This window comes from Moschus berezovskii, chromosome 11 (assembly GCF_049115385.1).
Source record: "Moschus berezovskii isolate FMDL1 chromosome 11, NW_MosBer_1.0, whole genome shotgun sequence".
Lineage (NCBI taxonomy): Eukaryota > Metazoa > Chordata > Mammalia > Artiodactyla > Moschidae > Moschus > Moschus berezovskii.
This window is the reverse complement of record NC_142470.1, coordinates 95339503-95627860: the sequence shown is the minus strand read 5'-3', so window position 1 is coordinate 95627860 and position 288358 is coordinate 95339503. Positions and strand designations below refer to the sequence as shown.

The 288358-nt window shown below is 50.4% G+C and overlaps 1 protein-coding gene and 1 pseudogene across 17 annotated transcripts; both read right to left on the bottom strand.

The window, feature by feature from the left end:
* Positions 1-46733: 46733 nt before the first annotated feature.
* On the bottom strand, positions 46734-276399 carry DYSF (dysferlin). 17 transcript variants are annotated; one of them, XM_055400236.2, is made up of 57 exons: positions 275845-276399; positions 248882-248937; positions 247621-247712; positions 222766-222871; positions 214337-214451; positions 213031-213123; positions 212482-212693; positions 210326-210454; positions 209878-209940; positions 209166-209216; positions 207355-207385; positions 206640-206755; positions 200110-200236; positions 197092-197195; positions 188660-188728; positions 188473-188516; positions 185012-185094; positions 177330-177371; positions 175666-175781; positions 175040-175153; positions 173225-173402; positions 172571-172695; positions 170590-170696; positions 165362-165554; positions 162851-163006; positions 159488-159619; positions 159237-159403; positions 158376-158490; positions 157994-158099; positions 157602-157744; positions 155719-155892; positions 140807-140900; positions 140310-140387; positions 131810-131991; positions 128990-129130; positions 128197-128226; positions 126539-126568; positions 117472-117573; positions 117199-117360; positions 115993-116158; positions 115467-115543; positions 109235-109297; positions 83044-83142; positions 75726-75854; positions 75257-75412; positions 71730-71821; positions 68414-68584; positions 67684-67826; positions 65509-65648; positions 64198-64286; positions 63863-63958; positions 63311-63452; positions 58795-58894; positions 53168-53346; positions 51455-51564; positions 49902-50049; positions 46734-46997 (listed from the first exon to the last, which is right to left on the bottom strand). In XM_055400236.2, the coding sequence occupies exons 1-57, from the start codon at positions 275930-275932 to the stop codon at positions 46959-46961; spliced, it is 6405 nt and encodes a 2134-aa protein (XP_055256211.2). In that variant the 5' UTR covers positions 275933-276399; the 3' UTR covers positions 46734-46958. The 17 variants fall into 17 exon arrangements, with proteins under 17 accessions (XP_055256211.2, XP_055256213.2, XP_055256210.2 ...); XM_055400238.2 differs by lacking the exon at positions 275845-276399 and adding an exon at positions 262808-263042 and having other exon boundaries at positions 175046-175153; XM_055400235.2 differs by lacking the exon at positions 275845-276399 and adding an exon at positions 262808-263041.
* On the bottom strand, positions 266522-267063 carry LOC148776238 (ATP synthase F(0) complex subunit C1, mitochondrial pseudogene; annotated as a pseudogene).
* Positions 276400-288358: the final 11959 nt, after the last annotated feature.

The window sequence follows — 288358 nt, the reverse complement described above, 5'->3', positions numbered from 1 at the left end:
CTCTCCTTTTCGCCTTGAACCTTTTCTCCCCACTCCTCTCTTTCTCTCCCATATGGCAGCCACATGGTCCTGGAAGGGCCTAAGCAATGGAGCAAATGCAAGATATTTCCGTGTCTCTTGAGCTCCCTTTTGCGGCTTTCTGGTGAGTGTGGACATGTCCAAGACTTGGGTTTGGACCTAGAGGTGATAGATGGAGCAGGTATTTCAGCTGATTTTGGTTTCAAGCCATTTGGATTGACTTATTTGGTCAAGAAGTTCTCTGTATAATCTAGCACAGCTCACTCGAGTTTTCATTTTTATATTCTATTTAAATCTTTATTTTTTTTATCAAAGTCATACATGTACATATTTTTGAAAGTAAAATGTTCTACAAGGTTTGTAATGAAAACCATAAGGCTTCTGCTCCAATCCTGCTTACTTCTGAGTCCCCCTTTCCTGAGGCAAGTACTTTGAATTGCTTTAACTCCTTCTTCTAGTGTTTATTTCCATGCCTATAAATGATACAGTAATACTGATATATCTTGCATTTTTCAATTTTCAGTTTTATTTACTGCCATTCTACTATAGAAGATGAGGAATCAGCTCTCTTACAACACCACCACCCACAGCACACACACATTTGCACAGCAATATTGATTTTGATCACAACCACATCCAGGCTTTGCATTACTATTACTAAATTACTATCACTCACAGCTGCACCAATTTTCCTTTCTTGTAGAACTTTTTGGTTCTCTTGGTATTAATAATTACCTTGTTTTGCTTAATTTTCTATGTGTCATTTACTAATTCATCCCTGAATTTTCCAATGGAACTGAAATTTTCCTTTGAATGTACATAACTTTATTTTCTTCTTGGAGAACTCTCACCTGGAGTCCTTCATCCTCATGGTCAATATGGACTGAGTGTCCTCTGCATATTTTGTGCAACTGCCATCCTGACTCTCTGCTTCACCATCATTCGCAGACTTCCCTTTGTCTCTGTCTTGATTGCTAGATCCTTTGTCTCCTTCCCTTTCCTTGGTTTACTTCTTAATTAAGGTGGACAACATTCAATATCTTCCTGGAAATAGTACTTGGGAGCTAGTTTTTAAACACCATTCATGCCCCAAAAATATCTTTATTTTTCATCATACTCAGTTGCTAGGTTAACTGGGTATAGAACTCTAGTGTGGAAATTATTTCCCTCAGAATTTAGAAGCATTGTTCATTTCCTTCTACTTTGTATGGTAGTTGTTGAGATCTTTGATACAATACTGATTCCCAGCAATTTGTAAGTACTCTTTTTTCCCTGGAAACTTGTACATTTTTATTTCCAGTGTTTGTGCCTTGAGGGAAATTGTTTTTATTTTTAAATTCAGTTTGCCATGTACTCATAGAAAATTTTCAGTCTATAAATCCATGTTCTGCAGTTTTGGGAAGTTTTCTTATATTGCTTCTTTGGTGATTTTTACCTCCTTCCTTTATTTTTTATTCTCTAGAACTTATTTTTTAGGGGATGCTCCTAGACTGATCACCATTTCTGTCAATTTTCATCTCTTTGGTATTTTGTTCTTTTTTGGGAATTTGCCCTTAGTTTATCTTCCAGCCCTTATTTTTACTTTTAATAAAATAAAAATATTATATTTGTATTCCCAAGAGCTTTGTTTTCTCTGACACGTTTAAAAAATCACCTCCAGTTCTCCTTTAAAGGAAACATCACCTTTTTAATATAATTCTTAAAATGTCAATCATAATTTCTGTGCTTTCTTCCTCTTTGTTTCCTCCATGTTCCTTTCTCCTCTTAGTTTGTCTTGATATCTACCTTTCATGTTGAAGAGTTTCCTGAAATATCAAGTAGTTCTTAGCTGTCCATTCATACTGAAGTGTGAGGCACTAAAATTCTGATAAAAATTTGGAAGAAAAGATAAAGTTGTTGACATGTGGGCTTTGCCTAAGGGTAAAGACCAAATACCAAAAGCTATAGACCTTTTCCTGCAGAAAACCAGTTTCCCCTGGAAAGTCTCTTCAAATAGCTTTCCTGTGTGATATTTACCTTACTTCCAGGGTCCTGGGGATTGATGATGAAGAGAGCAGAAATCCTCACCTTTCAGGAAACAGATACATCCTCTTTTCAGACTGGCTCCTCACCTCTCCGCCTGCTCTGCCTGCTGCCTCAGTGTCCAGAACCTTTCAGGTTCAACATCTCAGAACATAAACCTTCTGTCTTCTGCCAGCATGGCGGGGGATGATTACCTGGTTGCATGGGGTAGGGAATAAGTCTGAGATGGGGAGGTTCTTACAGGTCATTTTTTAAAAAGACTTGTAACCAATCCTCCCAATTTTTCACCCTCATTCTGAATCCCTGCCTTCAGAAGTAACTGGTACTTCCAATTCCCAAGCTTTTCTTGGATTCTGTGACTAGAAATGTTTTGCTACCTAGCTGCTCCTGCCACCTACCCCCACAACATTGCAGGCTGGGTTTCAGTTTTCTGCGGTCTGCTTGGGTTTCAGTTTTCCGCGGTCTGCTATGTCAGGCACCACTCATCCATCCACTTTCTGATTTCCACATTCTTGACTTCTCTTGCCTACTCCCATTTCCTCTCCCATTCTCCTTTTCCTCGTGGGTTTATTAATCTTTTTTTTAATTCCATTAATAGCACTTTAGTGAGGCTTCTGGAAGTGGCCAAGATAAACATAAGTGCTTAATCAGCAGTGATTAAGAAGTCTAACGTTCTCCATTGGAGTTTAGGGTGAAAGTAACAGTTAATCATACAGCATTCTTCCACCTTGCTGTGCCTGCTTCCTCTGTGCTTTCATCTCCTGGAATGAATAACTGGTTGGAGGTAATCCTGGTCACTGATCACCATAACTCATCACGACTCCAAGTCAAGTGTAACACAATTACCCCCACAACACAGCCATCTTCCCCTCTATCATAGCCTTTCTTACCACAGTAATCATCACTTATTCTTTCCTTGGTTTCATCATAACCTCCATTACCATCTCTACCACTGCCCCTATATTCACCATAACCACTGTCTCCATCTATACTCCTTGGTGTCCATGTCCACCATTACTCCTGAAAATACCACCACACCCTCCACCATCATTTCATCGCCATGAGCACCATCAACTCCACTGTTACCAATCCGTGATTTTCACCAAAAGTTTCATTATCTCCTCAGGTATTGTATTATCACCTCCAGAAATTTCATTTAAATTATACATTGACTATATTCTTCCTTTTGGCTTGCAATAGTGATTTTTTAGTACACAGAAAAGGAGTAATATCTACATTTTAGCACACAGAATTCTGTGTGGGTTCAGTTCAGTTCAATCGTTCAATCGTGTCCGACTCTTTGCGACCCCATGAATCACAGCCTGCCAGGCCTCCCAGTCCATCACTAACTCCCGGGGTTCACTCAAACTCACCTCCAGTGGAGGGTTAGAAAAGAACCTACTGGTTTCTCCAGATCAAGCTACATACATAGGAAGGGGTGGGGTGGAAAGGTAACATTCATTGAGCCCTTTCTAGGTAATAGACATCATAGTAGGCACATGAGTTAGAGGATTTTCTCTGGTAAGAATCTGCCCTAGTTTTACAAGGAGGAAACTGAGATTCCCAGCTGCTAAATAACATACTCAAGGCCACACAATTAATAAGTGTTGGAGCCAAGATTCCAACCCTGTGTGACTTCAAAGTCCATATTCTTTCCATTACACTATGCTGGCAAGAAATCTCAAGAGCTTGGTTTAAGCACAATGGGTTATGACTCTGAGTAAAGAAAGCCATTGTCATGGTCCCTGATCTCAGGGAGATCTGATCTGATGAGGCAGAAAGACGCCCCTCTCAAAAAGACTGTTATTAATGAACAAGATTAAACCCCAGATTCACAGAGCCTATGCTTTGCCTAGGCTCACTCAAACAATTCTCCATAATGCCCAAATCCTGCCACCTCTCCCTGACCTTGGGTTCCCAGAGGGAAAAGGGAGGGAGTGTGGACATCCAGTCCTGGGAATGCCTGGGGTTGGGAGAGCTGAGCTATTTTGGGATTGTTTACATTTGGAATCTTCCTGATTTTTGGTCCCAGAAAAACACCCACATGTTGGAAACTCTTCCTAGTTATTCACTGTTGGGGTTTTTCTTCATCTCCTTCAGCTTTTTCTTCTTCTTGGATGGAAAAAAAATCTGCTAGTGATTAGTCACAACCTGTGAGGCTCAGCTTTTGACAGCCCCACTGAGAAGAAAGAGACAAAGAGGCTCAGAGAGGGGCCCATGGGCAGATGCTGCTGGGAAGGAAATGTGGTTCACAGCATTGACCTCCTGGGGTGAGGGATGGTCCGTTCACCTCTGTCTGCCAAGGGACAATTGCTCCCTGGACTGTGGCTATTTTATTCCAACCTTTCATCCCAACTTAACTGGAGAGAACAGGCCAGAGCATGCATTAGAAGGAAACCCAGGGGGTCAGGACCTGGGCAAGCAGACTAAAAAGAGAGGAAAGGGAGCAGGTGCCAAGCACAAAGGATGTCTGCCCAATGCAGCCCTTTAGGCCACAGTCTCCACTGACAACCCAGAAGGCCCATTTCAGGATGAAAGCATAAGCTGAGACAATTCCATACCCCTTTGGATAGCCCTGTGATCCTTAGCAGGTTTTATCACATGCTTGGGCTCCTGGAAATCCCAGGGTGTGAGTGGGCCTCCTGCTTTTTTTGTGAGAAGGCTAAGGGTCGGGTGGGGCTGAGCACTGTCCACAGAGACCAGGACAAAGGGAGATTGTTTGAGCTGAAGAACTGGGGCCTGGAAGTCATATCTGGATCCAATTTTAAAATCTAAGGATTGTGAAACATGGTGAGGAGGGGGTAATAAAGGGAATTTGGGAAATATCCCTTGGTGTAGGTCTTTTAAAAGAGGTTTCAAAGCAACAAAGGGAAAATCAATTAATACAATAAGCAACAATAGAGCAGGAAGGCTTAATGTCAGGGGAATACAGAGCTGTCCCTAGGTTGTGTGGGACCTCTGGAAAATATATTTTTGTCAGGCTCCTATCTATGTAAACAATTTGAATCATTCAAAATCAGCATGTCAGCAGCATTCTGAAAGCCCAGTCTCATGTGATCCCACATAAAAAATACTTCACCAGCCAGGGGAGCAATCCACTAACCAGACTGCCTGCTTTGAAGCCCTGGGATGACTGCACAGGCAGAAGTTGCATTGCTTATTGGAGCATCTGGTCAACCCCACACATAGGGTAGAGGGTTGGAGGGTAGTTGAGGGAGGAGAAAGGTCTGGGGCCCACACGGGTCCAGGTTAAAGCTCAGGGCACCCCACTCAGATGGCAGTGCCAGACCTTGTCTGTCCTAACCACAGAAGAGGATCTAAAATGTTTAAGGAATGTACTTCAAGAATAGGGTCTTTCTCTCCCAGGTCTAAGGATGGTACTGGGGCTAGAGAAGGTGACATCTCAGCAGGACACCTTGTACTTCTGGCAGGGTTGGGAGTGGTTCTGGAGGGGCAAACTCTGTTTCTTACTAGCTATGTGACCTCAGTCCACCTCTGCTTCCTCTCTGACCTCGAGTTCCTTATTCATGAACCAGTAATGGCAATGCTTACCCTATAGGGCTGTTATAAGTATAATGGCCAGCATCCTGGCCCTGCCTCTGCCTGCAAAGTGTGGAGTTGCCCACGGGCAGTGTGGTTCAGGTCTAGAATCTTGGCCCTGACTTCCAGCATCTCCAAGGTGGGCTATGCTGGCCAACATCATTTCTATTTGTCTCAGTCACTAGCCCTGGGGAGGAGCTCATCTTCTCTTAAGAAGAGGGGTCTCTAGGCCAGGCTCCTGGAGAGGGCAGAAGGCTGAGGTAAAGGTCTATTATCCAAAACAGGCAGTCAAGGTCAGCAGGGTTCAAGCTGCAGGCCTGACAGTAGGAGAGGAAAGCCTAGGCTGGATCACCCAAGAGAGGGTCTTGAGAATGTTATGCCAGCAGAGACACTACCAGCTTGGACTGAAAGGCACAGATGAAATAAAAGAAGGCAGAACGACAATGAAAATAAAGATTGGAATGTCACAGCCATGAGCCAAAGAATGTGGACAGCATCCATCCTGGGAAAGGTGAGGAGATGGACTCTCCCAATTGGAGGCTACACAGTGATGATCTCAGGAAGTCTTTGGGCTGAGAGTCATTCTGGTCTTGTCATAAGGAAAGAAGGTGGCAGCTGAGCCCTCAGAGAAACATATTCAAGCCTCCCTTTTGATTCAGTCTAGGTGTGATGGAATCCTGGTGGCTGCCCAGTACACGTCCACATTCCCACCCCCAAAGCACCCCCTGAGCCAGCTGAGGAACAGCCATGGTCTGGAGATAAGTGAGAGGTGAGTATCAGGGCTTGACTAGACGAAGTTTGCCCCCTCTCTCTGATTCCCTGTGCCTCTCCTGCCTGCCCTCCCTCCTCAGAATACTGCACTAAGTGGCCTCCTGGAAAATCCCCTTTGGTGTCACGTGTTGCTAGCTATGGAGCCAGACTGAGGTCCCCTGGGACACTCAGCACAACCCAAGCTAGAACAGTCCCCAAAGGTAAAGGCAAGGGAACACTTGGCAATGACCCAGCAAGGGCTCCACAAGAGCCTGTCCTGAAGATGCCCCATGAGTTTGCCATACCCAGAACTCTATCCTGCCAGGTCGCTAGCCTGGCCATCTGCCACTCCACTCACTGCAGAGCCCTGTGAATCCTGGGAGGCAGCCCCCTGCCCAACCCCCACCCCCCTCTGGGAGTGCCTCCCTCCTCCCATCTACAGCTACATTTTTAGAAGCCAGCTGCAGTCTAGCAAAAGATTTTGTTTTCTTATATGCAAATTTAAACAAAAAGTCATACAAAGATACAGAAATCAATTACATTTAATTACAAAGCACATGTAATGAGCCAACATAAAAAAGAAGCGACTGTCATGTTCTTTGATGGATCGACAAGGAAAGCTGAAGCCATGGGTGCAATGCCATGCCTGGCAATACAGTCCCACCCTCATGACAGAATGTAGGACAGGTTCTGCCCCTGCCCCCCGAACGAGAGGAGCTCAGTGCCTGCCGGGGCCAGAGATCTGGAGGAAGGCAGGAAGGGACCTCCATAATTGCGCTCCAGATGTCATTTAGGCCCGAGATTTATCGAAGTGGGGCAAGTGTGGGAAAAGACCACTAAGAAACCAGGGTAGATGGAAGGACGACATGTGAAGGAAAGACTGAGGCCCAAGTCTAAGCACCAGCGGGCCGTGGCCTGTTCGGTGACATCATGAGGCGACACCACTCAGGTCCAGCAATGCCCTTCTGCTCAGAATATCACTGTCTTTATTCCCAATCTCCTTTCAGTCACTCTCACGACTACCAGCTCCAGGGAGGGCAGCTGCACATTATTTCTGCCATTTTACAGATAGAGTAGCTAAGGTGAGAGATGGCACTGTGTCCTTCCTTGCTGGCCCCTCCATGGAGCCCCTGGGCTGGCCCCAGCCTCGCATTCTGGGGGAGCCCCATCTTTGCCTATACCCACACGGACTGGGGTGAAGGGGAGTCAGAGCTGCCAGAGCCAGGTCAAAGGAGGCAGCTCTCAACAGGACAAGAAGGCCACTGGTCTCCAGGAGGTAGCCCAACCCTCTTGGCCAGGTGCCCTTTCCCACACTCACCAGCTGTACCTCCTAGGCCAGGGCCTCTGACCTGGACCCATTGTCTGGGAGAACTGGCACCGTGGGGATCAGCCCTCATTCTGTCAGAGAGCAATTAGCCTCGTCTCAAGTGTTTGTGCCCCCACCTTCCCACTTCATTCTGTTTATGCTTTGTCCTGGAACCATGCCTGGGCCCAGCCTCTACCCTTAAGAGAGTTCCCTAACGGCAAATTCTGGGTCTCTCTCCCCTCTGCTTCTATATATTTACTCCCGAGACTGTTTCTTGCTTTTTCTTTTCTTTTTAATACTCTGCTATTTGCTTGCTTGCTTGGCTGCTCAGTCGTGTCCAACTCTTTGCAACCCTTTGAACTGTAGCCCACCAGGCTTCTCTGTCCATGGGATTTCCAAGGCAAAAATACTGGAGTGGGTTGCCATTTCCTTCTCCGAGGGATCTTCCCAACCCAGGGATCAAAGCCTCCTCTCCTGTGTCTCCTGCATTGCAGGCAGATTCTTTACCACTAAGCCATCAGGGAAGCCCCAGGACCCTGCTATCTTCTCATAAAAACTGATTTATACTGTTTCCTCCCAGATATCCATCTGTCTAACCTGGGTTTTCCTCCAATCAGTGAATGGACCTGAGTCTCCCCATTTTCTGGATAGGGAAAGCAAGTCTCAGAGAGGTTGGGAGACTGGCCTGTCAGGAAACACTCAGTTCTGGACCTCTGGCCTCCCAGTCTGGGGTCCTTTCCCCCAGACAACCTCACCATGGCCTCCTGGTGTTCACCCCAAGAAAAATCCAGGAGCCGGGACAGGAACTGGGACAAAGAGGAGGACACTGGGGCCCAGGCCTTGACCCCAAGTTCCTATTTATAGCCCTTGTTCCGGAGACGGCCACTTAAACACACATTCCTGATAACTGAATAATCTTTGGCACCAAGCAAAAAATAGCCTGTGGCCCAGACCACAATTGCACAGCTGGAGCAGGGTGAGCAGGGGCGACGTGGGGCTGGATGGTGCAGGACAGGCTACCGAGGGGGGAGAGGGGTGGCAGGCGGGGCCAGGGTTGGGCCAAGTGAGTGGGGCTGCAAATATAGCCAGTTAAATATAGCCTCGCCGACCTGGACACGGGGCCAGCCTCCTCTGCAGGCAGTGTTTCCCAAATCGGCTTGGATCTCCTTTTCCCAAAGGAAGTGAGGGCCAGAGGCTTGAAGGGGGGGGCGCTGGAGGGACCTTGGTGGTGATGGGGCTGAAGGCGCAGGAGAAATTGGAAATAAACTGGGGACCCAGAGCAGCAGCCCTGCTGGCATCTTCTGGAAGTGCCACTCTGATGGGGAAGAGTAGCCATTCCCTGAGACAGATAACAGAGGGTATCTTATTCCCCAAATCAGCTGGCTAAGACCCCAGGCCCCTTCCAGCTCCAGGACTGATGCTGAGGCCTCTTCTTCCAGAAGACTCAGGCCAGGGCATAAATGAGAGTAAGAGATATGGAAAGTTTTGGAGTTCAGAGGCCTCAGAAAAGCAACCACGGCTGCTCCTTCCCTCAGGGTCACCCTAGAGCAGAATTTTGGACCAGCAGACACCAGGTTAATGCCGAGGGGCTTCCAGGGGTGACACTTTAGGCAAACGTTTCCTAACAGTTCCACATCCTTCAGTTGCTCCACTGGAGCCGGATCTTAGTTCTAAGCTCTGAATGTGGGGGAGTCAATGTGCCTCCCTTTCAAGAGTTACTGATAACAGTAAATAGGGTGACAAAGCCAGATCTGAGGCCCTCCTGTCCCCTGTTGGTGTCACCGATATTCTGGGAGGTCCCAGGCCGTGTCTCACTCATCACCTTACACCTCGCTGTAAGCCCCCTGAAGGAGTCTCACCTCAGCCCCTGCCGCTGCTCTCCCCTGAAAACCCCTCCATGCCCGGCTGTCACCATGCCTGCAGAGGGCCAAACCACATTGTTTCCTTCTGATCATCCCCAGAGTGTGTCACCAGGGAAAGGGGAAACAGAAAGAACACCCGTGTCTGTTTCTATGCTGCGGGTCCCCAAGCATCACTGCCCACACCTCAGATCCTACAGAGCTCATCAGTTTTCTGTCAAGGGTAAGGCGCACACTTGGCACATTTTGCTTGCTCTTCCTTCAACATCCTTCCAATCTGGGGGAAATGCGCCTCAAGTGTGGACTTGGGATAGCAATGCCACACTCCCCACTTCAGGAGATGAGGGTGTCAGGTCCAAGGACTCTGTGCAGCTCAGCAGGGAGCACACCAAGAGGATGCCCTCAGTCTCCACAGGCTGCAGCCATAGGGCAGGCGGGGAAGGGGGTGGGGGCAGTGACAACTGTGGGGAAGAGGCTGGTCATGCAGGCCCAGTGCAACCAACTCTGGGTCCCCCATGTAGGGCACTGGCCCTGCATTTCACAAAGATGTCCAAGAGCCCACCATCTGCCAGTTACCATTGCTACGAGTAAATGAGGCCCAAGAGCTGCTCCAGCAACTGCTCACAGTCAGGTATGTGCTGGGAGTGATGACAGAAGCTGGCAGGAAGCTGAGCCAGTGGGGGCAGGAATCAGGAAGGCCTCTGGAGGCCAGGGAGGCAGTGAAGCAAGGGATTCCAGATAAGGATCCTATGTGTAAAAGGCCCAAAGTGAGAGGAGGATACGGGAGATGGGCAGTGTGGCTAGTGCTGAGAATAAAGGGAAGAGAGACAGGAGGTGCAGGATACTGGAGGAAGGAGAAGGGGCCAGATCATACCTTGGACCCCATTCAGGGGAATCCTCCTGAGGGCAAGAGGGAGCCATTGAAGTGTTGTACGAGGGGGTAACCTGATCTATTTCTAGGTCAGAAGGGTACTTTGGCCACAGTATAGAGTGGATGGGGAGGGGAAGCCTAGACAGGATGTGGGCAGACCAATTAGGAGACGCTAGCAGATGCCCGGGGAAGCAATAGCTGTAGCCTGACCCTAGATGATGGGGGAAGTGGGTGGAGAGAGCAGGGAAGTCCTGAGATGTATTTAGGAAACAGACACCATAAGACATGGTAAATACCTGGATGTGGGAAGAAGAGACAGAAAGAGGTAAAACATTCCCTCAGTCGTTCATATATTCATGTATTCACTTATCAGCTACACAGTGAACATCTAACACATGAAGTTCTCTGCTAAGCCCTGGGGATATGAAAAGTGAGACAGCAGGTTTCTTCCCTCAGGGCTTACATTCTAGCTACACAGGGATGATGTAAAATAAACACATAAACAAATTCAAGATCATTTTTAGGTGGTGGCAAATGCTATGATAGGCTTCCAAGGTAAAGAATCTGTCTGCCAATACAGGAGAGTCTGGAGACGTGGATTTGATCCCTGGGTTGGGAAGAGCCCCTGGAGATGGAAATGGCAACCCACTCCGGTATTCTTGCCTGGGAAATCCCATGGACAGAGGAGCCTGGCAGACTACAGTGCATGGGGTCGCAAAGAGTCAGACACGACTGAGCACACATGCAAATGCTATGATGGCAATAAAACGGGGTAAATAATAGGGTGGTTTTAGGAAAGGGCCTGCCTTAGATTAAATGTTCTTTGAAGCCTTTTCCAGAGGACAGACTCAAAACTCAAGGCTCAGAGTGGGAAAGAATTTGCAGTTTTTGAGGAACAGAAGACAGACCAGTGTAACTGGGGTATAGTAAATGAGGAGAAGCTTGGAGAGAATGAGGTGGAGAGCTGGGCAGCTCCCAGATCTTGTAGGCCATGGTGAGACATTTTCATTTTACTCTAAATGAACTGGGGAGTCACTGGAGGGTTTTTAACTAAATGGGAGGGACACGATCTGATCTGTACTTTTTCAAAGATTAACTGCTTTATGAAAAATAAAACTATAGCCATATTAGTTTTCTAGGGATGCTATAACAAAAAACACAAACTAAGTGGCTTATACTATATAAATTGATTGTCTCACGGTTCTGGAGGCTAAAAGTCTGAGATCAAGGAGTCAGCAGAGCTGACTCTCATTCTGACAGCATGAGAGAGAATCTGTTCCATGGCTCTCCCATAGTGGGTTGCTGGTAATTTGGAGCTTTCCTTGGATTGTAGCAACATCACCTTCATCTTCACAAGACAATCTCCCTATGTGTGTGCCTTTGCCCTGATTTCCCCTTTTTATTAAGGATATCAGTCATATTGGATTAGAACCCACCCTAGAGACCTCATCTTACCCTAATTAATTACATTGCAAAGATCCTACTTCCAAATGAGGTCACATTCTGAGGTACTGGTGTTAGGAGTTCAACATACGGATTTGGAGATAGACACAGTTCAACACATAATGTTGGCATTCACTCCTATGCTTGGTAACTATAATTTGATAGTAGAGATCTTAGGTAGTTACCCCATTGAGTATCTAGTGAAGAACTAGTGGGCAGTGACGCTCTTTCTTGAGGTGGTTACACTGAAGACCCAGGGTGGGAGGCAATGAGAAGTTCGGCTTTGAACATGATGATTTTGAGGTGTCTACAAAAGATTAGAGGAATATGCAGTAGGCAACTAGACATATGTTGTGGAGCACGGGAGAGGAGTTGGGCCTAGAGGCGGCAGTTTGCTGGTCATGAGTATCTCAGGCAGTGAAGTCAAGGAAACACGGGAAGTCACTGGGAAACGTGTAGAGGGAAGATAAAACCAACATGGGCGGGGGGCGCTCTTTGCTAAGGAACACTGACATTTCAGGCCTGAGCCCAGAGTAGCCTGAAAAGGCGTAGCAGAGACAGGTGGAAAATTGGTGGGAAAGAGTGATACCACGTGAGCCAGGGGAAGGCAGAGTTTCAGAAGGAGCAGATTGACTTCCGCTTCCGGTTACTGGTGGGCTACGTTATTTGACTCAATCCTCTTACTGAGAACACTGAGAAAGTGACAGGGGATTACTTTTAAAAACATAGTCTTTAGCGCATAGAAGAGTTCATAAGGAAATGGAAATTACCGGGCTGAATCTAGAAGGAGGAGATTGCCCAGAAAGGTAGGGGAGCACCCTAACCCTGACGGTACTTGCCAGTCTGTAAGAGAATAGCAAGCCCAGGGCTTTCCCAAGTCCTGACAGGCCTCTCCCACAGTAAACCGGCGTCATAAAGAACTGACTCTCAAGGGTGCATCGAAAGAAAAGCGGCCACTCACTTTCTCTTCCCCAGCCTCCATGCACCGGCGCAAGTACACACACATGTGTGTGCTGTGTGCTATGTCACTGCAGTCCTGTCGGACTCTTTGCTTCCCTGTGGACTGCAGCCTGCCAGGCTCCTCTGTCCATGGGATTCTCCAGACAAGAACACTGGAGTGGGTTGCCATGCCCTCCTTCAGGGCATTTTCCCAACCCAGGGGTAGAACCTTCGTTTCTTATGTCTCCTGCATGGGCAGGGGGGTTCTTTACCACTAGCACCACCTGGGAATCACACAAACACAGATATAATCCTGCCTGCCAGGATTATCCAAAAGTTAGCTTGATGCAGAACAGATCTGGGAAGCAGAAAAAGGAAAAGAAGAGGTAAGGGAGGGGAGGAAGAAGGGAGAAGAAAGAGAGGACAAGGAAACCCATCACTGAGAGTCTACAGAACAATTACAGGTCATTCACTGGAATCGCTGACCAAATCTGTACCACTGGGGGAGTCTAAGCAATCTCAAGCTATGAGATTTTATGTAATTGAGATCATAACTTTAATCAGTTTTTCACTATCCTATTATTTAAAATATAGCTGCTGCTAAGTCACTTCAGTCGTGTCCGACTCTGTGTGACCCCATAGACGGCAGCCCACCAGGCTCCCCCATCCCTGGAATTCTCCAGGCAAGAACACTGGAGTGGGTTGCCATTTCCCTCTCCAATGCATGAAAGTGAAAAGTGAAAGTGAAGTCGTTCAGCCGTGTCTGACTCTTAGCGACCCTAGGCTCCTGCGTCCATGGGATTTTCCAGGCAAGAGTACTGGAGTGGGGTGCCATTGCCTTCTCCGTAAAACATAGCATTTTAATCTAGTTAAATGTTTACATAAGATATCAAAAGCCTAAGGATGCTTACCAAAGAAAAGCTGCAGTAATGAAAAAGAGACCATAAGAAAAAGGCATTACCAAGAATCTGGTCACAATCAAAAAATATTTAATCCACCAGAAACGTATAGCAAGTTTAAACTTTATGTACATAATAACATAGCCTCAAAAGTATACAAAGTAAAAATTATCAGAACTTCCAAAACACTGAAAACTCCACAATCACAATGCATTAACTCAATCCACACCAGCCAGATGTCAGTTCATTCTTCTGTAGCAGGGACTGTTCCTCCTTCAGGCCTAATACGTGTCCTCCACTCCAGGGCATCCTTTTCCAGGGTTGGGGTAAGGAACAGAATAGCAGAATAGTTAAGTACACAGGGTCAGTACCCAAGCTGCCTGGGTTCAAGTCCTAGCCCTACATTTTAACTTAAACTTTCTGAATTTCAGTTTCCTCATTTATAATTTGGGGTAATAACTGATCACAGTGAAGATAATGAGTTAATGCACCCAAAGAACTTAGAACAGCGCTTGGAATACAGTAAGCAATAATAATAATAACAATAATAATATTGTTAATAAAGTTGTTAATAATAACAACTCTACTACCTAAGAAGACAAATTCTTTTTCAGATGATTGCCTTGTTAATGTGGAACTAGGAGAGGGGTGTGGAATGGCTTGGAGGGAAAGTTTACTGTGCTCTGGGGAAGCCTAATAAAATATCTTAACTCCACAAAAGAGAGCCCTCCCCATTTCCTGAGCCTCTCTTCCCTGAACACGGCTGGAAAGCAACAAACAGCTCTTATTCCCCCAGTCTTTCTCATTCTAATCTCACCATTCCAACCCAGCCGCCCTCCTGTAAATGAGCTGCACACCAATGTGCTAAGCACACATTGACGGCTGTGAATTCAAAGGAGTTCCGCAGTGCGTGTGCCTCAATTTCACATCAGTTTCACTGAACCCTCTACAAGGCTGGGTTAGTACTCCAGTTATCTACTGCTGCATAACAGACCACCTCAATCCTAATGGCTTGAAACAGAGGTCGGCAAACCATGGCCCACTTTCGGTCTTTGCACAGTCTAAAGGCTGAGAACAGTTCCTTATATTTTTAAAGAGTTGGGGATATATCAAAAGAAAAATAAAGTTTTATTGGAACACAGCCACACACATTCATTTATCTATTGCCTGTGGCTGCTTTAGCAAGACAACAGAGTAGAATTGTTGCAGCAGAGACTTAATGGCTTACAGAGCCTAAAATATTTACTATCTTGTCCTTTACAGAATAAGTTTGCCAACTGCCTGACCATGTCCTAGCTTTCCTATCCCCTTCCTTTCCTTGCTTCTCCTTCTGGAATGGTCAGCTTCCAGGACAAAACACTGAAAGGGGCATAAACTCAGGGCAAAGAAACTGCTTGTTGCCCCTTTCCATGGGCAAAGGAGCAGAATTAGGTGCGACTGCTGGTTGTTTTAGCAGATGATGAATGGGTCTAACTGGGATGAAGGTTGTCACTCAGACTTGCTGGAGGCCCCACAAAGCCCATGACCAGCTGTGACACATCTGAAGAGCCCTTGCCATGGGCCACATTCCATGGCAAAGCCTGGCCTCCAGATGCCAACCTCCACAGTCAGGGCCACCATCTGCATGGCCCCCATGAGACCTCCCAGACTGAGGCCATGTGCAGGAGTCCTGTCAGTGGGGGAGCTGAGGCCTTCTAGTTGTAGAGCACATGATTGACACCCCAGGCCCCACCACAGACTTGGGAACTAGGAGCTACCAATGTTGAGATAGTGTATGTCTCCACTGGAGGAGGGGCCAGGCAACCTTTCAACAGCTGGGGCTTGAGGAGGTCACAGGACTCCCTGCAAGTCTCATCCACATCAATTACTTTGAGGATAAATTGCTTCCCAGTCACACTCAGCCCTAATTCTGGTCACATCAATGTAACCTCAGACTGACCACAGACTGACCCTGACACTGACTCAGACTGATTCCAGCCCTGGCCATGACCAACCTCTGACAATGGCCACCAAACTGACCCTGGCCTAAGACTAGCCTTGACCCCAGCTTCAAAACCAATGCTAACCCTGACCACTGCCTGACCTCTGACCTATTAATAACATTAGTAGAATATACCAAACCATAGCACAGCCTCACAGGTGTAGCATCTGACTGTACTTGAGTGATGGGTCAGGAGAAGGGGGTCTGTCCTATATAAACTCAGAGTCCCTGCAGCAAACAGGACCTGAGGGACTGCTCCCAGGCAAGACAGTTCAGAAACACTTTCTGGGATGCCTGATGGCCTCTGGACCTTATCCTGTAGTTCCTCACCAGACAGGCCTTCTCCTCCTTTCTGCTCACTCTAATCCTGCTATGTCCAGTCCACCTGCCCGAGTAGGCCAATCTGCCTGTTCACATAGATTTTCAAACAGCTTTGACACATATGATCCTCATGGGAAATGTCCTCTAAAAGGGTCACTGGGGAGCTTCTTTTTCCAAGAGTAGACACAGGAGATATCTTTTGCTTCCCCCAACAAATTCAATGGAAACCAGTTTGGAATTTCACTGTCTTCAGGACTTCACTGGTGGTTCAGTGGTTAAGAATCCACACTTCCACTGCAGTGGGTCACAAGTGAGGGGGAAAAAAAAAGATTACTTAAAACATATATTTGACCAGTAGGCACATGAAAAGATGCTCAACATTCCTAATTATTAGAGAAGTGCAAATCACAACTACAATGAGGTACCGTCTCACGCCAGTCAGAATGGCCATCCTTAAAAAGTCTACAAATAACAAATGCTGGAGAGGGTGTGGAGAAAAGGGAACCCTCCTACACTGCTGCTGGGAATGCAAGTTGATACAACCACTATGAAAAACAGAATGGAGTTTCCTTAGAAAACTAAAAACAGAATTACCACACGATCCAGCAAGCCTACTACTGGGAATAAGTTCAGTTCAGTTCAGTCTCTCAGTCATGTCCGACTCTTTGCGATCTCGTGAACCACTGCACGCCAGGCCCCCCTGTCCATCACCAACTCCGGGAGTTCACCCAAATCCATGTTCATCAAGTCGGTGATGCCATCCAACCATCTCCTTCTCTGTCGACCCCTTCTTCTCCTGCCCTCAATCTCTCCCAGCATCAGGATCTTCTCCAATGAGTCAACTTTTCGCATCAAGTGGCCAAAGTATTGGAGTTTCAGCTTCAACATCAGTCCTTCCAACGAACACCCAGGACTGATCTCCTTTAGGATGGACTAGTTGGATCTCCTTGCAGTCCAAGGGACTCTGAAGAGTCTTTTCCAACACCACAGTTAAAAAGCATCAATTCTTCAGCACTCAGCTTTCTTTATAGTCCAACTCTCACATCCATACATGACCACTGGAAAAACCATGCTGCTGCTGCTGCTAAGTCACTTCAGTCGTGTCCGACTCTGTGTGATCCCATAGACGGAAGCCCACCAGGCTCCCCCGCCCCTGATATTCTCCAGGCAAGAACACTGGAGTGGGTTGCCATTTCCTTCTCCAATGTGTGAAAGTGAAAATTGAAAGTGAAGTCGCTCAGTCGTGTCCGACCCTTAGCGACCCCACGGACTGCAGCCTACCAGGCTCCTCCACCCATGGGATTTTCTAGGCAAGAGTACTGGAGTGGCTTGTCATTGTCTTCTCTGCTATGCAGTTAAGAATTTTTCTTTCTTTTCTTTCTAAGTCACTTCAGTCATGTCTGACACTGTGTGACCCCATAGACGGAAGCCCACCAGGCTCCCCCGTCCCTGGGATTCTCCAGGCAAGAACACCAGAGTGGGTTGCCAAAACCATAGCCTTGACTAGATGAACCTTTGTTGGCAAAGTAATGTCTCTGCTTTTTAATATGCTAGGTTGGTCATAACTTTCCTTCCAAGGAGTAAGCATCTTTTAATTTCATGTCTGCAATCACCATCTGCAGTAATTTTGGAGCCCAGAAAAATAAAGTCTGACACTGTTTCCACTGTTTCCCCATCTATTTCCCATGAAGTGATGGGACCAGATGCCATGATCTTTGTTTTCTGAATGTTGAGCTTCAAGCCGACCTTTTCACTCTCCTCTTTTACTTTCATCAAGAGGCCTTTGAGTTCCTCTTCACTTTCTGCCATAAGGGTGGTGTCATCTGCATATCTGAGGTTATTGATATTTCTCCCGGCAATCTTGATTCCAGCTTGTGCTTCTTCCAGCCCAGCGTTCCTCATGATGTACTCTGCATAGAAGTTAAATAAGCAAGGTGACAATATACAACCCTGATGTACTCCTTTTCCTATTTGGAACCAGTCTGTTGTTCCATGTGCAGTTCTAACTGTTGCTTCCTGACCTGCATACAGGTTTCTCAAGAGGCAGGTCAGGTGGTCTGGGATTCCCATCTCTTTCAGAATGTTCCACAGTTTATTGTGATCCACACAGTCAAAGGCTTTGGCATAGTCAATGAAGCAGAAATAGATGTTTTTCTGGAACTCTCTTGCTTTCGCCATGATCCAGCGGATGTTGGCAATTTGATCTCTGGTTCCTCTGCCTTTTCTAAAACCTGCTTGAACATCTGGAAGTTCACGATTCACATATTGCTGAAGCCTAGCTTGGAGAATTTTGAGCATGACTTTACTAGCGTGTGAGATGAGTGCAATTGTGTGGTAGTTTGAGCATTCTTTGGCATTGCCTTTCTTTGGGATTGGAATGAAGACTGACCTTTTCCAGTCCTGTGGCCACTGCTGAGTTTTCCAAATTTGCTGGCATATTGAGTGCAGCACTTTCACAGCATCATCTTTCAGGATTTGAAATAGCTCAACTGGAATTCCATCACCTCCACTAGCTTTGTTTGTAGTGATGCTCTCTAAGGCCCACTTGACTTCACATTCCAAGATGTCTGGTTCCAGGTGAGTGATCACACCATCGTGATTATCTTCATCGTGAAGATCTTTTTTGTACAGTTCTGCTGTGTATTCTTGCCACCTCTTCCTAATATCTTCTGCTTCTGTTAGGTCCATACCATTCCTGTCCTTTTTCGAGCCCATCTTTGCATGAAATGTTCCCTTGATATCTCTAATTTTCTTGAAAAGATCTCTTGTTTTTCCTATTCTGTTGTTTTCCTCTATTTCTTTGAATTGATTGCTGAAGAAGGCTTTCTTATCTCTCCTTGCTATTCTTTGGAACTCTGTATTCAGATGCTTATATCTTTCCTTTTCTCCTTTGCTTTTCACTTCTCTTCTTTTCACAGCTATTTGTAAGGCCTCCTCAGACAGCCATTTTGCTTTTTTGCATTTCTTTTCCATGGGGATGGTCTTGGTCCCTGTCTCGTGTACAATGTCACGAACCTCCGTCCAATGTCACGAACCTCCGTCCAGAGTTCATCAGGCACTCTATCAGATCTAGACCCTTAAATATATTTCTTACTCCCACTGTATAATCATAAGGGATTTGATTTAGGTCATATCTGAATGGTCTAGTGGTTTGTCCTACTTTCTTCAATTTAAGTCTGAATTTGGCAATAGGGAGTTCACGATCTGAGCCACAGTCAGCTCCTGGTTTTGTTTTTGCTGACTGTATAGAGCTTCTCCATCTTTGGCTGCAGATAATATAATCAATCTGATTTCGGTGTTGACCATCTGGTGATGTCCATGTGTAGAGTCTTCTCTTGTGTTGTTGGAAGAGGGTGTTTGCTTTGACCAGTGCATTCTCTTGACAAAACTCTATTAGCCTTTGCCCTGCTTCACTTCGTGCTCCAAGGCCAAATTTGCCTGTTACTCCAGGTGTTTCTTGACTTCCTACTTTTGCATTCCAGTCCCCTATAATGAAAAGGACATCTTTTTTGGGTGTTAGTTCTAAAAGGTTTTGTAGGTCTTCATAGAAATGTTCAACTTCGGCTTCTTCAGCATTACTGGTTGGGGCATAGACTTGGATTACTGTAATATTGAATGGTTTGCCTTGGAAACGAACAGAAATCATTTTGTCGTTTTTAAGACTGCATCCAAGTACTGCATTTTGGACTCTTTTGTTGACCATGATGGCTACTCCATTTCTTCTAAGGGATTCCTGCCCACAGTAGTAGATATAATGGTCATCTGAGTTAAATTCACCCATTCCAGTCCATTTTAGTTCACTGATTCCTAGAATGTCTATGTTCACTCTTGCCATCTCCCGTTTGACCACTTCCAATTTGCCTTGATTCATGGACCTAACATTCCAGGTTCCTATGCAATATTGCTCCGGTGGCGCAGATGCGAGAGACGCCGGCTCAGCACAACTGACCACGCACAGAAGCGCGGCCAAGAGGAGCTACCCCACGCCCAAGGTCAGGGCGGTGGCCGAGAGGAGCTGTCCCACATCCAAGAGGCAGTGGCTGCACGGGCACAGGAGGGCTGAGAGGAGCTATTCCACATTCAAGTTCAGGAGGGGTGGCCTTGAGGAGATACCCCTCATCCAAGGTAAGGTACAGTGGCTGCACTTTGCGTGTGAAGAGATCCTCCACAACCAAGGTAAGTGAAACCCAAATAAGACGGAAGGTATTGGGAGGGGGCATTAGAGGGCAGACACACTGAAATCATAATCACAAAAAACTAGTTGATCTGATCATATGGACCACAGCCCTGTCTAACTCAATGAAACTAAGCCATGCCGTGTGGGGCCACCCAAGACAGGCGGGTCATGGTGGAGAGGTCTGACAGAATGTGGTCCACTGGAGAAGGGAATGGCAAACCACTTCAGTATACTTGCCTTGAGAACCCCATGAACAGTATCAAAAGGCAAAATGATAAGATACTGAATGAGGCATTCCCCAGGTCGGTAGGTGCCCAGGATGCTACTGGAGATCAGTGGAGAAATAACTCCAGAAAGAATGAAGGGATGGAGCCAAAGCGAAACAAATACCCAGTTGTGGATGTGACTGATGCTAGAAGCAAGATCCAACGCTGTGATTACCAAGGGGGAGGGCTAAGGGAGAGGGGCAGACTGGGAGCTTGGGGTTAGTAGATGCAAAGTATTACATTTAGAAATGTACACCTGGGGCGGATTCATGTCAGTGTATGGGAAAACCAATACAATATTATTAAGTAATTAGCCTCCGATTAAAATAAATAAATTTTAAAAAAGAAATGGATAAACAACAAGGTCCTACTGTATAGCACAGGAACCTGTACTCAATATTCTATGAGTACATAATATACATGATTTGAGTTTATCCTATGATAAACCATATAGAAAAGAATAGTAAAAAGAATGTGCTTATGCATATAACTGAGTCACTTTGCTGTGCAGCACAGATTGACACAACATTGTAAATCAACATTACTTGAATAAAAATATTTCACTGTCTTCTTGCATACACCATTGCTGGGGAGAAGCCTGATGTCAATTTGATTTGGGTTTCTTTTGGTATGTAATCCACTCATTCTCTTCTAGTGAGTCAGGAGGAGACGGGATATGGGACACTTGGGACACTGTATGGACAGTGAGGTGGGAGCCTGGTTGAGGGTGTTTTGGTTATGACATCTGTCCATTCCATCTGCTGCACCTACACTCCAAGCCCCACTTGCTCACCTGTCCTCAGCGTTCCTGAGCCTCAAGTACCTAAGAACCAGGATGTTCTCCATGCACACAGCCCCTACTCTGAGAGCTCTGGACCTCCCCTCTTTCATGGGAGTGAACCGTTCCCCACGGCCAGGGGACAATGCACATGTGAGCACCCCCTGTGCAGCTGTGTGCCTACCTGAATGTACGTATACATGTGGCTGTACATACCTGTGCATGTGAATGTGTGTTACTGTGCTTGTTCATACGTGTGTCCATATGCATGAATATGGGTGAGCATGTGTCCAGAAGTGAGTGTGTGCGCTTGGTACGCATGTGAGTGTGCGTGGGTTATGTGAGTATTGTGAACGTGTTACTTATGGGTTGTGTCTGCATGTGTGCTTCTATATAAGTGTATGGCTTTGAGGCTATGTTGCTCTTCCACCCCCGACTAGCAACGTGCTCACCTGCGTTTCCTGCGCAATCCTTGGACTAGATGTGGCAGATTCTCAGCAAATCTCAAGGGCTTACATTCAGTGGGGCAAGATTTCAAGCCTTCTGAGTCTGTGGCCAGTAGCCTTGACACACCTAGGAACCTGTCAAAAGTTCAATTCCCATGGGTGGCTTGGAGGAACAAGGAAAACAGGAGCCTTTGGGTAGGCTTATGCCTCTAAGTTGTTCCCCCAACAAGTCCAAGCTCATGGGCTGTTACTGCCAGCACACATCACCCGCAGCTAATGCTGTCCCTCTGTCCCAAAACCCTGTTTCCAGACCCCAGGTCCCTCAGCATGCAAAGCACTAGCCTCTGCCTCCTCCCCAACCACTAACCCCCAGGTCCACCTGCCCCACTCCCCTCTCCACGCACACCCTTGCAGAGAACAGGAAGACGGAACACCCTCAGCAAGTTCACCTTTCCACCTTCCACCTGAGCAAGGCTGAAGGGAAAAATCAAAGAGCAGCCTGGGTAATACTTCAGCTTCCATCTCAACTGCATCTATCCATGAGGAAGAATTTGAGGCTTCAGAAATTTCTCAGTTCTACTGCACCCTGCAGCTAGGTAAGATTCTTAGAGGGTAAATGAGGTCACTCTAACTAGCTCTCAAGGCCTGTAAGGAGTTTAGGAACCCAACACACAAGTTCAAACACCAATCCACACTATCCTTCCCATCAGGTGGAGTGAGAAGCAGGAAGTGAGGCATCCTAGGAAGAGCATGAGGCATCTTGGGAAGGGCATGAAGCATTTGGGGAGGAGCATATAATTTGCATCAAGCCCCAGCTGAACTGCTGATCAACTTTATGACCTTTGGTAAAGTTTTCTTTAGTTTTCCTACATAGACCAGAATAATCAACAATTTAAAACCCATATTCAGTTCAGTTCAGTTCAGTCGCTCTTGTCGTGTCTGACTCTTTGCGACCCCATGAATCACAGCACGCCAGGCCTCCCTGTCCATCACCAACTCCCAGAGTTCATTCAAACTCATGTCCATCGAGTCGGTGATGCCATCCAGCCATCTCATTCTCTGTCGTCCCCATCTCCTCCCACCCCCAATCCTTCCCAGCATCAGAGTCTTTTCCAGTGAGTCAACTCGTCTCATGAGGTGGTCAAAGTATTGGGACACTCTTACTAGTCAAACAAGGGCCTATTAATATGTAAACCCCAATATTCCAGGCATCTGGAGACATGAGATCACCCTACGTCACCTATAAAAGTGATGATGATGGTGCTGATGGTGAAAGACTTCCAAGGAGAAGAACTCTTGGTAGATTTTCAGACATTCCGTTTTGGCCCTGGGCCAGAATCTGAGGATGAAGGGAGGGAGAAAGGCTCGCAGGCAGTCCCTCTGACTCCCAGCATCTCTGCCCCAGGGCCTCCTGCCCTCTCCCCGCCCCGCTCACCTTCAAATGCCCCGGCTCTCTGACTCCACAGCAGCTCTGATGCCTTTAGCAGTTGCTCAGGTTTATCTCCAGGGGAGTGCTAAGTTCAAAGATCAGATAAATCTTCTGGCAGACTTGGGGCTGGTGGCCGACTGCCAGAGGAGGGAACGACCCTGCAGGCGCGGGGTCAGTCAGGTTATTTAGACTCCTCAGCATGGGGTGAGGGGCCTTGGGAAGGAGAAATGTATCGTGTGGAGGGAAGAGACTCTCTGATGAGTGGGATTTGGCTTTGCCTTCCAGCTCAGAACAGGAGAGGGAGAATGAAGACAAGGCAAGGAGCTGGAAAAGGAAGGGGGAGAAGGAGCCAGGGGAAAATAAATCTGGGTAGGAACCTATTTTAAAACTGACTCTTTTGGGTTCCAGCTCTCCCCCACCACACCCCAAAACCCAGGCACTGGGCCACAGGGTGTGGTGACAAGGTATGTGTGGTTGGTGGCAGGAAACCCTTAGGCAGCCAGTGCAGCTGGAAAGGCCAGGTGGGGAGGGGTGGGTGGGGCCAGGCAGAGGTCACCAGAGCCAGTCCCCTGTCTTACTTCCATGATTGCCTCTAGACCATTGTCTTCAAACTTTTTGATAGTGACACATATTTTATGTCGCAACCCAAAGTTTACCCCCAAAATATACTTGCTTAGGGTATCCTATATTTTCAATTCTACTCTTTTTTTTCAATGGTGATTGCAAATCATGGCATCATCTTCACAAACCACTATAGTCATCACCTGTGTTTCTGAAAAATCACTGCTCCAGACTAGTACTTTTGAAACCTTAATAAACCTGCCTATAAATCACCTGGGAGCTTGCTAAATGCAGATTCTGGTTCAATAGGTCTGAGATGCTACGCTTCTAACAAGCTCCCAACATGATGCCATGCTGGTCCTTAGATCTGGGAGCAAAAGTCTCCAGACTACAACTTCCTGGACAGCGCCTGTTTCAGCAAAAAGGCTAGGAGTTTGGTGCATGCAGAGTGAAAGGGGAAGAAGAGGGTTGTCCCGCTGAGAGCTGTCCATCACTCGGCCTCCAGACAAGGCTACAACTGAAATGTTGCAAATGCCTGATGGCATATAATGGCGAAGAGCTGCCTTCCAGGGACCTAGGTTGAACTACTGTGATCTGGGAGCCACGTGCAGATTCAGCTGCCAGTCTGAGCCTCCCAAAAAATGAAAGAAGGAAGAAATTTGTAGGTTTGAGAGACCTCATGCAGTACTCTAACAGGTGAGCTCAACAATGTCACAAACTGGAATTACTCACTGGAGATGCAAAATAACCAGGAAAGCTGTCTGGTTATTGTTCCCTAGGTGGAACAGTAAGTAATGCTGAACTTCCTTCCCCATGGGTTCTCAAGTTAGAAAAAACTAGGCAACAATTGACTAGAACAGAGGATCGCAAATACACCTCCTAAAAACCCTTGCTTGGCAAAATCAATCAAAAATGAGTTTTGAGGTCACATGTGTTTGGGAAACACAGTCTCATCTTAGAGAGTTCTGTTCACAGTGAAAGCCTGTGAGAAGACCTTCAGTCAAGAACCCTATTTAATTCATTTAAGTTCCCAAACTTACTCAACGTTGAAACTTTTTCTTAACCTATTGTTATGGACTGAATTATGTCACTACAAAACTTCTGTGTTGTAACTCTCCTAACCCCCAGTGTGACTGTATTTGGAGATAGGGCCTTTAAGTAGATCAATATGGCTAAACGAGGTCATAAGGACGGAGCTGTTATCCCGTAGGACTGATGTTCTTAAAAGAAGGGGAAGACTCGAGCTCTTTCTCTCCAGCTGGTTGCACACAGGAAAGGCCACGTGAGGACACAGTGAGAGGGTGGCCACCGACAGGCCAGGAAAAAAGGTCTAATCAGAAGCCAATCCTAACAGCATCTTGGACTCCAAGCCTCCAGAACTTTGAGAAAATACATATTAGTTCTTTCAGCTGTCCAGTCTGCGGTACTCTGGATAGCAGTCTGAGCAAACCAGTACATCCTCCTACAGGGCGGCATGGAACTCACCTTAGGAATGCAGGATGTGAGTTGTGTTCTTCATTCCCCTGATCTTCAAGGAGAATTATGAGTTTCATGTAGACAGGAAATGGACTATGATTCCCATTTTAAAGGTTAAGAAACTACAGTCCATGAGCATGAAAGTGAGTAGCCCGAAGTCATACAGCTGGGCAGAACTGAGCACAGGAAATTCAAACTCAGTTCTGGTTGAATGCGCAGACAAGACCCCATTTGAGGAGGCTACCATCAATGTGCCTGGTTTGATCCCCTCCTCGTGACGAATGGGTCTCTCCCTAAGCACAACACTGCATGCGTGTTCAGTCACCTCAGGCGTGTCCAACCCTGTGTGACCCTGTGGAGTGTAGCCCACCAGGCTCCTCTGTCCACAGGAGTTGCCAGGCGGGAATATTGTAGAAGGTTGCCATGCCCTCCTCCAGATGATCTTCCCAACCCAGGGATCGAACCTATGCCTCCTGCATCTCCTGCATTGAAGCAAAGTTCTTTACCCGCTGAGCCACCTGGGAAGCCCAAGACTAGGTAGTAAGAAAAGTAGTCCTCGATCAAAGGAACTCTCTCGGAGACGGTGGATTCTAGAAGGGGGCCTGGAGTGGTCATGTTTGAAGTAACCAGCAACCAACCTAAAAAGAACTGTCGATGGCAGAAAATTAAGTACTAAGTTGGGGCCCTGCTATCAGACCAGCTGGGCAGTGAGGGCCACTGTAGGCCTTGAGCAGCCGGGCCATGACAAGGTCTTTCTTGGTACAGGTGTATGAAATCATTGCCTGGTCCAGGCCAGGGAGGAGCCTGGATCTGGGAGGCCCAGGATCCCAGCCAGTAGCACAATAATTCTGCAGAGGTGGTACATAGAGTAGGGTAGGGGCTGCTAGCTTCATCATTCTCTCCCCATGCCAGTCCCCATGACCTTGCCACCTGGGGTGGGGATGTTGGGCCCAGGGGCTAGTTGGATTTTCCAGGCCTTGACATTTAGAGCTGGTCCTGGCAACCAGCGCCTTCCAGACTGCTGCTGGGGAAACTGACAATGAGGAGCGAAGGGTGGATGGAAAAACTAGTTAAGGCACTAAACACACACACATACACGGCTAGGATGGCTGCCGGGCAGGCAGGCTTTCTCCCCACATGCGTAAGTGAGCCCTGGCTCAGGGTGTTCATTTCCATGCGTCCTCCCAGACCAGCTCATTCAGCCCAGAATTGTCATCACGTGAGGGGAGGGAGAAAGCCCCAAGGCAAACTCCAGAGGGACTGGCTAGGCCACCAACCAGGGTACCAGCTGGCCCTCGAAAAAGTAGTCAGTTGGTCCCTTTAGGGCAATGACTGAGGTCTGGGGCGTCCTAAGTCTCTTCGAATTGTCTCAGGGGAACAGAAGAGTGCCGAGGGCCACCCTCTCACCATCACTCCCATCCAAACCCAACTTGGGAGCAGAGGTGCTGAGCAGCAACGTAAACTTTCATCTACCCCCCGCCCCCGCCCACTCCAGGCAGGACCAGAATTATCACAGAGGAGACAGGGCAGGGCAGGAGTGCCTCTACCACTCCGTTTAATGCTCAAGGCAGTGCTACAAGTTAAGGATGGCTTTCCCATTTCATAGGACGCAAAATGAGCTAGGAGGGCAAGAACTAACCTGTCTGCCTCTGGCCACACAATCAGAACCTTCCGTCTCTCCTGGGGTAGCACCCACCGGTTACTGGAGGGAAGATGTAAGTAGGGCCACCACTTTTCCTCACCAGGAAACAACACACATGTTCTGTTCTAGAGAGGCTGCAGAGCCCAGGGACGGAGAACAAAGGCTGCAGGGACTAGCGTCTTGTCGCCATCGGCCTCTTACAACCTGCATGAATATGAACAAGCCATTCAACTGCTCTGTTAAACGGGGATTAAAAAATAGTTTCTATCTCATAGCGTTATTGCAAGATTAAGTGAATTAGTATTTACAGAGTTCTTACCGCAGTGTCTGTCTCCTCCTGAGTGTATATGAACAAATGTCTAATGAGTTCATTTGTGTCTATGTGGCTCGAGTCCCTGGAGCTGATAGAAATCGACAGACCGGAAAGGAGAATCGCTGCAAGGGGTGAATCTGAGTTCAAGCTTGGGCCACTTACCATGACCAGGGATGCCACACTTTCTGCCACTCACTGAGTGATGATTCAGGTAAATCCTACAAGGAAGTCTGCTGAGATCAAAGTCCAGCTCCCCAAAGCCCCCTTTCTGAGCTAGGTTTCTCCCTCACACACCCTTCTTGGCCACTGCTGCTGCTGCTGCTAAGTCGCATCAGTCGTGTCCGACTCTGTGCAACCCCACAGACAGCAGCCCACCAGACTCTGCCGTCCCTGGGACAAAAGGCAAACACCTGGGTGCTGATCAGTCCTCTCAAGGGGGCCCAGGAGGGAGGGACCTAGGCTCAGTGAGGTGGCAGGGGACCAGAGCCCAGGCTCTCTGGTATTGGCAGATGGGGTCCAACCTAGTATATCCTAGGCTGCGGCCACAACTCACCTCCCAGGCTTCCCTGCAGAGCAAGGCCCCTACTGTGGCCTCCCACCCTCCCTCAGCTGAAGAGCCTGCTTCTCCTTTCCTGGTCCTGGCTGTTGGAGGCCCCAGGGAGGGGCTGGAGTTCTGAGCCCCGATGTCTTTCAGGTGTAGGGGAGGCCCAGCTGGATGGGCAGGTGTGGGGAGGGCCAGAGCAGCTGCAGGGTGTCTGGAAGGCATTTGGGCAGCTAATGAGCATGGGATCTAATTAAAATATTGGAGGAGGAATCTGGGCCCAAGCCATGCGGGGCAGGAAGTGCAGGCCCGGGGGCCTGCCTGGCCTGGCTAAGAAGGAGGAGCGCCTGAGGAGCGGGGGCCAAGGGGGTCCACAACTGCAGCCCTGACTCACCCTCCCCGGCCCCACCGCTTCCTTCGGGCCCTAAACTGCTTGGATTCTGAAGTGGTCGGGACCTCAGCACCCTGCACTCCTCTCTGCAGACTCAGCTCTGGGCCGAGGGCTGGGGGCTGCAGAGGCGGTTGGGGATGAAGACCAGGGCCCAGCTCAGCTAAGACCAAGGTGTCTCCAAGGACTGGAGATGAAAGGGCGGGTCTCACGAAACAGAAAGGGATGTTTCACCAAGCAGCTGCCGTAAAAGCTGGCGGGCGGCTGAGTGGAGTCACCCAGCGCTGAGGACATCGGCTCCACGTTCACGGCCCCATCACCGCCGCCACACTGTCTCCGTCGGCACTGCAGCCAGCACCACACTCAACACCCCGTCTGCATCACAGTCAGCCGTCGGAACGCTGCTCATTGGCCCTCAGTGCTCTTGAGAACTTCGCTTCGACTGAATCCTCACTCCTGTCAGCTGCCCCTGGGCCCAGCGTCCTGCTCCCAGTCCCGCAGCCCCCAGATGCCTCGGGCACAGTCTGCATTTAACACATGCTCCCACCCCTCACCCCACCCCCGTCAGGGCCCTGGACACAGATCCTCAGACCCCAGAGGGACTCAGGAGGGGATCAGGCGATGTGGATCCCCAGGGTCCATACCAGACAGACATGGCCCTGGCATTGTCCTTTCTGAAGCCTCTCTATGCCTCAAATCTGGATTCACCTGTCACCTGGACCCAGGAACGTCCCATAGAGATGTTCCAGATAACTGGCTCGGGACCCCAGTGGCCTGGGTAAGGGTCTGTTCGGTTCCCTCCCCCACGCCCCTGCCACTCCACCATCCCTTCCCATCTGCTCCCAATAACTCCAGCTACCACCTCCCAGCACGCCTTTCACCTCCCGGCCCGCGGGAGGCGGGGGAGACACGACACCCCAGCCCTGGTCCCTGAGTCGGGGTGTTAACGAGGAACAGGTTTTCACCCCAGCTGTGGACCGGGCCCTGAGATGGGAGTTTCCTCCCTCCTGCCTTCTCCTTTCTTCTTCAAATGGCCCAATTTCCCCCACAGATGCTGGGGGTTGGGGGGAGAGGCAGGTGGAGAAAGTGAAGGCTTCTTTCTGGGGTGGGGGTGACATGGAGGGGAGGGAGAGGTGGGAGAGCCAGCGAGGAGAGGGCACGCTCCCTCGGGAGGCAGGAGGGGCAGCAGAGGAGGTGGCTGAGGGGCCGTGGTCCAGAGGTGAGCGGCCAGGTCAAACAGAGGACAGAGTCACAGTCCTGGTGGGGGCAGACCTAGGGGAAATTTGGGCAGTGAGTCCCTCGCATCCCAAACGTCCCAGCCCTCGGTCTCAGCTCCCACCTCACCCCATCCTCCACTTGCCACAAGCCCTGGCCCAGGAGTCTCTCCCCCAAAGCCCCCAAGGGAACCCCACCTCCCAGAGGACCCACCACCCCAGGGCACCGAAGTCACCCTGCAGGGCACAGGGATGCTCGTCCACCCAGAGCGCTGCGTCCGCCTCCCCGAGGGCGGATCAGTCTCTCTTTTCTGCCCTCCTTGCACAAGCTCTTGTGCCCAGCACACACTCCGCAAATCCTCATTGGCTGAGAGGGTAAATGAATGACAGGACGGCACTCATACAGACTGGCAACCGGGGGACAGAGCAAGGATCCCCGTGTTCTGCTCTCCCCGACTGGGCTGTGCAGACTTAGGCAACTTCCTTGCTATCTCTGGCCTCAGGAGGGGTTGGACTAGATGAGCTAGGAGTGGGGCTGCTGCTGTCTCCCCTACATGGTAGGATCTTAAGTTCTGGGGCTGAAAGTTGCCCAGGAACTGCTTTACTCAGCTGTGGGGGCACTTCTGGGAGGGGGCTGAGCTGACTCTGCAGGTGACAGCCTAGGTGGAAGGGAGGGGCAGGGCAGAGCTACTTCTGTAGGAGTAGCTACAGGGAGGAGGCTTCTGCTGGATCCATCCAGCTTCCTGGACCGAGGCTGAGTCCACACACGTCCACATTCATATGCAGGCCGACCTTGACCCCCAGGAAGGAGAAACTTCCTGAGGGCTGGCTCACTGGTACAGGATGTATCAGTGCCTGGGGCCATCCAGTACTTGGTGTCTGACTGCATTCCCTCCTGCTGTCTGACCTCCTAATTCAAAGGATCAGACAAGAACAGAGAGTATAGGAAGGCTGCTCTCCCTGCTGCTCTTCTCTGTTTCCCCCGATCCAAGAAACCATGTGTGTAGGGACACGCGTCCCGCCACTCAGCCACTGTGGGCACAGAAGGACTCATGGCGCACACTGTCCGTGAGATAACAGAAAATATACGTTGGTTTCTGCCCCCAGTTCCTGGCCTAGAGCTCCTGAAACCCTTGTAAATTCTTAAGTGATTAGAGCACTAGCAGCACCTTTTGTATTGGAGAAGGAAATGGCAACCCACTCCAGTGTTCTTGCCTGGAGAATCCCAGGGGCGGCAGAGCTTGGTGGGCTGCCGTCTATGGGGTCGCACGGAGTCGGACACGACTGAAGTGACTTAGCAGCAGCAGCGTGTTTTGTTCTAATGAGGAAACTCTAAGTGAGCTCCTGAATGCCTTCTGGATGGGGCTGATCACCGGAAAGACCAAACCGTGATCAGAAGCTTGGAATTTTCAGCCCCATCTCTCATCTTCCACAAAGACAAAAGGGGCTAGCAATGGAGTTAACAAGTAAGCATGCCTACACAGGGAAGCCTCCATACAGCCCCACAGTATAGGGTTTGGAGGGCTTCCAAGTTGGCAAGCAAAACCACATACAGAAAGGACGTCACCCCTCAACTGCACAAGGATCTACTCCGTACCCTCCCAGACCTCCCAGTTCTGTGAGCTGCCCTAGCAGATTAACCTCCAACCTGAGAAGGGGTGTCATGGGAACCTCCAATTTGTAGCCAAGTTGAACAGAAGTAACCTGTGGGTAACCTGGAGACCTACTACTTGTAATTGGCATCTGAAGTGGGGTGGGAACAGTTTTGTGGGACTGAGCCCTTAATCTGTGGAATGTGACGCTGTCTCCAGGGACATGTGCTGTGATGTGTGATGTGTTCAGTCGCTCAGGCATGTCCGACTCTTTTCAACCCCATGGACTGTAGCCTGCCAGGCTCCTCTGTCCAGGGGATCCTCCAGGCAAGAATACTGGAGCAGGTGGCCAGGCCCTCCTCCAGGGGATCTTCCTGATCAGGGATCGGAGCTCTGTCTCCTGTGTCTCCTGCCTTGCAGGTGGATTCTTTACCCGGTGAACCAGATAGATAGTATGAAAACTGAATGTAATTATAGGACTTCCACCTGCAGACAGGTGCTTGGTGTGGGGGAAGCCTCCGCACATTTGGTGACTGGAAGTATCAGAAGTGTTGTGTGTGAACAGTGAGGGAGACTCACAGGAGAGACGCTGGGCTTCTCCCTAGCCAGAAGTAGACTGAACTGAGTTCCTCCAACACTCTCTCCAACATTCGCTGTGCTTGCACACAGCACACCTAGCGGATCGGGTCCTGAGCACAGCAGGGGCCGCGCCTGTGGTGCCTGGTTAAGGGTCACAGTCTGCTGGGCAGGCAGGCCTGGGTGGACCCCAGAGCTGGGGCCCCTACCACTTCACCTGGCTCAATATAGTCATTTTGTAGAAGGAAAACCATCTGTGCCCAGCCCTTGCCCTTATCCCTCAAAGCCCTCTCCCCACCATCTCTTTATCCTCCCTTCTCAAAGCCCCCTCCCTCCTACACTCCTGGTGGAATAGTTTACTTGTCACCCCACTGAGAGGGTCCTCTAGTGTCCCAGAGGACCAGAACTCAGAGTTTCATGCCCCAGCCACACAGAAGGCTGGGATTCTGTGCGCTGAGAAGACCGTGAGAACTTCCCAAGGCCCGGCTGCCTCTGGTCCAGGGTGCCCTTGCCAGACCAAAGGAGGAAGCAAGAGGCAAGCCAGCATCCCACTCCCGGACTCTCCTTGCAGGGAGCGGTCTCCAGGGCAGAGCGCCGACTTCACACGGAGGGGGCAGATTCCAGTACTCACCTTCTCTGCCGTTCGTCTCTGCTCAGGGAGCCTGCTCAGTCCTCAGAGGGCCAGGGGAGCCCGACACTGCTCAGGAAAGCCTCTCCTCTAGGCGACTCCTGGGTCACTTTAAACCAGGAGCCTTAGGAGGGCAGTGTGCACCCCCAAAGGAGTGGTGCTCTGGTGGGCAGACAGAGGCTTTCTCAGAACCTCTGTAAACCCAACACCTGGAGTGGGTCACCTCCTCCAGGAAGCCTCCCTTTTCATGGGGAAGGAACTCACCCATGGCTCCCCTATCAGAGTGTGTCTCCTAAAGGAACAGGCCTGGCCACATAATTCATGGGTCCCAGTACAAAAATAAAATGAAGGGTCCCTTATTTATTGTGTGCTCCAGACCCTGCAGTCGTGTCCAACTCTGTGCAACCCTATTGACTGTAGCCTGCCAGGCTCCTCTGTCCATGGGATTCTCCAGGCAAGAACACTGGAGTGGGTTGCCATGCCCTCCTCCAGGGGATCTTCCCCACCCAGGGATCGAACCTGCATCTCCTGTGTCTCCTGCATTGCCACTGAGCCACCAGGGCAGCCCCTTATTTAAACCTCGTTAGGAATTTCAAGGCAGTGACAGAAAACTAAACCAAGCTTGGGGTTCTTCTCAGCGTGGGGTCCAGGGCACAGGTCACCTTGCCTGTGAAGCTGGCCCTGTAAGGGGGAGACAACGCCTCTCATCTGACAAGGCAAAGGGCAAACTGAGAGGCCAGAGAGGCACAAGGCCGAAGAGAAGTGAAAGACGCCTGGAGGTGAGCAGGGTAGGCCCTGGGCCAGGAGGAGGGACACACAGGGTCACCTCCGGAAACAGTGTGGCCTCCACCAGCAGCAGGGCTCCTCCATGGGGCCCCGAGGCCAGGCTCAACTCCGAGATTCGTGTTCTGCAGAGCGAGCGCTGGCAAGAACTCAAGTGGGAGAAAGTTGAGGCTGCGGAGGTGGCCTTGGTGGAAACATCTATTTTTACCCTGGCGGGGAGGCAGGTCAGCCGTGGCTTTGAATGAGTCCCAGAGAAGCCACCACAGGGCCCAGTGAGGGCCTGGGCTGGGACAGCTGTGGGGGAGTAAGGAGGAGGGTGGGCAGCCCAGGGTAGCTGAGAACCATCCACTCGGCCCACCAAGCAACCAGTTACCCCTGCCTCAGGCCACAGAACAAGAGAGCCTGCACAGAAGGGACCCTCCTTCCCTGCCAAGTGACAGAGTCTGGTCCCCAGCCCCATGCCCAGCTCTACTCAAGGATCACTGCCTGCATCCCCAGGTCCTCGAAGATGCTCTGGGCCATCAAGGTCAGGAGAGCAGGAGAAAGCAAGGGTCTCAGCTAACTTATATGATAGGGGAAGCCTGTCCAGTCCTGGAAGGGGAAAGTGGGTTGTTCTTTAAATAAGGAGCTGGGAGAAGTGGTTACAAAGCCAGTTAAGCTCAGGCTGGGGAATCTGGGACTCTTTGCCAACCTGGCACACTGCTCCAGTGGCCCCCACCCAGCTCCTGGGTGAGGCTGCCTAGCCCTGCCAGTGCCTCCAGCAGCCCTCCCCAAAAGGTGGATGCTGTGTGCTAAGGTGTTTATGTTACATAAACCCAACCACGCTCATCAAGACAATTTGTGGCTCCCCCTGAGTGAGGAAAATTCAAGCACCTTTTTATGCCGGGCCAGGCTGGGCTCCTAGCCACAAACCCTGGACCCACTTCTGACTCCTGGGTTCCCTTGGGCCACTGCCAGCATGGGGGTGGAGGAGGGACACCCCAACTTGGCTCGCCTCTGCCCGCCCTGCAGGGCTGCCCTCAAGGAGGCAGGCAGTTGGCCCCTCGGGCAGCCTGAGCGAGAGAAGAATGTGGTCCTCTCCATCCTCACCCAAAGGCCACAGGCCCTCTCCCCCTGTGGTATATGCACCTCAGCAAACACTTCTACGTGCTTTCAACCACTTAACATTTATTATATGGTTTAATCCCAGGCCCAGTTTCCCACCCTTCTTCCCTGTCACTCCTTCCAGGTGGGAAGGCTGGGGCCAGAGGTCCTCAGGGCAGGAGCTGCCCCACAGGCTGGGACAGGGATGGAGAGGAGAGAGGTGACGGGGGTGTCCACACACGGCTGCACCGGGCATGTCGCACCCAGCCCTGGGGAGGGGCAGTGTCAGCCACACCACTGCTGTGAAGGCTGGGGCCCTTGGAGGTGAGCGGTGCACGGCCTATGCAGCCTTCTGAGGAGAGAGAGGCAGATCTGGGCTCCCCTAAAGGCACCGTCCATTCTTTGTAGGTCTTCTGGGCAGCCCTGAGGTTATCCCCTAAAGTCCCGCCTGCTCTCTGGGGCCCTGCAGATTTGGATCTAACTCATAAAAACCACAGCAACCTGGGTTCAGACAGCCACAGAAGGAAAGAAGGGCCTGGCCCCAGCGTGGGGAGGTGGGGAGAAAGGGGGCTGCAGACAAATGGTTTTTACACTTTGAGTTAATGAGGGTCAGGCAGGGGCACCCACTGGCAGGAGGGGATAAATGAGAGGAAAAGTAATGGGTGGGGGGGGCAGGAGGAGGAAGGGAGATGAGGGAGGGAGCAGAACACTTGCACAGCCATAAAAACCTCCTGCAGACACACACTCACAGAAGGCACAGGTCAGCCCCACACGAGCTTCCTGAGCCCCGCTGGGGGCCAGGCCTGGTACTGGAGGCCAGGGGGCGGGGGTCTCCAAACCCTTTGATAGCACTAAAAAATCCGAACACTCTCCGTGTATGGTATTTATCTCTCCATAAACTACAGCTGCCATGAGCTGATGTTTAGGACAAGGCTCACCGGTACAGGCCTAATTTCAACCAGCCTCTCAGAATCTCTGTTTGTGTCACTGACTTCTTGTCAGGTCTGATTAAGTCCTCGTTGCTTTGAGTTTGTTTGTTTGGCTTCCTAATGAACTTGTCAGTTGAGCCCTTGCTGGGCTAGGAGATGTGTGTACCCACTCTGTCCGGCATTTTTGCTTTGCATTGCTAGCTTCTTTTCAATCTGTTTTTCTTTTCTGTCTGCTTTGTAAACTTATCTTTAGTCAGAGTGTTTTCAGGGAAGGAATCTTTCTAAGCCAAGTGTCCTCTTTGTGATGGTTACTTTAGATAAAACCAGATAATGTAATCTGTTAATTCTCTTCACCAAGCTCACACCAAAAGCTAATACGCAAAAAAACGATAAACAACAGTGATGCTTCTAATAACCCATGACATAAAACCCATGCAAATTAGGCAAGAGCGATGGTGATGATTTTATAACTATTTTCTTCCCATATCCCAGTGAAGCATGGTGCACATCCTGGAGTATGTGGAGACCCGCTGAGGCATAGGGAACAGCGTAAGCGATGGTGAAGACATTTCATTCCCCTCAAAGTCTCAGCCTAAGGAGAGAGAGGAACATGCAAAAGAAGTATTTTAGAACTGAGTATCTATCAAGTGTCACACTCTGCATTTCTGGTCTCTGGACTCACACGCACTCTCCAAAGGGGGTCTGATGACTCCACGTTTGGTGTGCGTGCAGCAGGGAGCAGGCCTGCCCCAGGTCTCACAGATGGTGGTGAGAGAATCCTGAGAGCTGGCAGTCAAGTTCAGGCTGACCTCGGGAACCAGTGGGATGTGGAGCAGCAAGTGTGAAGGCTCTAAGCGAGACACAAACTATGACAGCGAAGTCTCCAAGCCTGCCCTGGTCAAGAAACCAGAGCCAGCTTCATGAGGAGGCAAGAGGGGTTTGGGCCATCAGCGGCACGTGGGCAGCCACCCTATCCATATGGCACTCCACTCCCCTGGGGGTCCTCCCCTTCCCACCACCACCGCCACCAGCAGCTTTCCTGAAAGGCTTTGGGAGCATCTGTATTCTGTAGACTCTCGGACCTTCAGCTCAGGGCAGGCGATCCTGGGCTCCCATGCCCCTCCCTGATCTAGGATTCCGTTCTCCACCCAGCCCTCCCCCTCACTCCCTGCCCCAAGCCTGCTGTGGACAGGCTAGAGGTCTAAAGTTTCCTTTCTCCAGAAGCAGCACTGTTTATGGACACCTGCGGGGAAAACACAGTCTTCTTCGTTAAATCCTGTCTCCTCGGTCTTCCCAGTGACTCTACCTGGGCTTGGGGGCGGCTAAAGACCTAAAGAGTTCCTGATCCCTTCCTTCCGAGAGGGAGGCAGAGACCCACCCACCAGCCCAAACCCCTGTCCTGACCTCTGGCATCCAGAGGTGTCTTGCCCTGCATAATATCTCAAGAACTTCCCAGATACTTCAGATAGCCTCCTAGAATGGCTAGAAAAAAACCTTGTGGACAAGATGCTCAAAGAGTGGGTGGGGGCAGGGGGAACTACCTAAAAGTCCATCGATAGAGGCCTGGTTAAATAAACCCTGGCTTATCCAAATGATGGACTGTAATGGAGCCAGAAGGCCGTGCGGTTGAGGCACGCTCAGTGATGCGGATGGATAGTCACAGTATGGTGGTTGCAAACCACTATAAACAGTGAGGTCATATTTCTAAAAAATACGAACATATATTTCATACTCACGTGGAAAATTCTAGAGATACCCAAGTGCCAACAGTGGTTCTTTCTGGGTAATGGGATTAGTTAGTGGCTCCATTATACTCTTCCTTTTGCTAGCTATTTTCTCAGATTTCTATAATGAACGTATATTACTTTTGTAATAAGACAAAAACCAATAAAAGCTATTTTTAACAATAAAATAAATAGTCGCCCTTGCCCATATGGAAGTAGCATGTTGCCTGAATTGGCAGCAGGGGTTAGAGTGGGCAGTCAGGAGTGTGAATACTGGAAGCACTTGCCCAAGCTGCCAACCATGGCGAAGAAGCCAGCAGGGGGTCTGGGTCACAGCCGGCCCAGAGTGGCTGAGGCGCCCCCATCAGTCCACACGGAGCAACAGGGGTGAGCCCTGATGACAATGCTGAGACCAGGATTTCCAGATGAGGCGTGGGGGGGATGGCGACCAACTCCCAGGCAGAGACCAGTGTGAGCCGGCCCGCAAGCCAAGCTCAGCCCTGCCTCAGGGCCTTTGCACTTGTGCTGCCCTGGGCCTGGAGTGCTCTCATCCTGGTTCTGCCTGCTCGCTCTTTCAGATCAGCCAGTGTCGCATTTCCAGAGCGCTTTGCCTCAAACCTGTTTGAAAAATGGCCCACTGTTATTTCTATCTCTCCCTCTGCTTTATTTTTCCTCCAGCATTCATTCATTACTGCCTGAAATGATTTTTTCGTCTGGCTCCCTGACAGAGAGCTTTTACAAGGGTAAGAATTCTATGCTTAGAGCAGAGCTTGGGCACAACAGGTGTTCCAAAAAAATGCTGACTGAGTGAATGAAAACCAGAAAACGTCACCGTATCTGAGCCAGCACCACACAAAGTCACCCCCATCTGCCTGCTGCCTCCCACACCGGGCCGGGGCTCTAGGTCTGGTCAGGGCACCACCAGTTGTGAAGACTGGGAAGTGTCTGGGCCTGGGGATGGGGTACAGAGAGCAAGGACTCTGAATCGCCATGGTTGGGCATACCCTCCCTTAACAAATGTGTGGCCTGCCGAGTCACAGTTTTCTTGTCTCTACTATAGCTACCTCTCACAGGTGTGGATTAAAGGTGACAATGTATCTAGCACAGTGCTTCAGTAGCCAAGGCTTCCTCTCTGACCATCCTCTGACCTCATCCGCAACCCTGGTCTGAGGCTGGAGAGACCTGGGTCTTCCTAGGAGCCCCCTGCTCCCCCACTTTGATGGGAGTAAGAAAGGAGAGGGGCAGGTGCCTCTCTGACCTGGTGGGATGGGGTCCCAGGCATCTGAGGCAGCCTGACTGGATACAGTGGGAGCTTCCTTGCTCTAAGACCCTTGGGGGAGGCAGGTACTGGGGGTCATTCAGGGCTGGCCAGGGGCTCACAGAGCCAGAGCTCTCTCTCTCTCTCTCTCTCACACACACACACACACACACACACAACATCCCTGGCTGCTACTTTCCTCCCTCCTATTCTCTGCGGTGGAGGTGTTCCCTCCGGCCCATTTTTCTCATTCTTCTGGCAGCCTGAGCCTAATTGTGAAAATCCAGCTCTCCTTGGCCAGCCAGGCCTAGGTTATGTAAAAGGCCCCAGAGGCCCCAGGGAAGGGGCAGACAGAGCCCCTGCCTCCAGTCTGAGGCCTGCCCCTCCAAGCCTCTTCCTCTGGGCCCATTGGCTCCTCCTCAGTCTCCTTGTTCAGGGTCACCAGGACTATTCTTCCCTACCCCCACCTCCCCCCCAGCCTCAAACTCCCCGACTGTCAACTCACAACCCGCACCCCCCGCCCCCATTCAAAATTGAATCTCCACCAATTCACCCATTCTCTTTTAAAACTAGCCTCACCTGACCTTCTTTGGGAATTTTTGTGGAATGCCTAATTCCCCCCCAGCCCCCAGCCCTGCAGTTCCCTTGAAGTAACTCAGTTCCCCTCCCTGCCTCTGGAAGAATGAGATGAGAAGGCAGCTGTCACAGAGGAACAAGCTTCAGTGAGAGAGGGAACACTCTTTGTTCTCAGCCTGGGGCAGACAGACATGCCCAAACCTCCCACAGCCGAGGGAAGGGTATGACTGAGGAGAGACGGGTTGCAGTTTCCCTGAGTAGGACTTCTCAAGGGGCCTCAGACAGACACTCTCAGGCTGAGACCCCTGTTATGTGTGTCTGAGGGAGGCGGGTCCGGCTCCAAGGGGACTGTCATTAGCAGAGCTCAGAAAGGGTGTACAAGCATTAAAGCCAGCGGGCAAGTGTGCAGGGGCAGCATTGCCCCACAAACAGACCGGCGCTGCAAGCCAAATCACCATCAGAAGTTTGCCTGCGAGGGTGAGGGGGAAAGTCAGGCTTTCATGGCCACAGGACCCGACAGCCACGGCAGGTAAAAAGCCTTGCCAAGCGGGCCTCCAGCCAAGACTTTCTCCCCTGAACCAGTCAATGTGAGTCTCCTGGTTCTCTCCCTGGGTGGGTGGACACGTGTGCCACCTAGATTGACCAGGCCCTGGGAACGGTCGCCTCATAAGAGAGCCTTTGCCAGCCTGTGGTCTGACCCCACATATGGCCATTTCCTTGCTCAGGTCTCAGAGGGCAGCTCTGCTTCCACCAGCTCCATGTTCTTGGCTGGTATCTGGCTGCTGCCCCAAATCTCTGCCAGTGTGTGGTATCCAGGAGTGACTGCAACTCTTCCCTGGGTCCTGGACAGCAGGGGAGTGGGGTGCGGGAGGGGAGCAAGGGGGTCCCCTGGCCTGCCCCACTTTCCAGGCTCAGCCACGTCCGCATGGTCCCCTCATTTCAGTAGCTGGCAGAGAGTTATAATTGAATTTGCAGTCGGGCTGAGAATGAAAAAAGAAAACCCTTTACATGTCTGGGATTAATTTATCCCTGATGATGGCCACATTCACACGCTCTTTTCTGCTTAGGTTTCCAGAGTGTATTCTGGCCAAAAATGTGAAGCACACATGCACACACACACGCGTGCACACACACACACACACACACAAGCACGTGTGTCCTGAGCACACAGGCATGCGCCTATGACTGTGACTGCAGGTACGACCACATCCCAGAGAGCGCGCGGCCTCCTGGGTGGGTCCAAGTATGACTGGCCGTGACCATCTGCCCAAGGGGTCTCTATGGGGTGGGGTCTCTTAGGGGGTCTCTCTAGTGTGCACTGGTAGGGGACTGCTTACCCAGCCCCTCCCAGGGTGGCAGGCAGAATAGCTGAGGTCACGCTGCTCTCCAGGAAAGGAAAGCCCAGACGTGATGGCCGAGACAGCCTGTACGGTGGGTACTGCCCGGTTGGCAGGACAGCTGCACTTTCCCACATCCAGAGGGCAACAAGCCTTGTCCTTGCCGAACGAAGAAATGGGGCCACTGTCACCCTCACAGTGGAGGAGTCCCCCAGAAAGGGGAGTCCCCCACCTGCCCTGTCTTCTTCAGTCCTCTCCCTCATCCCAACACCCCAGGCAGCTCAGAGCTCCTCTTCAAAGGAAATGGAGCACTCCCAATGTGTCAGGCACTGTGTGTCATCTCAGGAGAGGCCCCCAGAGGCCCCGGCAGTCTCCTGACTCTGCACTGGGAAGGGGTGACCAGGCTCCAGCACCAGACTCTTGATGGAAACATGGAGAACCAGCCAGGCTAGGAGTGGCACTCAGCTGCTCTGCCCGGGAGCTGAACCAACCCCGGCGCCCTGCTCCACCCCACCCCAGCCCTGCAGAGAGAAGGGGCTCAGAGCCCGAGGTAACTGATGGAGCCTATGAGGAATTACTGGGTTTCCAGGGAAATGTGATGTGAGGCTTCCGTGACCAGATATGGGGTGGCCAGACCAGGGAGGTTGCCCCTCTCTTCCTCCTATATCCTGTGTCTAACCGAATAAGCTTGGGAGCCAATGCGGAGGATGGAAAAGGGCCAGCTCTGAGGAATGAGGGCAGCTGAGGCCGTGCTCCACCTAGCACGTGCAAGAAAGGCTCCGGTCTCTTTCTTGTCCCCACTGCGCTTCCTGTGTGTCTCTTCGTCTCTGTCTCTCATCATGAATCTGTCTCTTTACATCTGACTCAACTGTTGTGTATCTTTCACACACGTGCGTGCGCGCACACACACACAGACACATACATACACCAGGAAAAACCAAGACCAAAACAAAGGCAGAGAAACAGCATGAAGCCCACACTGGGCCAAGCCACAGGGCACTGAAACTGCAGCGAAACGTCCCCAGAGGACAGGATGGAACAGCAGCAAGCGGGCAAGGAGGGAGGGGAGGCTCCCACTCTTCATGTGGGAATTTCAGCCACATTTAAGGGCCCGCCTGGCAGCAGACCCTGGCCCTTACCCCGTTCTCATCCAAGAGCAAAAAAAAAAAATGTTTCCTGGGCTGTCCCCACGTCCCAGGCAGGGGATGCCCACCTGGCTCCCTGGAAATCCCCTAATCCTGCATTTATGAAACACGTGGAAAGAGGATTGAGACAAGTTTGCGTTCCCGGGGGGCAGGGGCAATGGGGAGGGGGCTGCAGGCCAGGGCTGTGCTTACAGTTAGCTCTTCCTGTCTGTCCAAGCTCCCTGTCATCCCAGCCTGGACTGTCCACAGAGCCCTGGAAAAGGAACAGAAAACGATGCGTGTGTGCATGCATGTGTGTGTGTACGTGTGTGTCCGCACATGTGAGCAGAATGTCTCTCTTCAAAACACCAGAGGAGAAAATAAAGGCAGGGAACTGAATATTCTGCATTTAAAAGGTGCATGAAGTTTTACTGAACCTTTCTTTTTCAACAGATGAGAGTGATTCTCCACCTTGCAAAAGAATAGGTCTCAAATGCTGAAAACCAACCAAATTTCAGAACATAAAAATCCAATTTGCCATGGCTCCAAGGGCCTGCCTATTTACAGAGAACACGCAATGAAACACTCAGTAAAGTCCCTTTAGTGAAGGAAGCAGACATCTCATTAAGGACCAGGATGTGATTTCAGCCCTGGAGGCACAGGGTAGGGGTGGGAAGGGGGCAGGGACAGTCAAGTGGGCCGGGGTTTCGGTGGTAGATGGGCACCAGGACAGGTCACAGGCGACCTCTAGGTCACCCCCAGAGGAAGGCGCCATGCTGAAGCCTGAGCCACGGGCCAGAGCCAGACTTGTTCAGGATTCCATCTAGGAGAGCACAGGGAAAAGCAACAGGTGAGGCGGGAAAGACAGAAGGATCGTCCTCTGAGAAGCCTGGGCCAGCATGGTTGACCTTCCTGTGAGGATGGGGGCTGGGAGGAGGGGCCACAGCTGGGTCCAGGGTTAGCCACCCGTGGACAGTGAACTGAGGCATGGCGAAGCAGAAGGCTGGCGGGGCGGCACCTAGGTTCAGATGACCAGCCTGCTGGGGGTGCAATCGTAAGTGGGGGTGGCAGTATTGGGAAGAAAAGTAGCTTGATCCAGAAAGAGTCAAGAGCAGGGAACTGGGAAATGCTGATGTTTGGGATACGGGCTTAAGAGGAGGTAGGACTCAAGGATGCCTCCCGCACACTGAGCTCCAGGAACGGAGTCAATGGAGGGAACAGAAAGGCAGAGCCCGTTCTCATGCAGTGGAGGGGAGATGGAGGGCGGGGGTGGTGGGCGGGGGATGAGTTTGCGGTGCTTGTTGAGGCACTGTGCGGGAGATGCCCACCGGGTAAGCAGTTGGATAACATGGCTGCAACACAGGGCAAAATGGGGCTCAAGGCAGGGGTTCCAGGGTCGGTAGCCTGTAGAGAGCAATCAGAGCCACAGGAGTGAGTGAGGAGGCCGAGGCGGTGCGCAGAGTAACAGTGAGGGCCCAGGCAAGAGCTGGGGAACACTGGAGATGAACGGGGAAGGCAAGGCCAGAGAGGAAAGAGGAATATTGGGCACCTGTGGTGCCATGGAAGCCAAAACCCGCAAGTGCATCAAGAAGCAGAGCGCGTGCAGTGCTTCCAGCCACTGCAGAGAGTCGGGAGGGTAAGTGTCCACAGACTCAACAGCCAGGGTAGACCCGGCCCTGGTGTGAATTAGAAAAAGGTGCCCTTTCCTTAAGGTAGTTTACTTCTATCAGAAAACTGTAACACACTGATTTTATTAGAACAAAACACTTTACTGCCATCTGTGGGAAAATTGTTATAATAAATAATAAACTCATAATGTCTTAGATGTGGTGCCTGTACACGGCCGCCCTGGTTATTGGCAACTGCAGTAAAAACAGTCTTCAGGGGAGCAGAACGAAATCTATCAACAACGATGATTTGAGCTGTGGGTAGCACACTACCCAACCAAAGACGGCTTTAACAATGGGGAATTTATGATCCCATATAACAAGACCTCTGGAAGCAGGGAAGTTCCAGAGTTGGTTCTTTCTTGACAGCTTCCTGGAGCGTCAGGTTCTTGCCATCCTGTGCGTCAACTTTCTTTCTCAGGCTTGTCCCCTCAATATCACAAGAGGGCAGCCATGGCTCCAGGCATCACCTTTTTTCCATAACAAGATTAAAAGACAAAAGATGAAGGTTTGCCTCCTTGTGTGTTCTTTTTTATTGGGGATAAAACTTTTTTAGAAACTTTTCCAGCACCTTTCCATTAGTAATCACCACACCTTCCTCACACCTCATTGGCCCTATGAGTCACAAACCTCTTTCCAAACCAATCATCAACAAGGATAATTACTATGATTGACTTGATTGAATATGACTCCTTCCCTGAGGACTGGGGCCAGGCTCTTCTCTCAGCACAAGGACACAGGGGCAAAGAGAGAGGATGACTGTTGGAGAAGGAGACCCACTGACTCCACCACAGGAATGAAGTCAGGTAACAGTGGGTGGAGTGAATGCCAGGTAGGAGATAGCAAGTGTAGACGATGCCTTCTAGAACTTTGTGAAGGGAGAGGAGACTGACCAGCAGGGAGACGTGGAGGGCAGGAAGAGCGTTTTGATGGCACCCCAAAGATGTCTGAAATTTCTTGTCCAAAATGGACTTCATGAACGGTCCCACCACTCATGAAACCAGCAAGTAGGATTGCCCCACTGTCCCCTAAACCCCCAACCCAGCCCTAATCAGTCAATTCCCCAAGCCCATTTGTTCTCACTGCTCAGGGTCTCTGCAGTCCACAATCTTTATGCCAGAGTTTCCAATAGCAGCGCCATCAGCACCTTGGACTGGATAATTTGGGACAAGAGGGTGTGTCCTGTAATCTGAGCGACGTTCAGTAGATCCTGGATGCCAGTAGCGTGCTTACCTATTTATGGGCAGGCATGACAATCAAAACAGTCTTCAAGGGGTTTCCCTGGTGGTCCGGCAATTAAGAATCTGCCTGCCAGTGCAGGGGACACGGGCTCAATCCCTGGTCCAGGAACTAAGATCCCACACGTCACGGGGCAACTAAGCCTGTGCACTGCAACAGCTGAAGCCTGCATGCCTTAGAGCCCAAACTCTGCAAAGCTCAGTGAGAAGCCCACACATGGCAGCTAGAGAATAGCTCCCACTCCCTCAACGCATGGGCAGCAACAGAGACCCAGTGCAGCCAAAACTTAACTAATTAATTTAAAAAAATTTTAATTGTATCTAGATACAGTCAAATGCACCCGAGGGGGCAAAAATCAGCCCTCGCTGAGAACAAGGGCTCTAGGCCCTATGGAGACTCTTACAGATCTTTAAACCATTTCTGGTCATGGTTAGTCTTTGCTCCCTCTGCTGTCTTTTCCACACCCAGCCCTTGACCTTGTCATCCTTTACCTATCTGTTTGCTTCCCCCCACCCTCTACTCAATTGTCAGCTCTGGAACCACGTTTATCCTGCTCAGCGTTACGTCTCTAAAGCCTAGCACCTTGACTGGTACACAGATGGCTGTGTGTGTGTGCGCATGTGTGTGTGTGCGTGTGTGTGTGCACGCGTGTGTGCGTGTGTGTGTGCGTGCATGTGTGTGTGTGCACATCTTGAATGAGTGAGTGACTGAATGACTCCTGCCTTGCCTTTCAGACCTTTCCCAACTGGCTCCTGGACTAATGGACCAGCCTTCTAGAATGGCCTCTACAGTTGGCCACACAGCATCCTGACCATTTGTTCTCCACCACTTGTGATCACAGACCTTGTTGAGAACTGAGTGAGACCACTGGACCCTCACGCTGTCAAAGGCCATAGGCTTACACAACTTGAAGCTCCATCACGTGCTCCCGGAAGACTCCTGTCTCCCAAGACAAGCGCTGAGAAGCCACGACTCTGACCAAGGACAGTCCAGCTTGAATTCTTTCCGTGCCTCTTCCTCACCTCCAGAATGAAGTTTTAACTCCTCAGCTGCAGACACAGGCCCTTCAATACTCAGCCTTACCCTAGAGGACCTGGGCTCCTGGATAGTCAGAGTCTTGGTCTCCACCTCCACTGCTTAGCACAGCTTCCCAGTCTTAGCCACTGGGGGCAGTTCAACGCTCCACTCTGATGACATCCTTGCACCGCCCTGGGGTGTCCCATCTCTGATATGCTCCTAAGAGTAAAAATAACCGTGGCTTCCTGATCCGCTTTTCCCCCAACACTGGGAACTATAGGAGGTCAGGGGGCATAACTAACTCACTGCTATGTCTTCAGAACCTGCTCTAGGGCCGCTGTGTAGAAACTCTCAACAAACATGTGCTGGACACGATGTCCCCTCACCATCTGTCCCTCATTCCCCCTGAATTTTGCTTGGTGGCCTATAGGGCTCCAGGGAGCAGCTTTAACCCCAGACTCCAAAGGAACAGAGTCAGCTTTAGACAGTAGCCAACTCTGACAAGGGCAGAGTAGAGAGAGAATGCGAAGTCTTGGTGACTTAACTGAGGAGCTGGATCAGCCCTTGCCTGAAGCCAGTCCTTCTGAAAGTTTCATTTCTGTAAAGCCATTATAGTCCTTTTACTAGTTTAAGTGATGATTTCTATTATCTGCAAGTCAAAGCAGCAAGAAAAAGCAAAAGAATAAAGGAAAAAATTAATGAGAGGGCACGTCATCCCCGCAGATTCATTTAACCCAGGTGACAGTCCCATGTGTGCATATATTTCCTCCAGCCTTCTTGCACCTGTAAGAAAAAGAGAACTTTCTTCCCGAGACAACACCCTCCCCTCCTCCTCCAGAAACTGGTTCCATTAATTATCCCACTTTCTCTCTTGTATGTTTGATCTTGCCTCCCTAGCGGATTTCTCCTCCTACCTTCAAACATTCTCAGGTCTCCCCAGACCCCGAAGCTTTCTCAGCACCTCCTGAAGCTGCAGGCCCACCTCTTCCTTTTACCTCCAGTCCTCTCCATGGAATCACTGATCCACCGCCTCTATGGTGGATATTCGTGGGAGGCTCATGACCCAGAAGAGATGGGTGACCCTGGTCCCCGCTGCCTGTTCTGCGCAAGGTGTGGCCACATGGATCCAGGGTTCAGCACTGGCCACCCAGGTTCTCAGGGCCCATGGGGAGCTGGACACCGAGGGCATCATCCGTCAGAACTTCTCCTGCAGAGAGAACCTCTCTGTGTTCAAGATGTAGCTCCCTCATCCAGGAGGGCTCAGGCCATCAGCCCCGTCCCAGGCACCCCTAGTCCCGCCAACCAGGTGGGATGTGGCAGGGCCTGGCTGGGTGCCAGCAGCAGGGAAGAGCCAGAGGGACTGAAAGGCTCACTCTGGGGCCTTGGGTCCTGGGAGTAGGCGAGGAGGCCACCAGGCTGAGCTCGAGCTCCTGCCCCTCCGCGACAGAGGCAGAGGCCTCTATTTTGGAAACACTGTTTTCATACTCTTTGGTTTTTCTCTAAATGTGTTCTTGATGCTCCCATAGATGAAGCCTGATCCCTGCAGGAGATGTCAGACCAACGGCTAATGCGATGCTCGGACCACAGGAAAAGGGTGTGTTTGTCCAGCCCCAAGACATCCCAAGAGTACAGGAGACAAGGTCACAGCCAGGAATCCAGCCGCTACCCCTGCCTGGAGAGTTTCTGGGGCTCCATGGGCCTAAGTGAAACCTCTTCCAGGCGTGGTGCAGGTAACTGCCCACCCAAGCAGAGAGAAGTGTGGGCGAGAAAGAGGAGATGCCAAAGGGAAGAGGGCGCAGGACAGGCGGCAGAGTCCAGGAGCAGAGCACGCTGGGTCTCCAGGCAGGCCGACACGAAGCCTCAAAGCCCAGGCCACCCCCACCTTTCCTGTCAAAAGATCCACAGCTCCAGCGGGACCACTGAGCAGAGATGGCACACCCCACACCCCGCCCCCCAGACTCATCCCCTGCACGGTCACCCCACGCAGGTGCCGCAGAGACACACACCAGTGCTGCTTTGTGGTTCCAACTGTTTTATAGTGAAATACACATAGGCTGAGCCCAAACGGCTCGGTTCAGGGGAGAAAGAAATGATGACAGCGGGTAATCCCAGGGCTCGAGGTCGCCAACACTTGGTGCGTGTGCCAGTCCATCTGCCCACCCCAGCAGGACGGTCAGGCTTGAACATCTGGAGGAGCTCTACCGAGCAGGGCAGCAGAGGAAGCCAGTCCTAGGCCCAAGAGTCCTCAGCTGAAGGGCTTCACCAGCTTCATGGCAGCATAGTTCTGGAGAGAGGGAGGGAGGAGACAGGGACGGGTGGTGACGGCTGCTGGGGAGAAGGAGCTGGGAGAGGACTCAGCCACCTGCCTGCACCTCGCACTCACCACCCCCGGCCACACTCCACACTCAACACTCCACCCTCCAGCCTCCCTGTCACACCAGCCCACACTCTCCTGGGGGGCCACAGCGCCTGAACTGCTCAATCTTCTCCCCTATCAATCAGGGCCCACTCCCAGCTTCCGCTCTGCCAAGAGGACTCTGCCCCAGCCAGGCCAGGCCCAGCACCTTCCATCAGACAGGTGGCCCAAAGGCACGGCTGGGATTCTCCCCACCCTCCTCCCAACTCCCCACACACAGGAACCCCGGGCTCGTTGGCCACCATGCTCCTGCCCCAAAAGCAAAGAGAGAGGCGAGGGCGGGGGTAGTATACAAGGATGACCCACAACACAGGCCAGCCCTGGAGACGGGTCACCCCTGATTAAGCCCTGGCTGCTGCAGGACTGACAGGAATCTCCCCTCCCCACTCCTCCCCCCAAAACCATGAAAACACATACAACACAACACAGGGCTCCTAATTGGGACAGCATGTTCCCCAGCGCCGCCCGGGAAAGCCAACTCTGGAAACAAAGCCGCCGCTCCTTCCCCGCCAGATCGCCTCCTGCCCCCCAACGCTGGCCCTGCTCCCGGCGGCCTCTTGGGGAGAGCTGGGGGGAAACAGACAGGCTGCCCTCCTGTCCCCCTCCCAGGGGAATTTCCAAGAGGGTGGGAGGTTAGGTCAACGCGGGGGAGGAGGTGGCAGCCCTGGCCCCGGGCCTCTCTCCACCAACGCCTCCGCCCCCAAAACCTGCAGGCTAGGCCAGGGGCACGGGTCTGGCACCCACCAGGTGACCAAGCCACTTGGACATGCCCAGCTTGTGGCAAAGAACTGCAGGTGAGAGCATCAGCAGCCTCAAGTCCAGGCTTCCCCTTTTGCCCCAAAGCCTTCTCCTGGGAGCCGAGCCCACACACCAGCCCTGGGAGAGAAGGCAGGGCTGGTATTTGAAGAGGACAATTCCCAGAAGATCTCAAAAGAGACGGATGCTGCTGTTGGGGACCCAGGAGACAGGGAAGAGGCTCTGCCCAGGGCCTGCTCACACGGTCTGGGGCTAAGGCTGCCCCTGAGATGAGAAAGGGTGGCAGGCTGGAAGTGACTGGAAATCTTCCCTCTGTCTCCCAGCCAGGCAGCTGGGACCTCCTTCCCCTTCCCCAGGTCCCTGAGGCCAGTCTGCTGCCCAAGCGCCTTGCAGGGTGGGGCCCGGCTGGCCAGGGGCGGGCCCAGGCATAGCCAGGAGATGGGCATTTTACTTGGGGCCTGGCCCTGCCCTCCCCTTGGCTCTTTAGCAGAAGGCTGGCTTGACATGCAGCCCCCTCCCACACAGCTCCCCTCCGCACTAACCCTCTGTTAATAGTTGTAGTTTGTCTTCTTTCACTAAGAGGGTACCCAAACCAAACAAGCCTGACCCCCATAACCCCACCCACCCCTGGGCCTAAGGCCTATTTGGCCAATGTAAGTCTTCTCGCTAAGCCTCAGAACAGTCTCAGCCTGCTCAAAGGCTGAGCCCTCAGCCTGACCCATGGCCGCCCCGGCTCTACTCCTTCCTTTGTGACTCGGGGCCCAGAAGGTGCCAGGGCCAGGGTGTCCAAACCAGAGCTCCCTCCGCTACTCCCACAGTTCATGGTACCAGGGCCTGAAGGGGATGCTCTGCGTTTTAACTGTCTTCCTCAGGAGGCTCTCTGCTGGCACCAGGCCTCGCCAGCTACGCTGGGAAAGACACTTAGGACCCCTCCTTCTCCTGGAGGACTCACAGAGCAAAGAGCTGACAGATAAGTAATCCCACTGCCCACTGTGGGGACCGTGCCCGTGGCCAGCGGCCTGGTGCTGCCCGGGGCTGTGGCCGGAACCCCAGCCTGGGAGCTGTACACAGACTGCAGCTGGTCCCTCCCCTCTCTGGGTGTCTGTTTCTTTCCATTCAAGTCAGGGTGACATGGAGTTGATCACACCGTTCCTCTACTTGTACATGGATCAGAAATTTTCATATTAAAATGTTTTAAAAATTTAGAAGACATTGATACTCAGGTATCAGCCTGGGAACCTGTGATCCCTTCAAGGTCTGAGGTTTTAGAGACGCTCAGGTGCTGCCGTGAGGACCCAGGAAGCCTGGGCAGGGGAGACAGCTCCAGATTCTCTTCCTCTGGGAGGGGCCCGCGGAGCTGGCTCAGCAGCCCCAACTCGTGCGGCCCTGGTTGCTATCTGTCAGGCGTCAGCTGGCGTCTCGGGCACTCAGCAGGGGAAAGGGGCGCAGTGTTCCCTGTGCCGGGGAGAGGCTCCTGGCGCAGCCCCTCCTCACTCACGCCCCACCCCCGCCACCCCACTACAGCAAACAAGCACACTCTCAGGCCCTCGGGTGGACACTGAGGCCCTCTCCAGGTCCTCAGCAGGCGCCCACCTCACAGACAGAGGGCCATCCCCTCTACTCTGCCATCCACACCTTCCCTTCCCCTCCTGACCAAGCTCCACACCCTCCTGCAAGTTCTCCTGCCCACGCCTGCCCAAGGGCCTCACCTTCTGCCCTGGATTACACAGCCCATCACACTGAGCACACTGTGTCTCCCCATTGAGGCCAAGAACTCAGAACTCCCCAAGGGTCTCCTACCAGACTGGGGGCCCCCAGAGTAGGGCCTGTGTCTCCTTCCTCAGGCCACAGACGCCCCAGGGACAGAGACTGCCTCTCCATCAGACACCCAGTGCACTGGAGGACATGACAGGCTCCTCTGAGGCCAGGAGCTGCTGGAGGGCAAGAGCTGCACCTCCCACAGCAGACCGGGAGCTCCCCTGAGACGGTCTGTGCCTCTACCTCGGGCCAGCTTACCGGGAAGGAGTAGACAAAGATGCCCAAGAAGAGCAGGAAGATGAAGAGAACGAAGAAGAGGATGATGGCACACCGGAACCGCCGCCACAGGATGAACTTCACAGTCTTGTACGGGGAGGTGAGCCAGAGGAAGGAGGTGTCAGGCCGCCTGCAAGGGAGATCCCCGAGGTCAGCAGGGTACCCCCACCAGCGCTGCTCCCTCTGAGCCCTGCTCCCAAACCACCCTGGCCCTCCCCAGCCAGGCCCCCAGAACCCCCAGCCTCCAGCCCCCGGCCCCTGTCCCCAGACCCAGCCCTTTGCATCAGCATCCCCTTCTCCCCTCAGCCTTTGCTACAGCATGAGCCCTGCACACACCCCTCTTCTCTCCTTGACGCTGTCAAGCCCCGCACACCCGCAGGGACCCAGTTATCAGCCACCCTGTGCAGGTCACCTTCCCTGCCGCTCTCCCCTTCCTGACCCAGGACTTGTCACAGACTAGAGACCTGGGGACTGGATGGAGCTTCGAGGGGCTCCACTTTCGCTGAGCTATGGCCCATGAGCTCCAGAGAAGCTCAGCCACAGGCCTAGATGCACATGGCTGGTCCATGGTCAGGGAAGGATGGCAGGAACTGAACCCAGAAAGGTGATTGTCTCTCACAGCCAAGAACCTCAGACCCTTCCCCTAGATCAGCTTCACAGTTCAAAGAGCAGGCAGGTTTGTGTCTCAATAATGGCCATTCTGACATTCGCTTGCATGCTGCTGGCTCTCCTGGGCCTCTCTCATCTTTCCACTCAGATCACAGCATCCTTGGGTAGGGATGCCTCCTGCTGCTCAGCCAGCCTGTGGCAGTCAGGATAGCTCTGTGATAAAGTGGGCTGTCTGTGCTAAGTCTGACTTGAGCTCAGCAGGTCGTGGGACAGGACCCAGCAAATGCAGCCCAATCACTCACACATACCCCTACCACCAACAGCCATCTTTCAGGCTCCAATAACTGTCTTCAAGGCTTCTACATCCACTGGATTGGCTTATATCCCTTATCTGGGAGGTAGGGGAGGCAGAGGCTAGGCCCCCATTTCACAGGTGGGTAAACTGAAAGACCTTTTGAAAGCCACATTGACACCACAAGAGAGCCACAGAAGCAGCTTGTTCAGGGGAAAGACCTTGGGTCAGGCTCCAAAGCCAATCAGACCAGGTGTGAGAATTTCAGCTTCACCACTTTCCTTGGAATGACCTTCTTTAATTTTGCTGTGATTATTTTCTCATTTGTAAAGTGAGGATGCTAAGATGACCCAGCAGGGAAGGCTCCACGACACAACATACACAAGCCATATGACAGCATGCTTGGCCGACAACCACCAGTTACTCCAGTGCTTGCTTATGGAATGAAGTGATGATCCCAGCCTGTTCTGGAAGGATGTCGGTCACCTGCTCCCTAACAGTGTGTAACCCGGGATGAATCACACCCTTCTCTGGGCCTCAGGACCTCTGTGTGGCTATGCAGTGGGTGCCTCCTTTACTGTGGCTACGCTTCCCAGTCCCCTTGGCCATCAGCAGTCAGGGGCTGGGCACCAACCTTGGGTCCTCAAGCTTGGGGTTCATGTTAGGTTCATCCCGGCCGTGGCCGGCTGGCCGCTCCTCATGCTCACTCTCTGTTACAATCTCCAAGGTCATCTCCAGCTTGCCCTGTGGGGACAAGGGGAACCTGGTCAGGGACACAAAGGCTCTGCACCGTGGCTTGGAGAGGAGCCAGGCCAGGACAGATGTCAAGGTCACTTTATGATTTTTTTTTGAAAAGTGATACCGGGTGATCTGATCATAAAAGTACCCATTCCGAGCAGAATGTGCAGGAACTACAGACACGTATAAAGAAAGAATACTGTCACTCCCACTTTTCCGATGTTAAGATAAGCACTCCTAATATTTTATTCATCAGACTTATTCTTCTCTGCAAGTATATGAAATACCATACTGTGTATATTTAGTTCTATAGCTTATTTCTTTCACTTAATATATTTTATTATTATATAATTATATACTCTTTTAAAGTTTGCTTTTAATGCTATAAAACATTCTATGCAATGGTTGGCCGTAATTTATTTAGTAAACTATTTTGGTTCGTTTAGGTTGCTTCCAACTCTTTGCTGATATAAAAGAATGCTGCAGCAAACACCCTAGAGCCGTAACGCTTCAGTTTAATGAGGTTATTTCTTTAGGGAAGATTTTAGAAGTGGGATAAAAGATTTCACAGGGGACAAATATTGCTAAGTTTCAGGTTATATATTACTCAATTGTTTCCTCAAGTGTAAAAGCATTAGCCTGCCGGGCAAAAGTAAATGAGGGGGGAGTCTCTCTGCATCCTCGCTAGCAATGAGCATTTCTGTTTTTAAAACATTCTGCTATAATGCATTAAAGATGTTTTCACATTTTAAAATGTTCCTTTATGTAATTACTAGGGGAAACGAACATTCTTAAAACTTTAACAGCCACTCTACTTCTTTGTGTATTATCTAGACACGCACTGCACTCATTTTTCTTTTGAGACAGTAGTGTTTCTTATTAATTGTTATAATTTGTTACACAGCATGGATATTTTATTTCAAGGGCCACTTGAGGGGTTGGCTGGCTGCCTGCTGTTTCCAGGTACAACTGACCCTTGAACCACATAGGCTTACTCATGCAGATCCATCTATACACATATTATTTCAATAAATATACAGTTGGCCCTCATTTGCAGGTTTCACTCCACAGATTCCACCAACCACGGAGGGCCAACTATGAGATTTGAGCATCCGTCGATTTTGATGTTCACGGGGCTCCTGGAACCACCCCCCCACGGATATTGAGGGACAATAATAAACTGTCATTTACTTCCCCTGCAGAGGCAGGACAGTTCCTCATGGTCCCCAGTCACACCCCTGGACAGACCTCTGGGCAGACGGAATAGTCCCTCAAGGATGGTCCCTTGTAGGGTCCTGCTTAAATGGGAGCGGCATGATGCCTGTCCTCTTCCAGAAGTCTAGGACAAAGGGGAACCCAGGACACAGATCACTGTGAAGGCCAAAGAGCAGACTATAAATTAAACAGGAGCCACAGAGATTTAGGCACCCTTGATTTAAACAGGCTTCACTGGGATACAACCCTCAAGGAGAGGAAGGCTGGAAGGGAGAGGGACAGGTCTTGGAACACAGACAGGGAGGGCAAGAGAGGGAGAGGAACACGCCTGCGCCTGTGATTTCTATGGAGGAGTCACTCCCACGTCTCCACCGGCCAGATGGAGCTGACTCACCGCCAGCATCTTCTTCTCCCCGTCATCCGCCACACAGGGCCACCAGCCCTTCACTGTTTTCTGTTCAAAAAGAGACACGAACCACTCTGGGTGGAAAGTGTCTTCCAGCTGGTCCACGGAGCACTTCTCGGCTGTCTTGGCGGGCTTGGGCATGTGATTGAGGTCCAGCTGCAGAGAGCCTGAGGCAAAGAAGGGTGCTTTAGCCAGGCTTTCTCAGTCACTGCCAGCCTAGGACCACCCTGTGGCTCAAACTCCACTCTCCATCCACCACCTCTCATTCCATCTGTTCAGCTTCCCATCCATCTGTTCATGCATCCATATGCCCACTGCTGCTGCTGCTGCTGCTGCTAAGCCACTTCAGTCGTGTCCAACTCTGTGTGACCCCATAGACGGAAGCCCACCAGGCTCCCCCGTCCCTGGGATTGCCCACTAATCTGCCCTTATTGATTCGCCCTTAACAGAGCTTCCCAACTGCTCAATTATTCATCTTACTATACTTAGTATACTAGCCTATAAAGTATAGTATACTATCCTATAGTATATATATATAAAATCTTAGTATACTTACTCTATAGTATAGTATCTTAGTATACTATACTACACTTACTATTCAAATCCACTCCTTCACCCATTGTCGACAACCATCATCCATCAACTTTTAAGCTGTTTTTAGAGCAGTTTTTTTATATATGTGATAAAATTTGTTATTTTAACCATTTTCAAATGTATACTTCAGTGGCATTAATTACATTCACAACATGCTGCAACCACTCCTACTACTTATTTCTAAAAATTTTTCATCCCCCCAAACAGCAACTCTATACCCATTTAGTAATAACTCCCCCCTCCCCTCCCCTCAGCCCTGCTAAGTTCTAATCAATTGGGTTATCTGAAAAGTTCATTTCGGTTTTCCTATAAGGTCTTACTTTCTGTCTCTATGAAAAAGCCTGTTCTAGATAGTCCATGTGAGTGGGATCATAAAGTTTTTCCTTTTGTATCTGGCTTTTTTCACTTGGCATAATTAGTTCTCCAGATTCATCCGTGTTGTAGCATGTATCAGTACTTCATTACATTTTATAGTTGAATAATATTCCATGGTGTGTATATACCACATTTTGTTTGTCCGTCTATCTACTGATGGACACTTGGGTTGTTTCCACCTTTTGATTCTTGTGAATAATGTTGCTATGGACACCGGTGTGCAGTGTCAGTCCCAGTTTTTAGTCCTTTTGGGTACGTAACCAGGAGTAAAACTGCTAGCTCTTATGTTTAGCTTTTTGAGGAACCGCTCAACTTTTTTCCAAGCAGCTGCACCATTTTACATTCATGCCACCAATACGCAAGTGTTCCAATTTCTCCACATCCTCTCCAACACTTGTTATTTCCCTTTTTTGTTTTTGTTCTTGCTTTTAGATAGATACAAGTGTTATCTCATCGTAGTTCGTTCATCTGCCCATGGAGTTATCCATACAGCTATCTTTCCTTACTGCTTCATCTGCTCATCTATTTTATCCCTCTTCACCCAGAATAGATCCATCTCTTGGGTTAAGCTACATGAAAATTCTGATATTCAATTATCTTTGATGTATAAAAACAGTAATTTCATGTGGTTTTACCTAATCCAATTTCAACAACACAACGAAATCAGTGGGACTGGAGCACAGGTTACTAAGGGATTAAGTGAGAGAAATAAATCTAAAACACATTTTCTGAGGCCAAATTAAAGAAATTTTTGAATACCACACAAAGGAGATTAGACTATTTTTCAGTGGAATGCTCAGTTACTGCAAGGATTCAGTGACTGCATCTATTTTTGTAGTTTTTTTCTTTCCCGTCCTCCCTTTAATATTTGTATCCCTCGATAGCTCACATTTGCTGAACACTGTATCTCCATTAATCAGCTTATTATTCCATCCAACAGTTGCTCAACTCCGTATCAGCATTAATCCATGCACCCATCTGCACATCTCTCCATCCCTCAACTACAGACGAATGTTTACTTCTCATTTTAAATATGGTCTCAATATAATATTAAGTAAAAATCAGGACATTAAATCATATATATAGTCTATTATTACATTAAATCTATATATAAATTATATTAATATATATTATATATTAAACAATATACAGGATATCTACATAAACCATATACACTATAGCATGTATACTCTACATGTATATCTACATATATGTGTGTGTTAGTTGCTCAGTTGTGTCTGACTCTTTGCGACCCCATGGACTGTATCCACCAGGCTGCTCTGTCCATGTAATTCTCCAGGCAAGAATACTGGAGTGGGTTGCCATTCCCTTCTCCAGGGGATCTTCCTAATTCAGGTATTGAACCCAGGTTTCCTGCATTGCAGGCAGATTCTTTACCATCTGAGCCACCAAGGAAGCCCACATATATCATATATATCTACATATATACTATATACACATATATAGTATATCTGCTGCTGCTGCTACGTCGCTTCAGTCATGTCCAACTCTGTGCGACCCCATAGACAGCAGCCCACCAGGCATCCCCGTCCCTGGGATTCTCCAGGCAAGGGTACTGGAGTGGGTTGCCATTGCCTTATCCAGATATAGTATATCTGCATAAGGTTTATACATATATATAACATATATATAGTATAGTGTATATATAGTCTATCTACATAAAGTAAACTATATATACACAGATAGTATATCTACATAAAGTTATACATAAAGACTATAAGGTAACACAGGATTATCTCTTGATGGCAAAATTTCTAGATCTTAACTATTACTTTTAAAATAAAAGCAATAAATATTCAAAAGAAGTAAAATATGTAATTAGAAAATACATTATGAAGAGGGAAAAGGAAATGTCTTAATAATGCTGCAAGCTGCTAAAAGAGTAGATCTTAAAATTTCTCTTCACAAGAAAAAAAATTAGCTATGCAGCTTATTGTGCTGATACTTTCACAATAGAGACAAACATCATTAAAAGAAATCTGTGGAGTTTAAAAGTAGCAGTTTTAGTGGCTTTATTTTTTAAAACAAAATGATCCTATTTAATTTTATATTGAACACCATTGTTTCATTCAATAGAATGCAGTTTCTGTTTGTCTTATTAAAATTGGTTTTCTGTGTACATCTATGGCTGATTCACGTCAATGTATGGCAAAACCACAATACTGTAAAGTAATTAGCCTCCAATTAAAATTAATTAATTAATTAAAAAATAAAATGAGAAAAAAAATGGTTTTATAAAACCTCATCCCATAAAGGCAAGAATGATAGATGGATACTAAAAAAAAATTTTTAGTCTGCAAGCAAAAGAGGTTCTATAAAAAATTAAAAAGCAATTGAAAATGGTGAAATTATTTATAATGTGTCCTTACTATATGAAAACCTCTGATAATCAACAATAAAAGAGGAACATCCCAAAACCATGAAAAAGAAAATAACAACAATATAGATAATAAACATGTTTTTAAAGTTCTACCTTACAAGTAAAGAAGAAACACAAAGAAAGATAAAAACGAGGTGTCATATTGGCATTTTTTTTTAATAACACTTTTAGCAAAAGTTTAAGGAAAATAGTGCCCTTGGGCAAATATAGAACAGATGATAATATAAAAATGTAAAATCTATCTAGAGGGCAATTGAACAAAACGTTTCAAAAACCACTCTAAGACTAAAAATCTGCTTCTTAAAATTTAGGGAAGATATGCACAAATGGTCCAAAGATGTAAGCCTAGGCTGTCACTCACACAGGAGAGCCTGGGAATGAGCTGAGAGTGCGTGGAGGCGGGGCCAGTGAGACAGGAGAGGTGCCGCCTGTGCAGCGGGCCATCGGGTGGACGCTAAGTACCATGATGCAGACGCAAATGGTAACTCAACTGTCAGTTGGAACATTCTTAATATATTGTTTCCCACAAAATCAAGATCTAAAATAGTATGTGTAACATAAACTCATTTTGCTATCTCTACCCACTCTAGTACTCTTGCCTGGAGAGTCCCACGGACAGAGGAGCCTGGTAGGCTATAGTCCACGGGGTCACAAAGAGTCGGACACAACTGAGCAACTTCACTTTCACTTTTCACACCATACATACATGTGCATATATATGTATAAAATACACATATAGGGCTTCCCCGGTGGTCCAGTGGTTAAGAAGCCACGCCAATGCAGAGGACACAGGTTTGATCCCTGGTCCACGCAGACCCCACCTGCAGCAGAGCAGCTAAGTAAGCTGCGTGGGTCACAGCTATTGAAGCCCATGTGTCCTACAGCAGTGCTCCACAAAAAGAGAAGCCGTTGCAAAGAGAAGTTCACGCACCGCAGCAAAGGGTAGCCCCCACTCCCCGCAACCAGAGAAAGCCCATGCACAGCAACAAAGATCCAGTGCAGCCAAAAAATAAAATAAATAATTGACAATTTTTTTTAATTTTTGGAAAAATATGCATAGAACACGTATTTGCTTCTTTAAGAAATAATATACCCCAAAGTACTAGTGGAGGTTATCTCTGGGTAGTGAGATTATAATAAAACAGGAAAGGGAGGTTTCTAATGTGGCTACAGGAATTATGCAATAAGTAAAAGAACAAAAGTCCAACTTGGTGCTGTAATGCTAACACCCTGAATCTTTTACAGTGATGCCACGGTGCAGTCCTCAGTCCTCCAGGTGCAGGGGACCAGGCTGGCTGTGGGGGGACGTCGGGTGAAGAGCAGCCTGAGGGGCTGGAAGCCCTCTCCCCATTCCTGCTGGGGCTGCTCCTCAGAATGTCCTCTGTGGTGGGGGCAGGGTGGGGGGGGGAGGGCCAAGAGCTCAGCTAATCCTGCAATCAAGAGCCACCCAAGGAGGGCTCCAGTGATTCATCCAAGCCTGCCCTGCTCCTAGGTGGCAAAGCAGAACTGGAACCCAGGACTCCTGACCTCCTGGAAGGCCTTTTTCACAGGCTCACTATTTTACTGAGGTGAAACTCACATAATAAAGTGCACCATTGTAACCACTTTAAAGTGTTCAACTCAGTGGCTTCTAGTATATTCCCAGAGTTGATCGACCACTATCTAATTTCAGAATATTTTCATCATCCCTAAAAGACACATCGTACCCACCTCTCTTCCCAGTCCCCAGTGACCACTTTCTGCCTCTGTGGATTACGTATTGTGGACATTTCCTATGAAGGAGTCATACAATATTTGTCCTTTCGTGTCTGACTTCTTTTACTTGGTATGTTTTCACGGTTCATGCATGGTGTACCATGAGTCAGGATTTCACTTCTCTCGTGGCTGAATAGCATCCCATTGTATGGATGCACCACAACTTTCCAGAGGCCAGACAGCTAGTGACAGCCAGCCCCTGCCCACACTGGCTTCACCCTGTGCTCCCCTCTCTTCCTTCCTTGGGTCCCACCATCCAACACGGCCCACCGTTCAATGCCACCTCTGCCGGCAGGCCACCCTGCTGGCCACTCTGATCCCCGTGGCACTACTCTCTGTCACCAGCCTCACTCAGCACCATGGACCAGTGAGTGTGAGCTCCCTGATCCTCCTGCCAGCCCTGCCGAAAGGCCCTAGAGACACACACATGCACAGCAGGGACTCTGGGACACGCTGATAGGCAGAATGGTAGACTGGAAATGGTGCTCACCCAGAAAGTCATCAAAGGAGAATTTGTCATTGTCCCAGATCTGGAATACCACTCGTGCGGGGATCTTGCTCTCTGTCTTGTCCAGCCTCCAGAAAGCATCCTGGCCCAGAGGAGAAGTAGAGAAGGAAGCAGGGGAACAGGATTAGAGAAGGGCAGTGGTCCCTTCCTGCCTGGAGGACTGCCTGGAGGAGGCAGTGTAGGGGGACATCCCTGAGGGACTTGCCAGAGTCAGGTCCTGGCAAGAAGACTGCTGAGACCCCAGAGGGCAGTGTTCACTTGATATAAAGTAGTTCCTTTAACGCTCACAATTCCATGAGTCAAGGTTTTCATTCCTGTCTTACAGATGATGAAACAACGGCTTGAAGAAGTGAAGAATTTGCCTAGGCTCTGACAGCTAATAAAAACATTAATATTGCATTTCTTATACACCAGCCCCTTTCCACTATAAAATCATTTATCCTTCCAATGACCTATGGGAGAGATACTATCCTTACAGCTGAGGAAATCAGTTCAGCTCAGTTCAGTTGAGTTGCTCAGTCGTGTCCGACTCTTTGCAACCCCATGAATCACAGCATGCCAGGCCTCCCTGTCCATCACCAACTCCCGGAGTTCACTCAAACTCATGTCCATCAAGTCAGTGATGCCATCCAGCCATCTCATCCTCTGTTGTCCCCTTCTCCTCCTGCCCCCAATCCCTCCCAGCATCAGAGTCTTTTCCAGTGAGTCAACTCTTCTCGTGAGGTGGCCAAAGTATTAGAGTTTCAGATTCAGCATCAGTCCTTCCAATGAACACCCAGGATTGATCTCCTTTAGAATGGACTGGTTGGATCTCCTTGCAGTCCAAGGGACTCTCAAGAGTCTTCTCCAGCACCACAGTTCAAAAGCATCAATTCTTCAGCGATCAGCTTTCTTCACAGTCCAACTCTCACATCCATACATGACCACTGGAAAAACCATAGCCTTGACTAGACGGACCTTTGTTGGTAAAGCAATGTCTCTGCTTTTTAATATGCTATGTAGGTTGGTCACAGCAAGTAATTTATCCAAGTCACCCAGTTAGGGAGTGGTGAGCTGGATTCCAACCCAGGCAGTCAGGTTCCAGGGTTCCACTCTCATCTCTTAATCATGTTCTACCAGAGTGATCTTGGGAACAGGGTGGGCCGGCTGAGAACCTGGAGGGCTCCCAAAGGAACTGGCACTGAGAAGCCCACCTGCATCTCCAAGGGCTCACCCCAGGGCAGAGCAAAAGCCCCAGTTAGGTGGGGGGAAGACAGGAAGGCCACCAGCCCATTGTTCCCCCGCCTCCCCCTCCCTCAGGCCAACCAGGCTGGACTAGCATCGTCTGGGCCTTCTCTCCACGGAGGCCTCGGGGAGCCGCTGAGCATGGGCCCTGGGCTCACTGAGGCCAGGATCCATCTCTGGGCCCAGTCACACTCAACCCAAAGGCCTGTCCCTGGGGCCTTCCTGCTCACACCTGTTCTCTGTCCTCTGTAGCTTCACCCAAGTGGGTAGCAAGGAGAGGAAACATTCTGACCACATCCTGCTGATGGTGGGTGCCAGGTCACAGCAGGGGTCGGGACCCAATCTCAAGGGCACAGGCTCCACAGGAGTCGGGGAGCACTGCTGACCACCCAGGGTTTGTCTGGGCCCAGGTGCCCTATACATACAGCCTTGGTGGCCACTCCAGATCACACAGACCCCACAGAGCTCCCGCAGCAGCGCCCCCTGAGGATCCATCACCTTGCGAAGCAGCCGGTTACAGCCTGGACTGCCGGCGGGTTGGGGAAGGGGCTCAGGTCCCCACCTGGCCCCTCGCCCCCGGCCCGCATCTGCTGCCTCCCCTACTCCGGGCTCCAGCCCCCCTGCAGGTGCCTCCCTCCTCTGGCGGGGCTTTTATGGCCAGCTCCACAGGCCTGCCTGCACAGGCCGCCAGCCTCCCCCATGCCTCTGGCCGGCCCAGTTTATGGGCTCAGTAATGAGCCAGAGGTTCAAACGGCCCCTGGTGGGAGCAGCTGGGCTGGGGCTCCAGCCTGGGGAATGGCCCCCCAGGTCCCGGGCACTCATTATGCTCCCAGTCTGGGCCCTTTTACTAGCTGTTTATTTGCAGGGTGGGTGCCTGACGCGCAGGCAGGCCCCGGTGGGTGTGCTGGGCTCCAGGTGGGGAGCCGGCCGGGGCAACCAGCGGTGGTTCAAAGCCGCCGGATGAAAGGAGACCTTGTACTTTATGACAGTCTCGTCTGGTTAATGGGGTCCCTGGAGGGCCTGCCTGCCAGAGGCCCTGAACCCCTCAGCAGAGGGCTGGCTCTGCAGCAAGACCAGGACACCCAGAGGCTGTGCGGTGCCCCTGCACTCCCCCCAGCAGACTCAGTCCCCCAGCCCAGACCAGCTAATTGGGGCCCCACTGCGGGCACGTCTCCCCCTGCCTCCCAGGGTCTTTTCTCCCAGAGGGACCCGTTGGCCCTCTCAGGTCAAACCAGTTACTCCCTCCCTTTCCTGGTTGACTGCGGAACCCTTTGACTGTTTCCAATCTCCTCTCCTGACCTCTGCCACCCCTCACTCCAGCTGCCCTCTCCAGAGCCTGGCACCACGCAGGTGGCAGTCCCTCAGCCTTCCCCACCCACCGTGAGCCTCCCCAGACCTCTCTTCCTCCTCCCCACTTAGCATCCCTCCCGGCCTTCTCATTCTCTCAAGACCAACCTGGCCTGCAGGGCATTGGGCCAACCGGTCCCTTCCCTCAGCCCGTCTTACTCTGGAGCTCCACCGTGACTCAGACTCCCTCCTTCTCTGCTCCCTGCTCATGACTAAAGGGCAGAAGTGAAAGCCCACTGTTGCCAGAACGGAGCCACCTCAAACTCTTTATCAGCAACCTCCCTGGGCTCTCAGAACTGCCGGGTGCCCTCTAGTAGGTCTCTCTCTTCCCTTTCTCTCCCTTGCTCAGTGTAATAGCCGCTTCCAGCCTTTTTCATTTCTCAGTCACCTGCCACAACACCAGGAGAAAGTAGAAGCCTCTGCATCCTGCAACGCCTTGTCCCCATCTCCACCTGTCACAACAGAGAGGTGGTCCGGCCTCCCATGTGAGCAGGCCGATCGGTTCCCCAGCCACAGCTCGCCCCATGGAGGGCTTGGTGAGCATGGGCAGTGGCCTGCCAGAGGCCCCCATTTCTCATCCTCTCTGTCCACAGCAAGGACAGGTGCTGTTTGTTTGACTTGGAGCTCGCCCCCAGCAGATGCAGCATTTGCTGTGTTAGGAAAATGTCTTTCAATAGACAAACACACTGAGCAAAGGCAAACAAGATGAAACCTACAAACATGCTAGGCTTTCCTTGACCGTACAGCATCCAGGGCTTACTACTCTCTGCTTTCTAGTAGGCACTAGGCAGCAATCCCCAGGTGAAAGAATTCATTCAGCCTTATTTAGCACTTATTTCTTTTGCTTAATCGTTTCAGAATGTTCACTGGAACATTCCAGTTTCTCTGAAGTGCAGCGCTGTGTGTTGGGTTGGGAAGGGGTCATGGCAGCCGAGGTACACTGCCATATTTCCCTTCCTGAAGCCACATAGCCACTCAGGACAGAAAGAGGAGTCATAGAAGTTTGCCTCCGTGACAAGAAGAAGCCGGACACCACCTCTGGAAGGAAGAAGGACCCTCAGAATCTCAAGTCCAGACGGGCATTCACCCGGTCAATCAAGCAGGTGAGCACCTCCAAGAGAAACAGATTCTAGGTGGGAGGTGTGGTTAGAGGCTCCAGCAGAGGGGCCCACCACCTCCGGGCAGCCACTTCCCGTGGCATCCTCCTCACTATGCTCTGGGGGCTGCTCCCTCAGAGCAGGCCCAGGGCCACCACCTGCCTCAGGAGGAAAGAGTTTATGACCCAGATGAGGCCTAAACTAGGAGATGCGGACCTACAAAGAGCTGAGAGCTCTGGAGCAGCCCCTTGACCCCAGCTGATGCACCGGGCGGACCTCCCCAGGCCTGAGGGACCAGCCTGGAAGGCATCCCAGGCCCCAGACACAGAAATGGGAGAAAGGGGGAAGCAGTGGAAACTTGGCTAAGCAGTATCTGATCCCATCAACAAGTTGATCTCAGGCCAGCCCAGCCCTCTGGGGCCAGCCTCCCTAGGTGGTACCCTACCCCCACCCTCTGATGACCTTGCTGAGTTTCCCTACAGTGTCCTCCCCACTCTGATACCAAGGCCCTCCCCGCTAGTTGAATTGTTAGGATTTGAACCTAAGTTACGTATAACAATGGGGGCCTTGCGGGGTGGGGTGGCGGTGGGGTGGCAGCAATGCTCATGATGGAAAAGGTGGCGGCCAAGGAAGGAGGGGCGTGGAGGCCCTGGTGGTGGTGGTGGTGACGGTGGCGGTGATGGGACAGCCGTGGGTGTCATGCCATGATGGCAGATGTGGGCGGGACAGGCTGAGGATATGACAGTGACACAGCTGTAACAGGTGGTGTGGTCAGGCTGATAGCTGGCAGCCCTGCGACCAACATCACTGGGAACAGGGATGACACTCACCTTCTTGGAGACGGTGCAGACTTGCTCAGCAGGCAGGTAGTCAAAAGGGAAAACGAACCTCCAGTTAAAGTTGCCTTCACCTCCCAGGGACCGATAATGTACATCTGTCTTTTGCTTGTGTTCTTCAAAGCCAACCATCCAACTAGAAATACACATTTGAGAGAACATAGCTAACTGAGGTTTCTACCACAATATGCATCCTCAACTTAAGGAATTAAGCAGGTCATTGAACTTGTAAATGAGAGGAAAAATAAATCCCAAGAAATCTCCACAGTATACCAAATGTGCCATAAATTTCACAATATTCCAATTTCTCTCTTGAGCGGCATTCTCAAACCTTATAAGTTCAACCCAAATATTAGCATGGAAGAAGACATCTGGTGGGGGTCAACTCCCCAGAGGCAGAGACGACTTCCATAAGACTGCCTTTGCTTTCCTGTTCTCCCCTTTCCCCACACCAGAGTGCCCCCTTTCCCGACTGATCACCACCCTCATGGGAGCAGAGGTGATACCCTGGAGCTGGGACGGGTGGAAAGAAGGGTGACCACCCACCCTTTCACGTAAATGTCGCTCATCTTCTCCCCGGTGATGCTGAGGTCATCCAGGATCACATCCTTGGTGTTCCAGATAATACAACGCAGGAAAAACCTGCAGGGAAAATGACTCAAATCCACACGGATTCCCAGCAAGGGTGGGCGGACCTTGACCAAGAACCCAAGAAGTCTGCTCACCCAAGACTGCTGCTTGCCTGGCTGGACACTTGGTCATGTTGACACAGAAGTGGCGCCTGAGTGGCAAAAAGCCCAGCCCAAGAACCACCTCCTGGTCCCACCCACAGCAACCACCCCCCACCCTGCTCAGCCCTGAGCCCAGGCCACATCAGTCACCTTCTGGCTCTCCGTGGGGTGATGTTGAAGGGAGGTCCCGGCCGCCCCAGGGCCTTCGGAAACAGGTCGACCCACATTTGCAGCTTCCCCTGGAAACGGAGACATGACCCTGGTCTCCAGCCACCCTTTTCACTCAACCAACATCTCCCAACCGCCTGCTCTGCACTGGATACTTGGAACACAGGACAGAGGAGACTCGGGCCTGCATGGCGAGGCTCAGCATCCAGCAGGGGAGGTGCCTTCAGTGGGACCACAGGGCCAACAACAGGGCTGAGCCCACCGCCCCACTGGCCAGGGACTTGGGGAGTGCCTGGGGGTCAGGGGTCGGGGTCAGGGCAGCTCCCTGGGGATGGGGATGTTCGCTGGGTCTCACCCTGCCAGGTGGGAAAGAGTAGGGGGCACTCTGACCTTGGAATGGTGGACACAGTTGTAGAGGGTCAGAGAGTGTGGTTTGGTCATAGGGGCTCAGAGGGTTTCCAGACAGGAAACCATTCTACCTGCCACCCTTCAGCTCGTGCCCTCTTTGCGAGCAGCTGTTACCTCTGGCCCCATCTTACAGGAGGAGGAGAAGGGACTGACCTAACGTCTGCTCACGTGAGCATGAAAGAGCTAACATTTCAACACCTGCAGTGCCACTCTGGGTGGCTGGTCGCCATGCCACCACGGGAAGGAGGACTCAGCTCCAAAGAGCAGACAGGATGTTCTCTGCTGTGCACAGAGGCACCTGTACGGCTGCATCACCCCGTCTCAGCCTGTAAGCCCTTCCCTCCTCTTCTTCCTCCAAGCCCCAGCCCTGAGCTCACTCCCTCCAGGAAGCCCTCCTGTGTCAGCCAAGGTCTGCTGTCCCTCTGCTCACCCTCCCTCTGCCTGGGAGGACTCCCCTGACCTTCCTGGTGGCTGCTTTGCCTCTCTGTCACAGGGTTGACTTGTCTGAACTCCCTACAAGCCCAGCACAGGGCCGGCCTTCTGGGGTGTCGCTGACTGATGGTAGGGGAGGACAGCCTGGCCAGGCTGAAACACTGGGGCTTCAGCATGACTCATGGGCAGCCAGAGGCTCAGCCTACATGGGGACGGAGGAGGCAGCTCATTCCCCGGGCCCCAAGGCCCGCAGATAGCCCGGGAAGGCCAGGCTCAAGGCGGCTCTCTCATAGGCCAACAGTGCTCAGTGGTAACTGCCCAGATCAGAAAAATATGGCAAGGAGGGGTCAGCCAAATCCCGAGGTCTCCACTGGTGCTTCTGAGGTATCCATGCCGTCCTTGGGGCGGGGGAGCTGAGGGTTAGGGGCTCTGGGGCTGAGGGTGAGGTCCTACCTGCTCGATGTCTGGCTGCAGGGGGCTGTAGAGAGGCCGGGACTCCACATGCTCGGGGATCAGGCCCTGCTGCTGGAGGATGTGCAAGGCCAGACGCTCCTCCACCGGGCCCAGGTGCGGGTTTGGGACCCTGCCAGCCTCTAACCCCAGGAAGAAGATGAAAAACACTGCCAGGACTGAGTGAGCAGGAAATGGCAGGGGTGCCTGGGGGCCTTGGGAAGCCACTAACCCCACAGCCTCACCCCAAACCCAGATGCACTTCTTCTGGCCCTCACATCTCACTCTCTGTAGCGGGAATCTCACTGTCCACAGGCTCCAGGCTTAAAATCCAGATTTCCCATTGCCATCACCTCCTCCAAGCATCTTCTTCTGTAAGCTGTTCTTATAAATTCTCCCCACCCTCCAAAGCCCACCACTTCCAGGAAGCCCCTCTAGACTGCTCTCAGCTCTGAGGTTCTTCAAGCTCTTTTGCCAGATAAAGCATCTAAGTGCTCTCAGTACTATTCTCTGGTTCATGCAATCTCTTTGATTAGTAGCAGTAGCTAAAATAATAGCAATAACAGAGAACACATTTAAATCAAGAGCCAGGCACTGTTCTTCATAGATATTAAAGGTTTGATCCTCAAAGTAACGCTAACAGGGAAGTGCTATTATTAGCCCCATTTCACAGGTGACAGACAAGAAGCACCAGGCAGTCACACAACTGGCCAGCAGGGTGGCTGAGATCACACCCTCATTAGGAAAGGTGTGTAACTGGGTGTGAACACCCCCCTCCCCTGCGTGCTTCCAGGTGTAGCTCTACCTGTCAGGGGATGGGTCACGAACTGGTACTGGGGATGGGGTGTTTCTAACCCTGAGAAGGCTGGCTGATGAGCCAGCAACATGAACTTGGAGCCCCCATGACAGAGACCTGACTGAGAGTAGGAGGGTCCCCGTGTGTCTATACACATGTACACACACAGGTATGTGCACTCAGGCGTGCCCATGTTCACTAGCACAGATTCTAACACCATACACACACACACACACACACACACACACACACACACACGGTCATCCATCAAACCTGCCCTACCCAGTTTAATAGGTGCCACTAAGGAAGCAGCATAGCATTGCAGGAGGACCACTGGGCCAGGAACCTGGTTCTGCCCCTAAAGGGTTGGGTGACTGTGGGGAGGTTGTTAACCACTCTTGGTCTGAACGGCCTCATCTGCAAAAACAGGCAGAATTCTGGCTTTCTGGCTTTCTTTTCCTATGAATTTATGACCATGAGCCCGGGTCCCTGTGCTTAAGCTGCTCACAGACTAGCAGAAGGAAATGAGACCACCCCTAAAACAGATGCGTGTTCTACAGGCAAAGAGAACGGGGGTGGGGTTAGGGCCTAATGGAAAGGAGCCTGACTCAGCCGTGACCTCGGAGAAGCAGAGAGACAGAAGAGGGTGTGCTGGGGATGGGGAGCCAGAGCCTCATTCCCCGTTTACAACCGCAGCACCAGCTCTGACATCAAACATCGCCGAAACCAGCAGGAGGCGAGGGGCCAGCTGGGCCTGTAAACACCTCCGGGGAGTCTGAGCTGCTCCGGGTGGGCCTTGCAGGCCTCTGAGCATCTCAGACATGCAGGGAGCACACGGCGGCACCCTAGGCATGAGCACTAGACAGACCCAAAGCATCAGGCAAGATGAGGGCGACAGGACTTCCTGCCACCCTGTGGATGTATCAGGTGCAGGAGCTGTGACTAGGGGCTCGGAAGGTACCGTCAAGGTCAAACTGGCATGCTAGCGTGATTCAAGTAGAAAATCTTCTCAGCGGTGGGCTGCACCCAATCTCTGACCAGTCTGACCACCGAAAGCCAGAAGCAGCCCAATCCCAACCATGACCCTGACCCTGGCTTCAGACACCCACCTCATCCTCCCCTCAGACAGGCCCCAACCTGGCCGCAGGCTGAACTCTGATGAACCCCCAACCCTGGCCCCAGCTCTGACCTCTAACCTTCACAATGGTGTTCCAGGTAAGCACTGGTCCCAAGAAGACCAAGGGCAAGTTTAGTCCATCTGTGCTGCCCTGGAGACCCCAGACCACACTGTGCGGGTGCGGGTCTTGTCCGGTGGATATTTCCAAGCCCCTTTATGACAGGAGAGGACCCATAAGAGAGAAGGCATTGGAGGGAGAGCTCACCTATTTCTTCGATGGTGTATTCTTTATCCTGAAACACCACGCGGTCTGTCCGGTACACGGGGGCCTTGACTCGGTGCTGCTGGCAGAACAGGTGGAGGAGCTGAGAGGGGCGGAGCTGATCCCTCCACTGGTTGGGTCCAGAGCTGATGCCCAAGCAAAACACAGAGATGAGACCCTCCAGGAACTGACGGGGCAGAGGGGGTGTGCGGTGGCCTATGTGCCCACAAACATGGCATCAGTCGCCATCTCTGTGACCATGGGCACCCCATGTGATTCTTCATCATGACTGGGGAGCCCATTTCACACACAGAGAGACTGGGACCCAGAGACAAATTGACTCCTTTACACGTGCATGGGATCCAATTTCCAGATTTAGAGACTCAGACCCAGACAAGAAGTTGGCAGGAAGTGAGTGAGGACTGTAGGGCCCAGCCAGGCTCTGTGACCCATCCCGCTGTCTGCCTCCCTTCTCCGTCCCCTCTCCAGGCACCTCGATGGTGCCTTAAGGAGAACTGTAACGCCATGATGAAGCGCTGGGTTCTTAGAGTCAGATAAGCAGCTTCAAATCCTAACCCCACCACTTACAAACCTGGGCCTCGGTGTCCATATCTATGGAGTGGGGATGAGACCGGGGCTGACTGACAGAGTGTGTGTGCCGGGCTAGGATCAGGCCGGCACACAGTCAGCGCTCAGCCCACAGTCAGAGAAGCAGCCAGCCCCGTGCACTCACACGCAGTAGGTCTGGGGGAGTCCACAGCGGGCCCCGAACTTGGACAGCAGCCTGTTCTCCAGATCAATGACCGTCTCCCCAATTTTTTCATCCTTGGAGAGGAGGTCATAGTCATAGAGGGTGACCTTCAGGTCCTTCTCCAGAGGCAGAGTGCAGGTCAGCTCAAACATCCTGCGAGGAAGGAGGGGGGACGTCATGACAACACCAGCTCCCAGGGGTCATCGGACACAGCAGGACCTCAAGGGGGTGGCCAGGTTGGAGCACAGGCTGGAAAGCCATCCCTGGCCTCCTCCTCTTGCAGGACTGGCCTCAGTCCACCCTCCTCAGACCTTCCACCACTCTCACAGCACACCACCCTCAGCACTCCCGATGTGGGGCTTGTCTCAGTGTGTGTGTGTGTGGTTCTCCCAAATAATCAGCAGATGCCTGCCTGATGGACCACAGAATGGATGGATGAACTGGGTTCATTCACAAGGTTAAAGTTTCCTAGGACTTTCCTCAGAGAAGGCGATGGCACCCCACTCCAGTACTCTTGCCTGGAAAATCCCATGGGCAGAGGAGCCTGGTAGGCTGCAGTCAATGGGGTTGTGAAGAGTTGGACACGACTGAGCGACTTCACTTTCACTTTTCACTTTCACACATTGGAGAAGGAAATGACAGCCCACTCCAGTGTTCTTGCCTGGAGAATCCCAGGGACAGGGAGCCTGGTGGGCTGCCGCCTATGGGGTCACACAGAGTCGGACACAACTGAAGCGACTTAGCAGCAGCAGCAGCAGCAGGACTTTCCTGGTGGTTCAGTGGTTAAGAATCCACCTTGCAATACGGAGGACTTGAGTTTCATCCCTGGTTAGGGAACTAAGGTCCCACACGTGGTGGAGCAATTAAGCGCATGTGCTGCAACCCCTAAAGCCCACACACCATAACTAGGAGTACGCATGCCTCAAGGAAAGATCCTGCATGATGCAAGGGAGATCATGATGCAGCCACATAAATAATTAAAATTTTAATGAGTTTTCCCACCAGGACAAGATGTGAAACTCCAGAGCGAGGTGCCAGAGCTCTGGAATTTACCAAGGGCGTGGCCTGGGATCCACTTTCGGGACTCTTGGGGCTTCTCCACTGCTTCTAGAGCAGGATGGGAAGGGGACTTGTGAAGAGATCTCTCTGGAGAGAGACCCACCTCCCACGGAGGTCAAGTGTGGAAGTGCTATCCCTTCTCCCCTGAAATGACCTCCCTTTAGGAGGGAGACACAGCCTGGCACCCGAGTTGTGCTTGATGAAGCGCAAGCAGCTAGTGGCAGACAGGAGGTGCGGTGTGTCTGGGAGGAGCTGTGTGCCTGTCCTGGCTGGGCACAGAGCTGCAGTGTAGGGGGTTGCCTGAAGCCCAACCCATGGGACATGGAGCCCTAATGGTGAGAGGCTGTGGGGAGATGCATCTGAGAATGGGTGGGTGGGTGAGAGGGAGATGCCAGCTAAAGGGACACGGCACCTGCCACATCCCAGGAGCTATGTTAGGAGGGCCTGGTGGGGGTGGGAGGGCTCTGGAAAGCACCCACAAGAGACCAAGCATCTGCCACCCAAAGGGTGTCAGACGAGCAAAGTTTGCACTTGAGATGGGCCCCTGCTCTCCCACATCTCCCTTGTCCTGGCCCTGCAAGAACAGCGGGGGCAGCTAGAGGGGGAGGCAACTGGGCCAAGCCCCTCCTCCCCTCTGCACATCCCTGCCCAAGGTGTATATGCTGTGGCCAAGGTGGACCCTCCAGCCGTCTCCGCGCTCCTGACAACACATGAACGCGCATCCTGGTCACCACCTGGAGACAGTGGGTCTCCAGCAAAGTGGGCTGTCTGAGCCCGAGCAGGAAAGCGGCCTGTGCCATGGTTTCCACTCAGGCAGTGAGGACGATCACCCCACAGAGCAAATGTTTATAGGAAACTGGTAGATAAAACCAGAGTTGTCTTTGATTATGTCCCATGCCTAAGGCCAGTCAGCACGTGGGTGATAGGAACAAAGCGCTCCTGCTGTGGACTGGGGGAGGCTTGAACCACAGACAGAGCAGGTGATCATGGTCTGGGGCAGATGGCAAACGGCGAGGGAGAGGCGCATTCTACACTCACGCTCCCGCCTTGCCTTGGGCCCTGTGTGGTCTCCTCAGCCTGGGGCCCCATGCCGGCCACGCACACCAAACAGGGTTCCTCTCTCACGCCTGCCATCCTCCCCGCAGCCCCTCCTTCCAGTTCCAGCTAGGCGGTGACTCATCATTGGCCAGGGCTGTATCCCCTCCAAAAAAGGCGTGACACTGGTTCATGAATCCAGTGTGCTGCTTGACAATATCAGTACATGCCTTCTCCAACAGGTGCTAGAGAAACAGCTGCCAACCTCTCTCAAGATTCTCTTTTCTATATATAGGACTTCCCAGGCAAGAATACTGGAGTAGGTTGCTATTTCCTTCTCCAGGGGATCTTCCCAACCCCGGGATCAAACCCACCTCCTGCATTGGCAGGTGGGTTCTTTACCGCCGGGCCACCAGGGAAGCCCCCTGACTTAAGCAGGCTCGCATGCAAACAGCAAGCAGGTCAGAATGGCTGGGAGCTAGTCCCTGCAATGAGCACTGCTCCCTTCCTCATTCTTAGACTTTAGGAAGTATTTCACTCCCTTAAGTCCACGAAATTCTACTATCTGCCACAAAAGAACAAGGAACAATAAAAGAAGATAATTACTGAATACAATAGGAATCCTGATCTAGATCCTAAAACAGTGACAGGACATTCATGGGGAAATTGGCAAAATCCTAATAAAGGGTTCAGTTCAGTTCAGTTCAGTTCAGTCGCTCAGTCGTGTCCGACTCTCCGCGACCCCATGAATCACAGCACGCCAGGCAATAAAGGGTAGAGTTTAGTTAATAGTAATGCAGTAATATCAATTTCTTAATTTTGATACATGTTAGGTAAGATGTTAATGGTGAGGGAAATTGAGTGATGGGTATATGAAAACTGTACTATCTTTGCAATTTTCCTGTAAATCTAAAATTATTCCAAAGTGAAAGCTGATCTAAAAAAAAGAGAATAAGGAGCAAATGCATGCTTTGGCTTTCCATTTAGATTTCTGATCTTTGAGGTAACTGTTTAACTAGGAGCTTCTGCAAGGGCTTAAGGAAGAGCTAGCTGAGGTTACACCCCCACAGACATGCAAGATTTAGGGAACAAAGCTTTGCTCCAGGAGACAGGGACTTCCCAGCAGCAGCCACATCTCTCCCCTGGGCTGTGGGTTATTCCAGACTGGCACCTCCACCCCAAACCCCAAGTCACTCCAACTTACTTTCCAAATACAGGCTCCAGAGTGCAAGGGATGTAGTTGTCCTGGTCACTCACCGATTTCTTCCCTATGGAGATCTTGATGTAAGGATCACACTGCAGGAAGAGAAGGAAACACCAGTGAAATCACCTTCCCAACACGTCTCTGAGGCTCCTTCGCTGCTCTGCTCTCAAAGGGGTCAGGGGGCCCACCACATCTGGGGGTTAAACAAGAGAGTTGGAATCCCCTGGGCATGCCTCCTGAAACCCTTAGGAATCTGAGTCCTCTGATGCATAGCCTCAGTGTGGTGACACTTTCAAAAGAACGCCACCCTGCTCTTTAGGTTTTCTTGAAGGGGATGACCAGTCTTTTCACCACTTCCAACAGAGAGAATTCCCTAAACAGACCTCCTGGACAGCTTTGCCTGTCCTCAGGTTTCATAGTCGGGATAGCTATGAAACCCCTTCCTCACTCCCAGCCCTGATGTGCTCTCATCACCTTTCCATTCTCTGCCCAGCCTCTACACGCCCAACCGGTGAGCTGCCAACCACATCCAGCGCCAGAAAGTGAAACGAAGTCCATGCCCTTACCCTAAGCATTTTCCCCCACTTTTTAAATTACAGTTAAAGTTGTATCAGTAATATGTGTCAATCTTAACACAGAGTTAGATGAGTTTTGACTAATGTATATGTAATACTCTTCACCATCTGAGCCACCAGGGAAGCCCATATGTAGTATAAATATTCATATTATACACACATTAGTATATACACATGTACACTGTGATATATATATATAATAAAGAAAGTGAAGTCGCTTAGTCATGTCCGACTCTTTGCGACCCCATGGACTGTAGCCCACCAGGCTCCTCCGTCCATGGGATTTTCCAGGCAAGAGTACTAGAGGAGGTTGCCGTTTCCTTCTCCAGGGGATCTTCCCCACCCAGGGATCGAACCCAGGTCTCCTGCATTGTAGGCAGATGCTTTACCATCTGAGCCACCAGGGAAGTCCCATATATATATATTATGTATATGCATAGTATATGTACATATGCATTAGTGAAATACTATTTCACAGTTGATATATATATATAGTATATTTAGAGCATATATATATGGGTGTGTGTTTGTATCTGTGTAACCAACAAACCAGCACATGTTTCAAAATACAGAACATTTCAGTCACCCCAGAAAGTTTCCTCATTCCTCCACCCAATCACTCTTTACCCCATAAGCAACCACCATTCTAGCTTCTATTGTTGTTGCTATTAGTCCTTTCCAACTCTTTGTGACCCCACAGACTGCAGCACGCCAGGCCTCCCTGTCCCTCACTGTCTCCCAGAGTTTGCCCAAGTTCATGTTCATTGCATCAGAGATGCCATCCAGCCATCTCATTCTCTGATGCCCTCTTCTGCTTCTGCTCTCAATCTTTCCCAGTATCAGGGACTTTTCCAATGAGTCGTCTGTTTGCATCAGATGACCAAAATACTGAAGCTTCAGCTTTGGCATCAGTCCTTCCATTGAATATCCAGGGTTTATCTCCCTTAAGATTGATTGGTTGGAGCTCCTTGTTGTCCAAGAGACTCTCAAGAGTCTTCTCCAGCACCACACAGTTCAAAGGCATCAATTCTTTGGCGTTCTGCCTTCTTTACTGTCCAGCTCTCACAATCCATACGTGACCACTGAGAAAACCATAGCCTTGACTATACAGACCATTGTCAGCAGAGTAATGTCTGTTTTTCAACACACTGTCTGTGTTTGTCATTGCTTTCCTGCCAAGAAGCAATTGCCTTCTGATTTCAGGGCTGCAGTCACTGTCCGCAGTGATTTTGGAGCACAAGAAAAGGAAATCTGTCACTACTTCCACCTTTTCTGCAGTATTGGGGCCAGATGCCATGGTCTTAGTCTTTTTAGCATTTAGTCTTAAGCCAGCTCTCTCACTCTCCTCTTTCACCCTCATCAAGAGGTTCTTTAATTCCTCTTCATTTTCTGTGATTAGAGTGGTATCATCTGCATATCTGAGGTTGTTAATGTTTCTCCCATCTATCCTGATTCCAGTTTATAGCTAATTTTCAATTACTATAGACTAAAGGTTCATTAACGTCAGACAAATAAAATAATATACCTGCAAAAAACAAGAAGCAGCTGCCACTTGCCAGGCCAGCAGCCCCATCACGCACACCACCCCAACACGCACTTTGAGCCTCTGCTCCTGCAGTGAAAACGGGGTGCCCAAGTCCTCCACACTCCCAGTCCACTGCCCCCTTAGGAAAGGGTGGGTGGGCGCAGGCTTCTACCCCCAGAAACACACCAGTTTGTGTGACATATGTAACTGGGCCAGGCTGTGGTCCTGTCTGTGACCTCTGCTTCAGCCGATAGAAAGGGAGAGAAATAGCCAGATGTTTTCAGCCCAACCCAGCCTCCTCCGAGCAGCAGTATTCCCTCAACTAGCCTTGGAAGCAGCCAGGACCAGAGTGCTGAGGTCAGTCTCGGCACCAGGAAGGCCTGAGGTGTAGGAACTGGACCACAACCACATCTTGGAGGCCATGGGTGGCGCCTGGGCTGGGACCGCTCCACCCCACCCTGTGACCTCCCAGCAGGGCAATGGAGCTTTTCTCGCCTTGAAGAGTAGGGCTGCAAGGATGGGACACCAGGGCCCTCCCACAACCTAGGACACAGGCTAGGCCTGCACCTGCCCAAGGGGACAAGAGGAGAGCCTAGCTCCACGTCTGAGCCCCACCGCCCCTCACTCTGCCTCACCTCCTCTTCTTTCTCTCTCTTCCCAACCACACTCTGCCTGCCCCCATTTCCCTGCAGGTCCTTCCAGACTCAGGCTCTCCCTCGGTTCCACTCCTTCACTCAACAGTCAGGATTAGAGCAAGTCAGGGCGGTGCTTGACTCAGGCATAAAATTTAAGAGAAGGACAAAAACCTTTAGTAATCAAGATAAACATTTTAATGTGATATTTTAAAAATTAAAATCAATACCAACAGTCCATGATGAACAAAACATCAAAATTTTATATAAAGACAGGACCAAGATTATTTATTTTTCCTTCTACCCCAGGCTCCACCATGGCCAGGCCAGCACAGCTGCCCATCATGTTCCGTCCCTCCTTCCTGCCTTCCCGCCCCACCCTTTAAAGTCCCACCAACACCATCAGTGTCCCTTGTCCTTATGCCTTATCCTTGTGCTAAACCTATGCCAAGCAGTTTGCTCCCAAACCTTTCCCAGTGTTTGTAACTCTTAAAATATGGTTTTCTTCTCCCTCCAAGCCTATAAAACTTCATCAATCCTTAAGCACTCTATTCCTTCTAGAAAGTCTTCCTCATTATCCCGAAGTTGTGTACCGCCTGTGGGCTTTTCTGACCTCCTGGAGCACTTGGCCTTGATAGAACTCCAACACCATAACATCTCAATTTTGTACATGTTTGTCTGTTTTCCCACTTACTGGGAAACTCCCTGGGGCAAAGATAATATCCAAATTCTGCATCTCTTGATACCCCTGCCTGCCATTTATTCTAGGGGAGGTGAGACCTCCAGGGATGTTACCTTCCCATTGGGATCCTTGGGCTGCAGGCCAAATGCTCGGATAATGTAGACACGGACCAGGCATTCCTGGGGCCCCTGGGAAGCCAGCTGATGGAACTGCCTCGGGGGCAAGGGGATGGCTGGGTCTTCTGGGAGAGGATAAATTTTGAAGAGTCCCTGAAAAGGAGGAGGGGTCAGCTTTCACTTTCATCATCATTGTCACCAAGACACTCACCACTACGTCCATCACTCTCAAGTCTGTCAGAGTCCTCACCTCTGTGATTATGAAGCCCAATGCAATCCCATCACCCCCACCGGATTCCGCAGCAGCAGCATCAACGCCACCACCACCTCCGTCACCCACATAGCCACCAATCTCAGCGCTGGGGTCATCACGGATATCGCTACAGTACTTCTGCCCCTCCTTCACTCATTGCTGCTATTCCATAGTTGGGACCCCTGGGCTACAGACATGTCCCCGAGGACTTACCTTAAACTCCCCGATGACTGAGGGGTCTTCAGTCTCCTCCTGAGTCTTGCCCCGGTAGAGCTTGAATGTATTACAAAAGTCAGACAGGCCCTCAAAGGCCTTCACATTCTCCAGGGGGGTGTCATAGACCTGCCACGTGTGGGGAGGAGAGAGGGGGACAAGGGAAAGAGAAGAGGGACAGCAAGGAAAAAGGAAACATGATAGAGCTCGAGTAACAGAAGGGACAGAAAGAAAAATGGCCAGGGGTGGGGGGACCAGAAGCAAATTAGGGAAAAAAAGCCAGGAGGAGGGCAGGTTGGTGGAGGTGGGTGGAGGGAAGAGAGGGGACCAGGAAGAGAGGCAGAGAAGGAGAGGAAAAGGATGCAAGTCATGGAGATGAGATGAGCAAGAGAAACGGAGGAAAAACAGGAGGAGGAAATAAAAGGGGAAGACATTTGTTTAGCGCCATTGAGAAACAGGGTTTTCTGATTAATCCAATATTCTCAATACCCAAGAGTCATCAAGTACATGAGTGGTGCATTTCTTGAGAATAAGATCATAGTCAAACACATAAATGAAAAGTTAACTGACTTTTTATTTGAACATCAAAGACAGAACTCTAGAAAATTCACAAGTCAGCAAAATGCTGACTGCCCAGGATGTCCAAATGGCAGTGGATCAAATTTCTCTCCTTTCAACAGCCAATGATTTTTACTTGTTAGAGCAGTGCTTGGATTTAAATGAAGCAGTGGTTTTCTAATACAGATGATAAAATGTACCTAACTAATAGTGATATTAACCCACTTAATATGCATGCTTAATTGGTACGTCTGAAACTGGCCAGCAGGACAGTCGGCCCTCCACATCTGCAGATTCCACACCCAGTTTCTTATTTCTGCTCCTAGTTTTATTATCTTCTTCTTCATACTATTTTAAGCATTTTTTTCCCTTCTAATTTCTTCAGTTGAAATTTTAATTACTTTGCTCCCTCTTTTCTGATAAGGAAAACACTTAAAATTGCCTCTGCTTACTACTGCCTTAGCATTGCCCTGTTTGTTTTGATGTATAATGTTTTCATTTTCTTTTTCTTGGCATTCCATAATAAGAGTCTCATTTTTACTTTTTTGATCTAAGAGTGAGATGTGTAGTTAGTTTTCATCCTTTTGTTTTAATTAACGTAACTTTTAAAGGCTATAAGCTTCCTCTGAATATTGCTTTAACTGTAACCACTAAGGCCTAACATATACTGTTTTATCATTGCTTCCCAGAATTTCCGCAATTTTTTTTTAATATATTCCCTTTCACCAAGAATTGTTAAAAGAGAGTTGCTTTCTTTTTAATTTTTCAGATAGTTTTTTTGACTTTTGAGCTTGTTAATAATTTCTAATTTTAGGGCCTTATAATCAGAAAACACTGTCAGGGTTACTTCCATTTTTTAACTTTGTTAAGATTTTCCTTATGGCTTATTACATGGTCAATTTTTATTGTTTCTATTGGAGTATTTACAATATTGTGTTCGTTTCTGCTGTGCAGCGAAGTGAATCAGTTATACATATATCCCCTCTCTGTTTTAGATTTCCCTCCCATTTAGGTCACCATGGAATAATGAGTAGAGTTCCCTGTGCTAGACAGTAGGTTCCCATTAGTTACCTATTTTATACATCAGTTCAGTTCAGTTCAGTCGCTCAGTCGTGTCCGACTCTCTGCGACCCCATGAATCATAGCACGCCAGGCCTCCCTGTCCATCACCAACTCCCAGAGTTCACTCAAACTCATGTCCATCGAGTCGGTGATGCCATCCAGCCATCTCATTCTCTGTCATCCCCGGCTCCTCCCACCCCTAATCCTTCCCAGCATCAGACTCTTTTCCAGTGAGTCAACTCGTCGCATGAGGTGGCCAAAGTATTGGAGTTTCAGCTTCAGTATCAGTCCTTCCAAAGAACACCCAGGATTGATCTCCTTTAGAATGGACTGGTTGGACCTCCTTGCAGTCCAAGGGACTCTCAAGAGTCTTCTCCAGCACCACAGTTCAAAAGCATCAATTCTTTGGCGATCAGCTTTCTTCACAGTCCAACTCTCACATCCATACATGACCACTGGAAAAACCAGAGCCTTGACTAGACAGACCTTGGTTAGCAAAGTAATGTCTCTGCTTTTTAATATGCTATCTAGGCTGGTCATAACTCTCCTTCCAAGGATCAAGCGTCTTTTAATTTCATGGCTGCAATCAGCATCCACAGTGATTTTGGAGCCCAAAAACATAAAGTCTGACACTGTTTCCACTGTTTCCCCAACTATTTCCCATGAAGTGATGGGACCAGATGCCATAATCTTCGTTTTCTGAATGTTGAGCTTCAAGCCAAACTTTTTACTCTCCTCTTGCACTTTCATTGAGAGGCTTTTTAGTTCCTCTTCACTTTCTGCCATAAGGGTGGTGTCATCTGCATATCTGAGGTTATTGATATTTCTCCCAGCAATCTCGATTCCAGCTTGTGCTTCTTCCAGCCCAGTGTTCCTCATGATGTACTCTGCATATAAGTTAAATAAGCAAGGTGACAATATACAACCTTGATGTACTCCTTTTCCTATATGGAACCAGTCTGTTGTTCCATGTGCAGTTCTAACTGTTGCTTCCTGACCTGCATACAGGTTTCTCAAGAGGCAGGTCAGGTGGTCTGGGATTCCCATCTCTTTCAGAATGTTCCACAGTTTATTGTGATCCACACAGTCAAAGGCTTTGGCATAGTCAATGAAGCAGAAATAGATGTTTTTCTGGAACTCTCTTGCTTTCTCCATGATCCAGCGGATGTTGGCAATTTGATCTCTGGTGCCTCTGCCTTTTCTAAAACCTGCTTGAACATCTGGAAGTTCACGGTTCACATACCCTCTTCCAACAACACAAGAGAAGACTCTACACATGGACATCACCAGATGGTCAACACCAAAATCAGATTGATTATATTCTTTGCAGCCAAAGATGGAGAAGCTCTATACAGTTAGCAAAAACAAGACCAGGAGCTGGCTGTGGCTCAGATCATGAACTCCTTATTGCCAAAAATTTTATACATAGTAGTGTATATATGTCAATTTTGTAAATGTGCCATAGGGGTGTCTCTATTTTCAAGCCACCAGGTTCAATAAGGCTAATAGTACTCCTAATAATAATTATTCTGGTATTCTAGAGTGGAATTATACAATGCTTGTCCTTCTACAACTAGCTTATTTCACTTAACACAATGTCTAAGAGAATCACCCATGATGTAGCATGTGTCAGAATTTCCTTCCTTTTTAAGGCTGAATAATATTCCATTGTATGTATTTACCATATTTTATTTATGCATTCATCAGCCAGTGGACATTTAGGTTGCTTCCACATTTCGTGACTTGCCAGTTTTAAATAATATCTGTCCATTCTCCTTATGTCTATAATGCGACTCTCAGTGTCCTTACTCTCTACCCCATCCTCTTTCATCCTTTCCTCCAATTCATCCCCTAGGAGTCCCTCGAAACAGGCTCCTGGGAGCCATACTACCTGGCTCCTCGACGTGCATACCTGTGTGTCTGGAGCAGTTACACATGAAGGGCAGCTTGGCTGGATGTCAAACCTTTGGGTCACCTTTTCTTTTCCTGATGATCTTACACATGGTGCTTTGTCATCTTTGAGTATTAAATCTCACAGAGAAATTGAAGCCACTTTGATTTATTTCCTTTTGTTAATTATTTAAATTGTTGTGGAGGGAGAAGATAATGACTATTCAAAGGATTTTTTTTTCCTTTATCTCTAAAGTTCAGTAACGACACCGGGATATGTCCCAGAGTTGACCAGTCTGGATCAATCTTTTCTGACGTTCTGACATAGCAGAACTTCTAGTATGCATATTCAAGTATTCTTTCAGTTCTGGCGAAGTTTTATTAAACTAGTAACTGCTTAATTTCATTGTTCTGGTTGTCCTCCTCAGAGACTCCAATTATGCAAATGCTGGATATCCTTTCCCTGACTACTAATGTTTGTCATTTTCTCGTCATCCTTTTCTAATTATTTACTTCCATTTCATTCTATCCCCTGTGCCCCTTCCTGTGTTTTCCAATGTGGCCATTCTGCTCTGTGCTCCTTCCAATTTCAAGGTTTCTTCTTCTTTCCCGAATCCGACTTGCTCACATTTCACCTCTTCTCATCTCACCATCCCTTCAGCTCTTTCATCTTTGCATGCATTCACATTGCCCTGTTTCTAAAAAGTTCACAGCGAAGTCTTTCATCTCATCTGCTCCTTGGAGAAACTTTTCTGGTGGGTATATATCCTCTTCTTTTGGTTAAGTCTCATTTTACATTTTCTTTTCTTTTTTCCTTAGTATTTTTAAATTAATTCTGTATTATTTCTTTTCTTATTACTTGTCACTAAATGTGTTGGATTTTCCTAGACCTGTTACTTCCTTAGTTCCCACAACAGAGGCAGGCTCTTCCCTATAAATATGGCTCATCTGTGTGACTCTTGTGTAACTCCACCTTCTTTATTTGAACCAAACCAGATCTAAGAGGCCTTGCCACCAGCCTGCACCTTTCTCCAAATTTCCTATGTCCATTGTTGTGAACAAAGAATAGAATTTTTATATTTTACAATAAAACTTCAATTTCAAGAAATTATACTTCTATTATGAAAACTTTCAAGCACACACAAAAGTAAAGAGACTAGATAATAAGTCCCCATGAATCCATAAAATCTGTCGTAAATAATTATCAGCATTCTTCTATTAGGAAGTATGAGTTTCTCTGAAGTCTGCTACCACCATGACCTTTCATCATTTTCGTCCATCTTCTCTTCATTTACGGCCGAGTGGCTTCTACCCAATCTCAGTTGCCTTTGGACAGCCCTTACATGTATTTTGGAGTCTGCGGGTTTTATTTGTTTCCAACTTTTACTGAAAATGAAGTTTGTGGGTTTGAATGATTTCCAAAAGAAAAAGGGAAAAATGCTGACTTATGCAGCCATGTTCATACTGGAAGTCCCAATAAAATATTTTTTAAATTTCCAAGTGGTTGGTCTTTTTGTTTAAACTTTTGTTATTAATTTCATATTTTATTGCATTTAAATCTGCCTTGTATGATTTCTGATTTGGGTAACTTATTACTAAACTAATACGTGAACAAGTTTTGTTAAGTGTTCTCTGAGCATTAGGAAAAACGTATTTTCTAATTTTTAATTATTTTTATTCTCTATTTTAAACCTACTCGATGTAGCTTAGAAAGTGTTTGCCTTATTCATATCTTTCATTTCCTTATTTATTGATTGCCTGTTTCATCTGCCTAAGAAAAAGGTACATTAAAATGCCACTGCAACTTTAATTTCTGCAATCTCATACTTTCACATTTATTACTTTATATATTCCTATGCACTTTTGCTTTAAGGATTTCTAAGCTTTAATGATCCATACATTAATGTTTGGAGTTTTTGCACTGAGATGTACATCTTTTATTTATACAAAACACTCCATTTTGCTTCCTTTGCTTTTGACTTTTGTTTCAGTTTGTTTCTCCTTTCTTTGCACTTATTTTATTTTGTTTGCCAAAATATTTGCTTTTTTAGCCATCCTAAATTGTATTGCCTTAGAAGTGTCTTTTAAAGGTAGTATAATGAAATTTTACTTTCGATGTAGTCTAAGAGTCCTTATCACTTAGTAAAAGAGTGTAGCCCATTTTTATTTATAGGAAAACTAACGCTTACTCTTTTTCTGTTGTGTTTTTATATGATTTATTTTTTCCCAAGCTTTCTTGCTGTATCTTTTGTTTTCTATCTTCCCCTATTGAGACCATGAGTTGTCTTTTCCCCTCTATGATAAGTGATTTCCAAAATATGATTTTTCCCCCTGCATGTGTATCTCTCCATAATGCTACAACGCTATTTTTCAAAGACCCATACTGCTGGTGGTGGTGAACAATCCCTAAGGGATCAGTGTTTCTTCCAGGTCTGCTACCCCCCAGAAACAGGTTGAATGCATTTTGTTTTTAAATAATCCATTTTCACTTGGAAACTTCCAGAGATCTCCTCAGAGAGGTCAAGCGGGTGGGCCGGGTGCCAGTTCAGCATCCACATCTGAGGCACCAGTGAGGGTGCCTGGGCGATGGGCCACCCTGGCAGGAGTCCTCATTCTTACTTGGCTTTTCTCATTCTTTTGGCAAGGCCACAGGACCACATGCCAGACTTAATGTGTCGGACCTTCTTCCTGGTACACAAATAGTTCAGTCTCTTTGCCCAGCCTCATACACCCACCTACCAAGTCAACAAAGAACTTGCTGCCTGGGAAGGCCTGAGCTTTCTGACCACTGGTCAGATGAGGCCCTGAGGCTCATCTCTGCCCCTCCAGGTCTCCAGGCACAATCACACAGGGCCCTCCAGTGTGCCAGAGGCAGCCCTTGCCACCCTATGAGATGGCCTTCCAGAGTGGCCACCCACCGCTTCAAAGAGCCTCAAGCTCCCTTCCCTTTAGGGAGCTCCAGTCCCCTTGAGACTTTCTCACGCATCTGACAACCTTTGCCCCCTCCTGTTCTCTAGGAAGGACTGCCAGGTTTAGTAAGTGAAAATACAGGACACCCAGTTAAATTTGAATTTGGAATTCAATAATTTTTTTTTGGATTTGAATAAAATATTATTCATTATCTATCTGAAATTCAGTGTAACTGAGCATCCTGAATTTTACCTGGAAACCTCTTTGAGGACACTGTATAACTTTCTTCAAGGAGCAGTTTTGAGTCACCTCTGATTATCTTTTTTAAAAGGAGTCTGCTTTTAAAAAATATAACCATATTTGTGGAATTTCCTCAAAATACCAGAATTTGGCTGACTCATTCCTGGTTTTGTGTTGTTCTTGAGGCTCTGGGGTTTTTTTTTCCACAGAAACAGAGTTTACCATATTTTTATATGTGCTGGGTAATTTCTATCCCAGTTGCAGAGGTGGGGGAGTCAGAGGTACATTCTCACATTGACTTTCCTTTTCATTTTCATGGAAAATTTTTCTAATAAAAAAAGTTCAAATAACTTTAAAAGAGATGGAATAGTATAATAAATCCATGAGTATTCATCTTCAAGCTTTAATAATTTTCAATACTTTGCAATTTTGATCATTTTTAATATTTTTAAAAATCTATCAGAGGGCAACCACATCATCGAAATAACTCATCCTTACTTTTCTTAAGCATTTAAGAAAGTTAAGCAGATCCCAGGTATCTTTTCACCCATAAACATATATGTATAGATGTATATTATCTTTTGGTTGCAACTCCTACTGCCCAGTGCACGTGCCCAGGGACCACTGGACTGAAGAGGACATTGTGGAGAAGGCTCACCTTTAGAGTGTCAAAGTCCTTCTCCAGGTAGGACCCGCACTTTTCGCTCTCCCCTACTGAGGCAAAGAATTTGCTCCACCAATCAATGAACTCCTCCTCCTGAGTGGGTAGAAAACGAGAAACAGTTTCAGAAACAGAAGTTGCCAAGCAAGATTCTTCTGGATGAACACCAAGCAAGGCTAATGGGCTGGCCTGGACCACAAATCTCTCCTGCTGGGTGAGTTCAGAGGAGCAGAGAACTGGAATTCCCTGCCTCTTTAGGGGCCGACTGCACAGTCAGGAAAAGGTCTTCACACCTGCCTGGTGTTGAGAAGCAGAGGCTCTCGGCCTGGCTCTGCCCCACCTTCACCATGTGCTTCTGTTAAACTCCTGGGGCCTTCCTCTTCCTTTCTGTGAAGTGGGCTCATCATCACAGTTCCCCCTGCATTCCAGGAGTATACTGAGGCTAAACTCAGACCATATGTTGGGTAACTCCTTGGGAGGAAATGTCAATAAAATATTATTTATTAAAAAATTACAGTAGACCCAGGAAAATTCAGACACCAAAGAACTATTCTGAGCCCCTACCTCCAGACTCCAGCAAAAAGTAAAAGCTTCCAAAATGAGAACTTAGCCTCCCCCAAGGTCAAATCACAGCAGAGCCCCTGAAATTCAACAAATGCTAAGTGCCCATTATTTTAAAAATACTATACTAGATGGCGGAAATGAGGTGAAAGGAAAGGAAGTTCGGGACAACACATTCTCTGCCTCTTCACATATTTATATTTGTGGGGAAAGGTGGGCAGGCCTGTTGGGGCACACACTGGTGTTGCCCCATGTTTCAACTCCTCCTGCACACTGTGTGTCTGCAGGCCCTCTTGGCTCTTGTGTTTAGAATGCTCCTTTGGCTGTGTCCCGTCCAGGTGTCCCATTGCTCAGGGAGTCAGCAAGTTCCCTGAAGGTGGGATCGTCACTCTCCCTGGACCTCCACCAAAATCCCACACAGGCCTAGCCCGTGGGTCTGTGCTATCGGTACCAGTAAAGCTCACCCAGTTCCATGGGAAGGGCACTGGACAAGGTGTCAGGAAAGCCCATTCTGGGGCCTGCTTTTCTCCTCTGGATGAGGCAGTCAACTAAGGGATCTCCCAGGAGCCTGCTGTGATTCTATAAAATGAACTGAATTCCATCATGAGTTTCTGGGAATGCTGGTGCTCCCTTTAAACCAATGCCTAGCCCAACCAGCTCTAGGTTATTAAGGGTGACCCAAGCTGGAGGCAGGCCAATGGAACTTGAACAGGTACAGTGGGGAGAGGGTGGAGTCAGGTTCTCAGAGTCTCGACCCATTCTGGAAGTATGGCCCTAACATCGTCTGTGTGGCCAGAATGTGGTACCCAGACACACAACACTAGTGGATGCCAGAGCAACACTGAGTCTACAGAGTCTCTGACCAACTTACCAGAAGGATCTTCTGCAGCCAGAGAGGGGAAAAGAGGTTCAGATGGGTTAAGACACAGAGTAGCAGAGCTTTCAGAGGTGTAACCACTCTCAAAAAAGCCAGCAAGGCAGACACCAGTCCTGATGTTTTAAGTCCAACTTGAATAAAAGACGTGATGGATGAAGAAACATAAACAGACATACATCTCATAGTCACTGACACATGAAAGAACATATTTACACACTCATGCCCAAGAGACAAACATATGCTGAAATGCACATATACCCCCCACACCACAAAGTACACAGGCTAACACACAGGCAAATATGTACACAGAGGTAGGAATGGTTAGAATGGAATTCATGTTAGCTGCTTGCTTCCTCCTAAGTCTGTCGTTTCTTCCCAAAATCAGATACTTCAAGATTTGCCTTTATAACTCAGGCTCAGAGTCAGGCATAAACAGACAACAACCAGTGTGTTTTGTACAAAGAAATGACAACAACATAATAGTTGTGGGAAAGTTATTACATTTCCCTCAGTCTTGAAAAACCAAGTAAGTTTTTTAAAAGAAGAATACGGAAACAGAGAACCTCAGTAATATGATTAACAGTGTCATTTAAATAGACAAACACCATGTCATCCAAAAACGGAACTATTACCTTCTTTTCCAGTACCATTGGAGCACTTCGAAAAAATTAAAAGCCACAAAGCAAATGTCAATAAAGTCCAAGGAATAAAGCCATTATCAGTCATACTCTCTGATCTCGATGTAATAATAAAACTAGAAACAAATGAGAAACTCAAAAATCCCAACCTTTTAGAAGTTTAAAGATGCATTCTTAAAACTTTCCTGAGTCAAACAAAAAAACAAAACTAAAATCACAGGTCCTTAGAAAATACCAAGAGTAAGAGGGCTATGCCTTAAAACTTAGTAGTCAAGTCTGTACTCAAAAAAAATTCAGTCTTAAATATTCTTGCTCTTATACAGAAAGAATGAAAATAAATAATCTGATAATTTAAAAAGCTAGAAAAAGGAAAATAGGAAGATCAAAATTTGAAAACGATGAGCAGAATTACGGAGAATATTGTAACTGATAATCAAATCCCAGAGCAAACTTTCAAAAAGACCAATAAAATGTTTAAATTAGGTACACCATTAGGAGTAAGATCAAATAAAAAGATATTATGGCAAGAATAAAAATATTAAGAGATTTGCTACACCCAAATCAGTGGAAAAACCTTGGAAAATCTAGATGAAGTTGGTAACTTTCTAAAAAATATACAAACTGCCAAAATTGATTCAAATGTAATAGGAAATATGAAGAGAGAACTTTCTGAAAGTGGAAGAGATCTCAGAGAACTACTTCCAAGACTTCAGACCAAGGTGGTTTCTTTGGAGGCAGTTTCTATCAGTCTTTCAAAGAAAAAAATGACCACTGCACAGTACAGAAAAAAGATGAAGTTTCCCTCATTCATTTTGTGAAGGCTGACCAGGACACACACACACACACACACACACACACACACACACAAATCAGTCCCATTCCTGACTCAAGAGGTAAAGATCCTAGATAAAAATACTAATGAATAGATTGCAGCGGTACATCTGGCATGGTCAGGCTGGATTATTCCAGAAGGCAGGAGTGACTCAGTATGAATAAGCAAGGAGAGAAAACCAAAACGATCATCTATAACAGAAACCTGCAAACTATGGCCCAGCAGCCAGCCACCTGGCTTTGTCATTTACATATTGCCTGTAGCTGCCTCTGAACTACAACAGCAGAGCTGAGTAGCTGTGATGGAGCCCCTTGACCCCAAACCGAAAATATTTACTATCTGGCCATTTAAGACACAGTTTGCCAATCTCTGATCTATAATAGGCAAAAAAGAAGGGGATGTGAGATGTTGTTAAATTCTTCAGTTATTTCTAAATGAAACTCTCATGAATTAAGAATAAAAGGGAACTTTCTTTGCATTATAAAGACTATCTTCAAGCAATAGCCAGCATTGTACTTAATAGTACCAGGCTTTCTTCCAGAAAGGAGTCTGGCTCTCAGTGTTCAAATCCTGTCACTCCTAACTGTCCGACCTTGGACAAAACTTCTCGGTGCCTCAACTGTCTCATCTATAAAATGGAAAAATACTAGTACCAGTTTGATAGAATTATTGTGAGGAATAATGAGTCATATGTATAAAGTGCTTAGAACAGTGCCTAGCACACAGTGTTACCAGCAATAGTATTGTTTTATGTGGAGCAGGTTAGCTTCTGGCCAAGGACTGGCTCTCTCCCTGCCTGCAGGAGCACAGCTGGCCACAATCTTTCAGAAGGCAATCTGGCTGCATGCTTCTATAGCCCTAAAAATGGCCTACACTGTGATCCCTCACTCCAATTCTAGAAATCTATTCAAAGAAGGTAGATATGTATAAAGACTTACTATACTTATAACAGGGAAAAACAATTTAAGCATCTGACAATAAGGAACTTTTGGGGGTAAATTGTGCATCCATGTGATTAAATGTTGTACAACAAAAAAAATGATGTAAAAATGTTTATTGACATGAAAAGTCACAACTGATGAGATTTACAAAAGGTTAAAAACTGAACAATGAGAATTCTTCTTCGTTAAAAGATCAAAACCCAAATGTTCATAGCAATTATCTGTGAATGATAAAATTACAAATGTTTTATTTCTTTTATGTATCACTTAAAGTTTTATAATTTTTCATTGTGTACATGTATTCCTTACATAATTTTAAAACTGAAACCTTTTGAAAATAAAGAACAACAGGATACTTCAAAACATACCACCAAGAAAATGAAAAGATAATTCACAGAACAGGAGAAAATATATGCCTGTGTGTATCTGATAAAGGATTTGTAAACAGAATATATAGAAAACTCATATAGTCCAAAAATCAAAAGACAAACAGCTCAATAAAAATGAGCCATGGATTAAAATAGACATTCCTCAAGAGAAGTTATACAAATGGCTAATACCCACATAAAGAGATGCTCAACATCATTAGCCGTCAAGGAAAATAGAAACCACAATGAAAGAACATTTCACACCACTAGGATGCCTATAACCAAAAAGTCAGATAATAAAAAGTGTTCATGAAGATGTGGAGAAACCAGAACCCTTGTTTACTTCTGGTAGAAATGTAAAATAATGCAGTCACTTCAAAAAACAGGGTGGCAGCTCCTCAAAAGATTAAACAGAGAGTTACCATATGACCCAGGAATTCTCCACCAAGAAAAATGAAAACTTATGTCCACACAAAAACTCATACATGAATGTTCATAGCAGCATTATTCATAGAAGTCCCAAAGTAGAAACAATCCAAATGTCTATCAATGAATAAAGATAATGTGATGCACCCAAACAATGGCACATTATTTGATAATAAAAAGCAGTGAAGAACTGACAGATGCAACAACACGGATAAACCTTGACAATGTTATGTTAAATGAAAGAAGTCAATCACAGAAGACCACGTATTTCATGATTTCATTGACATGAAATGTCCAGAATAAGCAAACCCGTAGAGACAAAAAGTAGACGACTAACGGTTGGGAGAATATGGGAGACGATTGCTCTTGGGGTACATTATTTCTTTTTGGAATAATGAAAACATTCTGAAATTGATGATGGGTGATGAATGCACAACTCTGTTAATAAACTTTTTAAAAACCACTAAATTGCACACTTTAAATAGGGGCTTGTATATATGTGGATTATCTTTAAAAAAAAAGCTGTTAAAATAAAAAAGAATAGATGATAAAACACAAGCAGATAACCTCTAAAAGAACAAAAGCAGAAATCAGAGTTTAAAAAAATTTTGAAGAACTAGCAATTGACCACCAAACAGGACCTAAGCCTTACCACAGTCAACTTTCCCTAAGAACTCTCGGCTATAATTTCCTCCTCCCTCCAAGTTCCAGGTGATTTCTATGGCTGGTTCTCCTTAAGCACACTGGTGAGAAGCAGAGCCAGTGACTTTCCTAACCCCTGGTGAACCCAGCTGACTGGCTGCTCAGTGACTTTCGTCCCCTTTTTTTCCCGCATCCCACAGGGAAATCCTGTTCCAATTGCCCTCATTCTTTACAGAAACCATACGTGTTGCAGAATCATAATTTACATCCTAGCTAGTTTATATTTCGCCCCTTTGCCCTCCCCCACTTGTAAATCCCCTGGGTCCTCTCTTATTCCATTGTATTTCTGGCCAACCCAACCTAGGTTTAAACCCGGCTCTTTCCCATCACATCCAATGCAACTGAAAAAGAGCAAGCCAGAGGCTGCTCTCACTGCAAGCTCATGCCACAGCCTCAAAGGGGTCCAGCGCTGCCATCCACTCCATCTCAGCTCCCCGGGTCTCCGCTCTCCTTCCTCTGAACACAGCAGCTCTCCATATCTTCTCCTTTCTGCCCAGCCCTCTCACACCTCCTCCTTGTCGTCTCTCTGCGTCAGTGACCCTGCTCCCTCTTTCTTTTAAAACAGAAGCATCAGAAGAGACCACCCCACCCCCACAAGCACACCAATACTGGCATCGCACCTGTCTTCCCCCCGCTTACGAAGTGATTCCACTTGCACCCTGACCCAAGGCTACCCCTGCACTCGTGCCTTCTGACCCCCTCAAGGACGTGATCTTCTTCACCCTCTCCTTGTCATCACACTTCCTTTCTCCTGGATCATTCCCATTGGTGCTTTATGTAACACTGCTGCTGCTGCTGCTAAGTCACTTCAGTCGTGTCCGACTCTGTGTGACCCCATAGACGGAAGCCCACCAGGCTCCCCCTTCCCTGGGATTCTCCAGGCAAGAACACTGGAGTAGGTTGCCATTTCCTTCTCCAATGTGTGAAAGCGAAAAGTGAAAGTGAAGTAGCTCAGTCATGTCCGACCCTTAGCGACCCCAGGGACTGCAGCCTACCAGGCTTCTCCATCCATGGGATTTTCTAGGCAAGAGTACTGGAGTGGCTTGCCATTGCCTTCTCCGATATGTAACACTAGTTTCCCATTATTTAAAAGAAAACTCTCCAATCCCACTTTTGGTTCTCATCTTCTTTCCCCTTTTACAAAAAAGCATCTAGAATTGTCTACACATGTCTCTAATTCTTGTTTTTCCATTCTCTGCGCCACCAAAACATGACTGTCAAGGTCACCGAGGACTCAGGCCTCATTAGTCAACCAGCAGTAGTATCTGATGTAGGCAGTCACTCCTCTGGCTTCGAAATATCCCCTTTGCCTTACAGAGCATTATAGCCGTGGTCTTCCCACCCTACTGGCCATACCGTCTTAATTTCTGCTACTCCTCCTTGTCACCTGAGCTCTGATCGCTTGAGTGGCCCAGGGCTCTGTGCTCAGACCTCTTCTCTTCCCCATCCACTCTCAAAACCCGGGATTCTCCTGGAGTCTGGCATCTTTAATAACATATACACTGAGGAACCCAACATGACTCTCTCCAATCTGCATGACTCCTCTGAACTCCAGCTGCCTATTTAACACCTCCAACTGAACATCTAATAAGCTTCTTGAATGTGCCATCTCCAGAATCCAATTCCTAATCACCCCCACCCACCTCCTTCCACTGCTGCTGCTGCTGCTAAGTCACTTCAGTCGTGTCCGACTCTGTGTGACCCCATAGACGGAAGCCCACCAGGCTGCTCCGTCCCTGGGATTCTCCAGGCAAGAACACTGGAGTGGGTTGCCATTTCCTTCTCCAATGTGTGAAAGTGAAGTCGCTCAGTCGTGTCCGACTCCTAGCGACCCCATGGACTGCAGCCCATCAGACTCCTCCATCCATGGGATTCTCCAGGCAAGAGTACTGGAGTGGCTTGCCATTGCCTTCTCCACCTCCTTCCACAGTCTTCCTCATATAAGCAAGTACAACTCCTTCCTTCCAGATGCTTGAACCAAAGCCCCCACAGTCACTTTGGCCTCTTCCTCCTGCCCCACATTCCATCCATCAGCGAACCCTATTGGCACCCCCTTCAGTACACGTTTGGAATCAGAACACTTCTCCCTTACCACTATGGCCCCAGTCCCCATCACCTGGACTATCTCAACAGTCTTCTCACTGGCCTCTCTGCTTTCTCTCTTGCCCCAAAATCTATTCTCAACACAATAGCCACACACATCGGAACATGTCGCCTCTCTGAGCAAATCCCTCCAGTGATTTGCCAACTCACTCGGAATAAGGCCAAAGCCCTTACAACAACAACAAGCTGGTCTCTCATGATCAGCCCCTCACACCTCCCACATCTCATGGCCTCCCATTTCTTCCTCACTCATGCTGCTCCCACCCCAGTGGCCCACCCAGTCCACGAACCTTGCAGGCACTCTCAGGCTCCTCCCATGAGGAACTCTATTCCTCCCATAGATGGATCCAGGGGTCACTTCGTCACTTCCTTCAAGTCTTGACTAAGTATGATCTGTTTTGCCCTCCTTACTCACCTTATTTTAAATCATGATCCCCCTCCCAGCAATTCTCATTCTCCCTTCCTCACTTTTTCTCCCTAGTAATTGTCACCACCAGACACTCTCTCCATATATTTTATTTAGGTTCTTGTTTATACGTCCCATGATGGCAGAGATCTCTATCTTTTTTAACACTATGTCTTCAATCCTTAGAACATTGCCTGCATGTATCTGGAGGCCAGTAAATATCTGATGGATATATGAATGCCTAAACTGCCAGGGGTGGGAAGTCTGGACCCTTGGCTTTTATATTTCCTAAAGCAGATAATGTGCCATTAAAAAAATAGGTTTAAAAGGATGTTCTTTTCAGCCCTTCTCACACTATATACAGAAGAGATAAAAGTACAGAGAGGGAGAGGAAGCAAGAATCAGAGATTTGTGTTGACTTTTTTTCATAGTTTTGCTTTGTTATTAACGTATATTTCAGTCTTTCCTCTTTTTAAATGAATGAGCTGCTCAAAATTTAAGATTAGATCTCTTCAATATCTAGAGTCCACAGTTTTGTTTTTGTCTTCTTAATTTTTTATTTTGTAATAGGGTATAGCCAATCAACAATGATGTGATAGCTTTCAAGTGAATAGTGAAGGGATTCAGCCAAATACATGTATCCGTTCTCCCCCAAACTTCCCTCCCATCCAGGCTGCCACATGACATTGGGCAGAGTTCCATGTGCTATACAATAGGTCCTTGCTGGTTATCTATTTGAAATATAGCAGTAAGTACATGACCATCCCAAACTCCCTAACTATCCCTTTCCCCCAGCAACCACAGGTTCCTTTACTGTGAGTCTCTGTTTCTAAGTAAGTTCATTTGTATCTTTTTTTTTTTTCAGTTCAGTTCAGTTCAGTGGCTCACTTGTGTCCGACTCTTTGCAACCCCATGGACTGCAGCACACCAGGCCTCCCTGTCCATCACCAACTCCCAGAGTTTACTCAAACTCATGTCCTCATGATGCCATCCAATCATCTCATCCTCTGTCACCCCCTTCTCCTCCTGCCCTCAGTCTTTCCCAGCATCAGGGTCTTTTCACTTGAGTCAGCTCTTCACATCAGGTGGCCAAAGGATTGGAGTTTCAGCTTCAACATCAGTCCTTCCAATGAACACCCAGGACTGATCTCTAGGATGGACTGGTTGGATCTCTGTGCAGTCCAAAGGACTCTCAAGAGTCTTCTCCAACATCACTGTTCAAAGGAATCAATTCTTCGGCACTCACCTTTCTTTATAGTCACTCACCTTTCTTTATAGTCCAACTCTCACATCCATACATGACCACTGGAAAAACCTTAGCCTTGACTAGACAGGCCTTTGTTGGCAAAGTAATGTCTCTGCTTTTTAATATGCTGTCTAGGTTGGCCATAACTTTCCTTCCAAGGAGTAGGCGTCTTTTAATTTCATGGCTGCAGTCACCATCTGCAGTGATTTCGAAGCCTCAAAAAAGAAAGTCTGCCACTGTTTCCACTGTTTCCCCATCTATTTGCCATGAAGTAATGGGACCAGGTGCTATGATCTTTGTTTTCTGAATGTTTAGCATTAAGCCAACTTTTCCACTCTCCTCTTTCACTTTCATCAAGAGGCTCTTTAGTTCTTCTTCACTTTCTGCCATAAGGGTGTTATCTGCATATCTGAGGTTATTGATATTTCTCCCAGCAATCTTGATTCCAGCTTGTTCTTCATCTACCCCAGCGTTTCTCATGATGTACTCCGCATATAAGTTAAATAAGCAAGATGACAATATACAGCCTTGACATACTCCTTTCCCGATCTGGATCCAGTTTGTTGTTCCATATCCAGTTCTAACTGTTGCCTCTTGACCTGCAAACAGATATTTCAAGAGGCAGGTCAGGTGGTCTAATATTCCTATCTCTTTCAGCATTTTCCACAGTTTATTATGATCCACACAGTCAAAGGCTTTGGCATAGTCAATAAAGCAGAAACAGATGTTTTTCTGGAATTCTCTTGCTTTTTTTCATGATCCAGCGGATGCTGGCAATTTGATCTCTGGTTCCTCTGCCTTTTCTAAAACCAGACTGAACATCTGCAAATTCATGGTTCACATATTGTTGAAGCCTGGCTTGGAGAATTTTGAGCATTACTTTGCTAACATATGCTGCTGCTGCTGCTGCTAGGTCACTTCAGTCGTGTCCGACTCTGTGTGACCCCATGGACAGCAGCCTACCAGGCTCGCCCGTCCCTGGGATTCTCCAGGCAAGAACACTGGGCTAACATATGAGATGAGTGCATTTGTGTAGTAGCTTAAGCATTCTTTGGCATTGCCTTTCTTCGGAACTGGAACAAACACTGACCTTTTCCAGTCTGTGGCCACTACTGAGTTTTCCAAATTTGCTGGCATATTGAGTGCAACACTTTCACAGCATCATTTTTTAGGATTTGAAATAGTTCAGCTGCAATTCCATCACCTCCACTAGCTTTGTTTGTACTGATGCTTCCTAAGGCCCACTTGACTTTGCATTCCAGGATGTCTGGCTCTAGGTGAGTGATCACACCATTGTGATTATCTGGGTTGTGAAGATGTTTTTTGTACAGTTCTTCTGTGTATTCTTGCCACGTATCTTCTGCTTCTGTTAGGTCCATACCATTTCTGTCCTTTATTGAGCCCATCTTTGCATGAATTGTTCCCTTGGTATCTCTAATTTTCTTGAAGAGATCTCTAGTCTTTCCCATTGTTTTCCTCTACTTCTCTGCATTGATCACTGAAGAAGGCTTTCTTTTCTCTCCTTGCTAGTCTTTGGAACTCTGCATTCAAATGGGTATATCTTTCCTTTTCTCCTTTGTTTTAAGCTTCTCTTCTTTTCACAGTTATTTTTAGGCCTCCTCAGACAGTCGTTTTGCTTTTTTGCATTTCTTTTTCTTGGGGATGGTCTTGATCCCTGTTTTCTGTACAATGTCACGAACCTCCATCTATAGTTCATCAGGCATTCTGTCTATCAGATCTAGTTCCTTAAATCTATTTCTCACTTTCACTGTATAATCATAAGGGATTTGATTTAGGTCATACCTGAATGGTCTAGTGGTTTTCCCTACTTTCTTCAATTTAAGTCTGAAATTGGCAATAAGGAGCTCATGATCTGAGCCACAATCAGCTCCTGATCTTATTTTTGCTGACTGTACAGTGCTTCCCCATCTTTGGCTGCAAAGAATATAATCAATCTGATTTCGGTGTTGACCATCTGGTGAAGTCCATATATATAGTCTTCTCTTGTTGGAAGAGGGTGTTTGCTATGACCAGTGCATTTTCTTGGCAAAGCTCTATTAGCCTTTGCCCTGCTTCATTCTGTACTCCAAGGCCAAATTTGCCTGTTACTCCAAGTGTTTCTTGACTTCCTACTTTTGCATTCCAGTCTCCTATAATGAGAAGGACATCTTTTTTGGGTATTAGTTCTAGAAGGCCTTGTAGGTCTTCATAGAACTGTTCAAATTCAGCTTCTTCAGTGTTACTGGTCGGGGCATTGGCTTGGATTACTGTGATATTGAATGGTTTGCCTTAGAAACGAACAGAGATCATTCTGTCATTTTCAAGATTGCATCCAAGTACTACATTTTGGACCCTTTGTTGACTATGATGGCTACTCCATTTCTTCTAAGGGATTCTTGCCCACAGTAGTAAATATAATGGTGATCTGAGTTAAATTCACCCATTCCAGTCCATCTTAGTTGACTGATTTCTAAAATGTCGACATTCACTCTTGCCATCTCCTCTTTGACCACTTCCAATTTGCCTTGATTCATGGACCTAACATTCCAGGTTCCTATGCAATATTGCTCTTTACAGCATCAGACCTTGCTTCCATCACCAGTCTCATCCACAACTGGGTGTTGTTTTTGTTTTGGCTCCATCTCTTCATTCTTTCTGGAGTTATTTCTCCACTGATCTCCAGTAGCATATTGGGCACCTACCAACCTGGGGAGTTCGTCTTTCAGTGTCCTGTCTTTTTGCCTTTTCATACTGTTCATGGGGTTCTCAAGGCAGGAATACTGAAGTGGTTTGCCATTCCCTTCTCCAGTGGACCACATTTTGTCAGAACTCTCCACCACGACCCGTCCGTCTTGGGTGGCCCTACACAGCATGGCTCATGGTTTCATTGAGTTAGACAAGGCTGTGGTCCATGTGATTAGATTGGTTAGTTTTCTGTGATTGTGGTTTTCAGTCTGTCTGCCCTCTGATGGAGAAGGATAAGAGACTTATGGAAGCTTTCTGATTGGAGAGACTGACTGAGGGGGAAACTGGGTCTTGTTTTTAAGGGAAGGGCCACGCTCACTAAATCTTTAGTCCAATTTTCTGCTGATGGGTGGATCTGTGTTTCCTCCCTGCTATTTAGCTGGGGCCAAACTATGGCGGAGGTGATGAAGATAATGGTGACCTCCTTCAAAAGATCCCAAGATGTACTGCTACACTCAGTGCCCCCAACCCTGCAGCAGGCCGCCACTGACCCACGCCTGCACTGGAGACTCCTGGACACTCATGGGCAAGTCTGGGTCAGTCTCTTGTGGGGTGACTGCTCCTTTCTCCTGGGTCCTGGTGTACAAGTTTCTGTTTGTGCCCGCCAAGAGTCTATTTCCCAGTCCTGTGTAAGTTCTGGCAGCATTAGATTCCATATATAAGGGATGTCATATGCTATTTCTCTTTCTCTGTCTGACTTATTTCACTAAGTATGACACTCTCTCGGCCTACCTATGTTGCTGAAAATGGTATTATTTCATTCTTCTTAGAGGTTGAATAATATTCCATTGTGTTTGTGTACCACATCTTCTTTAAGATTTGTGGTAACTTCTGATAAGGCATACACACACCTTCCCTCATAGGTTAGCTCAAAGTACACATGGAAGAGACCTCTCCTAAACTTTGGGGATCTGATAAGTAGCAACCGTTCAAAAACTGCCAGAGAAATTGGGGCTTGTGGCATTTGTCAGACGGCTGCATGGGTGTCACGGGAGAGAGAGCCTGGAGGAGTCCTCATCGCATCCTGTGAACCCCAGAGTCACAAAGAAGCTGTCACATGGTACCATGCTCCCCAGAAAGGCTTGAAAGGTGGTGAAGAGAGGAAGCCAGGATACCTGAAAGGGTCTTCTGGTCAAGATAACGAGATAGTGCCTGGTCTGTGTGCCCAGTAGATCCAGGGTGCACACACTAGTGACCGGGGCCCTTTCCTGTGGAGGTCATGACATTAGAGAAGTTTAACCCAGAATTTAGCTGTCTCCCAGGGTGAGGACAAGGAAGAAAAATCCAAAACTAACTAAAGCTTAAACCTAAATGGTTGAAGAATTACTATGACTTTTCTGCCAGGAAAAAATGTGAGTTCAAAAGACAGATTAAGTTGAATTACAGAAAAAATAGTCATATTTTCAACACACTCATGGATGTGACTTGAAAATATCATTACTGCTATTTCACTAACCTGGTTTCTGATGGAGTTACTTCATGACCATGTCTTCCTTCCCTTCCTCAACAAGGCCAAGAAGAAGTTAGCCCCCGCATAAGAATGAGCCCCACACAAACAGGAGAGTCCTCCCATGTCTTATTACCCCAGATGCACCAAAGCCAAGCAGCCCTCTGGTGTTAGTGGAATCCCATAATTCAGAGCTCCAGAAGGGAGGTGGTCATACGTTTTCTAATTCCAAGTGTGCTCTTGACCTCATTTTGCAAGAGCTAAGCATCTAGTCTTGGAACATGGAAAGGAGGAGAAACAAATGCAAAAGGATTGATTGTTAAAGTGTCATCTCAGGCTTCATCAAGAAGTCTGGCCATCAGAGCTTTATTTCCCTGTGCCCAAGGTTCAGAGTCCTTCACCCTTCAGCCAGCTGAACAAGTCAGTCTGATCAAGGCACAGACTGGCGGCCTCTCCAATTTCAGCTAATAGCCAACATTCAGTTCCTGAGCAACCAGAGCCATGTAACAAAGACTTGCTTCTCCAAGCTTGATCCAGTCTAATGGGCACCCTAATCCCTCTGAAGACTCAAATCAGCACGGCACAGTCAGAACATTTAATCTCCCATTTTCATTCAATAAGCCTAATGCATTTCATGAATATGAATGGCAAAGTTGACAACAATCATTCTAAGCCTGACTTTCTGTGATGTTAGGAGAGTTGAGGAGGACAGAGGATATCACTTGTGTTCTCTCCCCAGGATGACCAGCTGAATCAAATAGAAGAGTCCGTGGTCAAATTCTTTTATCACCAAGGTTACAATGTCAAACCTTGGGGTCACCATAGGGAACTACACCCACCTCTAAAAAAGAAGTCCATTTTTGAAAACAGGCCTTCATTGCCTATGTCAACCAGAAGGTAGCCATCCTAGATGGTGTTGAAAAAAATTTCTATATTAGCACAAATCATTATCATCAAGGTCGTAATGTAAGAACCCAACACTGGGATTAGTGTAGGCTTCGAGATGATGTCTGCAAAGATATTTTGTGACCTATAAAGTTGACCATGATAAATGCTCTTGTTGATATTGTCAAAATCACCAGTTTGACTCCCAGTGCTGTTTCCCCATAGCTCAACATCTACAGAACTGGAATGATGATATGATGATTCTCTAGTTCTTTAATTAATGTCCTAAGATTTAAAAACTAAACTGAGTCCATCTGCTCACATACACATTAATACAAACACAGATGTAACAGACAAGTGCTCACACCTACATGTAAACCAGACAAACCCTGAGACATGCAACACCCAACTCAGAACCTACCCCAGCCCACTCACACTAAGCTTTCCATGCCCCTCAAAATCACACAGACATACGCCCACAGCCAGCTACCACATTGATTCTGCAGAACTCTATACTCTCATGACAAAAAGAATCACTTAATTATTTCCACAAGTGGAGCACTGGGCCTTCAGCCCAGTTGACGCTCCCTGCAGTTCTGCCTCCATGTCTGTCGAGGGATCATTACTCTGCTTACTCTGACTTCAAGCTGGACCAATAGAAGCAGGAGGGAAAGGAAGATTTTTAACCAAAATGCTGAATTGCTTCCAAAAGGCCCAGTGAATAAGTGTGCCTGAAATCTGGCAGTCAAGCAGATGGTGAACAGAGAAGGGTCAGGACCTGACAATTTGACTATTGGCCTGTTCCAGATGGAGGGCCCAAGTGAGGTGGGAGACTTGTGGGAAATGCCTTTCCAAATTCAGAAGCCTAAGGTATGTATATGGGCCCATGACTTAGTCCTCCAAGGACAGCATCACCCCATAACCCATGCAGAAAGCCCAAACAAATGGAATCTATCCAGTAGGGTGAATGAAAGACAATCAGAGTCTTCAAACCTGTGAAGAAAACAATGAGACATCGCTAACTCAGAATCTGTGATGATTCCAACAAGGCCTGGGTAAAAGCTTGCCTTACCTTCCTTCTGCTTAGGTAGACAGTTTTGCTTAACAAAAGTTCCAACCATCTACTTAAGAGAAAAACTATTTTTGAAGGCCTTCCCAGGGCTGCAGAAGCATTCATCAAACTACAGACACTAATCTTAGCTATCTTAAATTCAATTTTAAAAGTATTTTGGGGGAGCCTACTATGTGCCAAAGTCAACCTGCTTTCTAGTTACTATGTGAGTTTTCATACGCAAAGTCATATTACTTTCCAAATATTCTATATTTTGAACTTGCTGCTAATTCAAGCTGGTTTCCCATGCCTCAGTGAATGTAAGAGAGGTGCTCACGTCACTGGGCAGGTTGATAAGCTCCTTTGGGGCACTTGTACTCAGCGGTGAGCACTGAACCAACTTCCAAGCACTGTTTGGACCCAGGCTGGGGAGTAGGAGGACACAGGGATGATGACAGGACCGTCAGGGGAAGGAAGGCATTAAATTAGACCTCAGAGAGAACTTCCTGTCCTGTAGATTTCAAGGAAAGCCAAGAATTTCCCTCTGGGAAGAGATGAATCTTTTTCCTTTGGGTAGGAAAACAGGTCCCTTGTGGACCAGGAAAAAGACTTCTTGGAAAGAAGGAAGTATGAGGGGGAGGCAGGGAGGGCTTCTGGGAGGGGACTAGGGTCTCTTCCTCCGTGATGAGGCCCTGGAGTTCACCAGACAAGTCTCACCCTGGGCTGTCCCCCCTGCAGTGCTCATCGAGGGAGGAGGGGTGCACCCCCGAGGAGACCACAGGAATGCCAAGCAGGGGAAAGGCGCCCGGAGCCAAGGGCTCCGGCAACGAGGATCCAATATCGGCGGGTGACTCCAGCCCCCGTAACAGGAGAGACCGTAAAGTATGTGCTCTGCTTCCCAACCAGCAAACACAGCAAATAACCAATTACTCCAAATAGCTAACAGATTTCGGCTCTGATTTCCCTCCCCTTGCCTCCCCTGTGCCTTCACTTGTCATTTGATGGGCGATTTGTATTTGCTCTGAGAAAATGAGAGAAGGAATGACTCACAAAGGAAGGTCCAGATTACACACAGTGACAGGCATCAAACCTCCCTAATCAGAACTAATGGGAGTGGGGGGGAGGCCGGGCTGCACTGGCAACACATCTGAACCAGAGATATTTTTAAAGAAGTACAGTTATGTTACTTTCAAGTACATACAATAATTCTTGCTGAATCAATAGTGCCAAATACATGTCCTTAAGAAACCTACTTTAAGGAGAAGATAAGTACTTTCCTAATTAGCACATGTGATATATATAAAAGTACAGGTAAAAAGACTTCATGTTATTAAAGTTAGAATACTCCCCCTGAAACTCTCAAGGTCAGAGACGCAAGCTCGCTGCCCTGAGACAAACTGGCCTGGCTGCCTTCTGGGAATGCTTCCTCACTTGGGAGCCACACCCTGTAATTGATTCCTTCGCTCAGAAAACCTTTGCTTCAAAGTCTTTGGATAAATTCTTGTCAGTATCCATGAGCTGCAATGAAGCATTCCCCCAAACCTTGGAATTAAGGGAAATAGGGCTGCCCTCAGAGAATCAGACCATGAAATCAATGCTGGTGGGGGGAGGGGGGCGGGGGGGGGGTTTCAGAGCGAGCAGAGGCTTCTACACTGAGCCTGAACCATAGTGGGTAGACTGTACTAATACATCTTAGGGAAAGACTATGTCACGGAAAAAACGAACTGATCAGTCCTGGAAATAGAAGAGAAGAGGACTAAGAGTTGACTGTTCCTAGCTGTTTACACCAGCTTCACCAGGGGGATGGTCCCCAGCTGAGGGACTAAAGCTGTCCCTACCACTGGAGATGGATGTTTCAATCCATTTTGGACCACTGCCACTCAATTTCAGATCCCAGAATTCTCTCTCCTCATTCTGATTCTTTACTCATCTCCGTTCACAATTTGACTTCCCAGTTGCTGAGCCTTTAGAGAGACCACAGGCCAGATCCCAAGGTCACATCCTCCAGACAGAAGTATTTTTCACTGTCAAATCATAAACTGGCAACCTTGGTTTAGGAGCTTGAACAATACGCATCTAGCCCCAAGAAAATTGACCCATCAAGTGTCTAAACTCACAATGTCAAGGGCCCACACAGCCAAGACTATAGAAATGTCCCTAAAGCAACACACCTGCCTGGTCTTTCCCTTCTGTGACAGATTTAGCTCTCCTTTGTTTAAGCAGCTCGTGTATCGGAGTCCACGCACAAGAACTGCGGCTCTGCCCTGGCCAGCCAGCACCTGACTGCCAAAACCAACATGGAAGACAAACTGTCCGGCCAGTAGCAAAGCCTCTGCTCCCGTTTTCCCTCTTACTTCTCCCACCTTGCTGGATTCCCAGCTGACAAAGTAAAACTACAGCAGCTTTAGACTGTTTCTCTCTTCCTTTCATCTGAGTTTGAGATTAGAAGGGGCCTCTGCAGTAATGGAAGTGCCATCTGAGCTCCCGGTACTTGACAAGCAAGGACTTCCCTGTGTAACAATAGGAAGAAAAGATGAAGGTTCAAAATAAGGGAGATAATATGAGGACTAAGGCAAGTGTTAAAGAGCTGAGTAAAAATGGAAGAAAACAAATGATCAATTTATGGTCTCAGGAGGTTTCTAGAGGGTCTCACAAACAAGAAGTTAGAGTATTGGTCCTGAAGGAGATAGAATGTGCGTGAAGACATCATGACTATCAAACTGAAAACTCTATCAGAGACCCAGCAAAATGGCAAACTGGAGGACCAGAGAAACTCTCCAAGTGGGAACACCTAAATTAATAATATATGTTTAATATCTTTTTTAAATGACTGAACTGATGGGAATCTAAAGAAGATCCTTGGGTGCAAATGAAAAAGCAAAAAGCCAAAGAAATAAGGAGTCAAAATGCAAATTGACTGTGGGGTCCAAAAAGCCCAAGCCAAACATTTAGTTTTAAGTGAATCTGGGTTTGCAATATTTCCAGGCATTTGGTAAAAGTAACACATGTACTCTCTGAAAGAATGTGACTGACTTTCATCCAGGCCTCAAAGAACTCTCAGATAAAGTTCCAAGGAACATGAGTTCACAATCAGAACTAGTGAAACACATAATGAACAAGGCACCATGAGTGAGAGTCAGTTAGAAACAACTGCAGACAGACCTATTGTGACAACAGAAAGCAGAATTATCAGAAACAGAATTTTAAGAAAAAAAAAAACTGTTTAAAAACTAAAAGGCATTAAAAATACGGCAAGGGAATAAGAGACTCAAAAATCAACAAGCAGATTTGGGGGGGAAAGAGAACTTTTCGAATAAAAATATTAATACTGGGACTAGAAACTCAACAGATGGGGTTGCCTTTAGAAGCAACTTAGGACTTAGTGAACAAGGGCCTACTGTATAGCACAGGGAACTTTGCTCAATGTTCTGTGGCAGCCTGGATGGGAGGGGAGTTTGGGGGAGAATGGATCCGTGTATAAGTGCCTGCACTATTCACCTGGAACTATCACAACATTGCTAATCAGCTATATACTGATTAAGTTTTTTAAGAGTTAGTGAACTAGAAGACGTATCTTCAGAAATTAGCCAGAGTGCAACACAAAAAATATGAAGTAAAGTTGAACTGCCATGGAGAACAGAGCAGGTCCATCATGGATCTAATCAGTTCCTGTAGCAAATGAGAGGATGACAAACATGGAGTATTTGAAGAGATAACTATCCAGACTAATTAAAAGCAGAATGCCAGTCCTCAGAGTTAGGAAGACGACAACACAAAGGAAGCAGAACAGTGAGATAGGCTCTTCACAGTGAGGACAGTGCAGCCAGCACTTCCAAACCAGCGGCGGAACTATCAAAAATTAAGTTAAAAGTGAGTGTTTATAATGAATAAATATAGGAATTTCTGTAGGCTCTTCTTCAGGAAGAAAGACGATCCCAGGATGAGGAAGACTGGTCTACCAAACCAAACAGTCAATGCGGGTCTACTAAAGGAAAAAAAAGATCACGTAAAACATAACACTGCTGCTAAAACTGTCCTTTACAGCGGCAGAACTAAAATACTGAACGAAAGCTCCTAATTGGTAAGTGACTAGAATTAAAGCATCCCAATACTTTGGCCACCTCATGTGAAGAGTTGACTCACTGGAAAAGACTCTGATGCTGGGAGGGATTGGGGGCAGGAGGAGAAGGGGACAACAGAGGATGAGATGGCTGGATGGCATCACAGACTCGATGGACATGAGTTTGAGTGAACTTCGGGAGTTGGTGATGGACAGGGAGGCCTGGCGTGCTGTGATTCATGGGGTCGCAAAGAGTCGGACACGACTGAGCGACTGAACTGAACTGAACTGATGTTCCTTGTAATATTTTGGAGGTGGCTATAAATACCAATTAAATTTAGACTTTGCTAAGTTTATTATACATGTTAAAGTTTCTATACTAATCACTAAAGGAATAAAAACAATGTATAGCTTTGAAACTGAAAAGGGAAGAAGGAATGAAAAGATAGGGGGATTTTACAATACAAAAAATGAGAAAAAAGAAAAGAGTAGGACTAATAGAGACACAGAACAAGATGGCAGAAATAAATCCAAATATATCAGTAAAACACAATACATTAGACTGTCCAACTCTCTAAGAGTTTATGTCAGAATGCATAAAAAAAGAATCCATCTATTTGCTGTTCATCAGAGAGATACCTAAACATAAAGTAACAGAAAAACTGAAAGTAAAAAGAAAAGATATATTAGGAAAACACTAACCAAGAGAATATGGTTTAGCTGTATTGACATGAGACAAAGCAGAGTTTAAGGCAAAACTCATTAGTGGAGATTTTAAAAAGCAAGAAGCGGTGGTTTGCTACATATCATTAAAAGATTGAATTCTCTAGGAAAATATAAGAATGCTACAATTGTTTGTGCCTAATAACACAGCATCAAATATACAAAGAAAAAGTAGACAGAGATCATAAAGAAGAACAAACGTAAGTTCAGTTCAGTTCAGTCGCTCAGTCATGTCCGACTCTTTGCAACCCCATGAATCACAGCACGCCAGGCCTCCCTGTCCAACACCAACTCCCGGAGTTCACTCAAACTCATGTCCATCGAGTCGGTGATGCCATCCAGCCATCGCATTCTCTGTCGTCCCCTTCTCCTCCTGCCCCCAATCCCTCCCAGCATCAGACTCTTTTCCAGTGAGTCAATTCATCGCATGAGGTGGCCAAAGTATTGGAGCTTCAGCTTTAGCATCAGTCCTTCCAATGAACACCCAGGATTGATCTCCTTTAGAATGGACTGGTTGGATCTCCTTGCAGTACAAGGGACTCTCAGGAGTCTTCTCTAGCACCACAGTTCAAAAGCATCAGCGATCTTCATCAGCGATCTTCTTCAGCGATCAGCTTTCTTCACAGTTCAACTCTCACATCCATACGTGACCACGGGAAAAACCATAGCCTTGACTAGACGGACCTTTGTTGGCAAAGTAATGTCTCTGCTTTTTAATATACTATCAAGGTTGGTCATAACTTTCCTTCCAAGGAGTAAGCGTCTTTTAATTTCATGGCTGCAATCAGCATCCACAGTGATTTTGGAGCCCAAAAAAATAAAGTCTGGCACTGTTTCCACTGTTTCTCCAACTATTTCCCATGAAGTGATGGGACCAGATGCCATGATCTTTGTTTTCTGAATGTTGCACTTCAAGCCAACCTTTTCACTCTCCTCTTTCACTTTCATCAAGAGGCTTTTGAGTTCCTCTTCACTTTCTGCCATAAGGGTGGTGTCATCTGCATATCTGAGGTTGGAATTTCTAAAACATACTTTTAAACAATTCAAGTGCCAAAAAGAAATATGACAGTAATAAGAAAATACTCAGAACTAGAAAACAACAAAAACATCATGTATCAAAACTTGTGGGATGCATAAAGCAGTACTTAGAGGAAATGTTATAGCCTTAAATGCTTACATTAGAAAAGAGCAAAGTTTGAAAATTGATGAACTAGACACCGCACTTAAGAGGTTAAAAATATAACAAACCCTCTAAAAATCAAAGGAAAGTGTTAGTCACTCAGTTGTATCCATCTCTTGCGACCCCATGGACTGTAGCCCACGAGGCTCCTCTGACCATGGAATTCTCCAGGCAAGAATACTGGAGTGGGTTGCCATCCCCTTCTCCAGGGGATCTTCCCAACCCAGGGATCGAACCCAGGTCTCCTGCATTGCAGGCAGATTCTTTACCATTTGAGCCACCAGGGAAGCAATGAAAATAATAAAGGAAACAACTAGAAGCTAGAAAACTGGGAACCATAGAGCTAAATCAGCAAGCTAAAAATTGATTCCTTGGAAAGATTTTTAAAAATCTGACAAATTCTGGCAAGAATATTAAAATATAACCTTAGGAATGAAAGTGAACATAAATAGAAGGTGAAGAAAATTTTTTTAAAGTAAGAGGTTGTTATGAAAAATCCTATGTCAATAATTTTAGGAAGAAACGGATAAATTCCTATAAAATATAAATCACCAAAAGTGACTCACACAGAAACAGAAAATCTCAAAGGTCCTATAAGCATTTTTAAAAATTGTATCAGCAGTTTAAAATATCCCCAAGAAGAATACTAAGTCTAGACAATTTTACAAATGAATCTACCAAAACCTTCACGCAATAGATAATGTCAGGCTTTTGTCATTTATTCAGAGACTAGAAAAACAGCAAATATGCCTCAAGTCATTTTATAAGATTAGTATTATCTAGACACCAAAACCTGATTAAAACAGTATCAGAAAAAGAAGTCCCAAGCCATTATCATTCATAAAAATTGATGCAAAAAAATTCCTAAGCTAAATATTTGCAAGCTGAACCCAGCAAGGCAGAAAAAAGATAATGTAATTTGACCAGGACAGATAGTTTCAGAACTGCAAAGTTGTTTCAGTATTAAAAAAAAAAATAAACTATTAATGTAATTCACCACATTAACAGATTAAAAGAGAAAAAAAACATATGATCACCTCAACAGATCCATAAAGAACATTCCATAAAATGTAACATCATTCATGATAAAAACTCCTATTTAGCTAATAATCACTCAGCTTATAAATTTCATAGTCAGTGGTGAAACATAAATATCCCATTTTAAATTAGATCAGATAAGAATACTCTCTATTATCAGTTATACAAAGTATTAAACTTATGGTCCTCGTCAGTATAGTCAGACAAGAAAAGCAAATAGTTATAAAGAGAAAGAAATTAAAAGTACACAGAAGAATCAAAACTTTTAAAGAGCCAGTTCTTTGGATGAAAAATAACCATAAAATAGATGAAATGCTATTAAGCCTAATGAAGCAAAGCAAAAAATAAAATAAAATAGCATAAATTACAAAATCAGGAATGAACAGATAAAAAAACAGAATAGATACAGAAGCATTTTCTTTTATTATAGTAATATGTGTAAATCCATACCAATGTAATAAACAATATCTGATGACATCTAAGGTATCAAATTGACTGAAGATGTAGAAAGTGATCAAAGAATCTCCTCCCAAAAACAGATGCTGGGCCCAGTCTTACAAAATGAGTACAGAGCAGACACATCTTATCCAATTGTATAAAATATGTATTCCTGAAGATCTTCTATAATTCAAAACTCACATCATATAACCTCTATTTTCAAGAAAAGATGATAGGTATCCTGTTTACCAGCTAAACTATAAATACAATTCATGTGGCCACCACCTTTTAAATTACATGACTGTTAATCATTTTTCAAATTTAGATTGATTCACATTATTACACATTTTATACACAAAACAAGGCTATTAAAATACCATGCAATTTCCAACTTGCATGATTCAGATTCATAAAGAATCGCTCTCATGTATTTTCAAACCTTTAAACAATCATTCTCATCTCTTAGAGACTGTTCAAGAGCACAGAAAATGAGAGTACACCTCAGAAAATATTTTGTGAAACTCATTTAAAACCCTGATAGCAAAACCTAACAAAGACAACCTAAAAGTAGCACACATGAACAAATCTGCAAAAATCCTACATAAATAATAACAAATCTAACTCAATAACTAACACACACCAAAACTTCTCCTTACAAACTTCCCCTTAACCAGGATTAACAAAAACTAACCATTCTCTCTGCTAACAATTGAAGGTCCAGAGCAGATGAAAGCCTGCAGCTAATCTAATTTATCCACTGCAGCTCCCAGAGATGAGCCAAATGTCCACCAAGAATTGTTTGTTCCCAAATCTGCTAATGCCAGTTGTATTAATATTGTAATTGGATCAATAAGCATTATAAATACATATAATTTGAATTTGAAAAGGAAGGGCATTTTATCTATGAAAATTAATTTAGTGCTATTGATGTTTTTTGATGGTGAAAATTAAGTATGAGTGAAGCGACCAAAAAAAGGTGTGAGGGGATCTTAAACATTAAAAGAACTCCACATTCAGGTTCTTTTGCACCTACCAACCATTAAGATCTCAAAAACTTTAATAAACCTAAGGGAAAAATAATAAGTAATGCATTTTAGATGTGTTTTATACCAGAAGGACAATGTAACACTCAAATAGATTCAAATTTAAAGAGGTCTTGGCATATATCAAATGACTGTCAAATGAAGATACACGGATATCATTAAAAATAAAATGTTTATGGTACTTTTTTTTTACTTTTAATGAGTTCCTATTAAACCGACTTTTTCAGTTAGCCAACCAACTACCTATCCTGATTGACTGCATAAGAAGACTTCATTTGTAGTCAGCTATAATACCATAACCATTTGACTGATTTGGGTTTACCTCAGGAATGCAGGACAATTATATGTATCAATATATATGTGTATGAACAGAACAATGGAAAACAAAATGATCATCTTGATAAATGGCACTGGATAATATTAACCTCCCATATCTAATTTTTAAGCTATTAATCTTGTGACTCAGCTGGTAAAGAATCCGCCTGCAATGCGGAAGACCCGAGTTCAATCCCTGGATTGGGAAGATTCCCTGGAGAAGGGAAAGGCTACCCACTCCAGTATTCTGGCCTGGAGAATTCCATGGACTGTATAGCCCATGGGGTCGCAAAGAGTCAGACACTACTATGCGACTTTCACTTTACAAAATCAAAAATATCTACCTGAAACTACCAATCATTATCATAATTAATTAATGGAAAAATGACAGAGAATTTCTCATTAGAACTGGTAACTAAATAAGTCTGCTCACTAGCATCTCAATTACCAAATGTTATTCTGAAAAAAGGAATAAGGTAAAACTATTACAAAGAAAGTGACATATTTATTATTGTTTGAAGAAAACAATCTTAGCTGCTTGAAGAATTCAACTGAATCAATTAACAACTGTCAGATCACAAAGGCACTTAATAAAGAGTCTGTTTCAAAGTAAATATACAAAAACAAAAACGCTGTTTTCCATATTCTAGCAATAACCAGCTAGACAAAATAATAAGAAAAAAAAAAAGATATTCCATTTGGGTAGCAAAATAGGCTATAAAATGCCTAGGAATAAACTGAACAAGAAATGCACTAGACCTATTCAAAGCAAACTAAAAATAACTCTTCTAAGGGACATAAAATAAGACAATTATAAAAATTAGGAAATCAGCACTTTCCTGGTGATCCAGTGGTTAAGAATCCACCTGCCAGTGCAGGGGACACAGGTCAACCCCAGTCCAGGAAAATCCCACATGCTGCGAAGCAGCTAAGCCCAGGTACCACAACTACTGAAACGCACACACCCTACAGCCTGTCGCCACTGCAATGAGAAGCCCCTGCGCCGCGACAAAGGGTAGCCCCCACTCGCTGCAACTAGAGAAAACCCACACGCAGCAACAAAGACCCAGATGCCGTCAAAAATAAATACGTAAGTTTTTTGTCTTTTTTTAAAAAAGAAATTCAATGTCCAGTAATGGGAGAAGAGTTAAAACTTTATGGATATCCATACAATGGAATGACATGCAAGCATTTTGTAAAGAATATAAAGATATGGAAAAACATCTACAATATACTTTTAAGTAAAAGAAAATTCAGATTTTTAAAGTACGATAAGATTCAGATTTTATTTTTTAAGTATTAATGTGCATAAGAGATATCTATAAATATAGGCACATCAAAATCTTAGGTGTTCATCTCCAACTGGTAGGAATACAGGTGGTTTTAACTTTCCTGCCTTATACTTTATTGTGTTTTCTGTATTTTCTACAATGGATAAATCAGAAAACATTTAATATATAGATTGCCTCCTCCTAGAAGCCATAAAGCACCCAATACAGCAATGCCTCCTCTTGAAACCATGAATGAAATTTTACTTTCAGGAAGTCCTATATCTCAGGTTCCCCCTACAGGTCTGGGACTCCCCTTGACCCTCAGCATGGGACTTGGGGAGTGCATATTGAAAGCTAGACACAACAGCCATCTTCCTGGAAGGACCCATGACCCTTAAAGATAACGCCTAGGAAATCAGCCCAGGAGGACAGAAGCAGCCCTGATGGAACTGCAGGTGTGGACTGTGAGCCCCAGCAGAGCACTCAGCACCTGCCAGGGCAGCCAGGGTTCTGCAGGATCACATGCCCCTTGCCCACAGAGGCCTCTCACGTCCCGCACCCCAGCAGTCAGGGTCCAGAGACTTCCCCGTTTCCCCTGGCCCATGCAATCCCAACCAAGACCCCAGCCCTCATGCAGGGAAGCAGGATTAAGGTAAATCCCAGGATGCACCAAGAGATAATTCAGACTCATCTGTTTCTGAGACTCTTCCCTTAGCTTTCTACCCACTCCTCCATTACCACACAGAGCGGGTTAACTGTTTTCTGCCAGGGCTCAGAAAACTCCTTTCCTCCCCTCCCAACCCCACCTCCTCTGCTCCCTTCCTAACTCCCTAACCCCACCCAGCCCCCCCCGGGAAATCAAGGTGCCCACAAATAGGTAAACGATACATACATGAAGACTGGATGGAGAAGATGCCATGTTAGTGGGGGCCAAGCCCGACAGACCATCTGCAAACTACAAATTAAACAAGCTGGTTAGCAACAGGATTAGAAAAGCCACGTCAGGGAAGACTGGACAGTCCCAAGGAAGCAGAACTCTCCAAGCAGGCACCCTCTGCTCTCTCTCCAGGGAGGCTGCAAAAGCTGTGTGAGGAACGTGCGCTTTGGAGTTGGACAAGTGTGGCTCCAAATCCTGGCCCCAGTGCTCTACGAGACCCTGACCTCTCTGAGTCAGCATCTCCATCTGGAGAATGGGCACAAGCCTTGAACTGCCACAGAGCAGCAGCGAGTGTGGCTGAGATGAGGGCTGTGCACGCCGAGGACACGGTGGGGCGCATGCGCGGGCTCGGTCCATGCCTGTCTCCTGCCTGCTCTCAGAGCCCTGGGCACCACCGACTCCACTCTCACACGCACTCCCAGCCTTTCGATCATCCTGACCTCAGACACCCACCAAGCTCGGCATCAGCGCTGGTGGTTTCTCCTAACAGCTGAGCCACACCAACCCCCGCTTGGGCACCATTCCTAAGCCAGTGCAGGTTTCTGAGGCAGACAGTCATCAGGGCATCATACGACTTCGCCCCAAACCAGCCTCGTAGACACACACCTCTTAACACAGAAAACCTGCTGCCTTCCCCTTTGGCATCAGATCCTTGCCTGCAATCTCGCGGTATGGTGAATCCATACTTTAGAGGATGAGTCCTTGTGCTGCGGGGTCCAGGAGAGAGCCTTGGTGGGGGTCAGGGCTACAGGCAGGGTGGCATTTTGACCACTAAAATAGTCCTGGGGGAGGTGACGGGGTCCTAGGATGGGGTGGCCAGGAGATGCCTTGTGGGCAGAGGAGATAGGAATCGTGACGGGCAGAGCTGTGACTGAAGCAGCACTGCCCGGCAAACAGTCCAGGGAGGCAGGGGGACGGGGCGTGACGGGTGGGGAGGAGACACGCGGGGACCCAGAGCTGCCGGGAGGGAGACCTCTCTCCTTTCAGCCTGGGGCAGCGGGCTCTGGGCGTCTCCACAAGAGGCCAAGCCCCAGCGTCCTTCCTTCCTCGGCAGGAAGGTGCAGGGAGACCCACTCGCCTGGGGTCAGGGAAACGCAGAAGAAGTGGTCTGGGAACTCACAGCCCCCTCCCTGATCTGTGAAGGGAGCCTCACTGAGGGGGACCCTGGCCTCCCCTAAACCAGCCCTCGGCTGTTCAGGCCCAGGAGCACAGGCAGGAGGGCACAACAGCTGGGCACGCAGCCACGCCTCTGGAGGATTCCAGGGGGCTGACTACATGTCGGTGGGGATGGCGTGACCCTTGAATCGACCAGATGAACTCCACGTGAAGCCCTCAGAGGCCCAGAGACCGGCCCAGCCAGGCAGCAGCTCTGCCCCTCTGGTTCTCATCCTGAACCTCACAGAAGCCTTATTGTTATTTTTAACACAGATCGTTTTTAGAAAGGTGAGAGGGAAACCGGCAGTTCACCAGTACAAGAGGGAGAAAAAATAAAGCTAAACATAGTGCTCCAAAGGTCTGGGCCAGCTTCCGAAATTACACGTTCCCCTTTGGGATCCGGGCATAATTTGCTGCTCCGGTTCTGGGAGCACGTTCCCACCTTCACGGCGTCCCAGAGACTAAAACTGGAGCAGAAGGCTCAAAATTAGCCCGAGCCAGGAGCCAGGGAGCAGCCAGCCCCAGCACCCCACCCCATGCTCGTGGAGACCAAGCCTCCTGACTCCTGCACACTAGCCTGTTTTTCCCCCAGAGCCTCCCAGGCCCATCACACACACGTGTGTGCATACACACACACACACTCAGTACACTATCACACACACGCAGTAAACACACACACTGTCAACACACACACACCACCCGCCACCAAGCCTTTGTCCCAGTCCTCTGCCCAGCAGGAAAGGCCTCTCCTCCCTGCTGCTGTTCTAACCCCTCTCACCAGCCCCCTCAGAGAAGCTCCCCTGATGACTTAATCCATGCTGACCCTGCAGGCCCACAGTCCCAGATCTTGGTGTCCCTGCTAAGCAAGCATTCATGGCTTTGCCATCACTCTCATCATCTCATATGGATCCACAGCACAGACCTGCCGTCTCTGCCCACCAGAGGGGAGACTTCCCAAGAGCTCTCTCTTCCTCATTAGCCCCCCTCAGCCCACAGACATCCCCCCACCCAGTCCCTGGAGACTTCAAGAGGATACTCCTGCCCGTGGTGGTCTCTCAGAGCAACAGGAAAGGGTCACCTTGACTGGTGGCTCCCATGCCTGGAGGTGGGTGATGTGTGGGACAGGCAAGGGGTGTCACCCTTACGTGGGCCTCAAGGCCCTTTAGGGAATGGCAGGAAGCCGCTCCAGGTGTGTTCCTGCACTGCTTTTCTTCCCCTTGTCATCAGAACACAAGAACTAGAGCTGAGAAGGCAAAAACTCCAGGTTTGTTTGAAAGTAAAAGTAGAGCCTGATTCAGACTCAGAGGCAGAACGAGAGACAGGAGGAGCAGCCTGGCAAGGGCAGGACGGGGAAGTGCTGGGAGCAGTCCATTCATAGTGTCTTCCTGGTCAGAGGCACTGTCTATTATCTTCCCAACTGTAGATAATAGACATATATTTATAATCAGAGAAAAATGAATCTATCCTTTATTTAGAGGAGAGCACCAGACAGAATGAAACACCTCTGAGCCCCTCTGAGGACACCCCTGGCCTGCCCTCAGAAAGTCAGGCACCAAGGCCACGATGCTTACAGCAGCAGCAGTGAGCCTGCACACACATCTGCTCCCAGCCCCCCGCCTTTCATGCACACTTACCCACACACACATACTCACACCACCCCTATGCCCCGGCTGTGGTTCTGAAATCTACACAAAGGATAGCCACACAGACCAAGAATACACTGCGGGGTTGCTATGTGAGAGTTTATCTTATCCCGGTCCCCTACAGAGAAGAGTCCAGGAGGCCACGACCCTCCTCACCCCCAGAGATGGGTGCCCACTTTCGAACCCTGCAAGGCCAAGTGGACAGTTCTCTCTCATACATCCATTTCAGATCATCTCTAGAACTGGCCACTCCTGACAGACCAAAAGATTTCTAGAAACCTGAGAAATGCTTGGCCATGGTGGTCAACCCAATGGCCTGAGCATCAGGTCACTGGTGACTTCTAGCATGTGCAGCTCATCCCAGGGACTGGGCAGTGATGGGGAGAAGGTTCTTTGGCCAAGAAGGGGTGACAGTGCAGGGAGACAGGAGGGACCAAACAGAAGCCGGATGTGGGAAGAGAGCATTTGCAGCTGGGAGGAGCCCTCTGCTGGATCCACAGCCCCAGCTGGTGAGCACAGCGGAGGGGCTGCGTCACAGTGGGAACGGTAAGTTGGCCTGGAGACACAGGTTAGACAAACAGGAACCAGAAAAATCCCAATTCTGCTAGACTTCTTGTTCCTCCAGTCCCCAGAGACCAGGGCCCTCCATCCTACCTGCACTGGGGAAGGGGACAGGGGACAAAAGCCCAGCCAGAACTATCTGGAAAACCACCGGGTCTGGAACCCACGGTCTCCTGAGTCAGCCCTGCTCCTCCCAAGTCCTGCACAGGGGATGTGCAAGACCGGGTCAGTGAAAGATTTCCTGGACCAGCCAAATCAGATCAATGATCTCAGAGAAAAGCACAAGACAGAATTGCTTTTTCCTGAAACTGCCATCAGACCCCATCAAGACAGGGCTCCCTAGAGACTGGGATGGGTCTCCCTGCTGGCCTGGGGCTCCTCGACAATAACGTTATGTCTCCTCCGCCATCAGACAGGGAGCTGGATGAGGGCAGGATCCAAACCTCCTCCACCAGAGCAGGCGGAGCTCACGTCCCCCTCTCCCTGTGGACCCCTGAGGCCCTGTGAGCCCGCCCCTCCCATGTAGACAAGCCTTACCCCCGCCCCACCCCCTGCCTGGCCAGCAGCATGAGCCGTGTCCTCTCACAAAGAGTGCCGACCCTGCTCTGGCTCCTGCCCCGGCCCCAGTTCACTCATGTCAACGCCGGGAGGACGTCCAGCCTGGGCCTACTCACTGTCAGCCTCTGGCTGTGCTTGGAGCCAGCAGGACCCGAAACAGTGCCTCCCCATCTGAGTCTGTAGACATTTTGAGGGCGGCACACACAGAACGGAAATCCTACTGGGCCAGCTCTGTGCTACCCCACACAGACTCAGACGGCCCGCTGAGGGGTAGCAGCCAGCGCTGGGCACCAAGCTTGGGGCTAATTATCTGCCTCATTCAGCTACAAACACCCACCCAGGCCATGAGTGCAGCTGAATTCTGTGTATTTGCAATTTCCATTTGGGTGTCCCCAGGCAAGAGAAGCTTCTCCTAAGCTCCTACAGAGAGTAGGCAGGATCCACCCACCCATTTATCCACCCACCCACCCATCTACTTATGCATCCATCCACTCATCCATCTGTCCATCTGGGCAGGCAGACTTTCTTCGAATGCGTCCTCTAAGCCAGGCCCTGTGCTGGCACTGAGGACACAAAAAGGAATGGGCCCCACTCACTGCCCTGAGCCTAGTCTAGGAAACATGCTAACACGGACAGCAGCAGCATGACTTAAGGCAAATGCAGTGACCCAGAGAGAGACAGAACTCGCAGAAGAAGTGGAGGAGCCCGGGCAGAATCCTAGAAGGAGATAACCTCACCTAGGCTGAGTCTTGAGTGACCAGTGCTGGCCAGAGGTGTCCCCAGCAGAAAGGGTGGTGGGCTGGGGCCCTGGAGAGCCAGAAAGGTAGGAGAAGTGGGCAGCTGGGCCCTTGTGAGGATGCTTAGCTCCAGTGACACTTGAGAGCAACTATAAAGCTCTTGTGTCAGCAGCAGTGTGGCCCAAGACTGAACGCCAGCAATGTCCCCTTGGAAGCAGCAAAACGGGGAAAGAGATGAGTGCATGGGAAGAAGCAGAAATTCACCCTAAAAGTCAGACAGAAGCCCCTGTAGGCGCATCTCAGGGACAGCTCCGAGGACCCCAAGACTGACCCAGCACCCAAGGTTGTCCTCTTGCTCTCAAGGCTAATATTGAAAAATTTGAACCCTTCCAAAATGCCATCCCTTCCCTGGTGAATATGAATACATAGGCTGTGAAGCTGAGGACACACATGCTCTCTTCGTAGGCTGGAAGGCTCTGCTCTGGGCAGTCCAGAAGCTCTGGGAGCCCCAGGTGCCATGGGGCAGCTAGAGTCGAGCAAAGCCAAGAGGAGGTGACAACCTGGAGCAGATGGAACAGAGCCATTCGAGGCTGGCACTCATGGTGAGGTCCGTGACAAGGCTGGGTGGTCTCAGCTGTACAGGACCCACGACCACCCAGAGCCCAAGGTGGGAAGAGTGATTCCCCCCCTCAGTAAGAGATGCCACAGGCCGCCTGCCATCCTGTTTGGCACTGGCGCCTGGGTCACCAGGTGGAAGGGGCTTCCCTTGCAGCTCAGCTAGTAAGGAATCCGCCTGCAATGAGGGAAACCTGGGTTCGATCCCTGGGTTGGGAAAAATCCCCTAGAGAAGGCAAAGGCTACCCACTCCAGTATTCTGACCTGGGGAATTGCATGGACTGTATAGTCCACGGGGTCGCAAAGAGTTGCAAAGAGCGAGTTTCACTTCACCAGGCAGAGCACAGAGCAAAGGGCCACCTCTTGGACACCCTGGCAGTAAGGCCCTTCTCCTGCCCCTGCTCCCTCCCGCAGGTGGAGGGGATGGGGCGTGAGGGGCTACCGGCTTGAACACAGACCCCTCCTTCAAGCTGCCTCCAGGGTGCCACCAAGCACAAGCCCATAGACAAATCTCCCCCCAAGGAAGGTCTGAGCAACGGGGCTGGGCACCCAGAGACTGCCAGCCACTCCTCACCCTGTCCTCCCTCTCTCTGTCTCGCTCCCCCCACCCTGATTTCCTGGGTGATCGCCAGGGCAAGCCCTCCACATGGCCTTCAAGGTGGCAGGGCCATTTTTTTTCAGATGCTTTGGGTCTTGCCCAGTAGACCCACACAGTTTCCCGCAAGCCCCCACCCTGCTCCCATCCAGGCTGAAAGCTCCTAACTGGGTCCCTGCATCTGTCAGGTGTCCAGCCACCAGGCTACAGGGAGAGTGTCTTACGGAGGCGGCGTGATGAGGAAGGGGGAGCAAGGCGGGGGAGAGGGTGGACAAGGCGGCTCTCGACGGGAGCCCGTGTCCGTCCCCAGGGACCCTTCCTACCTGGATGGGGATGAGGGGCTCCTTGTCATCGATGTCGATGAGCACATCTTCCCCAGGACTGAGTAAGCTCACGTCATCTGGAAGGAGAGCAGGGTCCAGGCCTGGGAGGGGCTCCCCGGGGACTCCCCCCTCCCGAGCCGTGAGACTCGGCCTTGGGTCCCGCCACACTTCTCACTCCCAGTCTTCCTCTTCCTCCCCGAGTCCTTCCCTCTCCCATCCTCATCCTGCGCACCCCCCGTCTCCCCTGCCCCCTCCCTCCTCATCCCTTTGATCCCTGCATCTCCCTCTCCTGCAGCCTTTTCCACAGGACCTCTCACCACAGCATTGACCCCACTCCCTGGAGGACCCAGCCTGGGGCCAGATGATGCCCTGAGGAAGACGAGATTCCCGCCCTTCCCTCCCATCAGCTGGGCAAAATGCACTTCTCATTCAGGTAAGAGGAGGGCTTCAGGATGTGTCTCAGCTGGGAAGCCCACCTGCCCCAGCCCCCTGCCCGCCCTCCACCAATCAAGAGCCCCTCCCCTACCTGGGCCGCCCTGTGGGGACGGACTCTCCTCTGAGTACGGGTCACACAGGAAGCTCTCCAGGGAGCGGATGGTACACTGGCCCACCACAGGCCGGCGCCCAAACTGGCGGTTATCAATGACCTTGACCACGATGGGGGGACAGTACAGCTCCTCCCTGGGCAGCATCTGGGTGGAGGAAGAGGGAAGCTCTGGACAGCAGCCTGACCTCATCTCTGGGAGGTTTCAGAGGGAGGAGAGCCCTTCTTGCCAGGACAAGTCCAAGGAGCAGAAAATGACTCTCAACCTACACCTAACCCCCAAGGGCTGTCAATCCAAAACGGTGGTCGGCTGAGCCCAGGAGCGGGCCGATGGGGCAGAAGATGCCCACCTCTCTGCCTCTTGAACGCTGCATGCAGAGGCTGACTTTCCCCTCAAGCCTTAACCCCCAAACACACCCAACTCAGCCCAAAGTCTCCTTTCCCTGAACCTTCACTGGCCGTGGAAGGGGAGAAAGGAAAAACTGGCCTGGGGCTCAACAGCTCTCGCAGACAAACCCCCCCAAGTGGATACTCAAGAGTTGGCTTCCAGACCCAGATTCTTCTCCCCCAACCCTAAAAGCACTTTGAACACAACTTGAAATAATTTATATTCTCTCCTTTGGTGGCGGCTTTGGCTCAGCCAAGAGGAGGCTCCTGTTGACAGCCATTGGGCCTGGAATTTTTACAGCACTTTCATCTTGCAAACCATTTTCCTTCCCTCAGACTTGCTTTACTCTGGTCACTAAGCCCAGGCAAACCAGGTTGCTGGAGGGGGCTACAGCCAAAGGCCATGGGGGTGAACCCCTCTGCAAAGGCCCGGGGTTGGGGAGGACTAGGTCCAGGAAGATTTGGAGGAATCCCCGAAGGTCAGAGCCCTGGCAGACGGCAGCGGGGAACTGAGGCCTGCCCTGAGAGAGGAAACAGCCACAGATGGGTCCTTGGGACTCCTGTGGACTCGGGATCTGGGGAGATGGAACCAAGCTGGCACCCTCTCTGCTGCCCACAGGCTGCAGCTCCTCCAGAAAGGAAACAGCAAGCATTTCCTCCCATTCTCAAAGGAGGTGGGAGCAAGACAGTGAGGCAGGCAGAATCCTGCAGGGAGCTGGGCCCCAGGCTGCCTGGGGCTGCGAGGAAATTCTAAGCACCAGGACTCCGGTAGGTAGCAGACCGCGGGGAGGTCAGTCTTACCACTTCCATGAAGAGGGTGCAGATGTCGAAGTTGGGGTTCTTCCGGAGGTTCTTGATGACACAGGATTGCACAGACTGGCCCCCGCACTCCACCACTAGGCTCGGGGAGGACACACTGGCCAGCTGGTAGCTCTTCATGTTCCGAAGACCCCACGCTAGGATCTGGGGGTGCGGAGTGACGAGAGCAGCTGGAAAGGCCTCAGGTGCCAGGAAAGGCTGGGCCAGGAAAGGGGAGGCCCCCGAGCCCCACCCCTGTGATGGGGGCAGGCTCACCTCAATGGCGGTTCGCTGGAGAACTGGCTTGATATTCTGGGGGACCATGTAGATGTTGGCCTCCCTCTGGGGCGGCGGGTAGGGCAGGTCCGTGTCCTCCGACTGCAGGGCACGAGGTAGAAAGGAGACAAAGGCAGGAGGAAGACCAAGGCAGAAAGACAAGAAAGAAGGACAGATGGGATGGAAAGAAAGTGCGTGTGTGGAGAGACAAGAAATAGAGCAGCGGGGACGCAGAAGGGGCAACCGGGCAGACGGAGCAAGAGAGCTCAGTCAGTTTCCCAGGCACCCTCTGCTCCAGGGTCACAGCGCCAGCGCCTCGGCCCAGGGATCAGGTGAGCCTGTTTCAGACAAGCCCCGGGCCACCACTCCTCCCACCAAAGACCCGCCCGGGGGTCCCAGTCCCTGCCACACACATGCACACACATGCACTGTCCAGTCCAACCTGACACGCCCACTGCAGCCCGTCTCAGCCCCCCCCCGAGAGGACCACGCACCCACCTGCTAGCCTCTCCCGCGTCCAGCTCAGACCCTCCCAACTGATCACCCGCCCTGTGTTCCATCTCCAGCCCCCACAGATCCACACCCCCAGACACTGGCCAGCCCCCAAATCCCGCCTCTCGCACCTGTCCTGAGGTGTGACACACCTGAACAGAACGCTTGCACTGTGGGCCAGAAGAGGTGCTTACAAAAGGAGAAGGGCTAGAAAAGCCCGCCACCCCGGGCACCAAAGGGCCGGCTGGGGAGGCTCTTTCACACCGCGGGCAAGAGGTGAGGGAGTCAATTCTGCCTGCTATGGGCCTGCCAAAAAGACCTGGGCAAGAACCCTGATGGACTGTTCACCCACGGGGAAGCAGCTGAAGCACCAGAAGCACATGTCACTGTGAACCAGGCAGCTGCCACGCCCGACAGCGGTGTGAACACGGGCTCTGGGTGTGAATGGGCCCCAACTCCACCACTTACTGACTTAAATGAGCTATTTCACTCTATGGCTCAAGGGTTTTCATCTACAAAATGGTTACTAAAAATTATCAACCTCTAAAGCTTCATGTGAGGCTTGAAGAAGCTGATAACATTTAAAAGAGTTCCTGGTTCATGTAAACTCTCAATAGGAGTCCACATGGCAACTTTGTGACAATTAGAAAAAGATGTCCCTTGCTTAAAGCTCTTTACTTCCATGTCAGAAAATCATCCTAGTTTACTAGTTTATTGGAACAAGACACTTTACTGCCACCTACTGGAAATTGCTATAATAAATAACGACATACGATGTCTGCGCTGGAAACCACACTCCCGTAGAGCCAGTGCTCTCACGCAGTGCAGAACCTGAACGTCAGCTACGAAGGCCCTGACACTCAGGAAATGTTAACTACAAATCGAAGGGCTGTGCTGTGTGCTTTATAGAGCTTGCCTCACATGACTGCATTAAGAAACAGTGGAGTCATGGGATTCATTCTCCAAGCTGACTTGCTCTGGGGTCCTTCCCAAAGGGTGTTGCATCCAACTGCAGATGCCCTGACGCCGATGGTGGGAGCAGCTCCTGAGACACACCAGCCTCCCCCCACCTCGTCCCTTCACAGCCGGCCCCAGCTGTCACTCCTGCCCAAGGCACACCGACGATGCTGCGCCTCGTGACCTGCGGTGGTGGTGATTTCCAAAATCAAACCAGACCTTGGTCCTAGTCCTGACCTTGCGGCTTCTGAGCTGTTTGACCTTGGGCAAATTATTCAAACTCTGTGGTCCAATACTCTCATGTGAAGATCCAGGATGACACCCTTACAAAGTGGCTCTTAAAATTTAACAAGAGAACAAATATGAAGTGTTTCTGGCACATGGGAGGTGCTTAATAAAGAGCACGGGCCTAAGTGATCAGTGCATTGTTGGTGGTGCCACTGTTTCCATCACGAGTGTTGCTGTTGACCCCCCCCCCCACTGACTGAGCAGAGCTGAGCCATCAGGGGCACCTCTCAGAATAGCACCAGCTCCATAGCTCTCCCAGCATCACCAAAGCACAATGTGAAGGAATTCATCATTTTCCTCCAGACCCACCAGGCAGGTGACAAGGTGCAGGAAGCACCCACATTTTCAGACTGAGCAACAGATGCCATCAGAAGGAACAGTGACGAGCAGGGCGGCCCCGGGCACACCCAGGGGCTGCTGTGCACGCCACAGTCCACGTGACTGGTGCCCCGGAGGGTGGGGGCAGAGCCCGCAGTGGCCTGGCCGCTGTGGACATGTCTGGCTTGGTACTCCAAGGCCACCTGCTGTGACAACTGTGTAGCAAGGGTCACCTCATTTTTAAAAAGGTTACGCCTGGAAGCCTGCTCGTGGCCTGCTCAAGGCTGATGTCCAGCCAACCATGGGCCCAGGGCCAAAGGTCCATGCTAAAATGGACAAGTAGAAGAGGTCAGGAAGGGAACAGCCCCAGGCTCCTGGGTGGACAGGCAGGAAGACAAAAAATTCCTCACAAGCTCTCCACGTTCTCCTGAAATCACCAGGAAAACTCGGGAACACATTTCCCCCCAGAACACTTCTCTCCAGGCGCCCAAGCTCTGGACAGGGCCCCTTTGGCTGCTTGCCCCTCACTTCCACACCCCGCTGTCCCGCTGGGCTGCCACGAGCTCCCCAAGAGAACGCTCGTGTCTCCATGTGGTGGCCCAGGCTCCCCACTGCAGGAGCCTGGTCACAGGGGAGGACAGGGAACAAGAACCTGGAGAAGCCTGGGCTCCAGCACTGTCGGCAGGAGGCCCTGGAGGAGGAAGGCAGGCGCACACAGCTGTGCAGGCCAGGCCCGGCCGGCGGGAAGGAGAGACAAGCAGAAACAGCGTTTAGCGGGGTGTCCGCGGGGCAGCTGACCAGGCTCAAGGCCCCCCATTCTCCTCCCAGGGCCACCTCCATCCACCATGCCACCCTCGGGAGTCCCGGGACATCCTTGCTCCCCGCCCTTCGCTGCCACTCCCAGAACCCCCGCCTCTGTGGGGTCCCCTCCCCACTGAGCACACCGCGCTGCGTGCAGGCGCCCCTCACTGTCAGGGTGCCTCTGTGCCTCCCCACGCTCTGCCCCCTGACCCGGCCTCATCCAGCCCTCCCCAGCTCTCCACGCTATCTGCTGCCTCTTTTCCTCCCCACTTACAGATGGTCTCAAGATGACCTCTCGGGTCTGTCCACACCTTCTCTCTGTGTCTACTCTTCTCTCGCTTCCTGAAAAGGGCTGTGTCCATCCCCCGCCCCTCCCTCACTTCCAGGCCACCCTCTGCCCCACGCACTCGCTCTGCCCTCTGCAGCCCCTCCCTGGAAACCTCTCTCTCCAAAAGTAACAACAAGCTGCTAGTAGCTCAAACGCAGTTCACAGGCTCGAATCTCTCTCCCTCCCTCAGCAGCCTCTGGCCAGCTGACCTCGGCCTCCTTCCTAAAACAGGCCCTTTGGTTCCTCACCGCTGACCTCTCTGCCCTCTCTACCCGCTGTGGGCTGTGTCTCCAGGCAGCCTCCTCCTGCTCCTCAGCCCAGCCCTCTCCTAGGCTTTCTTCTCCCACACGTCTCTCCTAAGCCCCAGACTCACATCTCCAACCTTACTGCTATTTCATCCACACGTCCTTCCAGCTTCTCACACTGAACTTGTCCCAAACTGGATTCGCTAAGTTCCCCCTCAAACCTGCTCTCTTCAAGTGTCATCTCAGAAACCAGCCCCACCATCCACCCGGACAGCCAAGCCACGAAGCCCCATGCCACCCTCGGCTCTCCTTCCCCCGTTGGTCCCCAAGCCTTAGAGACCTGTCTCCTACAGCTCTCCCATGCCCACGCACCCGTCTTCTTCTCTGGGTTTGGTTCACCACCCTCTTTTGCCTCCTCCTAAGTGACATCTTGGGCTTCCTTGATGGCTCAGCAGTATAGAATCCGCCTGCGATGCAGGAGACCCAGGATGGATCCCTGGGCTGGGAAGATCCTCTGGAGAAGGAAGTGGCAACCCGCTCCAGTGTTCTTGCCTGGGAGATCCCATGGACAGAGGAGCTGAGCAGGCTATAGTCCATGAGGTCGCAAATGAGTCAGACCAACTTAACGACTAAACAACAACAATACAACAAACAATATCTGGCATCTCCTTCCAAGGATGAATGAGAACTGTACTCTGAAATTGCCAGGAGGCAATTTCTAAGAATGTCACTCCGTTTAAAACCCATCAAAGTTTCCCCACCCACGCAGGATGAAGCCCAAACTCCTTGAGGCGGCCTCCAAGACCCCTCATCTTCTAGTTCTGCTGACCTCTCTGGTCTCACATCTCACCACTAACTTTCCACGGCAGGACCCCAAGCAGTGACCAGCCATCTCCCCAGAAACACTCAACACCCATCCTTCGGAATGCCAGCAGGCTGCAGGAGGCACCAGATTCTCTGTGAGGTTGGAGCTCACTGGTCCTCCTGTCCGAAGGACTCTTCCACCCACTTCCACTGGCTACCTCAGACTCAGACTCTAGGTCCATTTAAGTCTTCCCTGGAGCCCCAAGTTTAAGTTAAGCGCCCCACAGTTTACAGAGCCACTTGTCCAATTGAAAGACACACCACCCTGTGTCACTTCTATGTGTTCATCTGTCTGTGTCCCATGTTAAACCAATGGGCTTCCCAGATGGCTCAGTGGTAAAAGAGTCTGTCTGCAATGTAGGAGATGCGGGAGACGTGGGTTTGATCCCTGGGTTGGGAAGATCCCCTGGAGAAGGAAATGGCAACCCACTCCAGTATTCTTGCCTGGGAAATCCCATGGTCAGAGGAGCCTGACAGGCTACAATCCATGGGGCAGCAAGAGTCGGACACTACTTAACGACTAAACTACCACAACTGACTTGTTAAACTAGCAATTCTGCATGCAGGGACCACAGCTGAACCCCCTGTCTAATAAATAGAGGCTTAGGATCAGATAACTGAAGGGAGATAGGAATGGCAGAGGGTGAATGGTGGGGGTGCTGAGAGGAGAAAGAACTTACTCCAATACTCTCTCCATCCTTCCAACACTCTTGTCTGCAACAGCTTTGCATCATCACCAACCTCCTTCCCCTGGGCCTGCTCAGGGCTCTCTCTGTTTGCATGGGCTTCTTTTGCCATCTTCCAGAATCAACCACATCTTTTAGGGCCTAGTTCAAACTCTACATCCTTCAGAAATCTCCCAACCACTCCAGAAACTCCTTTCTACCCTCTCTCTGACTTCTTTTCCCTCTATGTGACCCTGGGCTCCGGTTTCCCAAGGTCCTGACTGGTCTCCAACATCTCACACTTGAGAGTCCTGTAGTACCAGCCAAACGGCCACTCCTCTGCCCAAGTTTCTCCATCCAGTCAAGCCCATCTGAGAGGCACGATACCTCCTTCCTGGGCAGCGATTCTCAGTGGGATGGGCTGCAGTGACCCCTGTCAGCACATCTAGCCAGGGAGGGGGTGGATGCAGGCTGAAAGCACCGCAGGGGCGTCCTGATTCACTGTCCCCAGTGTGACCGGGGACTCCAAGGACCACAGACCTCAGGGGCAGCCACACAACAGAAGGCTAATCAGATGAGCCGTTCCATGGTGGGGTCCACCCTTTCCATGCTGACCCTCCCCACCCTGCCTGAATGGAGGGCAGACCCAGGGCTGCTGCATGGATGGGGCTCCACAGGTGAGCAGGGCGCTCGCTGAGATAGTGCAGGCCAAGAGGACAAGGTCTCAAGGACAGATGAGGCTCTGTTCCCGACCTGAGCACAACCCACCCGCCACCCACTTTCATCTGTCCACCCTGTTGGCCAGTTCAGTGCAGGGAACCAAGGCCACGGGCCCTGAGGGTTGCTTCCTCTCCCAGTCCTAGAGGCCGCCCCGCTAGACAGCCTTGTGTTCATCCCCAGTGGAGAGGCAAGTGCAAGCGGCCCCTCCAGCCACCGAGGGCAGTGCTGCCACAGTAGCCACCGCACCCTGCGGGGCACGTCAGGGGGCCCTCTGAACGCTCAGACCCTGTTCCTCCGGGAGCTCCAGGCGGGCGGGCTGGGAGGGCTCCACTGTCTGCCTGCCCCACCCAGCTCGTTAGGAACAACATGCTGCTCTAATTACACTTCCCAGGAAAAACAGTGTTTTAAATTAAAGCCTTGGGGGAGGGATAGGGGTGGGGGGGACCACTGGGCTTATTTTCCTGATTGCAAAACACCAAATTTTCCCTTCTGGAGGATTTGGGGGTGCAGGAGGGTACATCTCTTGGATATCTCAGACTAAAAGCCATAGCCTATTGCCTGGATTAGGAGGGGGATGGAGTGACATCTGGTTGGCCCCCAAGTCACAGCAAAAACTCCATGAGTCCGCTCTGCCTTCTTCCAGGACATCCATCCACGGGGCAAGACAGGAGTAGCAGAACCAAGGGCAGTATTCCGAACCACGCCCCCTGAGGTACTCAGGACCACAAGCCCTGATCCCACCTAAAGGGTCCCCAGAAAGGGCCTTCCTCTGCACTGGCTCAGGGGCCCTCAGTTATTAAGGAATCTGCCATCACCTCTTGTGCAGTGTGTGTGTGTCTGTGTGTGTGTGCGTGCATGCACATATACATGCCCTCATGAGTGTGCACATTTGCACACACTCACACGTGCCTGTGCGCTCTCCATTTTTCAGGAAATCTAAAATTGCAGTTTCTTTGAACTCATTCCCCTTGGCAGCGCAGACCGCCTTTGTTCTCCAGACAAAAAGGAAAAGAAACGAGACAGAGGGCTCAGAAGAGGCGGGGAGAAGGAGGGAGAGAGAGGGTCCGGGCCAAGGAGCAAACAGAGAAAGAGGGAAATGCAGAGGGAGAGCTGGACAAGGGGAAGAGTGAGGCTCCGGAAGAGGAGAAAGCAGCGAGGGATAGACAGGAGGGCTGGGGGCTGAAAGGGAAGCAGCTCTCCCCTCCTGCCACGAGGACCCAGTCTCCCCCACAGCAAAACCTCAAAGATACCACGCAACAGTCTCCTTTCCCCACCAAGAGCACTCGGAGAGGGGCACTCCAGGTGGGCAAAATGCCTGGCACAGGGGAAATCTCGTTGCCCACCACCCTGGCCCCACACGGTGACATGACCCTAGCCCAAAGCAGTGGACCCCCAAAGGGAGCACAGAGTCATCTCTTCCAGGATGCCATCCCCACTGTCCTCCAGCTGCAGGAGTCCTCAGCCTGGGGAGAGGCCTCTCACCTCATTCACGCCTCCCACCCATGCATGCTGTCCCAAAGGCCGTCCCCACAGGAGAGGCTGTCCTTAAACCATCCTCCAGAGTCACTGCTCCTCTCCATTCCTCTCTCTGACCTAGGCCCCCATCACATCTGTCTCAAAAGCCTCCTAGCTGGTCTCTCCTGCCCCTCATTCCCTAACCCACACCTCTCTGCAGCCAGACAGCTTCCTAACACACCCATCTCTGCTCCCAGACTTTTGAGGGCTCCCATGGCCAGTGGCCCAGAATCTAAGCTCCTGGCATGGCTTTCACAGGTCACAGCTGGAGCGCTCTTCACAGGGATAAAGCTGGGAGCCTGGAGGGGGCTGAATGAGGGATACCAAGCAGAAGCCTGGCTGCAGCAAGGAAGACAGAAAAATCTTGCTAAGGCGTCAGGCTTCCTGCAGGACCAGAGGCAGCAGCAAGATTAACCTGCCTCCACCCCGTCCCCAGGGATTCTTAAAACCAGAAAGGACTCAGGACCTCAGCCTGAACCTTAGCCTTCAAACACAGAGGGACAGGGTGAGCTGCGGGCTGCCTCTGGGGATGAAGGGGTCATGGATCACCTCCTGGGATGGTTCCCTAGACCAGCTGATACTCCATCCACCCTCCTAGGCCTAGGACCCTTGGGAGGTGCTGGCCCAGCCCTGCGCCCAGCAAACCCCCAGGATTTGCTCTCCTCTGGTGCTGCTAACCCATACCCGCCTTGACCTGTGGCCGGCCGGCCCTGCAGCAGGACACTTGGCCCTTGTCGGACTCTGGCCCCGAAGCTGCAGATTTTGATTTGCTTCCTGACAAGACCACAGCCAGATCCTGCTCTTGGAATCTGAGCCTCCACTGTTATATATTACAAATCCAGTTATTAAGGATTTTAACTTTTTTTAATAACTCATCCCTGGGCTGGGTCTTCTTCGGAGCAGGCTGTGGCTTTTGGCCACAGAATGCTCTCAATCAAGAGAGAGGGCTCCGTGCTGCTTCCCTGGACAGGACTCTGGTCCCCTTTCCAAATCGGCAGTCTTTCGCAACTGCAGCCAGAAGCAGGAGGCTGCCTGTCAGGCGCAATTACAGCCAGCTCACTTGGCGGACCCCACCTCGGTCTGGGAGCTGAAGGAAATGAGGTAAGGGGCGCCGGGCCTTGCGATCCCACATCCTGACCCTGCACTTCAAGTCCAAATTGCACTGAAAATGTCAAATGGTGTCCGCTCCCAGCCTGGGGATTCCCTGTCGGCAGGAAGAGGCTGCCCTTTTCCCAACCCCCATCTGACCAGGGCTCTCCTTCCTGTCTCTGTGCCCGGGCCTCTGCCCCAGCTCAGTCAGGAGCGCCCACTCACACGCACGCAGGAGGCCATACGGAAAGGTGCTCCTCATCTGCCGTAGCAAAGGACACAGCCTTGCTCCTTTTGGATGCAAACCCCAGGCTTCTCCCAGAACCTAGGAATCCCCAACCCAACCTATACTCTAAACCAGCCGGGCCCCAAACTGGCACTTGCTCTGTTGGGTCAAAGGCATGTTCTGACACAATGTCTGCCTAATGCCACCTCCACCAGCAAGGCTTCTTTGACTATTCTGTCCCCTTATGAACATCTTTATTCTTGAAAACATTCCACCTGGTACTCAGCCAGATGAGGCTCCATACTGCTGTCCCTGGGGTCTGGGTAAATGTGACTTCCAACTTAGCATCAAGCCAGTTAAGGCCAGAATCACATCAGGACACAACCCAGGCAACCCTGGATCCATGCAAAGAGCGGGAAATGAACTCCACACAGGGGTCCATGTGACAGACACACACTGGAGCACCAGGAACCAGGAAGGCTCCCGGGCACCGCCTTCCTCTCCCCTCTCTCCACCCGCCCACCCCGCCACAGGCCACAGCTCTGAGGGTCCAGCTCACCTCTTCCAGGATCCCTGTGGCATCCTGTACCTGGACCCCACCATGGACAGTCCACATTCAGGAGACGATGGAGGGAGGAAAGCAAGAGAATAGACGTTCACCATTAGTGACAAGGAGCACTAGGCTGGGGCAGAGACCAACATGCCAGATACCCCTAAAATGAGCCAAAAGAAAACACTTCCCATCTAGGGTGAGGGGGGTGTGCTGCCCAGACACACTCTCTGCCTGGTCCCTGCAATGAAGAAAGAAGGTCCAACAGACGCTGATGCAGAGAAACTGCTAGGAGAGGCCAAAGCATGAACCTAGAGCCAAGGCATGTCTAAAAGTGACAGAAGAAAGGAGACTGACTGACTGACAGGTGGTGGAGGATCGCAGACCCTGTGCATCAGTCCCAGGATGCGGGCAGGCCTGATCCCTGGAGCTGCTGCTGGAGCTGTGAACTTGGAGAACCAAGGAGAAGCTTGATGCTCAGGGCTGGCAGACCTGAAAGCAGGCGCTTGGACTGGACAGGGAGCAGGAGAGGGAGTGAGAAGAAAAGGGATGGGAGGAGGTCTTAGACAGAAGAACTATCTGCAAATTCATCTGGGCTCCCTGCCTCTTAGGGCTTCCCTGGTAGCTCAGACAGTAAAGAATCTGCGTGGAATGCAGGAGACCCAGGTTCGATCCCTGGGTTGAGAAGATCCCCTGGGAAAGGGAATGGCTACCCACTCCAGTATTCTTGGCTGGAGAATCCCATGGACAGAGGAGCCTGGTGGGCTACAGTCCATGGAGTCACAAAGAGACAGGCACGACATTTTCACTTCCCTGCCTCATAAGCAGGGAGCATCTAGACAGAGCCCAACTGCCTGGGCTCTCAAAGCTGCAGCCGGGCAACCCTTGGCCAAGTATAGGATTCCCAAATCAAGTCAGCCCAGGTACCAGAAAAAGGTGTACATTTTTCATGACCCACAGGAGAAGGAAGGGAAGGAGGAGGATGGGAACCAAGTCCCCATTACTAGCAGAGGAAAGAAAACTGGATCTCGGTGGGAACACTGAGCTGGGAACTACAGTCGATTGATCAGAGTTTCTAAAAGGTGAGTGATTCTGAAAGGGAATCCCCTGGAGGGCTCAAAAATACCCAGGGTGCTGCGCTGCCTCTCAGAGTTGGCTTCAAAGTGGGACCCAAGTTTGGCATTTCTAACAATACCTACCTCAGTGAATCTATGCTGAGAACCACTGGCCTGAGTCGACAGTTCTCAGCTCTGGCTGCACAGTCCCATCTCCAGAGCAGCTTTGAAAGATACCAGTGGCCTGAGCCACACCCCCAAAAGATCGTACTGCATTTGGTCTGTGCTGGGACTGAGAACTGGTGATTATTAAATCTATCCAAGGGATTCCAACACACAGCCCAGAGGAAAGCCACTGGGCTAGGTGACCAACCGCTCCATCTGAGTCATCTGTGATCCTTGGAATTCTCAGGGGAAAAAAGGCAGGGAAGCCTGAGCTAGGCAGAGACCCCAGCCCCCACCCACCCTGCCCCTAAGACCTCACCCACACCTTCCTTGGCTCGAAGGCAGGATGGTGGTGATGTGTGCCTACTGCCCTTCCTAGCCTGGGAGTGGGCTGCAAACACAGGGAGGGGGCAAGCTTGAAGAAGCCAAGTTAAGAGTGAGCCTTACCTCAAAACCAGGAATATGGTGAATGGCCGGCTAGGGTGAAAAAAAGAGCTCTGGTTAGGTGCCTGTCACCCAAGGCCCCACCAGCATCCTTTCTGCCCTGGCCAGGCAAACACATTCCCAACCACAAGTTGACACCAGTGGAATATGTCTGCGATTGGACAGTCCCAGGATCTGCAGACTATTCCCGGGAAGACTCGGGATTCCTGGGAAGTGCCCGGTAGGCAGGTGCAGGGGAAGCCAGGTTACAGTATGCCAAGTCCCCTCCAGACACTTCCACCACAGCAGCCTCACTTCTGGCCGGCTTACATTCTAGAGGTTCACATCACACTAAGAGCACATTTGAAGACATGGCTCTAACCCCAAGCCCCTATTTTATAGCAGGGAAGTGGCTGGCCAGGGTCACACAGCTAGGCCGTGGTGAGCAGCACGAGAACAGACTTCCCGTCCGGCCCTGTCCCTGAAGTCCCCTTCCCCAGGACAATGAGGCCCCCTAACCAGATGACAGAGGACTGGGACATTTGAACACAGTTCAGATTCCAGCTTTCTGCCCCAGTGTAGATCGTGCCTTGATTTGGGGCTCAGAAAAGATGGACAAAACTGGTTCCGGCAGGAGGCCTAACGTCCAGAGGTGGCCCTTCAGTGATCTCCGCTAAATGCAGGCCCTTGGTGAGGGAAGAAGAATGTATCTGAGCCCCTCGCCTCCATCAGACCATCCCTTCGCTGGGCCTGCCACCCTCCCCGGCCAGGCACTCCCAACCTGGGCCTCCTGAATCCGGACATGGACCAGCCTCACCTTCTCTCTCTGGATGAGCTCAAAAGAGGCCAGGAGCTCACCGGCGGGCTGGCTGCCCCTCGTCAGTGGGAACCAGGCCAGCCGGGGCATCCGTTCCAGACTCGGCTGACAGATGCAGCGTCCCATGAACTCATCTACACCCTAGACCAAGCGTGGAGAAAGGAGAGTCAGCGTCCCCCAGCCCCAGGTCTGGTGGCCTCAGAGTTGTCACCAGACCTACACCTGGGCACCTGAACTGGAAAGGGCCTCAGAAGTCAGGGCAGCCCCTGGTGCAAATGCTAAGTTCTGCCTCCCTTAGAAGGATGTGAGGAAAACATGTGAGTGGCCTCCTGCCACTGTTGCTAGAGCCGACTCCTATCACGGAGTCCCTCTGTTTGTCTAGCTAGCATTCACCTTGCTTCAATCTAACCAAACTCTAAGCCCCTTAGAGTCAAAAGTGATAGCCACCTAGCATCTCTTGAATGTCCTGAGCAATACAAGTGCTTGATAGTTCCCGGGACTTTTGTATCTCCTATTTGTTTCACCTTCAGACTCCCCCCTCCAGTTTCCACATGGGGAGACTGTGATCATGCTCATCAAATTAAATGCATCTTGTTAAAATGATGTTTGCATCTTTTCATTCCTTTGCTCCTGTGATTCCATGACCCTGCAGTGCCTAGAGGATGAAGTCTGAACCCCTCCTGGCAGGGAAGGGCCGCTCACTGGAGCCCGCTCACACCCCTGTCTCATCCCTTCCCACATGTTTTCTACCCGAGCTGTTGCCCTCAGCTGGCCTCACCCCAGCCTTCATGCTGGCCATTCCCCTTCCCTGCTGCACTCTGCTCTTCTCTATCACCCACAGCCCTGCCCAAGTTCAGCCCTTTGATGTGCACCCCTGGGACCTTGCTGACCTGTGAATTCCAGCCTTATGGTTAGCTTCCCCAGGACAGGGGCCACAGATAGAACCTGAGTCTCAGCCACATGGTGCCACAGCCATCACAAGCCCTGGTGGCTTGCCCGAGGCACTCATCCGGCAAAACCCCGGCCAGGGCTGGGAGGCATCCCTACCTGTGGTCACCTCACTGCTGGGGACATAGTCCAGAGCCATCTTAAGTGGTCACCAGCTAGACGCCCCCCTTCAGTGAGTGACAATCCAGCACAGACCCTCGGAGTGGGCACCAGCCACAGTGGCGGGAAGGGTCCTGGAGGCTCCTCTGGGCGCAGTGTTGCCCTTTAGTCACTGGGTCACAGAGAGAATGGGGGAGGGGCATCCTTGCAGAGCCTGGGCAGCCAGGACCGCAGGAGCTCAGGGCAACGGATATTTGCCAACAGGTACAACAGATGATAAGCCTCATCTGCTTATCAATAAGCAGGACCCTGGGGCCCACCCACCCAGAAGAGGCCATGGTACTCTACCACTGGGGTCCCTCTTAGGCATTGGCCTGAAGGGGAAAGAGTGACATCTGCATGACATTGGTGAAAGTGTAGGTAAGCTGCTATGGGAAGAGAGAGACCAAGTCCTGTGGCTGCCCGCCGCCCCAGCCAGCACTCACACCTACTTCTGTGACGCCCCTGGCCCAGAACCCTCCAGTCCTGCCGCCTCCTGCTCCTTCCTGCCCCTAAGGTTCCGGGCCCTGCACTCTTCCCCAAAAGACCCTCCCTCCAGTGGCTCAGCCCCCATGGAGCCAGCTTTTTCTTCCAAGGGCAGAGCCAGCAGGCCGGCCTCCCCAGTCCAGGCCTGCGTTGCCCACTGTCACCTTTTGGGGGTGCCCTCATTGGCATCACCTTCAGCCACCCACTGGTCATCACACCATCCTACCCAGTCGTGGCAACTCCTTCTGGACACACCTCTGAAACTCGGCCCTTCCCTTTCATCCACTGCTACCCACAACCCAGGCAGGGCCTCTTGGCCACATACGCCTTGGCCAACCTCGTCTCTCTCTCCCAACAGCATCCCTCCCCTCCGTTATGAAACGCTTCCCTGGCCCCGCTGCACCTCCAATGCCCTGACCACTACCCCTTGCTCTTCCTTCCCGGCCTGGCCTCCCTCACACTGTGCTAATACCCCCTGCCTCATCCCAACACCTCAATCTCACATGACCCAGAGCCTGTCACATTCCAGCCCACCACTCTCTCCCTCCTGAACTTTTCCTGTCCAGTGCAGGAGACACCAGCATCCAGTAGTTAAATTTATGTTTAGTGGATTCAACTAAAAAACAAGGAAAATCGTCCTCTCTGTTGGACTAGGCACATTTCAACTGCTCAGCGGCACACACTGCAAATGGCCCTCCTTTGGGCAGCATGACTGCAGAGCCTTCCCGCCAGTGCAGCAGGCTCTGTGGGAAAGCACCACCCCCTGCTCCGTGCCCAGAGAGGACCCAGCCTGTGTCACAAGCTGGCTCCCTGGAGGAGTCCCTGCCCTGAGGTCCCTGAGCCCCGGCTCTCACCTAGACCAGGAACCCCACATGAGAGGCCACTCAGCCCAGGACAATGTGCGGAGTCAACGCAGCTCCCCGATGAGGAGGAGGAACCCACCTGGGATCTTATAAGCAAGCTAGAGACAGAGAAAAGCCAGGCTCCCAACCCACAGCGAAGCACCCTGGCCAGATCTGTCCCCTTTCTCTCTCATGGGCCCAGCACACTTGCCAGCAATTCAGGTGTAATGACTCTAAAATTTTCACCACTCTTCAGCCTGTGGGGTCGGGGAGAGGCCACCAGCCCCAGCCTCGGGAAGCACCCGTCTGGTGGGGCGCCCATCCCTCGCAGCAGCATCTCCCCTGGGTGCTGGGCCCTGGAGAGGGTGGCCAGTGAGGGCTGGGGGAGGGAGGCGGGCAGACTCACATAGGTGTCGTGGTCGTACAGCTCCACCACGATGCTGGGCGGCTGCTCGGCGATGCTGCTCGGCTCGCCAAAGATCTCGATCTCGTAGAAGATGAGCGTCTGGTCCCACGTGGGGTTCAAGGTGTTCTTCGCCACCACCGTCTTCTGGCTCTGGTGCAGGAAGGAGAAGACTGCATACGGATCTGTGTGGGCCGGGCACAGGGAAGGGAGACAGGACACAGCAGAGGCCGTGAGAGTCGCCCGCTCGGGAGTCATGTGGCCACAAAGCTGAAGCAGGGCTGTGGCTGCCACTCTGCAGCAGCGATGTCCAGGCTGGAGACGTGTCCCGGGGGTTCTCCCCCCACCCCCGGCTTCCGTGAGGCAAGCTGGTGACAACTGCAGGGAGAGGGGGCCGAGGTCCGGGAGAGCAGGCCCAGAGATCCAGAGAGCTCCCCCTCTGGGCTCCTTTCTGGACTGGTTGCTGGGGCAAAAGTCTAGTTGCAGGAGGTGAGAGCCTGAACGGTGCAGTCACTTGTTCATTCACTCATCCAGGGCTTCCCAGGTGGCGCGAGTGGTAAAGAATCGTCTGCTAATGCAGGAGACATACGAGACGCAGGCTCGATCCCTGGGTTAGGAAGACCCCCTGAAGGAGGGCATGGCAACCCACTTCAGTATTCCTGCCTAGAGAATCCCATGAACAGAGGAGCCCGGCAGGCTACAGCTCAGAGTCACAAAGAGTGGGACACGACTGAAGCAACTTGGCACGCACACACACACACACACATCTTCAAGATGGTTTGGAATGACTGACATCCATCCTGCAAGCATTTCCTGAGTGCCTTCTGCAGGCCAAGCTAGGGGCTAGGTGATAAAGACTGAGAACACATTTGGAGCAATACAAAAATCTATACAAAAAAAACACACAAAATTGCCATTTTGATCACGCTTTGAAGACTAGCAATGAGGTGCAGTGGTGTGTAAGAGAGGAATCTAGCTTTCTCAGTCGAGGCAGAGTAGAGTGGAGAGGGAGGTGCCATTAGACTGGCATGCCGAGGTCTGCATTTCAGCAAGCTTATGCTGGCTGTCACTGGAGAACAGACTGGAGGGGGCAGAAGTGGGTGTGGGGAGACCAGTTATGAAACCACTGCCAGGGTTCAGGCAGAGAGGGTGGTGGCATAGACGGGTGGGGAGTTAAAGAGAAACAAAGGGATTCGAGGGCTGCTGAGAGCTGGGGGGCGCTGAGGAGAACCTCAAGATCCCAGCAGCTCCCTCCCACCCCCAAACTCCTTTCAGCCCTGCCAGCCCCAGTCATGCTGGCCTGGGACCCACCAGGAGTCATCCCTCTGCCTGATCCCAAGGCGTCACTAGAGAAGTTTCTAGGGCAGTGGTTCTCCAATGTGAGGATGCAGAGATATCACCTGGAAGGCCAGCCCCACCCTCAGAGATTCCTTCATCAGGTCTGGAGTGAGGCCTGAGAACTGACATTCCTAACAAGTTGCCGGGTGGTGCCGATGCTGCCTTTCAGGGCTACACTTGGGAACCAAAGCAGGAGAATGGCCCATGGGACTGAGAGCACCTAATCTGGGACAGGAGCAAAAGGCTGGGAGGAGGGGCTCTCCCAGCTTCTGTCATTAGGGGGCAAGGTCCAGTGTACTGCCATTCTGTAAGCCTCAAAGTGCCAGATGCTGAGGCCACGTGGACAGAGAAGTTTGAGGATGCAGGAGGCTGCATGCTCAACGCCTGGCAGGGCTGAACCCAAATGCCCCGTCACAAACCCTCTACACTTGGCACCTCCTCCATCCCGCAGCACCCTGCACCCCACAGGACGGCCCCAGTGTGACCTCATTCGGCCTCCACACCAGACATCTAGTGCCCAGATGTCCAGCTGGTTCTAGGGGTGTGATGGGGAGACAGCTTTTCCCCACAGTGGGGAGGGGCAAGCCAGGATCCCTGTTCACAAAGAGACCAGGCGGCACGCCACAGCCACTGCACAGAAGGTGGCAGCCAGTGACCGTCGAGGAGGCGGAAAAGCTGGAGTGAGCAATAGGGGGACTGCCGTCAAGGCACAGGGTACAGGGTTGTGGTTATTGCCCAGGGGGCTCGTTTTAAGGGTGAGGAGGGGATCTGAGTTAGGAGGCAGCAGGCTACAGGCACTCACTGGCCAAACAATGCTGTGTTTGGCTAATGGGAGGCAGCCACCAGGCTAAGACCAGTTCACAGCCTTCAGGCACAAAAGCACCATGGGGTAGATCCTGGAGGGCTTCCTGCAGGAAATCAGTTTTGAATCTGACTCTGGCAGTAGAAGAGGGCAGCGGGGGGACCTTGGCAGAAGAAGGGGCAGGAGAGACATGTCCACCTGGTGGAGGCCTCCCTGGCACGGGGCTCCCTTCCCATGCACCAGCCTGGCAGGGCTGCCCGAGCCGTTCCTTTCCTGCCCCTGGCAGGGCCCAGCGGCGTCTGTGCGTTTAATGAAACCGTCTGGCTGTGATACCATCAGCTCCAAGCTCGGCAGAGAACCTCTCCCCGGTTCCAGTAAGGGAAAGAGGGCGCGTTCCGATAAATAAAACCATATTAGAGAGCCAGCGAAAAAGCCCCTTTTGTTCCCGCCCCCTGTGCTTCCCAACGCTTTATTTTTATAAGCACGGGGGCCCCAGACCGAGCGCGTTTACACAGAGATCACAATTGCACATTGTGGCGGCCCTGCACGCTGTATTGGTGTTGGCAGCACCCCCCACGCTGGCCCCCGAGCCGCGACTCCTTCCAGCAGCCCCATCAGCGCAGGCAATGAGCTCAGCACGGGGGAAGGGAGGGGGCAGCTTTCAAACAAAAATCACCCAGACCCACACGCTCGCCCCGCCCGCCCAGGGGAGGAAAACACACACAACAAAGGCATTGTAAGGAGCAGGCCTGGAGGCCTGGGGCCTCAGACACTGGGCTACTGTGTGCCGGGGCCTGGCCTCTCCCCACACAAGGCCCAGCCCCTCGACAAAAGAGAAACAAGGGGGGGCTGGGGTGTTGCTGAAGCAAGGTGGTCAGATGAAGGGAAGCCAGACAGATGCACAGACACAAGCCTCTTCCAGGAAAGCCAGGAGGAGGGAGAGGCAGGCCTCAAGAAGAGGCAGAGGGGACGGGAGGGCCGGCTCTTCCCAGGGCCACGCCGGCAGGTGAGGGCTAGCATCAGCCTCCAGCCTCACCTGCCAAGCCGCATGGAGATCCCCCGAGGCAGAAGCTGGATTGGAGCTCTGGAGGACCTCAGGCTGTCCGGGGAGCTCCAGCCAAGGACTCACAAGGGTTCTACAGGACCTCAACATCGTGGGAGGCCCCAGACAGGTGACTGCTCGACCTGCAGCCCTGAGCCCAATCTCTGCGACATTCCCAGAGCTCTGAGGAGGACCCTTCGCCAGTCACAGTACACTCCCTCCAACAGCTCAGACCACCAGGGTGAAGGACAGGACAGGCGGTGTTGCACCCCTTGTTAGAAGAGGGGGCTTTGCCTCAGAAAGACTAAGTCTCCTGCTCACACGTGCCGGGGACCAGACTCCCTGACTCCTAGTCACCGCCCCTCCTTCCTGTCATGATCAGGGTAAAAGGCCCCTCAAGACAGGGTGGAGTAGATTGCTAGTGAGCAAGGCGATGCAAAGAAAAACTACAAAACAGCAGTATTTTTTGTATAAAATTAAGAAAAATTTGTTTAGATTTATAAAACCCAGTGTTGGCGAATAGCTGATGAAATAGGTATTCTCCTTTATTGCTGGAAGCAATTCAACAACCCTTTAGGAAAGCAATTGGGCCGCATGCCCTGAACAACATAAAACTGTTTACACCCTGTTTCCCATTTTCCTGGGAATCATCCAAATTAACCAAAAAGCTATATGAACCAAGATGTTCACGCCAGCATTATTTGCAATCCATCACTCGTTCAATATACAGTTATTGACTGACCAGCATGTGGTAGGTAAGCACAGTGCTTTGAATATGAAGGCTCATGAGACATGGACCAGACTCTTAAGATCATGATTGCTGCTTAGAAATGGTAACTAAACATCAGTTATAACACAAGTGATGTGCAGCTTCCTAGCAAACTGTTCAAGGCACTAGAGGTTGGGGTAGGCTGTGGAACCTGGTGGCCTCAATTCAGTACTTCCAAAGGAGGCCTCCCCAAGTGTCAAGAATAAGGAGGTAACCAAGATAGACCAAGGAGAAGGGGGCATTCAGGCACCCAGGAAAGCTTGGGCAAAGGCACCAAAGAGCACTGGGGGGATAGCAAGCCTGTCTGCGGCAAGGAAAGGAGCACCCCGGGCTGCAGGAATACAGGGCAAAGGAGAAGGCAGGCGGGCAGACCACAGACGGTCCCGGATTCACACCGAGCTAGCTGGACTGAATCCTGTCGATCACTGTTTCCCAAAATATGTTCTAAGTAAGGCGAGTTCTCGGGGGAACGAAGGAACGCTTAAATAAGTTCAACAGGCTCCTTTCCTGCAGCCACCCCAGAGCCTTCAGTGCCACTGTGCATTGTAAATTGCTAAGTGTGCAGTGTTTCCCAGTCTCTCTCACTCAGGAACCCTTTTTAAGTGGAGCGTTTCACAAGCCTCCAGTGCACCTTGGAAAATAGCTTCTTAAGCTCATCGGGAGAATTCCCCCAGCCAAAGCCAACCTTAACAGAAAGCTGTGCTTCATAAGAGGGGGGTGGGCTGTGACTGGAGTCCAGACAGAGGAAACCCACAAGCAAGGACTCCCCAGCCCCACTCAGGACAGAGTCTGGACCTGGGGTCCCACGGAGGTGACCTCAGCCAGGGGGCAACCATAGTTCAGCAGACCTCACTGTGGCCTGGCCTGGCATCAACACCCCTCAGGACCACCCAACTAGCTCGTAGCTCTGACCTCCCAGGAACCATGAGGCCAGCAAAGAGGGCACTGGACTCTCTAGTTTCTTGGCAGACACCCCACTCCATAAATTAATAATTTGGCATTTGATCCGCAAGCTTCTCATTTTCGTCATTAACCAAGCCCGGCCCCTGAGCCCACTGACCCACGACACTTGCAAGGAGGAATTTCTGGGGCCTCAAGCCAAAGGCGGTGCCCTGGACTGTGAGCTGCCCAGGGGTCCTCCATCGTGATGGCAGCTCTGGAAGCACAGCTTGTGGCTCCCTCAAACCACATGGGCAGTTCCGGGCTGGGGGAGAAAGCAGAGAAGAACTCCCTGGAGCATAACTGGGCAAAGGAGACGGTGTCCTCCCCAAGCCTCTTTGAGAAATATCGGTCCACAGTGATGAGCAACTCAGCTCTGAGCTCTGGTTGGAGCCGCACTACTGCCCATGACACATGGCACTGAGGACGTGTGGTTTCTAGGTCTGGAGTCCCATCTTTTCCATTCTAAGTAGATCCAGTTCACAGTCCAGACGCTCACGCAGCAGCGGCAACCCCATCACAATGTAAGTCATTTGAAGTAAGCACCAGTTCACGTTTTTTATACCTAATCACTACCTTGGCCACACACACTCATAACCACACAAACACAGGCCACACACACCCTTCCGGGGGTCCAGAGGATTGGTGCCGGCCCTCCAGGCAAACCCCACTGAGGCAAAATCCTCAGGCTCCCTGCAAGGCAATATCGCCACAAGCCTCCCTCCCCACCTGAGCAGTGTCACTCAACAAGTGTTTCCTAAGCAATTCCTGTATGTCCCCCACACCTTCGGCCAAGGAGAAGGAAACAAACACAGCACCAACCTTGGGGCAGTCCCAAGGCCACCCCACAAGGGACAAGCAGAGGTCACAGCCCAGGGCCACAGGAGCCCCCACTGGGAGAAAAGCCAGAGGGCTTCCCAAAGAGGGCCTGCATGGCCGCAGACACAAGCAGGCCGGCTGGAAGATGGGACCAGTGACAGACTCTGTGCCGCGCTGGACCCTCCCCTGGCCCCAGACATGCCTGATCCACACAGGAGTTTCCTCTGAGAAACGCCAGCCAGTGGCTGAGCACAGCCTCCAGCCGCCAGCCACCCCAGGGTCAGTTCCAGGGGAGAAACTGCTTTGGTTTAGGGTTTGGGAGTGAAAATAAACACTCTGGGTTTTATAGGTTCACCCGTGTTGGCTGCTGTTTTCCTTTCCAGCAGCTGCTCAATCAGGCCTTTCATTCAGAAGCCAGTGGCCTCCGAGGAAGCCCTGGGCAGTGCCCTCAAAGCTCATGGGATGTTTATTTGGGGGCGGGGGTGGAGCTAGGATGGAAAGTGTGACGTCTCCTGCGGGCGGTACCAGGCTGACCCTGCCTGCGGTCCCCAGAGGTGCGGGTCCCCCAGGGGAGCTCCCCTCCTACAGGTCTGCCACAGTACGGCCCACGGAGAAGGGGTCCTCCACCTGCACCCCACTTCACTCCTCCCACAGCTGCACCCCCACCTCTCACACTCTCCCCTGAAGGAAGAGGAAGCAAGACTGGGAATTAGGCCACTTCTCTTTTCCTCGGGGCAGGTGCTGAGTGTCAGAAAGCATCCTGGCCATGGTTCCCAGGAAACTGCAGTGGCAGAGATCGGCCTCCCACCTGCCAACGCCCCTGCACTGCGCTTGCAAACTCTCTCGGCACCCCGAACCCAAAGCACAGAAGAGAAATTGCTCCATCCACCCCACATCCGGCTGCACAGAGCTAGAGAAAAGGTCACTGAGAGGAGAGGACGCTGAGGAGGCACAGCTGCTGGGGAGGAACCAGGGTAGCTCCCCAGGCTGGGGAGGAGCAGGACCTGGAAAGGGGGATGGATGGGTGGCTGTGGGCTGAGTGTCAGTCTAGGAAGAAGGTCACTCTCCCAGAGGGGCTCAGTTCTACCCAACGAAGCACCAAACGTTTGGAAGCGGGGTACATCACTTGTCAGCTATTTCAGCTCAAGCAATTTAGTTAACCTACCTGAGTCTCAGGTTCTTCGTCGGTAAAATGGGGACATTAAATGCCTACTTCATAGAACAGTAGTAAGGGTTATATGAAATGACATCTGTGAAGTGCCTGGGCTCATAGCAAGCACTCACTGTGAGTTCTTTAGCTATCAGACGCTACAGGCTCAAAGTAAGTCAAGGTCTCTTCCTTGAGGAGCTCAGTGTCATGGTGGGAAGAATATGACAGAGACACATGGCAACTGATCTATGGGGTGGGTAAGGGCTCTGAGAGAGGTGCTGGCAAGCTCCTGCCCAAGTACTGAGGAAGGAACAACCAGCTCGGCTTGGGGAAGAGTCAGAGGGCATCTGGGCTGGGTCTTCAAAGATGAGTAGGAGTTCACTGGATTAAGACTAGGGAGGGACTGTATTCTAGGCACTGAGCACAACGGCCAGAAACGTGGAAGAACTAGAGAGCTCTGACAAAAGTCAGAGCACCCAGAGCTGAGCGGAGAGAGAACTAGGAAAAGACGAAACTGGTGAGGTCCACAGCGTCAGAGCACAAAGGAGTCGTCCACTAGGCTACAGAGTTCTGGATCTATGTGTTGTGAAAATGAAAATGTAAGTCACTAAGTTGTGTCTGACTCTTCGCGACCCCGTGGACTGTAGCCTGCCAGGTTCCTCTGTCCGTAGAATTCTCCAAGCAAATTCTTGCCTGGAGCGGGTTGCCATGCCCTCCTCCAGGGGATCTTTCTGACTCGGGGATCGCACCCAGGTCTCCCACATTGCAGGCAGATTCTTTCCCATCTGAGCCACCAGGGAAGAAGCCCATTTATGTGTTAGTATCTGTTTGAAATCAGGGGAGTGACATGACCAGATCTGTATGGGGTGGTGTGGGAGGTCACAGGGAAGCCAGGAAATGACTGGAGTGCCCAGATAAAAGGGGTATGGCCAGTGCGAGACAGCAGCCACGATGCTGGACAGGAGGGAACAGTGCCTGAGAGAGACTCGGGAGCCAGAATCAACAGAGCTGGGCACCTGCTCGCTTCCAGCCTGGTGGGTAGTACAGCCACACTGACGTGATGCCAGGACTGAGGTAGGAAGTAAAGGGGGGCCTGGATCTGGGGGAAGGGGGCCCAAGCAGTTCGTTTTGGACAAGATGAACTGCAGTGACTCTGAGTCTTCCAGGGGAGACACTGAAAATATAGCTGGGTATAAAGGGCTTCTAGAAACTGAAGACCTGGAAGTTTCCCTGACATGAGTGGTTCCTGGGTTGGTAGGGGGACGCCAGTGTCCAAAGAAGAGAACACACACGGAACTCCTCAGGGGCATCAGGCTCAGGGAGCAGTGAGGTGGCTGAGCAGGAGCAGGTGGAGCAGGAAGCTGCAGACCAGGAGAGAGGGGTGTCCCAGGGCCAAGGCCAGAGGGGCTTTCAGGGGGCGACGGTCAGTAAAGCCAAAGCCCACAGAGGGGCCAAGCAGGCCCCTGCAACCAGGAGACATGGTGAGCTGGCAGCAGCCCCCACCTCCACAAACCCAGCAAACACAGCGCCCCCACCCTCGATACAGGGGAAGCCCAGGCCACGTTCCCTATGGGCCAAAGGCCCTACAACTCGTTCCCAGCTCTCAGTCCCTGGTCCCCAGCTCGCCCCACTCCCCCCACCTACCGGAGAAAGAGTCCTTGTCCATTGCAGGCAGATCCCGGGCCTGGTACACGTAGCAGCGTAGATGGTAGCGGTTCCCATCTGCACCAGAGAAGAAACAGATGCCGAGTGAGGGGCTGGGGGTGACAGGCTCTGGGATGGAGGATGGAGCGTGTCTCTAGGAGAGCAGTGGACAGAGGGGCTGGACGACAGAGACTGCATGCGCCACGCTCTCAGATCAGGAGAGCAGCCCACAGGCGGAGCCACAGCACGCTGTGTCCTGGGCCTGGTGAGCACTGGGGAGGGGGCAGGTAGGGGAGGCGTCAAATGAACCGCAGGGCAGTCGGAGCACACAGCACCTCGACTGCCGGACTGCAGGCTCCGCACTGACACACACACCCCACACGGGCACACAACACAACACTGACCCGCCAACAAAGCACACAGGCCCGGGTCTCCACAGCCCCCCACACCCCTGATCACGGAACCCACACAACCAGGAACCGCCAGATATCACTTACAGTCAAAGATGCAGGAAATCGTGGGTCTGTTCACACCGAAACTCAAGGTGGAGACGGACACGGAATCTTCACTCTTGTCATCCACCACGCCGCCCTGGAGACACAGAGCTGGTCACAGCAGATTCTGACCCCAGAGGCTGGGGGTGGCGGGGAGACTGGCTCAGATAGTCAGGTCTCCAGGGTCCTTTAGACAAAGCGCTAAAGTCTATTTCACTCCAGACCCCAATGTAGAGTCCACAGAGAAAAAGACTCTCCCTTTCTAGCAGAGACCAGACAAGCAGAAGTGGATTTTGAGTTGTTCCAGCCCAAGAGGTTAGAGTTTGACAGAGGAAGGACTCAAGGGGCTCTCCGGGGTGAGGGTGGGAGTGGGGGTGGAATCCATAGGGGATCTGCCCAGGGTGAGGGGTTATGGGGAACCCAAGTTTGGAGGGCCTCAAACGGCATCTCTGTCCTCCCCTGCCTGGACACAGGGCTGCTGTGCGGACACACAGGCACGCAGCTGGGTCCCCAGCTCTGGAGAGAAGCTGCACTGTGTCTTCTCATCTCTTAGCAGCTCCCACTGTGCTGAGGGTCAGAGGAGGCTGAGCCTGGGGACAAGGGCATGGCGGGGGGGGGTCGGTCTGCACTCAGGCTCAGAAGCTCTGCATCAAGCCAGACGCTCAGTCCCCGCCCCTGTCCTCATTGGCCACTGGGACATAAATCGCCTTCCCTGGACCACATGGCCCGGTGCCCTAAATCCTTCCACCACCACCTCTGCCACATGGCAGCCCCTCATCAAGGATGAGCTCCAGCAGGAGTCAAGGCCCCGCAAAAACAGGAAACGTGCCAGCCACATGGCAGCCCGCCCTTCCAGACCTGGCCTTCCAGGACATCAGTTCCACCAGCCTCTCGTGGCAGGAGCCCAGCAGAAGGGCCAGGGAGAGCTGGACAGCCTTCCTCTGCCATCGCTCCCTCTGCATGGCCCTTCCCCTCTCCCCACACTGTCATCTGCCCCAGTCCCTCTTCCCAACACCCAACCACACCCACCCTTAAAAGAAAACCCAGCCTCCACCCGCACCTCCAAACACAAGAGGCACAGCCACTGACGTGCTTCTCCTCTCCAAACCGTGCCCACCCTCAGGGCCTAGCTCCAAGCCCCTGGTCCAAGAAGCCTCCCTGGATACCTGTCCCCTTCAGTTATGTCCTACTCTTTGTGACCCCATGGACTGTAGCCCACCAGGCTCCTCTGTCCATGGAATTCTCCAGGCAAAAATACTGGAGTGGGTTACCATTTCCTCCTCCAGGGGATCTTCCTGACTTGACCCAGGGATCAAACCTGGGTCTCCTACACTGCAGCCAGATTCTTTAGCATCTAAGCGACCAGGGAAGCCCCAAGTATCTGTAAGTGTGGGAGAGTTCTACAGTATCTGTCTCACAGGGCTGCCTGATTATTAAGAAGATAAATTATATGCTGTGTTGGCACACAACTTGGCACATAATAAATCAATAAATATTTGCTATTAATGATCTTATGAGAGAAATAAAGCATGGGGTGGGGTGAGGGGAGAGGTCATAAACTATGAAGTCAGTAATTGTGCTCAGGGGTGGTATTCATATATCCTGTATTTGTTCAAAATTATTCCAGGAGCTGGAAAAGTGGACATTTCAGCACAAAGTCAGTCCTGGGCAGAAATCAAAATCAGTGAGTCAAGCAGTCAGTCTCTCTCTATACACACACACACACACGCACGCATGCACGCACACACAGGAGACCAGGGAGGGGTGTCACACAGCACACAGGTGAAAACCCAAAAGCCACCACACTTACAATCCTAGCTCTCGGCAGGTGTGAGCCCGGCCTTGCAGCGCCGGCCCCGCCACCACCCTTGCCAAGTCCAACAGCTAACGGGTCTGGTCACAGGGTCCACAAGGCCACAGGTGGGGCCAGACTCGGGACCCATCAGGTACAGGGACACCACGGAAAGCAGGTCAGGAAGCTAGAAACAGGGTGTGGCCAGCCCCCGGGTGCCACAAGGCTCAGCGCCCCCAGCGGCTCATGCACCCTGGGGTGGTGGCAGGGGGAGAGTTTGGAGGGACGCTATAGCCCCTCATCTCAGCCAGCCACACACACATACGCACTCCACTCACAAGTAGGGCGCTGAGGTGAGTGGTAGGAGGGAAGCCACCTCTGGCAGCCACGGGCCCCATGATTCCTCTCCCCTCCCGGGGGCCTGCAAGGGCCGTCCATACCCCACTGAATGGCCCGTGCCTGGGGCTTTGGCAGCATTTTCTGGGTCTCCGTCCAAAGGCACGGCTGCCTGCCTGTGATGAAAAAAAGCGCCCTCCTCCCTGGGGTTTCCACTAAGGCCGGGGCCAGGTGCCTCAGAAGCAGCTCAAGCCTGGCCCGCGGTGGGCCCGGCGCTGACAGCGACACCCTTCAGACGGAGAACCGTGTTCCTCCAGGAATGGCCCCACGCTGCCGAGGCTCCCCCAGCCTCCAGAAGGGGCCTGCGGCTGTCCACCCTGCTGCACAGGGCCTCTGTCCACCCCCACCCATCTGCTACCCAAGGGTGGGATGGGAAGAAGCTGGGAGAGCCAGGGCGAAAGACATACCTAGAGCTGGGCTGAGAGGCCCCCCGCTAAGCTCAGTGCCCCCCGAGGAGCTCCAATCCTGAAGTCAGCCTGGTTTTCACACTGGGCAGAATTCTACCCACATAGCAGTCAGCGTCTTTACATCCTGCTGCCCAGTGACCCTCCCAGGGGCACCTGGGCTCTTTACACGTCCCCTTCAGATCCTGAGAGCAGAGTGGGGACCAGCCCTCCTCCCAGGCTGGCTGCAGCCTCTGCACTGAGTCTGCAGCGGTCAAGACACTCACTCCCAAAGGCCCAGACCCCGCTGCCTCCACACTCAAACCACCCCCAGGGTCCCCTTTCTCACCCCAGGCCTCTTGCACAGTGTTCCCTCTGCCCTACTCTTTCCCTGTATTTTCCCCCAGACGTCCAGTCTCACCTTCAAGGTCACCTTGCTGGGAGTTGGGCACCTCCCAGGCACTCCCACAGAACCCCACATTTTCCCCTTACGACATATAACAATGCTCTGTTTTCCTTCTCTGCCCCTCTCACAGAGTGCCCTGGGCGGTTCCCACCGGTGCCGAGCAGAACCCTCACCCACAGCGGTGCTCAAGGAGTGACTGCAGGAAGCGTGAGTGAGTGAGTGAACGGGGAGGGCCGGTGGTGAAGGCCAGCCCGCCGCCCGGGCCAGGGCCTCAGCCTGCGCGCTAACACGGACAGCCCACGCCACGCTTTCTCCACTGGGAAGAGTACTTTCGGCTTCCACGTGTGGACGCGCACCGCTCATGTTCAGGGAATTTCTCTCAAAGCAAACCATGCAGCCTCGTGAAAAGCTGCTCTGGGAAGCATCTCCCTCCCGCCTGCCCTCCCCTCTGACATTCCGCTTGTGTTTATTAAACACGTACTTTGTGCCAGGTCTTTCCCACATTCAAGTTGGAAAAGAAGTACTGCTGCTTGTGGAGACATCAAATGTCACCTCCCCAGAGAGCCCATCCCCGTCCAAATGTCAAAAGCCACACTCACATCCACACCATCGCACCCCGACCCCACACCCCCCATCCCACAAAACAGCCCTCTGCTCTCCTCTGCAGCTTTCCTTTTCCTCACAGCACTGACTGCCCCGCACGTTTGCTATATGAACGTTTTTGCTTCTTGTCTCTCCGGGCTGTAGAATGCAGACTTCACAAGGGCACTGCTGTGTCCCCAGGGCCTGCCACAATACCCGGCACAGAGGAGCCCTCCGCAAACATTTACTGATCAAGGAATAAAATCCAGGCGGATGTCCCCATCTCTGTGAGTGCCTCTCCTATCTCATAATCACCCGTTTTGGGGGCTAAAGAAAATTTCCGGGTGGAGACTGATTTGAGGGATGGATACCCTGAGATAGCGACGGCGTCGGCAGAGAGAAGCGAAGACCAGCGGGGGTTCAGCAGAGATGACCCAAGCTGCCACCCTCAGCTTCCATCCTCACCTTGGAATCTTGCCAGCACCTTACCACCTCACAACAGGGATTGTCACTGCTCTGTCCTCAACACAGGCAAACTATGGCACGCACAGGTAACCACCGAGTGGCAGAGAGCGGCCTGCAGCTCCCCGACACTGCAGTGAGTATGCATAGGTAGACCATCAGGGCAACTCATTCATTCCTTAGACCCTGAAGCTCCTACACAGAGAACATCAGGCTGTCAGCCCCTGGGCATCAAGCTCCACGTCACGCACTGGGAAGGTGGGCGAAGGTGCCTGGCGCTCACGTGGGTCGGAGGAGGCCGCTGGGGCTGCCACCGGAAAGTCCAGTTCCTGAGACTGGTCCCTCACCGTGAAGTGGCCATCATGGTAACAGTCACCTCGATGGGCTACCGAGGCAAATGCAGGCGCTGCCAGTCTTGGCACTACTGACATTTGGGGCTGCACAACCCTTTGTTATGGGGGCCGTCCTGTGCATTGGATGTTTAGCAGCATCCCTGGCAGCTACACATTAGATGCCCACAGCTGCCCCCAGCCCTCCGCCGTAACCATCAAAAATATCTCCAGACACTGTCAAATGTCCCCTGGGGGTAGGTGTGGGCTATAAATTGTCCTCAGCTGAGAGCCACTGGTGGAAATTAAATGAAATGTACCCACGGCCCTGGACAGGTACCTGGCACATCATCAGATTCAGTGGTGCCAGTTTAACTCTTTCATCTCACCAGTCTCATGCTAAGCAATACCTTTCCCTGCTTAATCCTGGCCCTCTGACTTTAACTCTGGAATCCACCACCATCCCTCTGCCACAGGACCTTTGCACTGGCTGTTCTCACCACCTGGAATGCCCTCCAGACAAGCTAACTTGAGTTCTTTCCTCAGCTCAGTCATCAGAGGCCTGGACACTTCCTTGACTACTGCCCTGCCTTCATCAGCAGCCCCTGCCCAGATTCTCCAGACATCTCTGCTGCATCCATCTGTCCATGGGTATAAGTAAGGCACATACATTTCTTCACCCCCCCTGCACCCAACCCAGCATCTGGCACTTAGTAAGCATCCAGCGAAGATTTATCGCATGAATCACCAGCATCCCCACCCTAAGGTATGTGCACAGCATTCAGGTCTACAGCCCCAGGAAGAGGGAAGGAAACTGCACGAGACAGCACCTCACACTCTCCTGGCGCTCAGAGTTAGATGCCACCAGAGAAAGAGCAGGATGTAGGTTCACTTACCCCCCAGGAGGGGCCATTTGTAGGGCGGAATGGAACAGAGTGGGCCCTCGAGAGAGCCTGTTCAGGAAGGTTTCCAGGAGGAGGAGAAAAAAGAAGGGTGCTGAACAGGGGGAACAGCAGCATGCTGAAGGCCTGAGCCCCCACCCCCAAGATCAGGGAAGACTTGGCTACAGGAGGGAGGCCAGGGCGGGCAAAGTTGGGAGAAGTAGGGCTGGCCTCCTTGTGCTCTCGCTTGGATGGAACCCTGAGCAGAGCCAGGATGCAGGGGCGGCTGATGGTCTGGTTTCCACCCACCCACCTTCACCCCCACTCCACACTGACACTATTCCCCAGGCCAGGCCTGGGGCATTGGGTTTCCCACAGTCACATTCCTGCCTCCATAGCTCATGCCGATGTGACTCCCAGGCTGGCGCTGGCAGCCACGCGGTCTGTGGCCACGCACTCAGTCTTGGGGCTAACTGTGGGAGGGAGCCTGCTGCTCACCCAGGGACTGGGCGGCCTCCAACCCGCGGCTGCCTTGCTGGCGGCCACGGCTCCCTGGAGGTGCCTGAGCTCAGGAGGGTAAGGACCTCTCCTTCCCAGGTATACCCGGCTCCATCAGGCCACCCCCCGAGCCAGTGGCCAAGCCCACCTCCTCTGCTGAAGGCGGACGTCCCGGAACCCCGGCCACCACAACGGGAGGAGGTGGGGAGGTTCTCTGGAAACAAGCAGCCTATGACGGGGACTCCTTGACCCACCTAAAGGGGATCCAAGACCAAGCACCAGACCGCTGGTGTTTCTGAAAGTCTTTCTGCACATGGGCTGCCACACACATGCCTCCTTCCTCTGACAACACTCACACCCCCACACAGGGCCAAGAGGTATGGTTCAGGATCTATAAAGTGGAGGCAGGGAGGAGCAGAAGGGCCAGAGTCAAGGTGGATGCAGCAAAAAGGCACAAGCTGAGCAGCAGGGCTCCACAGGGCTCAGTAAGTGGGGGACAAAACCACAGAAGCCACGCTCACGGCAGTCAGGAAACAGTGGAGCCTCCGAGGTGGCTCCAGGGCCCGCAGGGAGACCCTGCTCCAGCAGAGTCAAGCATATGGGCTTCAGGGGCCAGCCGCACCCCACCCCCACCTCATGCGAAGGACTCAATTCCTTTGTAGGATGGATCTAAAGAGTTCAGGTGACAGAGCAGTCAGGAAGGGTGCTGCGATGGGGAGCCCCCGTCTCTTGCTTTAAGCAGACAAAATCAGGAAATCTTTGAGAACAGCAGGCGCTGGAGCCAGCTGGCATGACCCAGGAGAGATCATTAAATCTCCGGCCATTTGCAAGCCACTTGTTAAACACAGCCATTTGTAAAAATTAAATCATATGAATGTGTAACTTCAGAAATTATTTTTAAAAGAAAGGTAATAAATCCTGAAACTCATCACTTCCAAATTGCCCCACGACCTTTGAGAACCGGCTCCTGACGTGCCTCCCATCGAGCGTGTCTGCGAGGCGGAAGCTGTACAAACGCCGTGGGACGGTGCGCTGCGCCCGTCTCCTCCCATACCCACGTCTGAGACTTCACACTGATAGCTTGCAATTGGCCACGGCACGGAGAGTTACACCATGTCGGCAAACGCTACAGATAGAGCTGGATTTGCTCTCTGAATGCTTTTTCCAGAGAGCCGGTTGTAAAACAGACAGGCCTCAGGTGACCCGCCAGGATCTCTTCCTCACCTTAGGCTCTGCTGGGACACACAAACAACAAATGGCGATATAGGGAAGTGCTCCAAGCCCTGTACAACCCCACCATTATCCGGAAGCTTTTCCATAACATTCAGGTGTGGAAAAGAATTATTACTTGAGGAAGTACCACTAAAAGAATTTCGGATTGGTTCCTCTGTGTCTCAGTTTGCTGCTCTGCAAAATGGGAGCACCGATATAAACCTACCTCTCAGGATGGTCAGGAGGCCTCAACGAGACAACACACGAACAGGGCAGAGGGCACTGCCTGGCACACAGCGTGTGCTCTAGAACAGTTGTCAGCTGTGTCCACGCAGGTCCCGAAGGCTCTGCTGCAGCTGCTCGGTGGCTGTAGTGGCATGACAACAGCCACGGACCATGCACACAAGGACGAGCGTGGCTGCGCTAACACAGCCTTGTCTGTACCGATGGGCAGAGAGCTGGACTTGGCCAGTGGGCCACTGCTCGCCAGCACCTGCTCTGTAGGGCAGGTGGTTATTTTTGCTGTGCTGTGATCACCTCCATAAGTGAGAAAACCGAGGCCTGGAGATTCATGTGTTCCCCCAGCTCACCTGGGAAATTCGCTGGCAGAACCCAGGATCTCCCGGGATGCCCTCAGGGCTCTTCCCAGCTCCTACTTTCCTATCAGAACTTGGCACCTGAGCAGGGATCTGGGTAGGATGGGACTAAGCACCAGGTCAGGCCCTGCGGAGTCCACACCCGTGTCCCTGCCCTGGCTGCCCGGCCCCAGCTTCCAGGGAAACCCCACACAGGCCCGCAGGCCAGGCCAGAGGAGGAGAACCCTGTAAAAGGGGAAGCTCTGGAACACACAGCCCTCCCTTCCCAATCAGGGCTGATTGCAACCTTAAGTGGAATAGCAGGCAAGTGTGCAACCCCGTTTAATTTACAGCTGGAGCCAGAGCTTGAAAGCAGCTGTGAGACTCCTTACAAAGCTACTGGCCGGCCCCCCGGGAACTTGAGAGTGGAATTAGGAAACCTGGAGAATCCACAATGCCACGTGTGGGCTGGCGCGAGTGTCTGTGTTTGTGTGTACGTGTGTGTCCCTTCAGGCTTTCCAGGTCTCTGAAGTCTGCAGAGCACACTCAAATGGGTTTTAGGCCATGCCAGAGTGTCTCCGTAGTCAGGACAACCGTACATCCTGGTTGGCCTGGAACGGTCTGAGCTTAGCCTGTTTTCCAGCATGGATTTTAAGTCTCTAGACCAGACAATGGGCTTCCCAGGTGGCACTAGTGGTAAAGAACCCTCCTGCCAATACAGGAGATATAAGAGATGCAGGTTCAATCCCCGGGTCGGGAAGATCCCCTGGAGGAGGGCATGGCAACCCATTCAGTACTCTTGCCTGGAAAATCCGCAAGGATAGAGGAACCTGGCTGGTTACAGTCCACAGGGTCGCAAAGAGTTGGACATGATTGCAGGGACTTAGCATGCATGCAGACCAGATGATAAATTATAAGGTCACCCTAGCAACTGTGGACGCAGACCCTCATGCATGTATACACACATGGGGGACACCTGCCACAGTCACCCCACTGTAACACCCAGTCCAGGCTTGCCTCTGTGCTGACATTCTGTCTCAGGTCCATGCACACACATGTTTCAACAGACACACTCAGGCTTCAGCATCCAGCTCTTGAGCGAGGTAGACCCAAAGTCCACGTATTTAGAGGATTCACTCAGGTGGTCCTTCTATGCAGGGAGCCAGCAGCCCTCAACTCGCCCCACAGCACAATACCACGTGTGACAAGTGCTCCGCGAGGACATTCAGGAGACACAGAGCCACCTTCCAATGGCCCACACACCCGGCCAAGGCCTCTCACCTCCCGGGAGCTGCCCTTGCTCAAAGCACCCACTCTAGGAAGAAGTACACCGAGGTGCCCTGCACATAACGCCAGATTTCATCCAGGTCCAGAGATGGGCCTTGCCCTCCCCACCCACATCTGACCTCCTTCTCAGCCAGTTCAAACCCCAAATTACTCCTCTCTGGCACCAACCTCTCCCTGACCCCCTTTCTAGCATTTCCAACTCCCCAGCTGCCCTTCTCTGACCCTGACTGGGGCTGGGGATTCCTGTCTCCATGGGTCCTCCACACTTCAGGTCAGGACCCATAGGGACAGGGCCCTGCCAACCGATTGGAGGCATCATGGCTGGAGTCAGTGGTGCCAACTGCCCAGGGAGGGCACGCTGCCTGGCTACAAGATGAGGAGGGGGCTGTACCCTGCCCAAAGCTCCAGCCACACAGGAAGCTCTCTGGGACCCAACTCAAGGGTCCTCTATGGGGGAGGACTTCACGCCCTAACAGCAGAGGGGAGATGAACCTGGGAAGCCTGCTACTCTGGCCTTGGTTCTAGAACTGACCCATGCCATGCTGCAGGGTAAACGCCTTCTCAGGCCCCAGTTTCTTCTGGGTCACATTAGGGCTCAGAGTTCTAGAGCTGCGCTATCCAACAGAACTTTCTATAAAGACAGAACTGTTCTATACTGTCCAATGGTAACCACTAGCCAGGCATGGCAGTTGAGTTCTTGAAATGTGGCCAGTGTGACTGGCAAGCTGAATTTTCTTAATCACTTTAAACGTAAATTTAAATAGCCACACCTGGCTATTAGCGTAGTTCCGGAACCTCCGTCTCCCCAACTATAAAATGGGTATAATCATAAAATCCAGCCTTCTGGGGTCACTGTGAGGATGAACATATAGCTCTCAACCTGGTCTTTGGCACAAGGCAAAACAGATTTTAGTAATTCTTACCCTCTTTGAGATCCTAGCTTTCCTTGAGAACGGGAGAAAATCACAGACCTCACCCTTACCCAGCACAGGCACACACACTGCACACACCACATACATCTACATACATCACACATGGGCTTACACTTCGGACACACGTGCACAGAGATCACACACGCACACTCACAGCTCTGCACCCAGTGTCAAGCACCCAGGTGGAGAGTGCTTCCGAACATGAAAGCTCCTTCCAGCTCTAAAAATCTCCCGGGTGAGGAGCGCACTGGCCGAATCTGCATCTCCTCCTCTCCCTGCCCAGGCTCAGGCATCTCAGAAAACCCTTCCAGACTCTGCAGGCCGAGCGCAGACAGGGCTCTATCCTCGCGCAAGGAAGGCAGGCCCAGGGCAAGGGCCACAGGATGGATTCTGTGAGCTCATCCCCAGCAGCCGTCACCAGGGTTCTCAGAGAGGCCGGTGGCGTCGGGAGGGGGTGACTGGGTCGGAGCCGGCGGTGGCGGTGGCGGCGGCAGCGAGGGGTGTGGGGCGAGGAGAAGGAGGCTGGATGGAACACTCTATAATAGCAGCTTTGTACTCTGCTTCCCAGCTCCCTGGGAACGCCAGGAAGATTATGAAACCCGGTGTCTTTGGGAATGCCAGGATATTAGCTGGAAAAAGAATAATACGAAAATAAAATAATGCTCGCGATGGAGACAGCAGATGATTAGCAGGCAGAGCCAGGGCCTCCCGCTCCGCAGAGGGAGCCAGGCTTGGCCCCGGCAGAAGGTTTCAGGGAAAGGCTGCCCGTGCTAATGAGCAGACAGGGCCTGCCTTCCAGCGAGACGTCTTCAGGAGGGGAGCTGGCAAGTGAGGCCCAGCCTGATGTGGACTCATGGGCCAGGGGACGGGCGGTAGGAGGCAAGGGGGCGCCACAGGCCTGGCCCTTGGGCCCAGACATCCAGAAATGTCAGATTACCAGCAAGGCCACCTGGCCACCACCCACAGTCCTGGATTCCTCCAAGCTCCGCCTCCCCAGGGCCTCCTCCAAGAAGCTCCCCCCACTAGCTGCTGTCACTCTGGAATGACTCTCGGTCTGCACTTCAAAGATGTAGATTCTGTTGGGCTTATTTGCATTCAGATGTGAATATCCCTCTTCCTAATGAGACCTTGAGAGTCCCTTGTACTGCAAGGAGATCCAACCAGTCCATTCTAAAGGAGATCAATCCTGGGTATTCATTGGAAGGACTGATGCTAAAGCTGAACCTGCAATACTTTGGCCACCTCATGCGACGAGTTGACTCACTGGAAAAGACTCTGATGCTGGGAAAGGTTGGGGGCGGGAGGAGAAGGGGACAACAGAGAATGAGATGGCTGGATGGCATCACCGACTCAATGGACATGAGTTTGAGTGAACTCCGGGAGTTGGTAATGGACAGGGAGGCCTGGCGTGCTGTGATTCATGGGGTCGCGGAGAGTCGGACACGACTGAGTGACTGAACTGAACTGAACTGAATGAGACCAGGGTTTCCCATGAGCCAGGTCCATCAGACGGATCACTAGAAGAAAAGGTCACCTCCTCCCACGAAGGATCAGAGAAGCATATGTCACGAAGGAGCACATGTCACCTTTCTCTGCCTCCCTCTCTAGGACCTTGGCCACACACCTTCAGCCCGGAAGAGACAGCCCCGCTCCCCCAGAGTGGCATTCATTCAAGTAGGGAGCCGACGTGGCTGCCTCCCTCATCTTCAGGATGTTCTATGCAGCTGACATCCTGGCTACTCAAAGACAGTCCTGAGGTCAGCAACGTCAGCATCCCTGGAGGCCTGTTAGAAATGAAGACTCTCGGGCCCCACCCAGACATCAGATCAAAAGTGTGCATTTTAACAAGATCACTAGATGGGTCCTAAGTTCATTAAAACTGAGAAACACTTCTTTACGTGGGTTATGTCTTCATTCCTTACAAGGACCCACAGATGTAGCGATTTTCATAAGTAAGGTAACAGAGTCACTCAAGAGACAAGGAAGCTGTCCATAGTGGAAACAGAGGAAGCAGCATTCAGAGCAAACCGGTGCCATTCAGAAGCCTCGCACACCCGCTCCACACTCCTGCCAAGGGGATCAGTAGGCGTCAGTGACCAGTGGGCAAAGGCCAGTACCTGGAACAATTAGATTGGTCCTGACTTCCAGAAAACCCAACCGTCTGCCCTGATGCTAGAGCATCAGTCCTCCCTGGGATGAAGGACAGCAGACTCAGGAATGGGAACCCAGGCTGTCCTTGGTCCTGGCAGGAGGCATGTAAACATGACCGTGGAACGACAGTGCGTGTGTGTGCGTGCATCTGTGTGTGTGTTCTCACGCTGATGAGGGGCAGTCACTGGCTCAAGTAGAGTGATCTAGTCAGTTCCTACCCAATAAGCCTGTGGCCCTGTCCAAATGCTGGTCACACCTAAAGACTGTGTCCTCCAGTCTTCACGGATCCAGTCACTCTGACCACTGTCTGCCTCTGGTTCCCTATATCAGCAAAGCTCCCCCAGGACTCCAGGCTTCACTGCCCTGATTTCTTCCACAGATCACAGGCGGCTCACATCGCACCACTACCAGTCACCTTCCCACTTGACTTGACATTTGATTTCAGGGCTCCCTCACAACATTTTCTCCCATGTGAAGAGTAAACAGACTGGTTTCTCAGTTCTGGGAAATGCCCGCCTTCACTCTCCCGATCACCGAGCCATGAAAGCTTGGCAGTGGGTCCCCCAGCCTCGCTCGCCTTCTTCCCCTCGATCACCGCCAGCCCCGGAGCTGGCCACGCTTCCCTCCACGTGTCTCCAGGCCACCTCTGGCCTGGCGCCCTCTCTCCTCCCAGCCCCCTCCCTCCCCTTGCAGCTGACGCTCAGCTCCCCACGCCCCTGGTCCCCCTGCCCCGGGGCCGCCTGGCAGGCAGCCACCAGATCCATCTTCCTCACACAGCACTTCACCGCTTGTGTCACACTCGCCAGGGCCAACCGTGAACTCATCACAGCCCCAGGTCCACCCCACCCACCGCCTGGCGAGGGGAGTGGCCATACTGTCCCTCCAGCGGAGCCTCGGACACCCGTTTGACCCTTCCCTCCCCACGCCTTGCCACTCCACCTCCGTCCATTCCAGTCTCTTGGCTCCCACCCCAGATGGTCACCCCCTCGCAGATCTCCAACCAAGCCTCCTGGGGGTCTCGTGATGGAAGGCTGTCCCTCCCCAGCCGTCCTCCATGGCTACCCGATGAGAGCCTTAAAACCCAGCTCTGACCAGCGCGCTCCGCCTGCACTCGGCAGCCATGCTCGCTCCCTATTGCTCATTCAGGAGTGCTGTGGTCATCTGCACCCTGTGCCCAGCACCCTTCAGGCTTCTTTCCTTCTCAGATGCTCTTCTCCCCAACCTGGTGGGGCTGTCGACCACAAAGAAAAGGGGGTGTGACCCAAGACAGTCAATCAGAACGTTCCGTCCCTCACCCTCGGGCTCAGGCACTGGTGTGGGCACAGGGCCAGGAGAGCTGGTCAGTCGCACACGAGGCGGCACTGGCCTCCCTGAGAAAGTGTGCTCTCCCCTCTGGGGTCTCCAGCTGTCAGGAGAGAGAGAAGGCCGGCTGGGCTCTGCTGGCTGTAAAGACGGTGGCAGCCTCCATCACGGGCACCATCTTTGCCACCACATGGAAAGAGCCAGTGTGCGAATGGGGCCAAGGCCGCAGAGCGAGTCAGAAACAGAGTCCCAAGGACACTGTGTGAGCCCCGGGCTCCTGCCAGGCCTGATGCCTGATTCACCTCGTGGTGAATCAGATTCCCAGCCATCTGAGCCTTAAGCTCTTTTTCTCTCTTCAGGCCACTTAGGTTGCATTTCTATCTGATGAAAGCAAGCCCTGGCCCCTGAGAGGGCAGCACCCTCAGACCTGGCCCTGCCTCCGATGTCTGCCAAGGTCTTTATTCCCCACCCCTCAGTGGGAGCCACACAAGCTGCCCTCGACGCTGCCCTGTGCCCGACAGGACAAAGAGATCCCCGGCCGCAGCCGCTCCAGCCTGGGTAGAAGTTCCAATCCCCCGCCCCCCAGCAACATGCCACCCTGAGCACCAGCTCAGGGCCCCAGAGAGCCCAGAGCTCCACCCCACCCTCTCCTTCAGCCTCCCTACCACTTGGCCCCCAGACCCGGGAGGGGCTCCCTCCAGAGCCTCTGACATCACCTGGCCCCAAGAGGGTTCCATTTCCCATACTGTCACCCCTGGACCCAGCCCCACAATAGGTCCTGGGAGTGATGGAGCTTCCAGGCCCCCTCAGGGCCACTGCCAGCTTCAGCTCCTTTCTCTGCAGCCATCCCATCAGGTCAGGGGGCCCTCCCCACTGTACTACCTGGCTAAGGGCGAAGACCCACTGCTTCTCACCCAGACCAAACACTTCTATGTACTCACACACACACAGTGGGCTCATGAAGACACACCCAGATTCCATTAGCCCGTAAAGCTGGTGAGACCTACTCCCGTGGGTCACAGCACAAAGCCTTCTCCCCCACCCAGGGGGCAGGCTGTCCTTCCCGGATTTCAGAGGTGACATCTCCTCCTGGGCAACTCACCCCCAACTCTGGAAATCCCCAGACCAACAGAGCAGGGGACAGGCTAGCCCCTGGCCCCAAACGTCCCCATTTGGTCTGTCCAGGAAGTGTAAGCACATGCTTTTTGGGGAACGCATCATCCAGACCCTGGATAACTCTGATCTGACCCTCACTCCACTAGCTCTGGGGAGTGGTCTCTAAGGCACCTCTGTCCCCAGATTCTCGGGACGCCCATGAGATAGCCTCCGCCTCAGGAGGATCCAAGTCCACCTGAGGACATTCAGGGTCTCTGAACCCCTCTGGCTACTCCCCTGGGCCAGGCCAAAGCCTCCCAGGCCCATCCCCAGGCCGGCCGGCCTCTTCAGAGGAGCCAGATCCCTTGGCCTCAGTCACAGGTCAGAGCACCAGAAGTCTCCCTGCTCCCATCTCAATTGCCAAAGTAGTAGCGGGTCTTCCGATGCCAAGAAACAAGCTATTCTGTTTCAGGAGAATATCCAGAGTGGTGTCCACGTCCCCATATGCAACCCCAGAGGAACGAATTCACAGTCCCATCCCAGGGTCCCCTGCACCTCCCCTGCGTCAGCCCTAAACAGCCCTGGGAAAACATGCTGAACCCCATCAACCCCAGAAAGGCATGGCCACATACCAGGGCCCCCTCAAGGGCAAACACAGCCGCAGGCCCCGTCTTCTCCAGGGGCTCCATGCGGCGGCGCCAGCGGCGGCGGCGAAAGGCATCCGTCTTGCGGTACTCTAGATGGAACTTCCAGCCAAAGAGAGAGGCGTACTCCCAGCCCTCGCCCTCCGCCTCCGCCTGCCTGTGCTGCATGGGAGAACAGGGCAGACTCAGAGGCCGCTTGGCAGGTTGGCGGGGAGTCCCGGGTTGGGCCCCAGCTGTGCCCTCCTTGCCCTCCAGGACTCCCCACACGCACACCCCGCATCATTACCCTGCAGGTGGGAAAACCTGGGAGGGCCCCCTGGAGGAGGGGGTTCTGAGCAGTTTCTGCAGTGACAAGAGTCCCAGATCAGGAAATCAGAGGCTCCCTGGGCTGTGGGGAGATCCAAGGAGCCAGGAAAGGAAGGTAGACTGAGCAGTGATGAAAACGCTGGGCTTTTGGTTTGTTTATTTGGATTCTAGGTGGATTTCATGAATCCAAGGTTTCCTTGTAATTTCCTTTTTCTTCTGCATATCCCGACTTATAAAAATGGAAATGGGTCTGCAATTCGGAGGCAAAATGAATAGCTCATTTCCCAGCCATAGGTTGTTTCTCCACAAGGCGAGACCTACAACAGTGTGGAGAGACCTCCTAAACTTCCTCCAAGGAGGCCCTATCCCATCTTGGAGGGAGTCCCAGAAGCCCCTTCCCACCATCTTGTGACCTGAGATGATCCTCAGGGCCACGAGTTCAGTGCCAGTCCCAAGGGTGGCTATGTCCCCCTCCAGGAGCGATGCCGGTGGGGAGGGAGCAGGCGAGGCACTCTGCCTGACAAGGCTTCGGCTCTGTCCCCTGGGTGCCCTCACAGGCAGAGCGGAGTTTGTCTGGTTCATGACACCAGGAACAGCCAGCTGCCCAAAAGCCTGGCCTCTCCTGGGACCCAGTAACCTTCCTCTCTAGATTCTCTGTGACCAAAAAGAGAGAGAAGGGACTTGGGTCATGCCAAAGGCTATTCCTGGACTGGGGGGGAGGCCTGGTTCTCAAGCCAAAATTCCAACATGTGCCTGGAAAGGAAGGACGCAGGCCAAGAGGGTTCCAGGGAGGCAGGCCGTGAGGCTACGCAGGACACGAGCATCTGGGTGACCCTGGGAACAGGTGCAGGCATGTGCGTGCTCATACGAGCTCACTCTGCACCTGTCTGCATCCCAGGGGTATCTGGGCATGGCCGTGGGCAGGGGTGCTCACACTGTGAATAAGCCCTCTGGTAAATGCTGACTGAGCCCACCCAGGCTTTTTGACTAGCAGCACCCTCATCCCCAGCAGGCCCCTTCTCCGCGGAATTCGCCATGCTGGAGGGAACAGGCTTCCTGGGGAGGGTATGCAGCCAGCCCACCCTAGCAATCCCAGCCAATGACTGATGACTAAGGTGGTACAAACCCCAGCCCCCTTGCCTCCGGGCAAGGAGAGTTTTGTGGTGCTTCAGGTTGAGCCCCTTTCCGAGCCACAGTTCAAGTCAAAACCATCTCTGCCTGGGACCACAGTCTTGTTTTTGGCACCCCTGAGAGCACAAGCCTCAACAAACTGCAGGTAGCCGAGCTCCAATCTCAGACTCTGCCTCAAGGACACCCAGCCACAGACACACTCAAGGCACACCTTCGCACCTTCCAGGGGATGCTGAACACATCCCCGTGCATAGTCGTGGGCACTTGGGTGCTTTGTCCATGAGCCCCTGTGTGAGCAGCGCGTGATCTTCAAGCGTCTCAAGTGGCTGTCCTGCACACGCCCCCTGCATGTTGTGCACAGAGCTGTGCAGTGTGCCTAGCTGGCCTCCCCTTCCCAGGGCCTCACCTCTGTCCTCCGCCACCCCCGGGCTCACCCGCTTCAACGCCTCCATCTGGCTGAGGTCCCTCCTGCGCAGACGGACCCAGCGCCGCCGCCGCTGTGTGTAATACATCTTCTCAGCAGGGACCCAGTGCCTCGGCTTCCGGTCCGGCGGGATGGTGATGCTGTACTCCCAGCCTGGGGGAGGGCGCCCATCATTCATTGCCTGGCCGTCTCCCGCTCAGCATGCGGAGGACGTTCGCAGACTTTCAAGTGACCACCGACTCCCAATTTGCAGTTTGAAGTAAGGACTCCCCAGGAGGTCCCCCAGATGAAGCAGCCCCGTGAAGGCCAGTACCCCAAGTCCAAGGGCTCTGACTTTAGTTGTCCCCACCAACATGCCTCACAAGACTGCTGGGTGCTCAGGGGGCTCCACATGCCGCCCACCTTGTTCATCAACGGCCCGATTCAGGTCCGTGGACCACTCTTCATCTTCCCACTTCCAGCCCAGTGGGCACTCGATGTCATCCTTGGGAAGCACCTTCTCCCCGTTCTACAGTGACCCAGGCCAGGCAAGCGTGAGAAGAGACAGGTGTGGGGATGAGAAGATGCAGCCTGACACTGCACATTCTCGAAGCCCCAGGTGTGACTTGCGGTCCGTGTCCTACCCTGGCCAGACCTCCCCCGGCCCTGTGAAAGCCAGAGCATGGACGCTGGGGGTGCGGGGGCAGGAGAGAACATTCTTCTCTCAGTCACAGGTCCTGCCCGGGCCTAAACGTCCAGGACTCTGGGAAAGCAGAGCCCACTTGCCCCCAGAGCACCCCCTTACCACGTCCGTGTAGTTGTCACTCATGTAGATCCACTGGCCTCCGGGGAGCCGGGTCTGGTTCTCAAATACCTCCTCCACGAAGCTCAGGTGGCCAGCGTCAGTGTCATGAAGCAGCCTGCGGACAGGGGTGAGTCAGAGTCTCTGCCAATACCCCCACCCATCCACAGCCTCCAGCAGAGCGCTCCAGGGCCGGGGCCAACCTTTCCGTGTCAGCCTCACTTCCAACTAACAACAGGAGAGATGAGGGGAAGAGGCAGGGAGGGCAGCGAAGCAAGGGGACGGAAGAGAACGTTCCCGCCAAGACAGAGAGAAACAGGGAAACCAACTGAGGATCCAAAACCCTGTGGGTATTTGAAGCTCAACTGATAGTTGCAGAAGTGTAAACTATTATCAAGCTACATACTTAAGATTTGAGTACGTGACTATAACAGGTGTTACTCTTCAATTTTTAAAGAGTAAAAAAAAAAATTGTTGAATATCAACCAAAATGGAAAAAGAGAGAGGAGGAAGAGGTGGAGATGGCAATGCAGTTGGAGAAGGATAAGGCTGTCCCGAGACGTGGAGGGAGAGGGACCGAGATGGGAGAGGGGTCAACATGCAGGGGGAGAGCAGGCTTTCTCTGGTATCTTGGGGGAAAGGGCTGCAACCAATGGACGCAAAGTCTCCTGGATGTCAGCTTAGGTTTAATCGGAAAGGACTTTCTGATCACCGGAGCCATTTGAGAAGAGAATGCTGCCTCGTGAGCCCAGGAGAGTTCAAGGGAGTCACTCTGACCAGCGCAGGGGCAGAGTAGACAGAGACCCTTTCAGAGAAACGGCTGGGGCAAACGGGGTCTCCAAGCCCTCCCTGTCCACAACTCACGTCTTCTCTGGACACACGAACCAATCTCCAGCCCAGGCCCAGCCGGTCGAGGGGCGGAAGCTGTCCTTGGGTAGCTTGATCCTGCCCGTGATGTCAGAAAACTTGGGGTATGTGAGGCCAGTTGTACCCCAGTTCCCAACCAGGGCCAGCTTGGTCTGGTTCTCATACTGCAGAGTGAGCAATAGAGAAGTGAGCAGGCCTGCAGTGGCTCAGGGGCTGGGCGTAGGGTGGGCAGGCAGTCAGGCACTCACGGTTTCAGCAAAGACGGAGAGCTTGCCCTCAGCAAACTGGTTGAACTCCTTTTCATCCACAGAGAGTCCAAACCAGAGCCTGACCCGAATCTGCACCGGCATCCGGGCTCCGGGCACCCCTTCCATCGGATACTGGGTACCAGAGAAGGAAAGAAACCCACAATCCCCTTCAGAGTCAGGATGTCTCAATTTGCAGGGCCTCCAGGCCTGGGCATAGCAGCCTGACACCCCATCAGTGTGGGCCCTATTGGGGGACTTCTCAGAAGTTCACGGATGACTAAGAAACCTCACCAAGATTCCTTCCCATCAAAGGAGAAGACTGCATTCTCCCCATCCAGGCGCTCTCTGCAGAGACAGGCCATGTCGAGAGCAGGAACCCCATTCTCCCCTCTCCCACCACACCCTCCTTTCTATTCTCTCCTAGAATAGCAGGGTCCCATGGAACTTTCTGTTACATTTGCACAGTTCGATGCACTAGCGCCATGTGGCAATTGAGCAGTTAAAATGTAGCTGGTATGACTAAGAAACTAAATTTTTAGTTTTATTTCATTTAAATTTAAATAACCACATATGGCTAGCATATTGGACAGTGCGGTTCTAGAACATTTCTCTATAAGAGAAAGAAAGGTCTGAAAAGGGGAGAGGTTAAAGCCTCTCTATTCATTTTTAGTTTTGTTTTTTTTTTCAGGGGTTCTTGGCTGGATGTTCGTGTATCATCTGATATCCCCACCCTTTCAAGTGCTTATCAGCATGTTAACCGCTATTCACTGGTCTTCAACTGCTTTTTATCCTGAAACTTTCAGAAGCTCTGCCAAAACAGAATAACCACAACAACCCAACATAAAACATTTATTCTCCACAACTGCTTCACCATTTGATTGAAATCAAGGGTCAGATATGGCCTAAGGAACAGAAGTGCCTCACTTGCAGAATGACACACAGTCCCTCAGAGGAAGTAACACATTAAGTATCCAGGCTTCATGTGCCTGAGCTTGGAGGAGTGGCTCTGCTGGGACATGAGCTGAATGAGATGGGAAAGCCACTTGGGTGGGTTTAGAGGACGAAACTGGGGCTGAGCTGAGGGCTCTCCGACTAGTAGAAGAGGCCCGGATCCCCAGAACAGGAGCCCAGGCCGGGTAAGAGGATCAGAGAGGGGCGGTCGTGCCGAGGCATCAGCGGTCTCACCCTTCACCAGCCTCTCTGTCTTGGCTCATCCTCAGTGAAGCCTGGAGGAGCCCCTGACCCCAAGGGTCACCCCTCGGAAACCTCCCTGTGACTGTTGCTGCGGTGTCCTCTCCCCTGGGGTGGTTAGCAGCCTTTTCCCCTCCAAACCACCAGCCCCAGGGAGATGGCAGGAATGCCTGACCCCCTCCTTCCCCCACCGCCCCCAGTCTCTCCCCTGCCCTCCCCCAGACAGGGCCAGCCTGCTGGACCCAAAATAGCAACAGCAAATAAAGAAATGTCTAGTTTGGGGCTCCTCTCCCTCTGTGCTGGTGCTCATTTTTTCCAACTTTGGTTTAAGTTAAGAAACACCAATGTTTTCTTGGTCTCTGCTTGCTGCCAACATTTTTGTAGAGCTTGCTCAGGAGCTACTGGCAGGGCTCATAAACTCAGTGGGGAAGACTTCGAGAAACAATCTTATATCTTTTTTTTTTCCTTGCTTGGGATCAGAAAAATTTTTCAGTTTGCATTTCCCTGAGGCTGCAGGGCCAAGAGGTCAGAGCCTGATGCTCAGTCCGTTCACAGGCGTCCACCAGGCCCACTTCTGCAGCCTCACCTCCACTGCAGCCTGACAGCCCTCCCTGGTTAACCCTGTTCAGATGTGGCCTCTCCTGGACTTCCTTTCCCATCTGCCCGACCAGGCAAGGAGCTGGCTTGGGAGAGAGGAAAGCAGGATGCTAGGAGGTTAGGATCTCATGAGGAAAATGTACCAGGTGGGAGGGGCAGCCCACTGCCTCACACCCCCGCCCTCTTTCTAGGCAAAGCTGGCTCTCCTCTGAAGCACCAATGACCCACATGTAGACTTCTGATCATCCTTGGCTTTGTGATGGCCTCCAGCCATGGTGCTAATGGAGCCTCCTCTCCCCAGGGGGCAAAGAGCTCCCCAGAAGGAAAAGGGGAGAAGAGAAGAAAAAAAATTGTATTCATTGATCACCTAGTTCCAATAAGACCCTTGACTTGTGCTACCTAATTCCATCCTCAGTGCTGTAATCAGGGCAGTCTGATCTTTATTCTATAGGTAGGAAAACAGCATTCAGAGAGATTGGGCAATCTTCCCAAGGCCACACAGTATTTCAGCCAGCCTACAAACTGTCCACACACACTATGCCTTTGAAAGCTGTCTCCTCTGCCCACCTCAGAGGGCAGCGAGAATGACTGGCCAGTGTATGAATGGATCGGCCAATAGCCACTCAGAGGTTGGAGGCTAAGGTTAGCCCACAGTGACTTCCTGGAAGAGGTGAGATGAAGGAGGCTCTGGTGTGGATGGGAAGAGGCAGGGAAGGGAAGGTTGAAAGCCAGGCGGTTTATGATGCTGGCAGAGCCGTTTGGAGTCAGCCCCACGTGCTGAGCAGCAGGCGTGCTCCCCGGGCCTCCTCCTCGAGCAGAGCAGCCTCAGTGACGGCTCTCCACACGCAGACCCTCGCCTGGGCCGCAGCAGCCACAGCTCAGAGAGGGGTATCCCTGAACCGTGTCCCGACCCGCCGGCCACAGCACCCTGACCAAGGTTCGTGTATCCCCACATGAACCCAGAGAAGAAAGCAGGCATCTTCAGGCACTTGCTCACTTCCCTGTCACCCACCCCCAAGGCTGAGAGAAGACGGTGGGGGAGCAAGGATGGGTGGGGGGAGAAAGGGCAGGGGAGGCGGGGTCCGAAGGACGGAAGGGACAGGGTTACCTGGTCCCCGGTCTCCGATGAGCAGAGCCACGGGCACAGCCAGTGCCCACACACCAGCCTTAACACGGGGAGGATCTCGAACCCGAGTGTGACTCCATCTGGAGCCAACCCCTTGGGAGGGTGGAGGCAGGTCTGTGCCAGGACTCCTAAGGTTGGCCATGGGGGCTGAGGGCTGAGGCCCCCCCCACCAGGAAGCTGGCTGGAGAGGAGCACAGCCTCCGGGGTCAGCCCCTCATTCATTCCCAGCACCCCCTGACTCTCACCTACTCGCTTTCCAGACCAAGTGCATGGGGTCTAGGGACTTTGTGGGAGGAGGGGAGAAGGGAAGTCTTTTTATGGAAGCCCTTGGTCCCTTCAGAGAGCAGAGCCTCAAAATTCTGAGCCTGACAGAAAACAGGAAGCTGAAGGGAAGTGGACCACCCTGGGGGTAAAAGAGTGTGATCATGACTTGAGGGAAAACGACCCACTTTCAGAAATATCGTCTGCAGCTTTCCACAGTTCTTGCCACAGTAGCTGGCGCCCCGACGGGAGAAGAGGACCTCGTGGGCAGGCACCCGCTGGTACGCCACCCGCTTGTCACCCTGCAGCATCCAGATGACGACGTCAGGCAGGCTGTTCTGGGGCTGGAGAGAGGGCGGCAGTCAGGGCAGGGACAACGGCGCCTCCCGGCCCACGCCCGCGGCCCAGCATGCGTGAGCCAGCCTCCGCAGGCCTCTCCTCCGAGCTCCTACCCTCGGGTGTCCCCTGACCCCCCAGCGCTGGCTGGGCACCTCTATCTTCAGCAGCTATGGAGCCCTCAAGGAGAAGAAGCCAGGCTACCCCCAGCTCACAGGAGTAACCCACCAGGAATCCACTGATCTGCATCCACGTTTTCTGGGAAGAGACACTCCTGCCTGGAGCCCCAAGTTCTTAGACCCCTCCACTGGGGAGTAGAGAATTGCTGACTTGACCCTAGAGATGACATTACACCTAAGATCCACCCTCTTCCCCACTCCTGAGAGCAGCAGTTAATCCACAGAAGTGAGCACGTTCCCAGAGGACACTGGGGCCCTTCTCCCTCTAACAGCACGGGCTCGGGGGTCTGGCCCTTTGCTGGGCCCACTGACACAGGGCTCTGAAAACAGAGGGCCCTGGAGCGCTTCCACACCTCTAGGGAGAACTGCTCCCAAATGCCACACTCACGAGAGGTGGTCGGTCGGCTAAACCCGTCTGCTCCCAAGGCCTGTGCTCTGTGGGACGGGCTGCTGGCCGGCGCCCTCCCTTAGCATCTCCCTGAGTGTCACTTCACCCCTGCAGCTGAGAGGCAGCACAGACGAGGAAACTCGGGCTCAAAGAAGTGAGGAGCCAGGCTTTTCTGATTCTAAATATGTGTCCCTAACCACGGCACCAAGTGTGGTCCCGCAGCGCCACCTGGAAACATGCCGGAAATGCAGATGCTCAGGCCCCACCCCAGACATGCGTGGTCAGGTGGGGCTTGGACCCTGTGCTGACAAGCCATTCGGGGGGTTCTGAAGCACACTCAAATTTGAGAAAGGCTCCCTCTCATTTCCTCCATGGTCCTTAACACAAGTGCCACCTTAACCACTCCCAGCCATGACACAGTCTGCGCTGAGGCTTCCGGAATCTGGGCCAAGATGTGGAAGGCAGTCTGTGACCCACCCCAGGGGATGGTCCACGGCCACTTCCAGGGGTCATCCTGGGCTTGAGCAGCACAGTGGCACCCAGGTAACCAGTCATATGTTAGAGGCCCCACTTGGGGAAGAGACAACACTGACCCTTCAGGCTGTGTCCCCTCCGGAGCACCCCTTCCACCTCCGGGGCACCCCTTCCACCTCCTGGGCTCTCTTCTCCCCACTCAGGCCCTGCCCTTCTCTGCACACCCCTTCTGCAGAGATCATGCCTCACCATCTCCCTCCCTGGGGGTCCCACATGGCTCTGGCCAGGGCGGGCAGCACCTGTGTCCACCCATGACACATGGGCAGACCTTTCTCCTCATTCTAGACAAATCTGTGGCCTGCCTGCTTCCCTGGAGACCTGACGGGAGCATCTGACCCTGGGGGGCAGAGGGTTCAGGCTGCAGACACAACGTTACTAAAGGTGCAGCCTCCTCAAGCCTGGGGCTCAGGGGCATCTGGGTGGGCAGGAGACACAGGGTCCTGTGAGAGGCAGGCTTCAGGCAGACAGGTTGGTGGGGAGGTAGGGCTGAGTCCCTGGGGAAGGGGGCCCTGGCACTGGACCTAGAGCCGGGCGCCCCGGATTCTGGTCCCAGCTCTGTCTCTGACATACTTTGGCACCATTTCTGCTAAGTCACTTCAGTCATGTCTGACTTTTTGTGACCCTATGGCCTGTAGCCCGCCAGGCTCCTCTGTCCATGAGATTTTCCTGGCAAGAATACTTGAGCAGGTTGCCATGCCCTCCTCCAGGGGATCTTCCTGACCCAGGGACTGAACCCACAACTCCTGCTACTCCTGTGCTACAGGCGGATGCTTTACCACTGAGGCACCTGGGAAGTCCTTGGCAGCATTTATTAAGCATATTTATTGAGCATACTTGGGGGCATTTTAGACTTCCCTGGTGACTCAGATGGTAAAGCATCTGCCTACAATGTGGGAGACCCAGGTTCGATCCCTGGGTCAGGAGGATCCTCTGGAGAAGGAAATGGCAACCCACTCTTGCCTGGAAAATCCCATGGACGGAGGAGCATGGTAGTCCATGGGGTCACAAAGAGTCAGACATGACGGAGCAACTTTACTTTCTTTCTTCGGGGGCAATTATCAAGCACCTACTACATGCCAGATTCTGGGCTGGGCCCCACCACCCAGTATCCCTTCTGTGAAGGCAGACATGGAGGCTCAGATAGATTAAGTCACCTGCCCAAGGTTACCCAGCCATAGAGCCAGTTTGGACCAGACATTCCCCCTGCCCCTCCCAGCTCTGACATCCAGGCAGGAAGGAAGGCACCTCACAGGGTCAGCTACCTCATCAGCCAGGGCACGGAGTCGCAGGAGCCAGTCCTCAGCCTGCTCCAGGGCTGCAGGGAGCTCACTGTGGCCGAGCTTCAGGGCCTGGGCCGCCTCGGTGATCTGGCTCAGGTGGCGGGTGCGCAGCTGGTACAGGTACTGGTCCAGATGGGTGGCAGAGGGCATCTCCTGGACATCACCCAGGGGTTGGCTATGACAGACAGAGACGGGATTTGCCTGACGAGCCAGAGTCCAGCACTCACCCGGGCCCAGGCACACACACACACACGTGTAGACACGTGTGCACAGGCACTCAAAACAGGCCTCAAACCCGCAGCCTCCTGCTGGCTGTTCCACCTGCCCTGGGTGCCTCCTCCAGCCACCTCCTCCAGGAAGCCTGCCCCAACCACACTGGCCAGCGTGCCTCCTGCTCTGAAGTACCCCTCTGTTCTGAGGCTGCCTGTCTGGAACCTACCCTCTCAGCCTCCAGTTGTGTGACCTCTTTTGCCTGTGCGTCCCCCTCTGACCAACTGACTGCAAGCCCCCAGAGGCCCAGTGGGTCCCTCCTGCCCCCCCTGCCCACTCCTGGAGCAGAGGCCTGAGCACTAAGTTGCCTTTGGCTGAAACGAATCCATTCTGTTGTACACACACTTTCTTCAAGAAGGAAATTTATGGACCCCTGACAAGCCACTGCAGACGCTGTGGGGAGGCCAGCAGCCAGCAGCACAGATGGGTCGACCCAGGGCGGCCCCACAGCACCCCTCCCAGAACCCTCTGCCTTGGGAAGCCTTTGGAGAGGCGGTGGGGGTACGCGCAGTCCCAGAAACGCGGCCCCAAGCCTCCAGTAGGGGGGTTGGGTTTAAACCCAACCCTATTTGGAGGCCTAGCACTCTGACCACCCCCATCCGAAGGCTGGGCTCCCTGCCTGGGCGCCCCTTTATATGGCTCCTCCAGGCCACCGAGGCCCAGGGTCAGTCAGTACGCTCACAGGGGTCACAGAGGATGGAAGGGGTGGGTGACTACCTCCGTGCTCTTCTCACCAGGCAGGACTCCCCCAGATCACCTCTGCTCTGGGGTAAGGGCCGCCCCGCCCCCGCCCCCGCCAAGCCCTTGACTCGCAAACAGGACATCAGTCAAGCCGGCTTGCTCACCAGATCTGCTCCCACCACTCGCAGCCACCCCCCACCTCACGTTCCCTCCCCGCGGTGTCTCGACTCCCGGCTCCTGGCTGATTTATTTTTCTGCCAATTTCCCCGAGCTATGCAGAACCAATTACCGCCGAGCGCAGCGGCACCGCCGCCGCCAGATACACCACTCTGGCAGGCCCTCGGCGCACTACATTTTTCCTGTTATTTTTTTTAATTGAATTTTTAGGGTGGGGGGAGCAGTACGCAAACTCCATCTCAGGAAACTTAAGCCCTGGGGCCTGTCTCAGGTCACGTACTGCACACCCTGTGGTAATATAATATTTACTGCCCCGAGGGTGCCTCGGATGGGGCTGCCCCAGGCCAGGAGAGGGGCGGCCTTCATCCCCAGCTCCCCGAGCACGGCGGAGGGGCATGTTTGGAGGGTGAAGGGGGGCCCGGCCGGACTCCTGGGCTGGGCCTGCTGGGAAGGAGGCCTGAGTGGGCCTGAGGGCGGGGGCAGGCAGGTCTGGAGTGGGATATGGAGAGGCGAGCCAACCAGGGTGATTTATGCTCCCAGCCTGGGTCAGGAACTGAGAGGGACTGCCATGCAGACCACCAAAGGGAGATTTTCATGGAGGCCACCAGCCCAGCCAAGGCGCCCCAAGAAACAGTTGAGACCCGTAACTGCCACAAGCAAGGTGCCTCGGCCCTTTCCCACCCCGTAAAGCCCAAGGCAGGCCCAGAAAAAACGGAGATCTGGAAGTGGAGGCCGGATGACAGGGCCCCAACCCCAAGCAGGGGCAGTCGCTCTACCAACCCTGGATGACTTGGAAATGACAGGCCAGCCCAGGGAAGGGTCCATCACAGGCCAGGAGCAGAGCTGGGCTGTCCACGAGGTGGCTGTCTGCCCCTGCGGGGAGTGGATGCCTCTATCAGGATGCTGCATGGGAGGGGAGAGAGTCCAGCCTGAAAGACACACTGGCCACTGGGTCATTCATTTCACTCCTCATGAGGAACAGCTCTGTTGGTCCTGACCGGAGGCTGGGTCCAGGGATGAGACCCAGCTCTGCCCTCAGGAAGGCCCTGGAACAGACCAGCTAGATCCCACCCCACTGAGCTGTCTCAGAGTCTGGAGTACTTCCTGGAAGAAGAGGACTCAAGCTGCACCGGCAGGGTTGTCAGAGGTGGGTCAGGCCGAGCGGAGCAGGAAAGGGCTCCTGGCTGAAGAGGCAGAATGTGCAGAAGACAGGGCTCAGAGGCAAGGGGAGCACACGCAAGGGAGTGAGCCGGCACGGAGGCTCCGGGGGCCGCAGGCTGAGACTGCTGAGGCCCGGGAGCAGGCAGTGCAGACAGAGACATCCACGCGTCAGACGAGCGCTCCAGAGTTTCCTGAAGGCAACGGGAGCCGCTGCAGGGCTGGAGTGGAGGTGGCTGGGCACAGGCTTAGGAAGACCACAGAAAATGAGCAGGCTGTGCTGGTGGGCACTCAGGTGGAGCTGTGTGGCTAGCAGACGGGTCCGTGGGTCAAGAGATGAGAGGAGAAGGTTGGGCACGGCTGGCACAGCAGGGAGAGGGGCCCCCGGGAGGCGCGGCCGGAAGGGGTCTGAGCAAACCAAGGACCCTCGGTGGTGGAGCTGTGGGCAGGGGCTGGCTGGAGGAATGGGCGAGCAGCTGGCGGTCACCCAGGGCAAGCTGGCTCATGTGATCCACGCCCAGGTGCCCTGCTGTTGGCGCCAATGATGCACAGCACAGAGCCGGGTGGGGGAGGGGAGCTCTAGCTGAGGCCCCAGGGCTATTGATGGCTCAGATGGTGCTGAGGGAACCGATCTTCCAGAGAGGCATGCATGCCCTCCCTAGGGGATGGGACCCTCCTCACAAGCCACTGACTTGAGATCAGGGCTCTCCGGGAGGCCACCATCTATCCCCAGGAGAGTGATTCAAGGGGACCAGGCTTTGGCAGAGGCATTTTGAGCCAAGTACACCAAGAACGGAGCACAGGAGAGTGGTGCAGTGGACCAGGGACCTGGGACCCACCAGTCTCAGATGTTTCAGGCCCCTCGGAAATGCCAAGGTCCGTACTGCGCATGAGTCATGAGCAGACCATGGTGAACCCAGAGCCCTGGCCCGCCCTCCGCACCGGAGCTGTCAGGTCGGGCAGTGAGGCACAGCCAGTCACTCTGAAGCTCCCCCTGCTGACGGCACCCCTAGCTTCACAGTGACCTCCGACCTCCAGACCACAGACCCCCACAGGCAACTGCTACTCAGCACTGCCAGCCCTGAACGCCTCTCCCTCTACCCAACCTGCTCTTCTCCCACTGTCCCCCTCCAGAAATGGCCCTGCTCCCCGCCCTCCTGCTCTGGCCAGAGCCGAGGGAGCATCCTGGACGCTCCCGGGGCCCCCACACTCAATCCACCATCAAAGCCTGTCTAGTACGGAGCGGCACAGCGAGGGGGTCAGCCACTTACTAGGGTGTGAATCTGGGCGATTAACCTCTGAGCCTGTTTCCTCATCTGTAAAATGTGGATCCCTCTACTTCCCACCTCATAAGATTCTTATGATCAGTTAATACAGGTGAAACTCTCAGAACCGCGCCTGGCACAGAAAGTGGTCCCCATGAGGCTGTTACTCACCACACTGCCCTCTACTTCTCTCACCAGTGTGCCTTGGGCGATGCCTTCATCAGTCACCCTCACCACCACCCGAACCCATCGCTCTCACTGCAGCCAGAGTGAGTGTCTGAACCCCAGGAATCCCTGGGCCCCCGCTGCCCCCAGCTCTGGGCTTGCCTCAGCAACCCCCTGAGGCCTGTCCCAACGGGACTGCAGCTCCCCTCACAGCCCCCAGGGGGCAGCAGGTATCCTGGGCTCCTGCGCCCATGCCCAGAAGTCTGTTCCCCAAAGACTGAGTCCTCCCCTCCAGAGTTCTCCTAGGGTACCACTGCCTCCAGGAAGCGTCTACAGATTTGCATAAGATGCACCTGCTCTGAGCTCCGAGAGCACATGCCTCGAGCCCCCGACACTTTCTCTCATTTGCTCACTTCTGCCTCATCACCCCGGAGAGGGCTGAAGCTGCACCCTTGTAAGTGCTTTAGGTTCCTCGCTTGGAACCTGCCAGGTCTCAGGAAAGTCTGGAGGAGTGACTGACCCACCTGGGCAGCAGGCCGCAGGGCCATTTCTGATAAAGGTGTGCTTCCTGCCTGTGGTACAAAGGGCCAGAAGGGGCACTGGCTGGCAGCCACACGGCACTTCCCATACGTTCCACGGGGGCTGGGGTGAGACGATTTAGAGGAGGGCGTAGACTATATCTGCATACATTCACACTTAATCCCATGGTAAGAAAAAAGACTGCAATCTATAATTAAGTCCATTTAATACCTGGGAAAACTGAGGCCCAGAGAAGTGAAGTTGCCCAAAGCCACAAAGGTGGATAGCAGGATGAGAATCTAAGTCTCCTCAGTGTTTCTTCTTCTTAATAATAGTCACAGCTATCATTTATTAAATACGTCCTAAGGACCAGGTATTTTGCTTGTGTGACATTATAAAGCAGTTACAGTATTCTTAATGTCAGGTTGAAACGAGGAAACCAAGGTTCAGAGCGGGTGGGTGGTGAGCCCCAAATCACCCAGCTGTGGAGGAGAAGTTCAGATGCTTCCCCTTTTACCAGGACCCTGAATCCCCATTCTCCTTCACCCCTGGGGCTCCCTTTTCCTGAAGCTGACAATCAGCCATGTCAATAGAAGGCTAAACAGAAACACTGGTCCCCAACACAGCCTCGGGGGGAGGAGGGGCGCCATCACCCCCACCAGCCAGCTCCTCCTGGAGATTCCATCAGGGAAATAAGAGGTCGGGGATCAGAGACACAACGCTCCCCATTCAGGTGAGCCAGGCCGCCCTGGGCCCGCAGCTGCCGCTGCTGCAGGGAGATTTATGACCTGCTCTAAATGTCACCTTTTCAACTCCCCGCGCTGGCTCCACCACCTTTGGACTCAGCACGGGATGGACTGCTAGCCAAGCGTGGCCAGGGAGACGTGCCGTCGCTCACCGCCACACACAAACACTCCCAGGAAAGGGCCTGGCCAGCCAGAAGCGGGGGCGCCGTAGGCACCAGGCACCCCCTACCTGCAGCCCGCGATGAGTTCATCCATCAGCTGAGCCACCAGGGAGTCCACGTCCTCGGCAGAGCACTGAGCCTTCAGGGCCAAGTGGACTTGCTCCAGGCCGGCTTCCTGTGGAATGGGCGGGCAGGGGTCAGGAAGGTCACCGTGGGGCGGACCCTCAATCCCCAGGTCCTGTCACCACAGCCCAGCCCCTGAACCAAAAAGAAAAGAACAGTGAGAGCCAAGAAGGCAGAGTACGGACCCCACAAGCCAGCAGCTGTCGTGGCTCAAGAACTTTCCAGAGTTCCCTGCATCAAACATCCAAATTCCCAGACTGGGGACTCCCACTGCGCTTGTGTATCTTGCTCTCCACGGCCCCATCAAGCCAGGTCTCACAGGTAAGTGACCTCGGAGCCAGCTCCAGTTCCCACCTGGCACCCTCTCTCCTTTCCAAACCTTAGCACCCAGGCAGGCTCGGATCCCATTCTCCTTCCTCCGGGCGTGCTCAGACAACCTGTCATAGCAGGCCTTCCCTCCCCAAACTCCTACTCGTGCCCCCATTGCAACTGGTCTCCTCCAGGGAGCCCTCCATCGCCAGGCCTCAGGCCCGCATTAGGAGACAGAGATCTCCCAAAAGGCCACCCTCAGGCCGAGGACTTGCCCCTCCGTCCACTCCCCCACCCCTTGCCTACCTCCTCTGCCTTCCTGAGCCTGTGCTCCACCCTGGGCCCACCGTGCTGCGGACAGACAGGCCCCGGAAGGAACAGCCAGCCGCTGTCTGCCAGGCATGGCCTGGGAGAGAACAGATGGCCAAGAAGATGCTGGACTTGCACAAAGTCAACTCCAAGTTCTCCCAAACCTAGGTGTGGACTGGTCCTTCCCTCCCAGAGGACTGCGGGTCTCAGGGAAAGTGTGGGTCATCGTGGTCCCCACCTGGGGCCGACAACCCCTCCCAGCCATTCTAAAATCCCCATTCCCCCTTCCCTTTCCACCTTCCCTCCTCACCATGCTCACCTCTCCCACCTGTCCAAACTTCTCAACGCCCTGCCCTCTACCCTGCTGCCCTTGTGAGCCCCCAAAGCATGCACACCTCTGTCCCCCCGCTCTCACAGGCCACACACCTCGTGGGTGAGCCTCCACTCTGCGCACACACAGAAATGGCCCGGGGCCACCACCAGGATCTTCCACCCTTGGCCTCTCCCCTCTGCCCACTATGACTCTCCTCTGCTCTCTGGCCAAGCACCAGGCCTGCAAATCCCAGCATCCACCAGTAACCCCCAGCCACATCCAGGACAGGACACACCCCTGACCTCACAGCCCTGCTCTCCTCCCCAGCTCCCAGCCACTGGAGGCCCTCCTCACAGCCCCCACTCCCCAGTCCAACAGAGCCACTCCCCTGGACCCCCGCAAGGGCATCCTAACTGGCCCCCAACTCCCCTCACTGGGTGCGGCCCCTCGCTACCCCGAGTTGCTTTCCTGATGCTAATTGGCCTCCTCTCTCCTCTGAACCCCGCTCCCTAGGGACTCCTGGAGCAATGTCTGAACTGAAATTCCAGCCTCTGTAGGAGAGGGGTGGATGAACCTGCCTGCTCCTTTACTAAGCTGAGCCCTGAAGTCAGGGGCAGCATCCTGTTCACTTCCACCCTCTAGCTAGATGTTTCCAGCACAATCCTTGCTGTGCCAAAGGCGTTCGATGAATGAATGAAGGGGTGGGTGGATGGCTGCAGGCTCTGTCCTCTGCTCCCAGCTCGGCTTCTCTCAGCTGCTTCACTGTGCCGTCTCCTGCCTCAGACTAGGGCTGACCCCGCAGGGCTGTGCTCCCTCCCACTCCTCTCGTCCCAGTGTGTAGGGCAGGACTGCAAGCCTGGCCTGGTCAGGACACAGGGATCACAGGTGTCGTGAGGCCTGCAGGCTTAGCCCCTGTGGAGGCAGGGCTGAAGACGCCCACGGGGCAGGAGGGGTGCATGCACGGGGTGCTGTGGGTGGTGCCAGCTTCCACTCACCAGCTGGTCAGCAATCCTGAGAAGCTGGTTCTGAGCCTCGACTCTGTGGCTGATGTCCTCCCAATAGGATGACAGCACCACCACGGGCTTCACGTTGCCCCAGGGTAAGTAGTAGTAGTGGCATCCTGGAAGGACGCAAGGCCTGGCGCTGAGCCCGAGCAGGAGTGGGGACCAAGGCAGGGGTGGATGCAGACCCCCGCCCCCACCAAGACACCTGTGGCACAACCTGCATTCCCCAGTGCCCGGATAAGGTGCCAAGAGTCCCCTTCACATACGGAACACACAGCTGCTGCCCTCATTAGGACTCCTTAGCACATCAAAACTGAGGGGCTGTCAGAAGGACCCTGGGAACCCCACGCTCTCCAAAATCTCTATGCCAAGCCCCATAGCCACCATGGAATGAGTGGTCGCCAAAGGTCAAGATCAAGGCTGACCACTGCTGGTGTCAGGAGCCCAGTCCATGGATCCCGGCAGGAGGGATGCACCTGGAGATGAGCATGGGGAGGCAGCACAGTGGGGAGCAGACTAGGGGTCCCCCGAACATGTGTGCCTTTGGGCGAGCCTCCAGAAGCTTTCTGCAGGGGATGGGATTTAGGGCTCGGCCCCTACTCTGAGGTCTGGGTCCCCCGCCAGGCATGCAGCCTCCGGCCTCACCATCAAAGACCGCCCGGCTGTACTGGGTGGTGGAGGCCAGCGGCAGGCAGGTGGTGTCGAACTTGTTGCCATAGTTCCCGATGCTGACCTCGAACTGGACGGCGTCGTCGACGTCCTGCAGCATGGTGGCTGAGTAGAAGGCGGCAAAGAGCGAGTACTTGCGCCTCCGGAGGTACTTCTGCAGGCAGAGAGGGCAGCCTCGGGGTCACGGGGGAGGACGGGACACCAGTGCAGGGGTGGGGTCACGCGGCTGGGAGGCCCTGGCTGAGCCTGGCACCCAATAAATCCTGGCTGGACGGGTGGATGGCGAGTGCTCCGGCTCTGCACCACAGCCCAGATTTGGTCAGTAACTGAGCAAACTCGTTCCAGGCTGTGTGTTTGGCCGTGTTCCTCTACTAAGGTCCGCGCCTCCGAGGTCACGGAGCTCTTTAATCCAAACCAGCAGCGGAGGCTCCACAATCCCGGGGAGCCTGGTCTCCTGCCTCTGCCTTTCCAGAAGGGGCCGAAGGCCGTAACGCACCATGTCCCCCTACCCAGAACACCCACCCCGCACCACTCAGGCTCTCCACCATGCCGGCCAGCTCTGCAGCATCACAGGCTGCCACGCACGTGGGATGAATGAACCCCATTGTCCCTGCTGGGTGTCAGGCACCAGGCTGAGGACATGGCCAGCACTCAACCACCCATCCCAGCTTGAACCAAGATGACTTTATGGTCCCCTCTGCGGAAGGCAGAGAGGAGAGGGGTTACATGACTGGTTTATGAGGTCAAGTACACAGTGATAATAGCTAACACTTATTAAGCACCTGCTGCATGCCGGTATGAATAAACTTCAATCACACAACAATCTTTTGAGGTGAGTTTAATTATTACTCCCACTTTACGTATAGGAAAACTGATACAACTGGTAAGCGGACAAGCCAGAACTCAAACCAGCACCACTGACTACAGGGTGAGAAGGTATAAACCCTCAAGAGGACTCCACGTAGCTGCCTCCTAGAAATAAGGCCTGGTTCCACCACTTGCTGCTCTGCTACCTTTGAGCCTCAGTGTTCCCATCTGTGAAACGGGGATACTCAGAGCAGCCACCTGGCAGGTGCTAGGAGGACTCAGTGACATCAGGAGTATCATCAGCATAGTGTCTGACACACAGTCAGTGAGCCATAAGTGTTAGCTGCTGCTGCTGCTGCTGCTGCTAAGTCACTTCAGTCGTGTCCGACTCTGTGTGACCCCATAGACGGCAGCCCACCAGGCTCCCCTGTCCCTGGGATTCTCCAGGCAAGAACACTGGAGTGGGTTGCCATTTCCTTCTTCAATGTGTGAAAGTGAAGTCGCAGTGTTAGCTATTCTTACATTATTACTATTTTAAAATAGCCTGTCATCTCGCATAAGCACTAGACTTTAAAATACTTCTATTTATCTTCTTTTTGCTCAGACGATAAAGAATCTGTCTGGAATGCAGGAGACTAGGGTTTGATCCCTGGGTCAGAAAGATCCCCTGGAGGAGAGCACGGCTACCCACTCCAGTACTCTTGGCTGGAGAATCCCATAGACAGAGGATCCTGGCGAGGTACAGTCAATGGGGTTGAAAAGAGTCAAACACGACTGAGCAACTAACACTTTCATTTCAGGAACACTTTTCACTTTTTATCTTCTTTGAGCCTCTGAACACTCCTCAGGAAGGCAGACCAGGTGCTGGGTTACTCTGAGGCCCAGAGGTGTGAAGGCATGTGAGTATGGGTGGAGCTGAGCCCTCCTGCACCAGCCTCACTTGGCCACCGCCCTCCTGGCCCCTCCCAGGGCCACGCCCCTCACCTCTACCCGAAGGATGTCATCGGCAGAGAGAGCCTCCACTTTCTGTTCACTGTGCTCCACCAGCTTGGTCTCCAGGGAGAGCAGGAGCCGGCCTCGGTAGGCCACGCCTTCTCCCTGAGAGGGAAGGTAGGATCACCAGAAGCACGGGCAATGGAGGGGAGAAGGGAGAGGGAAGGAGCCTCATCTGGCCCAGAGGTCACCCATCTCCCAGGAAACCAGCAGGGCCCTGAGCCGCACCCCATCACTCTGCAGATGAGGAAACGGTGGCTCAGTGGGTTCAAGGGACATGCCACCCTGATCGTCAGTACCAGGGTCCAACTTTGCCAGGGGAGAATGAAACTTGAGACAGACAGACAGATGCTGGGCCCCTTGGGGGCCAGGAAAATTAGCAGGGGTGGGGGTGGGGGGGTTGGGAGGGAATGTCAGGCTTGCCCTGAAAGAGAGGCAAAGAGAAGGGAGTGTGAGGGAAGAAGGGGCCAGGAGGGGTCTGGGTGCAAGAAGGGGTCTCTGAGGGGGGTGGCTGCCTGGCCCGGGGCCCACTCAAGCACCTCCAGGCCCTTGGAGTCCAGGCTAACCTCAGATACTGCCCAGGCAGGCCCCAGGATCTGGGTTCCTGTCTGGCTCACCTTGCCCGTGTTGAGCTCTGCATAGGGATCCGGGAAGCCAGTGAACTCCCTGGGGCTGCCATAGAGGTTGATGTAGCAGGGCCCGAAGGTGGGAAGGAAGCCTAGATGGTCATCCACTGAGAGACACAGACACAGCTGCAGATCAGAGGGGCCGGCCCGGCCAAGATGTATAGCGCTCAAGCCTGCTCCCTTCAGGCCAAGCCCATCCCCAGTCTCAGCGCCTGGCACGTGCACAGGATGCGGCCCCCACAGACGTATAAAGGACAGTGACCCCCACGAGAGCTACCGCTGGCTCCCATGGGACTTTAATCCTCACCATGTCGAGACACGGAGATTTGCATTGTTTTTATTAGTCTCGTTGTATAGATGAGGAAGCTGAGGCTGAGAGATGAAAGGAACACACAACTGCAAAGAGGCAAAGAGACCCCAGTGGTCTCACCTGCAAGCCCATGCAGTCAGCCGGCATGCAAAGCTAGGGCTCGGGCTCACTGCCCTGCCCCTCCCAGCCCACGCTCATCCCCTCCTCACCCTGCCCTTCCATCTGTGTCTCAGGCCATCCAGCCTGTGGGGAGGCACAAAGAAGGCCCAGGAGCCTGGTCACCAGAGGCATCATCTCCTGGACGCCAGGGAGGGGGCCCGACTCGATGTCACCCCATACACAGGGAAGCCCCAGGCACATGTCTCCTCCACCCCTCTATCCTTATGAAGTTGAGATGCCTTGACTCATCCTGGCATCTCCTCCTCTTCCCCACTTTGTGCAAAGAAGGATCTTTCAGTGGAGCAAGTTGGAGGAGAGTTTGAGAATTACACCAATGATGAGACAAAGTCTTTCCTCCACATCATTCCCATCCTTTTTTTTGAAGGCCCTCTTTTGTTAATGTCATGACTTTCCAGCTGACAGCCAAATTTCCTAGGACGGGACTTCAATGGCCAAACTCTGAGAATCCTGAAAAGCCAGGGTGCTCCATCACAGGAAGGAGGAAGAGGCCGTTTCCAGAATGGCAAAGGTCGGAGGTGGGCCCAGAAGCATGTACTATCTGAGATGACTCTGAGTGCTCAGACCCTGGGGCAGGTTCTGGGGCTTGAGCCCGTCCCTGAGCAGTAAGATATTCCCAACTAGACGCAGGAGCATGCCTGTTCCAGAGCACCCAGTATCACTCCTTCTCCAGTCCCAAGCACACACTCTGGCTTTTGGGATGGGGGTAAAAGACCTGATGGAGCTGTTGTGAGCATGACTAATTATTTATACGAATCATCTTGACTGTAATTTACCTTGCAAATTTCAACTTCAAGAGTTTTCAGCTCACCCCGGCCTCCTCCTGGTCCCCAGAGGACTCACACTTCCCCTTCCTCATCATGGACCCCCTGCCTGCTCCACCCCCCAACTCTGCTAGAGAGAGTGAACTCACTTGCATTCCAGGGCCCAGCACATTCGGCAAGGAGGTTAGAGAGTGGGAGGGAATTGCCTTTGAAGCGTTCCCAGCAATTTACATATTCCACCGTGGTTGAGAGGTAACAGCCAAAGTTAAGCTTGGGGATTGTGGTGGGGAATCTCCAGCCCACCACAGGCAAATGGAACACTTCCCCACAACCTGCGCCCTTGCCCCTCCGGTAAAAACCTCAAGGCCCAACTCCCTCGTCATCCCGGAGGTGAAAGCACGTACGGTCTGTGGCTGGAGGAGGCTTGACCACACCTGCAGGCTCCTCTGAAGCATAAAGAAATGGAAGAGGGGTTAGGATGGGCATGGCGGGTGGAGGACCAATTAGGTGAACCAGGCACTACGGATGGACAGTTGGCAGACAGACAGAAGGAAGCAGCTCCTGGACGGGAAACAGATGTGGGCCGAGATCCCAAGGCCAGTGCAGCTGTGAATTTATCACACACTAAGTCATCAGCTCAGCCCCCTCAGCCAGACACAGCCCCAGTGCCCCGGCGTGAGCGCCGCTGTCTGCCTGCGGGGCTGTATGTTCTGTTTGTCGACCGAAAACTTGACTCAATACATTCAAGGAAAAACACAGGAAATACATATATATATATATGCTTTGTCATATTATAGCCAGATAAGAGGGGAAAACAAAGTACAGATGCAAAGAAAGGGTGAGAGAAAGGCGAAAGGGTGAAAGGGCCAGAGATAGGCACACACAGCTCTCCACCCCACAGACAGGTTGACTGCATGGAGTGGAGGCATTTCAAGGCACAAGATCTCCACCTAGTGGTCATTTCTAGAATTACCACTAAGGGCACCATGTTGCATTTTCACAACAGCAGGCACTGGGCACAGTTTTGAAACAGGAGGCTTTTGGCACCTGCTGTTTCGAATGAAGCACAGTGCCAGACACTGTCCATTAGCTGAAGGTTCTACTCTTGGGTGTGCCCTAAACGCAGGTAAGGAGGGTCTAGAAATAAGAGAAGCAAGGAAGGAGATGCTCTGGTAGACTTCCAACTTCACTTCAAGACAAGTACAAGACGCCCCAAAGGAGTATGCATTCCTCAGTCCCCTTCCACGGTCCTCTCTGGTTCTGCCTCTTGCCACAGTCTGGCCTTCCCTATCTCCTCCTCCAACCATCCATGTGTGGCCCAGTCTGGGGTCCTGATTGACCTGGGGTTGTGTTTGGTGAAATACCTAATCATTTTCGTTCACTGATCACCTTTACCTACTCTTCTCCTTCAAGAAATAATACCTATTGCTGTTTCCCTATAGCTCCAGGATCACAATTAAGAGCCAAGAGCTGAGCAAAGCACTGTGGCAGGAAGGAAGAATGAGCAGAGACACAGGAAGAAAGGGCATGGGGAAGAGAGAACATGGATACAAGGACAGAGCTGACCAAGGGAGCGCAGAGGTGGCCTGGAGGGTGAGGGGGGCTGAGGCCCTGGGACCCAGCCCCTCAGCTCCGCACAGCCGGCCTCAGCTGGGAATGCCGGCTGGCAGGAGTCAGACTGCATAAACCGTAGTTCACGGCCATTTTCATATCCACAGGAGTAGGTTTTCATCAGGAGGGGAGTGAGGCCTCTGGTCATAAGGGAGTTTCAGCAACCACAGAGGACCAACCCGGGCACAGCTGCACCCCCAGGAGAGCACGACCAGGGCCCGCCGGAAGGAAACAGATTCCACTTTAAGCTCCTTCGAATGATTACAAACAGGCCCGGCCAGTTATCTAGGGCTAATGAGGCCAAGGTATAGTTCCGACCCCCATGTGCTTCTCGCAGAAGCAAACACAGCTTTCCACCCACAGACCAACTCTGCGTTCCGGCTGCAAACTAGTGCCCGGCCCAGACACAGCTGGCCCCTAGTCCCACCGGTCATCTGAACAACATGTGCCTCTGGCGGCTGGGAGGACCGAGCTAGGGGCTGCCAAGCAGCCTGGTTCCCAAGCACACCTTTTTCACTAATTGCCCCACTGATTCGCTGGTTTGTTCCGCAAACCTGACAGGCACACAATGAGGCATGGTAAGACAGGGCCCTGCCGACAACTAAGGCCAACGACTCCTATTCGGGGGCAGGGTCACAGGTCTCCAGGTGCGAGGGTCATGCTTGTGTCTGCAGACAGCTCATAAAGTCAAGGGCAGAGTCATCAGTGAAGCCACCCAAGACAAAGCCTCCATTTAGTCCTCACCACTCTTCTGCCAAAACACAAGTGTTCTCGTGTGTTTTCCCTAAGCCCAAGGAATAGGGGCTGGGGAAGCCCCAAAACACAGACGAACGCTCCCAGTTTTGTGGCCTGAGCAGCCCAGCCCAGCTCCCTCACCTGCAGAAGTACAGGGCAGGCCCTCCCAGCTCAGGACCCCCTTCTCCTGGAGCATCTGAGGCCATTACCTGCGGCCAGCCCAGCCGCTCCCTCTGCCTCTCAGCACATCTCCCACGCCCACGGCTTGGCTGCCTGACTCCAGCCCGCGCCAGGCAGGAGGAGAAACCAAGAACTGCTGGGAAATCCTCATCATCTATGTTCCAAAGACAAAAAGAAACGAACTTTGGGTTTCATAGCCGTGGAAAAAATTGCCTGAGAGCTATTTATGTAGCATGATTTTCACATGTACAAAGTTATAAAAGGATTTGTGTAGGTTTCATAGGGCTCATGTGCCTGCTACCTTCCTTTGACTGAGGCTTCTCAGGAAAGCACTCCTCATTAAAAAAAAAAAAAAAATTTTTTTTTTACTAAATGCTTTGGAGCATAGGGTCCAAGGAATACTTAAGTGTGCCTAGGCAAACTTGCGGGCAGAAGTGCTTAAGAGGCTAGTGTTAGGTCCTGTCCCAGCCGGAAATAAAAACAAAAACACAAAAACAAAAACTCCTGGCTGGATCAAATAATCTGGTGAACCGTGAGGCTGGAGAACATAGAGAAAGAATCCATTTTTATAGTTTGGTTTAGTTTGAGCTTTGAGAGTAGTGGGAAAAAGCAAGGGCCACGCATCACCCAGATATTCTAGAACATCCTAGGGTGGAGAAAAACGAAAAGAGCTCAAAGTTGGAGTAGGAGGTGGCCTCAGGACAAGTGGGAGAAGCTTGCCTGGGAGGCAGGCAAGGGCTAACCTTCCAGACCTAGAGAGAGCTTGAGAAGAAAGGCTCCAGTCTGAGCAATAAGTCTAACTGTTTTATTGCTACCAAGATCAAGCTATTTAACTGTATTTAAAACTGGTTAGCTGGTGACAAGACGGAGAAGGCAATGGCAAGCCACTCCAGTACTCTTGCCTAGAAAATCCCATGGATGGAGGAGCCTGGTAGGCTGCAGTCCGTGGGGTCGCTAAAGGTCGGACACAACTGAGCGACTTCACTTTCACTTTTCACTTTCACACATTGGAGAAGGAAATGGCAACCCACTCCAGTGTTCTTGCCTGGAGAATCCCAGGGACAGGGGAGCCTGGTGGGCTTCCGTCTATGGGGTCACACAGAGTCGGACACGACTGAAGTGACTTAGCAGCAGCAGCAGCTGGTGACAAGAAGATTCTCATTTATGTCCAAAACAAACTGTGGGAGCCAGTGGTCCATGAACCACAATGGGTTGCCCATGACTTGAGCACCATCTAGTGACCAAATAAATATCTTTCTCATGTTCCCGTTCAAATACTCATGATGACCCTGGAAAACAGCAAGGTCAGCACCTCGACCAGACATGAAGGCTGATGGGGGCACAGGTATCTGCTGACAGCAGGCAGAGCTATAGCCTCGTGAAACAGTGGCTGCTGGAAAACAGCCAGAAAGGCACTTTGTGCCTCTACCAACATTTGCCCCTGGACTGAGAGACAGGGACAGCACTAGCCAGCAAACTGGAGAAGAGGTTCCTTCCATGCAGGAGTTCTGATCCATGAGGAGCCTAGAACAGTGTCTCTCCCACCCACCTCCATGATACACTGCCCTCACTTCCCATCTTTCTACCTCTGCATCCAACCATCGGAACAGCAACTACAGGAGGACCGCATCCTGGGACCAGCAGTTCCCACAGTCAGGACGGGGAGGGACTGGGGCAGGAGAAACCCTTATAGCAGGGGCTTCTGGGAGGGAGTTTTGGTATATTCCAACAATTACAAGTATCAGTGATGAAATGAGCATGGCAGAGAGCAGCTAGATGTTAACGCATCGGGAGGGCAACTGGAAGTTCATTGTAGAATTTTTTACTTGTATATATATAGTTTTAAATGTTTCAGAGAATCTAGAAGAGACTGGTCAACTTCAAAAGTGTTAGGTGGAATCTGCCAGAAACTAGGCATGCTAACCTGACCTCCAGATAAAGATCTGAGAAGATGGATGGACGGAGACCCACACATCCTGTCTGTGGAAAGACACCAACACCGGCTGGATCTTGTGAGAGTGTGTGAGACTGAATAAAAGGGGAGGGGAAAAACAGAGGACCAAGCAGGATGGGGAAATAGGGAGGAAACAGCGCCTGTAAAATTCAGGAGGGTGTTCACCTTGAACTCTCAAGAAATGATTTGGAATCCTCAGGAGAGAGCAGGAAGACACAGATTTTGTGGAACAAAACAAAACGAGGGAGAGAACAAAGAGGAAAAGGAAAATATAAAAGGAAAGATGGAGGGAAAGGAAGGAATGACAAGAAACTGAAAATGCAATAGCCAATTTTAAACCACATGGGAAGCAGTAAAAAGCAGAATTGGTACGGGGGAAAAAATCAGAATAGGGATGCAGAAAGCCGATAATCATGATACTAAAGAGCAACATTACTTTAGGGTTTATTGTGTTCCAGAATGTGACATTTATAGTCTCACTGGATTTTTGTAAGGACCTTACAAGGCTGGGACTGGTGGGAGGAGACTGGAGCAACTCTCTTAGAGCTCCCTGGCTCCAGAACAGCTCTTATCCCACCCCACACCATGCCTTCAGCTGCTCACACAATATTAGAGTAAAAGAAATCATTCCTCAACTCAGATTTAAGAATTCAGTCTCAGACAAAATTCAAGAGTCCTGCTCCTAGACAGACCAAAATAATTTTTTAAACTACAAGTAAAAAGAGACATTCCTATAAGCCAGAAAAAAGAAAAACTATCTATAAAGGAATCAAATCAAACTGCTCTCAGAAAACACATCAAAAAAAGCTCAAAATAGATTAAATATCTAAATGTAAAAAAATAAAAGTAAAAAATAGAGATAAATACAACCTTGGGATTTGCTGAAGACCAAAAGCATGACATATGTGGCAGAAACCATACTTCCATTACTTAAATAAGAAATACTGAAAATAAACACAAGTTAACTAGAAAGTTGGGCTCCCCTGGTGGCTCAAACAGTAAAGAATCCACCTACAATCAGGAGACCTGGGTTTGATCCCTGGGTTGGGAAGATCCCTGGAGGAGGGCACGGCAACCCACTCCAGTATTCTTGCCAGGAGAATCCTCATGGACAGAGGACCCTGGTGGGCTATAGTCCATGGGGTCACAAAGAGTCCAATATGACTGAGCAACTCAGAACACAGTTAGAAAGTTAAAAAGGAAACAACAAAATATGTCTAAAGAGAGTTAAAGAAAAGATTTAAAAGATGAGAGAATAAAACATTAGACACTATTAGAGCTAATGTGTGCACGTGTACAGTCACTCCGATGTATCCAACTCTTCGCGACCCCCATGAACCATAGCCCGCCAGGCTCCCCTGTCCATGGGTGTTTCCCAGCTAGAATCCTGGGGCGGGTTGCCATTTCCTACTCCAGAGGATCTTCCGGACCCAGGCATCAAACCCAAGTCTCTTGTGTCTTCTGCATTGGCAGATGGATTCTTTACTATTGCACACCTGGGAAGCCTGTTAGAATTCGTATCTAAGTCCAAAAACTTTTCTTTGAAAAGTTCAATACAGTAGGGAGAAAGAAAAACTTCTAACAAGACTAATCAAGAAAAAAGAAAATTCAAACACATATCATTAGAAATAAGAAAGTAGAGAGAATTGTTTAAATCATAAAAGACTGCTCTGCACAACACTATAAAAAAATTAGAAGACCTCAATGTAATAAATATTTTTTCTAGGAAAATGTAGATTATCAAAATTAACTGTAGTAAAAGTAACAGACTAAAAATACCAGTGATCACAGGAGAAACTGAAAAGGCTTTAAAGAGCTAGTGCAACACCCACTCAAAAAGGGCACCTAGCCCATATGGTTTTATGGGTGAATTCTTTCAAACCCTCAAAAGACTATATTCTTATGTTATATAAACTGTTCCAGATGTTAGAAAAGACTTTAAATCTTTCCAATTAATTTTACAGAGCCCCACAGCCCAGATACCAAAACCTAAGAAATAACAAGCAGACATGCCAATTAGAGATAATAGAGAATCAAGAAACAGGACCAAGAACACACTTAGGATTAAGAAGGGGGTAAAAGTGGTATTTCAAGAAGTAGGGAAAAGATTGTTCAATATATAGTGTTGGTATCACCAAAGAACAATTTTTTAGAAAGTAATGTTAAACCCTTGCCTAATTCACTAAGGAAAAGATTAATATATTTGGCAATGTAAAATTTTTAAATTCAATAGTTAAATACTATTAAATGATAAAAATGACAAAAATTATTTACAACATAGATGACAGGAGAAAGTTAACTTCCATATACAAACAGAACTCTTAAAAAACAAGAAAAAGACAAACATACCATCAAAAATATGGACAAAAGCATGAATAGGCAATTTACAGCAGAATAAATTTTAAAGTATATAAATATATATAATTTTTTTAATATATAATTTGTAAATGTAAGATGGCTGGATGGCATCACCGACTCTGTGGACATGAGTTTGAGTGTACTCCGGGAGTTGGTGATGGACAGGGAGGCCTGGCGTGCTGTGATTCATGGGGTCGCAGAGAGTCGGACACGACTGAGCGACTGAACTGAACTGAACTGAACTGAAGATGATTATTAAATATTTTAAAATTCACATTGGTCAACTTTACCAGATATCAATGAAATAAAATTAAGGCAACAATGAAATGTACCCAACAAATTGACAAAGTTCTTTAAAAATATCATTATCTTGCTTTGTGTTGATGAAGATGCAGCAAAATAAGCTTGAGAGATTAGAGTATAAATGAGTCCAGTCATTTTGTAGGGCAATTTTTATACACACCAAAAGCTTTAAAATGTTCAAATCTTTTGACACAGCAATTCTACTTCTAGGCATTTATAAAAGAAAAATCAGGAATTGCATAAAGATTCAGCTACAAAAACACTCAATATCACGTTAGTCCCTTATAACATGGAAAAATTAGAAAACACCTAAATATTCAACATTTAGTTACTGTGGTCTATGGCACGCTCACCATATTGTAGAAGAATATTTAATAGCATAAATAAACGTCTATGTTATATTGCCAAGTGACAAAAAGCAATTGTCAAAACAATTAAAAATTGTTCAAAACATTGTTTATCATGTACACACACACACACAGGTCCCAGAATATTAATATTTACCTCTTGTCTGGGAGGAGAGGCTAATGGATAATTTTGCGAGTAAATTTGTATGTTGTTCTTTCAGATTATCTCTTTTAAATTGTACAAAATGATCACGCACTACTTTCTAACAGACCAGTGAAAGCCATTTCAAAATAGGAACTGCTAGAAAACAGCCAACATAGAACCCAGTGGATGGTGTGGCCACAGCCACCAACATCATCTGCAGGAATGGACCCTCTCCAGACCATTTGATGGTGGACCCACCTTCCAAGGTGAGGCCAGTCCTAAACACAAGCCCATCTCTCTCACTGGCCAAAGCCCTTCTTCCTGGGAAATGGGCAACGAAGACCTTATAGACGTCCCTTTTCTGCACACTCTCAAAGCGAGAGGTGTAAGACAGTAGGGGTGGAACAGGGGAGAGCATGGGAGGCCAGAGGGCAGCACAGAAGGGGCACTTACCTTCTATCTCACCTCCAGAGGCAGAGATCTTCGACATACTCAGGTAGGTGGTGGCCACAATATCGTTGTGGGTGAGGCGGTCCCTAGAGCAAGGGGCAGAAAGGGCCTGAACAAGCGCGGGATTCACAAGCCACAGCCCACCCAGAGAGGAAATGGCCGGAGTTATGCACCGTTAGGGGTCCCCAGTCTTCACACTAGGGAGGTAATGGAGGCCTAGTGACGTTTGGGGAAAAGAGACTGGAAAGAAAGTGTTACTCAAGACTCCTCTGGGGGGAACCCGGTCCATCAGCATCCCATCAGCCAAGCTGGAGGTCTGTGGGCACAGCTGCAGGTTGCAAAGGAGGAGGCCTGAGGCAGGAGACTGCTCAGGGAGCCAGACCCCAGGCCCAGGGAGAGCAAGGCTCTGAGAACTAAGACATACCAGACCAAGGAGAAAAATCAGGTGACCAGAAAGAAACTCTCTCTCCAACGAAGCCCACAGTCTTAATTAGCTTAGGGTAGCTAACACATAGCTCTTTTTTTGTATCTGATTTTGTATGTGACAAAGCACTTTTAGCTCCCTTGATTGCCAAGGATCCTTACAATGGCCTTGGGGAATAGGTGCTTTTATTAAATCTCTATTGCACAGATGGAAGGAAACAGGCTTGGAGCAGCAAAGTCCCTGCCCAAGGTCAAGGGAGGGAGGGAAGGAGGGAGGGGAGGAGCCAGGACAGAAACTGGTATCCTGACTCCTGGCCCAGTGCTCTCACCAAGGTCCACACGGCTTCTGGCTACAAAATGGGACTCATCCTGCCTCCCCAAAGAAGGCCTCTCCCCTCCTACCCAGCATAGGGGGCTATGGGGGAAGCTCCAGGACTGAGCGTTCTGTGCAGACCCTTCTTCTGCCCCACACCTGCCCCCTCGACAACCATATATAGTAATAGCCGGGCACTTTTTGCTGGGCACCTCCTGAGAGCCAAGCACTGTGCTGAAACTGTCACGGGACTTGGCCCATGTAATCCTGAGGCGGGATTCTGAGGCAGGTCGTGCAGTTAGCCCCCGTTTAGGTGAAGAAGCTGAGGTACGCAGGGTGACAAAGGCGGGACGACAAAGGTGGGACTTGAGCAAGATATGATGCCTCACGGGGAAACCAGAGCCGTGCCTGCAGAAACCTAGACCAAGAGTTCTCAATCCAGAGATTTGTGACCCCAGGACATTTGGCAACTGGAAATATTTTTGGTATAGAGGGGAGCCATAGAGAGAAGCCGTGATTGTAGCCAAACACCCTACAATGCATAGGACAGTCTCTCACTGCAAAGATGTTTCCAGTCCAAAAACACCACAGTGCCAAGACTGGAGGGGCAGGCTCTATCTCCTTCCAGAAGGTTCCCCATGTGCATCTTCCCTTTTCTTGGAGCCCAGTAGCCCTCTCTTCCTGCTGTGCATCCCTTGGCCACAGGCGGCTTCAGGAGATGACATCCACTTGCTTCACGGTGAAAGACCCACCTGAGTGTGGTGATGTCATTTTTCTTTTAAATCTTGCAGCCATGAGACACCGGATCTTTGCTGCTCCCTTCCTTCCTCGCCATATTTCCCAGGGAGGTGATTAAGCTTTAAAGTTTTGTATCAGGGCGGGGGCTACGTCAGGAAGAGTGAATTGTCAGCACAGATCTGTATCACTTTTCCTGGTGAGTGACGTTAATAGAAACTGCGAAGTAAAGAGTCCCTTAAATGTTTTACAATGAGATTATCAACACCAGATAATTGACAGTTGACGGCACTTTTAAACTGCCTTCACAACCAAACCCTAGAGAAGACCAGTAGCTCTTGGAGCAAAATAGGATTTCTGACCTCTGGGCTCCCCTGAATCTGGTGAAACGGGAAAACAGAATGGGAAGGGAGAGGTTCTGAGTCAGGTTTTTTGGAGGAGGAGGGGGTAGTTTGGGGGGTTTTGTTTTTTAATGAAAAGAATTCTTTAAGAACTGAATGGAAGATTAAGTTACAGAGAAAAGGCCATATGGACCATATCGTATTTCTAGGATTCAGGTAATAGTACAAATTTATCTGAGTTTTCTGGGAAGAAAGCCCTTTTCTGGATAGGAACTTGCAGCAGCAGAATGATTTCTGGCCAAGAGTTGGGTTTTGGGGCTTGGGGTTGCTTTTGGAAAATACAGCAAGTCTGAAAATAGACTCACAATAAAAATGCCACTTCAACCTAAACCAGAGAGGCAACCACCAGATTCCGTAATGTGTTTGGATTGTACAGTATGCCGTGCCTCACACGGACTCGGGCGGGGCGCATCCACAACACAGGGGTCACGGCGCCCGCGTGCATTCGCTCACACTGCCACTCACAGAGCTGCACCCAGGGCCCACTCGTGCACGCACACACAGCGAGGTGAAGGGACAGCTCTGTGGACGCAGAGCCCATCGCCCCAAACCGCCTCCCACAGAGCATACCAGCGGTCAGGGCCCCAGAGGCCGCTCCCTCCCGGCCCTCCTCACTCTCCCTTCCCTCTGATCCCCACACGCTGTTCTTTCAGGCCGGGGACCTGGCGCACACTTTAATGGCTCTGTGGCCTGGGGGTTTTCCCCAGTCTCTCATTATCCTCCTGGCTGGGGGTGACATGGGCTGAAGACCAAAGGACAACACGCTGGGAACCGCATGGCCAAGACCTTCTGGGGGCAGAGAAAGGACAGCTCTCTCTTTGGGGAAAGCCTGGTGTAGGGAAGGTCCTGGAGACGGCGTATGGGGACCCCTGCAGCCCTCGGGTGTGAGACAGGGCACCTCAGCACACAGCCCGGTGGTTAAGCACAGGCTTGAGTTTGAGCCTGGCCTCAGCTGCTTCCAGCTGTCCCCCCAGACAGGGCACTCAATGTATTCAGACATGCTCCCTTGTCTGTAAGGTCAGGCCATACCCAGAGGAGCATCAGGTGAGACAGGCATGTAAAGAGCTCACTGGGCAGAGGGTCTGGAGCACACAGACACTCACAAGAGTTAGATACTAATTTTCTAAGATGGTCCTGTGGCTACTCCCCTGCTGCCAGCTGGCAGTGCCATCCCTTGCTTGGGCATCCTGGCCCCCTTCCCCAGCATGGAGATCTGTTCCATCCTACCAACCCTTGGGGCATCTCAGTCCACCTTCCTGGAAGCTCTGCTCTTTCCAGCCTCCTTGCCTCTGCTTCTGATCCTTTCTTCATTAGGATGCCTTCATCTCAAACTTCCCCAAACTCCACTTCCCCTAGGAAGGCTCCCTGGGCCCTTCTGGCCCCAGGGATCTCTGGTTCTTGGAGCCATCCCAACCTGCTGTGAGTAAGCTTCCTAACAGCCCACACCCTCTCCTTCTCCAGCCTCCCTGTGAGGACACCACCTCACCTGAAACAGACTCCCCTGCTGCATGCAGACTGAATGGAAGGAAACCGAAGGACCCAGTGACCCCTGACGACAGCCACCTCAAAAGATCCCCAGACGCAGGACTCACCAGTCTACGACACGAATCCTCATTTTCTCACACATGGAGGGAAACTAAGGAGGGAAGAGAGATGTGTTGGGGTGAAGGCCTTCTGAAGAAGCGGAAGTCTGGGATGCAGGCGGGAGCTGGGAAGGCTGGGAGCCCGGGCCTCCTGAGAGTGGGAGGCTGGGAGCCCTGGCTTGCGGAGGACGCTCACCATGGCAGGCAGTGTGACACTCTGGTTCCACTGAGGATTGGCCGTCTTCTCCAGGATCTTGCTGCAGAGCTAGAACACACAAAGGATTGGTGAATGGAGCTTTGAGGGGACTCTGGGTACCCCTGGGGACCACCACAGCCACAGGCAGCCATTGTCGGCCATGGTGACCACCCTTCAGGCTGGGCAGAAGGTCCTGGGGGCTATGGAACCTGAGGCAGTGGGCTTAGACACCGGGAATCTTCCCAGGGACAAAGCTCAATGGTAGGTCAGACCCACCAGGGCATGGAGGGAGGGACAGATCGTTTGAAAGTCACAACCCTCTCCCTTATCTCATACCTCTGGCTGGAAGTTCCCGTCCCTTCCCTCCCATTATGGCCATGACCCTAAGTATGGCCACAACCCCGAGTCCAGACCAGCTTTCCCAGGAGTCCTAGCATCTGAGGCAATTCCCTTTGCCCATCAGCCCACACCACCTGCCCCTTCAGAAGACTGTGAGCACAGGGCAGGGGAGAGGACAAGGGGTCTGGGGGCTGGGCAGGGGGCCATACACCAGTGTTCTGAGAGGAAGATGAAAAGATACAAACCTCATAAGCCACAGTTTGCCTCCAATCTGCCCTGCTCAAAAGACTGGGCTTTCCACAACCAGAAACCTAGCAGAGGTGAGAACTGGATCCAAACCAGCAGCTCATGTGTTCTACTCTACCCTGGGAGGGCCCAGGGAGGCACCGATGCCCGCCCAGGGCATCCTGTACCCATGCAGGGCAGTGGGCAAAGGCTCTGTTTCAGATGCTGGAAGGTGTGTGTGTCCTACACATGGAAATAAGGAGACGCCTTCCTCAGAGCATTGACTGTGGGCCCTGATTACGCAAAGCATTTACTTAATTATCTCATCTAATGAGCAACTGTCAAGACTCTCCATCAAATGAGAGTGTGGCTTCCCCAGGGGCCAGGACTGTTTCCTCATCCCTGGTCCACCCAGTATCGGCCCCGTGGCCATCGTCCCCTCCTCCCTGTGAGGAGAGCCCAGGCAAAGTCTGGGGGTAGGGATGGGTGCCAGGAGTTGGCCCTTGTGTGAGCAAAGAAAGGAGTAAGGAAAGAAGAGAAACCAACAATTAGACAGAACAAAAGGCAGAGCGGGACTCACAGTTCTCAGGAGTGGGTACACCAAGGGCTGTAAAAGCACACAGAACGGTGTGCCGTCTCCCTCATAATTGAAGAAACACAAACAAAACGAATGAGATACCGTGTATCATCTATCAGAGTCATAAAAATCGCTAAAGCCTGTCAGCCGTGTCTTGGCAAGGCGATGGGAAACTGCTTGCTCAGATTTTGTTGGTGGGGAGAGAACAACTCAACCTCTCCAAAGGGCAATTGGCCACTACCTTTCAAAATTACAAATGCAGATGCCCTTTGACCTACCAGTTCTGCCTCTAGACATTATCCTACAGAAGTACTTGCACATGTGCAGAATAACACGTGTCTGAGATTATTCTCTGCAGCATGACTCCAATTAGGGAGGACGTGGAACAACCCACGTACCCACCAACAGAGGACAGGTTGGATCAAGTGCGGTCCATCCACAGTATGGAGTGCTATGCAGCTCTAGAGAATGAGGACCACTCTATGGTATGAAACAACTTTTGAGGTGCATTATTAAGTGAAAAAAACCAAGGTGCAAAGCAGTAAGTATCATGTGCAACCATGTGTGTTAAAGGTGTAAAGGTAAGAATTTATGGTCAGATGTGTGGCATGCACATAATGAAGCCAGAATGATGCAAAAGAAACTGACAATGATTTCCTGTGCAAGGGAGGAGATGACCGGAGGACTGCTGGACAGGTACAGGGTGAGAGGCAGGGTTTTCACGGTGGATGATAAATAAATGGACATGGTGTACGTAATAAATGTATCACCTAATTCAAAACTTAGATGAACAAAAGTGTGAAATAACAAAAGAGAAAAAGAAAGAAATGGAAGACTTTTTCATCAGACACAGCAGACAGGCCCTGCCAACATCGCTCCTCAGCTCCCTGGATGAGAGGCACAGGTGGTCCCCACCCTCCCCAAGCCCTGCCCCCGGGGAGCCACAGGCCTTCTCCCCAGCAAGCACTTCCACCTGTCTGCCCTTGGAGGGTCCCTCTGAGAGAGCCACCAAGATGTGTGTGCGGGAGCCTGAATAGCAGGTCCCCCCGTGACACCACAGGCCAGCACGACCTCTGGCCCTAGAAGTACCCAAAAGCCTTCCCACCCCCACTCCTCGCCCCACACCTAGCCAAGGCAGCACCAAGCTCCCTCCTCCCCCTTCTCCTTCTCCTCCTCTTATCTGTGTCTTTTTTTTTTTTTAACTCTCCTTCCCTTCATGACAGAAGGCCATTTGTCCATCTGTATCAAATACTCAAAAATAAGCATGCCCTCTGACCTGGTTCTAGGAACTTCCCTATGAAAAAGCAGAGTGTGGACAAAGATTCCTATACACTGATGTTCCTCACAGAGTTGTTCATGAAAGAGGAAAATTCCAAAAAAAAAAAAAAAAATCCAAAAATAGTTTAAATGTCATGTTATATTCATTTAATGAAACATTATTCAGATAACAAAAATTTATTTCAAAGACTATTTAATAACCTAAGGAAATGTTCGCCAACAAATGCAGTTTACCAAACCACATAGATATAGTTGACTTATTCTGGCAGAAGTTACACATTCTGTAAGTGTCCAAGTACAGCAGCTAATGAATACTGAGGCATGGCTCCCAAGGGAAACACAGGGTTAGGGGCCTGCAAGCCTCTGTCACAACAACTTTTGTCAACTGACCAGTAACTTTGTTTTATTTGTGTTTTTGTTTCAAGGCACCTTTCTCATTATATTAATATACTGTGGGTTTATTAACACTGAACTCACAGCCAACAGCACTTTAACTCATGCATGAACAAAACTTACCAAATACATAGTTTCTCCATAAGGCACATCACACTGAGATACACTAGGCAGCATTTCAGCACTACACTTGGGAGCCACTGTAAACTCTGAAATCATCAGCAAAAAAAACACCCCAAAAATGCAAAAACAAAAAATGACACCAAATAGACCAGGAAAAAACACATTACAGGATGAATGCTGAAACAAGAAAGGAAGCACAGCGCTCCAGCTCAGCTGGCAGCATGCACCTCAGCTGAATCAAACTGTCCGGAGTTTTACAAATGATGACCAAAGCACTGTAAGGATTGACTTGGGGATTACAAATAAATTTTAGCAAGTAGGCAAATCTGCAAATACAGACTGTGAATACCCAAGACAGACTGTATGCTGAACCAACTGTATTGTGCATCCAACTGTATTGTGAACCCAACTGTATTGTGAATCAACTGTATTGTGAATCCAGCTGTATTGTGCATCCAGCTGTATTGTGAATTCAGCTGTATTGTGAATCCAGCTGTATTGTGAACCCAGCTGTATTGTGAATCCAGCTGTATTGTGCATCCAACTGTATTGTGCATCCAACTGTACTGTGAACCCAACTGTATCGTGAATCCAGCTGTATCGTGAACCCAATGGTATTGTGAACCCAACTGTATTGTGCATCCAGCTGTATTGTGAACCCAACTGTATTGTGAACCCAACTGTATTGTGCATCCAGCTGTATTGTGAATCCAATTTTTTTCCAGGGGGGCAAGGTGGTGAGGGGAATGGAAGGGAAGAGGGGTTGGTGTGACAGATGGAAGGAGTGAGAGCTAGAGTGCGGAAAACATGCAGCAGGAAATATACACAAATGTGAATAGTGGCTATCTCTAAGGTGGTGCGCAGTACAGAAATATTAGTAATCATTTTTCATTTTCCTTGCTTTTCTCTGATTTTTTCATCTTTTGTTTTTACAATTAATAAGTTTTATTTTTGAAAAAAATAAAGTTGCTTTAAATCCTCCCACTCTGCCTTCCAAGTTCCTCCCCTGTCTTTTCCCCATACCGTGAAGAAATGTGACATGTGCGTGAGAGGATGCACCACACACACACCCTCCTAGCCCCTCAGGAGCATGGCCAAGTCAGGTATGGTTCACGGCTTAGATAATAGCGACACCAAGTGTCCATAAGAGGAAATGCAAAGGGGCCCAGGCTAGGGAGACACAGAGAACAAATCCCCAGGACAATTCAGAATCTTGGATGTAAGGAGAAAAAGCGCCACACCAGGCCAAAGAGAGGGACAGGCAGGATGAGACAGGTGATAAGGGCAGGAGAGAGCAGGGGAAACCATGATGAGGTGGCTGGGGCAGACAGCGGAGGACACAGAGACCTAGGGACCACACCAATCAGCTTTACATATTCCCTTGCCTTGGCCAGGCCCCCTACCTCCATCACCACCACCCTCCCCAATCCCCCCCACCCCCAGACATCTGTGCCTTCCTAGAAAAATCCCCAGGGACAGCCAAGGGCATTTCAGAACAGAAGAAGACCTAGAGAGGTGAAGAGGCTGCAAGGAACCAGGTGCAGCCAGGAGCCTCAGAGCGCTGAGACCCAGCTTCAGGGAAAGCCACTGAACTGAAGGCAGGTCGGTCTTGGTTCTAGTCCTCATCACAGCACCCCACTATGTTGGGAATGTGGAATAAAAACACATGCCTTGAGACATGACTTTCCTATCTCTCAAGTTGGGAAAACTAATTCTGGTCCTTGGAGTAAGTGTCCAGCCAAACTGCCTGCTTCCCTCCTGCCTTCATTCATCTCATCACAGTCCCTCCTCACGCCAGGTACAGGGCATCAGACTCTGACCCAAAGCCCAGACCAAAACTTCACTTGTGTAAGACCCACAGTGAGAATTTATAGCCCAACGTGAATGAGTTTAAAATTCATGTTACCTCTCCCACAGATATTTCCCATGAGGCCTGCATTAGCCTGGGTTGGAGGAGCAGCTCGAAGGCAGGAGGGTTCACATATCCAGCACCATAATGACTGATTTTAACACACTGAATTAATAAGTATGAAGGAGCATATTAACACTCAAAGGGGAAGAAGGTAGGGAAGCTCTTCTTTACAAAAAGAAAAAAAAGCTAATAGAGAAGGAGTGACAATGAAGGGATCACCCCTCTGCAACCTTCAGTGAATCATTCATTCAGGCAAGGAGGTCAATGGCTATGTGGGCCATTAGGTAAGAGGTTGTTGAGAAACAGGATATCAGCAAACAGACTGTGCCCACAGATTACCTCCAAAGTACAAAGCAGAGTGTGTGCTTTGACAAGGGAGACACCACCTTAACCAAGTAACCAGTGATGGGACAAGCTGACATGTTGTTTCCTGTTGTGATGCAAATACAATGTACGAAACATCACCTATGATGTGTTCCTGCCAAAATAGTTCATTTGAGTTTAATCTGGTTTTGAGACCTAACTTCGAAACACAGGGGCCAGAAAAACAAGTTAAGCAACACCAGAGGGAACTGGTGGGACAAACCCAGGACATGGACAGATGGCTTGTGCTCTTCAAAGATGCAATGTCATGGGCTGAGAAAAATGGGAGGGGAGATGGGAGGACGGCTGTCACAGAAGAGACCAGGGCAGAGCGTAAATTCCACTTGGACTGGAACAAAATTAAATCCAGCTCTGAAAGACAGCCGGGGAATAATCAAAGATATTTATGTGAGCCAATATTTGACAAGAATAGAAAATAACTGCTAATTTCCTAGGTGTGATAAACCTATTGTGGTTACAAAGAATTTTCTTTTTCTCAGGAGATGTATGCTGAAGCCTTTAGAGGCAAAGTGTGTAACTACCTTTCAAATGATTCAGTCGGGTGGGGTGGGGGGAAGTATCCACATACGTAGAGAGAAAGTAAATTCAGCAAAACACTCACAATTGTTTCATCCAAGTGGAGGCCGTTCAGTTCAGTTCAGTCGCTCAGTCGTGTCCGACTCTCCGCGACCCCATGAATCACAGCACGCCAGGCCTCCCTGTCCATCACCAACTCCCGGAGTTCACTCAAACTCATGTCCACAGAGTACCAGTGGTTGTAAAAGTTCACTGAACAGTTCTCCCAAATTTCGTGTTTTTAAATAATTAAAAAATGTTTCAATAAAGCATCTAATATTGATACATAGTAAAATAAAAAGCTAGACAGATAAGCACCAAACATAAATTGTATGATGCTTTACGGGTAATGTTATTTACTTTTTTCTGTAATTTTCAAAATTCCTCAATAAATATGTGCATCAATAATAAAAAAAGAAAGAAAACAAAATAGGGGAGGTGGGTGTAGTTGGTATCAGGTAGCAGGCAGAGAAAATAAGCTTATCCAAGGCCTTCCTCCATTCTGAAATCAACCTGGACCTCAGCAATCGGTCCCCTGACCTCAAGGGTCCTTTGTTGGTGGCATGGGCAGGCAGACCCTCCTTCTTTCCAAAATGAACCTAAGAATAGGTTAAGTGAAAAGGAAGACTGCACAGTGCTGTGTGAATGGGGGCGCACACCACCTCCATCATCATCGCCCTCGCTTTTAGCGTTTGTTGCCCACTCCAGTGTCCTTGCCTGGAGAATCCCAGCGACGGCGGAGCCTGGTGGGCTGCCGTCTATGGGGTCGCACAGAGTCGGACACGACTGGAGCGACTCAGCAGCAGCAGCAGTTAAGCTTGTAAACGCTCCCCTAACTGTCCTACAACGCCTGCCTGTCTGCCCGCTCCCCGCCCCTGCCTCCCGAGCAAAGCGCAGCTGGCTGCAGGCGCGAGCCCTCGGTCCCCTCGGCTTGGTTCTCAGCGCTTCTGCTCCGCCCGCCCGTTTCCAAGGGTGGGACCCGGGGGTGCGCGACCCCACCCTGCCGACCCCCTGGGTCAGAGGCGCCCCAGCGGAGCGGGGTCCCGGGAGCCGGGGCGGAGGCCGAGCCCTCCGGATATGTCATTGTCCCCCGTTTCCAGTATTTCCACCACAGTCTCTGCTCTGAGGTTACAGAGTAAACGCGATCGGGCTATTTCCCGAGGAACAGATGCTAACGAACAACCTAAAGCAACGGAAAACGAGCTTAAAGAGAGCAGTGCCTAAGGGCGCGGCCTGAGGGCTGAATTAACACAGCAAGCGTGTGGGGGTGACGGAAGCTGGATTTTGAACGACGCAGCACATTCTTGTGGGGAGGAAGGCCAGGACGGAGCCAGGAGTGCACAGGCCCGGGGAAAGGCTAGCGGCGTGACCGCAGGGCAGGCGAGAAGACACGCGGGCACGTGCGGGCTGTGCGCGGCGAGCGAGCCAGCGGCGCTGAAACCCGCTCAACTCCGCCCCGCGAGCGGGCTGCAGGGCCGCGTCCGCCCAGGAGGGGGCGCGACGCGACGCTCCGCACTCGCACAAAGACTGTACACGCTAATACTGGCCACGGAGGTGAGGCCAGAAAGTTCGGCTGGGTGAGCTCTGGTCAACCAGGTTATGCGGTTTCAACTTCATTTTACAGACAGGGCTGTCTTTTACACTAAATATGCTGGTGGATTTCTACGGCGAGAACCCGGACGAGAGAACGGACGCAAGGCTGTTGTGTGGCCCGTGGGAGAGATGACAGTGGCTAGGGGCATGGAGAGAGGAAAAGAACTCGGGATTTTTAAAGGCAAAAGCTAGCAGTGGGATCTTGATGTAGAGAGGTCAAAAAAGAGGGAAGAATCAAGGCAGGCCCGCATTTTCTGCCTTTAATGGTGGTACTGGTAAAGCAGTAGTTTCTGGAAGTGGGGCGGTAGAGGCAGAAAATGACTCCTTTACAGGGCGAGCAGGAGGGGGGTGGGCGGCACAGAGAGATGTGCAAAGGCACAGGGAGTTCTGGAGCTGAAGGCAAGGCTCAGAGTTAAACACAGCTGTGGATTCCTCTGTGAGAGGCGATGACTGAAGCCTGGGAGCAGCCGAGGCTGTCACGGAGAGCCTGGAGGGTGGGCAAAGCCGGCCCTGAAGTGCGATGGAGGAAAGAGTCCCAGGCAGAAGTCAAGAGGGACAGGAGCCACAGCTCCACTCTGGGCAGGAAGGAAGAGAGGTATGTGATCTCCAGGACCCCCACCAGAGTGGCCTTACTCCACTCAACTCCTGGCATAACTTTCTAAAAATAATCATTATGGTTTTACTGCATATTTTTGTTTGTTTGTTTCCCTATCATTGTGCCTTCACATCTGGTTTGCTTTACTTATTATTGCTTAATTTTCCCCCAAATATTCCTGTCTCTGCCCATATGTCGTCTCCATGTCCATCCACACCTGTCTGTCTCACACATGTGGGCAGACCTGTGTGCGTGTGTGGCAGCCCCAGAGAGCCGGGCCTGCGTGTCTCACCCCATGGCCCGTGACCAGCGCCCCCACACACCCCATGCACACAGCCTCTGGCGGCAGGCCCCGTGCACCCCTCACTCTGCTGCACGGCAGGACAGTGCCCAGCGCCCATCCACAGAGACGCCAGGCGTCACCCTCCCACAAGCCCTCTTGTTTACTTGCTTCTTACCATTTTTCCTGCAAAGCTGACTTCCACAAAGGGATCCACCAAGTTCTTCTTGTTACTGTCAAAGCCAAAGATCTGCCTCACGTTGTCCATCACAGCATCGTCCACTGAGGAGAAAGACACGTTGATCACTGCCTGCTGCTCCCCATCTTCAAAACCCCCACTGCCCACTTGTGTCTCCCAGCAGTCCGGGGACTCCCCAAGAGAGAGGCCATGGACCCCTCAGCCCAGCGTTCTGGGGGAGGAGGACCATCTGCCTACAGCAGCTCCTGAAGGTGCTGTGCTGCTCCTTTGCCCAGCTCCAAACAGCTGGTTCACTGTCCCCCCTGTTTTCAAAGGCATTCTGAATGGGTCCAACTGATTAACTGATTGATTAGAAATCTACATCGCTAAGAGCAATAAATAATCCAGAGAAAGACTGGGCGTTGTTAAAATAATATCCCATTACTGGTGCCTGTCTGACATTTTCCCTTATATCCATTAGCTCAGTGATTTTCCTGAGGGTAATGGATAAGTCAATTCTGTTTTGTTTTGTTTTTTAATTTAATCTATGATGCTTCAAACCAATGTTTTACTAATTAGCCATATTTTTACATATGTATTTATAGATGACAGATGTGTGTACGCATGTATGTGTATATATATGTTCTGTATAATGGTACATATGTATATGAAGGGCTTCCCTGGTGGCTCAGACAGTAAAGAATCTGTCTGCCATGCAGCAGACCCAGGTTCAATCCCTGGGTCGGAAAGATCCCATGGAGAAGGAAATGGCAACCCACTCCAGTATTCTTGCCTGGAAAATTCCATGGACAGAGGAGCCTGGCGGGCTACAGTCTAGGGGGTTGCACAGAGTAGGACACAACTGGCTGACTAGCAAATTCATGTACATGAATGAGAAAATCAGAGAAGGGGACACTGAACAGCTGTGTACTAGCCAGTGTCTGTCACATGGATACGACAGTCAACAAATATTTAGCAAATGTTTACGTTCTATTTACCCATATATTCTTTTCTTATTTATATTTAAATAACACTGCAAACAACTAAACGTCATCATCCATCCCCTTCACCTTGAGCAAAGCAAACATTTCTGTTTCCCCAGTCCCCTTTGGAAGCTCCCCAGCCTCACTTCTGCATAGTTTCAGCCAACAAATGCAGAATGTCCTAAAGCCATATTTTAATCCCATTACTTATTTAAAGGGTTTCCCCACGATTTTGGTTCAAGTAAACATGTACGGAAGGAACCCATTTATTGGTGTCATTAATCAAAGCAGAAACTCTCAAACAATTAGCTTCATGCAAAACTTGTAAACAGGACCCAAGGAGTCCCTGACCACTTGTTCTCCTGGACTCAGCTAGCAACAGTGCCTGGTATAATTCTGCTAGTGCACGCTCCAAAATGGTGGCTCATAGCCTGCAGCAAGAAAACCACCAGGGAGCCTTTTAAAACTACCAGTGGGTGAGTCCCACCTCAAACCAAGCCAATCTGAAACATTGGAGGAAGGGCCCAGGCATCTGCACTTCTTTAAAGCTCCAGAGATGATTTAATGTACAGTCTGGGCTGACACCCACGGCTCTAGAATACTCAGTATAACGCCCCTAGCATGTACTGAGTACACGGGGCAGGGCTAGTACAGGGTTGCTGCTGCTGCTGCTGCTAGGTCACTTCAGTCGTGTCCGACTCTGTGTGACCCCATAGACGGAAGCCCACCAGGCTCCCCCGTCCCTAGGATTCTCCAGGCAAGAGCACAGGAGTGGGTTGCCATTTCCTTCTCACTGTGAAAAGCCAGGCAGTGGCCACCATAGCCTTCCTGGGGTGATGGAGACTCGGTCACAGCTACGGTGACCCACTGTCCCAGTTTATCAGGGAAGAAGGAGTTTCCTGGAATGTGGGACTTTCAGTGCCGAAACCAGGACAGTCCCAGGCAAACTGGACACCCAGGAGTCTCCACTCAGTGGAGACACTGAGCCCTTCTAACAATTCAGCAACTGCTTCCCCAGCCAGGGGCTGCCAGTCTTCAGCCAGGGGCTTCCTAGAGGAGGGAAAGAGAATCCTAAAGGAGGGAAAGAGAATCAGTGGGAGCCAGGCATAAGCACACAATAGAATTGAAATGGTGCTGATGCCATTTCAGCATCAGGAAATGGTGCAGGAGACTGCTTTTCTCCTAAGAACAGTCCCCAAACCCTTGGGAAACCTAGAGAGGGTGTGAGGCTTCCCCAGACAGCAGAGCAGAAGGGAAGCTGGGCTGGCACAGATATAGTAGACCCTTGGGTGCAGAAGCCAGGCCAGGAGGCAGGAAGGGAGCCGGGGGCCAGCCCCTCCCTCTCCCTGCAGGGACCTGAGGCAGCCCAGCCCAGGGTCCCAGCGTGCATTAGCAGAATTATACCAGGCACTGTTGCTAGCTGAGTCCAAGAGAACAAGTGGTCAGGGACTCCTTGGGTCCTGTTTACAAGTTTTGCATGAAGCTAATTGTTTGAGGGTTTCTGCTTTGACTAATGACACCAATAAATGGGTTCCTTCTGTACATGTTTAATTGAACCAAAATCGTGGGGAAACCCTTTAAATAAGTAATGGGATTAAAATATAGGTATAGAACATTTTGCATTTGTCAGTTGAAACTATGCTGTCCGCTAGTGTGAGCCAAGACAATGGTGCACGGAGTAGTCCAACAGCCAGACCAGGCCTAGGAGATGCCGAACTGGACCGGGGGCCACTAGCACTCTCAGGACTGCCTGCGTCTCTGTGACTTCACCAGCACTGATATTACTTCTCATTAATTCTGGCTGCTTTTCTCCTAAGAAAAGTCAAAACCCTTGGGAAACCCAGAGAGGGTGTGAGGCTTCCCCAGACAGCAGAGAAGAGGAAAAGCTGGGCTGGCACAGATCTAGCAGACCCTTGGGTGCAGAAGCCAGGTAGGAGGAGGCGGGAGGGAGCCGGGGGCCAGCCCCTCCCTCTCCTTCCTGCAGGGACCTGAGGCAGCCCAGCCCAGGGTCACCCAGCAAGGGCACCACACTCACTCTGTGGCAAGTCCTCGGCCCTGAAGACCTTCAGACAGAAGTGCGCTCCGCGGAGGGCCACGCCGATCGGCCTAAGCAGGTTGCTTTCGATGTCCTCCTTGTCTTCAGAGGGGTCTTTTCTCTCCAGCTACAATACAACCAAATCTTACTACTTAATGTGTCCCCAAGCGCAGCGTTTTCCCTTCCTTTTCTGAGAGCTCACCCAACACACTGAAATAGTGCATCCTGAAGACAGGAAGAGTTCATCCTGCCCACTCGTAGCCTGTGATCGCCAGCAGGCTCCTTAGCCTGAGACTCAGCTTCGTCTGGACAATGGAGACAATGACACTGACCTCCCAGGCTCTGGAGGATAAACTTCAATAATGTGTAAATGCACGTGTCACCAGCAGGCACTCAAGAACCACCATCTCCTTCCCAACCCGCCCATTAAAAAACAGCGCGGAAGTGACAGAGGTCTAGGCTGGCCACTGTCTTCAGTAACGTCTGTTCGTTCACCCAACCAGTATTTATTGAGCAGCTAAGAAGTGTCAGCCTCATGCCGGGGGCGAGGGATGTAGCAGTAAACAAGGAGGACAGAGGTCCTGCCTGCACGGCACTCACCATTTCACAGTGAAAGACACCGTTAAGCAAATGAATGCAATAGCATGCGCTGAGTGTTTTGATTAGAACAGTAATAATAAAAATAATATATATTGACTATACACGCTCTCATTTAATTCTGACAGCAAGCCCCATGAGCAGTGGGTCGCAAACTTGGCTGTACATTAGAAACAGGAGAGCCAGTGTCTTCTGGACCACTGCTGCACAGTCCAACTAAAACATGGGTTCCAGTTCAACAGGTCTGGGTGGAGCCCGAGCCTCTGCATTCCAACAAGTGCCCAAGTGATGTCCATGCTGCAGGGGGCCAGGGCCTAAAATACCCCACTTTACAGATAAGCTGGATGAGAATTCACACTGGATGCAGAACTTGGCGGGGGGAGGATTCAGGGAGAAGAGAGCAAGAGGGCTGGTAACTGTGGACAGTGGGGGAGGGAACAGTGTTGGTGGTGTCCAGCTTTGAGACCTGGATGATGGATCCAGGCAGAGGCACCAACTCACGCAGAGTGAGGGCTGACATGCAGTTCGAGGAACAAAAGATCCACCTGCTGCACTTGGGCAGGTGAGGGGCAGAGGGATAGAGGAGAGGTGGCACAAGGCCATGCCCAGCAGTCCACGCCTTGCAAAGCTGCCTGGACCATCCTCACTTGGTCTGCAGGTAGAAACCCGCTTCAGAATCCCCGCAGCCAAATTCTGCCTCCCAGAGTGCCTCGCGTCACACAAGGGCCCGGGAAGGAGTTATTCATAGCTCCACACTGACTTTCTTCAGCTCACATCTGAAGAAAATGATCCCCTCCTCTGCTTTCAGTCATCCATAACACTGTTCGCTCCCATAGGCCACAAGCACTGATTAAGCACCTGTTGGGCACAAGACCTGTACTAGGCAAGAGGGGAGATAAAAGGGTTCGTATTTACTACCTTGTCCCTGACCTCAAGAAACTGAGTCTCAGTGACAGAGATGGACACACGACTAACTAAACTAACAAAACATGGGGTGGTGACTGAAGAGAGCTCCACCAGTTTCCCCGGAGGACAAGGCAGCCAGCGTGAGGAAGCGGCATCTGGCCTGGGTCTCGAGGAACAAAGTGACTTTCGGTCGAGAGACAGAGAGGGCCCTGCGACAGGCGGAAAGACAAGGACAGAAGCACGTTCTGGAAAGGGTCACTGACCGGCGTGGCCACAGCCCGGAGTCCACGCAGGTACACACCAAGAAGCGGCCTGCAAAATCAGCCTGAGGCCAAATGCTAATGGCCTTGAACGTGATGCTGAGGATTCTGGACTTCATCCCGAAAGTAACTGGCAGGCAGGGTGGGTCACTGGAAGTTTTTCTAAGAGGAGACTCACGTGATTTGTGCACGCATGCATGCATGCTAAGTCACTTCACTTGTATCCAGCTCTGCGACTCCATGGACCATAGCCCACCAAGCTCCTCTGTCCATGGGATTCTCCAGGCAAGAATACTGGAGTGGGTTGCCATGCCCTTCTCCAGGGGATCTTCCCAACCTAGGGATCGAACCTACGTCTCTTACATCTCCTGCATTGGCAGGTAGGTTCTTTACCAGTCGTGCCACCTGGGAAGCCCACCACGTGATTGTACCTGGGTTTTAACAAGGTGATTTTGGTGGCAATGTGGCGGGTAACTAGATTCACAGCGGCTGAACCACATCTCCATTCACTGGAAGGCCCAGATAAGACATGTGAGAGCCTGACCTTGGTCTCTGGTCTTGGGATTGGAAAGAGGAGAAGCACGCACCAGCAAGACTAGCCAACTGTGTGCACAGTGACTGCCAGGTTTGGACTGGGGGACGAGGAAGGGTGTTCAGGCCTCTGACCTGGGGACCAAGGGAACGAGTGCCTCTTCCCGGGATATCGCCTAACACAGGATGGGGAACGGGTGTGAGGAGTGGTCACCAGATGATACTGGGTCCCATAGGTGAAGTTAGAGGGGCCAAAGGGACGTGTTCATGTGCTTCGTTACAGGAAACTGGAACTGAGCATCTGGAGCTGCGAGGATCCAGGCTGGAGATGAGCGATTTAGGAGCCCAGGTGGACAGAGACGGGCTCCTCCACACAGAGACAAATACACTGCAAAATCTGACTGAGGCCAGATGTTCACGGGCCTTGAATGTCATGTCAAAGGCACAGCAGAGAGGCAGGCAGTGAAATCCTGTTGAGCTGCTGAATGTGAAGAATCCATTAAAAAAAAAAAGGTGCGGGGGATGAAGGGAGTCATACGTGCTGAAGGCAGAGAGAGTTTCAGGTAAGACACGGCTCTGGAACCAAACACTGTGGAGCAGCAGATCCAACTAGCGAGGGACGAGCTCCCGGGACTTGGCAATGGGTGAGGCTGAGGCAAGTGGCTCAGGAAGGAGGGGAGGGGAGGCGCACTGAAGCAGCGAGCTGGTGAGGGGCTGCGGGGAGGCTGCGAGGGTCCTCTCGAGAGTTACGTCACCTTGAGGCTGGAGGGAGGATGAGGAAAGCAGCTTGGGCAGGAGGGGTGAAAGCAAGGGTATGCTGAGGTCAGGAAATCTGGAGCCTGGCACAGACCAGAGGACAGAAGCCAGAAAAGAGGCAGAACGGACTGAACATGAAAGCGGGCACTCAAGACACACAAGAGAGGCGAGGAGGGGAGAGGCGGGGCAGAGAGAGGGGAGAGGGAGGGAGAGGGGGAGAGGGAGGGGGGAGGGGAGAGGGAGGGGAGAGATGAGGGGAGAGGGAGGGAGAGAGAGGGGAGAGGGAGGGAGAGAGAGGGGAGAGGGAGGGGAGAGACGAGGGGAGAGGGAGGGAGAGGGAGGGGAGAGACGAGGGGAGAGGCTCAGAGTGTGGCCGCAGGGGAGAGGGAGGGGAGAGACAAGGGGAGAGGGAGGGGAGAGACGAGGGGAGAGGCTCAGAGTGTGGCCGCAGGGGAGAGGGAGGGGAGAGACAAGGGGAGAGGGAGGGGAGAGACGAGGGGAGAGGCTCAGAGTGTGGCCACAGGGGAGAGGGAGGGGAGAGACGAGGGGAGAGGGAGGGGAGAGGGAAGAGAGAGACAGGGGAGAGGGGGAGAGGGAGGGGAGAGACGAGGGCAGAGGGAGGGGAGAGGGAAGAGAGAGACGAGGGGAGAGGGGGAGAGGGAGGGGAGAGACGAGGGCAGAGGGAGGGGAGAGACGAGGGGAGAAGCTCAGAGTGTGGCCACAGGGGAGAGGGAGGGGAGAGACGAGGGGAGAGGGATGGAGAGGGAGGGGAGAGATGAGGGGAGAGGGAGGGGAGAGGGAGGGGAGAGGCAGGGGAGAGGGAGGGGAGAGACGAGGGGAGAAGCTCAGAGTGTGGCCGCAGGGGAGAGGGAGGGGAGAGACAAGGGGAGAGGGATGGAGAGGGAGGGGAGAGATGAGGGGAGAGGGAGGGGAGAGGGAGGGGAGAGGCAGGGGAGAGGGAGGGGAGAGGCAGGGGAGAGGCAGGGGAGAGGGTGGGGAGAAACGAAGGGAGAGGGAGGGGAGAGACGAGGGAAGGGGGGAAAGGGAGGGGAGAGGGAGGGGAGAGGGAGGGAGAGGGAAGGAAGAGGAAAGGGAGAGGGGAGGGGGGGAGAGACAATTCCCTCCTCGGATCTTCAGCCCGCAGTCACTGCCACTGAGCAACTCTGCCTCTCTAAGGGGAGCGGAGGCCGGAAAGTTAGGAAACAGCCACCATGGAAAATGGGATAAGAAGCAAACGTCACCCAGGTTAATGAAGAAGTTGATAGCACCTCCAGGTGACTTCTGCCACCAAAGCTGACCAAAAGGTGGTGTGGACAGTATGTCATGGGGCGGGTGGGGAACACGGAGATACAGCAGCAAACAGGGGCTAGCGAGCACCGAGCGGGAGAGAGGACGGGAGATGGGGACCAGGCTGCAGGAGGCAGTTGATGGGCTGGGAAACAGACAGGGGTCAGGGCTGTAACCTCGGTGAGGAAGGACGGCCTTTCACTGAGGGCAAGGGAGGGAAGAAGACAGAAAGAAAGTGCTAGCAAAAGGGATTTCTGAGCTCAAGGGCTTAAAGAAAGTAAGATCAGACGTTGATGGCTCATCAGGGAGGTCACACTGGTCTCAGAACAATGGCAAACAGGGGAACCTACCAGCAAGGACCCTCCTGCACCAGGGGTAGGTAACAGCTCAGAAGACTAGAAGGAGGGAAATAACCAGAGAGGCAAGCTCCAAAGAAGAAGGCAGTGCTGAAGTTGGGAAGCTGTCATGGGAAACCAAAAGATGGCCACGCTTCCCATTCCAAAGATCATGGCGAGCTGGAGCAGAAAGCACAGGCTTCCTTCTGAACTGGTCTCAAGAAAAGTGGTTTCGTCTGGGAAAAACCAGGGTCTGATGAATGGGGAGAGGAGGAAGGAGTATTTTAGGAAAGGATACCAGATTCAGAGAGGCCCTGTAGGAGCACGAAGGCACAGCGTCTGGAGAGACTAGCTGCAGGAGAGCAGGGAATGAGAGAGCAGGCGAGGTGCCCTTGGGAGGGACTGGTCCACCTGAGCTCTGTCGGCCCCTGCACAGCACCCAGGGCTGCCCTGATCCCTTCCACCAGGGCTTCCTGAGCCTTCATCATCAGCCAGCTCTTCAACCTTAACCTCCTCAGGGACCTTGCCCTCCACCTCCCCAATCACATGCGGCTTTCCCCAGGGACTCCACTTCCCCAGCCCTCCCCTGGAGACCTGCTTTCCCCACTCCTGCCTCCCCTTGCCTTGATCATTTCAGTATCTTCACCATTTGTGTATCTGATTTCCAATTTTCCCGTGAGATAGTCAATATCCACAAGTATAAGTCATTCACCAACAGCATCTTGTCTTCCACCAACAGCATCTTAATCTTCCCTCCCCTGCAGCTGCTAGAGGAACAGCCACATCTCAAATCTCCAGCCACTCAGAACCAGTGCTCCAGGAAAAACTTGACCTTGAGACCCTTCTCTAAATAAAGCCTCCATGCTATCTACCTTCTCCAATCCCCCTCATACCACAGGAGGCACTCAACACAGAGCTTGGCACACAGCAGGAGTTTAAAAACGTGTGTTCCCTAGCCCTTCCCTATTATTTGTCCTCCTCATCAACCTGGTCCGCCCACATCCTCCCTGCCAGGCTCATCAGCTCCCCAGCCCATGCCTCCACCATGCCTGCCTCATCCATGCTTAACAGCACCTCCATCCACCTACCTTCTGGGTCCCGGCCACTGACTATTAGGAGGCTTTCCCACAAAGCCTCCAGCTCCTGTGTCTGCTCCGAAATCCTTCGGTCTTGTCTCTGTGTGTGTGTGTGTATGTGCGTGTGTGTGTACACTGGAGTATTACTCATCCATTAAAAAAAAATGAAATAATGTCATCTGCAGCAACAAGGATGGACCCAGAGGTGTCATACTGAGTGCAGTGAGTCAGAGAAACACAAACATCATATATTGCTTATATGTGGAATCTAAATAAACGATACAAATGAAGTTATTTACAAAATAGAAATAGACTTCCAAAGCTAGAAAACAAATGTATGGTTACCAAAGGTGGCAGGACATAAATTAGGAATTTGGGACCAGGGACGGGGGAGCCTGATGGGCTTCCGTCTATGGGGTCACACAGAGTCGGACACGACTGAAGTGACTTAGCAGCAGCAGCAGCATATATAAACAACAACGATGCACTGTATAGCACAGGGAACTTGACTCACTACTTGTAATAATCTATCAGGAAAAGAATCTGAAAAACAGATATACACTACAGACAGGAGACTACGCACAAAAGTATTAATGATGGTTCTCTCTGATGGGCTGAATTATGAGTGATTCATTTCATATTTATGCTTTCCCACATGTTCTACATTTCTCACAGTTGCCATGCATTCTATTAAATCAGAAAAGCTAAAGTTATTTTTTGTTCATTTGGTGCCCCCACGGCCCAGTGGCGGTGCTTACGAGGAGGACAAGAAATGTACTCACGGGGGCTTCATCTCCAGGCCCCAGCACACAGAGACTCGCTTTCAGGTAGCCTCTGGCCCCAGCAGAGAAATCGTCAGGATCTGAGAGCAGCAGCCACTTCCTGAGGTAGGCATGTCCTAAGGGAACAACACCCTTGGTGATCCCCAAATTGGAAGGACCTGAGTCTGCGACCACACCGGAGAGCCCCGGGTGGACTCCACTGGATGAGATAAAGAACTCATCTACCCAGACATGGGGGAAGGACTCCAGTTCTAAAATAGAAGGTATTTTGAGTGTTCATCCAGGTCCAAATCAGAAACGTCAACAGAAACCGCTATCAGAGGCTGCCAAAGCCAGATCCCAGGCCATTTTCCTCCCCTTCAGGAAGCAGCCAGACCAGACAGAGAACAAGGTGTGGAGAAATCCTAGACTTGTCGTCCAAATGACCTATCCATCTGGAGGGACCCCAGCCTCCAGCAATCTTTGCTCAGGGCTTCCAGTTTAGCTCCCAACAGCTGAGACCCACGTGAGGGTTTGATATTCCTGGGGAGACCTGTTTTACCCAGAAAATGAAAGCTGCCCTCTCTTTATTCCTGCAGCCTCACCTCCAAGATCAGGCTCCACCTCTAAAGTCTAAAATCCCCAAGAAGAAAAGATGAGTGTCCCAAGTGGGTGCCCCCATGCAGCCGGAACCCACATGCAAAGACCTGCCCAAGACGATGACAGGGCGACTCACGGGGCTCTTGGTAGATGCTGCCCACGTCCAGCTGAAACCAAACAGAAGAGGCACAGGTCAGTCCTGCCAGCAGAGTGTTAAATAAAGCATGATGCGTGAAAATTAAACATCTGATGCATTAAAAATCATGTTTTCAAGAACACTTGGAGACATGAGAAAATGCTAGTCACCTGTTATTACATGGGAAAAAAGTGGAATATATTTTGATTGAAGTTTGGTGAAATGTATCTATGCATAGAAAAGACAGAACAAAGGAAACATACTGAATGGTAACTGTGCTACCTCTGGGTGGTAATTTGGGTGGTTTTTATTTTATTTTTATTTTTCCTATATTTTATAATTTTATATTAAAAAAAAACCCTACAGATTTTGATGTGATGGTAGGGGAGGTTATGCATGTGTAGGGGCAGGGGTACGTGGGAACTCTACTTTCCACTCAATTTTGCTATGAACCTAAAACTGCCCTCAAAAACTACAAAGTTTTTTAAAATCATGGATTACTTTTATAATTAGAAAAAAATGTTTTTTTAACCTAACCCTTGGGTTCTTACAATAAGATTAGAGACTCAAAACATAAGACCCCACTTATTATAGAATGACTCAAGCTCAATCCATTCTTTAAAAAAAAGAAAAAAAAAAAGAAACTGCTTCTCCAGAAAAACAGATTCCGTTTTCTATCTGTGACTACTTCTCAGAGAAGGGGCCATATTTTACTTGGAAAGCAGAAGGAGGGCCAAATAAACCTGTGCCCTTTCTTTCCATTTGATAAATTCTTAAAGATTCAAAGATGAGAAAATCAGTAAGAATGACATTAAAACACCATTTGTGAAGCTCTCCGGCACCAGTTGCCTTTACGCTAATCTGTTAAATACATCCCATGCTATCAGTTCAAGGTCCTCTGCGGTGGACTGCTCATTTCTGCACGTCTGGGACAAATGAAGGGGCAGGATCACCCCACCCCACCCCACCCACCTGGACCACTGCCCAACCCAGGCGAGCTCAGGGTGCTGAGCGCTGGTGTCACGCTGGCTCAAGATGGTCAGAATGAGGACGAGAGCTGCCTAAACTCAGGTCCCACGCTGCCTTCCCAAGACGTAAAGACAAATGTGAATTAAAAATAAGAAGCTGAATTCCCCCTGTTGGAGAGAAAAGGGGTGATTTCCCTCTCCTCTCTTTTTGTCAGAACGTTTTCCTTAGAAATCTTGTCAATATAAGCACTTTCCCTGACTCTGAAATGTATCTTTTCAGAAGCCAGATTAAGTCATTCCTCAGCTTTAGGACCCAGGAGTGCCTTTCCCCAGGCTCTCCAATCTCTGGCAAGGGAAGGGCCTACCTTAACCAAATTGTAAAACTACCTCCCATCATAAAAATGCCAGTTTGGTTTCTGATTTTTCTTGTGACGGTCACCCCAGTTACCAGGTAAAGTTAGGATGAACTATGTGTGCTGAAGGTGCTATCCTGGCCGCTAACCTGGACGTTAGTAATTGCTAATTCTTCAATTCAAGAATATGTATGGAATGGGTTGTGTCTGCTTGGCTCTGTACAAGATTTCTTTCTGTCTTCTCTTATCAGATGGCCCACGACACCATCGCGTTGGTTTAATGCTCATTCAGTAACAAAAGTGTTCTCTTTCTCTACTACCTTTGTGAAGAGGGTTTCTGGGTTAGGAGAAGATCTTGTTTGGTGTTTATCATCATATTTTTCCCAAGACAGATAGGTCTTTGAGCGCCAACCCTGCCCATCATCCACAGAGATTCCGCTAATGTGGATAAATGAGAACTGACTGTTTTCAAAGAGAATAAACCATTTACCCGGAACTCCCCGATGAGAGCATCTGTTCTGAGGGAACGGGAGTCCACCACCTGAAAGGAAAGACAAACTAAAACCCTGGTCCACAAGTAAACGTCGGCCCAGACAGGTCCCAGCCCAGTTGATCCTCCTTCCCAAATAATAACAGCCCACACTCTCGACAGCACTGGCTGTATCCCAGAGATTACTCCAAGCAATGCCCAACCCTCAGGAGAACCCCACAAGAAGGTACTATTATCATTCCCATTCTCCAGATGAAGAAAGAGGCACAGAGAGACCACTTGTACAGAATCACACGTCCTCTCCACGGTACAGGCAGGACTAGAAGCCAGATAGTTTGGCTCCAGAGCCCACACTTCTAGCCACTCAACTATACTGCCTTCCAGAGGAAGCGGGGGTGATGGAAAGAGCTAAGGTCCAGTGAAACAAAACCTTGGCCGGAAGCAGACATATAGACAAACAAAATAAGATGAAAATCAAAGGACCACAGCGCGAATGAGTCTGGTACCTGGGGAAGCTGGACGGCATCAGCGTCTCCCCACTCTGCTGCCGCCTGATTCCAAGCCCTGAAGGCGTCCTTGTGCCAGGCGGAATGGGAGTGGGGAGGGCGAGGCTGAGAGCTGGTCCCTGTCACCCAGGCTCAGCTTCTAAGCTCCGCACACATGCACACACGCACACGGGGCCCACAGAAAGCCCCTGACGGCTGGCACATACCGTGATGAAGATGGGTTCATTGAACAGCTCCGCGGGAGAGTCAAACACATTGAAGAAGAGAGTCTGTTGGTTCAGGGTGAGAGGGGGACAGATGAAGGCCCGCTGAGCCCGGGCCGGGAGGAGACGGCCACCGCCCAGCCTCCAGGGCTGGTCACACAGTGAGTGTGCGGTGGGCTCAGCCCAGCACCAGGCTCTGGGGATTCGACCTCACAGAAGTGGTCATCTCAAGGACAGGGCGGTCGGCCCCCAGATGGTGGGGGTGTGGAGCAGGGGGAGCCCAAGGCAGGAGTAAGAGCAGTAGCCCTCTCTCCAGCCCCTCAGATAACCTACTCGGGACCGGGCACTGCTCTCCACCCAATGCTAGTGCCATATGCAAAACCTGAGTGAATTGCCAGGCATCTGCTGTGCGCTCCCACCAAGGTGCTAGCCCTAACCCAGGGGCTCCCACCTCATTGAAGAAGGGGCTGTTTCCTTTGTGGATCCGCGTCCGCTTAGTCTGCCCAGCGGCGGTGACCTTGACCACAGGCTTGATGTTCACCCCTGGCAGCTGGCGTCCCTCGATCACCTGGACCCTGATCTGAAACCAGGAGAGGCTGTGAGCCGGAGGAGAGGAAGCAGTCAGGCACACCCCCACCCGACGCAAGTCAGAAATCTCAGGGACCACCCTCACAGCCAGCCTCTTGGGACAGGTGTTAAAAAGGAATTAGGAAGAACATTGTAAGAACAGTATTTTCCCACCAAGGCCCTTGGCATCTATAACACCCCACAGTGCCACATAAGAGCTGCCAGGCTGCCCCACGTAAGCTACCAGCAGTAAATTCCAGGGCTGGCCCGAGAATCCAGTATCTGTTCAGTTCCTACACAAGCCCCATCTCAGACCCCTCGATGCTGATGTTTTTGGGTGACTTGAATACTCCTCACTGACAATCCCCTCAGAGGTCAGAGCTGCATAGTGATGCAACCCCACTTCATTCTTATATAATATAAAATGCAAGACAGAATGTCTGACATTCTTAGAAGTGAGTTTTCTTCATTGAACTTTGGTAAACGAGGGTTTCAAGAACATCTGTGCTTCCAAAGTTAGGCAAAAGACTTAAGAATATTACATTTTAAACTATTAAAGCTTTCATGAAAAAATAGTGTTTACTGGTTCTAATTTCTAGCCAGCAATTATTTATTTTAAAAATAAGCTGCTATAGGATATATTATCAATGGCAATGGGAAGAGGGAGTGAGTGATTTTTATTCTTTTCACTGTACTTTCCAAATTTTCTATGAAAAAGTTTTTTTCATTTATTTATTACTTATTTGGCTTCACTGGGTCTCAGTTGCGGCATGTGGGATCGAGTTCCCTGACCAGGGATCAAACCTGGGCCCTCTGCATTAGGAGTCTTAGGCACTGGACCACCAGGGAAGTCCCAAAAGTGTTTGTTTGTTTGTTTGTTTTAAGGAGAAAACAATAACATGTCTTGTAAATAATGATAAATCAGAATTTTGTCTCTCAGGCAAACACGAAAGTGAAAGTGTTAGTCACTCAGTAGTGTTCAACTCTTTGTGACCCCATGGACTGTAGCCCACCAGGCTCCTCTGTCCATGGGATTTCCCAGGCAAGAATACTGGAGTGGGCTGCCATTTCCTTCCCCAGGGCATCTTCTTGACCCAGTGATCGAATCAGGGTCTCCTGGAGAATCCCAGGGATGGTGGAGCCTGGTGGGCTGCCGTCTATGGGGTCGCACAGAGTCGGACACGACTGAAGCAACTTAGCAGCAGCAGCAGCACTGCAGGCAGATTCTTCACTGTCTGAGCCACCAAGGAAGCAGGCAAATACTGTGGGTTATAACTAATAAAACTTTTCTGAAATTACCACAGTTTGGAACTGAAATAGATTTTTATAATTCATTGCATTTAATAAATAAATGTTGAAGTTTCCTGTTTTTAATTTTTACAGTAATTCTGAAGTTAAATATCACTTAATGCAATTACATCAAAATAGAAAATTCTGTAGAAAAGAAAAAGAACAAGAAAAGGACCCAAATTAAATGAGATAGGTTTTTGGGTAAAAATAAGTCAAAGGGTTAATTTTCATAGTTTTATTCTGTGACAAGCTTGAACAAATTCAAACTGCACATGACCTTCAGAAAAATCAAGACTATTAACAGGAGGAATGGATAGAGCCTCTTAGATTTGGGGGTCTCGTTCAAATGCAGACTGAGTCGTGGACCATGCTGAGTCTTGCTTCCAGGTGACACCCATGCTTTCGTCCCTTTGAACAAGTATTCCCAGCCAGTATTCCTGCCTGGGAAATCCCGTGGACAGGGGAGCCCCAGCACTGGCTAGGGGACGTCTGGCTGGGAAAACAGGTAACAGCTGTGGTGATGTTGGCACTCTGCAGTGACCGCCCCCACCCTACTTTTTTTAAGAGTAAAACCAGGGGCTGGACAGAGGTTTTTTCCAGAGGCCCCAAGACATGGCCTCCCCATCGAGCATATGCCCAGGACCCAGGGGAACCAGACTCCCACCTTAGGACCTGCCCCAACGGTTACACAGACAGGTTTTATGCTGGCCTCAGAGGCTGCCTCTGGCTGGAGGAGGAGACCACGGTCACCTGGAAATCCTGCGGTTTGTCCGACAGCAGCTTTCTGGGTGCAGGCGTGCTTCTCTTCCTTCTCCCCCCGGGGTGGTAGGGGGGAGGATGGGAAGGCGGTTTCTTTGGGGAGCTGGGGGCCCCCGGGCCCAGAGCCCCACTCTGGTCCAGGAACGGCTCAGCCTCGTCTCCCGTGAGCCCCTGGTCCTCAGCATCCTCCTCTCCTGCTGTGTCTGGAGGGAGGGGAGCAATGAGGCTGGGTCCCTCTGGCCCCTGGGTCCCAGCTGATGGAAGAGCCGACGGCCCAGCACCCACCTCCCCTGCCCCTCTCTTTCCCCACCGGTCAGCCAGGATGGATGAGGGAGAAGAAGAAGAGCTTCCAACAGCTGAAACTTGAGGGTGGTCAGTCCAGTTAGCAGGCAGGAGGAGAAAGAATGGCCCCAGCCCTCCCGACCAGGACCTGCAGGAGGAGCCCTCCTGGCTGCCTCGTCCCACTCTGGGGAGTTGATGGTGGCAGCAAGTGAGCTGGTTATAGGCGGGAGGATCGGCACAGCCCAGCCCGCGTCTCACCCGTGGGGGCCAGCCACTTCTTTCCAGAGTATCTTGTGTCCACGGTGCTGTCACTGAGCAGGGACCAAGTCTCGGCCCGGCTCTGTCCCCCACCTGGCATATGGGCAGGGCACAGCCCCAGGAGGGGAGGAGGGAGCTGGTGAGGGAAGCCAACCTAGGGCCCCCCACCCCCCACCAGCCCTGCCCTTCCCGCCTGCCCCCGCCCGACACAAAGTTCCAAACAGGTGCCGTGCCTGTCCAGACTGACCTCCTCTCCACCTTCTGGGCAGGACTGAGTGGCCAGAGCCTAACTCTGTCAGATCCACCTCAAAGTGGTCCCAGAACATTTGGGACCCTCGGTCTCTCCACTCTCAGTCACCAGGAGCACCCCCTTCTTCCTCCCTCAACCCCAGTCCAGAGGGATCACTCCACTTCTGAGCCCAGACAGTGCCAAGTGCAAAAAGAGGGGCCCCGCGCTGCCTCCCCCACCAGGAGCCCCACACGGGCCCCGGGACAGGCTCAGGGCACACCTGGGATGGGCTCCCTTCACCAAGGGAGAAATGCTGGACTCTTTCCCATGGGCAAGACCCCCACCTGGCCCATCTGTGTGCTTCCTGTTCACTCCAGCAGGCTGAACTGTCACGCCCCGCCCCCCACCCACGCACCCACAACTGACAAGCCAGCCACCCTGGGCTGGGTCCTCACTTCACAAGGCCAGGAGAAGTAAGTAAAGGGCAACCTCGAGACTTAGTCAATTTAGTTTGCTCACTTTTCACAAATAATAAACAGTAGGCCCAGAGAGGGAGTGACTGGCCTGAAGTCACACAGCTACTTGGTGTCAAAGCAAGACAGAACTCATCCCCTGACTTCAGCTCAGGACTCTCAGAGAAAGTCCAACTCTTTTGTCACATGTCATTGCTAAAGGCCTGCAGAGTGCTGGGCAGGAATGCACATGGCTCTGGGGAGTGGGTGGGGCTCAGGCATCTCCTAGGATATACCTCCTCCCCAGCACACTCCTGCCCTCTAAAATTTCCACCTCTTAGGAGCTGCAGAGGGCAGGGTACCCAGGGCCCACACAACACCTTCCTTGAACAGCTCGCGCTGGGAGGACGTCCTTGCACTAATTCTAGTGGCACCTAGGGGGCATGCCTCCTGCTCCTTTATTTTGTAAGACAGAAGTCAGTTCTACAGACTCCCCACCCACCCACGGCCTCTCTTTGCCAGGCCTGGGCAGCCCCCAATCTAGGAAGGCACCCCCTTTCCAGGTTCAGGGGCCACCACTAGGCTTATTCCCCCTGCCCTGCCAGGGTGAGGGTGGGCTCCTCACCAGCCACCATATCCATGTCAGGCAGAGTCGGGGAGGGTTCCAGAGGTGTTAAGGGTGGGAAGGTGGGCATGGCTCCAGGCAGCGGCGTGTAGGACACCTGCAGGACCAGCGAGGCCTGGAACAGATGAGGTGAGAGGGCAGCGGGTTAATGTGTTGGCCTCCGACCACCGCCTCCAGCGTCCTTCCTGTTCCTTTATCCCTGTTCCTTTCCTTCAAACCAGGAATGGAGTCTGGTTTGCAAGAGGCCGCAGCAAAGCCACCCTCAGGGGCCCATCAGCATAGTCAGGTGGTTAAGAGCACTGAATCTGGAATCAAGTTCCAGCACTCAGAAGCTGGGTGACTTTGGCAAGATCTGAAACCCCTCTGGGCCTCAGTTTCCTCATCTGTAAAATGGGGGTAGTGACAGCAATAGCACTTTCGGCATAGGGTCAAATGAGGATTAAATTAGTGAAATGAATGCCTAGCAAGCTTCTATAAATGAATCAGCGATTGAACTTCACCTGCAGGATTTTTCAACTCTCAGCTTAGGCCTATCTTCAGAAAAAAAGCCCCCTTGGCCACTCTGCTCAGTCAAGGGTCCTCCCCTGTTTCTCCACAGACAGCTCAGCCTCTCTCTGCTCAGGCCCCAGATAGAAATGAAAGGATGAGGCCCTCTTTCCTCCCAGAAGCAACTCCCAGATGCTCTGGCTTTGACCGGCAAGAGGGGAGTGACCCATCACGCCGTTCACATGGACGGGGGAAGGCTGCCTTAGGCTCCCACCCCATCCAAGCCCACCAAAAGACCAACACCCTTCAAAGGGCCCAAAGAAAAGGTACATTCACGGCAGGTTCTCCAGCCTTGCTATTCCCAGGCCAATGGAGGCCTAACCAAGCCTTCCCTGGTCCAGCAGGCCTCCTGGGGCAGCCTTTTAATCCATCAAAGTAAGAAAAACTCCAAAGCATGAAAGTTTCAGAAATTACAAAAAACTTTTTAAAAAATGTAAAAGAAAATAAATTGCATAATCCACCATTATTCACATTTTTATATAATTCTCTCCAATCTTTTTAAATGAATAATGTTCAGCTCTGCTGTACATCAAATATTTTTCTTTTACTTCATATGAGACAATAAGCATTTCCCCAAATTTTGATAAACCCTTTAAAAACATAACTGCTAATGATACATAATATCTTCTGAGCAAGTCAGTGTAATTCACTAGGCAGCCATCTCTGCTGAGTAATGTTAAGGATGTCCGGAAACCCTTGGAGCAAATCTTGGTCCTGAGATGGAAGGAGCTCACAGTCCTGGGTGTATCCAGCTCTGGAGCTTGAACCCTTCGGGCTGGGGCCTGGATGTGGGCAGCCAGGCCAAGGGAGGGCAGGGCGGGGGTGGGGGTGTGGTGGGTGAGGAAGGAGGCTGGACCCAGTTCCCCATCCCAAGAGAGCTAGTAGGAGGCCCAGCAAGGCAATGAGACCCTTAAGGCACTGTCCGAACGGCCGTGCAGGTTCCTGAATCACCACTAGGTGTCGCCACTTGAGCTGCCAGCGCGCCCCCAACCCAAAGCTCTAGCGACACAAAGAACAGCAGCTCAGGCGGCCCCAGATAACCAGACCCGCCCACAGCCACGCCCATCTCCCTGAGACTCCAATTCAGGTCTGCGGTGGGCCTGGGGAGCTCTGTTTTTCTTCACTTCATGCAAAGGCAATTTGGGCTCTTCGGAGCAGTAACGAATTCCAGGGTTAGGCCAGAGAAGGTAGATGACCCAGGAACATCTTTTTTCGTGCCAGAAAATAAGGAAATATTCAAAGAACTATAGAAACATGCCCATAGGACACTGAAACCTTTTGACATGTTTTGCTATCAAGGGTTTCCACAGGTTAAATCTGGGACAATTTAAACATGAGAATAAATGATGATGGTAACAGACTAAACCACTGAATAAAACAGGAATATATGAATCCATATAGAAATAAATGAATAAATACGACAGGAGGACACTTTTCTTTACAGTGGAATGCCAGATGATTAAGGCAGAAAAAAATTAATAATTGATTTAAGATATCATCATTTAGCAAGCATCGAAGCAACAATCCAAGAAATAACAGTGAGTGTTAAACCTGCTGGATAAACATTAGATACAGAACAAAGTATTTAGTCACAAAGCACCGTCCCCCTGTGAGGAACGGATGCAAGATTGGCGGAGAAACCCAGCAAATGCCAGGTGATCAAATGATCCAGGGTAGTCACCCAGAAATTAAACAGATCAAACTCACACCACTCTAGGACATGCACCGGAGAAGGCAATGGCAAGCCACTCCAGTACTCTTGCCTAGAAAATCGCATGGACAGAGGAGCCTGGTGGGCTGCAGTCCATGGGGTCACTACTAGTCGGACACAACTGAGCGACTTCACTTTCACTTTTCACTTTCACACATTGGAGAAGGAAATGGCAACCCACTCCAGTGTTCTTGCCTGGAGAATCCCAGGGACGGCGGAGCCTGGTCGGCTGCCGTCTGTGGGGTCGCACAGAGTCGGACACGACTGAAGCGACTTAGCAGCAGCAGCACCAGGACATGCACAGCATTGCGGTGTTCTATTCCTGCCAAAGATAAACACCCTAAATCTAATTGCGGGCAGATTCTTTACCAGCTGAGCCACAAGGGAAGTCCAAGAACACTGGAGTGGGTAGCCTATCCCTTCTCCAGCGGATCTTCCTGACCCAGGAATCGAACCAGAATCTCCTGCATTGCAGGTGGATTCTTTACCAACTGAGCTATCAGGGAAGCCCAGTCAAGAGGAAACAGCAGGCAAATATGAACAGGGGGACACCCTACAGGACAACTGGCCTGGATTCCCCAAAGTCTCGAGGTGACAAGGTTATAAAAGTCAGACTGAGGAATTCTCCCAGGGGTATGGAGACTAAAAGAGACGGAAACGACTAACACAGCACAGCATCCTTAATTGGATCCTGTTGTTATAAAGGGCACTGTTGATAAACTGATAAAACTTGAATGAGAATCTGTGGTAGTGTCACGTCAACACCAATTTCCTCATTTTGAAGGTTTCATTGTGGTTATGCAGAAGAAAGTCCTTAATCAGAGAAAATACACACTAAATTCAGGATGAGTCAGGAGATAGAATCAAATGGTGTAGAACAAAATATTCTTTCAACCACTCTTGCAGCGTTTTGCTGAATCTTAAATTATTTTAAAATAGAAGGTTTTGAAAATCTGAGAAATTTGCTTCCACTGTAACCACAGGAATCTCATTTAGCAGAGATGAATGAAGCCCCCCTAACCTGTGGTGACTGAGGGCTTCTGACCCTAGGACCCAGATTCCTTTGAAGAACACCACTTCCTGTTTCTCAGGGCTCACCTAGCCCAGCCACCATCCTTCACCACCTGGGGGCTTCCTGTACATCATCTCTGTGCAGAAGTGGAGCTGTGTGAGTGTAACTGCTCCACGCTGTGGACTGGGTGTCATTAGCACGGAGGCTCAGGGAGGAACAGTAGCCTCTGAATCCCAAGACCATCCAAGTAACCCCTCCCCTCCTGGAGTTTCCTGAGCATTAGATCTCCACATGGAGAGCCCCCCACCAACCTCCTGAAGATTTAGCAACATGCCAGTGGCTCCAGGCATGTGAACAGACCTTGGGCACAAAGCCAGTTCCATCTTTTACATGCCCATCAAGGAGCAACAGGAACATTCCTGGCAGCTTCCAAGGATCTAGAGCCCAGGATCTAGAATAGATCTCGCAGCAGGGGGCAAGCTTCAGGGTCCACTGCTTCATGCCCAGGGCTAGTTAATTCTGGAGACATCTAGCTCTATTGAGAGTTAAAGGAAACGGGGCCTGTCTGTGGGCCTCACTCAGGGTCAGGACCTCCCACCCTCACTGGGACACCATATCTCATAGCCTGTCCCCTTCTCCAGACATAACCAGAGCTGAGATTTTCTTTCTGTGGGATATATGTGAGCCCCATGCTCTCCTAGACAGTGACCTTGGCCCACAGCCCCCAGTAGGACCCTCTGTAAGGCCTTCCATATCAAGGCACTCCATCTGACAGCCCTGTCCCTCAGCCCCTCAGCCCCAGCACCACCACGCATGCATCCTGTTACAAGTCCATTATCAGTCAGTCATGTGTCCATCAAAGCATGCTGCCCTGGAGCAGGTGACCTCAGTCACCCATGTTTGCCATCTGGGGCTCACAGTCAACAATACCACAGAATTCTGGAAGGTCCTATCTGGCCCGCAGGCTAAGAGGGTCCAGGATAGGACACCCGGAAAGGCAAAAAGACAGATAACCCCATCACATCCTCCTACAGGTTACAGGCCCCAACTCCCGGGTCCTACGCCTACCCTGCCGTGTTCAGTCCCACTGCTCACTGCCTGGTTCCTGGGCCACAGCTCTCCAACCCTGAGCTTAGGAAGACCAACTCTGGACCCACCCACCCCCACCACTTCCAACACACTTCACGAGCCTGGATCACATTTACCTTTCCCTCAGACAACACCCAGAAGCTGGCAAGGTAAGATGTGGTCCTGAGCTGAGGCAGGGGTGGCTGGCAGCATCTTCAGTCACTTGAAGGATACTCAGAGATTCACCAAAGCACCTCAGTGCCTGCTCCCAACATACAGGGCCCACCTGGCTCCCCGGCCCACCCTACCACTGGGTTTCACGCGCTCTTCTCACCCAGTGGGTTTCCCTTTCTGATCAGACTCTAGCTTTTAAGGCTGAGGAGCTACTGACATGGTTCTCATGGTGTATCATCCACACCCTCATCAGTAAGCTGCTCTCGAAACACATTTGTGAGTATGTTGCTTTCCTTCATGTGTGTCCCGTGCCCTCGTGGGCCTGGAGACTCCCCCAGGACAAGGGTAGTGCTCTCCACTTCAGGCTAGAGGCATCTGGATAAAGTTGGCATCTTCTCATGGCACGCAGCCCAGTGTGCCACATCTGAAGGGACTTGGGTGAGAATGACAGGCAGGTGGAGCCCACAGGCCAGCCCACTGCAGGCCCCCTCCTCCTCCTCAGTCCTGCTGGGTTTCCTAAGGATCCCACAATCAGCATCACACTCTCCTATCACACCATCAGCAGCTTCCTTTGGCCCTCTGAGGTCATCTGAGCTACAGCTAACTGGGGATGCCTGGCAAGCTCTGCCCGCCAGACTCTACCCAGAAATCGACCTCAGAAAATGACCAGTGAGAATCCAGAGCTGCTGGCAGGGCTCTCCATCCCTCTGAGCACATCCCCGGCTCTGTGTGCTCCTGATTGCCGTGCAACCAGCCCCAGGCCCCAGGCCCCGGGTGGGGAGTCCCAGTTCAGGGGGTCTCAGGACCTGCCTGGGGCTGCAGTGGAACTCAGCTCTATCACAGGGCTAGAGGGTGGTCCCGGACCCTCTCCACAGGCCAGAGCCACCTCCTGGGCTGAAGGGAAGGAGGTCCCAGGCTATAGTGTGATTTTAAGACATATATTGGGTCATTGAGACGACCAAAGTATATTTTTCATATATAGCTGGTCTTTGTCCACATTTCCTGGCTTCAGTTCAGTTCAGTTGCTCAGTCGTGTCCAACTCTCCGCGACCCCATGAATCACAGCACGCCAGGCCTCCCTGTCCATCACCAACTCCCGGAGTTCACTCAAACTCATGTCCACAGAGTCGGTGATGCCATCTAGCCATCTCATTCTCGGTCGTCCCCTTCTCCTCCCGCCCCCAACCTTTCCCAGCATCAGACTCTTTTCCAGTGAGTCAACTCGTTGCATGAGTTTCCTGGCTTACAGCTCCCCAAACTCTTGGAAGTTCCTAAGTGTTCAGAGTGACGAAGGTATCTTTTGTTATGTTAATGTGGTGACTTCTGGACCTCATCTGAGGATGGAGCTGATTGCCAGGAGGACCAAACCTGTGACTAGAGGGTTGTAACTTCAGTCTTGCCCCTAACCTCCAAGGATGAGAGAGGGGCAGGAGGTTAACTGAATCACTGATGGCCAGTGATTTAATCAATCATGCCTATGCGATGAAGCCCCAAAGGATGGGATTCAGGGAGCTTCTGGGTTGGAGAACACATGGAGACTGGGGAGTGCGGCGCTCCTGGAGAGAGCATGAAGCTTTGTGCTCTTCCCTGGACCTTGACCTGGGTGACTCTTCTGTCTGGCTATTCCTTAGATATATCCTTTTATAATAAACCCATCATCTAGCAAGTAAAATGTTTCCCTGAGCTCTGTAAGTCATTCTAGCAAATTCATTTAACCTGAGGAGGAGGTCCTAGGAATCTCTGATCTATAGCCAGTTGATTAAAAGCACAGGTAACAGCCTGGGCTTGCCACTAGTATCTGAAAGGGGGCAGGGGGCAGGACTGAGCCCTTAACCTGCGGGATCTGCTGCTATAGCCAGGTAGATGGTGCAAGAATTGAGTTGAATCATCACTACCCAGCTGGTATCCAGGCATTGTTAATTGGCATGGAGAAGCCTGCTGCTGCTGCTGCTAAGTCACTTCAGTCGTGTCCGACTCTGTGTGACCCCATAGACGGAAGCCCACCAGGCTCCCCCGTCCCTGGGATTCTCCAGGCAAGAACACTGGAGTGGGTTGCCAATTCCTTCTCCAATGTGTGAAAGTGAAAAGTGAAAGTGAAGTCGCTCAGTCGTGTCCAACCCTTAGCGACCCCACGGACTGCAGCCTACCAGGCTCCTCCATCCATGGGATTTTCTAGGCAAGAGTACTGGAGTGGCTTGCCATTGCCTTCTCCAATGGAGAAGCCTACACACACACATATTGGAAGTGGGTCCAGGAACCTAATTTATCCCGGGCCCCGTGTTCCACTCCCACCCGTCACCTTCTGGCTCTCACACCCCTTCTTGGAGACATGGTCTGGGACAGAGTGGCAAGCTCTGCAGACAGCCAGCTCCTCGCTGGTGCTTGGGAAGTGCGGGCAGAGTGCAGCAACGCAGGGAGAAGAGGGCGGGGAGGCGGCCGGGGGCTCACGGCCAGGCTCAGCCCCATGGTCGGGGGTTTCAGGGGCTGGGGGGCTTTGAGCTTGGAGGGGAGCGGGGGCTGGCAGGCTGGCAGGAAACACCAGTGTCACAGAGGCATAGAGGGGGAGAGAAGAGCGGTTTGAGCAGCTCAGTCGGGAAGCGAAAGACTCTGGCTGGAGGCACTGGGGCTGACACACGGCAAAGGAGGCAACCGCCAGACCTGAGAGCAGGGGAAAAGCGCCAAACACCCGGGTCCCCTGCTGCCTCGATGCCCCCCGAGACTCCTCCACCAGTGCTCCGCGTCTGTGGAGCCTGCCCTGGCCATCTTCAGGATCCCCAGAAGGGGCAGCTCAGAAGTCTCAGAAGTCCTAGAGCTCTTCCTGAAGAGCTCCAAGGGAGGACAAAAGGAATTCGGCCGGTGACGCACCCTGCACGGACCAGAATGTTCTACCAGCGAGCACCGTCTGAGAAAGGGGTGGGTTCTCTAAGAGACATTTCCCGTCGGAGGAGAGCCCAGCCCCGCGGAGCCTGAGACACGGTTAGAAGGGCAGTGACCCCAGAGCCACTCAGGTCCCTCCGCCGCGGAGAGTCGGGACACACCCCCCTGAGTCGCGTCCCCACCTGACACCCATTCACCGTGCAACTCAGTCACTCCCTCTTCCTCCAGCTCCCAGTTCCAGGCAGAGCTCTGCCCAGACCGGCCACTTCCTGACTCACCAAGCCAGCCAAGAGCCCCCAGCCTCACACACACACACTCCACCCGGCAAGGCGGCCACACTCTGAGAGACTCCCCAGGACCCCACCGAGAGGAAGTGTCTCCAAATCGATAGACTCGCCGGTGCATCCTGGGAGGTGGGGCTGACCCAGAGAGAAGGTCAGGAATTCTACTGACCGTGAAGAAAGGACCCTGCAGGGTATATTTAGCTCACTAAAAATAACGGATGGCCGGGGATGAGGGCTGGGAATTGTCCGGGAGGGCTCGGAGAACACTGGGAAGGCTGGGGGAGGAGCAGGAAGAACAAAGGAGGAAGGGAAGGGGGTCTGACAGGTCCCGGCGGGCAGGGGAGGGGGATGTCTGCCTCCCTCCTGCTGTGACCTGTGACCCAGATGACTCAGCTATTCCAGACCCAGAGAAGGGCCTGGATGGTAAGGAAGGACTACCAGGGAGATTGGGGCGCCGTAAGCAAGGCCACCAGGAAGCTCGGGAAGGCATCAGGTTTCCAGTGAAACACCAATCCCACGAGGGGACCCAGGGCAGACTGGTGTGAGGCAAGGCTGGCTTGAGCCCTGCTGGTGGGGTCCAGCTCCCACTTCCGCCCCTCCCATCCTAGCCATCCCTGGGCCCCTCCTGAGCACCCAGAGCTTCAATCAGGGTGGGCTAGGCCTGGGTGCTGGGGGCTGAACCTTGACATATGACTGGGGTCAGAGAGCAAGGCCTCTGACAGAAACCGGCCAGATACAGAAGCCAGTGGACACTTACCCCTGTGGGCTGCTTTTTGGTGTCCAGCAGTGGGGCGTTGAAGCTGGCAGAGAGGCTGGGGGTGGCGAGGACTTCCCGGAGGGGGATGTTGGCTTCCCCCAGGAACCTGAGAAGAGAGAAAAGTAGAAAGTAAAAAAGCAGCCAAATGCGCCCAGTTCTTCTCCCGAATACCCTTCACCACTGCCACCTCTCAGACAACCCATGGACAGGCTGATCTGCCTAAAACACCTAGGAACCCTCAAGACTTCCCTGGCAGTCTGCCGCAGTTACCCCTTCACCAGGCCTGGAAGGCCAGGCCCCTATCCGGGCACCAGAAGAATAAGAGACACTTTCCTTTCCCCCAAGGTCAACTTTGACCCCTTCTGCCCCTCCCCAGAGGCCCAGCCTCACCACCCCATGTGCCTGGGTTGTCCTGCCCATCAGACCTAAACTGTCCACCAGAGCAGCCTCTCCTGGAAGCACGCCTGCATCTCCTCTCCTTCCACAGCTCTCCTGACCCGCCAACTACACAGACCTTCTACCTAGTGTCCCTGAGCTGGGCCAGCAATGAGGGTGAAGGGAAAACACACAGACCCTCCTATCTTCAGGGACAGGGAGAGAGGAAAGTTGGAGCGGGGAAGTCTGCCCCACTCCCAAAGAAGGCTGTCACCCCCACACACAAGGCCATATGTCCGACCAAGGGGAGAGGGCCCATAAATGGATGGTCTCTTAGGAAAAGAAGGTCGTCACTTGATGACCAGTGAAGGGACCCTTCAAAGGGGGCCAAGGGAAAGGTTGTGTCTCTAAGCCAAAAAGTGAGCAAAATGTGTTCTGCAGCAGGAAGGAAATCAGAGCAGCAAGTGGCCTCCGTCAGTCAGAACCGTGGTTGTGTCTGGATCGAGGTTGGGCATGATTCCTGCACCTTAACGTCAGGACGTGAACAACGACCAGTCTCAGATGCGTTTTCATCATTTGCTTCATAATTTATTTCCTGATGGGTAAGTAGCACACCTGTTATCTGGGACCGCCATTTTTCTGGTGTCTGTAACAACTGATTTGAACATGAATTTTTATGACTCGTGAAATAAAACTTCCATCTTGACCTAATTCAGTTCAGTTCAACTCAGTCGCTCAGTCTTGACCTAATTAACTAATTGTTAGAACTGGCTGCTCACAGTGATGAAGCGCTTCACACTCACCACTACTATCAAGAAACAGACAAGGGAGGCATGTACATGGGTGGCTGAGCCCCTGTGCTGTCCTCCTGAAACTGCCACAACAGTGTTAACCGGCTCGCAGTGCAGTTCAGTCGCTCAGTTGTGTGCGACTTTTGCCATCCAGCCATCTACTTCAATATAAAATAAAAAGTTTAAAAAAAGAAATAGAAGACAACAAATGTTGGCAAGGATGTTGAGAAACTGAAACCCTTGTGTTGAGAAATTGAAACATTGGTTGGAATGGAAAACGATGCAGGAACTATGGGAAACAGCATGGTAGTTCCTCAAAAAGTTACACATAGAATTACCATATGCTGTAGCAATTCCTCTTCTGAGTAAATGCCCAAAAGAATTTCAATCAGGGACTCAAAGAGATACTTGTACACCCAGGTTTGTAACAGCATTGTTCACAATTGCCAAAAGGTGGAAGCAACCCACGTGTGTAACAATAGATGAACAAAGTGTGGCAAATGCACACGTGGAGTCTTACTCTTAAAGAGGAGGGAAACTCTGACACTTGCTACAACAGGGATGAACCTTGGAGACGTTGCTGCTGCTGCTGCTAAGTCACTTCAGTCGTGTCCGACTCTGTGTGACCCCATAGACGGCAGCCCACCAGGCTCCCCCATCCCTGGGATTCTCCAGGCAAGAACACTGGAGTGGGTTGCCATTTCCTTCTCCAATGCATGAAAGTGAAAAGTGAAAGTGAAGTTGCTCAGGCATGTCTTTACGCCAAATGAAATAAAACAGGCACAAAAAGACAAATATTGTACGGTGACCTAGAGGGGTCAAATTCATAGGGACAGAAAGCAGATTAGTGGTTACGTGGGGTGGGGGATAAGGGAAGATGGAGTCATTATTTCGGCGGTACAGAGCTTCAGTCTGAGGAAGATGAAAAGTTCTGGAGATGGATAATGGCAATGGCTGCACAAATTGTAACTGTACTGAACACCACTGAACATCAAAACGGTTAAGTGGTTTTGTTATGTATGTTTTATCATGATAAAAATAAATTTAAAAACTAGCTGTTTGTGTAAGTTTCTTGGCAATAAAATTCCTTTATCTCCATCCCTCTTGGAACCAGCAGACTCTTAGTTGCTTTGCAAGTTTCTTTGTTAGCAAAGCAATAACCCTGACACATACATGCGTGTGTACATCCTAAATAGCTTCAGCTGTGTCTGACCCTTTGTGAACCTACGGACTGCAGCCCACCAGGCTCCTCTGTCCATGGGATTCTCCAGGCAAGAATACTGGAGTGGGTTGCCTTGCCCTCCTGCAGGGGATCTTCCCGACGCAAGGATCAAACCCACAACTTCTGCGGCTCCTGCATTGCAGGTGGATTCTTCACCACTGAGCCACCGGGAAAGCCCAGCCTGATATTTACTCAAGACCAATTTTTCTAACACTTCTTTACAGAAGATGCTGTAAACAAGAAAACCACAAGCCCAAAATGGTGTCACTCATGCTAAAGCCCATAGTACCAAACCTAGATTTAATGATGGGTCTAACTGCAGTTTCAACTTTTCCCAGAATTGTAACCTTAATAGGCCAGTTTGGAATATTCTGGTCAAGCACCAAAATGGACATCTGTCATGTGGGCCCTCTCCACCCCACCCCCACCCCAGCCAGTGGAAGACGACGAGGTAATCAGCATGATAAACCCTTGCCTGATCCCTTCTCCTCCCAAAAAGTTGATGTCCTGGCTTAAAAATAACCCTTTATTTTCTTTTGGTAGTATCTTCTTGTCCCACCCACCTTCTGTCTATAAAACTTTCCATTTTGTACAGCCCCTTGGAGCACCTTTCTAATTGCTCTAAATTCATGAGTCGTTGTGAAATTGAAAGTATTAGACACTCAGTCGTGTCCGACTCTTTGTGACCCCATGAACTACAGCCTCCAAGGTGCCTCTGTCCATGGAATTCTCCACACAAGACTACTGAAGTGGGTAGCCATTCCCTTCTCCAGGGGATCTTCTGACCCAGGGATGAAAGCCAGGTCTCCTGCATTGCAGGCAGACTCTTTACCATCTGAGCCACCAAAGAAGCCCAGTCAATTCATGAGTTATTGAATAGAACCAGTTAGATCTTCAGATTTACTTGGTTCAATTTTGTTTTTCAACAGAGCTAAAGGGAGAGGCGGAGAAGGCAATGGCAAGCCACTCCAGTACTATTGCCTGGAGAATCCCATGGATGGAGGAGCCTGGTAGGCTGCAGTCCATGGGGTCGCTAAGGGTCAGACATGACTGAGCGACTTCACTTTCACTTTTCACTTTCACACATTGGAGAAGGAAATGGCAACCCACTCCAGTGTTCTTGCCTGGAGAGTCCCAGGGACGGGGGAGCCTGGTGGGCTTCCGTCTATGGGGTCACACAGAGTCGGACACGACTGAAGTGACTTAGCAGCAGCAGCAGCAAAGAGAGAGGTGTTTGCTAATACTCATTCCAGAGTTCTAAAACCACTCAGGATGCTAGGAATCACATTTTCTAGCATTCAGACTGGTTTTGTTAGGGGAACCACTGACTGAAACTGACTTACCCTGGCCAGGCCTGACAGTAACCACTTGGCACAGGACCTCCAAAACAGGAGGTCCTGGTAAGGACCACCACCAACCGAAAGAATTAGAGAAAAGTCAAAAGAAGAGAAGAGAGGCCAGTCCATATGTCCTACCAGCCTCCCAAAATCCTTCTCACCGGACTCCATCTTGGGTGAATGATGCAAACGTCACCATCAGGAAGGACCCCAGTCAGACCGATTGGCTGGAGACAACCGGGAAAAGCCCGAGAGTGCAAGCCACACAGCAGAGCAGTTCCCCTGGGTTCCCCTATCCTGCTGCCCTCCACCTAGGAGCCCTTCCCAATAAAATCTCCTGCTTTGTCAGCACGTGTCTCCTGGGACAATTCATTTCCAAGTGTTAGACAAGAGCCCACGATTGGGCCCTGGAAGCAGTCCCCCTTCCTGCAATAGTTTGTGTTATACTCCTTTGCAGAGCAGAGCAGAGCAGGCTTGTGCCATGGCTCACTCAGGCAGGCCTCCTGGAGTGTCTCCATCCCTTCCCAAGGGGAAGGCCACTGTCACCAGCGTGTTGACTGAACTGTTCTCACAGCCAGAGCAATGTCAAGAATACCAGAGAGTTAGGTGTAGAGAACCAGGGATCCACGCTGAAAGCAGACAGGGTAGTGGTCCCTGGGAGAAAGAGAACAAGGAACGGCTTTCTTGACATAACAGAAGCCATTTGGGGCTTAAGTCATTTATGATCTAAGCCTGGCCACAGTCCTTGTCTTTGAACAGGTCTCAGTAATAATGATCTTAAGAAAACACAAGGACAAGCTTACCAGGTGAAAGTAATAATAACAAAAATAAATCAATTGTAAAGACTCCCAGGTCTATTTCAATGGTAAAGACTAGCTTAATGCACATTCTTGAGCTGTTTTGCAGAATTTAAATACCACCCCAGGCGCTCATGGTAAAGAATTCGCCTGCCAAGCAGGAGACACAAGTTCGATCCCTGCATCGGAAAGATCCCCTGGAGAAGGAAATGGCAATCCACCCCAGTATTCTTGAGAAATTTCGTGGACAGAGGAGCCTGGCGGGCTACAGTCCATGGGGTTGCAAAAGAGTCAGACACAACATAGAGATTAAATAACAGCAACAACTGGGTCAGCTAGAATATAAGGGGTAACGATGTTGACCTTCTCTGACCCTCAGTCCTTCAATCAACTAAAACCTGGACTCTGCCCACTGCCCAAACCCTTTCGTGAATATGCATTATACCCTTTAGCTTAAAACTTCCCCAATTCTGCTGCCTGGGGAGACACTGCTTTGGGAAACATTCCCTATATTCTCCTTACTTGCTGCAAGAAATAAATCCTTCCTTCTCCCTATCTTCGACTTGGTTGTGTCTTTTGGCTCAATACCCACTAAGAGGCGAACCCAGTTTCTGGGTAACAGTGTGACACTGAAAACCTAGGGCAGGAGAAAGGAGGGACTTGCTTGAGCAGGTAGATGGTAGATGGCGGACCCTGCCCTAGAACTTGTGAAATAGAGTCGGTATTGCTAAGGTGGAGCTGGGAGGTCACTAATGAAGTGTGATTCATATATGGCTCAGTTCAGTTCAGTTCAGTCGCTCAGTCGTGACCAACTCTTTGCAACCCCATGAATCACAGCACACCAGGCCCCCCTGTCCATCACCAACTCCTGGAGTTCACTCAAACTCATGTCCATTGAGTCGGTGATGCCATCCAGCCATCTCATTCTGTCGTCCCCTTCTCCTCCCACCCCCAATCCCTCCCAGCATCAGAGTCTTTTCCAGTGAGTCAACTCGTCACATGAGGTGGCCAAAGTATTGGAGTTTCAGCTTTAGCATCAGTCCTTCCAATGAACACCCAGGATCGATCTCCTCTAGAATGGACTGGTTGGATCTCCCTGCAGTCCAAGGGACTCTCAAGAGTCTTCTCCAGCACCACAGTTCAAAAGCATCAGTTCTTCGGCGATCAGCTTTCTTCACAGTCCAACTCTCACATCCATACATGACCACGGGAAAAACCATAGCCTTGACTAGACGGACCTTGGTTGGCAAAGTAATGTCTCTGCTTTTTAATATGCTATCTGGGTTGGTCATAACTTTCCTTCCAAGGAGTAAGCGTCTTTTAATTTCATGGCTGCAGTCAGCATCTGCAGTGATTTTGGAGCCCAAAAAAATAAAGTCTGACACTGTTTCCACTGTTTCCCCATCTATTTCCCATGAAGTGATGGGACCAGATGCCATGATCTTCGTTTTCTGAATGTTGAGCTTCAAGCCAAACTTTTCACTCTCCTCTTTCACTTTCATCAAGAGGCTTTTTAGTTCCTCTTCACTTTCTGCCATAAGGGTGGTGTCATCTGCATATCTGAGGTTATTGATATTTCTCCCGGCAATCTTGATTCCAGCTTGTGCTTCCTCCAGCCCAGCATTCCTCATGATGTACTCTGCATATAAGTTAAATAAGCAGGGTGACAATATACAACCTTGATGTACTCCTTTTCCTATTTGGAACCAGTCTGTTGTTCCATGACCAGTTCTAACTGTTGCTTCCTGACCTGCATACAGGTTTCTCAAGAGGCAGGTCAGGTGGTCTGGGATTCCCATGTCTTTCAGAATGTTCCACAGTTGATTGTGATCCACACAGTCAAAGGCTTTGGCATAGTCAATGAAGCAGAAATAGATGTTTTTCTGGAACTCTCTTGCTTTCTCCATGATCCAGCGGATGTTGGCTATTTGATCTCTGGTTCCTCTGCCTTTTCTAAAACCTGCTTGAACATCTGGAAGTTCATGGTTCACATATTGCTGAAGCCTGGCTTGGAGAATTTTGAGCATGACTTTACTAGTGTGTGAGATGAGTGCAATTGTGCGGGAGTTTGAACATTCTTTGGCATTCCCTTTCTTTGGGATTGGAATGAAGACTGACCTTTTCCAGTCCTGTGGCCACTGCTGAGTTTTCCAAATTTGCTGGCATATTGAGTGCAGCACATATATGGCTCAGCCTGGATTTAATCTGACCTTTTGACCTGATGAAATCATCCAGAACACCTGCCAGAAACCAAGATATTTATGGGACCTCTACCCTAAATTAACTCCGTGACAGTCTACCCATCTATCAGACCCCGACCCTGAAACAACTTGTAATACTCAAAGCACAAACATTGTCAAAGTCAATCACAATTCTCTCTAGGCAACTTTTAACAACCTCCAGGCTCTTTGTCTTTATAAGCCCTTCTCTCTCCCAGTACTTTCACAGGTACCTGAATTTGTGTCTCCCATATTACATTTTTTTAACATTTATTTATTTTTGGCAATGCTGGGTCTTCATTGCTGCTCAGCTTTTCTCTAGCTGCCGTGAGCGGGGCTACTCCCTAGCTGTGGGTCACTGGCCCAAGGGTGCAGGACATGGGCTACAGTAGTAGTTGTGGTTCCCAGGCTCTAGAGCACAGGCTCAGTAGTTGTGACCACAGGCTCAGTTGTCCCAAGGCATTTGGGATCTTCCCAGATCAGGGATTCAACCCTGTGTCCCCTGCATTGGCAGGCGTATTCTTTACCACTGAGCCACCAGGGAAGCCCCCTGAAATGCAATTCTTAAAATCTCAAATAAACCATTTTCTTATCCGCAGCCTCGTGCATTACTTTTTGGTTGACAAATTTGGTCCCCAGATTGCCAGGGCGACAGGGCAGGCAGGGGAGCGGATGGATGGCGGGCCTGGCGGTGCAACCTGGAAGCTGCAGCCGGAACGCAGCGGATCGCTGAGCACAGAGCAGCCCAGCCTCCTCTGCCTCCCTCGCCGCCCGCCCAGCCCTCCGCCCGGGAGAATTCCCGGAAGCGGGGCGGGAACAATGGGAGGAAATGCAGGAGGAAGCGGCGACTCCACCCCTGCCAGCCCGGGGAACTGGCCTGCTCCTTGGACTGCTTGTTATTTCCTCCTTTCTAAGTCTTTCTGGGTCATAAAATAACCCCACCTCCCAGCCCTGCATAGGCCCTGGGGTCAGCCCTTCCGAGGGGGAAGACTGGAGGCAGGATGCCCGTCCCTAAGCCTAAGGAGCCTGCTGTGGGGTCAAGCTCCGAGAAAGGCAGAGTGTCCTCTGAGTGGGTGGAGGAAAGAAGGAAGAGGGAAGGGTCTGAGGCTGAGCGAGATGGGAAAACCCTGAGGGGCCACTCTTCGTTCATTCATTTCACGGAGGACAGAGGAGACAGGGTGTTATTCAGGGGGATCAGACCTGGGAGGATGCAGACCCTTGAGGAGACTCAACCCATCCTGAGATCAACACTGAGACACAGAACTTGGGGCACCCCGCCTTCGGCATACGAGGGATGCTGCACACTTGGTGGGCCCCAACCTTTAGTGGCAGGCAGGATTCAGCACAAATGAGGCCAGGATGGGCCTGGGGCCTGGGAGCCAGCTCTGAGTGTGCATGGAGCCCGGTAAGCTGGAATAAAAGCCTGTGAGCCTTGCCCCCCACCCCCACTCTGCACAGTCTACTGATAGAAAAATGTGCCGCCCAGCCTCTCCAGACTCCGTCATCCCTCTTGGCTGTGCTGTGTTCTGATGCCACTGGAATGTGAGGGCACAAGTTTGGGGGCGGAAAGAGCTGCTGCCATCCCAAAGACAGAAAGTGAGGTCAGGAAGCAGCATGGAGGAGGGAGGGAAAGGTCAAAGCAGCTGCTTCCATGCTGACAGGCACACTTTTCCTCATGAAAGAAGAATTCATTCAAACATCACCCAGACAGGTTACTGTCCTGCCAGAAATGGGAAGTGGTGACCTCCAAGTCTGAGCCTTAAGTGGGAAGGTAAGAATTAAGGTGGCCAAGTAAGTTGATTTTAACAAAGCACAAAGAAGTCAAAACAATTTTAAAACATCTGGCCACATACGGGAAAAGAATCTTAAAGAGTAGATATGTGTGGTGGAGACTCACTATGCTGTACATCTGAAACTAGCACAACACTGTAGATCAACTATACTCCGATAAAAGTTAAAATAAATACGTAAATAAAACAGTGGGCCATTTTACATCATTGTTCATAAGAACAAAACACAGGAGGCAACCCAAACATCAAGCATAGCAGATGAGTAACTTTAGACATACAACAGAATACTATGTTGCTGTTGTTCAGTCACTAAGTCATGTCCGACTCTTTGGGACCCCGTGGACTGTAGCATGCCAGGCTTTCCTGTCCTTCGCGATCTACAGCTATAAAAATAATGGGAATATTACACTGTAGATTTATAATATATGGAAATTCTTCAAGATACATTGTTAAGCATATGGATCAACAGAACAGAATATAGACAGCCCAGAAATAAACCCACACCCCTATGACCAATTAATATTTGACAAAAGAGGCAAGAAAAAACAATGGGAAAAAAGACTGTATCTTCAGCAAGTGGTGCTGAAAAAGTTGAACAGCCACATGTAAATCAGTGAAGTTACAACACACCCTCTCACCACAAAAATAAACTCAAAATGGCTTAAAGACATAAGACATAATACCATACAAGTCCTAGAAGAGATCAAAGGCAAAACATTCTCTGACATAATCATGCCAATGTTTTCTTGGATCCCAAGGCAATAGAAATAAAAACAAAAGTAAACAAACGGGACCTAGTCAAACTTACAAGCTTTTGCACATTATGGGAAAAAATGAAAAGACAAACTGCAGAATGGGGAAAATATTTACAAACAGCGCAACCAACGGTGCTTAATTTCCAAAATACACATACAGTTCACACAATTCAACAACAAAAAAGCAAACAACCCAATTGATAAATGGGCAGACGACCTAAACAGACATTTCTGAAAAACAGAAATACAGATGGCCAGTAGGCCTGTGGCCTACTGAAATGAAACATGCAAAGAGGTTCAGCATTGCGAATTATTAGAGAAACGCAAGTCAAAACGACCATGAGGCACCACCTCACACCAGTCAGAACAGCCGTCATTAAAAAGTCTACAAATAAATGTTGGAGAGAGCGTGGAGAAAAGGGAAACCTCCTACACTGTTGGTGGGAATGTAAGCTGGTATAGCCACTGTGGAAACCAGTATGGAGGTACCTCAGAAAACTGAAAACAGAATTACGTTGTGTGATTATACAGATAATACAGATTACTGTATGATCTAGCAAGCCCACTCCTGGACACATATCCAGACAAAACAATAATTCAAAGAGATACATGCACCTTTTTGTTCATAGCAGCAGTAGTCACAATAGCCAAGACATGGAAACAACCTAAATGTCCATCAACAGATGAATGGGTGAAGAAGATATGGTACATATACCCATGGAATACTACTAAGCCATAAAAAATGAAATAATGCCATTTCACAGCAACATGGATGCAACTGGACATTTTCATGCTAAGTGAAGCAGGTCAGAACAAGAATGACAAATACCATGTGATGTCACTTATATGTGGAATCTAAACTATGATGCAAATGAATCTCTCTATGAAATAGAATCACGGACACAGAGAACAGATTGGTGGTTGCCAAGGGGGAGAGGGTTGGGGGGTAGGTCGAATGGGAGGCTGGGGTTAGTAGATGTGAGCTTTCATATATAGAATGCATAAACAACAAGGTCCTACTATATAGCACAGAGAATTATATTCAATATCCTATGATAATCATAATAGAAAAGAATATTTTAGGAAAACAGATTATGCGTCTGTGTGTGTGTATAGATATTACATATATACACATGTAAAGCTGAATCACTTTGCTGCACAGGAGGAATTAACACAACATTGTAAATCACCTATACTGCAATTTTTAAAAAATATTGATTGTTTTTTTTAAACATACATCGTAAAGTGAAAAACCAAGTTCAAAAAAGTATGTATAATATGCTACCTGTTACTTAGAGTAGTCAGAAAGGGTAATGCTGGTTGCAAGGCTGGAGGGAGAGGACAATGGGAAGTTACTGTTTAATGGGTATAGAGCTTTAGTTTTACAGATGAAAAGAGTTACAGTGATGGATGGTGATGATGGTTACACAACAATGCTAATGTATTTAATATCACTAAACTATATATATATACTTAAAAATGGTTAAGACAGTAAATGTTTCATCTTCAGTTCAGTTCAGTCACTCAGTCGTGTCCGACTCTTTGCGACCCCATGAATCACAGCACACCAGGCCTCCCTGTCCATCACCAACTCCCGGAGTCCACCCAAACCCATGTCCATTGAGTTGGTGATGCCATCCAACCACCTCATCCTCTGTCGTCCCCTTCTCCTCCTGCCCTCAATCTTTCCCAGCATTAGGGTCTTTTCAAATGAGTCAGCTCTTTGCATCAGGTGGCCAAAGTGTTGGAGTTTCACCTTCAACATCAGTCCTTCCAATGAACACCCAGGACTGATCTCCTTTAGAATGGATTGATTGGATCTGCTTGCAGTCCAAGGGACTCTCAAGAGTCTTCTCCAGCACCACAGTGCAAAAACATCAATTATTCAGCGATCAGCTTTCTTCACAGTCCAACTCTCATATCCATACCTGACCACTGGAAAAACCATAGCCTTGACTAGACGGACCTTTGCTGACAAAGTAATGTCTCTGGTTTTTAATATGTTGTCTAGGTTGGTCATAACTTTCCTTCCAAGGAGTGTCTTTTAATTTCATGGCTACAATCACCATCTGCAGTGATTTTGGAGCCCAGAAAAATAAAATCAGCCACTGTTTCCACTGTTTCCCCATCTATTTCCCATGAAGTGATGGGACCAGATGCCATGATCTTAGTTTTCTGAATGTTGAGCTTTAAGCCAACTTTTTCACTCTCCTCTTTCACTTTCATCAAGACGCTCTTTAGTTCTTCACTTTCTGCCATAAGGGTGGTGTCATCTGCATATCTAAGGTTATTGATATTTCTCCTGGCAATCTTGATTCCAGCTTGTGCTTCCTCCAGCCCAGCATTTCTCATGATGTACTCTGCATATAACTTAAATAAGCAGGGTGACAATATACAGCCTTGACATACGCCTTTTCCTATTTGGAGCCAGTCAGTTGTTCCATGTCCATGTTATATTTTACCATAATACAAAAAAATCTATTTTAATAAATAAATATACTAGCTATTGTGTAAAAATAGGAAAGTCAGAATTTATACTGGTGATTAAGCAATATGAGTGATAGAGAAGAAACAAAAAACAGTTATAACCATGGGAGAAAGAAAAGAAGCAGATGGAGAAACAAAGGGAAGAATTTCACTGATTTTTTTTAAATCATTTCTGGTTTTATAGCTCCTTAAATTTTTTTACAAACTCAAAAATTAAATTTAAAAATGAAGCATAAAAAAGTTCTTTAAATTTTATAATTTATTCATTCAACAAATACTTATTTTGCACATCAGAAAATACTGGGCCTGACATCATGGAACTTACATTCTACTAAGAGCTGCCTGCCTCCTGACTGAGTGTATATTAGATACGTTGCCAAGCACTCTACAAGTATACCTGTCACAGCACTGGGGTAGTATACTGGTGTTAGTTCAATTTATCTTACAGATGAGGAAACTGGGACTCAGAAAGGCATTTAACTTTTCTGATTTCACACAAATAACACAGAGCCAGACTCCAAAGGCCTGGCCTTAGACCCAATCATAGACTAGCGGACATACCTTGGAGCTCTGTGAGCACATCGTGAAAGACACAAAAAAATCCTTGGTTTGCCTCATCCTTGGAAACAGGAACCCAGGCTATAAATTTTATCAGGGTCAATCTTTTTTTAAAAAATCTATTCCCGAGATGCATTAATCATGCCTTCTTATTTTCTATATTTCCATGACATATTTTTGACATTTAAGGCTTTGCTCACTTTGGAGAGGCTGCCCTTCCCAGGGCTGGCCAACTCCTAGAGACAGTAAAGGATTCACTGGCAACTACACCCTTCATATGGAAACCAACCAATCCAGAGCCCACACCCACACCACTCCTCTACAGAGTGCTCCCACTCAGCCAGCATTCCCCTGCCCTGAAACCCCAGGACCAGGTACCACAAAATTCCATGCAGCCCAACACCCCACAGCCTGCAGAAACTATTCAGACCCGCCATCCCTAAGGGTTTTTCCCTGGTGGCTCAGATGCTAAAAAATTTGCCTGCAATGCAGGAGACCTATATTCAATCCACATCAGTATACTTTCCTGGAGAATCCCATGGACAGAGGAGCCTGGTGGGCTACAGTTCCTTGAGGTTACAAAGAGCCAAACATGACTGAGCAACTAACACTTTCACTTTCACAACCATTCCTAAACCCACTCACCCTGCCTCAGTTCAGTTCAGTTCAGTCATTCAGTCATGTCCAACTCTTTGCAACCCCATGGACTGCAGCACGCCAGGCTTCCCTGTCCATCACCAACTCCCAGAGCTTGCTCAAACTCATGTCCATCAAATCGGTGATGCCATCCAACCATCTCATTCACTGTCATCCCCTTCTCCTCCAGCCTTCAATCTTTCCCAGCATCAGGGTCTTTTCTAAGGAGTCATTTCTTCACATCAGATGACCAAAGTATTGTAGCTTCAGCTTCAGCATCAGTCCTTCCAACAAATATCCAGGATTGATTTCCTTTAGGATTGACTGGTTGGATCTCCTTGCCGTCCATGGGACTCTCAAGAGTCTTCTCCAACACCACAGTTCAAAAGCATCAATTCTTCGGCACTCAGTTTTCTTTATGGTCCAACTCTCACATCCATACATGACCACTGGAAAAACCATGACTTGACTAGAAGGACTTTTGTCAGCAAAGTAATGTCTCTGCTTTTTAATATGCTGCCTAGGTTGGTCATGGTTTTTCTTCCAAGGAGCAAATGTCTTTTAATTTCATGGCTGCAGTCACCATCTGCAGTGATTTTGGAGCCCCCAAAATAAAGTCTGTCACTCTTTCCATTGTTTCCCCATCTATTTGCCATGAAGTGATGGGACCAGATGCCAAGATCTTAGTTTTTTGAATGTTGAATTTTAAACCAGCTTTTCACTCTCCTCTTTCACTTTCATCAAGAGGCTCTTTAGTTCCTCTTTGCTTTCTGCTTACCCTGCCTAGCCCTTTCTTTTCTGAGGAAACCACAGTAGAGGCTCCTCTGCCTCATGACTGACCCTGGTGCTTCCCAGCGCCTGCCCCTCCTTTAGGGAACTGATGAGAGGCAGTCCTGTGTGGGGTCCTGGCTGGGGAACAGATCTGGCTGAGAGCCCAGGAGAAACCAGCCAGCCAGAGAGAGGCAGCCGGGCCTGTGGCAGGCATGGCTGAGGGACCCTAAGAGAGAGGCTCTTCCGCTGAAAGTGGCCTCCACACCTGCAAGGGTGAAAGTCCCCCATCAGTACTCCAGGTCTCCCCTATGCCGTGGTGCCATGAGCTGAAGAACGAACAGGTGCAGCGGTCCAAGGAAGACAAGAGCCTCCCACAGGAAAGGCTTCCACAGCCCAGCCTGGTAAGTTATAAAGGGAATGCTGGCAATGGAGAACCAGTTCACAACCTTCATGGTAAAGACTGAATCAGTCAAGAGGCACCTGTGGATGTTAAACCTAAAGGGATATTTTGATGAGGAGCAGGATATTTGCAGAGTATTAAAGAATTGATGCTTTTGAACTGTGGTGCTGGAGAAGACTCTTGAGAGTCCCTTGGACTGCAAGGAGATCCAACCAGTCCATTCTAAAGGAGATAGATCCTGGGTGTTCATTGGAAGGACTGATGCTAAAGCTGAAACTCCAATACTTTGGCCACCTCATGCGAGGAGTTGACTCACTGGAAAAGAGTCTGATGCTAAGAGGGATTGGGGGTGGGAGGAGACGGGGACGACAGAGAATGAGATGGCTGGATGGCATCACCGACTCGATGGATATGAGTTTGAGTGAACTCCGGGAGTTGGTGATGGACAGGGAGGCCTGGCGTGCTACAATTCATGGGGTCGCAAAGAGTCGGACACGACTGAGCAACTGTACTGAACTGAATATACTTTAAGGAGGAAAAAATAACAGTAAAGACACAATGGAAAAAAGAGACAATACCTTGACAGGTGATTGAAATGTCTCCAAAGAGGGACACCACACATCTCCAGCTCCTGAGACAAAACACAACTATGACACAACTAGGAGATAAACGATGACACATCCCAGTCAGAAGTCAGTAACCCAGCCTGATCATAGATCTAATCATGAGCAAGACATCAGACAAACTCCAAATGAGGAATAGTCCTTTTTAATTTGAGGAATATTCAATTTTTTAATTGGGGTATTATATTATTCAAAGCTTCCTGGATGACTCAGCAGGTAAAGAGTCCACCTGCAATGCAGGAAACCCAGGAGACCTGGGTTCAATCCCTAGATCAGGAAGATCCCCTGGAGGAGGAAACGGCAATCCACTCCAATATTCGTGCCTGGAGAATTCCATGGACAGGGGAGCTTGTGGGCTACAGTCCATGAGGTTGCAAAGAGTCGGACATGACTGAGCAACTAAGCGCACGCACACACACACACACACGTTATTCAAAAATATAAATTGTCACAACTGTGGAAATGGACCAAAGTAAAAGAGGTTATGGAAATATGATGATGAGAGTCAGTGTGATAGTCTAGACTGGGGATCCTGAACAGGAAAAGGTGGGGGGGAAGTGCTATAAAGGACATAATGTGGCCAGTAGATAGGATTGAAACACAAACAGTAGACTAAAGTAGGCAACTGTGTTAAATTTACTGAAATTGGTAACTTACTGTACTTATGTAAAAAAACCCTACTCTTAGGAAATATACATGGAAGTATTTAAAGATAAAGGGCCATGATGAATAAAACTTACCCTCAAGTGGGGGAGAAAGAAAAGGAGAGGAAGCAGGGAGGGGAGGTAGTGAGAGAGAGAATACTATAAAGCAAATGGAACAGAGCATGATCAGTAGGTGAATCTGAGTAAAGAGTATGTGAATGCTCTCTGTTCTATTTTTGAAATTTTTCTGGGTTTGAAATTATTTCCCCAGAAAAACTCTAGAAGGGTCTCCATGTGTCAGTTTCTCATGCTTTGCCTCTTAAACTAAGAAAAAGACATGTCAGCTAAAAACATATGTGTTACAACTCAAACCCATTCGTCACTGACCCAGCTGCACCTTCCTCATTAAATTCAGTGAGTTAGCGCAACAGGAAAGTCAGGCAGCCCCTGACCTGGCAGGACACACACACACACACACAAACACACACACATATGCAGGCACACAGACGCAGGGGACGTTTAAGGACACCGGTGAGGAGACAACATGAGTGGTGGTCCCTCCAGCCATGCATACCTAGCCATGAGGAGCGGGAAATGAGAAGAGCCGGATATTACACACACACACCCAGCCTGCCTGGCCTCTGGCAGCCTTCCTGCCAGTATCTGATTCCCCAGGGGTGCCCAGGGAATAACTCTAAATAGTTGTCCGCTTCAGTCCAAAAAAAGACAAAAGAAAAACTATTCTGAAACCCAGGGATATCCTGAATAGAATCCAGGACAAAATGCACAGTTATAAAAATCCTTGGAAAATAAGGATATGGTCAATGCTTCTGAGGATGCTGAGAACAAGAGGATGGCGAACTATAAATATTCCTGCCTCAAAACGGCCTCCTGGACTTCCCTGGTGGCCCAGGAGTTAAGAGTCTGCCTGCCAGGCTTCCCTGGTGGTCAGTGGCTAAGTATCCACCTGCCAATGCAGCAGACACAGGTTCGATCGTTGGTCCGGAAGGATCCCACATGCCTCAGAGCAACAGAGACCATGTGTCACAACTACTGAGCCTACACACTGAAACTACTGAGGCTACGAACCACAACTGCCAAAGCCTGCACGCCCAGAGTCCCTGCCCCGCAACAGGAGAACCCACCACGAGAAGCCCGCGCACGGCAAACAGAGAGCTCCCATGCGACAATACCCAGAACAGTCATAGACAAATCAACTTCCTCCCAGGGACTCGGGGGGCCAGCCAACTGGCCTGCTGAAACCTGGAAGTGGAGCACAGGCTCCCCAACTTCCAGCAACAACAGACTGCCTCTCTGACTTTTTTAATGTCTGTACACACAGGCACATTTGAGTGAACATCCATTCCCGTGGAAGAAAGACACCAGGACAAAGCAACCAATAGAAGGACAGAGAGAAAATACCCTCCACACTTAAAACAGATCGGGGGTCAATATGCCTGACAAGATCCCAAGTGCACAAACTACTAGAAACGAGTAAGAAAAAAACAAGCACCTCAAAATAGAAGGACAGGAAACCGACAGAAGAAGAAATACAACTGGGCAATAAAGATGCCCAACTTTACAAGCAATCAAGGAAACACAAATTATAAGATAGATTTTTTCCCCACGGCACTAGCAAAAATAAAACACTGATTTTTTTTATACTGTTGATAGATGTAAACCAGGACATCTTTTTGAAAAGTCATTTGTCAGAACTGATGAAAATGCTATTTCATTTCTAAGGACCGATCCTAAAGGAAAAACAGTATAAGAACATAAAAGCATTTGGATAAAGATGTTCAGTGAAAAACCAGGAAAGAAACTAAACACCAGTGGATAAGGGCTGCTGCTGCTGCTAAGTCACTTCAGTCGTGTCCGACTCTGTGCGACCCCATAGAAGGCAGCCCACCAGGCTCCCCAGTCCCTGGGATTCTCCAGGCAAGAACCCTGGAGTGGGCTGCCATTTCCTTCTCCAATGTGGATAAGGGCACAGTGGGATAAATTATGGCACACTCACAGCATGGAACATAACATGACTACTGAAAATGGGGTTGATCGATACCCTCTGACCTGGGAAAACGGTCCAAAATAAAACAACGAAAAACACAACGGGGACCATTTTACATGGAGCGACTCATTTTCGTGCAAATAAATGTATATGCTTGTATGATGGACATGAGTTTGAGTGAACTCCGGGAGTTGGTGATGGACAGGGAGGCCTGGTGTGCTGTGATTCATGGGGTCGCAAGGAGTCGGACACGACTGAACTGAACTTAACTGAAATAGATGCTCACGGATGAAGAAGACATGCACCAAATGATCAACAGTGGACATCACTGTAGGGGAGGGAAGGAGTGAATGGGAGAACATGACTTTTTCCTTTATAACCTTCTAAGAATGGAGCTTACTTATGCTTATGTTTTTAAAAATAATTTTTATTCTCGTTTCTGTAAATTTTTTTTAAACAGAAGAATATGTGCAGGGACTTCCCTGGTGGTCCATGGTTAAGAATCCACCTTCCAACGCAGGGACATAAGTTTGATCCCTGACGGTAAAGCTAATACTCCACACGCTGCGGGACTACTGAGCCCTAGTGCTACAAGGGGGATCTACTGTCCACAACTAAGACCTGACACAGCTAAATAAATGAAAGGATGTGTGCAAACTGAGGTACAGCATGTGTCCTCATGCAGCATGTGCTTGCTGCAATATTCACACGCTGGTGTGGTTTCTTATGCACATCCATATGGATTCTGCTATTACCACATACTGGGCACCTTCAATGTGCCAGGCACAGGGTAGGCATTAAGACATCCACAACTCTGCATTATGGTACTGTTATTGCCTCTGTCCCGATGAGGAAACAGAGGTTCAGAGAGGTCCAGGTCACAGGCAGTGCCAGGATGAGACTCACTGCTGACAGTGGAGTTCCTGAGAGAAGCTTTGGCCCTGACTCATGCCAGCGATACAGACAACCTAGAGGGCCAAGACCACCTGCTCCTGCCAGGATGGGACCCTCAGCCACACCAATCCACTCCAGGGGTGAGTGGCAGACACCCACTGGCCAGACCTGCTCCCCTGGCACCTCAGCGGCCTTCCTTACATTCTTGCGTGTGACTGACTCATGTTCAGCTTCTTCCTGGAAACCCCCATTTTCCCTCAACAGATAAAGCCCATTGTCCCAGGAGACACCAGGACACCCCTTCCACCTCCACCCGGGGTGGAAGGGAACCAAGACCTACTCAGTGACATCCCTACAAGAGATAGTCACCTATGTCAGGAAGATCCACCGTTCCCAAAATATCTCCTCACAGCCCATAATGGTGCCTAACCTCTCACCATTATCATTTCTCTTTTTGGTCTAAGCAGAGTCTGGGGAATAAAGCAGCATCCCCAACATTTTTAAGAAAATGCAAAAGTTAAGCTACAGGCTGCCACCAACACTTCAGTATGAGTGAGTCTTTTTCAACGACAGCTAAGAGGAGCCTTTGATGGGAAAGGACTGGGACAGTGGGACTCAAAGCAACCAGGACAGCCAGAGGAAGCACAAGGAGGGACAAAAAGGAAGTGTGCCTGGAGGAATGCCAGCTGCCGTTTGTGGAGCAGCCCTCTGCGCAGGACTCCGAGATGTGCCTGTGCGCCTGAGTTACGCTCCGTAAGGAGGAGCGAACGGAGGCTCAGGGAGCCGACATGAGGACCCGCCCCAGGCAGCAGGGCTGTTGCGACTGGACTGCACGTCTTCCCAAAGTCTATACTGGTTCCAGTCTACCAGCTCACGGAGCCCAACGTGGGGGTGGGAGGAGGAGCGGCTGAGGAGGAAGGACGGGGAGCACAGTGCGTGGGGCGCTGCCTTCTGGGACCCCCTCAGTGGCAGACACCATGCCGGCAACCCAGGTCGCAGGGCAGACTAAGCCAGGCAAGACTCTGTGAGTGGCTGAGAGAGCCCTCAATGGCCCACTTTATAGAGTCACCAGGTTGCTGAAAGGTCGGGGGTGGGTCACGCTTGTCCAGAGAAAATGCTATAGTGAGCGTCTAAAGGAACGCTTCCTTAAAACAGTAAAGTGCCTTCTAGCTGATTCTTGATGTCAATCTGGGTCGCCTTCTGCACTGTCTGATTGAAGGGGGCCTGGGTGCACAGGTCCCCTGGAGTAGAGTTGCCAGATCAAGTACACTACTGCCTGCTAAGTTTTCATTTCAGGTAAACAATGGGGAATTTTTTAATATAAGTATGTCTCATGCAACACTTGGGACACTCAGACTTAACTGTCTGTCCTGTATGTTTCTCTGTTGAATCTGGCCACCCCACCCCAGGCCTGGCTAGGCCTGGAGCCAGTGAGTTACCATAGTCAAGATGAGCATCATTTTAACACAAATGTTTTATGTTTCTTGTTTTTCATTTTGCTGTGCCACTCAGCTTGTGGGATGTTAGTTCCCCAATCAGGCATCAAACTGGACACTCAGCAGTGAAAGCAGGAAAACACAGAGTCCTAACCACTGGATCACCAGGGAATTCTGTAACCCTGATGTTTTGACAAGTGGATACTTTGACCCCATGGAGACTTTTGCTTCCATATTTATATTTACTAAACATTTAAATTTAAAAAAATACACCTACATTAATTAATTTCCACTGGAAAGGCATTTTTCAGAACAAATTAAATTAAACCCATTTAATTTGCTGATATATTTTCTATACAGTGTAATTAAACTCTTTCCTTTTTTCAATCTTCATTTTTATTTTACCTAAATTATTGTCATTCGTAATAATTATTTTCTATTTACATTTCCCAACACAGGTTTGGTGCAAAGTTGTTTTTTGGTTGTTGTTTTTTTTTTCATTTTTTGGTACGTATCAAGCTTTATCAACTATAGGTCTCTCCCATTCTTGAGTTTTCTTTTGTGGGATTCTATTAAGTCTAATTCTCTCAGGCCAATGTTTACAGTTACCAATAGAATCCTTCAGTCAGTCTTTTCATTTCCTTAACAATTTTGCCCATGAACCATTTTGCCCATGATTGTTATACGGTAATCATTTCTACAAACTACATCAATAAACTATGGCAAGAATTATATTTACTTCTTAGCTAATCCATGTAAAAAACTGAGAGCCATTCCTTGCGCTCATGCAGTGGGTGCTCAGCCCTGCTGCACACTGGCCTCCCCTGTGCAGATTCAAGAAGTGCTGAGGCCTGCACTCGACTCTAGCTTCTCCTTTAATCAATTTGCTGCAGAGCCCAGACACTGATCTCTGGTCAAGCTCCTGAATCATTGTAAGATGCACCCAGGGTTGGAGCTCTGTTCCGAAAACCTAGAGCTGCACTGTCCAACAGAGCAAACAGCCACTACACATGCACATGAACCATTTAAATTTAAATTAAGCAAAATTTAAGATTCAGCTCCTCAGTCACACTGGCCAACACAAAATGATTCCATCATCTCAGTAAGCTCTATCCAGCAGCACTGGTCTAGAGTGGAGATGACCACTTCTCACCCCCGAACACCTGGGAGTTTGTAATGACGCACAGGCCCTGGCCCCAGTGAAGTCAGAACTTGCAGGTGGAGCCAGGCACTGGTGTGCTGTGTCAAAACGGCCAGTGATGCTACTGTGTCTCATAGCCTGGATTGGGAACTTCCCGGCTCAACATTCTAGCAGTCAAGCAGCTGGTCAGGGATCAAGGTCAGCTTCCCCTCCAACATCCTTCTGAGAAGCCCAGAGTAAACAGGAAGTTGTTGAATGCAGCCTGGGACACAAGTCCAGGACCCACCCTAGCTGGGTTTGCACAGCTGTCTCCCATCCAGAGGAGTGATGCTTCATTTTTGCATTTGAAATCTGATTTTATGGACACAGAGTTTTGATTCACCCTGCAGTTGGTTCAGGGTGGGTGGGGTACAGAATGGCCCAGAGATAGTAACCAGCCTGAGTGGTTCCCCTCCTGAGAGATTCCAAGACCCCACTCCAGGCCAGCAGACCAGTTTGGCACAACAAGGTCGCTCAAAACTGCCAAGAGCCGCGGGGGAAACACAGAAACCACAGAGAGGAGAGTGGGGGAAGGGGCGCAGGAGAGAAGGGTAAAAGCGGCGGGGCAGGAGGGGCAGGGAGCAGCGCCAGAGGCCTTTGCAGACACACGTGCAAGTGAGGGGCGGAAGAATGAGTGAGGCGTTGAGGGGACTCTAAGAACGGCAGGAGGCAGAGGATGGAGGTTTGGCAGAAGGAGAGGAGGAGGCGGAGGGAGCCTCTGCAGAGGAGGCAGAGGCTTTGCTGGAAGCAGACCCGGGAGGACCCTTGGTGGGGTTCAGAGAGCACCCGGGACGGCCAGGGATGAAGGGACCCTGTGGACCTCACTGAAACCGAGGACAGCCTGATGGCAACGGTCACCGTCACACCCATTATTTCCCTATTTGCTTCCTGACCAGACACTGACAGCTTGGGGGTAGTGAGTAGGTGTTTCACATAACATGTTCATTAAATTGAATTCACTAAATTTTTTTCCCTTTTCTCTTTCAGAATGCAAAATGTCACGTGGCTGCTCTTGTCGCTTCCTGGAAAGGTTCCTCACTTTCGCAGCCTTAGAAAGGTTACTAATGTTAATCTGGGATTCCTTTCTCACATTTCACGAGCAGAGTGCATGTGCTGTGCGGTCCAACCATGGGCCTGACAGAAGCACCTGTGTGTGCCTTGCCTCCCCTCTGCCGCTCCACCGGCTTACCCCCATACACCTTCCATCCAGTCAAACTGCTCTCCAGCCTGCAGACCCCGCTCTGGCAACAGCTCCAACAACGAAACCAAAACTCTATTATTTCTAAAATTCTTCAGGTGCTTGTGAATGTAATTTTAAATTCAGCTGAATTAAAATTTAATAATTTGTGAAGTGAAGTGAAGGTCACTCAGTCGTGTCCGACTCTTTGCCAACCCATGGACTCTATAGTCCATGGAATTCTCTAGGCCACAATACTGGAGTGAGTAGCCTTTCCCTTCTCCAGGAGATTTTCCCAGCCTAGGGATCAAACCCAGGTCTCCTGCATTGCAGGCAGATTCTTTACCAGCTGAACCACCAGGGAAGCCCATTAATAATTTTTAACTGCTAGAACTACAAAATCAAGATAAATGTTTGTAAAACTCAAAAAATAACAATCAAAATAGTTATGCGAAAGAAGTTTCTGTTTAAATTAGAAAGCTTTGTCGATTAGGTCTTCTGCAGATTAATGTTTGAGGAACTGATTTCTAGCACACTGGCTTCACAGTGACCTGGTCATGGGGGAAACTGGTTTTCAGAGAGCTGACTTCCCCCTGGGAGCTAAAGGACACCCACAGGGGCCAACCAGAGGGTTCCAAGGTGCGATCCAACCTGCCCTTCCTGTGACCTCCAACCCACAGGGCCAGGCCGATCCATGTGTGACACTGGCCTGGTATCACCCGAGGGCCAGCCTGGCTCTTGAATTGATCAAAAATATGTTCTCGAACCCTGCTGCCTTCCTGGTCTTAGAATCTCCCCACAGGGCCTGAAAAATGCTGAATATGATCATGAAAATGAAACCTGCATTTCCTCTGCATGCCTTTGCCTTGCTAAGCTCCCTCCAGAAGGGCCTAGCACCCGCCTGGAGCTTCCGGGAGACTCTGAGAGGTGCAGGGACACCATGATTCTGACCATGTTGAAGACCCACCCTTCAATCACAGCTCTGCCATCACTAACCTTCGGGGAAATCACCCGGCCTCCTGGAGCCTCGATTTCCCTCTGTAATAACGACAAGTATAACAGCAACCCATAACGATTAAAAAAGATCCTTTATATAAAGACTCAGCATAGGACCAGATACTTGGCTAAGCTCTCGGTAAACATCAGCTGTTGTGGATTTGCTATTATTATCCTCAGCCTGATGCTGGAGGCCCCCTCCCAGTGGGGCCCCCCTGCTCCCCTCTCACTGGGCTGTACAAGTTGTGTGACTCAGTCCCACCTGTAAGGCCTTAACCCCCTGCCCTCCGTGACTGAACAGTGGAAGGCCCTCCATTCCTCTCCTCTCTAAAGCCAACCCTGGCCTCCGATTCAGCCTGTGTGGCCCTCCTCCAAGAAGCCCTCCAGGACTACCTGGAGTCCAGCGCTGCTCCTCCCTCACCGGCAGGTCCACCATTCATACTTATCAGAAGCTGACTTTTTTCCACAAAACGACTGTGTTGGAGTAGTTTAGTGTGAACTAACTCCAGGCCCTGCTCCTGCGCAGGTGGAGGCTGCTGAGGTCCAGACTGGACAATATGGACCCAAGACTCCCTGGGCCCCACACTTGCAGCCCCACCTTGGGAGGGCGCAGTGAAAGCACCCCCGTCCTCCCCACACGTACCAAGCTCCGCACTCACGGCCAGCAGAGCCACAAAGAGACTGTGGCAGTTGGGGTTTTCCCAAGCTTTTTAAGATTTCAAACTTCCCGGATATTTTGCAGCCTGAGACCCTTGTCGGCCTTCACCAGATCTCAGAATTTTCCCGCCTCCCCTCTCCCCTCCCCCACCCCAGGGAAAAACAGCCGGGCCCCAGACACCAGCTCACCCAGTTCCCAAACAAAGGTTCCACTGTCAGCAGGTCACAAAACAGCAAGCCCATGCCTGATCCTTGGGTCCGGACCTCAGCAAGTGGCACCAGGAGCAGGAACCCACCCTGCCGGCGCCATCAGATCCAGCAGGGGCTGCTGAACCCCCACCACCACATTTAAGGCTCAGCACTGGGTGCCCTCACACCTGGTATCTCCCAGCCCACCCCACCCCACCATCAACAGGACCATCAATCTGCAAGCTCGGCTGGCCCTGCCCCCTCCCGACACCCCGACCACCAGCACACAAAAGGCCAGGAGCTCAGCACAAGAGGAAGGACCCACCATCTGCCGAAGAGCCTGCTTTGACCACCACAAAACTTCCAACTCTGCTCCTGCTATTTCCCCCGCCTGGAAACCCTCCCCACTACAAACTGACACATGAAATGACATCAGAAAACACTGCCACAGGACGGTCAGCAGTCAGTGTGGACCATTAGCACTGTTCTGACTTCTAGACCACAACTCTCACCTCGAGTCCCACCTCTTGCATGAAGCCCTCCTGGAGCGCTCCCGCCAGTGGCTGCTCTGCTTGCCTGTCTCCTGCAGTGGGTGGGGAGAGAGGGCTGTGCCAGGCACCTCGGGGCTGCAGCAGGAGCCAGACAGCTTTCTCTCCCCTGCTCTCTGGGGCACAGGCTGTCCTGGGAAACGCACTCACATCTGACTCTAGCCCATCTTCCTTCCCTGCCAATTCACCCCCAGCTGAGTTCCTGATGCTGCAGTCAAGCCTCTCCCCTCCTTCTCTGGGCCAGGCCCATGAGTGGCAGGTCTTCACTAAACACCAGCTCCCCAGAGTCCAGATTCTGAAAGCGGCATCTGCCACGACCCTGCCCAGACAAACCCACAGGTCTCAGAGCCCCCTCACCACCTCACCTGTTCCTCCCCATCGTCTCATGGTCTTTGACCACCACAAGAAGCTCGGAGCCCTGGTCCAGGGGGACACCCTTGAGGTCCCACTCGAATCCCTGGAAGAAAAGGAGAAAAGATGTCTTAACCTGTGGGCCCCTAGAAGAGAAGAGACTGTGTCTGGTTCCTCCTGGGCACTGAGGGGGCATCTGCGACCACTCCTGGGGGAGGGAGGGGTGCAAGAGAGAAAGAATGAGTACATGAGTGGCAGGGTCCCAGGGCTTCAGAAGTTGACAGCGAGAGCTGAAGGCAGCAGAAGAGGCCAGACTCCCGTGAACCCCTACCGCCAACTCAGTTCTACCAGTCACCAGAAGCGCAGCTGGGGAAAATGCCAGGTGACTCTGCAGGGCCCTCAGGGACCAAAATCAATGTGCTCACGGAGTAGTCAGGCCCCTGGTGACAGCATGCATTAGTGCCACATAGGTCTCCGATAATCCCAGGATCCTTCTCAGGGCAAAGGCACCCCATGCACCTTGACGCTACCCACACAAGGCACCCAGGGCTTCCAAAGATGACCAGAGAGCCGTATAAAGGAAGCTGACTGACCAAGTCTCAAACAGGAGCAAGTTATACAGCCGATGGGAGCCAATTCTTTTGCCAATTAGAGAATGATGAATCTCTGAGCAGATAACACACTGACCAACAAGAACCTGAATTGGTGAGCAAATAAATGAGCATCTCCCAACACAGATTTATTCACTAAAATTGTGAAAGGCTATTGCAAAATGCCTTAAGTAAATCATTTGCACAGATAAGTTACTGCAAACAGGCAATTACTTCCTGTGGTTTAAATTACCACAGGAATTGGTAAACACTGACAGTTTTTCTAAAACAATGTATTCAGTGTAACCCAAAGTAAAAATAGAAAAAAAAGCAAGCTGGTTGAGGAGGCAGGCAGAGGCCAGCAAGAGGCAGACGAGGAGCCAGGGAGGGCCGTGGGAGGAGGCGGCTCTGGGTAAAGACAGCAGCCTGCGTAAGGGAGACAGGAGAGCCGAACACACCCTCCATCCGGCTGGCCTGACCAGAAAGGAGCAGAGACAGCACACACCTCACTCCTCTCCACGCTGCAGCCACATCGCAGGGCAGACCCCGGCCAGGCCACCATCGCTCCTCCCAGGTCCCTGGTGCCCGGGGATTCCGTGGCGAGCCAGACCAGAGCCCCTCCTCTGGATGACAACACCACCGAAAAAGCCACCGAGCCCCCTGACTCACCCCGCAGAGGACATACCTCATTCCACACAGGGTTCACGTTGTTCCTGATGACTTTGGTTCTCTTCTTCACACCTACGAGAGACACAGAGGGCGCGTGAAGAGACACACCCCACTCTGCACCTTCCCCAAGTGAGGGCCAGTTCCTAGTCGTGCACTGCAGCCAGCCCCTCAAAGGAAACCTACAAAACCCACAGGTCCCTGAGAACACCCCTGGTCTGCAGTGAAAGCCCAATGCCAATCACACAGGTCTCTCAGCCCTGGGTTGGAGAAACAGCAGCCCCATCTGAAGGATCGTCTAAAGGAAAATACCCAGCCTAACTCTCTTTTTTCTCAATATTTCATTTTTTTATTTATTTTGCTGTTCTGGCTCTTAGTTGCAGCACCCGGGATCTTTAGCTGTGGCTGGGCACTCTTAGCTGCAGCTTGTGAGGTCTAGTTCCCTAACCAGGGATCCAACCCAGGCCCCTGGCATTGGGAGCTCAAGAGTCTCAGCCACTGGACCACCAGGGAAGTGCCAGACTGACTCTTCTTTTTTTATTTTGTATTTGTATCCGAGTATAGCCAATTAACAATGTTGTGATAGTTTCAGGTGAACAGCAAAGGGGCTCAGTCATACATCTACAGGTATCCATTCCCCCCCAAACTCAGCCTGACTCTTACTGAGTTTGTTATTGTTACTCCTGACTTTCTAAATAAAGTCTTGAAATTGTCAAGTTTCTGATTCTAAGAATGAATGATCTTCATAGAAAATATTCCATTTTCCTTTTTAAAAAATCTATCTCCACATACTGTATGATTCCATTTATGTGAAATGTTCAGAATAGGGAAATCCACAGAGACAGAAAATAGTTTAGTAGTTTCCAGGGACGTTGGGGGAGATGGGAATGGCAAATGAATCCTTAATGGAGATTTCTTTTCTGGGTGATGAAATGTTATGAAATGAGATAATGACGATTGTACAACATAGTGAATGTACTAAAGATCATTTACAGTGTATATTTTTAAATTATTAAAATGGTGGCTTTTAGGGTTTGTGAATTTTACCTCAATCTAAAAAAAAAATCCTCCTCTCTCTCACCTTGAAGGCATCTACCTGAAACAGGCTAGGCTGAGGGAACACAGAAAGGCTTCAGAAGAGACAGGAACTCACACTGCTGAGTGCCCCAGGCGGGAGCCTGCTGAGCCTTTCCTCTGGCATTTGGGCCTGAGGGGTGGATGAGAGGAACAGAAAGGGCCAAACGTGTCTGGCTTTTCCACTAAGCATCAGGACAGGAATGATTGTGTGCTTGGTAAATGATTTAAAGTGTTCTGCCAGACACAGAATTTATATTTGGGTTGGATATGAAAGATCACCGATTCAACCCCATCTGTGCAAGACCCTTCAGTGAGAAGCCTGTGGCCCCACCTAGACTCCTCAGCATTCACAGTGTCCTACCTGGACTGGCCCTTCGAGCCTCTGGAAACATCCCCCAGGACCCCTGAGTCCTCCTCTGAAGCCGAGCACTGTCTGTTTCCTTCCTGGAGGTCCAGCCCCCACGGCCCAGCTCAGAGCAGGAAGAGAAGAGAGGAGCAGAGGGGGTCATGGACACAAGCAAGGTCTGGGGACGGATTTGGAGGAAGGAAACAATGGCTTCCCAGGTGGCTCAGTGGTAAAGAATCCGCCTGCCAATGCAGGAGACGCGGGTTCCATCCCTGGATCGGGAAGATACCCTGGAGAAGGAAACCGCAATCCACTTCAATATTCTTGCCTGAGAAATCCCATGGACAGAGGAGCCTGGCAGGCTACAATCCATGGAGTCAGAGAGTTAGACACGACTGACTGAGCACACATGCATGCAACAACAGAGAAAGAAGTGAAGGAAAATCGAGGCGAAAGAAACACCCAACAGAGGATTGATTGGTAGACTTAAGACAAAGATTCAGGTCCCCCGAGTGCCCTCAGATGTCCTGATAAATCTCCCCCAGCGGGAGAGGGTGAGCCCCAGCCCCCCCACCACCTGCTGAAAATCACTGTTGAGGGAAAAGCACGTGGACTTTGGGATGACACAGATCACCATAGAACACTTATTTTCTCAGAGACCCTAGGGCAGCAGTTCTTAAGTTTTTGGTCACACAATGTCACTCTTAAAAATTAAGGACCCTAAGGAGCTTAAGTAAAACTAAGGTAACTTGTATCTATTGACTTTTACTGTATTTGAGGTTAAAACTGAGGCACTTTAAAATATTTATTTGGTAATTAATTTTACATTAACAAAAATAAGCCCAGTACATAAGTGACATATTTTTGTGAAAAATAACTATAACTTCCAAAACAAAGGAAAAAGGAAAATGACAGTTTACTTTTGCAAAACTCTTTAATGCCTCGCTGGATGATCATATCTTTGTCTACATTCAGTCCACTGAGATGTCTTGTTTTAGTTGACATCCATGAAGAAAATCCAACCAGACATATAGATGGAAAAGGAGGTGCATTTTAATAAGTTTTCAGATAATTTTGGATATTCTTCTCTCATACCACACCAAAACTTGACAGGAAGTATTTCTTAAACTTAAAGGTTAGCTGGGGTGTGAAATTTGAAAGTAGAGTGATAAACATTTCATACTGTTACATTAAAATCTATTGTCCTGTCTTGCATTTTGAATAACTCTTTTACCCATGGAGGACTCTCTAACATCTTGCGTTGGTCATTTGGGAAGTAATCTCATCAGAAAAGTCATTAAATACTGAGAAACGCAAGACAGAAGTTTTCTAAAACTCCAATTTTTGTTCAAAAGCTCAACTTTTATGATGGGCAACAAATGATAAATGTCAGTTTAAAGAAGCAGGCTTGCTCACTCATTTTCAAGAAAATGACTGTCAAATGCCCAAGTCTGAATAATCATAGCTTGTCAGTCACTCTTTCAAGTGAAAGCAATATTCCATTTTTTAAATTTTAAAACAAAAGGCTAGTTCAACATGCCACGTGAGCAGTCACACAGGTGCTTTTTATGCAACAATCGTCACTTCCCCGGGTGCAGCAGAAGTGCTCTGGGCATACTTCCCATCCCAACACAGAAAAGATTGCAAAAACAGGTACTCCAGGATCAAGATTAATAAAATCAATGACTGCACAGCTTTATCAGGGACATTTTTCAATAAAACTGGCTTTCTTTTTCAAACTGTGAGTACTGGCTTTTTTTTCCCCTTCGAATTACATGTTGTTCAGTCACTCAGTCGTGTCCAACTCTTTGAGACCCCATGGCTTTCCTGTCCATTACCAACTCCCGGAGCTTGCTCAAACTCATGTGAGTCAGTGATGCCATCCAACCATCTCACCCTCTGTCGTCCCCTTCTCCTGCTGCCTTCAATCTTTCCCAGCATCAGAGTCTTTTCTAAGGAGTCAGTTCTTCACATTAGATGGCCAAAGTATTGGAGTTTCAGCTTCAGCATCAGGATTGACCGGTTGGATCTCCTTGCAGTCCAAGGGACTCTCAAGAGTCTTCTCCAACATCACAGTTCAAAAGCATCAATTCTTTGACATTCATTGTTCTTTACGGTTCAACTCTCACATCCATACATGATTACTGGAAAAACCATAGGTTTGACTAGACGGACCTTTGATGAAAAATACAACTAGTGCAACTTGGTGCCAAAGCCCTGTTAGTATTAAGGCACCATCGGTTTCACTTTCCACTGCTGTTGCACCAGCAACAGCAAATATCAACACAGGGAAAAGTGCAAACAGTAGCTCAGTGTTATTGTGGAAATATGTTTAACCTTGCTGACCTGCTCAAACCTGCTGACCCATTCCCCCATGGGTCCACGTACCACAGTTGAAGAACCTCTGAGGAATTTCATTGAACTTCTGCTTCCTCACCTGTAAGGTTGCCATGCCCTTCTCCAGGGGGAATCTTCCTGACCCAGGGATCAAATCCACGTCTCTTACATCTCGGACATTGGCAGGCAGGTTCTTTACCACTAGTGCGACCCACTTAGCATAAGGTCATAATAATATCTCTTTATAGTGCTGTCATGAAAATTAAACAAGATAGGATGAGTGAGGTGCCTGGCACACAGCATGCTCATTAAATGTGAGTTTGCTTCCCCTCCCTTCCCGTCTGAGCCTCAGTGTGCTGCATCTAGTGAACTCCTACTGATCCTTCAATGCCCAACTCAGTTGTTTCTGCTCTGATATGCCTCCCCTGACTCCCCCAGACAGAGATGGTTGCAATCTATGAAAACATATATCGAACAGCAGGACAACACTGCACTTCTACATCTGTCTCCCAATGAGAGTGAGAGCTTCAGAGGGCAGACACCATGCCTTACTCATGGTAGGAACCCTAGAATATAACAAGTGAGAGTTGCTCAGTTGTGCCTGATTCTTTGCGACCCCATGAACTATACAGTCTGTGGAATTCTCCAGGCCAGGATACTGGAGTGGGTAGCTGTTCCCTTCTCCAGGGTCTTCCCAACCCAGGGATCAAACCCAGATCTCCCGCACTGCAGTCGGATTATTATAGCAAGGTGCCCAGTAATTGAGTGTGAAATGAATGGGTCCTTTTGTTTCCCAAGTTGGGTGCAAGTTCACTTCCTCACTGGAGGGTAGAGCCACTCTTCTCAGGGAACGTCAGAGACCACATTCACAGTCTGGCTGTATATCAACAGACAGAGGGGCTGGGAGGAGGCACGACGGAGGGGAGAGGTCCTCAGGGCCCAGCGATCCTATGAAGGTGTCCAGGCCTCTCTGACTGAAGCGCTCTGAATCTCCCTGTGGGCCACGTTGGTGCGGCTCCAGCTGGGGTTAAACACATGGCTTTGGAGTCATTCAAACAGCAGGTACTACTAAGTGACCTAAAGTAAAACTTGTCATCTTTCAAAAGCCTTAGCTCCCTTGGCAGTAAAATGATAATAAAAAAAGAATCTCTACTTCACTGGTTTTGAGGAGATATGAGATGCTACCTAAGTGTTCACTTCCCCTCCCCAATCAACTTTCCATGGCCTACAGGAGTAACATGGAAAATTCCATCTGCAGCCTCTCTTGAATTGTCCACTTGGAAACATAAGCTGGTGCTTCTGGCTAGTAGCAAATAAGCAGTGCCCATGTGCCAAGCCCTGCGCAGAATGTCTTTTAGACATTTTCTACTTTCTGCCTTTCCCTGCAGATGAGAACAAAGGCCCTCAATATGATTACACTAAATCCCAGCGAGAAGGGCCAACTCTGGGACCGTCTGGATGATGTGAAGGGAGGGGCCCCTGATAGGCTCTACAGCCCCAAAGAAGAGACAGAAAGAAATGAAACTTTAACCCGGCATGATCACAAGACTTATTGACACCAAGGAAAAGGAAAGCAGGCTGCTAATTAGGAAATAGTTTCTTCCTCATCATGGATTTAGACCTTTCCTGTCCTTGATCAGCAGTTTTGGCCTTGAGAGATGTGGCTTTATGTGTATAAATAAACAGACTCAATAGTTAAAGATAGATGAGCGCTCACAGCTCCTGCCAGGGGTGTGGAGAGGGGACTGCAGAATTGGGAACAGGCAGGCATCCATGAGAATCATGCTGGAACCCTGGGGTGTCCCTCCAGACTGAATGACTCAGTGAAGAGGAATGAACCTGCCATGGGAGGACTCTTCTGTGCCCCATGGAAATTCTTCACTTGTTTTCCCCTGCCTACCCACCCCACCTCAACCCTACATTCCTACCAGAGTCACCCATGGCTGTAGGGTAATGTTTTTCAAACTGCTCATTGGGACCCATTAGCAGCCCATGCTATCAACTGAGTGAGTTGACCAATATGTCTTTTTAATGACAGGCTAGACTAGAGAAGAAAATGTCAGAGCACATCTTTCATGTGCTATTATTACTATTACTATTAATTACATTAATATTACATTAATACTATTACTCAAAACTTTTGGTTATATTTTCACATATATACTTATGCGTGTACTCTATCTTGATGTAAAATACATTCCTTGTTGTAGATAACAGTCCCAAAACTTTGAAAATGATGACTTAAAGGAAGATTGTCAGAGGAGAACTGGAGGACAAAGAAATCTCGGACCTTGAAGGTCGAGAGGCAAGGTATGTAACAGAAGAAGATGTAGTAGATTGTCCTAGCCCCGCACTGGAGCCAATTCTGATTAACGGGCTGTGGGAGGAGATATGGGAAGGAGGCTTAGAGACACAAAGCAAAGTGAAGCTAAGAGGACAGTCCATCCTGCCCAGCCAGCACCTGGGGCCACCCGGCTGAGCAGTCGCCATAGGGGAGAAGAGCCTCACACATCTGACACCTGAGCATCAGACACGGCCATGGCCTCACACGAGGAACCACCTTTCACCTGGTGAGGTCTACCTGTCAGTAGCCAGTTGCTGTCCCTGCTGCCATCTGGGCCTCACGGCTCATTCACCTTTTCAAGCCCATCTTGTGGGAACAGGGCTTCCCGGATGGCTCAGCTGGTAAAGAATTTGCCTGAAAATGCAGGAGATGAGGGTTTGATCTCTGGGTCTGGAAGATCCCCTGGAGGAGGAAATGGCTACCCGCTCCAGGATTCTTGCCTAGGAAATCCCATGGACAGAGGAGCCTGGTGGGCTACAGTCCATGGGGCCGCAAAGAGTCAGAGATGATTGAGCTACTAAACACAGAGCACTTGCGGGGACAAGCCCCTTTCAATGGTCTAGGACACTTGTGAACTGCCCCACTGCCAAGGCCTGAACACACATGGATGGGGGTTACTATGTGGAAGGGAGCACCCCAATCTCTGGCAGAATGAGTGGGCAGTCTCCCCATAGCGGTGGTGGGACAGACTCCCTCCTCCTACACAATGATAAGGTTGAGGTACATTTCTGAAGCAGATAAAATGCTTGTCTTTGTAACACTGATTCAGTGGAATCTTAGGAGCTGGTGGGATCACAGAGAAGATAAATGCCAAAGCAAGGGTCTTCACTGAGGGTGCACATCACAGTCTGCAACCTGCTCCCATGTTTCTAACATCTGTCCAAAGAGGGCTTACACAAAGGCTGAGGAATACTGGTCTATTTCCCATCGCATCTCAAAGGCACCAAGGCCCAGAGGTCCATTGACAGATAAACAGATAAAACAGAATGTGAGCTGTACACACAACGGAATACTGCTCAGCCTTAGAAAGGAAGTAAGTTCGACACAGGCTGCCACATGGATGAACCCTGGAAACATCATGCTAAGTGAAATATGCCAGTTAGCAGGGATCTGGGGAGGAGGAAATGGGGAGTTATTATTTAACAGATACAGACTTTAGTTGGAGAAGGTGAAAGTGTTCTGGACATGGATGGTAGTGATAGCTGCACAACAGGATGAATGCAATTGATACCACTGAACTATACACTCAACGATTGTCAGGATAGAAACTGCGTATAATGTGTATTCTAACACAATTCTGATTTAAATCCAGGTGGGAGATGGTGAGGACACAGCAGCAGACCTGCGGTCTACTGACCGGCAACTGGGTGGGGAAGGGGGCTGGGTAAGAGTAGAGCCCGTCTCAGACTCTGACGCAGATGCCCTCAGGGTGGCTGGAGGGGCCGTTCACCGAGAGATGGAGCAGACGGAAGAGGAGAGGGGACGTCCGGGACTCACAGAGAGAGATACAGGCTGCTTCTGCCCATGAGTCAGGTAACAGGACCCACGACAGAGGCGCAGGGCACCTTTAGACCCTGCAGGCAGCCTCCGTGCAGCCTCTCATTTACCCCACAAACATATTTTTCAATACTGGGGGGCGGGGCCTGCTCTGGGTGTCCGGTGCTGCGAGCAGACCTCCTTTAGTTGCAGTGAGTGAGGGCTGCTCTCCGCTGCAGTGCCTGGGCCTCTCCCTGCAGTCATCCCTCTTGGTGCAGAGCATAGGCTCCAGGCGCTCAGGCTTGCCAGTTGTGGCGCATAGGCTTGGTTGCTCTGTGGCAGCTGCTCTTCCTGGACCAGGGATCAAACCCTTGTCTCCTTTATTAACAGGCAGATTCTTGTCTACTATACCACCAGGGAAGTCCAGTCCACAAATATTTATTGAGTACGTGCTCTGTGCTGGGCACTCTCTTGACACCTCATTAGAATACTCATTAGATAAGCAAAGCGATAAGAATTCAAAGTAACCAGCAGAAATGGAAACATGGTAGACATTGAATGGAGAAAAGGTAGCGTTGGCTTCTGCTGAAAGAAGGTCTGCTTAACTTCTCAGCACAGATACCCCCTAACAGAAAGGGCCGGCAGACTCAGATAACTCTGATACTTGCCCTCCATCTGTTCCCTAACTCAAGCCTGCACACCCTGAGACTGGGCAGCAGTCACTCCCTGCCTTCCCTACGAAAGCCCTACTCTTCTCATCTCAAGAACTCCCATCCCAATCTCCACCTTTCTAAATCTTAACTGAAAATATGCTTTCCAGAAAACAAGTAGCCAGGAAAGAGTGGTGGCAAGTGGATACACGGGGTATGATGGAAAGCCGTCTGAGAAGAGAAGTCTTTAAACTCAAAAGGCCAAACAAAACTGGGGAAGATATTTGAAACACCAGTGACAAAAATCTTAATGTCCTTAATACGTAAAGAGTACTCATAACTAATTAAGAAAAAGACAAACTTCTCTTCCCTCCCAAACTGGGCAAATTAAAAAGCAATTCAGGGACTTCCCTAGTGGTCCAGTGGTTAAGAATCCACCTGTCAATGCATAGGACAAGGGTTCAATCCCTGGTCTAGGAAAATCCTACATGCTGCAGAGTAACTAAGTCTGTATGCCACAACTACTGAGGCCAAGCTCTAGTGACCACGAGCTGCAACTATTTAAGCCCATGCATCACTGAGCCTGTGCTCTGCAACTAAAGAAGCCACTGCAATGAGAAGCCTATGCACGGCCACTAGAGAGTAGCTCCCGTTTCCCACAACTAGGGAAAGTCCATGCGCAGCAATGAAGTCCCAACACAGTCAAAAATAAATAAATAAATAAAATGTTTCACAAATTAAAAAAGAAATTCATTAAGAAATAAACACAAGTAGGCAATAATACTGAAACATCACAAATACTACTTGAACCTAAGAAAGTGTTAAAATTTTGCATGATTATGCTTTATGTTAGCAGAATTATAAGAAAATAAGCTCTTAAATTCAGCTAAAGGGAAGATAAAGTTGACACAGATCATCAGGACAGCAATTTGGGAAACACAGCGAACTCTTAAATATGTCTATAACCTCTGACACAGCAACACCACCTCCAGTATTTACCTAAAGGAAATTATTAAATATCTGGGCAAAGATTTTTGCCAGGATACTTCTTGCAGAGACACTATAACTTAACCATTGGATATAAATATTAAAAATTGATACAACCTAAACATTTCTCAATAGGGGGTTGATTAACTGAATTACGGTGCACCCATATAATAAAATAAAAATGAAAAGTGTGTAGAATATTTACTGACATATAAAAATCTCCCTGGCTTATTACTGAGTGAAAATGTAAATAAGCAAACATCTGAAAAAGATATCTGAATAAAATTATTTTTTAAAAAAGAAAGAAAAAGATATCTGGATGGGATTACCTCTAGAGAGGAAGGCAAGGGGTCTGGGGACTTCTGGTGGACAGGTGGGGTGAGCAAGGTTCAATTCCTTGGCCTGGGCAATATACACGAGCATTCCCTTCACAATTGATCCATTAAAGCAGGGCTCCTCAACCTTGACCCTTGAGAATTGCTTGTTAGGGGTATTGCGGGGCCACCTTAAGCGCTCTGGGATGTATGGCAGCGTCCGTGGCCTCCACCCAGAGCAGATCCCAACAGCATCTCACTTCTCACTCAGCGGTGACAACCCAGCGCTGCTGCTGCTGCTGCTAAGTCACTTCAGTCGTGTCCGACTCTGTGTGACCCCATAGACGGCAGCCCACCAGGCTCCCCCATCCCTGGGATTCTCCAGGCAAGAACACTGGAGTGGGTTGCCATTTCCTTCTACAACCCAGCGCATCTCCAGACATTGCCAAATGCCCCCGAGAAACAAGCCGCCCCCACTGAGAACCAACCACCATATCAAAGTGTACCTTTGCATTTCATGCACTTTCTTAGGTGCTAAATTTCACACTAACGTTGCTTTTTTAAAAAAGAGGAGAAAGAATCTTGGTGGAAATACATCAAATTGTTAACAAGTTAGTGTGAAGCATCAGAATGGGGGGGGGGGCTATTTTACTGTTGCCTCATGAAAGTGAAAGTGTTAGTCACTTAGTCCTGCCCGACTCTTTGTGACCCCATGGACTGTAGCCCGCTAGGCTCCTCTGTCCATGGGATTCTCCAGGTAAAAATAATGGAATGGGTTGCCATTCCCTTCTCCAAGGGGTCTTCCCGACCAGAGATTGGACACGGGTCTTCTGCATTCCAGGCGGGTTCTTTACTGTCTGAGCCACCAGGGAAGCCCCATTCCTTTCTGTAATATATCTTTTTTTTTAACACTGACTACATACTAAATTCATCTAAAGAAAATGAGCTAGTGTCAATGCTTTAAAGTTACTTTTACTATTCAAAAATCCAGATTCAGAGAGTCCAGTGGCCCTGCAGCCCGCCTTCCCTGTACAGGTAAGTCATGTGGGTCCACCTACAGATGGTTCTATAAGATTCCCCAGAAGATAAGAGAGCGGAGGGAGGAGGGAGAGGGAGCGACTGGTAAGACAGAGGTAGGAAGAGAGGACCTGATGGGAGGAGGCAGAAGGAAGGGGCAGACATGACTCGGGTTCTGCCTGGTGAGCCTGGGGGAAGCAGGGTAGAAAGGTACCAAGTTGGAGCACAGGAGATCCGACCCTCAAGGAAATAGATGTCTGAGCTCCAAGGGAACAGGGATCTGGTTTTGTTCTTGGATGTATCCCCAGACCCTCAAGCATCATCCAACATGTAGTAGATACTCAATAAATATTTGTTCAGTAACAAAATGAGTGAATGCAAGGATATAAATCATGACTGTAGAGGGTGGAAAATAGGGCAGAGACAGATACAGATCATTAAATGCTGTAGGAAATGAAGCTGTTCATTCTCGAAGCTGGTCAGTGAACTATCTCTACCACAGCTCAGGGACTCGTAGTAGTTAGTCATGCTAACTAATTAATTAATACAAGAACAAAGGGATGGTAAGTATTCATTAAAAGCCTCTATCCTAAAGCCCCGAGAGAGGGAACCCAAAAAAGCACCCTCAGAGTCCAGCCTCCCAGAGCTCATATTCTATTTTGGGAAGCAGGTCCTGAAATTACATCTGAGCCTGAAATGCCAGGAACAACTGTGAGACAAGTGGGCCTGACCAGGCGCCTGCACCTCGGTCTCCGAAAGGGAGCCCAGCGCACGGTGTGGTGGCCTCTCTGCAGGCAGGCCAGTCCCCTCTGTGCCGTGACAGACTCCAAGAAGGCTTCTCACCCCACAATTATGCTTCCTGAACATTTGGAGATTTTTTAGAAATACCTGTATCTGGGCCCCTCCTCCCAGAAACTCAGCGTCAAGACAGGAGGAACAAGGAGTCTGGCTGTGGTCTTTTAAAAAGCTCCCCCATGCAACTATGATGTGCAGCCAGTGCTAAGTACCCCAGGCTAGAGGATCTGTAAATTCTGGGTCTGATTCCAACAGTCTCTTTCCCTAAGCATCCACTCAGCCCCAAACTCCAGCATGAATATCCCCATAGGATGGGGGAAGACACATTAATTTCACCTTTCACCACATCTCACATCAATTTCTCTCAAGATGTGGTTCCAAAATGACCTGCCTCAAGTGTGGAAGTGCTAATTCTTAGGTCACTTCCATCTGCTGCATCAGAACTTCTATGGAGGGGACCCAGGAATCTGTCTGTCAAGCACACTCTCCAGAAGACTCTGAGGCACAGTAAAACATAAGGACCACTCCCCCCAGACTGTTGAGACCCCCAGGCACATCTGGAAGATGGTGAGAAACTGGGCCAGAAGGGGCACACACTAGAGAAGACCACCTGTTTGCTAGCACTGGGATTCCTGGTCAAGTCGCTACCCTCAAGGAGCCATGTGATCCTAACTATGGAGCAAAGTACTGAGCACAGGTCAGCTGGGGTGTGTGCACCAGCAGACCTAACAAGGTGCTGTGCATCCAGAGAGGAGAGGCTAATGACAGTCAAGGGACTCCTGGGTGCCTTCCTGGAGAAAGTGGCATTGTAGCTGGGCTTTGAAAGATGAATAGACTTTGAACAGTTGGAGATGGTACATCCCACTGTATTTCAGTTTTGCTAGGAGCTTATCAGTGGAAATAAATAGTAAGGCATTATAAAGGGTGGGGACTGCAGAGCTGGGGAGAGGACAACAGGTGCACGTGCTCAGTTGGGCTGGTTCAGCTGCAAAGAGGGACCTCAATAGATTTGGGCTCAAGGGCACTGCCCACTCAAGTGCTCCCTGCCATGACTGGGACACTGCATTTAGTTAACTTCCCCAGGTTTCCGTTTCCTTGCCTGCAGAACAGGGAGATTAGTAGCTACCACACAACTGTTGGAGAACCAGGGAAAGAGAGTGGTGAAAAGATGCAGAGGAGATCCAAAGCATCTAGGAGACTCAAGGCTGGTAAAGGGCCCTGGGCTCCGGGTCCTTGCTAAGTCTTTCCCAGCCAGTTGGCCCCATAATTTCACACAAGAATGGCTTAGTCAGAATCTGAGCCTAAGGGACAGCTAGGGACCTCGTCTTGACACTACATTTCATAGTAGGCACCCAGGAGAAGGAAATGGCAACCCACTCCAGTGTTCTTGCCTGGAGAATCCCAGGGACGGGGAACCTGGTGGGCTTCCGTCTATGGGGTCACACAGAGTCGGACACGACTGAAGTGACACAGCAACAGCAGCAGAAAGGTTTTCTAAACTGTTTCAACTCACACTTTCCAAAAAAGGAATAAAATGGAAACTGTCCCATAACAAAGAATAAAAGCTACAGTTAGCTGTCACTTTGGCAAACTGTCTTTCATCTATGGTTATCAATATTTTGGGGTGAGCAGATGGATATCGTGGGTCAGAGCTAAAGAGCCCCCATGGTGTCCCCACCTTTCCCAAGCCTCCTGAAAACACCAGCCATTTATCCCTCTACCTCTGACCACCTTTTGTGCTGCACAAATCTTTAATTCCACAAAACCACAGGATATTTGTACTTCCACAAAACCACAGGATATGGAAAGAGGAAAACCCTCTCCCCTTTCCTTAATTATCTTTCTTTGCAGAACTGGGGTCCTGACTCACAGCCATTGTTCCTTCTCTTAATTTTGACAGGTCCTTCCTCTTCCCTTTCCCCTCCCGAGACCCCTCCTCCCACGGGAATGTCCGCCTTTAAGTGAGGGTTAAGGGTGTCTGGTGAGAAGGGGGCGGCTGTGAGGCCTTTGGGGTGTTTTCCCCAAACGTAGACTCTCTCTTGACTAATTACCCACAGACAGGCATTTAGGCTCTTGCCGTTTTAAAAGACTTCCTAAAACACTCAAAATTCCTCGTATCAAGGCCGTATCCGCCCTCTTCTATCCCTTTTCCTCCCAACTGAGACGAATTCAAGGCGGCCGGTGTTGAAGAGAGAGAGACGAATGAATGAATGAAACCGACACAGCTCTCAGGGCCTCCAAGCCCAACGTTTAAGCAGTCCTATTCCCTCTCTGCATGCATCCTCCAACCCACTCTCATCACGGCCTGCTAAGGGCTAGCACGCTATTACCCCTGAGGATCGGTCTTAGAAGTGCAACTATAGACATATTACGGCGCTTTCGGTTTCCAAAATTTCTGTGCACCATGGCATCTTTCTTGCTCGACTGCATCCTCCTCGCCCCCTCTTAAGAAGACAGGACCGTGATTTCTCTGAGATTTCTGTCCTTGCGGACAGGGGAGGGAACTTTGGCCTGGTTAGTGCGGTAGCTGGGGTAGCCGACCCAGCGGCGCGCGCTGGAGGGTGGCGCGGGCGAGCGGGCGCGGCGGCCACGGGGCTCTCACCTCGGAAAGTCAGGCTGGCCACCGGGTCGCTGCGCCGGTCCTTCTTCAGACTGGGGAGGTTGCTGGCCCTCACCAGCTGGCAGCTCAGCATGGTTCGGCCGGCCCCCGCCGAGCAAGCGCCCGGCTCCGCAGCAGCCGCGCCAAAGAGGAGCGAGCTGTCGCCTCCGCTGCGCCTCCGCGGACAAGTCCCGACGCCTGGGAGAGGCCGCGGAGAGGACACCGGACACCCGCCGGGTGGGCCCTCCCCCGCGGCCCCGACGCGGGTCCGCCCTGCCGGCGGGGGGCGGGCCGGGCCAGAGCTCAGGCGGGCGCTGGCGGCGGCGCTGGTCCCCTCGGCCGGTCCCCGCCCCCGCCAGGAGTGGAAGCGCCGTTGACGCCGGGCGGACCGCTCGGCTGACCAGCTGGGAAGCGGCGGCCCGCACCATCCCGGCTCCCCGAGCGGCCAGCGCGCCCGGGCCCGCAGCGCACCGGGGCCGACTTCGCGCCCGCTGCTTCCTGCCGCTTCGCGCAGGCCGGCGCGCCAAGGGCGCGAGGCAACTGGGTGCGAAGGCGCGAGGTGGGGCAAACCCGGCTGCAGGGGCCAGAGTGTGTCCGCGGAAACTGCACGCGCTGAGAGCGCTACAGCAGAGGCCCGAACTGCCGGGGGCCCGGCGCCTGACCCCCGCGCCGCTCGCCTCGGCCCACCCTCGGTGCCCCCGGAGACCCGAGAGACTCCGGCGCTCGGACTCTCGGGAAGGGCCCCTGAGCCTTCTCAGATCAGTGATCTGGGGTCACTCATCTCCGGAGGCGGAGGCCTGTGCCCTGTTGTTCTCTTGGAGCTGCTCTGCAACATCCCGACAGCAATCTCTAGGTCCCCTGCCCCCGCCGTCGGGGAACTGCTTTTAGCGTGAGCCTCGAGCGGTGACGGCCTTTAGCACGCGTTCCCGTGTTCAGGCTGGTTGCTTTCCAGCTGACGACCGCAGTGGCTGGCTTCCCGCCGCCATACCTCCACCGAGCGCCCGACAGGCGCCGCGCTTCCTCCCGCCTCCCAGGCGCTCACTAACTTCCTCCCCCGGCCTCCGTTCCCTGACCAGTTATCACCACTCTGCTGCACGAGACCCCAGCTCTCTTCCCCTTGTCTTGTTCTGAGGCTCCAGCATTTTCAGGTGACTGCCCCCTGGTGAAATCCAACTTCACCTCCTCCACCCCTGTCCCTTAAGCGCTAACTGGTGCTGGAGAATAACACAGCTACCCTGCCAGCCTCACCTGCTATGCCCCACCCCAGACTCAGGGGGATCCTGACTGCCAACAAGCAGCGACCCTACATCACCGCAGTCTCTTCAATCACACTCTCTCCGAGACAGCTATTTCATACTTTTCACTCCCCAAATTTATAGCTCCCCATCACCACCTTCATGCTGCCTGTATGCAAAGAAGAGAATGTCCCCAGGCTCCCAGCCTCCTAAACCCCACCAGCTTCTGTGCTCAAACCTTTTGCTCTCCTGCTGTTAAATAAATGAATCATTTGTACTCCAAATCCCAGCCCTGGAGCTTGGGCACTAGATCCTACCCCCCTCACTCACTCAATGGCAAGTCTAAGGCTGTCCTCTCCCCAGTCTTAAAGACCAAGCCTCATCCAGTTGGCTTCTACCCTCTTCCTCCTGATTCTTCCACTCTCCCTGAGTGACCCCACTCACACTCATAATGCAATGACCATTTACTTCCTCTCCAACATCCAAAGTTCCTCTCTCTCAACAGAACCCAACTATTTGGGTATTACTTCCAGCCCTAGCTCCAGATCCTGACCTAACTAAGCCCATCACCTGTCAATGGCTTTTGGTTCAGTGATGGGCATATATGTCCCAAGTTGTTCTCCTGGAGGGATAACTTGTTCTTCGTGACTGGACAAGCCCAACTCCCTCTCCCACTTTGTGAGAATAAGGAAGCGTGTAGATCCAATTGTCAGCCAGCTCTAAGAAGTAGCAGACACCAAGGACGGCAGACCAGAGAAAAATAAAATGGAGTCTGCCTGTGTCCAGGATGACTGGAGCTGTCCACTCTATGTGCCCAGAGCCCACCAGGTCTCTGGATCATACTGGGGCCTGATACTAATGGGGCTTCCTCCCCAGAGGACTTGTATTGGGAATGAAGATCACTTTAAGACTGTCTATTATTAAAGTTGTTTTGAGATAGGATTTCACTTACAGCCTAAATCATCCTTGCTGACTTTGGTACCATCTATGGCATCACCGACTCGATGGACATGAGTTTGAGTGAACTCCGGGAGCTGGTGATGGACAGGGAGGCCTGGCGTGCTGTGATTCATGGGGTCGCAAAAAGTCGGACACGACTGAGCGACTGAACTGAACTGAATGTGCCCACAGCATCCAAGTGCCTCCACACGGGAACCTGGTGATATTAAATATAATCAGTCACACAGACAAACACACGCTCTTTGTAAAATCCCTCCAAGGCCTCCCATGCTCTTGGAATAAAGCCCAAATCCCTTTCCCCTGCATACAACGTAAGACGACTCAGCCCCTCACTCTCTGAGCTCCAGTGACTTCTCAGTTTCTGGAATATTTTGAGTTCCCTCCAAACTCAGAGCTCTCCTGTCACCTCCACCTGCACCTGCCTTCCCCCTTCTTTTAAAAGGCCACCCCCACTCATCCTTCAGGCCTCATTGCTTCCATGAGACGCTGCTGACCTCCTGATCTAGGTTGGGTCTTCTGGCAAACAACAGAACAACAGCACTTTTCCTTCTTAGCTCGCATCCCAATTGTAAGCAATACCTATTTATTTAATTTCTGGTTTGAGGTCTAGCTAGATGGTGAAGTCGGTCCATGAGGGGAGAGACCGAGTTTGTCTCAGGCAGCCAGGTGTTCCCAGTGCAAGCAAGGGCTGGCCTGGGGTTGGTGTGCTGGACATTGTACTTGGCTGTGTCCCTTCCACCCTAAGATATGGTTAGGCAGGCAGGTCTCAAAGAGGATACTACTGCCCTCTATGGGGAATTTTGGATATGATAACTAGGGATATTTTTTACCATCACAATGATTCCTTTTGCTGTTTTCCCCAGCACACCACACCCTGCCCCCCAGACCTGCTCTAATGGGTCAGAGGCAGCACAGGAAATCTGTGGAACGTTTACAAACACTTGGCTTATGTCCAAGGAACAGGGTCTTCACGCACTTGCTCTGTACACCAGAAAAACAGCAGCCGGTGGCATGAGCCCTGGACACTTCCTGAGGCTTCTTTTCCCATCCCAACTTCCAACTTCACTTCTCCCTGATTGGATGATTGACTGATCCATTGGAGACATCAACCTGGAGCCAAATCCTCAGGAGGGCTTCCTCCCAAGGGGATTTGCATCAGGAATGTAGCTCTGGTGGACAGTGTGCTGAGACCTCCACTTGTCCGCCTCAAAGTCGTTCTCCCCTCCTTCCACAGAAATGTTCCCAGGACTCCGACCTGGACACATGGTCACCCACATAGATAGACTACATTTCCCAGAATTCCCTCACAGCTGGATGTGGCCAGGAATCCAAGTGACTACCTATAGGATAGGAAAGTGTTATTCTCCCAGTTGTGTTCCACTCTTTCCAAGCCCATGGACTGGGTTGTTCTTTGCAAACCCTGCCAGGCTCCTCTGTCCATGGGATTCTCTAGGCAAGAACACTGGAGTGGGTTGCTATTCCCTTCTCCAGGTATTTTCCTGACTCAGGGATCTTACTGGGTCTTCTGCATTGCAAGTTGATTTTTTTTTTAAAGAGAAACATTGTGTTTAATGGTAGAAGTTAGCACACTCCAGCACTGAGCATGGCCTGGAGTCAAAGCAGCAGGGGTGGGTAGGTGACCTCCATGGAGCCTCACATGGTGAAGAGGATGAGGAAGGTGACCATCAAACAGAAAAGCCCCATAGCCTCAGACAGGACAGAGCCCAGACTGGTGCTGGAGAAGAGCTGCTGCTTCAGAGATGGGTTCCTTGCATAGCCAAGGATCAAGCTGCCAAACACTGTTCCAGTGCTGGCCCCTGAACCAGCCATACCAACTGTGGCAGCCCCAGCACCAATAAACTTGGCCGCTGTGTCAATGTCCCAGGAGACAACACTGGTCTGGAATTCCCACCAAGCCACCTGGAGTGAGACACTGCTGTAGGACAGCTGTTCAGATGGGTTCTTTGGCCTTCTCAGGAAGGAGGCAGACACAGGACTGATCAGACTCCTGGTACAAGAGCAGATCAGAGCGGGAGGAATGAGCAGTGCTCTGTTGGTCTACATTTTTTTCAGTCTGTATTCCCACTGGCCTGCTGCCCCTGCTCAGATCCCAGCACTCGCCCAGCTGAAGATGACTGACTCATGTCCCGGTTTTAGCTTTAAGTGCAGGCAGGTTCTTTACCCTGCATTGCAGGCAGATTCTTTACCATGTGAACCACCAGGGAAGCCTCAATGAACAGGAAGGCTCATGCTGTCCTGCCCAGGATGCGGTGGAAACATATCCCAAATCATCACATCCAAAATACCCGCTGAGGGCAGCACTATCCTCTTTGAGAACACTGGTTTAGCCTTACCATGGTATGGAAGGGACACTGGAGAGCAAAGCATAATGACCACCATATCAGCCATGTTGTCAAAGGGACCGCAAGGTAGAGCAGAGAAACAGGACAGAAGGATCCGGGAGGCCTGGGCAGCCCAGTAGGTCAGAACTTCACCAGTCAGGGCTGCCTACACAGCAACCACTACGAGAGAGTGACCATCATGCATGCCCCCCACCATCAGTTAAGGTTCGCTAACCAACAGCCAAATCTGCATCCTACCTAAGGGCCCAGGTAAGGGCAGCTCCTCAGCACCCTGGACATCTCCAGCCCCGCTGCAAAGGCAACCGGGGAGGCTTAGGAGTCACCGTCGGGAGCAAGTGGGTGAAGGTGTTCTTGACCTACAGTGGCTTGAAGCAGAATTTCGGTTCTCAGTCAGAGACTGAAGTCAGGCTACAGTAATTAATGAGAGCTCTGAGTCCTGGCCACTAGACCACTGGTCACTGAAACGACCCCAGCCCATATGGCTTTGTGGGAAAGGAATTTCCACAAAGAAACGAAGTAGTGAAACGAGGGTTTACAAGGAGGGAAAAGAGTACATGTGGCCAGACACACAGGCAGGCTGAGAGAGAGCGCCGCACCCTCACGGTAATCTAAGTCGCTTTTATGGGGCATTTCTTCTGGGTTTCCTGTGGCCAGTCATCTTGCTTTGCCTTGTTCTGATCTGTACTTGGTTTATCTCAGGGTCCTCCCATGTGTGTGTGCATCTCTTAGCCAAGATGGATTCTAGCCCAGAGGCCTATGGGTAGGTTGACATCACTTACTATGGGGTGGAGGCCCCTCCCTTTTTGACCTCCAAGGAGTTTTTCTGCACATGTGTAACTGGGAAGGTGTCCTTGATTTTAAGAATGAGGAATATGTGGTCTTTGATCTCTTATCTGGTCATGCTTTGCTTCTCCTCCCTCCTGCTGTTTTGGGGTATCTGTCCACAGGGGACAAAATCTAGCTGTTCAGCCTGGGGCCTCTCTCCTGCTTGAAGGGGACCTGTTTTGAAGCTGAGTTTGCATAGCAAGCCCAGTTTTTACTTAAAATTTCATGTTAACCACAATGACATTTCAGAGCTAAAAGAGGTAAGGGGGCGGGGACTAAAGCTCACCCCTGCCATCCCAATGGTGTAGTCACAGATAGGTGCTGCCTGATCATCTCAAGTGAGAGGAGACTGAATGCCTGTTCCCTGAAGAGTCCAAGACCAAGGTCTCCAGGATTAAATACAACGCCATCAGATGCTGCCGCTGGTGTCCCCTGGGACACACCCAGCACAGAGACCTGCTGTCTTTGATCAACACAATGTTTTATGACAAAACTGTACTTTAAACATTATGAGATCTGGATTTATAGCATCCGTTGAAAAATCAGAAAACCTGGCTGCTGCTGCTGCTAAGTCACTTCAGTCGTGTCCGACTCTGTGTGACCCCAGAGACGGCAGCCCACCAGGCTCTCCCGTCCCTGGGATTCTCCAGGCAAGAACACTGGAGTGGGTTGCCATTTCCTTCTCCAGTGTGTGAAAGTGAAAAGTGAAAGTGAAGTCGCTCAGTCGTGTCCGACTCTTCGCAACCCCATGGACTGCAGCCTACCAGGCTCCTCCATCCATGGGATTTTCCAGGCAAGGGTACTGGAGTGGGGTGCCATTGCCCTCTCCAAGAAAACCTGGTACATGCACCCTAATTTTCTGCCTAACACTGATTATCTGGCACCTCTGGCTGGAAGTGTGCATCTCAGTTCGCCCTACACCACCATTCAGCCAAATATGCATGTGCCTCCCCTCTGGCCTTAGTTATACCACCTACCATGCTCCCCTGGGGATGTGGGTTTATGACCCTCTTCTGTCACCTATTTGGGGTCCCTCCTCCCTGGCAGTCAAGAGGAGTTACTTCAAGAAGCGCCCCTTCTTGTTCTTGGAGTTGGTCCACTGGTATCCTCTAGCTCAGTTCTCTTAATGTCTGGGCCTTGTTTTTCCCCAAGGCCTCACATGGGGTATCCAGGAAGCAAATAAACCTTGCCCTCTGCTTCCAATAACACCAACCTTGAGATGAACACTCTGCATGTGAGCTTCCAGGATTCCTCAGGGCACATTTGTCCAAGTCCAAAGACTCACAGGAGTACAAACAGTCCAATGTATCCTTCTGCCCCACCTCCACATTCTTTGAAGAAATTGTGTCCCGTGGATATCCCAATACAACCAGCTGGGATTAGAGGGGCACCCACACATGTCTGCCAGGGGTGTCAGGCAGCAGTGATTCTGGTTACGACCATGATCACATGACTGACTGCCCGGGAAGAATATCCCATTGCAAGAACAATTAGATGGCCCTGGGCGTCCATCGCAGTCCTTGCTTTTCTAGCCATGTGTCCCAAGGCATGAGATCTGACCTTTCAGAGTCTACTTCTACTTCTGTAAAATCAAGAGAATGTTACTTCACAGAGCTCTTGGGATGATTAAAGCAAACACCAGGGCTTCCAGCCCAGAGCCTGCCTGGCTCACAGGAGATGCACAACTGCTAACATTTCAGCCTAATGAACCAATCTGGGAAAAGACCAACATGCAGGAAGAAAAGAAAGAGAGAGATTTGGGCCTGGAGAGAGAAACTGAGAAGGTTTGTAGGCCCAGGGAGTCACAGGAGGGAGGCTCGTTCCAAGAAAGATCCAGTCCGACGGGGAAGGCCAGCCAGCCTGATGGCCACAGCCAGCCATTAGGCAAGTGGACAAATGCCTCGGCTTCAGAAAGGACTGCCCTGGGGAGGGCTCCCAGAGGAGACAGGGCCAGAGTCCCCTGGGGCTGAAGGGATGGCCACTCACTACTCAGCACAGTATGCCCAGTCTGATTGGACAATAAATGAACCAACAGAGCTGGTGATAGTACTGACCAGGCCAAAAAGATAGTGAAAGGCTTTTTGGATGTGTGCAATGATTTCTTAGTACATGTATGATACATGTTAACCATAATAATAATTAGAATAAATATATATATAATCATATAATAGTGAAATAGTTAATGTGTATTTACATGCTAGGCATTATTCAAAGTGTTTTATATGGATTAACACATAAACTCTTCAGAACCATCCCTCCAAAACAGGTACTGTTATTATCAACATTTCATAGGTGGGGAAACCGAGCACAGAGTGGTTACGTAACTTGCCCAAAGACACACACACCGCTGGAAAGTGGCAGAGCTGGAATTCCATACCCAAGGTCCCAGGTAGTCTGGGTCTAAAGCCAATACTCTCAGCTCCCATCCTCCTTTCACTCTTGTTCAGCGCTCTTATCCCACTGGAATGTGACTGAGGCTTCACTCCTGAGCCCCCTCCCCCCGCGCTGGATTGGCTAAGCGGGGGGGCCTATGCTTACAGTGCTCCCTTTTCAGAGGCCCCCAAGTGCCTGCCACACCCACTGCAGGCTGCCCACCTCAGTGCCACAGGATGCATGACCCTAGCCTCAGCTTATCAGACCCTTAAGAGCGACCACAGGCCTAACAGAAGGCTTGAAACGGCCTAGCACAAGAGTTCTGCCCAGAGGAAGCACCCTGGACCAAGCGGTGACTGGTCCTGCAAGATGCAGAAGGACAGAGGCTCCTCTGAGATAAGAAAGCATCCTTCAGGCCAAGGAATGAGAACGCGGATGTCAGAGTCCAAGGGAGAAAGAAGGAGAGAGAGAGCAGGGACGAGGTGTGAGGGGCCACGTGCAGATGGAGACTGGGCTCCAGGCTGTGAGCCAGAGCCGGGTTCATTCCTGTCTCTCCACCTTTTACGGCTGCTGCTGCTGCTCCTGCTAAGTCGCTTCAGTCGTGTCCGACTCTGCGACCCCTTAGACAGCAGCCCACCAGGCTCCCCCGTCCCTGGGATTCTCCAGGCAAGAACATTGGAGTGGGTTGCCATTTACTGCTAGTCTTTTGTAAATCAGAGCTAAGGCCAGAGGGAAATGGTAGGGCAGTTAAAGACAGCAGGGTTCCAGAGCCAGAGTATGTGGGCCTGAATCCTGGCTCCACTAATGACTAGTGTATGACTTAACTTCTGTGTGGTATAGAGTGTGGGTGATAATGGTTACTACCATATATGGCTGCGAGAAGGATTAAGGATTTACATACAAGGGCCTGGTACAAATTGAACAACTTGAACATGACAGAGCTCATAGTAAGTGAGCTCTATTTAGAACAGAGCTTACACCTAGGAAGCACAGTATCAGTTAAGTACATCTCATAGGATTGTTGTGGGTTTTAAAGAGACAGCGTCTGAAAATAGTACATTGTTTGTGCTTAATGAATGACCATTCTCTCTCACTGTGATGAATACACATGTTCAGAATCGGAACCCCCATCTCTGGGTCATTTGTCATACACTGCACTCCTTGCAGCCTGGCGCTCCCCCCACTTTGACTCAGCCCAGCCTGGGTACCCCACGCACAGCCCTCCCTAGCTCTGGCTCGGGTCCAGGGTACCTCGTGGGTGGGCAGTGCATGGTATGCTTTTCAAATCACTTTCTTATTCATGAGCGCAGACGCTGAGAACAACAGAGGGCATGATGATGGGGGTGGTGTGGTGGGTGCTTTGGCCGCTGTGTAACCTTGGCCCCAGCACTTCTCTGGGCCTGTCTGCTCTGCTTATCTGTCAAAGGGGATAATATCCCTGCCCATTGGCCTCACAAAGCTACTGTGAACAGGAAGTGAACTTAGGCATGGATGGAGGCACCTGTTAAATTACGAGATATTCCAAACAGGTAGCCAAAGGAGAAGGGTCCACAGTTTCCAAACCTAACAGGTCTGGGAAGGCCAGTTCCCGGCCAGTTGGTGAGGGGAGGCTTCCCAGAAGGGCATTCTGCCCTGAGTAGTGTGTCCCTGAGACCAGAGCCTTCTGTGTAATCATTTAACAACCTGTCCCTGGCCGGGAGGTGGAGTGGGAGCTGGCCTGATGCTGCGGGGAGGCCGAATTTGGACATAAGTTAAGAGCTTGGCCAACACACAGGAGGTGGACTGTGGCCAGGGCTGGGGGAGGGAGGGCCTGTGCTCCCCATGACTGCCTGGCAGTGACTGTGACGGCTGGGAATTGGGGCATCCAGACAGCCCCCTCTGAAGGCTGGGGGCACTCCCAGTCAGCACAGACAACATACTTCTTTTACCGCCAGGGAAGGGGGAGCCCCCTCAGAGGAGCCAGGCTGCAGACAAATGGGAGGACTGCAGACTGACAGCAGACAGATGGTGGGTGGGACTCATTTTGGGGGAGGATAAAGGATGAGTGATTGCTCCACAGACAGCCCTGGGGCAGAAGTAGGAAACAGTGACAGGAGAGGAGCCATGCCAGAGGGACTTCCGGTGGGTAAAGCACTTCCAGGGTTAGAAAGTGCTTCCCCATTCATTAACCATCCTTCATTGTTTCCTTTCTCTTACTAGAGTTCTGAGCTTGGTCTGGGTGGGGGGCATTATGAAGTCTGGGGAAAGTGTGTGTGTGTGTTGAGGGGGAGGTGTTGGGAGGTGGGAGTGTGGTCAGAGAAGGCGGATGAAAATCTGGTTCAGGCTGAGTGGTCATCAGAGGAGACAAGGCCCCTGAGAGCAGTGGCAGGAGCGCCAAAGTGGCCCTTCTTGCATTTCATTTGTACTGGACAGCTCCAGAGGGTGCTGTCCACAGGGTGGGCTCAACCCTGGGACAGGGATGAGGGGCTGGGTGGGGTGGATGAGCTGAGGGGGACGGATGCTCAAAGCCCAGGGTGCCTGTTTCCCTCTGGCAGCAGCGTATCATCCCTCCCCTCAGCCAGGGGGTTATTTACAGAGTGGACGCTGCTCCCAGGAGGTCTGCAGCTCCAAGCCCAGGGCCCTCAGCTAGGCTGCACATCCGGGCCTTACAGATGAACCACTGTCCTGGCCTGCACAGAGCTGAGGTTGTAGAAGAAGTGTGGAGGCACCCCCCGCCCTCAACCCACCACCCCATTCATGCCCTCATTCTCTGCAGGGAGCCAGCGAGGGAAATCCTACCCGTGGCAAAGGTCAATTGGGGAAGAGGCCTGACGGGCAAAGGCTAATCAGGACTCGAGGAACCCCCTGGACTTACCTGAGCATCTACCCCAAAGAAAACTGGAGTCTGACTGCCTTACTATCTTATGCCTCTTACCAAGTCCTCTAATACTTACGGGGGCTTCCCCCCAACCACCTTTCTCTGAAAACATTAATTCAGAGCTGTAGTTAAAAAGTTCTCCTCGGCTTAATAGGAGTGTTCCAATCCAAGCCCCTCTGATAGCTTTCTAACTTGCATGACAAGTTTGTCTGGGCTCTTACAACTATGAGTGTGACTGTTTATAGCCTCCCAGCCATGCAAGGACAGAAAGCCTAATATTCTAAAATACAGAAATCTGTTGAAGAAGTTAAAATCATTAGAATAGTACTAAAAAAGATTTCATTGTTGAATCAATGCTTGCTGCAAAGTTTCCTCTATCTATTGTATCCTTGGAAATATATTAATCACATATAGAGAATATAAGTAGTAGCCTTTGATTTAACCACATCAGATCTTAAGTTAATAAATTCCTTTCTTGTAGCTCACTATACCTGTGCCTTATAGGAATGTAACCTTGTCATGTGTATAGCACCTGACTTTAGGAAAATCATCTTAAAAGAATATAAGACTTTTTCTAGCTAACTAACCTTTGTTAGGAGAGAGGGCCATAAACTGTTAGCAGGCCACCTGGCCAGAAGATGATGTAAACCACCCAAAACTTTTGTATATCACGAGACATACAAAAATGAGCCCTGATCCTGATAAGGGTCAAGACTGCTGACCCCGCGTGATTTTGGCGTGACTCTATACCTCTCTTTCTCTATTTTTTATGTGCACAACTTAGGGTATAAAAGCAGCACTGGAAAATAAAGTTTTGGGCCTTACTCACTGAAGCTTGGTCTCCCCGTGTCGTTCTTTCTCTTTTTCCATCCTTTTCTCTATTCTCCTTTTTTCTGGTTGAGATCCTTGGAGCGTTGGGCCCTCTGAGTTTACTTATCTGCCTGGGCTTCTAAGACCCACTCGAGGGGGTGCCCTGGTGGGGTACCTCCAGTGATTCGAGAGGGCGCCTGCAGCCTATGTAAACAGAGCAGACCCCGTGCTGGGGTTTTATTGGTTTCCAGCGTAAACCAAGGAATCATCAGCCCCTGTCTCTCTCTCTCTCTTTCTCTCTCTCTCTCTGACGCTGACGCCGTTCATCCCGAGGATACCCTGGGCCATATCGAGGCTGGTCCCCAATAATTCTCCCCCTGGAAACACCTTGATAAAGCTCATTTCAGAAGGCAACTGTAGGAAACTGGTCAGAAGAGTTCAAAGCAAGATGTCAGGAAAAGGGCACAGCCTGAGTGTCACCTACCCTGACCCCTCACCCTGGAAAGAGCACATTGCTTTCCAGGCCAAGGGCCCATTCAGCAGCTCCTCCTCGAGAAACCTGAAATCTCACCCCCAGGAGTGTGTGTGCGTGTGTGTGTCTGTGTGTGTGCATGCATGCACATTGCTGTGGACACATGCCGGCATTCTGTGAGTGTCTACTCCTTGGAATTTGCAAGTGTCACATGCATTTCATGAGTGCATGTGTCTGGGAGCCTATGGGCACAGAGGTGTCTGGGAACAGGGAACCAAAAGCTCGTGAAACTAAAAGGAAATGTCCATTGGATGGCCAGGGATTTCTGGAGGCCTGGGATGTAGCTACATCTTAAAGGAGAAAGGGAGTGACAGGTACAGAGGCTGAGAGCAAACCCACAGGGTGGGTGGGGCAGTGGGCCCACACAAATCCTCTGGTCCTTGTCCTCAGTAAGGCTCCAAACACACAGGCCCAGTATATAGACCCCAGCTCTGGTTCCGCCCACAGGAAGTCCCAGAGAATCAGCCTGAGTCCAGCCCTCACCTCCTGGAGAAGCCCATTCATCACCATGAAAGACCTTCCTGTGGAAGGTCTTAGTCTGATGGGGGAGCAGGCTCCTCCACCTGATGACGGGGATGCCACCCCCAAAATGGTGAATTTCCCTCATCCAGAGGACCGATGGGCGGTGCCTCTGTCCCCAGTGTGCGCCTGCCTGCAGGCCCAGCCTGTGATAGAGAGTAAAGGGCGAGGGCAGCCGCCAGGCCCCGGCCAAGGCAAGAGAGTTGGATTATAAATAGCCCCGGGACCAGTCTTCCGGGGCGAGGGGGGGAGCCCTGCAACACAACATTTTCCAGCACACAATGCAAAAAGGTCTCCAGGGAGTGCGAGGATAGATGCTGGTCCTGCCCCCCAGGCCCCTCCTAGCCCCAGTCGGGGCTCACTTTCCGGGCCGCTGACCACCTCTCCCTCTTGCCTCCATTTCTCCGAGTCGCCTCTCTCCGAGTGAGTGTTTTTTTGGAACACTCAAAGTCAGTCTGGCCGAGGAGTCTTCTCTCTCACATTCCGATGTTCGAGGTGGAGAGCCGCGGCTTCCCCTCTCCAACTCCCACCCCATCTTCCCGGGAATGATCGCGCGCCCCTCCTACCTGCAAACACGGCGGAGCAGTAAGCATCGCTGATGTCGGTGTCAGGGGTGTGGACGTTCTCCGCGTAGAGGATGAAGACCCTCAGCATGACTGATGAGAGTCAGGATCCCGTGTTCCCAGGGCGCTGAGAAGCTGGGGAAGGTTGGGGATTGCCGAGGCACAGCTCGTGGGTCCCCTCACAGCAGAGGGCTGGTAAAGGGAGGCTGGCTCGGATCACTGACTCCCAGCTCAGAGCAATGGCTCTTGAAGGAGAAAAAATAGGCCAGTCCCAGGCTGCTCCAGTGGCCTCCACTCGGTCCGCGCCCCGGGCTACGCTTAGTCCGCTTGTCAGCGGGTGCTCGGAAAACAGGGGCTTCTGCTCATCTTCCACCTGCGCCGCCCTGCGCGAGCTTGGCTAAGCTGTAATTCAATGCTCCGGCCGCAGACTCTCCCAATGACACGGCATTTTGCACCTGGCGGTGGAACAGCGGACTGGGCGGCGGCCGCGAAGGCTGAGGACTGGACCAGGGTTCCGGGCGCCCAGCGCAGTCCAGATCTCGCTCCAGGACGGGAGAAAGACTTGGTCCCTCCCCTGACCTTCCACCTCGGGCAGTGCGCGACGCCAAGCCGGTGGCCTCCCACAGCGAGGATTCCAGCACTCTCCCTCGCAGCCAGCCAGCCAGCCCCGGGGACGCTCTGGGGAGCAGGCGCAGGGCCGGCGCTTTCCAGACAGAAGACCAGAGTTGAGGAATTTCATTGAGCGGCAGCGCCGGCTGCCTTAAAAACTTTGTACCCTTCTTCTCTGGTTGTAAAAATAACACATACTACTTTTTAAAAAAGCATAAAGGAAAGAAATCGCTGAGTCTGAAAAAACACGATATTAACATTTGGTTATTTACCAACCCAGACTTTTTCCTGTGAACCGCATGCATATATGCCTGTTGTTACGGTCCTTATTGTGTGACTGAGGTCAAAGTGTCTGTGCAGTTCTGTGTCCTGCTTTTTCAAGTAATATTTCCTTGCATCATTACATATTCTTTATAAACAGTATTTTTTCAATAGCTGCTTATTTTCTATCATATGGGTATATTAAATTCTCAAGGCTTTCTCCTATTGCTGCATTGAGAAATAGTAGTGAGAAATTGCTTTTCATATAAAAACTGGGACATATACCTGTCTTGAGCCCCTCTCTGCTTGTTCCTCAGTTGGGATTTCTAGCTTTGGAATTATAAGGGCACAGGACATGCCTTTTTTTAGGTCCTAGTACCTGTTGCTAAACTGCTTTCCCGGAGCTGTGTGGACCCACTCCCAGCAGTTGGGTGACTCACCTTCTAAAGTGGGCCATTTGGATGGGTGTGGGTGTGCAGCTGTCAGCAAAACTCCTCCCCCGAGAGCCCACTGGGGTAGCACACACTCCCAGAGCAGGAAGGATCAGATGCTGGCTTTGCCTCATCTGAAGGTACCAGGAGGTAGCAACGCTTCCCCAAAGATCTGTGATTTTAAGATCAGAATAGCAGACATTTCTTGTGATCGCTTATGGTCCTCCTGCTACAATCTGGGCCTCTTTGCCTCTAGCACAATATGTGACTGGGGGGAAGGAAAATGAGGGGGCTGAATCATTCATTTAACAGATATGTATGGAGTCCTAGAGCATGCCAAGCTCTGTCCTGGATGATGACACAAAGGTGAACAAAAGTGACATTGTCCCTGTTATGGGCTGAATCGTGTTCTCTCAAAATTTGGCTATTGAAGCATTGACCTCAGTTAAGAAGGTGATTAAGTCAAAATGAGGCTGTTAGAGTGGGATCTAATCTAACACAACCCAACAGGTTCTTATACGAAGAGGAAATTTGGATAAATGATGAGATACTAATACCAGGGAGGCACGCTCAGAGGAAAGACCATGCAAGGACACTACAAGGAGAGGACATCTGCAAGCCCAGGAGAGAGACCTCAAAAGAAACCAGATCTCCTGACCGACAGATTGATCTCAGGTTTCTAACCTCCAGAATTGTGAGAAGACAAATTTCTGTCATTTTAAGTCACCCAGCTTGTGATATTTTGTTATGGCAGCCAGAGAAAACTAATACAGTCCTAGACCTCAAGGAGTTTCCACTTCAGTAGAGGAAACTGGTGCTTATCAAGTAACCAAGCCAATCTCACACCATTCCAGTAAGTGCAATAGAGAAAATGGTGGTGCGTGACAGCAGATAGCAAGGAGCCCTTATCCAGTCCTGGGACAGCGAGAGGTATTTGAGGTGAGATCTGAAGGCCAATTAGTTCACTGGGCAAGACTGGAGGCTTCCCCTATGGCTCAGATGGTAAAGACTGAGGTTGGGGCAGAGGACAAGAGGTTTCTTAAGAGAAGGAAGGAAATGCTCCGAGTCAAGGTCCTGGGAAGAGGGAAGGAAGAGAGAACATCCTGGCTGGACTGCAGACTGGAAGGAGGAAGCATTGGAGGAGGTGAGGCTGGAGAACCACACGGGGCCTGGGCGAAGCTGCTGCTGCTGCTGCTGCTGCTGCTAAGTCGCTTCAGTCGTGTCCGACTCTGTGCGACCCCGTAGACGGCAGCCGACCAGGCTCTGCCGTCCCTGGGATTCTCCAGGCAAGAACACTGGAGTGGGTTGCCATTTCCTTCTCCAATGCATCAAAGTGAAAAGTGAAAGTGAAGTCGCTCAGCTGCCTGCAGCCAAAGTCCAGAGGAATGGCAGGACCTGGTTTCCTTTTCAGCATCTCCCTCTGGCTGCATTTGGGGGAATGGGGTACAAGGGGCCAGAGTGGGGGGTGAAGAGGCCAGTTAGAAGCCACAGCAGAGAGTCAAAGTGAGATGTGGTGGTGACTTGGCCCACAGGGGTGAAAGAGGAGATGGAACTGAAGTGAAAGCTGGGAGGAAGTAGGAGGGTCATTCTGTAAGCAGGTGGAGTAGATCAAGTTTCTTGCTGCTGAACTTGGCCTTTATGTTACTGGAGAAAAAACATTTGGCGTGGATGAGGTAACTGGCTGATTCATTCGTTTACCAATACGTATTGTTGTTTCAGTCGCTCAGTCGTGTCCGACTCCTTTGCGACCCAATGGACTACAGCACACCAATCTTCTCTGTCCGTGGAATGTCCCAGAAAGAATACTGGAGTGGATTGCCGTTTCCTTCTCCAGGGGATTTTCCCTACCTAGAGATCAAACCTCAAATTCGATGGATTAAGTCAAAGATTATTACAGTGTTTTTTTTTTTCCAAACAAGTTTTATGAACCTGAATAAACAAAAGGGACAGCATGGGTGGGGCAAGAGCAGCAGAGAGGGAGCCCAAACAGAATGGTTCAAACTTCAGGTATGGAGGTTTAAAGGACAAGGTCTCAATGGTGATCCTAAAGATGTGTCTGATACAGGATGCTCTAGAATAGGAGGGCGGAGAAGGCAATGGCAAGCCACTCCAGTACTCTTGCCTAGAAAATCGCATGGACAGAGGAGCCTGGTGGGCTGCAGTCCATGGGGTCGCTACTAGTCGGACACAACTGAGCAACTTCACTTTCACTTTTCACTTTCATACATTGGAGAAGGAAATGGCAACCCACTCCAGTGTTCTTGCCTGGAGAATCCCAGGGACAGAGGAGCCTGGTCGGCTGCCGTCTATGGGGTCGCACAGTTGGACACGACTGAAGCGACTTAGCAGCAGCAGCAGCAGAGATCAAACCTGCCATCTCCTGCACTGGCAGGCAGATGCTTTACTGCTGAGCCACTGGGGAAACCCTAACCAGTATGTACAGGGTGCCTCATATACGGCAGGAGTGTGCAGATTTGTTTTAGAGAAGAGTACCAAGTAAGGAGTAAAACTTAATTTCAATGGGAAGGACAAGAGGCCCTATTGCTCTAGGGAAAGTCCAAATTATGGTCTATTTTTAAAGAAGTACAGTTTGGCTCTGTTCAGATGCATAAAGCAACATGAACCTGCTGTAAGGCTGAGCTAAAACTGGATCCAAGAAACATTTAGCTGCTTGCAGACATGGTGACTAAAGTGATTTAAAAAGAACCAGCTTTCTTTATAGGTTAAACAGCCCCCTTGCAACTTCTCTATGCTGTTTATTCATGCAACAAGTTCTCTTCAAATTTGTTATGCACAGCCTCATCTGTAGCTACAAATCCCTAGTGGGAATGCCCCCCAATTTTACTGCTCAACATAGGGCATGTTTGGGTTTTCCTCTCTATTTAAAAGAAACATGTTCTCTGAGACCACCCCCTGGGAAACAGAGAAAGATGCTTGATTCAAGTCAAAGCAATTTGATGATCTCTCCCAAGAATTTGGAATTGGGACAGAGATGCTAGCTTCTGTGCATGGCTGGAACTCAGATGAATAAAATGGAGGCTCAAAAGGCACCCCATGCAGGGAGAAATGGAGAAAGTTCAGCGGTCAGAGAAAAAAAGATCACAGGGGTTTGGAGAGAGGACAGACAGAAAGACACACTTTCAGGCATTTGTGGATCCCATCCCTCATGAATCTTTCTGCCCATGAATTCTGAGATGGCCTTGGAGGTGAATATTCATCATTTTTAGCTCCCGACTTTCAACCTCTCCTTCCTAAAACACCTCTCATAAGTGGTCTCAGAGCAGAAGTGCCCGCCTCTCTGGAAACTTCAGAGTCAGGGCCTCCCCCTTCCTGTCACTGTGCAGCGTGGCCAAGTCTCAGCCAGTTGGACACTCTCCCCCAGGACTTCAGAGTCCTTAAGGAGCTTCATGACAGCAAATGACCATTCTTTTCCTCCTGTATGACGAAGGATCACAGTTGTGACTCCTGCCGCCCTGAGTTCTATTTCCCAAGCCACTACTGCCAGCTTTTCTCCATTCTGTGGGCCCCCAAACCTCTCCTGTAATCCTCTCTTGACTCAGATGCCCAGGCTTGGTTGAGACTGCTAGCAGCCAAGAATCCAACTATACCCAGTATCTTTAGAGTGAATCCATCCATATCCTATTTAGGGCAATATGAAGCATAACTCTGTTTCTTGTTATTGAAAAAAACCTTGGCTATGACTTTCAAGGTATATGAAGCACCACTAGAGTCTTATATTTCTGTATCTTCTCTCCTTTGGAACTATGGCTGGGATCAGATCAGGAAAGACATGAAGAAGTGGAGAACATGAGGACTTAGAGCTTTGATGTAACTCAGAAAAATTCCTAGGGTGTGGGTGTGTGTGTGTTTGTGTGTGTGTTATTGTTGGGGAGGAGAGGTTTGTGGGCCAGTGTCTATCCCTTAATTGGGGCATCATGAGAGAATAACTAACAGGGGCTGCCACGTATGATTGCACAGATAGTACACTGAACAATGATACATGCTGACCCTCATAAAACATAACTGTGTCAAAGTCAGGATCTCTAGCTAAAGGTACTAAACAGGCAGTCAGTCAGCTTCAGCTCAGGAAGCCTTCAAAGGTGAATTCTACTCTGTAGACAGCCTGGCTGACATATAGAAGTTATACATCTTCATGTAGTTACATTTTTCAGTCCTTTCCCTTACGGCTTCTACTTTTGTTGTCTTGGTAAGTAATCCCTGCTTCCTCCAAGGTTACATGATGACTTACCTAGATTTTTCAAGATTTGCTTAGATTTACCTATAGTTACCAGTTAAAAGTTTTTTCAATTCTTAAAACTCTCTCTGGAGTTACAGTTTGGTTTCTCCTCTAGGAAAGAAAGTAAACAAGTAGAACCCTTTCCAACTTAGGCAATTTAAAGAAAAACTATTTGAATCTTCAAGGTCAATCTATTTTAGCTTCCATGAGCTCAGTTCCTCTGAGACCACATGCTCTGTGTTCTGGGCAGAGGAATCCAGAGAGTCAGGTGTACTGGGGAGGGAAAGTAGGGGTGGTATCAGTGTTAGCTCCCAGTCATCGTATGAACATTGACACATTTAATATTGCCGAGCTTTAGTTTTCTCATCCATAAGATGAACACAATCACAGTTTGTGGTGAGGGTAAAATGAGGATAAAACACATGTAAAACACTATTTTAAGGCTTTTCTGGCCTGGATAGGATTTTTTTTTATTACAGTAGGTTAAAAAATTGCAACATTTCAGGATACAGGGGCTGCTCCAAATATTTTGTCTTTTATTTCTTATCAAATACACAGATGCCCACTCAGTACCTGCCAACTATCTACCAACTAAGAAGAAAGCGCTTGTAAACACTCCATGACTTTGACGTTCTCAGTCACACACATCCCTGCCAAGCTTGCTAGAATCACAGACCCTGATCACACTCTGGTCATCTCATCTGCTTTCCCTGAGAACACTCATGGTAGTGTAGAAGCTTTCAATTTGCCATGAAAGGGACCTTCCAGAAGATCTACCATAATAAACACTTAGTAGTTCAGTTCACTTCAGTTCAGTCGCTCAGTCACGTCTGACTCTTTGCGACCCCATGGACTAGAGCACACCAGGCCTCCCTGTCCATCACCAACTCCCGAAGTACACACAAACTCATGTCCATTGAGTTGGTGATGCCATCCACCCACCTCATCCTCTGTTGTCCCCTTCTCCTCCTGCCCTCAATCTTTCCCAGCATCAGGGTCTTTTCAAATCAGGAAGCTCTTTGCATCAGGTGGCCAAAGAATTGGAGCTTCAGCTTCAGCATCAGTCCTTCAGACTGATTTCCTTTAGGATGGACTGGTTGGATCTCCTTGCAGTCCAAGGGACTCTCAAGAGTCTTTCTCCAACACCACAGTTCAAAAGCATCAATTCTTCAGCACTCAGCTTTCTTCATAGTCCAACTCTCACATCCATACATGGCTACTGGAAAAACCATAGCCTTGACTAGACGGACCTTTGTTGGCAAAGCAATGTCTCTGCTTTTTAATATACTCTCTAAGTTAGTCATAACTTTCCTTCCAAAGAGTAAGCGTCTTTTAATTTCACGGCTGCAATCACCATCTGCAGTGATTTTGGAGCCCAAAAAGATAAAGTCAGCCACTGTTTCTACTATTTCTCCATCTATTTGCCATGAAGTGATGGGACCAGATGCCATGATCTTAGTTTTCTGAATGTTGAGCTTTAAGCCAACTTTTTTCACTCTCCTCTTTCACTTTCATCAACAGGCTTTTTAGTTCCTCTTCACTTTCTGCCATAAGGGTGGTATCATCTGCATATCTGAGGTTATTGACATTTCTCCCAGCAATCTTGATCCCAGCTTGTGCTTCTTCCAGCCCAGCGTTTCTCATGATGTACTCTGCATAGAAGTTAAATAAGCAGGGTGACAATATACAGCCTTGACGTACTCTTTTTCCTATTTGGAACCAGTCTGTTGTTCCATGTCCAGTTCTTTTTTTCTTTTTTTGAACAGAGGAAAATGTATGCGTCGAACCTGGACTGGTCACTTATGATAATATACATGCTACAATTCCATTCTCCCCAATCATTCCACCTTCACCCTCTCCCACAGAGTCCCAAAGACTGTTCTAAATGCCTATGTCTCTTTTGCAGTCTCTTATACAGGGTTCAGGTTACCATTTTTCTAAATTCCATATATATGCGTTAATATACAGTATTGATGTTCTTCTTTCTGGCTTACTTCACTCTGTGTAATTGGCTCCAATTTCATCCACCTCATTAAAACTGATTCAAATGCATTCTTTTTGATGGCTGAGAAATACTCCATTGTGTATATGTACCAAAGCTTTCTTATCCATTCATCTGCAGATGGACATCTAGGTTGCTTCCATGTCCTGGCTATTATAAACAGTGCTGCAATGAACATTGGAGTACATGTGTCTCTTTCAATTCTGGTTTCCTCGGTGTGTATGCCCAGGAGTGCGATCGCTGGATCATATGGCAGTTCTATTTCCAGCTTTCTGAGGAATCTCCACACTGTTCTCCATAGTGGCTGTACTAGTTTGCATTCCCAACAACAGTGTAAGAGGGTTCCCTTCTCTCCACACCCTCTCCAGCATTTATTGCATGTAGACTTTTGGATAGCAGCCATTCTGACTGGTGTGAAATGGTATCTCATTGTGGTTTTGATTTGCATTTCTCTGATGATGAGGGATGTTGAGCATTTTTTCATGTGTTTGTTAGCCATCTTTATGTCTTCTTTGGAGAAATGTCTGTTTAGTTCTTTGGCCCATTTTTTGATTGGGTCACTTAGTTTTCTGGAATTAAGCTGCAGGAGCTGCTTGTATAATTTGGAGATTAATCCTTTATCAGTTGCTTCATTTGCTATTATTTTCTCCCATCATGTCCAGTTCTAATTGTTGCTTCCTGACCTGCATACAGGTTTCTCAAGAGGCAGGTCAGGTGGTCTGGTATTCCCATCTCTTTCAGAATTGTCCAGTTTATTGTGATCCACACAGTCAAAGGCTTTGGCATAGTCAATGAAGCAGAAATAGATGTTTTTCTGGAACTCTCTTGCTTTTTCCATGATCCAGCAGATGTTGGCAATTTGATCTTTGGAGCCTCTGCCTTTTCTAAAACCAGCTTGAACATCTGGAAGTTCATGGTTCATGTATTGTTGAACCCTGGCTTGGAGAATTTTGAACATTACTTTACTAGTGTGTGAGATGAGTGCAATTGTGTGGTAGTTTGAGCATCTCTTGGCATTGCCTTTCTTTGGGATTGGAATGAAAACGGACCTTTTCCAATCCTGTGGCCACTGCTGAGTTTTCCAAATGTGCTGGCATATTGAGTGCAGCACTTTCACAGCATCATATTTTAGGATTTGAAATAGCTCAGCTGGAATTCCATCACCTCCACTAGCTTTGTTTGTAGTGATGCTTCCTAAGGCCCACTTTACTTCACATTCCAGGATGTCTGGCTCTAGGTGAGTGATCACACCATCGTGATTATCTGGGTTGTGAAGCTCTGTTTTGTACAGTTCTTCTGTGTATTCTTGCCACCTCTTCTTAATATCTTCTGCTTCTGTTAGGCCCATACCATTTCTGTCCTTTATTGAGCCCATCTTTGCATGAAATGTCCCCTTGGTATCTCTAATTTTTTTGAAGAGATCTCTAGTTTTTCCCATTCTATGGTTTTCCTCTATTTCTTTGCACTGATCACTGAGGAAGGGTTTCTTATCTCTTCTTGCTATTCTTTGGAACTCTGCATTCAAATAGGTATATCTTTTCTCTTCTCCTTTGCTTTTGGCTTCTCTTATTTTCACAGCTATTTGTAAAGCCTCCTCAGACAGCCATTTTGCTTTTTGCATTTCTTTTTCTTGGGTATGGTCTTGATCCTGTACAATGTCATGAACCTCCACCATAATTCATCAGGCACTCTATCAGATCTAGTCCCTTAAATCTATTTCTCACTTCCACTGTATAATTGTTCAGTTCAGTCGCTCAGTTGTGTCCGACTCTCTGCGACCCCATGAATTGTTAGGGATTTGATTTAGGTCATACCTGAATGGTCTAGTGGTTTTCCCTACTTTCTTCAATTTAAGTGTGAATTTGGCAATAAGGAGCTCATGATCTGAGCCACCGTCAGCTCCCGGTCTTGTCTTTGCTGACTGTATAGAACTTCTCCATCTTTGGCAGAAAAGAATATAATCAATCTGATTTTGGTGTTGACCATCTGGTGATGTCCTTGCGTAGAGTCTTCTCTTGTATTGTTGGAAGAGTGTGTTTGCTATGACCAGTGCATTCTCTCATCAAAAGTCTATTAGCCTTTGCCTTGCTTCATTCTATACTCCCAAGGCCAAATTTGCCTGTTACTCCAGGTGTTTCTTGACTTCCTACTTTTGCATTCCAGTCCCCTATAATGAAAAGGACATTTTTGGGGGGTGTTAGTTCTAGGTCTTGTAGGTCTTCATAGAACTGTTCAACTTCAGCTCCTTCAGCATTACTGGTTGGGGCACAGACTTGGATTACTGTGATACTGAATGGTTTGCCTTGAAAACAAACAGAGATCATTCTGTGATTTTTGAGACTGCATCCAAATACTGCATTTCGGACTCTTTTGTTGACTATGATGGCTACTCCATTTCTTCTAAGGGATTCTTGCCCACAGTAGTAGAATGGTCATCTGAGTTAAATTAATCCATTCCAGTCCATTTTAGTTCGCTGATTCCTATAATGTCAACATTCACTCTTGCCATCTCCTGTTTGACCACTTCCAATTTGCCTTGATTCATGGACCTAACATTCCAGGTTTCTATGCACTACTGCTCTTTACAGCACTGGAGCTTGCTTCCATCACCAGTCACATCCACAACTGGGTATTATTTTTGCTTTGGCTCTGTCTCTTCATTCTTTCTGGAGTTATTTCTCCACTGAAGGTGGAGGTGCATACTGGGCACCTACCGACCTGGGTAGCTCAACTTTCAGTTTCCTATCTTTTTGCCTTTTCATACTGTTCATGGGTTCTCAAGGCAAGAATACTGAAGTGAAACACTTAGTAAATACCCAATACTGAAACACTTAGTAAAGACCCAATAAATAGAGACTATTTTTATCCATTCAGGCATGACTGGGATACTGAAGAGGTGTGTGTTCAGAATGGAGGGTTGGGGTTCCCATGGTCTGAAATTCCCCCTGAAAGCCCCAGAAGCTTGTTGGCTGAAGTGCAGGGAGAACCACCCTGGGACTACCAGAAGCAGGTCCATCTATATGCACCGTCCTCCTTTCAAATCAATTCCAAAAGATGGGGAGTCCCTAGAGAGGATGGAGGAAAGCACACATCCACAGGTACATGGGATGGGGCATTGGAGGAAGGGAGAGATGGCAAGATTGCACTTCTGAGGCAATCCAAACCAGGTGATGATAAGAAAGAACAAGACATAAACTTTTTCCAAAGAGAGGTCATTCATCTTCTGGAAGAGTCAACAACATCCCAGGATGCAGTTCCAGGCCCCAGCAGAGAGGAGGAGGCAGGTCCTGGTGAAGCGTGGCTCCCCGCTGAGGTACAGCTGAAGGTCTAGGCAGAGTGGGTGCCCACGAGGAGGAGCAGCGGTGAGGGGTGCCTACTGTGCACCTCTGGGCAGAGCTGAGCCACAGAGCTTTCTGAAACGTACACATCAAAGGACTCCTGTTGCTACCTGGGGAGACACCACCAGAAAAGCCCTCAAGAATATTTCCAGGACTTAAGAGGGCAACAAACTGTTGGCATTTTCAGTGTGCCTTCCTTGCCTGAAGGCTGAGACTTTGGAAGAGAAAGGACACCAAGAGAAGTGAACATTTGACTTATTAGTGTTTCTTAAAGTGTGCTTGATCCCAAAGTCTCACTGAATTCTTTTTGTAAAAAATGGAGACATCTAGGTCCCTCTGTACTCCCAATTACTACTGAATCAAAATGTCTGCAAATGGCTCAGGAATCTGGCTTTTAAAAGCTCCCCCGTTATTTCCATAAGGACAAAAGACCAGGAAACACTGACCTAAGTAGTGTCAAATCACAGGCTTTGGCTCTTTGGATCATTACTTTAAATGCCAGGTGAATGCACTCTTGAATCCAGAGGGTGTACATTTCACAAGGACTAGAAGATGATGTTTATCTGGAGATTGGCTTGAAGTGAAGAAAGGGAGCATTTGGAGGAGGGAGAAAAGGTAAGGAAGATAATTTTCAGGTAAAAACTGTAAAACCAGTAGGACAAGAAAAGGACAATAGCAGCAGTGTAAAAGGATGACTCTAGAGTCAGACTACCTGGATTCAAACCTTAGCTCTTTACCCTCTAGCGGCACAACCTTGGGCATGTTAGCTTACTTTCCTGAGACCTTGGTTTCCTTGTCTGTAAAATGGATACTGTAGGAAAGTGCTCATGATGATTAACAGTTATATGTCAACTTGACTGGGCCAAGAGTTGCCCAGATAGCTGGTAAAACATTATTTCTGGGTGGTTTCTGGAAGAGATTGGTGTTTAAGTCAGTAGAGTAAGTAAAGATCACCCTCATCAATGTTGGTGTGTATCATTACTGATTGGAACAGAGGCAGAGGAAGAGCAGGTTTGTTCTCTGCCTGAGCTGGGACATCCACCTTCTCCTGCATTCAGACACTGGTACTCTGGTTCTTGAGCTTTCTCAGACCAGGACTTACCCCATTGCAACCTCCACTCCCACTCCTTCCTGGTTCTTCGGCCTTTGCGTTGGAACTAGAACTATACCACTGGCTTTTCTGGGCCTCCAGCTTGCAGGCAGCAGGTCATGGGACTTTTCAGTCTCTGTAAGTCCAAGTGTCAATCTTCACAATAAATTTCTTTCTGCTTATTTATATGTGCCTGGTGTATACTGAGCATTCAGTAAATATTGGTTAATTGTTACTACTGTTTTATTATTATTACTATTGGAAAGTATAGCTACTATTTAATTTCATAAAATTAGAACCTTAGAAGTGAAGCCGCAGAAAATATTTATAGTCTCCACAAATAATATTTAAGATCTCCAACATCTATAAAAATGTTATAAGCTTAGTCCATTTAGGTTGCTATAACAAAAATAACATAGACTGGCTGTGTCATAAACAAAATTTTCACTCAGAGGTTGGAAGTCTCACCTCAGGGAGTCCACGTGGTTGAATGAACTCTCTTCTAGGGGTCACACACTTATTGTGTCCTCACGTGGTAGAAGGAAACTA

What these genes read in the sequence shown, in the direction of transcription:
- DYSF (XM_055400235.2), bottom strand. Translation starts at nt 262,898, where the DNA reads ATGCTGAGCTGCCAGCTGGTGAGGGCCAGCAACCTCCCCAGTCTGAAG. An exon ending in TCTCCGTCTTTGCTGAAACC is followed by an intron (nt 159,404 to 159,487) that starts GTGAGTGCCTGA and finishes CTCACTCTGCAG; the next exon opens with TATGAGAACCAGACCAAGCT. An exon ending in TCCAGCGAACCGCCATTGAG is followed by an intron (nt 117,361 to 117,471) that starts GTGAGCCTGCCC and finishes CCGCACCCCCAG; the next exon opens with ATCCTAGCGTGGGGTCTTCG.